We start from the raw sequence: 288,358 nt of genomic DNA, 5'->3' as shown, positions 1-288,358 counted from the left end.
GAATGCAATGAGTTTGAATATGTTAATGTAACTACTGTACCAGCATCAGTTGCATAACTTTACTGTCATTTACAAATCCTCTTCAGAATGTATCCAGATCATCCTGGTCATTCCTTTTATGAAAACTATTTAATGAATTGTAACATTTATCACATACTGCTTTTGTCTTTGATTTTGGATGCGTTCAGTGATTCTAACATAATACATAATATGAACACACCCTACATGATCATGTACACTTAGAACTAGTCAGTTTATGTTTAGGGTTTTATGGTTGTAAATTGTTACCCTGAACTACAAGATCAAATTGCATGAATATATTTTTGGCAAGAGCTAAAAATACATTGTATGGGTTAGGGCTACAATATTAGAAAAATCTGACATTGCGATATTAGTTTTTCTGCGATAAATATTGCGATGTACTGTATCTGTCTATAAAATTCCAGCAAATGATTTAAAAAGCACTATTTGGAAAGAATTTTTGTTCATACTTTATTTTAAGGTTCAATGCGCACTGACTTTTGCTTCAATAAACTCCCAATTTGCTCCTTATTAATAGTTATTAAGGTATTGAGTAGGATTGATGATGTAGAATAAGATCATAAAGAATATGCAGTTTAAAAGTACTAATAAGCAGCCAATATCTGAATAACATGTATGCAAGCAACTAATTAATAGTGATAAAGGTCCAAAGTTTTAGCAAAATATTCATTTTGATTGATCGGGATGATTTTGTAGGGCAGTAAATCATGTATTAAATGTAATAAACACACTAAAAGCATAGATAAATGCAACAAAGCATAGATACAAGTGAAATAAGCAGTGCATGCTTCATGGTTTTGTATATGTAAATGTAAAAACTTCACTACAGAGTCAACTCAACATTGCATATCTATGCAATGTGACTATTGCAGATGCACACATTGCGATATCGATACTGAAACAATATATCATGCAGCCCCAGTATGGGTCTAAATGATTGATTTTTCAAAAAAAATCATCAGAATATTAAGTAAAGATCATGCTCCATTAAGATATTTAGTAAACTTTTAACTGTGAATATATCAAAACTCATTTTTTGAAAATGTAATGTGCATTTCCATTCATTTAGACAACTTTAAAGGCATTTTTGTTGTAACTCTGCTAAATACTGTCCCATCCCAATGAAAACATCAATGAAAAACATTAAAATAAGACACTTATGATTTTGGTTTTGTTGTCTAGGGTCACATTTTAGGATTTGGTGTTCATTGCACGTATGACTTATTATTATTGTACAGTGTATTACACATGGGATTTATGACTAATGAATTGAATGTAATGTATGTACTTGTGGGGTGTGTGTGGAAAGAAAGCATTCACACATAGGCCTACAGCTGGGGCCGTGCTGTCCCTGAATGGTGCCACACTGTCAAGCGCCTTTGTTTAAAGCGGATTGCGGCACCATCTAGTGGTCATTTTCCACACGTACAAACCTCATTCAAACTTTAGTTTGTAAACAATGGTTCAGTAAATTAAAATAGACCATGTATAAATTTAAGCAGATTATAAACAACAGGTTTTAAATGTTACCATTTGTACAGTACATAAATGCAGTGTAATTATGTCTAAAGTTCTGTATTTCCACATTAAAAACTGAACGCCCATGTTTATACAAATCGTTGATTCGTAAATATAATTATATTTCTCTTTTTAGTGTACACTATTTATTTAAACAATGTAAACGTATATGAAACATACGCTCCAAGAACTTTATAAGCGACGGTTAAGGCGAATTTGGCTCAAATAATACAATTATATCCAAATACCTAGCGACAAGTCCTCTGTAAAGATAGTCGTAACGCTAAAGTGCAAAACAAACTCATGCAAAACCAACATATGTATATATGTTCTGTAAATAAAGTAATTGATGGGGTCATTCCTTCTTACCAGTTGTGCTGCCAGACGGTCGCGCTCCCGCTACCCTTTCCGCTCGAGCTCGCGCCACGTCGGCAGCGGGGTCGCGTGCGGCGGTGGCCGGTGACGTCAGCTGAACTTTTGGCACTCAGGAGACAAGAAGATAAATACTGAACAAAATACAGTCGCATTTCGCGTATGTACTACAGTAAAGTGGTACACACAACGGCATATGCGGCTAAAACCCCTCTTTGGGACAGACAGACAGACAGTGAGGTATTTCTAGGGTTGAAGTCGGCTTTTAAGGTGGCGTTAAAGTTTAGAGTTGGTTTTCAACGTGGGAAAGCTGATAACGTGAGGGATGAGATAACTTTCACCCATTTTAAAAGCAAGTTTTTACATCACTGTGAAAATGCTACATAAAATCCGTGGTAAATCGGTGGGTACTGAGTAAACCATTGGTCAGCCTTAAACTTTCGTTATGTCTGTTACCCGTTCACTGTTCAACGTCGGCTCGTTGGTCTAGGGGTATGATTCTCGCTTAGGGTGCGAGAGGTCCCGGGTTCAAATCCCGGACGAGCCCTTCTTTTCTACATAAACAGTAGTAAGGTTGTTTCAATATTAAGAATACACTGTAAAACCCAAAAAGTTAAGGTAACTCAAACTATTTAAGAAACTGATTGTAAGTTCAAACAGTAATCCTAATGAGTACTTTGAACTTAATTCATTTGTGTAAATGAAGCAATTTGAGCACAGTAAACCCAATAAATGAAGAGAACTCAAACTAACTGAGTACTGTAAAACCCAATGAGTTAAGCTAGCTCAAACCGTTTGAGGAAACCGATTGCAATAAACCATTTGAGTAAAAAAAACTAATCTATATGATACTGTGAACTTACTCCATTTAAGTTAAAATAATGAGGTATTTAATTAACTCATTATCTTCAACACTGAGTTCAAAACTCTTTTCAAATGAGTAGAATTAACTTTCAGTAACTTTTGAGTTAACAACACTCATTTCATTTGATAATACATTAAGTTGATTACACTCATTTCATTTGATAAGTTGACTGTTGGGTTTTACAGTGTAGAAAAATAATAGAAATTATGTTTTAAGTTCAAACTTAGAAGAGACATGAGATACTATAAACTCACAATTCAGAGGGGGAAAAAAGTCAGAAATTTGAGTCATTGATTGCTATTTCAGACTATTTCTTCTAATTGCAGGTTCATAAGGTTTCTCGCAACTTTTGCAATTTAGACCTATTTTCCCAGGATTGTTTAAACTTGTCCTTATCACAATAGATCCTTTTCACACGTTTACGGGCATCATAATCTTAAATCCTTGGAAATTTTTAACAATTTGATTTAAAAACATATTTAGGCCACATTTATGTATGTATTATATCATCTTTGCATCAACTTAAAAAAAAAAACCTAATTTTCGCTTGTACGAGGCATTTGACATGCAGAATCTACGGGATATTTGACTTTGTTCTTTCTACTAGCTTCCATTATCAGTCTCACACTATTTTTAAATGTCTTATTAAATCTAAAAGTCTGGATAACAACATTGTGGAGTTTTTATTTTATTTTTTCAACAAATGAGATTGCTGTACTCTCCCATTAATGCGCTCCAAGTTTACCCAACTATGATGACCTCCGCTACTGAGAAACCCAGAAATGTGAAAAGGGTCCAGAGTTTAAATCTCACAATTTGTTTCTCCAAATTTTTTTTCTTATTTTCTTTTTTTTAATTTAATATTTAAAATTAAATTTTTTCCCTCGGAACTCAATTACAGAAAAGTTGGTATTCTAAATTTATATCTAACAGTTCTGCCTTTTTTTCTCAAAATTGTAATAACCATTTCAGAATTCTGGTTTTCAAACTGCTACTTTATTATTATTACAGTTTATATATATATAATATAGCAATGGCTAGGATTCAGTTCTGCAAATTCAGATTTTTTTACTCGGAAAAGTGATTATCAGAATTTGTATTAATTTTTACAGTTTTAACTTTTCTCTGACTCCTTACCTTTACAATTTACACTTTATTCAGAATTGCAACTTTATTTCTCACAATTGTACATATTGTCCCGCAATTATGAGTTTATATTTTGTCATTCTGCAATTGCCAAAACATGCAATTCTGAGAAAACATGTCTGGTTGCTATTGATGCTGAATTAACCATTAAAACACAATGACAACCACATTATACAAAATATTCACCATAAAAGTTTAATTGAATGATACATATTTAAATCTATATAATACAAAAAATGTCAGAACAATTAAAAATTCACAGTTTATAATGACACACGCATACTATTCCCTTTGAACTGTGAAAATACATGTACATTTATAGAAAAGACAGAGGATTCCACATCTTTATCAAAATGTTTAATTTTTTAGGGATTAAGTTATCAGAATCAAACTCCTCTATAAATTGCCCATTCAGTCATATTATTCCACTAAAATATATATTAATATTTCCATTATTCTATCTGATTAGTTTATTTCTTTTAATAGTAGTAGCTTGGCCTGTGTTTTATAAATTTGACCAGAAACAAAAAGCTTCATCCCTTTTCTTGCATTACTTTTTCTGTCTCATCTCAAATGTTTCTTTAAGGACTTATTCCTGTCTTATTTAAACTCACCCTGTTCATTTCCTCCTCCAAAATATTCTTCAAAATTGTCCTTCAGATGAAGAAGAGCAAAACAGAAAACTGGGTCTATTGCAACAATTATAAGAAAGAGAAAAAATATGGAGATATAGCCCAAAAGCTACTCATGGCCCCATTTTCAAATCTATTTTTAAAGTGCAACTGTTTCCAGTTACACATTGCCCTTAACAACATTTGTTCACATAAAAATGATTTGCAAGACAGAAAAACAAGAGTACACTCGTCCCTGTATCCACGATCGTTAAACATATTTCTCTCACAAAACATAGTATAAGCAGTAGATACGACGCTACCCATAACCTAGATGAACTCACTGCAATAAATAATGCCCCTTATTGAATGGTTCACATTTCTGCACCTAAAAAACCCCTCAATGAAATAACGATTACCCTTTTGAGCCTCGGACACTGATAAAACAACATAACATTTAGGATTATATGAATATTCATGATTACAGAAGTTATTCAAATATGAATAATGATGAGATTAAAACAAAATGAAACTTTCTATAAGTCCTTGCAACTAACATGTACTGTATATGTTTTAATATCCGCCTATTAACATTTAAGACACCATTTTGACCTCTCACAAAAACTTTTTTTACAATGTATTTGGGGGATAATATCATTACCATAATTGTATCACTAAATCGTAAATCGTGCATGTGCATAGTTGCAAGAACTTACACAGTACATAGTACTTACGGTAGTAAACTACGGTGTTAATTAATGTTTACAATTAATTAAACATACCACTGTTTAACCATTTCTGTAATAGGTCAGGTGCTCGAAAGCTACTTTTGGAACAAAAAACTTAGTTTTTATGTTTAGTTTTTTCAGTCACAACTTAACTCTCAAGAGTCAAAGTATAACGACTGACTGACCCAATCAAACAATCTCCAATATATATATATATATATATATATATATATATATATATATATATATATATATATATATATATATATATATATATAAATATACACACATATATATATATATATATATATATATATATGAGGATGCGCAAGACAATCAGCTTTGGTCTTTACACTGAAACATGAAACACACATGCTGAATACATATACAGGATCTGCGTATACACATTCAATTTTCTTAATAATATAAAGGAAAAAAAATTCACATTGTGCAGGTTTGACCCGAGCTGCTTTCTAAAACAATATTACATCTGTGAAACTGTTGTGTATGTGTGTATTTGTGACTGACATACTGCTTGTGTATTTTTGCTTGTTTTTTTTGTAGTAAATGGGCCCTCTGACCTGCAGTGGGCAACACAGAACGGCAGGAAGACGTTTGTGGAGAGAAAAGGTGCGTATTGTTTTGAATATGGATGGCATTCAATTTAGTTTGACATATTTGGTTTACATACAGGGGTCATATCCATAGCACTATCCGCATTTGTCCATATCCACAGTAATGTCCACTTGGATAGTTACATCCAACATATGATCCATCATTTCCACTCTTTCTTCCTAAATGAATAGTGTCCTGAACAGGAAGGGGGAAGGATACACAAAAACATCCACTGAAGGTGAAAGTCCTGCTGAGCAACAGCTGCGATTTCCGCTCCATTCATGTGTTGCAGTTTTGAGTTCAGACCAGAAGGTGGCGCTTCTTGTGCAGGGCAAGGTGATCGGAGCGAGAGAAGGTACGATCACAGTCTGGGCAGTGGAATGGCTTTACACCTGTGTGTTTCCGATAGTGGCGAGTCAGCTCATCTGAGCGGGCGAACTTCCACGTACAGCCTTCCCACATGCACTTATAGGGCTTCTCTCCTATTAGGAAATACATCAATGTATTTTCAATATTAATATTTCAACAATAATATTTCAACATTTTAAACAGAATTTTATTTGACAGAAATTTTATTTTAAGCAAACGGTACAAAATTTCGAAATAAAACTGTCAAGGACACAATGCTTCCATTGTGGTCCTCGATAAATTTTAAGATCCATAAAGTGGGAAAGTTAAATCGTTATAAGCCATGAACCAAACCAATTAGCTTTGAGGGAAAATAACAACATTAAAATTTTGCATTTGAAGTAAAGAACTCTATGAAAATCAAACAAAAAGACAAAAGTTAAAGACTGTAGACTCAATGATGAAGCAACAATGGAGGAATATAAAACTATTGTGTGGTTTTTGTATCTATACAAACAATATATTTCAGGTTTATAGCAAAATATACATTATATTTTCACACTGAAGTATTTTGAGTGCGTGAAAAACGGAATTATAGACTTAACAAAATAAGATTAAATTGATTAAACACCTTCCATTGCACTGTTATTTTTTTGTTATATGTATTTCTTAAAAAAAGATTTAAGATTTACTCTTTAAGATGTTTCAATTACAGATGAGCAAAACATTTTTCTTAACAAAACAAGTCAAATATGTGACCTTAGACCACAAAGCTAGTTAGTTTGAAAGTCTCAGTTTGTGTAAAATGATATGTGTGGATTATCTGAAAGTTGAATAAATAGGCTTTCCATTGATGTGTGGTTTGTTAGGACAGGATAATATTTGGCTGAAATACAATACACCTATTTAAGGGCTCAAAAAATATATATTAATGGAACATGACCTTTACTTAATATTCTGATGAGATTTGATCATAAAAGAAAATAATAAACATAATCAATAATCTGGCTATTGCTAAAAAAAACCTAACATACGACTTTTGTGGTCTAGGGGCACTTATTTATAATAAATTGTGAGTTGTTACATATTCAAAATCCAAGATATTCATTAATGAAATCATAATAAAGATTGTCAAAATTTCAATATTAATATTTCAACATTTTAAACTGAATTGTATTTGACAGATTTAAACAAACTGTACAAAATAAATATCCCATACTTTGAAATAACCCTGGAATAGTTTCCATTATGGTCCTCGATAATGTTTAAGATAGATGAAATGGAAATAAAATCATAGAAAAGTAGTTCATCAGTGTTTTGTAAAAGCATTATAAGCCATGTACCAAACCAACCAGCTTCGAGGAGGTGTAACAACATTAATAACTTTTTGATTTGAAGTAAAAATTATAAGCTTTCTGTTGATGTATAGTTTTTTAGGATAGAATAATATTTGGCTGAGATACAGTACAACAATTTAAAAATCTAGAAACTGAGGGCTCAAAAAATATAAACTCATGGAAAATTATCTTTACTTAATATTCTATTGAGATTTGGCATAAAAGAAAAAAATAAATAAATCAATAATACCCGTGCAACATACTGTAAGCCTGTAAATGAGTTGTTACATATTCAAAATCCAAAGTATTCATTAATGAAATCATAATAAAGATTATGTCAACATAATAATATTTCAATATTTTATAAACTGAAACCACTATATATAGTCTGGCTTTTTTGTTGTTTTTGTACAAAATCATATTTTACAATATTTTAACTTTAAATAATGTGATGTAATTACTTATGTGTCTCTGTCTGTGCACAATTATCTGTGCATGTTTTTACCTGTATGTGTGCGTCTATGGGCTTTCAGATGGGAGCTTTTGGTATAGACTTTATTGCAGCCATTAAAGTCACATCGATGAATTCTGCGTTTCTTCATCAGATCTGGAGATTCTACCTTTGGGGATTGTGTGTTTCCCCTGCTAAAGAGACAAAAAGAAAATATATATATATTTATTATTAGTTTCCGCCACTCCTTTTTTAAAAGTGCACCTCTTACTTTAACCACCAGGGGTCAGAAATTTAACACACAATTGATCACAATTGACAAATGAAACCCAGACAGTCCTTTGTATTAAGTTATTTGTGTAGTGTGTGTATTTAGAAGTTAGCGTCCCAAACCAGACAATAAACAACCACCACACACACAAAAAAAATCCCCTTCATTAACTCAACAGAAACACCTCTTACTGTATATCGCTGCCTAGATACACCCTGTAATTAAACATACCCTGCTTCTCTTTTCTCTTATCTCACCATACACCTTACACTCCCTGTCCATTTAAGCTACAGACATTCATATTTGTCTATAGAATGCCACTTATTATCCCCCTTTCTGACATATGCTCCTAAAAGTAGCTGTTTTTTGGCCACCACACCCAATATAAAATTATCGCGTTACCTTCCTCCTCCCTTCCTCTCACCATCAAGTGCACTCTCCACCCTTCCCTTATAAACTTTTTCATCATTTATTTTCCCTTCTGTCACACATTATGTCCGAAACCGATGACACCACACCCAATAGACACCACACATACACATGCACTGTGAAAAAGTGCGCTAAAGAACAGCTGCACACATAATAGGAATACTAAAAACAAAACTCCACACACAGCATTCAAAAACTACATGCTCGTGCTCAGATATGTTCCCACCCCATGAGGGTTTGAAGAGTACATGGAGACACACTGTCTGTGAAGTGCATGCTAGGGGATTTTTATCAGACCCACAGTGAGATACATCAGATAAACAATATGCGCTACACCAAACATGCATGCATGCGTACATACTCTCACAATCGAAAAGGAACTGTAGACCAAACCCATTTCAAACGAGATTCCAATTGCAAAGGTCAAGCAGATTTTACTTGTATGAAACAACTATGAAATGACAGGCAGGCAGTTAGATGGATTGACGGATGCATGGACAGCTAGACTTACTTACAGACAGACAGATGAATGGATAGAATGAAAGACAAAAAGACAAGATTGATGGATAGATGGATGGATGGATGGATGGATGGATGGATGGATGGATGGATGGATGGATGGATGGATGGATGGATGGATGGATGGACGGAATGAAAGAAGGATGAATAGATGAGTGGAAGGATAGACAGATTTATGAATACATAAATAGATAGACAGAAAGACAGACAGAGAGACAGACAGACAGACAGACAGACAGCTAGATATGTGTAAGAATGGATAAAATGAAAGAAACGGTGAATGACACAGGCAGGCAGGCAGGCAGGCAGGCAGGCAGGCAGGCAGGCAGGCAGGCAGGCAGGCAGGCAGGCAGGCAGGCAGGCAGGCAGACAGACAGACAGACAGACAGACAGACAGACAGACAGACAGACAGACAGATAGATAGATAGATAGATAGATAGATAGATAGATAGATAGATAGATAGATAGATAGATAGATAGATAGATAGATAGATAGATAGATAGATAGATAGAAGATTCTGTTAACTATAAAATGACAGACAGACAGTTAAACGGATTGGATGGACAAATAAAAGTATGGATAGACAAACTGACAGACAGAAAGATAAATGGATGGATAGATAGAATGAGAGACAAAAAGACTGAATGGATGGATGGATGGATGGATGGATGGATGGATGGATGGATGGATGGATGGATGGATGGATGGATGGATGGATGAAGGCTGAATAGATGTGTGGAAGGATAGACAGATTAACAGATGGATGGATGGATGGATGGATGGATGGATGGATGGATGGATGGATGGATGGATGGATGGATGGATAGATAGATAGATAGATAGATAGATAGATAGATAGATAGATAGATAGATAGATAGATAGATAGATAGATAAGCAGGCAGACAGACAGACAGACAGACAGACAGACAGACAGACAGACAGACAGACAGAAAGACAGACAGACAGACAGACAGACAGACAGACAGCTAGATATGTGTAAGAATGGATAAAATGAAAGACACGGTGAATAGATGGATGGGTAGTTGGATAGATAGAATGAATGAAGGATGAATAGATGTGTATAAGGATAGCAGCATTTGTGTAATAACAGTCTTTCATAATGCATCACACAGTTTGTTTTTACAAGCAGATGTACAGTATTGCGTGTTAAAAACATGCTATAAAACAAGCTGCAACCTGCCTCACAGTCAGACACATACACACACTCTCATTTAACCTGCTTTTTTTGTATGATAACAAATGCAATTGTGCAGAATGTATGATAACATGTCTATGTGTGCATGTGTGTGTGAGAGATCACTCACTCATTATAAGTCGGTAAGGCAGTGATGACCGATTTCTCATGGCTGTGGGTGTCCTGAATATGTTCAGGGTGCGGCTCAGATTTGATTGGTTTGAGGAGCTCATGGTTGTCTGGAGAATTCTCTGACTTTATTACAGAAACTGAAGACAAGAGACAAATGTATCAAACATGCAGAAATGTAAGGCTATATCACTGTATTATTACATCTGTCAGCCATCAAAACTCATGAGTGAGAGCGTTTGTCAGTGTGTGTTGTTTGCTTAAGGATCAGATGTGAACGTGTCTGTGTGTGATCCAGAATGTGATCTGGCTTACAGTGTTTGTGGTTAGCCGGGTCCTCAGGTGTGACGGCTGAGATCATGATGGATGGAGACAGGTGCAGGGGGGGGAGGATACAGCACAGATAACGGCGGCAACATAGGAATTACTGAGATCATGCCAGGACTCGATACGAAGGGTGTCAGAACCTGCGTCACCTGTATACAAAAGAGAAAAAACTGATAAGAAATGTTGCTGCTGTAGAAGTCTACATTTTAGGTAAGCCACAAAAAAGTCAATAGGTTTTTTTTTATAAAACCAACAGCAAAGATGCATAAAACTAATGAATACTTCATAATTTTAGCAACACTTTAGTTTAAAAGGAACACTCCACATTTTTTGGAAATTTGTCATTCTCATCTCATTTTAGAACTCTCCCAGAGTTGAGATTTACCACTTTTGAATCCCTACAAATTAATTCAAATTTAGTTATTAAAAATAATACGCTTGATCTCTGAGATATACTCTGCACTATAGGGCTCTATTTTAACGATGTAAGCACAGAGTCTAAAGTGTATGGCGGAAAAGAATTAAGGACGTGTCCGAATCCATAAAAATACGGTTTGCACCGTGGTGCATGGTCTAACGGGGTTGTGCTTAAACCAATCAGAGTTTCATCTCCCCTTCTTTTTAAGGGTCTGTTGCTTCACGCATTTGCAATTTACATGGCAGACTTTGTAAGTGGAAAAACTGAATGCTTCACTAGCGAGAAAACAGTTAAACAGACCATCTGCAGCACAAGGATAAAGACTGAGCCTCCTCCATTCGGTCTCTTTACTTTCTCTTTGCTTTACTTTTACTCTTTACTTTACTCCTTTACTTTCATGGGTAAGGAAACGGTGGAAACTCGCTCCACTGAAGACCATCAGCCTTTATATTTAATTTAGTTTGTTAAACGCAAAGATTTGTTTCAAAACTATTTCTAAATTCCGTTCTAATTTCCAGCAATCAAATAAATGAACAATGATAACGAAGTGTGGTCAAAAAACTGAGCTATGCACCATATGGTCCAAAACCCAACAGGTAGACAAATCTAAACTTGCTTTAATTAAAACAAATATAAATATGCATATAATAAAAAAAACTGCTAAAAATAATAACATTTTACAAAAGCAAATTGTCATGAATAAACTGAAAAAAGTCCCCCGAGATGAAGAAGGCATGGAGTTAGTGGTTTTTATATTTATGTAGAAAATATCTTTAATTATTAATCCTTTAATTTTTTTCATATGTAAAGATACGCTCTGTGCTGGACTTTAGACCTGCTTTCAGCTGGTCAATTGCTAGTTGCTTAAAATAGCAACGCGCCAACAATGAGCCTTAACACACCTCCTTTTTAAACTGGAACACCCATGAGTCAACAAAGCGGCGCAAATGGATTTACTATAGATAGGTCTGAAAATATCAACAAATCGCGCCAAACACATCATGCGCCTTATTGCGCCAGGTGTATGATAGGGCCCTTAGACTGTTATGACTCTTTACTGGGATCACTTAAACGTGTGGCAAAGAGATCTGGAATATAATTTTAATAAGAATCAATGGAAGACTATATGTCAGAATACTCTCATTGCCCTTTCCAATAACAAAATAATTGAACAACATTATAAATTTATGCAGAGGATGTTTCTGACCTCACTTCGTTTAAGCAAAATGTATACTTTTTTGGAAAGCAGTACAGGACTTCACAGCCAAAGCTTTGCAAACTCCATTTGACAACACACCAACACTATACTTCTTTGGTACAGAATTTAACAAGTCACTTAATCCTAATTCTACAAAGTGACTCTGCATCATTTCCTCTCAAGCAAAAAAAAAGCAAACTGAAACCAACAAAGGCCTCCAACATTTGAACTCTCCATACAACTCTTGAATCAACTACTCTCTTGGTGGAACAATATACGTACTACTTTCAAACTTTTAAAAAATATGGTTGCCTCTAATGAACCTCTGACTCTCTGACCACCTCAGTTGTATTTTCATAATAAGTGTGACTTTACTCAATCTCAGCAGAACTTTATTCATTTATTATGATTTTTGTATTCTGTTTGCATTTATTTTTTACTTATCTATTTATTCATTTATTTATTTATTCTTTTATTTATTCTTTTATTTATTTTTATTATTTTTGCTGCTATACTTGTCTACTGGTATCCTTGTCTTTGTCTCTTGTGTATTTGTTTGTATGTTCATTAAAACCAATAAACAAAGAATTAAAAAAAAAACTATTATGCTTAAAAATGTTCTCTTCGTTAAACAGCTCTTGGATTTTTTTTTTAAATATTAACAATAAGTGTCTATGGATCTCTGTACAAATGCTGGGTTTCACACATTTCCTTCCTGTTGTCCTAAAATAAATCATTTAAGTTAACACTTAAGTTAAATTTAAGTGGATTGAACATAAAACAAGTTGTCCCAAAAAAACATTCAGAGTTGTGCTGTTTCAACTCATTTTAAAGTTTGAACAAGTAGCAAAAGTAATTTTTTGACTGAAGATGGTGTTATTATTATCATTATAATGAAATAATGTATATTTTGTTGTTGTTCTTACAGCAGGAATGGGAAGGGTGAGCGATGGGCTCAGCTGTCTGTTCTGAGAACAGCGAGCGGCAGGACTGTGAGCCTCATAGGGCGATGGAGGACTGGCTCTGGGTGATGATGAAGCCAGAGACGATGAAGGCGATGAACCAGAAGATCTGTTGCCGATGGATAAATCAACAGGTTCGTTCTGGGCTTGATGGAGGTCCTGTGACTGACGGTGTGAGTAGGGCAGCTGATAGCGGGGGTGGTAGTGAGAAGGGTACAGGTGGGCTCCACTGACCACTGCAGGTGGCAAAACCACCTGGTAAGGCTGGTATAATGACTGCAAGAGAGAACAACATTAACCACGCGGTAAACTCGCTAGCTTATTTACACATTCACATGCACATAATTACACAAGCCCTTATATAAAGCAGCTGCACTGAGAAGCAGTTGAGTCTGGGGACTATAAATCCACAAAAAAAAAAAAAAGAGTAACTTTGAATGACTGAATGAGAGCCAAATTCAACTTCCCACCCCATATAAACTCCTAACCTAATAAGAAAGGAATGCATGTCCATCTGCAGTTAGAGGAAGAGAGGAATTGGGAAAGAGAGCTAGTAGGAGATGAGTTTTAGAGATCTGTTTTGTAATATCCTAATAATATACTCCAAAATACCCTTATTGGTCTCCATAAATTGTCTTGTGTTATTTGGCAGAAATGGAGGACTGTAGATGGAAACTGCAGTTGAGCAAACACAGCGCTGACCCAAGAAGAGCAGGGTGCTCAGATGGCCGTGCGCCAGGCAGCCCATTGTGTGCTAGCTGGTAAGGTAGGTTTGTTATTGGAAACGGAAAGTGAAGCATTGTTTTCTTTAAAATCACGTAAACCGGATGCAAAAAGAAAAAAAGAAAGAAAAACACACACAAGAAGCAGGAAGGTGGAGAAAAATCAGATTAGCCTAAAGCAAATTCTTTTGAGTAATACACTTGGAGTAGAAACAATCACTGAGAGATTGCTAAATTTCACTGATAATTACAGATAATGGTTAATGTTATCAATAATTGCCGGTTTCATATAAAATTACGTCTTTTATTTTTAATTGTTATTAAACAGTGGTAACCTGAACAGATTGTTGCACTAAATGAATATTTAATGAATATTGTATTACTGAATATTACTTACATATATTAAAGGCTACAATTAACAACAATTAACAATATATATATATATATATATATATATATATATATATATATATATATATATATATATATATATATATATATATATATATATAATCCAATAATAATAATCCATAATCCTATGAACTTCAAAACCTATTTTGTGTGTGTGAGTATGTGTGGAATAATTTCTTTACAGTCAACTGATATAGAATCTTTACCTCAAAAACAGTACTCACCATGTCTGGTTTTGGGTCACACGTGAGCATGGCTGCTTCCAGTGGAATTCTGTAAAATAAAAGTAGTTCAATCAGTGATAAAAAAAAATATTAAAAATACAGCCCCGCATCAGATGTGAGCCATCAGGAAGTCATTCTTCATTCCAGGCACACAGAAGAAGGGAAGCATGAGAGAGGTGCTGAAACACTAATCACTTAAAGTACAGGGGAAGTCAGAGCGCTTGGGGCTACGAGCTGTTTTTGTGTGTGCTTCAACATAAGACTGCAACATTATTACACTGCTTTTTTTCCACCTGACCCACTTACTCTATACCCAGTGTGGTCTTGCAGAACAGAGAGGCCACATGTTACTATTTCATCTTCAGATAATCATCCGTTTCAGAATTGTACCACATTTTAGATAGTTTCTTCTTTAAACTCTGGAGTTTTGATGTCCTGGTTGTTGTTGTTTTTTTAATATACTTTATTTATATGACTTTTTTATAAATTTGCACAACAACAAAAAACAAGCAGCCAACAACAACAACAACAAAAAACAAATATACAAACAAACATCCCCAATACTAATTTCCCTTTTGTGGCTTTAACAGAAGAACATAGCTAACAGTCCCTGGTTGTTTTTTTAAATTTAATTTCACACTTGTGTTATGTGAAATTACAACTGACATTCTTTTATATATAAATGTCGAGTCACTCTTGTTCTAGACCCTGATTTTCAGTGTTAAAATGTGAAAATTCATTAGAAATATTTTATTTATTAACTTTAAATATACAGTACTGTTTAAAAATTCATTTATCCATTTTCCTTTGGCTGAGTCCCTAAATTATCAGTGGCCATCACAACGAAATGAACTACCAACTACTCTGGCATATGTTATTTAACGCAGCGGATGCCCTTCCAGTCACAACCTAGTGTTTTTACAGTGGGTTTTTTTACACAGTTAAAATTATTAGCAATATTATATTTATTAACATTATAGTTTCACATTTATAATACAGTGTCACGTGGTGCAGTGGGTAGCAAGAAGGTCGCTGGTTCGAGCCCCGGCTGGGTCAGTTGGCATTTCTGAGTTTGCATGTTCTCCACGTGTTGTGTGGGTTTCCTCCGGGTGCTCTGGTTTCCCCCACAGTCCAAAGACATGCGGTATAGGTGAATTGGGTAAGCTAAATTAGTCAGAGTGTATGAGTGTGAATGCAGGAGTGTATGGGTGTTTCACAGTGTTGGGTTGTGGCTGGAAGGGTATCCGCTGCATAAAACATATGCTTGGCGGTTCATTCAGCTGTGGCGACCCCTGATTAATAAAGGGACTAAGCCGAAAAGAAAATGAATGAATGAATGAATGAATGCTTAATAATGCATTCAGCTGTAAATCTCTAGATTTATTTAATCAGAACTCTGTAAACTGAAAACATTACTTAAAAGTAACTTTATATATATATATATATATATATATATATATATATATATATATATATATATATATATTGTGTGATTCAATTTTTGTCTGCAGTCTTACAAAATTATTTAGACATTTAACTGTTTATTTACATAATTAAAGTCTTTCTGACATTATAGATGTATTGAAGGTAATTTATTAGAATTAATTAATTAAATATGAAGTTCTCATTTTAAAAATTACTTATGGACTCCAAACCTTTGAATGATGGTGTAAATAAATAAGAAATAATTAAACTTTTTAAGTTAATTTAAGTTTTTTTTTAACTATTTTAACCTGATCAAATGATTAATTATAGTTTTTCTTAGAGAAAACATCTTATATATATATATATATATATATATATATGTATATATATATATATATATATATATATATATATATATATATATATATATATATATATATATATATATATATATATATATATATATATATATATATATATATATATATATAACATCTTATATATATAAATAAAACAATTATACATATTAGTCATATCAATCCAAATTTATCCAAAGTTTAATCCAAGGTTTTTGTATTTAAAAAAATGTAGAAAAGTGCATCTATGAAATTTGCCTTCAAAAATATTCCAGTTTGTTTCAGTTTATTCAGTTAATATATTAAAATGCCATTTACATTTGCTATTTGACACAATTATTTCAGATGTTACTGTCAAACAGTATGTAACTATTAAAATGAAGAAAAAATATTAATAATTACTGTGAAGCCTTTAGCGTTCGAAGAGGGTTAAAAGTGTATTAGAGAGAGTTATTTTTATAAGAAAACCACTGGGCCAAAAGTCTCTACAAAGAAAGTGCACAAAGAAAGAGCTTAAAATCTCTGCAGCAGCACAATCTCACCAGATCTTCAATATAAGCACATACTTTTGCAAGCACAAAACAGACAAATACAGTGTGCTGTATTTGTAGGTGTTGTTTGTGAGTGACACTGCCGGTGCTAGGTGCTAATCAACTGTAGTCCATTTAAAGTAAAGTGACCCAGGACATGCTTTCATTGGTATTCAGTGGAGTGCATGAACAGGAACGGGATGTGGGACACTTCATCAGTGAGCCATGAGACTGATTTAATGATATGTGAGGGTTTTTACAGTCCAAAGTCTAGGAGAAAGAGATAGAAGTGTGCACGTAAAGTCTCTTTTTTACAATCATTAACCTAGGGCGGTGCTGTTAACACACACACAGACACACAACAGTCTATAAAGTCCTGATACACTCCCATAGAACATTCAGACACAGATATATAAACAGGACTATATTGCAAGAGACAATGCCACACACACACACACACACACACACACACACACACACACACACACACACACACACACACACACACACACACACACACACACACACACACAGAGAGAGAGGCTTGTGAAACACTCCCATTGGCCCCAGGGTCAGGTGTGGGTTAACAAAACAACATACTAGAGCATACACTCAAATGCAGACATACTCATCCAAACCTGAAACCAACAGTATAGAGTTCCGTACAGCTACCAAAACATAAAACAAGTCACAACATATGAGTTAAACGCCATTCAAGACTTCGGTTTTGAAATGCTTTACAGACAGGATGGTTTTGTAACTAGATTCTGAAATAGTTCAGCTGTTAATTAAAGCTTTGGCATGATTTATTCACTGTCACATTAAGCCTGTTTGGGGGTTTTATTTCATTAAACACAAAATGAGAGGATTGGGAGAATGTACAGGCTGTTCATTTTTATTCTGTAATTCATTTTATTGAGTCAGAAATATGATTTTAAAAAACATTATAGTCCCTTTTCATAGAAAAAAACGGCACATATGTAACCTTACAGAGGACAAGTGGTTTAAAATTAGAAAATTTATCTTATTTATTTTGTATAGAAAAAAAAAGAAAGTTTTGATATGATTTAGTAACATTTTCTAAGAGAAAATTGTATCTAAACTGCATTTATTTGGTCAAATATACACTGTAAAACCCAATAAGTTAGTAACTCAAACCATTTGAGGAAACAGATTGCAACAAACCATTTAAGTTCAAAAACTAATCCTAATGAGTACTGGGAACTTAATCTATATGAGTAAATTAAGCAATTTGAGCACAGTAAAACCCAATAACTTAGAAGAACTCAAACCAACTGTGTACTGTAAAACCCAATAAGTTAAGACAACTCAAACCATTTGAGGAAACCGATTGCTACAAACCATTTGAGTTTAAAAAACAACAACTAATCTATATGAGTACTGTGAACATTTCAGTGGAAGTAATGAGGTTTTTAATTAACTCATTGCCTTCACCACTGAGTTCAAAACCCTTTTCAAATGAGTAGAATTAACTTTCAGTAAATTTTGAGTTAACCACACTCATTTCATTTGATAAAGTTGACTGTTGGGTTTTACAGTGTACAATAAATAAGTAAAACTGTGATATTGTATCAGAAGTATTACTTTACTCCAGCCTGCAGTGTTACATATGAATATGCAGGGTTCCAAAATTCATTCATTCATGTTGCTCCAACACAAATCAATTAAGTATCAAATTTATGCGATTTGAACATAACACAATTGAGTTTTTCCTATAAAATCTCAAGAATTGTGTTGATTTAACTGATTTTAAAAAAGTAGTTTGAACAAGCACTAAAATCTCTTTTTTGAGTGTAGTTGCTCATTTGAAACATTTATTATTATTATTAAAAAAACTGTTTTGTAATAGTTTTATAAAACATTAGCAATATTGTGGATTAATTGATTAAACAACAAAAATTTTGGCAAAAATAAATATTATTTGAATATCTTTTTTAAAACTCTTAGTGTATACTAGTGTATACTTATCAAAGCACAGCTTTTCTTTTCAGCTTGTCTGCAGGCGTATCAAAGTCTGCTAAGCTCCTACTTAGGAAATCTTATTCAAACAAACAGTCCCTTTCCAAATAACAGATAGACATTTTTTCCATCATAGCTGCTGCACTCAAACAGACCCCTCTAAAGAAACATACTGTAAATACCATTTTGAGTTATTCAGCATGGACTGTTTTTCTCCAAGCAGTTGAGAAGCTCTTTAAGAATATATGATAAAGTGAGGAAGAGCGAAGTGTTCACAACTGTCCTCCGGGCTTGGCAGAGTTCAAGTGAACCTGTTACATTAATCATGAAGCCTTTCACTGCCAACAACAACAACAACACACACACACACACACACACACACAGAGAGAGAGAGAGAGAGAGAGAGAGAGAGAGAGAGAGAGAGAGAGAGAGAGAGAGAGAGAGAGAGAGAGAGAGAGAGAGGGAGAGAGATAAACTCACACAACCCTCAATTAAACTTAACAGTCTCATAAAATAAGGTGGCTGGTACATTCTCTACTAGATGCGGTTATCGGAGTGCCAACTAGCGCAAGAATTCATAGCACATCAATTACCAATAAATATCATTCTCCACAACCAATTAAATAAAAAGTTTATATACTTAATTTTACTATAATTAAGGCCTTTGTGAGTTAATAACTCAATCTGTTATGCCCTCCTCATGTCATATCAGATTATGACTTTGTTGAACTTCCAGGGAATGAATTACATGTTTTATATATGCATACAGTGGTTTGTGACATAAAAAATCTTGCCAACCCCAAATTTTGCACAACAATCGCAAGTTGTAAATGGACAGATGAAACAGATGAATTTCTAGTAAACTAAAACTGCTTCAGTTCAGTTGTCACAGTTGAAGTTCACTTTAGTACAGTTCAGTGTAATGTAAATGTGTAATAATTATGTAAGAGTAATGTCCACAGTAATATAAGTATCTGTAGGGTTTGGTGACATCACTAAAGTGCCTGCAGTTTTGAATATTAATGAACAGTTTCAAAGATCAAATATGGCATTGTTGTTCATTCATTCATTTTCCTTCGGCTTAGTCCCTTTATTCATCAGGGGTTACCACAGTGGAACCGCCAACTTATCCAGCATATGTTTTACACAGCGGATTCCCTTCCAGCTGCGACCCAGTACTGGGAAACATCCATACACACTCACTCACACACATACAACGGCCATTTAGTTAATTCAATTCACCTTAGTCGTCAACCACTTCAGTTTTACTTCTGTTACTGACTTATGTAGATCAATAACAAATTTGCATAAGGCAAGCCTATGGTTTTTACAGGCTCCCTCAAATAACATCTACTTTGACGTAATGCTACTAACACATGATGTTGAGAAGAAACACTTAACGTTGACACAAAAATTTATACAATTTCATGCACAAAGACTATTGCTATTTTTGTTGATTCAATTGTAAAATGAAGCTGTGACAAATGTAAATGTTTCTGATTGACTATTGTGTTTATAAGATCAACACAATCATGTGGGATTATTTAATATTCTCTGAAGTATGGACTTAGAATCCAACACAAATTGATGGAGGTTTTGGTGGATCAACTAGTTTTTGCGATGTGTTCTTGTGGCTGAATTATAATGTTAAATTCAACACCATTGACCATTACCATCCTAGAGTGTGCACAATCCTTTAGGTTTGAGGATGTCTCTACAGCTTAAATTCAGATAATGAGCAGTTTGCTTTCGACCATCTGACCAATCAACGCAGAGTAGAGGTCAAGACGAACAAAAAGATCCCGCCTGACATTATCACATTTCTTAAATATTTGCAAACTACAGTATATCGATCATCAGATTAAGACATAATTTCATCAGTGAATCTCACTTTGGTAGGCAAGAAGCACTATATAAAATTGGTGCGCCGTAAATGCTACTTTGTTTATAGTTTGTATGTGTGCAGCACTAGTTGTAGTTTCCATTTGCATAGTAGCAATACAGATACTGCCACCTTCAGGTATGGAGAGATACATTCTCTCATGCAAACGCCGAACATCCGCTTGTTAAGTCGTGATGTATCGGTGAAGTATAGAATACTGTTTCCAGGTCCAAGCCGCTACTTATTTGAATTGAGAAAATTATGGTGTACAAAACAGTTTCTGGATATGCTGCATCACAAATACCAACATTTTAACAATTTATATAAAAATGACCGCTTTCTGGCCATCGGATATTAGGCATGGACATATATATTGCGATTGGGATTTTTGAAAGTATTACATCGCTTTGAAAACGTTTATTATTACCATTTGATGAGTCTCCTCATACAGCTTGATAGAGCTATTGGACTCAGAAGCCGCTTCACGTGACTTCACACTTAACAAGCGAATACGTTCTCGTTTCAGACATCTATAATCTGGTTGATGTGTTTCAACGCAGCTTTTTGGTTTAGACAAGACCATAAGTAACTACACTATTCACCTTATTCTCCGCATACGAGCAGGCGCATCCATTTGAATCATTTTGACTCGATACTACCGGTCTCATTCACTTCTATTCATTTTCAGACATTTAAAACAGCTTGTTATGCTGCTTGATGTTGCAAATATTTTCTTATTATAATATTCTACTTTGTCTGTATAATCATGCAGACACTTAATTGTAGAGCAAGTAGTTTGACTGTTTTTTGTCGTTTATTATTCCTAGTAATTTCTCCCAAAGGCAACTGAATCGGAAGTTCTAAAACAATCGCAAACATGACCACACTTCCGCATTGAAAATAAGGTCAATAGGTTTTTTTATCGCCACTTGTTCTTTGAAGACGTGGTGTCTCTCAAATCTTTGAGCTGTGTTTTTAATTACCTTTCATAGGAGACCTCCATAATCAGCAAACTTTTATCTTTTTTCTTGAATGCCGTGATTTGTGTTTTAATGTGGTGTGAATGAGTAGTTAAGACTGTTCAAAGAACATTTCTGTTCTGATGTGTGATATACACACTTATATGTGTGATACTTATAAATTACACTTCACTCAACATTGCAAGTAGACAAATCCATTAAGGCACACACACATACACATGGAGAAAACCACAGAACGGCAGTGTTACGCTCTAATGCAGTTTCCTAGCAGAAAGCAGTGGTCCAGCTTGCTGACATGGAGAAAACGGCAAGACCAAAATTACAAAGTGCAGAATCTAATAGCAAACCCCAAACCAAACTAAACAGAACCGGTTCAAAGCACACAACCCGTCAAAAGGCTCTCGGATAACACTCAGGTTTTCTGCCAGGTGTCTGAGAAATGCACAAGATCTGAGATTGAAAGAGATGATTGTAATGTGGAAAACGCTATCTTTTAATCGCACTAAAACTGAAGACTAAATTTAGCAAGGCCACAAGGACACTGTTAGTGTTCCCATAGTGAGAAATACATAGAGAGGAGCTCTGCAACAAGGGGGCCATAGTTTCCTTTTTGGACTTTCCTCAAACTAAAGAGAAAGAGACATTGGGAAAGAGAGAGAGAAAGAGAGAAAGGCATAGCAGTTTAACAATGGAATGCGGCTCTGAAAATGATCCTCTTTTGTAGTGGATTGTTTGTGTGTGTATTGCGATAACATCAGAGTATTGATCCAAGGAAAGAGGGCTGTAAGTGGGTGGAGGGTCTAGGTTTGTGTATGAGTGTGTGTGTGTGTGTGTGTGTGTGCGTGTGTGTGTGTGTGTGTGTGTGTGTGTGTATTCACTCCCCCCTCGGCAGCCTCCCCTCGAATGCTGAAAACAGGAAAAGAGGCTCCATGTGCCAGATGGAATGTCTGACGCAAACCTCAGCCTTGAAACAAAGCTCAGAATACAACAGCCTTACTGACCCTGAGACTTAGACTATCAGTTTTATTGTATTCGATTTTCACACCCAACATGCAACGTCAGCTATGCATATACTGTATAAACAGTACACATAATCATACAGTCCAAAATGCAGAGGCAGGACGTCCAGTTGAATGAAGCCAAACATCTGAAATGGGATTTAAGTCAATAACATTTATATTAGATTGTCTTTATTATTTTAAGAATGTGTGTTCAACAACAAATAATGCATGCCATCTTAATTTAAATTCATTCACCCAACACCCAAGTGACCACACATATATTTAAAGAGGAGTAGTTCAAAATATAAATCAAACTGTCATGATATTTCTAGAAGTCTGAATGTACATTAACTGAATCTCTGGCAAAGATGCAATGCTATACTGCTTGTTACTAATTAAACATATTAACATATTCTCACCGTCTCCTAACACAGAAATGTGACAACAATGTTATGTAAAAAACCCAGCTGAGCCAAAGGCAACATCAGCATGATCCATGTTGTGATTACTAAGTGGATTTAATGTCCCTGAAAATTACATTTGCATATGCTCTGGCGCAGATCATTAACGAACCGAGAGACTGTAAACCATATGAGACTGTAAATGATGTCAATTACTTGTGCTGATACAAGATTAAAGTTAAAGTCCAGCCAAGAGCAAAGAATTAGTACACAACAGTGCCGGTACCAGTATAAGATCTGATATACAGTATATATATAGAGAAAGAAAGTGTCAAAAAGCAATATTAATAGAGCTTACAATAATCAAAACAATCATATGCATGTTACTGAAATGACCCTCAGTGTTTTTAAAAGTACAATAAAAATGGAATTTACAATAACAGTAAATCACCCTTTAATTGACTTTTACTGACTTCCAAGTAATTTGTAGTAAAAACGTCTAGGACCGTAAAGAAAACTGAAAATAGACCTGGATCTTCATTGTGTCAAAATCATCATAATTTATATATAATTTATATATATGTAAATATTGAATTTGAAATTGAAATTTTGCCGTACAGGTCAAGTAAAGGTACTCCAAGAAAATGTATCAATATTAAACACATATTTTAATGTTCATAAACATAAATCGTTTATTGAATATCATGACTATTTTGTACTTTGTACTTGACATTTCAGAGCCATTCGATAATGATTTGTTTATTTTATTATAACATTTTTTGTTGAATTTTTTTTTGTATGTAGGCTATATACTGTATAAACAAAAGTCTAAATATGTAGCTGTTAAAATGTAGGTATAACGTACATTTTACCTACTGTATACAAACATACTTTGTGCTTAAGTTATGTATTAATATAATTAATAAAAATGTAGGAAAGTTTGTTTTTCATTGTTTGAAGACGATTGTACGTAATGTAAATGTATATGGTAAAACTTACATGGCAGTAAATATTCCTCAAGTCAAAAGCGCGCCGTTATGAAGGACCGCGGACGAAAGCAACAGGCTGAATCACGAGAGCGCGATACAAATCCAAATGACACACTTGCATTTAGACAGACGCCGAAAAACTTCCCCGAGAGTTACGAAACAACTTTTTTGTCCAAGTGTTTAAAGTGGCCTGAGTGAATTCAGCGTCTATCACATGATGAGGGCCGGGCGGGACAGCGGGCGTGCGCTCGCGGGAGGTGAGGGTGGGGCGCATTCATAGGCGCGCTCTTGGCTCCAGATACGCGCAACCGGAGACAGGAGGCAGAAGAGAAGTGAACGGACGGTGTGTGTGTGTGTGTGTGTGTGTGTGTGTGTGTGCCTCTCCCTCTCCGCCCTTTCCTTCCTTCTCTGTTTGTGTCTCTATCTCTCCCTCTTTCCCTTCCTGACAAGACACGCCTCACAGACTTTCAAAGATCTGACGAGCGCGGATAAAGGTCGCCTGGTTCTGCAACAATGGAAGAAGAGAAATGGCTTGCATAATTTACAAATTATACATGTATTGTATTGTTAACATTTTGATCAGTTGTTTAAAGGTGAAAAACTATGCTGGGGGCGTGTTATAGAGAATTTGTTTTCCAATTCTCCATATAAACATACATAGTAGAATTATCGAGTCGCATTACGCGTGCATACTTTTGTTAGTATGTTATTTTATAATAGCCTGTTGCGTTTTGTTTTACCGAATATAAATATAATTTTGTCATTGGCCAAATGTCTGTAAGAAAGTATACAATTAATTATACAGTGTTGGAGTAGGCCTACCGCATTACAAATAACACGAGTTATGTAATATTACCTTTCAAAGTAACGAATAAAGTAACGCAGTACTGAAAAAAATATATATATTTTTAAATATTATAAATATGTGTTCCTTTTTAGTTTAATTAATTAGATTTTAATAAATAAATAGCTTAATGAAAGATTTTGCTGATTATTTTAAACGCATTGGATGAAAGGAAAATGGGATTGTCTCAATGGACAGAGATTTTAGGCAACTAAGACAAAAAGCACAAAAGTAGCAAACACTGCTTTAAACATTCATTATTCTGTAAATACGTCTTATAGCTCTGGGGTCAATAAGTTCTCAAAAGACCACATCATCCTAAATTATAATTTTTAGATTATTTTTTAAAAGGTAAATGAAGGTGTATGTTAAACAGTACGTTAATAATTGCAGACGCTGCAAGTTCTGAAAGCGATCAAGCCTCAGCATAAGCTCAAGATAAGGAAAAAGGAACACAAATGTAATGCATTTTTTTACGATAAAATGTAACTAAGTAACACAACTATTTTTTTTAAAAGAGGAACTCAATATTTCAATGCATTACTTTCAAAAGTTACTTTCCCCAGTACTGATTATACGAAGCATACAATATATAGGCTATCAAATTATATCACTCCGCATATTGTATACTTTGTATAACTGTATATATTCTTACAGACATTTAGTCATTAACAAACATATATATAGTTCTGAAATGCACAGAAAAAGGAAAGAAAAATAGACTCAGGCCCATGACCTATATACACATCATTCATACTTGTGATTTTTAATCTTATTTTGTTTTATTGAATTGCATTTATTTAAATGTATAAAAAAAAGAAAATTGAATATATATATATGCAAAGTATATGCAAAATATATTAACACAATAAAATTACACACTAAACCTGTCAGTCACGCAAAGGTGTGTACTGTATGGATAGCCTGGTTGCTGAAGTTATTGTACACTGGAGTTGCGCCAAGTCATCAGCAACAATAACATATTGCACACCCAATGACGCCAGTGCGCATAAACCCAACCTGTGTCTATTTACACAGAATAATCAAGCAAACTTTTCAGATGTACCAGACCTTCTCCAGAATTGCACTCGTCCACATCACCTCTGTTTCGTGCACACACACAAAACTGTGAATTTACTTTCCTTTGGCAGTTAGGGGTGTGGAAGTGGAACTGGCCGAACTCCAGAAACACAAGTTTGTTTGTTTACGTGTGTGTGTGTTAATTATTGCACAAATGCTGCTTGCTTTCAGCTAATACTATGTTGCACATGCACTTTTAAAGGGACAGTTCACATACTAATGATTTGTGTGAGTTACTCATCATTTACTCACCTTCTGCTTGTTCTAAACTCTTCTAAAAATAAGATATTTCGAAGAATGTTGTAAAACGGATAGCCATTGACATCCACATGAAAAGAAAAAATACAATGGAAGTCAACATTCTTCAAAATATCTTCTTTTTTGTTCAACAGAAGAACGAAACTCATAAGAGATTAGAAGAAGCCGAGGGTGAGGAGATCATGATTACATTTTTTTGGATGAGCTATCACTTTAGATTGAATGATCATGACAGATTTACACTTTCAAAGCGTGCGTGTGTGTGGGTGTGTGTGTGACAACTTGCTTCTCTGTGATTAATTAGCGAAATAATAGCAGATGGTGTCATGGTTTTATAAATGCACAACAGAAAACGCCTTGGAAAAAAATATTTTCAGGTATGTCGAGTTTATTGGTTTTGGTAAATTATTAATAATATCTAGAATCCAGAAGTGTGTTATCATCATCTTTATAGCATCTAAAGTAAAATGTTTATATTTTAAAAGGAGTAAATTAACTCTACAACTTCCGTGAGCCCAAAATAGACTGCGAAAATATTTTTAGGACGAAAAAGCATGATGTCATTATAGACTCATTTCTTCCAGCCAATGAGAATGTGTAATGTCACAGACGATGAAACGTTGCATTTACCTAATCATTCAAGGCTTTGTGAACAATAAAACTGGCTTTCAACATGTTCCGACACGCAGTTCAAATAATATTCAATGATGAGTTGTTTTTTTTACGAACAAATTTTACAAATAACAAACATCTGTCACTTCACTCTTGACTTTTTAATGATATATTTAATATAATGATATATATTAATAATTGTTTGTATTTTTCAGATATTCAAATCCTCCTCACATAACTATACACTGTTAGCCCGGATTTAGGTTCTACTTAAATATTTAAGCATAATACACTAAAACAAAAAAGTTTGATGATATCACTTTATAATTTTAAGTATATTCTACTAATTTGTTGGCATAGTCCAATGCGCAAATAATTTGAAGTACAATAAACTTAAATTGAAAAGTTATTGAACAGACCACACCTCTTTTTCCCAGTTGTGACAACTGTCCTATTAACAGAGTAACGAGCAGTTGCTTAAGGTATCAGTGTGTATGTAAAATTGATTTCAGCCACGCACTGAGTCGACGGTTTCTGCCTTTGGTTGTGGTTGTGTGGATTCAGGCACTGCTGGCAAAGAACTGGAAGGTGAGTTTAACTCCGAGAGTTGTAAAAACCTCATTTAAAATTTCGCCATTTCGACGGACATTTTTAGACACTGGCTATCTTATCTGTATAATGTTTATTTAGCTGTGAGGGGAGGGGTATTACGGAACCCTGGAAAGGACGTAGTGGAGGAGAAAAAAATTGGTTGGGTGAAATAAAAAATGGGTGAAAGGAAAAAATGGTTGGGAGGAAAATATATATTTCTAAGTTTTTGCGTTCTCTCGCAAAGTTTTGCGTTCCCTCGCAAAACTGTGTCTCCACAAACACTTCCTGTTCACTTCACTCATGTACACCCTCCCGTTTTTGCCGAAATTCTCCCGTATTTTACCATTCTATCCCACTTTCTTTACATTACTGTGCGTCGATCGTCGCCTTTCATATGCTACCTCTGAACCAGTGAATGCATGTATAAGCGCTGACTGACAGACGCGCTCCATACAATAAACTGATCCTAGATCAGCGTCTGTACGCGCCATTTACAGAGGAGCATGTGTATGTTTAAACTGACGGTTAACGGTTAGCGTTAACGCTAGATAGTTGCTGATTGCGTGCAGTAAAACACGATTTTAACCTGTTTCACTGCCTTTAGGCTTTCACCCGGCCGGCTGCAAGCGGCGTTTTTTTCCAAGAAGATCGCGGGAACACGTGCAGCTGTTTTACGCGGTTTACCAAGGCCTATTATCTGGTAAGTTCCTTTAAGACAACGTAAGCGAATATGTGTATCTTAAGATGTGTATGTGACTAAAAATGCCCTATATTAAAGCTAATTCGCCGTAAACTACCAAAATAATAAATGTGATGTCAGTGTTCAGACTTTTCCAGTCTGTTAGGTTTCGTAAGGTAAATGTTGTTAATGTTTGCTCATTTGCAGGGAAAATAAAGAGAAATTGTTAGAGTTAAGTCTAAAGACAGATTAAATAATGATTTGGAAGTGCAAGTATTGTCCTTTTAGCTGTGAAAAAAGAGCACAATTGTTTAAACATTACAGGCTAAAACACGGAGGTTATACCAGAACCGAGCCTTTTCCTTGTTTACATCAGAAATGTCTGTGCACATTTAAATCATTAAATGCACTAAAAGTTCACCTATCCCGCATTCACCCAAAAACTCCAAATCAGCAACCAAGTATACTAAGTTTTGTTGTCTGTCCTGTGGATTGTCCCACGTTCTCCTCTCACACACGTATTCTCCTCTCACACGTATTCTCCTCTCACACACACACATTCTCCTCTCACACACGTATTCTCCTCTCACACACACACACATTCTCCTCTCACACACGTATTCTCCTCTCACACACACACATTCTCCTCTCACACACGTATTCTCCTCTCACACACACACACATTCTCCTCTCACACACGTATTCTCCTCTCACACACACACATTCTCCTCTCACACACGTATTCTCCTCTCACACACACACATTCTCCTCTCACACACGTATTCTCCTCTCACACCCACGTTCTCCTCTCACACACGTATTCTTCTCTCACACACAGGTATTCTCCTCTCACACCCACGTTCTCCTCTCACACACGTATTCTCCTCTCACACACACGTATTCTCCTCTCACACACACACATTCTCCTCTCACACACGTATTCTCCTCTCACACCCACGTTCTCCTCTCACACACGTATTCTTCTCTCACACACAGGTATTCTCCTCTCACACCCACGTTCTCCTCTCACACACGTATTCTCCTCTCACACACACGTATTCTCCTCTCACACCCACGTTCTCCTCTCACACACGTATTCTCCTCTCACACACACACGTGTTCTCCTCTCACACACACACGTGTTCTCCTCTCACACACACGTTCTCCTCTCACACACACGTTCTCCTCTCACACACACGTATTCTCCTCTCACACACACGTTTTTCTCTCACACACACTTATTCTCCTCTCACACCCACGTTCTTCTCTCTCACACGTATTCTCCTCTCACACACACGTGTTCTCCTCTCACACACGTGTTCTCCTCTCACACACACATTCTCCTCTCACACACACGTATTCTCCTCTCACACACACGTTCTTCTCTCACACACACGTATTCTCCTCTCACACACACGTATTCTCCTCTCACACCCACGTTCTCCTCTCACACACACGTATTCTCCTCTCACACACGTGTTCTCCTCTCACACACGTGTTCTCCTCTCACACACGTGTTCTCCTCTCACACACGTGTTCTCCTCTCACACACACGTATTCTCGTATTCTCCTCTCACACACACACATGTGTTCTCCTCACACACACACACACACACACACACACACACACACACACACACGTGTTCTCCTCTCACACACACGTGTTCTCCTCTCACACACACGTGTTCTCCTCTCACACACACACACACACACACACGTGTTCTCCTCTCTCACACACACACACACACGTGTTCTCCTCTCACACACACACGTTCTCCTCTCACACACACACGTTCTCCTCTCACACACGTGTTCTCCTCTCACACACACACACACGTATTCTCCTCTCACACCCACGTTCTCCTCTCACACACACGTATTCTCCTCTCACACACGTGTTCTCCTCTCACACACGTGTTCTCCTCTCACACACGTGTTCTCCTCTCACACACACGTATTCTCGTATTCTCCTCTCACACACACACATGTGTTCTCCTCTCACACACACACACACACACACGTGTTCTCCTCTCACACACACGTGTTCTCCTCTCACACACACGTGTTCTCCTCTCACACACACACACACACACACACACACGTGTTCTCCTCTCTCACACACACACGTGTTCTCCTCTCACACACACGTGTTCTCCTCTCACACACACGTGTTCTCCTCTCACACACACGTGTTCTCCTCTCACACACACGTGTTCTCCTCTCACACACACACGTTCTCCTCTCACACACACGTTCTCCTCTCACACACACGTGTTCTCCTCTCACACACACGTGTTCTCCTCTCACACACACACGTTCTCCTCTCACACACGTGTTCTCCTCTCTCACACACACACACACGTGTTCTTCTCTCTCACACACACGTTCTCCTCTCACACACACACACGTGTTCTCCTCTCACACACACACGTGTTCTCCTCTCACACACACACACGTGTTCTTCTCTCACACACACACGTGTTCTTCTCTCTCACACACACGTTCTTCTCTCACACACACGTTCTTCTCTCACACACACGTATTCTCTTCTCTCACACACACGTATTCTCTTCTCTCACACACACGTATTCTCTTCTCTCACACACACGTATTCTCTTCTCTCACACACACGTATTCTCTTCTCTCACACACACGTATTCTCTTCTCTCACACACACGTATTCTCTTCTCTCACACACACGTGTTCTCCTCTTGAAAACCTAAAATTGTCTGTAGGTTTAACCATGAAATTACCTGAAAAAACTTTGCTGAAAAATTTGGGTTCAGTAAATATTTTGCTGTAATTGTACAGTGAAAAGGAAGCTGAACAAGCCAGGCATCATATCTTGTATGAACAGAGTGTCTTTTACTATATGTCAGTGTACAGTGTTTCTTCTTAGGGTATTTTTATTGTGAACATTTCGAAAATGTGCTAACTAACACATGATTGTACATTTGTTTCTCTGCAAGGACACAGCTGACAATGACATGTACAAGCAAACTCCAGTGGGATTGCTTTTCATCGATGAAGAGAAACTTAAGCTGAACCCGTCCAAAGTGGGAATCATCTTGGAAGGGAACGTGGTGATGGATGATTTGGCCAACCTTCCTCAGGCCTTCTGTGTCCTTTTTGGACTGTTATATGCCCTGCACCTGGACTATCCCAGATACGTGAAAAACACTTTTTGCTTTGTTCAGCAGGTGATGTTTAACCTGGGTAAAAGTGAGCTGGCACCCAAAATTCAGACTCTGAAAAACCAACTTGCAGTGTAAAGAGGTGTTGTTACACTATTTCTCCAGATATGAGAAATAATGTTTGTTCTTTTAGAAAAGCAACTTGTTTGCACTGTTATGCCCTTTTTGTATTTTATGTTATTGGATTGGCACTGATATATCTAGTTTCATTCAGATTAACAAACTGTGAAAAAGTCAGTTTGCAGTGTAAAGTGCTGTTCTAACTCATTCCACTACTGCTCCAGATACCAGGTGCCTAATTTTTTTTTCTTTTAGGAAAATGTTGTTTGCGCTGTTATGCACTTTTTCTATTTTATATTATTGGATTGCCACTGATATGTCTGGTTTCATTCAGATTAACAAACCATAAACTGAGGAAAATCAGTTTGCAGTGTTAAGTGGTGTTCTGAATCGTTGCACCTGATACCAGGTGCCTAGTTTTATGTGCTTTTAGAAAAACACAATAAAGCATTTTACCCCTAACCAGGGTGTTTTCAACAAATGTTTCATCTGATTTCTTGATCTGAATAAGTATTTATAATGCACCAGATTAAAAACTGAAATAATAATTTAATGATAATAACTGAACTGAATAAGTAAGATACAACTAGGTATTTGGTACATTATACTTAAGATATTAAGTGTATTAATTGTGCAAAGAAGTTAACTTGGCAAAACATGTCGAGTTAAATCAATTTTGAATTGAGTGTAATGTACTTAACATTTTCAGTTAAACGTACTTAGGTTTTCATTACACATTACTTATTTTTTTAAGGCAACCGGTTTCCTCAAATTTTTTAAGTAAATTCAACTTATCCGGGTTTACAGTGTACACATACAACATACCTGAAGACACACACGTGCATCAACCCCACACACGTGTCACTCACATACATGAAAGCAAACATACATTATTTTTACAGTTAAATATACACACAGAGGAATGTTCTCTTGGAAGCGTACAAAAGCCTCAAGGCAGACATGAACTTAAAGAAGGTTAACGGAAGAAAATGAGAAGGCCAGAAAAAAAGAGTGTAAACAGCAAAAAACAAATAGAAACTAGCATACTTATTATTAGGGGTGTTATGGTGTTGCAGTGGATAGCACGAAAGCCTCACTCGGCTGGGTCAGTTGGCATTTCTGTTTAGAGTTTGCATGTTCTCCCCGTGTTCACGTGGGTTTCCTCCGAGTGCTCAGGTTTCCCGCACAGTCCAAAGACATGTGCTATAGGGGAATTGGGTAAGCCAAATTGTCTGTAGTGTATGTGTGTGAATGAGATGTGAATGGGTGTTTCCCAGTGATGGATTGTATCGTGATGAATGCGTCAAACATATGCTGGATAAGTTGGCGGTTCATTCTGCTGTGGTAACCCCTGATTAATAAAGGGACTAAGCCAAAAAGAATAGCCGATAATGAATACTTATTATTACGATTACTGTTTTTTACTTAGAAGCTATGCTTTTTCTTGTAATTATTAAGTCTGTATGGCATGTTTCACAATACAAATATATATATACCTATATATATATATATATATATATATATATATATATATATATATATATATATATATATATATATATATATATATTCTTTAATGACACAAACATGGATCATTTGTTTACATTAAATAGTTTCAAAAACACTTAACGCGTAATAACCACAATGTCAAGTTATTTATACACAGCCACAGTGTATAAATCATTTCCATGAATTGTATTAAAATTTATGACAAGTTATTGAAGGATATATAGCATTACATTGCGTCACAGGGAGTCAAACAAAGACTCTGTCTTTCAAAATAATGGGCATAAAGAGGCACTAATGACTGGTAAAAGGATGTGTTTTTCATTTATAAATGGTTTACACATGCTGTATGAATATGCAGGTCACCCCAGTTAAAACAAAAAGTCTCTTTACATTATATTTAGTTAATATACAGCTGATTTGCATAATATTACACACTCTTGTATTGAAAAAAGTTCCATAAAATATTGATTACTTCTTCTGAATTGAAAAAAATGTTGGTTGTCAGAAATGTATATAAATGTAGCTAAAAACATTCAACCATTTTTCATTTAATGCAAAAAAGCAGCTCTTAATGACAACATTTTGAGTTCAAATTTGGAAGTAATTTACAGAATAAATGATAAATTGTTTGACTCAAACAAAACCTAACCAAAAAGGTATTTTTATGCATGATTTAAAAAACTAAATTTATTGTAGACGTAAATATAGTAGACATTACATTAACAGAAATACTGTGTATAGTGTTGAAGTCAGAATAATTAGCCCCTCTTTGAATTTTCTTTTCTTAAATATATTTCCCAAATGATGTTTAACAGAGCAAGGAAATTTTCACAGTATGTCTGATAATATTTTTTTCTTCTGAAGAAAATCTTATTTGTATTATTTTATTTAAAATTTTTTTTAAAACATTTAAAGGTCAAAATTATTAGCTATATATTTTTTTGATCATCTACCGAACAAACCATCGTTATACAATAATTTGCCTAATTACCCTAACCTGCCTAGTTAACCTAATTAAGCCTTGAAAAGTCCCTTTAAGCTGTAAAGAAGTGGCTTGAAAAATATCTAGCAAAATATTATTTACTGTCATCATGGCAAAGATAAAATAAATCAGTTATTAGAAATGAGTTATTAAAACTATTATGTTTAGAAATGTGTTGAAAAAATCTTCTCTCCGTTAAACAGAAATTGAGGAGAAAAAAATAAACAGTGGGTGCTAATAATTCTGACATCAACTAATATATATATATATATATATATATATATATATATATATATATATATATATATATATATATATATATATTTTTTTTTTTTTTTTTTTTTATATACAGTTAGCTAGGTAGTTTAGATATATTGTATATTATACCGCAGTGGGTAGCACGTTAGCCTCACAGCAAGAAGGCCGCTGGTTCGAGCCACTGGGTCAGTTGGCATTTCTGTGTGGAGTTTGCATGTTCTCCCCATATTCGCATGGGTTTCCTCTTGGTGCTCTGGTTTCCCCCACAAGTCCAAAGACATGTGGTGTGGGTGAATTGGGTAGGCTAAATTGTCCGTAGTGTATGTGTGTGTATGAATGTTTTCCAGTGATGGGTTGCAGCTGGAAGGGCATCCACGGATATATATATATATATATATATATATATATATATATATATATATATATATATATATATATATATATATATATATATATATACATACATACACACAATTATGAAAATTAAAAAAAATAAAATCTCATTTAAAAACTATGAAGTTTCTCAAATTATTTTCGAGAGGAGCATGTGATATAAGTGATCGCGGCTGGTCTGTCATCTGTAATTAGCAATAATCCAATCAGATTGATCCAAGCCTACAATAAATAGACTGATTTTGCCCTACTGCCTTATCTTCATTTTTTGGAAGAATCCCACCTTCCACCCAATCTCCTCCTTTTCCTCTTTTTAGCAGGGGGAGCTCTCGAGACCTACCTGATCTCAAACCCCCATATATATATATATATATATAATTTACAGAATAAATATAATTTTATATATATATATATATATATATATATATATATATATATATATATATATATATATAATTATCTCCGAGCTCAGGGTTCTCTCCCGGGACAGCATTACAAACCTACTAATTACATTATCAAAGCAATATCGAAGTGTGAACTCTTGAAAAATATTTTAAAGATGTATATTTTTGTGCAGTATGTTGTGTTTTTTGTAATTTAAAGTTACATTTCAACATTGATTATTAATAGATTTATAGCACTTTTAAGTCTCACAACGTGTAAATTAAGTGACAAAAATTATTGTCAATAATTTGTCATTTCATTTGATTAGTAACACTGTAAACAAATTTAAAAACCTTTCAAATGTCAACCAATGTGTCCCCTAAACAGTGTGTGCAGTTGGAAACATCTCAGACATCACAGAGATATGACACAGTTAAAAGATAAATAATGTAATTTGCATGTAGCGTATGAGGCCTCCGCCCTTCTACAGTGACTAGACAGAGATTCCACAGTAACACAAGCTTTATTAAAATGATGAATTGCACACATTATTGTCACCTAATAGGGCTGGGTGGCAAAGCGCTGCCCTCAGGAGAGAACAACCACACTGTCTAGAGTTTGTTTACAATCCCTAACATGTAACTTTAGCTGGCTTCAGTATCTCATTAGATCTCCAGGGGTGGGAATTCATGGGGATCATTAACAATATCAGTCATACCAATAGAATTAAATACAAAATGCTTATAATTTTATAAAGTAAACATAAACATCAGTTTTGAGAATTTGCCCTTTTTGGTGTGTTTTTACACGCCAAAGTGTCTAAACAACACTTTTGATTATTTTTTTGTCACACTTTATCAATTTAAGGCCATTTTCTCATTTCTAACTTATTAAATTGTTTCTAAATAATTTTTTCTCCTGCACTGAGCCATAAATCTCCACTTCAGCTGGACTTACACACCAAACGGTACAGTTTTGTTTGTATCTGTATTATGAAGGTTTTCACAGAGGAATAGAGCAACATGTTCATATAAAATTTCCCTGATTGTATACATTATATTCTATAAAAGTTGAGAAATGTTATTTATTTTTTATCTGTTCGCATACTCACAAAAACAATTTTTTTTTTGAACATTTTGTTTATTGGGTTTTTCCAAGTTAAACACAAAGTACAACAAAGAATAATCAGAATAATCTAAATAGATCTTTCATCCCCACAGATACTGCCCTATACATGCCTCAAACCTCCAACCTGTAGTGCCACAAATAAACCATGAATAAAATCAAACAAGAAAAGTAATTAGGAAATGAAGCTGCCCCAACAATTGACAAACAAATCTTGCCACTTTTTCAAACGAAACACAAACTTTTCCAAGGGCATATAAGACACTCCTTTAATCCACATGGAAGTAGAAGGTGGTTTAGAAACCTTCCATTTCAAAGTTATACATTTTATGGCTGCTAGTTGGGTTAGTCTGACAAATCTCAGATTAATGTTTTGTTGATCAAGTAGTGTCTCCTAAAAGGGTAAGTCTAGACTCTCTAGGCACATTAGTACCTACAACCATGACTATAACCTCAAGAGCTTTTTCCAATAATATTTGAAGTCAGGGCAAAATGAGCTGAAACAACACAATTATTGTGGTTTCTTTGGCCAATTTATTTGTTTAATGTTCAGTCCACTTAAATTTGTAAACCATGAAGTTAACTTAAGCGTTTTGTGTTGGGACAACATGAAGGAATTGTGTTGGTCCAAGTACTTGGTTATGGGGATTTGATGTTCCCAACATGCTTTGCGTGGGATTGAATTAAGAGAGGGAAATGTTGAAAGACTTGTTTAATCTTCACTTTAGTTTGAATATTTAGAAGATTTTCATGTAATGCTTTGAGTTTTAAGATTACCACCTTGGGTGTTGGCAGCTTAATAAGCAAAAGTGTAGTTAGTTTGTTGCTCAGTGAGCAATAACTGTCCTTAAATTAGTTCTGAGATCAGTCTCAATCAACTGTATATGTAACTCATAAAATATGCTTAAAAGCACCTCTTTTAGTTCATTTAGGATTACTTAAAAGACAAACATGATATTATCAGTTTAAGTTAAATTAAAATACAAGTGTATTTAAACCTTTATTTGAGAAAATCATGTTGGACCAACTCAATTGCATTTAATTGTGTAAACAGTTTTTTTAGTTGGTGCTAAACAAATTTATTGGATGGAAGTCCTGCCCTCAATTAAATTGAGCTCATCCTATAGTTATTATTTTGATTGTAATAGCTTTTAAAGGAGTGTAATCTAACTGGAGTATAGTAAACTCTTTGTATCACATTAAATTGGATGAGATTATGATGACTATCGCTAGAAAATCTGAACTTTCTCGCATATTAAACACACAATTCTTTAAGGTTGCGACAAATATTTAAACAAAATAGTTTTTGTCTTTTCCATCATGATAGGACATAATATTTGACTTTGTTTTTTTTTGCAAGATATTAGTAATCAGCTTAAAGTGTAATTGAAATGCTTTACTAGGTTAGTTAGGCAAGTCATTGGACAACAGTGATTTGCTCTGTTGCCAATCGAAGATACATTTTAAGGGGGCTAATAATATTGACCTTAAAAATACTTAAAAAAATGAAAAGCTGTCTTTAATTCCAGTAATAAAAACTTCTCCATAATACAAAAATATAGGAAATACCGAGAAACTAAAATGAACTGAAATTCAACTCTGAAAACTGGACTGACAGAGTGCTTTAACACAATCTACATTGTGAAAGTGTTATAGAAGTAAAGATGAATTCAACTGAATTGAGTTGTTAAACATCACTTGGAAAATATTTGAAAAATAATAAAAATTTTACAGGAGAAAGTAATAATTTTGCCTGTACTGACTGCTTGATTGGTTTCGCAAGCATCAATTGTTCCCTCTCGTTCTTCAAGTTTTCTGTTTGCTCTACTGAACTCGACCTTCTGAACTTCTGTTCTCTTATAGGACAGATGAAACTTGTCTCCGTCACATGCAGGTATGTACACACGCGAGGTTAAACAGGCACTTCTGACAGGCAGAGCGCTGGGAATGACAGTTGATATTTATTCGTTTCAAAGAGTCCACACAGACATCTCCTATTTCATGTATATTGCTGCACGTGGCCAAAACCTGACCAAACCCTTCCCTCAAGCTTGGTTTACCCTTTAAACAGTTATTGAAGACATTTATGATAGAGTCTGGCTCGCACCCAAAACCATTTCTGAAGAACAAGAGCCTCCTGGGAAGAGGAGCGTGGAGGTGTTCATCCACCTTAAGTCTATTACTGCAGTAAACATCAGCTCCCATAAGATCGCAACACTGAAATGGATTCGTCATTCACTGTACAGAGATGACAAAGCCTGAGTCACTCCATTAAAGTATGGTTTGTGTCTATCAGGGTTGTTATATAAACCTAAAAGCTTTTTGTTACTCATAATTAAATTAACCTTAATTGAAATGAAGTAAGGTATCTTTTGGAAGCTGTTTGGACAGAATAGTGTGCCCACAGTCATATTGGAGAGACATAACACAACAAATCTCTTATTTAAAATTTCCTGATGTTAAAATAGGATCCAAATCCCTCCCATTTTGAGATGCACGGCAACATAGGAGTGCGGTTTCTCTGCCCACTGAATTGATTGACAGTCGCATATTATCATACCAACAAGACAGGACGTGTGCAACCGTGATTAAAAGATCTGTTCAGCTCTCTGTGATCATCAGTCGTCATCAAATGATATCAAGAATGAGTTTTACAAGTTTAAAACATTTTTAAAACAGCGCATGTTTGTAATAAAGTAAAGACGGTAAAATCGCTGTAATTTGTCACCACAGCCACATATCAGTACAAAGAAAAAAAATAATTGTTTTGTTTCAACTTATTTGAAGTAGTTGGAACAAGCAGCAGGATCATTTTGAGTGAAGTATGTGAATTTTTTCTAAAGTAGAACATTAAAGGAGTTTTAGCTGGATCTGGAAATGTAAGACAGCGACTCGCAATGCTTAGAGAGTAAAATAAACACATATGGCAACACAAAATCACAACCCAGGCTCATTCTGAAAACGTAGTCCCGAGGACGTTTCTGGAGACCGTGAAATACGCCCTGGGAGTTACGTATTTTTGCAGTTTTTGTTTTTTTTTTACCACGTTTTCGGATTTTACCACATTCTCACCCTGTTGTGAACCTCTTCGCTTTATTTTTTGGATTCTGTTTTAGTCTTACCTGATTTCTGGAACCACTCTTCCCCGGACTCGAACCCGCTCGTCGTCAGCTCCTCTCTGCGTCTCGAGTCCGCCGACGCACAGGACGACCTCACCGGACAAACTGGTTGCGGTGGGAAAGCCCTCCACAAGAAGGCAAGCGGTCAGCCAGCGAGCGATAAAAGGAACGGCGTCATACCGCCCTGCAGCGTTCGCTTAAAAAATGAAATGCAGCCATACGTACCTCCGGCTACATAATTCCAGAAACGTCCTCGGGACTACCTTTTCGGAATGAGCCTGGGTTGCAAAATCAAGTCCTTTGGCTTCTGGTTGTACAGAATATCAAGTCTTACACTCAAAAAATGAGTTTTGCTTCTTGTTCAAACTAATAATAAAAATAAGCTGAATCAGCACAATGGACCCTTTTCACAAGACTGTTATGACACGTTTAACGGTCATCAGCATCTTAAATTCTTGAAAGTTTTTAATATTTAGATAAAAAAAAACATGTACACATTTATATGTATTTATGTACAGTTGAGGTCAGAATTATTAGCCCCCCTGAATTATTAGCCCCCCTGTTTGTTTATTTTTTTCCCCCAATTTCTGTTTAACGGAGAGAAGATTTTTTTTTTCAACACATTTCTAAACAAAATAGTTTTAATAACTCATCTATAATAACTGATTTATTTTATCTTTGCCATGATGACAGTAAATATTATTTTACCTGATATTTTTCAAGACATTTCTATACAGCTTAAAGTGACATTTAAAGGCTTAACTAGGTTAATTAGATTAACTAGGCAGGTTAGGGTAATTAGGCAAGTTATTGTATAACGATGGTTTGTTCTGTTGACTATCGGGGAAAAAATTGCTTAAAGGGGCTAATAATTTTGTCCTTAAAATGGTTTTAAAAAAATTAAAAACTGCTTTTATTCTAGCTGAAATAAAACAAATAAGATTTTCTCCAGAAAATTATCAGATACACTGAAAAATTCCTTGCTGTGTTAAACTTTTCAGCTGTATGTATTATATCAGCTTTGCTTCAAATTACAAAAAACAAAATGCTGCTTGTGCGAGGCATTTCTAATGCAGTGTCTATGGGACAGGGCAGTAAATGTGATGTTATTCTCTCCTCTGGCTGCCGTCATCAGTTTCACACAATTTTTTCCTTTTTCTGAAAGTCTTGGTAACATCATTGCGGAGTTTTTCTTTTATTATTTGAGCAAATAGGATTGTAAAAAAAATAGTTGTTGTACTCTCCCATTCATTGCGCTCTGTTTTCCCAACTATGACGACTTCCGCTACTGAAAAACCCAGAAATGTGAAAAGTCTGGAAAAAATCAACCAATATTGATTGACAGCTGCGTATTAACATGTCTCCTCAGTGACACATATAATCATATCAACAAGAGAGGACGAGCGCAAAGCAACCGGGAATAAAAGGTGTGTTCAGTTTGCTAGGATCATCAATCATCATCAAATGTGATCAAGAGTGAGTTTTACAAGTTTAAAATGTTTTAAAACAGAGCATATGTGTAATGAACTACAGCAGTTTACCTCAGCTTTACTTCATCAGCACAGCCGAGTGTCAGAAATATTATAAAAGAAGATGCTTCAATCCCTTTTTGTGGACGTTAAATCAGGTTTATTTTGTACATTAACATAACAGATATCCACACAGCAGTGGATATTAACCTGTATCCTGTCACGTATGCATGCAAAAAGAGTGCAAAGCCAAACGCTTGCGCTGTCTGTGTGTGTGTGTGTGTGTGATGTGTGTGTATGTGTGTCCTCGCTGTGTCTGTGTGTGTGAACTTTGTAACGACATTGTGTGTGACTCATCGTTGCAGCTCCACAACAAATGCATCAAATACTGATTGGTAAAGTTCTTACTGTAGTATTTCTCACAAATGTTACGTGAGATCTGCCTCCTGAGGCAGCCGAGGGCGGCAATTGAGGCATGCTGACAGGCATGTGGGAACGGTGGGCGGGGAGGACTAGCCTTAAAGGCGCAGTACAAAGAACAGCAACAAGATTTTACCAGCTATAAAACAGAAACTTCAGACAGCTATAATAAATAATCTGATGGGTGTTTTGAGCTGAAACTTTACAGACACATTCTGGGGACACAAAAGACTTATCTTAAATCTGGAAAAAGGGGTCACCTAGGTGCCCTTTAAGACTTTTTAAAGACCCTTTTCAGACCATTATGAATAAAATTTTGGACATATACTGTACAGGGATAAACAATTAGGATTGTTTCGAATGGTCCGGTTGGGGCAAAGGAATTTTTTTTGCTTAATTTTTTTAGTAGTCTTGGATATATATATATATATATATATATATATATATATATATATATATATATATATATATATATATATATATATATATATATATATATATATATATATATATATTATAGGTGAATAAATTAACACAAATGGATGTCTTTCTTACACAAAGTAGCACAAATGGATTTGCTATTTAACCGCTTAAGGCCCAATGTGTTTATTTACATGCATATTTTTATTTCTTTTTGCTATTTGGGCTTATTAGAACCTAATTAGAATAAAACCCTAAGTATCATCTTTTGATACAAAGTACTTTTAGAGAAAAAATATGTCCATATATGTAGACTCATGGTCCGAATTTACATAAAACATATTTTCCTGAATTTTTTATGCATATTTAACATAGAAACTTTTTTTGAACTTGCTTTGACTATCAGAGAGTAAAAACACATTTTTCCCCATTTTAGACAGTTAAAAATAGTGTTTGGGACATTTTATATGCTGCAAAACAGTTGCAGGATGACACAGTATGTCTGTAACAAAATATAAAACATTCAAAGTATTTTAAATAGCCACTTAAGAGCTAAAATATGCTTTCCATGTATGTGGACTCTCAAGCCCTAGGAGGTTAAACAACATGGCGCAAAACATGAAAATTAGGGTTGCGCTGGTCTGAAAATAGCAACAAATCGCGCCAAACATGTCTTGCGGCTTATTGCGCAGGGTGTATGCTAGGGCCTTATGACTCTTTATTACCGACGTAATGGACACAATGATTTTTTACATAACTGAAAATATGAATAATCCAGAAAACTGATCTTTCATGCAAATATTTAACTGATCGAGTAAACACACAAAAAGATGAAAATTAGACAGAATTACTGTATTTCATAATCATTCAGGCGGAGACGGTCAAAATAAGTATAGTGGGAGTCTTTTAGTCTTATTCCTGAATACCACAAACCATGTTTCTTGAGTGTTTGACGTTTCACATGGGATTTTAACGTGAAGCTCATGTGTTTTTCTGACTTGACTGTCTGTTCAGATGTCTCAACAACTTGAGATGATTTCACGTAATTCATTAACACTCAAAGATGTTCTTGGGTGGTTCAAAGTTTATCTATAAATATTTATTTTCCACAATGACACACACACTAAAAAAAACTTGCTGTATTCATTTTTTAAGTTGAATCAAATAAACTTTTCTAGTCATCTCAACTTATATTAGTCAAACTGACAAAATATGAAGTTAAACTTTGCATTTCTTACCTGATTAGCATATTCAAATAATGTTAAAGTAACAATGATAAAAATGTTTGCATCTTTTTACAGCGTTTAATATGACATCTGACAACTTTTTTTTAAAATAAGTTTGGGCTTTTTTTTTTGGAATATTATTAAGATTGGGTGTGTGTGTGTGTGTGTGTGTGTGTGTGTTATACTTTAAAAGAGAGTAACAAAGTAAATTCCAAACCAGGATTCAGCTCAGCAAGGTATGATGTTATTGTGTTATATATGTGGATATAACATACCGTACTTGTCTATGTTTACTGTGTACTGACTCTCTATAAAAAGTTTTTCATACTCTCATGTTTTTTTATATTATTAATGGAGCAAATACAAATTAAAACAAAAACAACATTTATGTTTTTAAACTATTTGGTTTATTAAGACAGGACGTTGCACAAGCAGCTTTATAGCCTGAAGGACTGTTCATAATGTCAATAAATGCCATTCATGTGTCATTCTGTGCAATGATGTGTATATATGCATATACACTATAATTATTGTACTACTTGACTCATCTTCCCCCGAACAATATCCAAACATGGCATTCTTTTCTATTTATTTCTATATATTCTATTTATTAAGAATTATATTATTTTGGGTTATATGTATAAAAGCAAACAGACAAAATAATTGTTTACAGAAACATGAGGTGAAATTGTTATAATCACACTGGTGATATTGAAATTAAAGATGAGGAAAAAAAGGTGGGACTTCCAGTGAAAGTTACAGATGGTTCTGTGTGGTTGACACATTATCTTTATAAGTAAGTCATTATGGTTTCACCATTTATTCACTTCTACCTCATCAAACACATGTACCCAGTAAGTGTTTTCAATGGAACACAGCTAAAGGTTGTTTGTAGACTTGTATAGATTGATTGTAGATTTTCATCAATCATAACATGACTTCAGGCATATTAAACAATGTCGGTTAATTCATCTAATTTTTAAAAAAGCGTTCTACTGGTTGAGGCATAATATAAAAATAGATATTTTACAATAAATAAAATGGCTAGAACCTTTCTTTATATATAAGAGTTACATTTTTTATACCCACCAACTTACCAAAAACAATAAATTAGGCAATGAACAAATTAAAAAAATAGTTATAAAATAATTAACATAAACATGACTATATTAAATTATAACTAAGAGACACACACACACACACACACACACACACACGCACACACACACACACACACACACACAAAGTCATTTCAGTTTAGCATCGTCATGGTGCAATAAAGCACAATGTTTTATTTGAACACTGCCTTGTATGTGTACTAAAGGTAATAATGTACTTTATATAACATTCTGTTTCTTTCACATATCAAACGTTTTGCTTGATGGGATCTCAATATTTTGTCAGGAGGCAGAGGTATTCATTTTTAGTTTAGTCTGTTTGTTAGCTCCTAAAGAGCTGGCAATTTAGGAATATATTCATATTTCAGCTAAAAACAGAGAGAATTAACACAAGAGTGTGCAAATTAACAGCAAATTTGTTTTTGTTTCTTTAGATTAGCCAGCTCAGTGAATGTCAAGCTTACAAGAACATTCATTGTTGAAATAAAATCCTGTTTTTGAGCTTGGGGCTTTGAGAAATTGAAGATTTTTTGTAAATTACACACTATTTAGCTGTAATATGAAGTGTATTCTACTATAGAACACTTAAGCCTGATTTATACTTTCGCCTGGCGCCGCATCGCAGGACTCCGCTGACTGTGCGCACACCTAATGAAACGGATGCGGCGTTTATACTTGATGCGTTCGCTGCTGAGATATTCTTTAAAATGACAGGAGGCGGTCGAAAGAAACCCACCATAAAATCAGATGGATAACCATAGAAGTAGGAAGTTACGGAACTACGTCATATCCTTAATATCGCTCAAGATTTTTAAACTGATAATTTTTATTATTTTTATGAATTATTTTAATGATTATAAAGATTTTTATAACCATTTAAGATTTTTTTTTTTTTATAAAACTTTGATGCATCACTTGCTTTTGTTTATATCTCAGACAGTTCTACTTATTAGAGTTTATTAAAATATTACTGTCAACAGAACATGGGTTGCTCTACAAATATATTTTTTATTATAGAAAAAATTTACTTTTATCAAAAATAAAGTCCAAAAACAAACAGGGCATCAGTATGTTGTAAGCCAAAAGGTTCAAATATTCTTTTTCAGTTATCAAATAAATAATTTGTTGCTTAATTGTGGTTATGTAACTATTCAATTATTTTATATTCAAAATGAATGGTGAAAACCCATACTTCTGTAAATAAATCATCTGTTTTGGCTTTAACAAACTTATCCCTCAGGTTTTTCCAAACTTTTACAAAAAACTCCTCTTTTCCCACTGCTGTTGCAATTTCTAGCCGAGAATTATTGTCCATCTGGTTATCCCTATGATCACACATGGACAGATCATAAAAATGTCAGTACAGTCGTACTTGTTTCAGACAAAATCTCTTCAAAATCATTCATTAATTCAACTGAAATAAAACACGGTACTATGCGAACTGTTCACTCAAGTCTCAGAAAATTTCGTGCGCTCCGCCAGCCGAAATAATAATCACATTTGTCGCACGCACTCAAGCTAATTAGCGGATGTGTCGAGTATAAATCAGGCTTTATGCGGTATGTTACTGTATTTTAAAGTTGCATTGTGACAATTACTGTATATTTAACATTAAAGATATACATACAATCCTGTAAATACATATACGGCAAGATAAATGGTGCTGTAAATGTAAATACAGTATTTTTGCTGTAAATGATTTAATGTTTGTTACTGGCAAACTGCTGCCAATAAGTTACTTTAGATTCTACAGGAAATTGTTAATAGTGACTACGTTTACATAGACATTAGTAATTGAATTATTTGCCGTAATCTGATTAAGACAATAATATGATTAATGTGTTTACATGAGTTACTTTTTAAATGTTCCTTTCATGATCCTGTTTTACATGTTATAGCACATAATTCGATTAACATCATTGCGTCAGCATGCTATCCACATTTCCTCTGGAGTTTCATGTAATTTCGGGTGTTTCATTTTTAATTTGTCGACTTTAACTGCAGTTTGGCACTTTCACTTTCATTTGGGAACATTTATTGCATGCCCCTCATGACAAATGAGACATTGGATGAGAGTATGAACTGCTGGTTTTAATGGAATATGATACCCGCAAGCCCTATGGGAAAAAACCTCCGCATTTCACGATGCAGGTGTCTGCGGTCCTTCACTCACTCGGTAGGTGCAGAGAATAGTGTCAAACAGCCGTGTGTGTATCGACTAGGCCTATCCTGTCTCAAAATGCGGCGAAAATCCTACACGGCGGTAATAGTTTGATTAAGGTGTTTACATGTCTGTACTGAACTCCACGTCTTAATCTGATTTCTGTTTAGTTCGATTACGACTTTAGTTAGATTAAGGTAATCAAAAATCGCTGTTTACATGGTAGTCTCTTAATCAGAGTACTGTCTTAATCGTATTAAAATCAGATTATTGTTTTCCATGTAAACATATTCAGTGTATAAAAATCAAACATGGAAAAATCCCATATTATTATCGCATTAAATCCTTAAAAGCGTTTAAAAAAATACTACAATGCAATTATTTCTGATGCATTCTTCTCGATTGTGTTGAGGATTTTGAAACCCTCGGTTTGAACACGCTTCAGTCACTGATGGGCAAAGTATCATGTGGAAAGTCATTGGAAACCAATCTCTAAGAACAGATATTGCACAAACACATACATTAACAACTGTATCTTCATTGTATGCACTGCATGCGTTCATCTAAAAAGAAGTCATCGATGTCTCCGGGCTATAGCACAAACATTTAATTAAGTCATACATACTGTACACACAGCAAAGAATAACAAGAAACAGTCATGTATCATCGGGTTGCCATAGTCAGTCATGAAAACACAGCAAAAACAATAGAGGAGAGTGTGAGGAAAGAAGTGGTGTGACTTAAAGGGATAGTTCACCCAAAAATGAAAATTATGTCATCATTTTCTCATCCTCCATTTGTTCAAAACTAGGTTGAGCTTCTTTCTTCTGTTGAACACTAAGGAAGATTGGTGGAAAAAAAAAATAGCCAATAACTGTGTTTCTTGTTGCTACTATGATTGGATCAATGGCTGTTTTTTGTCCAGCATTGTTTAGAATCTTCTTTGTCAGAAGAAAGAAATTGTCAAAAGTTTAAAAGTTAGAACCACTTGAGTATGAGTAAACGGTAAGGGAATTTTCCCTTTAAAGATGGCTATAACAATTATGCTACAGCTCTTATTATAATTGAAAACAATTAATTAAATTAATCCTGCACTGTAAAAAATGCTGGGTTCCACACAATTTCTTCATGTTGTCACAACAAAAATCTTACATTTTACAAATTTAAATGGGTTCAACACAAAATAATTAAGTTGTTCCTCCCAAAAACAACGTAAGAATTGTGTTGTTTCAACTCATTTTTAATATGTAGTTTGACGTTAAATCATTGGAATGAATGACATCAACTGTAAAGAAAGCAATGTGGCACAAAACATAAAGGTATGTCCTGGTTACACCCTAAGAGAATTCTTGGAGTAAAATAGTAAACTTTCACCATATATAAAGTAAAGCTTAAAATTAGATACTAACATCACCACCCAAGCCCAAGAAATAATGAGATTTTCATAGTTCAAAATTTGCTGAAATTTTTGTTGTGACTATACTGGTAGAACAGCATTTAAAAAGACAAAACAAAAGCACTTGAACAATTATTTACAGTTACTTTAGGTTCATTTGTGTAAATAACCACACTGAAACGTTCTGGGAACATTATTTTAAGGTTGCAAAATTAATGTTCCAATAACATTATTTTGGGATATAAGGTCGCCAGTTCGATACCAGCTCGGAGCGGGTTGGGTGGCATAGGACCGGCGGGGTTACATTAGCAGATGTGAACATGTGAAGTGTTCGGATGGGTTTCTCCCAAAGTCCAAAGACATGCGGCATACTGTAGGTGAACCCCTGATTAATAAAGGGACTAAGCCAAAAAGAGAATGAATGAATGAATAAATGAATGAATGTATGAATGAAATTGGCCATAGTGTATGTGTGTAAAAAAGTGAATAAGTGTGTATGGATGTTTCCTAGTACTGAGTTGCAGCTGGAAGGGCATTCGCTGTGGTGACCCCTGATGAATAAAGGGACTAAGCCAAAGAAAAATGAATGAATGAATGAATGAATGAATGTAAAGTGTAAATGAACATGATGCAAGGATTTCTGACGCTTGGTTTGACTGAAATAAGATCTCTTTGGTCTGTTCATACACTAAAAAAAGTTGACTCAACTTTATATTGTAGGCAACTTGCTGAAGAACTATTTTGAGTTGACTCAACTTTTCAAGTACTGCATTTGACTTAATTTAAGTTGAATCAATTAAAGAAATCTTTGCAGCACGTTGCATTACAAAACAATTTCATTTAGAAATGGACTGACTCCCTTTTTGTCATCTTGAGTTCACGCCACACGGGTGAAGCGTCAAGCGTGTGTGATTTACATGTTAAGTCAATGCAAAGACATGCAATTCAGTGAATGAAGCGGCGCTAGTTGAGCATTTTGTGCATTTGACACGCAAATCGCTCGAATTGGAACATCTGAACTTCAGCGGACATTCACGCCGCATTAACCAATCATGAGCTTGCTCCTGTAGGGGAGTTATTATGACAGTCCCTTCTGTTGGAGTCCCGAGGGGAAATCCTCTTGCCGACAACAGTTCATCAAACTGGGCTCGGCTCAGTCTGAAGCACCGCTGAAAGCCTTCATCATCCAGGTGTAGTTTCTAGAGGAGTTGATGAACTCACAGAACTAGGTGCACCTCACAAAGCATATAGTGGACTCAGACATGGCGCTGAATGAACTTACAATGTTTTTCAGCCTTCCTAAAGCATATAAAACACAGCTACTATCTCAATAAAGTCCATGTTTGCCATTTAGCAACGAAGCTAGTCACCGAGAAGACAAAAGCCTTGCCCATGATGCGAATCCACATCTACTGTGAAGTGAATTTGATGCGCGAATGAAGCAAGTAAACCAAAATTATTCATGCATCTATTTACGTGCGAATAGTGCCATTCATTCACACGCGCTGCATCTGGTGTGAACACAGCATCAGTGGGCCTACTGTAGGTGTGCTTGTTTCAGAGTTTGTTTCAGTCATACCAAATCTGCCCAATTTCAACATACCTTTAACCTGTAATTCCTGTAGAACAAAAACATGGGCACTTTGGCTTAGTTACAGTCTGTAAAATTAGGTGCCATGTCCAAATATGTGCCATGGACATGCATACAAAGCATGAAGGTATGAAAGAAGTCACATGGTGTGCATATTAGTGTGTAAAAAAAGTGTTTTGCCAGTTATCAAGTTACTAGAAACTCAAGAATGTGCACACTCTGCATTTATCAAAGTCAAGCAAACTCTTGATTTACTGATGGTTCTGTTATTTGACTCATGGCCGAGTGAGTTTCACTCAAGGCATTAAGGTTACTATGGGCACAGTGTGTACTAAACATTATAAGCGAATCAGTTAATAGAAGGAGGGCTTAGATTAAGTGTTAATAGAACCATCTAGAAATGCAAACAATGACTATGTTTACATGGACATCAGTAATTTAATTATTTGCCTTAATCTGAGTAAGACAATAATATGATTAAGGTGTTTACATGAGTTGCTTTTTAAATAATCCTTTCATGATCCTGTTTTACAGTGCATCCGGAAAGTATTCATAGCGCTTCACTTTTTCCACATTTTTTATGTTACAGCCTTATTCCATAATGGATTAAATTAATTTATTTCCTCAAAATTCTACACACAATACCCCATAATGACAATGTGAAAAAAGATTTTTTTAATTGTTGCAAATTTATTAAAAATAAAAAACCCTGAAAAATCACATCTACATAAGTATTCACAGCCTTTGCTCAATACTTTGTTGATGCACCTTTGGCAGCAGTTACAGCCTAAAGTCTTTTTGAATATGATACCACAAGCTTGGCACACCTGTCTTTGGGAATTTTTACCTATTCCTCTTTGCACCTCTCAAGCTCTATCAGGTTGGATGGGAAGCGAAGATGTACAGCCATTTTCAGATCTCTCCAGAGATGTTCAATAGGATTTAGGTCTGGGCTCTGGCTGGGCCACTCAAGGACATTTACTGAGTTGTTGTGAAGCCACTCCACTGATATTTTGGCGATGTGCTTTGGGTCATTGTCCTGTTGGAAGATGAACCGTCGCCCCAGTCTGAGGTCAAGAGCACACTGAAGCAGGTTTTCATTTAGGATGTCTCTGTACATTGCTGCATTCATCTTTCCCTCTATCCTGACTAGTCTCTCAGTTCCTGCTGCTTAAAAACATCCCCACAGCATGATTCTGCCACCACTATGCTTCACTGTAAGGATGGTTTTAGCCTGGGGATAAGCGGTGCCTGGTTTTCTCCAAACGTAATGCCTGGCATTCACTCCAAAGAGTTCAGTTTTAGTCTCATCAGACTAGAGAATTTTGTCTCTTATGGTCTGAGAGTCCTTCAGATTTTAGCAATTTCCAGGCGGGGAGTGGCTTATGTTTGGCCACTCTACTATACAGGCCTGATTGGTGGATTGCTGCACAGATCATTGTCCTTCTGTAAGGTTCTCCTCTCTCCACAGAAGAACGCTGGAGTTCAGACAGAGTGACCATCGGGTTATTGATCGCCTCCCTGACTAAGGGCCTTCTCCCCCGATCACTCAGATAAGATTGCCGGCCAGCTGTAGGAAGAGTCCTAGTGGTTCCAAACATTTTCCATTTACGGATGATCGAGGTTACTATGCTAATTGGAACTTTCAGAGCAACAGAAATTCTGTAACCGTCCCCAGCCAATCCTGTCTCTAAAGACAATTCCTTTGTCTTCATGCTCCGTTTGTATTTTGACATGCACTGTCAATACAAAAAAATTTAGTGATTAATCTGTATTGTCACTTTAAGACCCTTGTTTCTGAGTTTGTTTTGGTAAGTTCTTCAGTGAATGATGCTGAAAATACAGATATTATTTCAAAATCAATTGTGTTTTAAGTTTAGTATAGTGTATATATGCAATCTTTGAGTGTTTACGTCTTTCAGGTCTTCACAGGTCTCCTTCAGCTATGACTCCACCCATGAGCTGAATTTGCATATTACAGGGGTAAATGAATGTTGTCATTCAGAAAGCTTGCATAAATACATGGCATCCGTCCAAAAGTCAAGTTATTTGTTCAGTGCTCATTTATCTTATCTGTGTTATGTGCTTCAAGGCTTATTTCGCACTTCAGCTGGTGATTGCGAGAGCTGCAAAATGACATCTCATTAATAAAAGAAGATAACTTTATTTTTGAATAACAAGCCAGATACTTCGGCTAACAAAATGACAGCGAGGATGTGCTGTAAGGATATGTTTTAGTAGGATTTTCACGGTTGTGACTCGAAATATTACATTCCATCTTAAACAAAAGCTAGAGATCGTGCCAATTTCCTTTAAAGCTAAAGGTGATATCAGCTTCAGTTTGATTTCCACAGAGTTTCAAAGACGGTTATGGTTTCAGATTGTGTTGTGCTGAGTCACATCATAGTCACTTGATTTGGCTGGTTTAACAGAGACAACAACATTAAGGCTGCGCCAAATTTCAATTGAACAAAAGCAACACTTTGAACACCGTAAATCAAAAAGGAAAACCATAAATTTAAAGCGGACATACTGGAATGCGCAAAACAAACACTTCCTCAAAGACGATAAGGGGATGTTTGCCATTAAAAAATTACAGTTTTAATTGGTACTTTTCAGGTATCATAATGTAAGCTGTCATTTTGAGTAATGTAATGGCAAGCAATTATGAAACACATAATTATTATTATTGTGAAAAAATATACAATGTGAAATCTAATATTAAAATATGAATACTACTCATTATTATTATTATTAGCATTGATCCAGCCAATATCTTATAATTATTTATATATTTATTAACAGTTATGATTATTGTGTTTTTTTTTACACTTTTGAATTGCTTCATGGAATCTTCATCTCTTTTGATGTTCAAAAATGTTTAAAGTGACTATTTGTAACATATAATAGTTTGAAACAATATATTGTCCAGTCATGTACATATTAAAAGTGGTAAACCAGCATTTTTCCCTTTATTGTACTGATTTGTTCTAAATATATTATTAATTATACAATATACTTCAATCTAATGCAAATATCAAAAATAGCAACTTTGGTCTGAAGAACTGTAGATATTAACTGTTAATATATAATAAACAGTTAATTAACCAGTATTTATTACAGATGTAAATGGTGTACATTTTTTTCGTAGCATTGTACATCGTTATTTGAAACAAAAATGATATCAAAATATGTGGTATAAGTAATTATATCTAAAATCAGTCTCAATTATGATGATCTGCTATTATTATATTACAGTCTCTCTCTCTCTCTCTCTCTCTCTCTCTCTCTCTCTCTCTCTCTCTCTCTCTCTCTCTCTCTCTCTCTCTCTCTCTCTCTCTCTATATATATATATATATATGAATTGATATCTGGTGACTGTGGAGGCCATTGAGTACAGTGAACTTATTGTCATGTTCAAGAAACCAGTATGAAATGATTCGCGCTTTGTGATGTGGAGTATTATCCTGCTGGAAGTAGCCATCAGAAGATTGGCACACTGTGGTAATAAAGGGATGGACATGGTCAGCAACAATACTCAGGTAGACTGTGGCGCTGACATGATGCTCAATTGGTACTAATGGACCCAAAATGTGCCAAGAAAATATCCCCCACACCATTACACCACCACCATCACCAGCCTGAAAAGTTGATACAAGGCAGGATGGATCTATGCGTTCATGTTGTTGATGCCAAATTCTGACCCTACCTGTCCGAATGTTGCGGCATAAAATCAAGACTCATCAGACCAGGCAACATTTTTACAATCTTCTATTGTCTAATTTTGGTGAGCCTGTGTGAATTGTAGCCTCAGTTTTCTGTTCTTAGCTGGCAGGAGCGGCACACTGTGTGGTCTTCTGCTGTTGTTCAGAGATGCTCGTCTGCATACCTCAGTTGTAACGAATGGTTATTTAAGTTACTGTTGCCTTTCTATCAGCTGCAACCAGTCTGGCCATTCTGACATTTGCACCAACAGAACTGCCGTATTTCGAAGTCACTTAATTCACCTTTCTTCCCCATTCTGATGCTCGGTTTGAACTGCAGCAGATCGTCTTGACCATGTCTACATGCCTGAATACATTGAGTTGCTGCCATGTGATTGGCTGAATAGAAATTTGCATTAAAGAGTAGTTGGACAGGTGTACCTAAGAAACACATTATGGATTACATTCATTTATTTCCTCAAACTACTACACAAAATATGACAATCCCTATAATGACAACGTGAAAAAAGATTTTTTTGAAATTGTTGCAAATTTATTAAAAATAAAAAAGCTGAAAAATGACATGTTTAATAGGATTTAGGTCTGGGCTCTGGCTGGGCCACTCAAGGACATTCACTGAGTTGTTGTGAAGACACTCTATTGATATTTTGGGGATGTGCTTTGGGTCAGTGTCCTGTTGGAAGATGAACCGTCGCCCCAGTCTGAGGTCAAAAGCACTCTGAAGCAGGTTTTCATTCAGGATGTCTCTGTACATTGCTGCGTTCATCTTTCTCTCTATCCTGACTAGTCTTCCAGTTCCTGCTGCTGAAAAACATCCCCACAGCATGATGCTGCCACCACCATGCTTCACTGTAAGGATGGTTTTAGCCTGGTGATGAGCGGTGCCTGTTTTTCTCCAAACGTAACGCCTGGCATTCACTCCAAAGAGTTCCATTTTAGTCTCATCAGACCAGAGAATTTTGTTTCTTATGTCTGAGAGTCCTTCAGATACCTTTAGGCAAATTCCAGGTAGGGAGTGGCTTCTGTCAGGCCACTCTACCATGCAGTTTAATTAGTGGATTGCTGCACAGATGGTTGTCCTTCTCTAAGGTTCTCCTCTCTCCACAAAAGAATGCTGGAGCTCAGACAGAGTGACTATCAGGTTATTGATCACCTCCCTGACTAAGGCCCTTCTCCCTGATCACTTAGATGGCTGGCCAGCTCTAGGAAAAGTCCTGGTGGTTCCAAACATCTTCCACTTACGATGATGGAGGCCACTGTGCTCATTGGAACTTTCAGAGCAGCAGAAATGTTTCTGTAACCTTCCCCAGCCTTGTGCCTCGAAACAATGCTGTCTTGGAGGTCTACAGACAATTCTTTTGTCTTCATGCTTGGTTTGTGCTTTGACATGCACTGTCAACCCTGGGACCTTATACAGACAGATGTATGCCTTTTCAAATCATGTCCAATCAACTGAATTTACCACATGTGAACTCCAATTAAGCTGCTGAAACATCTCAAGAATGATCAGTAGAAAGAGAATGTACCTGAGCTTAGTTTAGAGCTTTTTTATTTTTAATAAATCTGCAACAATTTAAAAAAATCTTTTTTCACACTGTCATTAATGAGGTGTTGTGTGTAGAATTTTGAGGAAATAAATAAATGTAATACATTTTGGAATAAGGCTGTAACATAAAATATTTGGAAAAAGTGAAGTGCTTTGAAAACTTTCCGCATGCACTGTATAATGTATGATATTCCCATCCTAGGTTCTAAATATGTAACAAGTTATAAAGTTGTATTTAATATTTTTAAATATATATATATATAAATACTATTAGTACAACTTATTTTAAATATATACTCATAAACTATTAAAATACAATCAACAAATAATCACTTTTGTTGTAAGCTTTACAAAAATTGACCGAGACCAAAATGCGAAACAACTTGTCCTGAATAGAAAGGAATCAAATTAAACTAGATTAACAGTCTCTTCTCGGTCACCACACCCTGGATTTTTGCATAAACCGGGTGTGGTGCTCGATAATGCAAGGAATATGGTGCGATTCATTTAGATCAACAAACTGAAGCGATGTGCACTAACTAGTTCTGAACACATTCCATACAACTCCCACAATCAGACATTTGCCTGAGCTCGCTCTATAGCATTTACTTACACTTTCACTATACTCTCTACACAAAAGGATGACTTACAGAGCCTTTCAGGGATGAACGGCCTATATGTTGAAAAGATTTATGAGGCGTTTCGAGTATTATGGATATTTAGTGGTGAAGAATTTGCATTTGAATGACATCAGGTCTTTTGTGTGTCAGTGTTGCAATAGAAAGAGCAGATGAATGTGAACACTTGAGTTTGGAAGCAGGGGATATTGCATTGCATCAAGCACAGGAGAATAGAAAAGGAGAAGGAAATCAGGAGGGGTGGGTCAACGAATTCGGATGTGACCTCAATGTCCTGAACGGCCGTTCAGTGTTTTCTGACTACAGGAGCTTGTCAGGATACGCTGAAATAAGAGCAGGGAGGTTTGGGTGTGTCTTTAACTCTGTGTGTGTGTTGGGATGCTGTCCTGGGCTGCGTTTCCTCTGTGCTTATGGAGTTTAGGCAGGGCAGATTGTTTCCTGACTGACCCATCTGAGAGTATGTGTTTCTATCTGCCCTCTGTGCTGCTTAAATAAGTGTTTCTGGCACTTTTAAACTTTTTTTTCATGCATTTACTTTAGGTAGGAAACAAATTAAATATGAATACATAATTAATAAAGCATGCAATTTTTTTTTCTGTTAGCATATCTGTTACTTTCTTAAACAAGCCACAAAAGACCTTCTTACTTTCTGCGTAACAACCCCTTGACAACCATCCACAATCCTTACAAATCACTGAGTGGAACAGTACGGTACAGTTCGATACACTTTCATGGCCATTTTCATTGTCAAAAGATACCTAAAAGTGAACCGTATCGTACCACTTTTTGGGCACCCTTTGCAAAGGGTACCTAGCATGACAAAAAGGTACCAAAAGGCGGAGACACGCAGCATATAATACATATAATAACAAGCCATGGTTGACCCGAGCTCAGCTACAAAGCTGAGAAGAACAAAATGTGCTGTGTCCTGTTTTTGTTTTATAAGGTCGTCTAAAAGTGAGAGCGATTTCACTTTCTCAAGAAAGCTTGTGCGTGTCTATATTTGAAATAACAAATTTCTTGAGCTGATGATAATAACGTGCGTGTAATTATTGGAGTGCTTCTGACATCCGATCTGAAACAGACAAACACAAGAGTGAAGCCCGACAAAACAAAGGAGCGAATGATTCATTCACAAACAGAAAACATGAACAAACTGCCATGTTTAACTATTATCATCACCTTTTGGACTGTTATGAACTCAGGATGAAGGAATTACTTTTTAACAGAGGCTACATCTGCTGGAGAAGATTAAAGATACAGAGGTTTGCACTGACTGTGGGCTATATGTTGCGTGTTTTTGAACCCAAATAAGGATTAATGTATGCTGTGTGTAGTTTTTCTGTAATTGGTAACATATCAGGGACTGTAAGGGCCTGTAGTGTTCATATATGCTGCATTTATTTATTTAATATAATCGCAGATGTTACATAGGCTATTTTGCACTACCATTGATCTGCAGTTATAATCAAATCATGTTCATAGAAAGGTTAGTAATGAACATTTACACAACAGTATTTACACAAGCATCTGTTTTGTGAGAAGTGCTTCTCATATGACATGTGAATGACCCGTTCAGCTTTACTGTAGACATTTTCTCGAGAGAAAATGCTGTCGACTGAAACTTTCTGTCGTACACCACTCCCACCAAAGGCAGTGGAAATGCAAGCCTGAAAAGGTGACCCATACTGAACCGTACCAGTCAGTGGAAACGGGCCATTAGAACCAGTGTTGGGGTAACACATTACAAGTAACACGAGTTAAGTAATAATATTACTTTTCTAAGTAATGAGTAAATGAATGCATTACTTTGAATAATATAAGTAATAATATTTGATTTACATTTTTAAAAATGTAATGCGAGTTACTTTTTAGTTAATTCACTTTTAAAAAATAAATTGCTGAATTAAAATGAACGTAGTCACGTTGAATTCCACACGCAATGAGAGAATGCAGGATTTTCCTTTTTAATAGGACAAAAAGTACAAAAGTAGCAAACACATTGCTTTAAACTTTCATTAATCTGTATATACGGCATGTAGATTTGTAGAATCAGGAAGTTCTCAGATGATAACATTATCCTACATTGTTTTTTTAAGGTAAATGAAAGTTATACAGTATGCTGTTCATTGCAGAGCTCCTCTATTAAAGGGCACCTATTTTACCCCTTTTTCAAAGTTTAGGATAAGTCTTTTGTGTCTGCAGAATGTGTCTGTAAAGTTTCAGCTCAAAACACCCATCAGATTATTTATAATACCTTCCAGAATATTAGAATTCTCTGGACTGAACACATTGCAGCTGTTTTTGTTGCCTGTGCCTTTAATGCTGGTTCTCCCCACCCACCATTCCCACATGCCTGTCAGAGTTTGCCTCAATCTCCGCCTCGGCTGCGTCAGATAAACAGCACAGTGACAGATCTCACGTAATGTTTGTGAGAAATACTACAGTAAGAACTTTGCCAATGATTATTTGATGTGTTTGTTGTGGAGATAATTCAAGCCTTTCTGCAATGATGAGTCACACACAATGTCGTTACAAAGTTTACGCACTCACAGACACACACAGCACATGTTTAACTTTGAACTGTTTTAAATGCAACAGGATAGACGTTAATATCCGCTGCTTTATGGACATCTCGTATGTTAATGTACAAAAATAAACCTGATTTAACATCCACAAATGTAGATTGAAGCGTCTTTCATATTTATACTGACACGCAGCTGTGGTGATAAAGTAAAGACGGTAAAAATCGCTGTAATTCATTACAAACATGAACTGTTTTAAAAACGTTTTAAACTTGTAAAACTCATTCTTGATCACATTTGATGACGATTGATGATCAATGAGAGCTGAACAAAAAATCCTGGTTACTTTGCGCAAGTCCTGTCTTGTTGATATGATTATACGCATTACTACGGAGACATATTAATACGCGGCTGTCAATCAATTCGGTGGGTGGGAAAACCGCACTCCTATGTCATGTTGCAGTGGGCCTCAGAATTTGGATTCTATTTTAACGTCAGGAAAAAAAAAATAGACTTATTGTGTTTATATCACCCCAATATGACTGTGGACACACTATACCTACACACAGTTCTGTCCAAACAGCTCCCAAAAGCTGAAAGATTTTCATCATAGGTGACTTTTAAACAAAATAGAATAAATAAAACCCTGCAAGTTCTGAAAGAGATCAAGTCTCAGCCAGGTCAGAAAAAGTACAGCAAAAGTAACTCAAAAGTAACATAACACATTACTTACTATAAAAAGTAACGCAACTAGCTACTTTTTTGGGCAGTAACTCAATATCGTAACGCATTACTTTCAAAAGTAACTTTCCCCAACACTGCTCAGAACACCTTATCACCACCTAGAACCTATTTTAAAGTACTAGTACAGCAATGTCCTCAAAATGATACTATCTTACTATACTAGATATCTTTAATTCACAAGTGTTGTGGAGGAAAAAGGCCAAATAATAATTATACTGGAAAAAGGGGACAGGCAGATGTATTTAGAGTTACATTTTGAAACTTTACGGATATGAAAATACAGCCAGGTATTAATATCAACTTCTGCATAAACAGACAAGTTTAATGAATGTGTATTGCTGATCTTTCACTCCAGAAAAAATAACAGTAATACTTTAGCTGAGGAATATGACATGATGCATATAAACGTGATCTCTACTTAGAAGTCTACATGTTTGTTGCCTCATAACAAACTAGGGCTGGGCAATAAAATCGGTATCAATATTTATTGACCAAACACCATCGTCAATATCGATAAAAAAAAAAGATTCTGTATAAAGTTTGGTATGAAGCGCTATGGTTTTCCAGTGGAGACACTCAGCTTGCATGTTGTGCAAGTGGCATTTTCCAGCCCCGCCTAGTTAAAATCATCGGAACTTTTCAGAATACGGCGAGCGCACCAGGATTCAAGTAAGTAAAACTAATCTGCTTCACACTTTGTATATTTGTATGATATTTTTTGCATTATCACCCAGCCCTATTACAAACTGTAAAAAAATTCTCAATATAAATGTTAAACTAACAAATTATCTAAAAGACCGTATGCCTCTTCAGGGTGGCATTCAATAAATTTGTAATCTGTATATCCTGCATTTTACACTCTGATGAGCTATAAACCGATGGCTGTTTCTGTCCTAAATAATCTGCCTTTATTGGCCTCCTGTTTTCAAAATAAGAGTCCCTAATGCATAGTAAGCTTAGTATAAACTCAGATAAACCTAAAAATAAGGGAGAAAATGATCACTGTTGTAATCTCACTAGGAAACTTTGTGACCAACCAAACGCAGCCTGCGGCACGAATATTAATTAGAGGTGTGAACCTATACTGGTCTCACGGTTCAGTTTGGTTACGATTATCATGCCATCGATTCGGTTCAATTCGATATTTCGGTGCATCGACGATGCTTTCCATACACAGTGTAGTATTTTGGGGGGTGGCTATAACAAGCTGTCTGTATAAACACACACATACACACACATGGACACAGCACAGCACTGTCTCTCATTCACACACATACACAAACATAGACAGCACCAAAAAAACACACACACTTACACACGCACGCACGCACACGTGCACTCACACACACACACGCGCTTGTTCGCTCGGGAGCGATATTGTGAGACCGCCCACTCTTGTTAAAATTACACAAGAGTTACCGACCACTCCCGCGCTTTTATTCGGAAATTTATTTCGCGCTGCATGAAATCTGGTCGGGTCCCGCGACAATGCACAGGTACAGCCGCGGGAATGCATACAGCCGAGAGGAAAAGAGAGGAGAGGAAAAGTCACGCCAGCAGGTGTAATGGGCCACAGAGAGAGAGAAATGGAGTTCACTTTCATTCCCTCAATCGCAGAGAAATAGGGGCTTCTGCTGTAAGTGCCAATGAAAGACTTTCCAGAAAACACACACACAGTGAAATTTTTAAGTGTAGATTTGTAAATACCCGCACTCACCTCCCTCGCGACAGATCGCATATGAGATAAATGACGTCAGTACATAATAACCGGTTATGATTATTACTGAACCGATCCCGAATTGTTCACGTCTGCATCGCGGTGCACCGAAGAAACAATTAATTTTGACAGCCCTAATATTATTGTTCCTGTGTGAAACATAAAAGTCGAATGACTCGGATGCTCGTATATGTCTGGCTGATGTAGAATGTGACCTGAAGTATGTTGAGAGCATGCTAATTAATTGTCCTGTTTACAACGTAACAGTCTTTGTTTTGTTCTGATTGGCCTTATTTACACTCACATGATTTACATGAGAACAAGGAAATAATAGTGTTTGAGGATCACAGTATGCCATTCCATATAATGAACTCTTAACATTCAGCAATTGCCTAGGTATATCCAGATTTGGTAACACTTTAAGTCACAATTCATGCCATTAACTACTGGACTTATTGCCTGACTATTATCAAGTTATTAACTGTTACTCTATGACCAGTAGCTATAAAGTATGATCTTATTCTACATCCCTAATCCTAACCAAAACCTAAACCAAACTTCTACCTAACTAACTATTAATAAGCAGCTAATTTGTAAACTAATAGTGTTAGTTAATGACTTGTTAATAACTTTAATTGAGACTTAAAATAAAGTGTTCCTCAGATTTTTACTACACGACACTTTTAAAAGATTAATTTATTGTTGCACCAACCTATCAATTTCTTTCCTTGGAATACTATATTACAGAATAGCAAATAACAATATGTGATATAACAAATAACATCTGATATAAAGCCACGAAATGAGTATGCACCTTTAAAGCTTAAAAAAAGCTTAGATTTCACTTTGGACATGATGTAAAAACCCTGACGAAATGTTCTGTACAAAGAGAAACTGTTCTACTACGGCATTGCTGAAGTGTAATGGGTGTGACAAAACAACAAGTTGACATAACTACAAATCACTTGTATTACAACAAGCAGAAAATAGTTGTGAATAGTGCAAGTAAAAGAAAGGCGGTGGAGAAAGCAGAACAACAGGTCAATGGCTTTGCCAGCAAGACTGATGCCTCTTTTGTGGAAAGATGTTTTGATAAAAAAAAGGAGCATTTCAGCTACTGAACAAAACATCGAAGCAAAAATTAGGTGAAATTATAGACGGGTGAGAAACTTCGAGTGGGAGGAAGTGTGTGTGTGTGTGTTCTGAATTTATTCTAGATTTAAAAACTAAGCCTAATTGGTACTCACCTGGAAAACCCTGGCCACTTGGCAAGCAAACTTCATGTCAGAGGAACAGGTTCTAGAGACAGATCTAATTCTTAGTTAACAAGAAAGAAATATAAAGTTATATCACAACACACAAGAGAGCAGTTTAATCATAAATCAAGTTACGAAATAAAAGACCTGTGAAGTAATGAGTGCGTCTGCTGTCTTCAGGCTTTGATATAGAGGATTTGAATGTTGTGTGCTTTTACACGTCAAACAGTTTCCACTGATTCCAGGGCTTAAGGTAAAACACGCTGTATTTGCTTTTGGTTTAAGAAATGTTTGAGGAGCCCTGATGAATGTTGCGCGGCAGTTTTAGGAAATCAATAACACCTACAGATGACGCCATGCAGTTCACGTCCAACACAAACACTTCACAAAACACTTGCTTCAGTACCTTTTAAATATTAGGTAACACTTTACAATAAGGTTCAGTAGTTAATGCATTTACTAACATGAACTAATCATGAACAACACTTGTACAGCATTTATTAATCATAATTGAACATTTACCAATGCATTATTAACATCCAAGTCCGTGCTTGTTAACATTAGTTAATGCACCGTGAGTTAACATGAACTAACAATGAACAACTGTATTTTCATTAACAAAAGTTAACTAACATGAACAAAACTGTAGTAAATGTATTGTTCATTGTTTGTTCATGTTAGTAAATGCATTAATTAACATTAACTAATAAACCTTATTGTAAAGTGTGACCAATTATTATTAGGTTATTAGCTATTAAACTATTGTCATTTAGATGAAGACCCAATTAGGAACCAATATATTTGATAAATGTATCAATATTCTTATGTCTAGGGAAATCGCAACTTGCACAGATTTATATCAAAATTACTCTGTTATATTTTGTACTTTGTTTTATATACACTATCTGTTAAAAGTCTTGTCCCCTATCCAAGTATTAGCAACAATCATTTGGTATCAGAAGTGGCTTATATGAAAGGTAAAGGCCTCTAGATTATGATTATTTTACCAAAATAAAATATGATCATGCCTTGATTTTTAATTATTTAATTAGGACAGTAAGCTCCGACTGCTAAGACAAAAGTCTTGTCACTTAACAGAAATTATGTACAGTATACAACATAAAGTCCTGGTGCAGTGGAAAAAGAACAAATATTGTGTATGACTCCCATGAGCTTGGAGAACTGCATCCATACATCTCTGCAATGACTCATAACTTATTAATAAAGTCATCTGGACTGGCAAAGAAAGCATTCATGCAGGACTCCCAGAGTTCATCAAGATACTTTGGATTCATATTCAATGCCTCCTCCATCTTACCCGAGACATGCTCAATAATGTTCAGTTTGGTGCCTTGGCTGGCAAATCCTTGAGCACCTTGACCTTCTTTGCTTTCAGAAACTTTGATGTGGACGCTGAAGTGTGAGAAGGAGCGCTATCCTGCTGAAGAATTTGCCCTCTCCTGTGGTTTGTAAGGTAAGGGGCAGAAGAAATGTCTTGATACCTCAGGCTGTTGCCATCCACGCAGCAGATCTCTTGCACGCCCCCATTCTGAATGTAACCCCAAACCAGGATTTTTCCTACACCAAACTTGACTGATTTCTCAGAGTATCTTGGATCCATGCAGGTTCCAATAGGTCTTCTGCTGTATTTGTGATGATTGGGATGCAATTCAACAGATGATTCATCTGAAAAATCTCCCTTCTTTATTTGTTGCTCTTACAACTGGGATTAACAACAAGACATTTGTCGAGTAGTTTATATTTATATTGGCTGTTGGGGGGGTGATTCAAAAGACCCATCTCTCACTGACAAAGGTCCAGAAAGGTCCAAAATCAAAGGTAATTTTTGCCATCATAAATAGTGAAAATAACCCATCGATAAAGGCTTTAAGACCATGCAGAATCCTCAGTTTTGGCCAATGCTATCAATTATTTTTCATCAGTCCAAAACATACAATCAGACATAAATGAGGTCATCTTCCATCATAGACTTACTGTTGTTAATAAAGAGAACGTTTTACAAGTAACTTTTATTCTAAATCTCTGACCTTATTCTTGAAACAAAAAATGACCAATAATAAGGTGAGAAGTATCAAAAGCGGCCTAAATTAAAATTAATTTGAATACTTATTTTTATACTATTCGTATCCATTAATTTTAAAATGTACATTTTATTTACAAGAGGCTAGAAAAATCATCAGGCTCTACATTATTATTAATGTTATTGACAGTTTTTAATTTAAAACTTCAACAGATTGCTTTATTTTTCTAATGATATGATGGAATAAATTAGTATTTAAAAAATATGTTTTTCTTTTCGTATTTCTTTATTCTAAATCTAAAAAGTGTGGTTTTGATGACCATCTGACAAGCCAATCCAGCTAAAAATAGTGCTTAACGTGTCACTTAAAGGCAGTATTTAATCTCATAATTAAACAGAAAATGTGGCAAATAACTGCAAAAAGGGCTGGCTACAGGCATGTGGCTGCTTTGTGATGCTTAAGCATTGTTTTTAATATCCCTGACACAATTTTGTAGTATATAAAAAAAAGAAAAAAGTCTGCACAACATTTGTTTTGATTCTTAAAAACCTGTTTTTTTCTTTGTATAATATACATACAATTTCATACTACAAACAAACTTACCTTGGTTTCATTCCACCATTGGAAAAAAATCTTCACTTTAAAGAGTAGAAGTATGTGCAGCATTTCAGACACATTCAGTTCTGAGACCTGAAGAAATGCACATCTTGATAATCATTTGAAGTCAAAACAAAAGGCAACACTGTTAAAAATGAAACAAGCAACCGATTCAATAGAACGTCGTACTAAAAAGAGAATTACATGGAATGAAACTGCTCTTTAGAATGCCAAAAACACACACAGCCTATATAAAACCAATGCTATATATCGAGTAAATCAACACAATTCACATCAAACAATTTAAAATGTATGTTTAATGTATAGAATAAGAACAATACTCTCAAGAGAAAACAATAAAAATAGAGCGCTTTTTACCAGTGTCCCTGTCAAAACCGCGAGACAGTGGAATCCTCCAGAAAAGCACAAGGGGTCAAAGGGTAAGGACATATTGTCACGCAATTGATGCAAGACGATCTGTTTTCTTTCCTCAATCACAAACGCACACACCCTCTTATTACGACGTATTTCCATCCGTCAAAATATTTCACGCTCAAAAGACAGAGTTGACAACTCTAGAATGTATTTAAAACAGACTAAGTGCTCTGACAAACACACTAACACACAATTATAAGCACCAACACGTGCGCTTCTTCGCAAAGGAACTTAAGTCATAAAATAAAATCTTGATTTTGGTTCGTTTCCACAGCAGAGCATCCGAATAGCTAAAAACGCCATCACCGGAAACCTCAAAACTCAAAAAACACGCATAACATTGCTAACACAGTGCTAATATGTAAAGCTGTGCATTTGTATGTAAAAGCAAAAGGGACTGAATGTTTTTTAATATTATTTAAGGAAACGCGTCAGTGATATTTGAGTAAATCAGCAGCATTCAGGTCTGAGCTTCCAACGAAAACATTTATGAAACAGATATTTCTGTTTATGGAAATGGAGCTCCTCTTTGGATTCCACAGAAGATTGCGCATGTTTACAGTGTACTGAAGGGGCCTTTTTGGTTTATATTGCACTGGAATACAATGGTTGATTTCCACAAACATACATACACACACACACACACACACACACAGACAGACAGACAGAAAAACACACATCCACACAAAACAGGGTGCAAACATTCATCTGCAGCCTTTCGGACAGCTGTTCAGTGCCTACCGGGGAAGTCAAAAAACACCTCATTTCCACGTTAAAGCCACCAAAATAACAGCAGGGAGTGTTAAAAGGAGTGTCTATTAAAACAGCGAACCTCTGTTCAAAAAGCAAACGTCAGTCAAGCTATAAGAACTAAGAAAAGGAGACTGTTCATTTGAGCTGTTTAATGTTTTGATCTTTAAGGTTGTTTTGATCAGTTCTTGTGAGAGACTGTAAAAATACAAAAACCCGACCCAGTGCACCTCACCTTAAATGGCTTTTTTAGAGGATGTCGGAGCCGAGGGATGTTTGACGGCAGATCTAGGAGTGTTTCATGAAGTCTAGAGTCTGTATCCTCACTGGTACACTTTTTATTGGTTGTTGTTTGTGAGGATTTGGTGGTCTGGGCAGGGGTTGCTTATGCCCAGACTGCTGAGAAGGTCTCTGAGTTTGCATACGGTCTGCTGGAGATCTGTTCGTTCCTGTTGGAGAGTCTTTACTTGTGATTGCAGCTCAGCCTCTCGGTTCACAAGGCCGTCCACACGAGTCTCTAAACATCTGATTTTGGCATGGGCAACCTGATGAAGGACAATTTTAAAAATGTAAACAATGATGTATAAAATATTCGGGTGGAATATCTTACAAAACTTTACACAGTTTCCGATTCTGAATTGAAACTATTTTAAACAAAAATCACAAAAGAAATAAATAGATTTGCAGCGAAACATTTTAGAAACTGGCAAAATAACTATTCGAACTTCTGTTAATGCTGAATTTACAAAATACAAGCACATAAAACTTTAAACGAAACACAACACAACTACACTAGCTGTGCGTTCACACTGAAAGCGGTGAGAGTGTCAAAGTAGACGGAAGTCATTCATTTACGATGGGAGCCAGCTGCGTGGTGCGTCTTTGCTGGTTTTGGGCGTCAAGGAGAGTTGAAATCAAGTCAACTTTATGAGCTATGACGTGGTCCGGCGGCAAGCAATCGTAATGTAGTCCACCACTTCAGAGTATTCAAGAGAACACAGTCATTATATTTCCATCCAAAAAGGTGAATTAATTTTATGTGCAAAACTGGAGTACTGCATAAAAGACGTGCGAATAAAGCAGCGTTTCCATCCAACGAGTCAAAGAGAACAAAATTGTCACTACCTAATTATCTGGTGCCAAATATCAACAGTAAAAAGGGAATTTGCTGCAGCAGAAGAAGCCTTTAAAAAAGTGGGAATCTCATGCTAACTATTCAATTCAATTCACCTTTATTTGTATAGCGCTTATACAATGTAGATTGTGTCAAAGCAGCTTCACATAAAAGGTCATAGTAAATAGGAACAGTGTAGTTCAGTTTATAGTGTTTAAGTTCAGTTCAGTTCAGTTTAGCTCAGTTAAGTAATCACTACTGAGAGTCCAAATATTGAAGAGCAGATCCAACGATGCGCAGCTCTATAGATCCCAAACCATGCAAGCCAGTGGCGACAGCGGAGAGGGAAAAAAAACTTCACTAAATGGCGAAAGTGAAGAAAAAAAACCTTGAGAGAAACCAGGCTCAGTTGGGCACGACCATTTTAATTTCTCCACTCGCCAAACGTCTTGTGCAGAGCTGCAAACTCAGTGGCAGAGGCTGGGAGCTGGCCTCAGCGAAGACTCGTCTGTCTCTGGAGCGTCACAGTAATCAGTCTCATGTTCTCCACTCCTCCATGACCACCACAGTAGCTGCTCCGGATACAGAAACTATAACGATATAGTTCTGGATACGGAACTATAACGATAATATAAAACAGTATTGTTGCTTCAGAATATTTCAGACATGGCAAATATTGGATAAACGGAGCAAAGGCACACCACACGCAACAACTTGATCTTCTGAAAAAAATTTGATTTGATAAAAAGTGTGCAACATTTTCATGCTAAAAAGCATGTTTTTATGTGGGAATGGAACTGATTTGCTGAAATGCTTCAATGGCTCCTTTAAATACGAGATCAGAACTTGACGCTCTCCTCGCCTTCAGTGTTAACGAACAGTAAAAGGCCTGTAGCTCAATAGTATGAGGAGGAAAAAACAAATAACAAAACAACATTTATGTACACTGAGTGAAGGAAATGATAAATAATCTACTTTATCGCATTTTTGGTAAGAAACTATTAAAAGCAAAACAACAGAAGCATTACAAAACAAAACCATTTTGCTATCCAATAATTTGATAACTGCATGAATGACTAATAAACACAAATATTGTTTATCTATAAATAATTTTGGGGTTAAATACCTATTAATATAACAAACAAAAATGGTAACACTTTATTTGATTCAGGCCTCGTTCATTTGCAGAAATTTATCTGATATGAATCAGATATGTGCCCTTATGTCTGCAGAGTAGGCAGGAAGATCAGATTTTCACTTTTCACCCGAGTCGCACATCATTAAAAATGGTAGCGAATGACGTAAACTCAAGACACTTTCATTTCGGAACTGAGATCTGCATAAGTCCCAAACCTTAAACCTCACATACAAGAGGTTTAAGCTTTTATATTATCATGAAGCACAAGTTAATCCATTTAAGTCTGTTAACGACAGAAAGTGAGCGCGAGTGCAACATCCATCGTGTAAACTAATATAAAACGAATTTATACTTCATGAGCATAAATCACGCCATGTACATGACATTAAAAATATCTACTGGATTAAAGTAGCCTCGATTAAATGAAGATGGCCAAATGACAATGTTTCTGTCAGAAACTACAGCAAAACTATTTGAAAAAACAACCCTGCGAACAGACTAAATACAGGACTGGAAAAAGAGCGCTCTTTTATTAAGACAGCTGTCAATCAGCGCTTGCTCTTTTTTTTTTTTTTAATCATTGCATCTTTTGCCATTCAAAAAAAAAATCAAATACTATCACAAAATCAGACCTGACCATCAAGATCTGCTGTGTAAATGCAGCCTAAAGCTCTTTCCATACTGAAGTCCGTAATTTTCGTATGCGTTTTTTTTGTATTCATATTCAAAAAATTTGTCACATACTCAAACCTTTCACACTTAGTCTGATGCGAATTAATTAATCCATTACAAAAATGGCAAAGCATTTCAGAGTCAATTCAAGCAGTGATACTTTGTTCTCATCTCATCTCCAGAGTAAAAAAGGAAAGAGGAATAGTCTAAATATTTTGTTCATCCACTACTGCATTGAGAGGAAGGACAGATCCAAGACCTGCGCTATGATTATCCATAATCCAATGCGAAGTTTATTTCTGGAAATCAGTGGAATTTTGATACATTGCTTGTGATGCTTCACACATTTACTTTACGTACATAAACAAATCCTGAACAGGGACTGGCAGTGCCTATAGACATTATAATAGATGGTGGCCGCATTGACGTATCGAAGCAACGGACTGAAAGCATTTCTATAATTATTGTTATGTCCATGGGCTGTACGTCAAAATTATGGACACACATACTTTTGTCAAAAAGTGTCATAAAAATCTGTAGCTCAAATGACGGCATCCTGTTTTAGCTTTTTGCTTGTATGATGGCTCAAAACAACTCTTAAAGCGATTTTTCAGATGTGAAAAGCAAAAAAATAAATAAAAATTTTTAAATCAAACCCGATTTTTTTATGACAAACAAAAGTTTCGGATGCAGTGTGGCAATACGATTTCGGATCGAAATTTGAATCGAATTTCGGATTCAGTGTGCGGATTCATTGATGCAATGAGAATACATCTTTCATTAGCAAATACAAAATATACAGTGCAAATATAAAAACAGATTCTACTGGTGTTAGTACAAGGCACCTGTAGCTCCTCTAGGAGGTCTAAGTTTTGCTGTCGGAGACTTCCATTGGTCTTCTCCAGCTGGGCCGCTCGCTGGGACTGGCTGAGTGTGGAGGGCCCATCCAAAAGCTCGTCCTGAAGAACATGATATTCCACTTCATAGGCCTGCAGCTGCTTACTGATATCCATCTCTGACACCTACACAGAGACAAGTGCAAATATACAGGATGAGAACCAAGTCAAAGTCAAGTTCAAGCAAGTTTCCTTCTGTGTGTGTGTGTGTGTGTGTGTGTGTGTGTGCGCGCAATTATATAGTCTATATTATGAGATTTAAAAAAAAAAAAAATTTTTATTCTTTCCCAGTGCATAATCAAATGATCCAAAAACAACAAAACAAAAATCATATACCCTTAGGTGCCATTTACACTAAAATGCATACATTTTGTTACAGTTATGCCTAGGGATGCCTCAGTACTTTATTGGTGTTGAATTATAAAAGACCGAAGTATCCATAAGCTCTGACGTTAATGGTTCTGCTATCGGTACTGGAGAATTATTGCTGAATAAACATTATTTACAGTAGCATAATTTAATTGACCAACCTTTTCTTATTTACGATATTTGATATTCGTCTGCACAGTTGGCAATCTCACATGAGAAATGCTCGTGTTTTCACCCAATAGTACAATGGCGAGCGCATCAAGTATAAAAGCCTTCACAGTTCTCAGCTGTGTGAGCGCACTCAGCGGAGGCTCGTGCTAAGAGCACACACAGCTCGTAAGCTTGAGAACTAAAGAGGCGGAGAGAACCAAACAGGTTGTATTTCCTGAGTGGACACCAATAATGTCCGTTGCAACAAACACATCAAGTTCTTTTCTTGTATAAGCGGAAACGCAAGCAATCTAGCTAAGCATCTTTCAATAGTGCATTAACTGCAGAAAGACAATTGAAAAGTTTTCGACTGCCTAGCTAAAGGTACATCATCCATATTGTTATACTAGCAGTCACTCACATAAGGTCTCTCTAAATTAGTATAATATTACTACTTTCATTTGGTTACATTGAAGCAGTATTTTTTCTGCAGTAGCCTAAATAAATCTTAAACATTAAAAATGCTTTTACATTACTGCATTTACAAACAAAGCCTATGAACAGCCTAACAATACACTATGCTTATTAAGAAACTATAAAAAATGCTTATTTTTTACATTGTTAACTGCCAAAGTACCTTTAACTCATTTAAGTGAATGTGTTAATGAAAAATCTTAAACACTATCTGGTTATTTAACTGCATTTTGCAACTCAAAGAGGGTATTTTCAACTGCAGGGAATACAATAAATGAAGAAAGATCCCGACTTCTGCCAGGCAAACATGTTGAGTCATTTTCCTTCAAACCATTGTACATTCTTTTACAGGAAAATGTTTACCTTTTTATTTTACAATTATTAGTTTTGTTTTATTTTCACATTAAAAACATAATAATAAAATAAAGTGTTGTTAATTCTGTTCAATTAGTTTTTTCGTAAAAAAACAAAAACACAAAAAAAAGTGCTAATAGGAGAACCATTAAAGTACCAAACCAAAAAGTGGTATCGATAAAAGTAGTAATACCGTTAAAACTTTAAAAATACCCATCCCTAGTTATGCCTGGTGTCCTCACAACTCTGGCATCTTTGACCTGCAAAAATGGAGCATTTTGAAAACGCTGAAGACTCCATTTTCATTTAGACATGCTGATATTCTCTTATGGTATAGATGGACAGATTCAATACAATTCAATTCATCTTTATTTCTATAGCGCTTGTACAATGTAGATTGTGTCAAAGTAGCTTAACATAGAAGTTCTAGGACAGAACAAAGGACACAAACTTTTATAAAAGGAGGTGTACAGTAGCTATCCACAATTACTCTCTGACTGATTGTTTCCTGATTTGCCAAGCAAGACCCTCTTCTATGACCATTTCACAAGCGGTAGACTGCAAGTATGGATGCAAGCAAAATATGTGCTTGTCCAGTGAGTGTGTGTTTCAGGCTGTATAATGCAGACTGAGACCAAATTTCTGAATCACAAGGAAAACGCAAGTCTGGATGAGGAGCGTTTTCATTCTAAAGAGCAATTTTGAAACGAAAATGGCATCTTAGTTTGTATATGAGCTCTTAAACGGTTCCTATTTTACCCCTTTTAAAAGATGTAAATCAAGTCTTTTGTGTCTCCAGAATGTGTCTGTAATGGTTTAGCTCAAAACACCCGCCAGATTATTTATTATACAATACAGAATATGCCCATTTTGAGCTCATAGCAGTGTAGCTGTTTTTGTAGCCTGTACCTTTAAATGCAAATGATCTGGTTCTCCCCGCTCAACATTTCCACATGCATATCTGCTTGTCATGCGTTATTGTCAGATAAACAGCAGTCAGTGATAGAGACGGAAGAAGAAATCCAGCTCATTACACAAAAATACTAAGTGTCAATATGTGTCACACACAAATGCAGTTACAAAACTTGAAGTACACACACGCGCGCACACGTTTAATGACACTATGCGGCTGTGGTGATTCCATCGGTTAAGAATTACATAGTGATTTTAACTGCTTTACTTTATTGCAATACACAACGGTTAATAAAAACAGGCTGTGTGACTGGTGAGGAATGATTACCTTAAATGTACATTGGCATGTAAGTGCTAATGTTGGCATGCGTGCAACAGGTTGCCTGGCTCTGTTTCAATTGAAATAACTTTCCTCACTTTTGCAACAACATCTCTATTTATGTGTGATAATGCTGCAAGGCGGGGCAACCTGTCATTCATGACACTACATTAATGGCAAACCACAATCATTCAACCATACAATAAATTCCTGCACTGTTTTTCTTGTTCGACAATCAGCTTGACAGCTATTCCTCAAACTGGGAAAGTTGAGACCGTCACATCTTTTGTACCAAAAAACGAAACTATTGATATATAACGAAATATCCTATTGATCATTAAAGTAGTAATTCACATAGCAGTGGAACATACATGTGAACACTTTTCTCTGAGCTTGCTTTTAAAAAATATTTTAAACAGTATTTAATATTTTTAAAAGATACGATAAGAAATCTATATGGTATAAAAGAAAGCATTAAAAAGAATAAATATAATAATAATAACTGTATGTAGTAATAATAGCAAAAATAACGACTGTAGCCAGGGTTCCCACTCTTTTTTTCAATGACTAAAATAGGCCTATACTGTATATATCTCTTATAATGAAAACAAGGTAATGTTGTGTTTTAGATATTATTAAACTTCTTTGAGCTTGAATAAAATATATAATCATGAATTTAATCCCCATTATGAAACCAACAATGGATATTTTACCTCAGATTTGAAAAGCAATAGCACAGAGCCTAAAATCCAGGCTGTTTCTCAATTCCAGCATTCTCGTGGAGAGCGTTCTTGCCAGGTTACCTCGGAAGAACGAACTCGATAGACCGTGAGAACACAGAACGCATCCTCTGAGAACTGAGATGTTGCGTTCTTCCTGATGGTCACGTGACCTTCACGCATTTGTAACGGAAATTTATTTAAACATTACAGCATTAATGCAACGATTTATCATTTTTCCCCCCTTTCAATATATATAATATGCACAAAAACCTTACAAATATACTTTGCACAATACAAATAAAACAGATTTTAATATGAATTTCAGCAAATAAACACCCTTAATGTGTTCATGTCTCTATTAAGATTTTCATGTTAACCGTCTCATTTAGAGAAACTCCTAAGATAAGTTATATCTCTGAACTTTAATAATAAACAGCTATAAAATGCTGCGGTAACACTTTATTTTGATGGTCTATTTGAGTATTAGTAGACTTTCTGCTTAATATCTGATGATACGGCTCTCTCAACAGACATTTAACTGACTATACAAAATTTTTTTAAGTACATGCCGACCTACACTAATCCTAACCCTAACTCCAACCTAACAGTCTACTTATAATCTATTGAGAATTAGTTGCCATGTAACTTAAATGGTCAACAAACGGACCATCAAAATAAAGTGTTACCAATGGTGTGCTTCCCACCTCCTTTATTCAGCCGTAATTAGGCCTGTCACATTAATCAATATATCGACTTTTCATGCAATAAATGCACATGACCTCTATAATTTTTGGTCACTCAATATTTATTGTCCATAATGTTAACATAAAAATTAATGTCTTAAAAATTTGAGCAGATTACGCAGCTTCTGTCATTTCATCTAATCTCCGTTAGAGGTGTGAGGGACACCCTTTTTAACTAACAGGTCAAGAAAAGGTGAATTTACACATTTTTCCAGAAAACAAAGTAAACTCTGTCTCAAATCTGCAGTCCTCTTTCAGAAAAGCTAGAATTCACTAATAACATTAAAGTCAAAAGGACATTTACATCTGTTTTTTTGTGCATTGATTGTGTTTATGCCAATGTAAATCGTGTTGTAGGATCATTAAAGAAACAGGCATAAACTGGTCTTAAAATGACAATATCACTTATCACAATAATTTCTATGACAATATATCGCACAACAAAAATGACATCGTGACAGGCCTAGCCGCAAAGACTTCTGGGACTTCTCAAGCAAGTTTGGCACACGCGTCTGCATCGATGCATCTTCGATATAATGAACACACCCGGGAACTTTCACACATCTCTGTTCTTGCGGTCTTGAGTATTGGAACTGAAGTTTCGTGGTTGATGACGTTACACGAGAACACAAGGACGCAAAACGTATATTGAAAAACAGCCCCAGTCTTTGAAGTGATGGTTAAGCCAAAGCTCTTAAAATTTCCTGCCATGTTTTCCTTAGTTAACAGGTACAGCTTGGTAACTGAATTTGAATTAAGTTACTGCCGGTTGACCAGAGGAATATAATATAATATAATATAATATAATATAATATAATATAATATAATATAATATAATATAATATAATATAATATAATATAATATATCAGCACTGGTGAGAGGCGTGCGTTGTGCCTTAGTGTCCCACCAGAGCTGATATACAGCCATATCGCACTGCTACGAGTGTGATATTGCATTTATACAACAGTTCGATGGCACAATCATGTATATAAAAAACAAAATCAAACAGAGTCTAAAAAGCCTTTTGTATTAGGAACTACTTTCTTCCACCATTCATTCCCATCTGCAGCTGACGTCAGAACAGCAGAAGTCGTTACTAATTCACCAATGTCACTTTAGAGCTAGTATTTGAATGATTCTCTAGCGTAATGTCTAAAGTGATGACAAAACAGGTGATTTTGCTCACATTTTAAGATTATAAGGCTGAACTTGACATGAAATGCCCTCCGTCTACAGAGATATCTTCTTACAGTGTTCCAATCTACAGTATTTCTCTGTTGCAATCGGGATATTACAATACTTAACCCCGAAAAAAGCAGCGCAATAACTATCAGACTGCTGTTGTGTTTGCGATAAGGAAAAATAAGGAGGGGGTGTTCGGGGGTGAGGTTTCTGAATAACACTGATGAGAACTGGGATAGGAAAGTAACTGTATTAAAATAGGCACTGTCATTATAAATAAACTGCATAGTTGCAATCTACATAAAAGAGAGAGATCGACTTAGAATATCACTTACCAGTTTAATAATGATTTGATCAGCTGTAGTTAGAAAACACGCTGTTTTAATATTCTAGCATAAGCTTATTATGCGGTCCTGGCGCTATCTTGTGGATAGACAATGTCAACCGTCTTTGGCTAATGGACGCCGACGCGCTGTTCCTCAGAAATTATAAATATTTCAAAATAAGCACTATCCTTATAAATAAACTGCATAGTTGTAATCTAAACAACTACATTCTCGACTAAAAAAGGCTCAAAAGTACATTATGTTGTCCAACAGCTGCAAAATTTATCTATTCTAAGCATAATCTTATTATGCGGTTCTGGCGCTATCTTGTAAATAGTCAACATCCACCGTCTTTGGCTAATGGACGCTGATGCGCTGTCCCTAAGAAATTATAAATATTTCGAAATAAGCACTATCCTTATAAATAAACTGCATTGTTGTAATCTAAACAACTACATTCGTGACTAAAAAAGCCTCAAAAGTACATTGTGTTGTTCAACAGCTGCAATATTTGTCAAATTGTAAAGTGTCCTCTTGTTGCTGTATGTGGGCGGAGTAATAGAAAGGTGAAGGGTAAAGAGGCTGGACCAGTGCTGTTATTGCAGAATATCCTACGGTTATCAGCCAATCTAATTCAAGAACCAGACAGAACTGTTGTATAAAATATGAAATAATATAATATAATATAATATAATATAATATAATATAATATAATATAATATAATATAATATAATATAATATAATATAATTCATTCTCTCCTCTGAAATGCCTGTCACTTTATGAAGTTATAAAAATGTTCCTGCTTTAAAACTATACTACTCAAAAATAAAATATCTGTAGGTTTGCTTAATCCTCATGCAATGCTGTTTTTACACCTAACGTATGTTCTTGCTGCTAAATCTTTCAATTGTTATATCAAATATCAATATCTTGGTAAATTTAGTTAAGATACACATACACCTGCATAGACACACACACAAACTGAACAACACCCATGCTTTACTAACTCCAAACTATTATTTGTGCCAAATTCACGATCAAACTAGCACTTATGCAAAACCACATATGAAGATGAACACGGGACACACCCGAGCGCGAGCATGTGTTGATTGTGTAGGGAAAGACAAACGTATATTGGTGTCACCGCAAAAGCACAAACAAAACCCACACCCAAAAGCGGCACTGCCTTAACACTTAGAGCAAGTGAAAGTGTGTTTGAGTCGTGTGTCTATTCGGAATGCAGGTATGGCACACTAGCATTGAATCATGCACATTACCTGATTGATAGTTTTCTCCATTTGCACGAGGCCGAGGTTGGGTAAGGTCGTTTTGATGAACTCGACGATCGCCTCCAGATTGTCATGTTGGAGAATCAGAGGTTTGTGGCTCCCGAGAAGACTTAAGGCCACTTTGAAGATGACCTCTGACCCCTGAAGAAACAGCATGTCTGCAAGACATAAAATCAATAAGTATTGTGTTCAGTTTGCTAGAAGAAATCCAGTTAAAGATGTAATCTCAGTGAATGTATGACTGCAATGTACATTTACTAGCATTTCCTATACAAATACAGTCCCTGACAAGTCTTGTCGAAATAGAGAAATACCTGCTATTAACCTGACTTTTAATTACTCAATTGGTGTTAGAAATAGCTCATATGAAAAACTAAAACCCTCCCGAGTGATGTTTAATGCACTAAAATAAATAAGTTTCTTTGGAAAACAAAAAAAAATAATTTTATCAAGACAGAAAGGTTGAATTCTGGCAAGACAAATGTTTTGTCGCCTATACAAAATGAACAAATTTAACGCAAATACAAAAATATGTCAGCAAATTAGGTAGTGGTGCTGTGAGATCCAAATTGAATATCTTGTGTGAGCTTGAAGTACTGCATCCATGTAGTTTGGCAAGGATTCATACAATTTATTGATGAAGTCATCAGGAATAGCAAAGAAAGCAGTCCTGCATGCCTCCCAGAGTTCATCAATATTTGTTGGTTTCCTCTTTCATCCTACTCCACATATGCTCAATGATGTTCATATCTGGTGACTGGGCTGGTCAATCCTGGAGCATCTTGATCTTCGCCTTGAGGAACTTTGATGTGGAGATGGAAGTGTGTGATGGAGCACCATCCTGCTACAGAATTTGGCCTATTTTATGGTTGGGAATATAAGAGGTATGTAAGATTTCTTGGTATTTTAGACTATTGATGTTGCTTTCCACCCTGCAGATCTCTCACATGCCCCCATACTGGATGTAACCCCAGACCATGATTTTTCTGTCACCGAACTTCACTGTTTTCTGAGTGAATCTCAAATCCATGTGGGCTCCAGTAGGTCTTCTGCAATATTTGCGGTGACTGTGGTCTAATTCAACAGAATATTCATCTGAAAAAAATCCACCCTTTGCCACTTATCTAGCATCCATCCCTCTAGCAGGCTGTGGGCCTTGGCAAATGCCACACGGTTTTTCAATTGTCTTTTGTTAAGTGCCGGCTTCTGGGCAATGATTCGGCCATGGAGGCCATTTCGAGACAGAATCCAACAAACTGCTCTGGTTGACACAGGGACTTCAGGTGACCAGGTCTCGTAAAGCTCTACTGCAATGGAAAATGGGCTGGCCTTGGATTTTCAAGCCAACAAACAGTCCTCTCCAGCAGTTGTCTTGCGGGGTCTGCCTGACCTGGGCTTGTCAAAAAGGTCTCCAGTCTCTTTAAATCTTTTTTTTTATCCTCTGTACATGACACTGAGACACATTGAAGGTGTTTGCCACATCAGCAGTGGATCTGGTCTTCAGCCTCTTGATAATCAACACTTTAATCTCAGGGTGTGTCTTAGGCATGTTTGCTTAAACATCATAGAATGATGCGGAGCTTTTAAACTGATGAAGAGCAAGCTCATTGGCTGCCGAGGTAACAGCAACCAATCTCCTGCACCATGTAGTTACAGGTAATGACGCAGGAGCAGATTAGGTGACCTATCAGCCTGTACACGCATAGAGTTTCATGCCAGAAATTTCCCATACAATCCACATATCCATAAACACATATAGATATGCATATACAACCCAACATTAAATTCCATACAATTTTTGGATGGATTACTATAAACTAAAAACCAATCATATAAAATTACTCATGAGATAAAGAATTATTTGTGTTTAGAAAATAACCTTGGGTACTAAAAATGCAAGAATATGAAAAATAATAATAACAAATGATATAATAAATGGTACTTTTTGAGCTCAATGTTATGCTTTATGCAAGAAATAACTGATAATAAGCTGCTGAATCACTGTACATTATTTTTCTATAATTGTCTAATTATTCTGCAACAACACCTGAAGATATGACATTTTTCAGATGTCATTTCTGTTCCCAAAACATTTATTTGGTTCTGTCCATGAAGTGCTTGTGCATAGGAAAAAAGATATTACACATGTAATTTCGCACATGTAATTTCTCACTGCTGAGAAATGTCAAGATAGTTTTTCAATTGCGAAAAGTGTAAAACAGTTTGTTTTGCGTACATGTCTTTACAATATGTTTGTGCATGTACAGTAGGTGAGAGTTCAAAGTGGCTATTACCGCCGTGGCTTATACCGCCGCCGTTTGAAATAAATGCTGCTCTGTTTTTAGTGTAAGACCGCAGTTTGTGAAAAAGCCGCCAGGGGGCGCAAAGGGACGGGATGCGAACGGAAAGAAATAGCCTTTACAGCAGCTCTCTCTCTCTCTCTCTCTCTCTCTCTCTCTCTCTCTCTCTCTCTCTCTCTCTCTCTCTCTCTCTCTCTCTCTCTCTCTCTCTCTCTCTATATATATATATATATATATATATATATATATATATATATATATATATATATATATATATATATATATAATTATGTATTTATTTAATTATATATAGTTATAAATATATTCTTAATAAACTTCCCAGCCACAAATATTAAAAAAACACAACTTGTATTAAAACTGGGCGAGGATTAGAAAGAATACGATGATTGTTATATAATTTAAAATGTTATTCCTCTTGTCCAATTTCTTTATGCACATTTTTTCACTCGCTACTCTGCCAGGAACTTCGCCGCTAGAGAGCACCTTCAAAAATCTCAATCTCATGGCTCATTCTTCACGAATATAGAATTAAAATAATGCCGCGTTTGGTTCATTGTGCATCCCGCCGGTGCAACCAACAAGAATTGTGCATTTTAGTTTAACTTTTTGAACGTTAAAAGCAGTTCGGTGTTAGTTTTTATTTAAATATATCAAGCCGAAACTAAACAGCGCATTCTCTCCGCCTCCTCGTTCATAACCAGCGGGACCGGGACAACTGCTGAAGCAGGCAATAGAGAAACTCCGTCATTCATCATAATCTTTCTTAGCTGATGTTTCGGAGTCGAAAGAATATATTAAAGAAAAATGTTCTTTTAACAGTCCCTATATATTTTATCTTTTTCTTTCTTTTTTTCCTGTCATTTCTCTTCAGCAAATTATATTTTTTAAAGCTGCTTGATTCTTTTAAAACCGAAAGCAGAGCCCGTCAATTGGTGTTTTTCCATAAGATACGTTTATCCTACGATAATTTATCCTCTGATCCTTTTGCATAAAGGTTTTAATAAAAAAAAAAAAACAGGTCACTTAATTACTTTCGATGTGCTAAAATATTTGTTAAACGAATGTTATTTTAAAAAAAAAGCATATGCACATATTACAATTGTAAAATAGTCTAAAATGCATGGTCTAATCAGAAATAAAGGAAATTAGTTATATTTAATGCATAAATAGGCTAGCCTTTTTATAAATTGAGTTTAATTGATTTGAAACTTTTAATTGCATTTTAACGTCCTGTATAAATAATAAAAATTGCATCAGATTGACGAAAAAACGAATATTAATACCTGCAAACAGGGCCACGGTTACTTTTTTTTCACTGACTGGCATGACTGGCAAACGCGTCAGAAAAAAAAACTGCTGAATCTCTGCGAATATTTGGTTAACTTATAAAACAAATGTCTGGTTTAGTGATGTTAGTAATGCATAGAAAAATGCAAAGCAGAATTCTCCTGAGCTCATTAAACCACTGATGACAGCGACGGAATCACTGGCCCACCACGTTCTTACGAACATATTTTATTTATTAAAGGTATTATTTCATTGACCTGAACATAACCAGTTATAATATAATTACTAACCCATCCTCTAAAGCAGGCAACACTCTATTCAGCTATGTTTTGTGTTTTTACTTAGAAATATTTTCTTTTTGGCGAATGCTTGGAACGTAATATAGATATTTTAAATAACAGGTAGTAGGGGTGGGCGGTACACCGGTGTCATAGTCATCACCGGTGTGACATTGCGCCACGACATGGATTTTCTAATACCGTCAGTACCGTAATAAATCAATTATGCGCCTTGAACGGCTGCATATACATCAATAATAGCTAATTCTAAATAATAAGGCATTCAATTTTCTTCAAACGTTCAGTTGTGGTCTGAATACATGTCCTTATACTACAGGGCTCGAAATTGCAACCATTTTGGTCGCATGAGCGCCCGAAATTTAATCTATGCGCCCTCATAATATATTTGGGAGCATTTGTGTGTCTGAATATAATGAACAGGGAGCTTTTGTTACTGCAGGAAATACAAACGGCTGAAGAGTGAAAAGTGCACAGGTTTGCAAACCTCCCCTAAAGTTATAATAATAATAATGGCGCAGGTGACAGCGATCATAACATGAGGTAAATGTTGATCCACCAGCTGAGATCAATCGAGTGTTTTCGGAGAAGGTGCCCGAATCTTGATGCGTTGCATTCACCGCGTGTTCAGCGCAAATGTCCGCTAAATATAAAATCTAACACTGTACACATCATCGCCAAAGAAACTCACCTTTACTAAGTTTACACTGAAACTACGGCTCATAACAAAGAGCGGAATTGCGCTGGTGGTCATCATGAGAATCCTGCTCTGTCTGCTCATAAATTGGTGCGGCTGACTCGCCTGCTTTATTCCACCAACACAGAGAAATGAAGATCAGCTCATAACGAGACTGAGCATTTACAATGACCCAAACCAAAACTTTTAAAGAGTGATAGAAGTGAAACTTTCTTTTGTCCGTTCTTCCTTGAGATGTTTTTTATTTTGCTATTGAAAGTAATTCCATGATATTATGCCGTCACCGTTCAAAAGATAGAAACATTCATTTTCATAAGGCCCCATATTTAATGCGGTTTCGTTTTTAAACGCATAGGTTTTGTTACGCCATCCGTCCTGGAGTTTTGGATTTTGTGTATTTGTCTATTTTGTGAAAAACACTTAATAGTGGAGACCCCTTCCCCCTTCTCATAACCAAAAGCTTGTCTGTCAGGAGTTAATGGGCATCAGTGAGGCCGAAATCATGTCTATTTAAGTGTCTTTAATATGGTGTATAGATTATTATGCGTTATTGAAACATCAAGGGGGACGCAGCAAAGTCACTTATAAATTAAAATTGTATTATTTTAAGCAATTTTATTATTTTTTGCAACAGCCTTACATTTAAAATGGAAACTTAACGGCGATTATAATCAAAAAGAACTCAGCCTATAAGGCTAGATGTTTTCTTTCCCTTATTTATTAATTTATTTGTTCATGTGTTTGGCGCATGTAACTCGTGTGCCATCGGAAAACTAGTGTAATGACGGCAAGCCATCTTTCCCAGACTCGGGGCAAAGTCCTGCCTCTCCTTTCACTCCGTCCCGAAGCCCCAGCTGGCCCTCCTGGCATCCTCTGCGTAAAACATATGCTGGATAAGTTGACGGTTCATTCTGCTGTGGCAATTACAGACTAATAAAGGGACTAAGCCAAAAAGAAAATGAATGACGAATGAATGAATGAATAAATAAATAATAAGAATAAAATAAAAATAAGGTAATAATCTTTACACACAGATGCCGCGTAAGTGGCCTTTTTTAATTTAGAGATGGTACATTTGAATTGCCTCTGCCATTTCTTCCCCCACCTCAAACCTGAAAGTTGAAGAGAGAACTATATTCTTTGAATAAAACTATTGAGCTATAAAAGGAAAAAACGCAGAAGAAATTTGCCATTATATTAATTTTAGCACAGCTGCCAGTCATTTTCACATTCGTTTTTCAGTTAGGGATTAATATTAAAGTAGCCTAGTAAAAATGTCTATACTATAATATTATAATTTGTTATATCAATTATTATTATTATTATTATTATTATTATTAAAGCTATACAATTGACAAAACGCAGAGCCCTTAAAAAATTTGCTTTCATTTTGACATAGCTAAAGCACACGTTTAAAGTTATGTAAAAAAAAACATCCCATTCTACAGCAGCAGTCAAGTTAGGACACTTAAAAATGCCTTTTGCGTTTGAAGATGATCGACCTGCGAAGTTATGTTTACAGTGTTATAAAAGAAAAAGGTAGGCTATGTAGTGCGTGTGGATTTACCGTAGACAGGCTTTCTGTTTGGCTAATGCCTAAAAATGTAAGTAAGTAACACATTAATTTTAGCAACTATTTTTAAATGGCATTTAAATTTTAAATTCATTTTTTATTTAATTTAACATTTAAATATAATTTAATTTAAAACATTAATTTTTTCCTCGCTGATTTTGGTTGGGTAATAAAGCATGATGACTCAGATATGATCTAGTTTACCTTGCATGTGTGGGCATATTTTGACGTCTTTACCTAAAACTTTAAACATTTATAATATTTAAAATAAAACGGAAAGAAATAAGGAGACTAACATAATTTAAAACACTTATTTGGTGCTTAAACCACCTTCAGAAAGTTTTGCCAGCTGTGGTAGAGCGCAACGGAGGCTCCACTGGAATGTAGCAGATGTGTTAAAACTTGGTATTATTTATTAATATGTTATTAATGTGTTTTTGTGTTCCTCGTCTTGTACGTCGCCGTGTTATTGTGCGTCAACGTCACGTTTATCTGTCCTTAAGCGCGCATATAGTCGAACATTTCTGCTCGACATCGGTAGAAACAAACTTCACAAGTTAAACTCCGCGGACACTGATGAGCTGCAAGATTTCGGCTTGCTCCGGATGCGTACCCATCCTCCGACCCCCACCTCACCACCTCGCCCACAATGGAGGCGCTTCAAGCGGCGCGAGAGGAAGCAGAAGAGGGGTAAGCGCGGGGGTATCCGAACAAGGCTAGCGGCTAACCCCCACAAACCCGCAATCCCCTCCATCATTCTAGCGAACGTACGCTCGCTAGACAACAAACTGGACTACATCCGTCTACTTCGTTCATCACATAGGACTGTAAAGGACTGTTGTGCTTTTGTGTTTACGGAAACTGCACATTAGTGAGCAGCAGACAGCCCACCCCGATGCTTTTCTCATCCTGGCAGGGGACTTTAACCATGCAGACCTAAAGAGTGTGTTTCCAAAAATACAACAACACATAGACTTTCCAACATGGGGCAATAACACACTGGACTTTTACACCACACAGAGAGGAGCTTACAAAGCCTCCCCCCTCCCCCACCTTGGTGGACCACTTAACTGTCATGCTAATGCCTGCTTACAGACCGATAGTTAAAGTCACCAAACCGGTTTGCAAGGAGATACAAGTGTGGCCAGAAGGTTCTTCAGAGGCTTTACAAGACTGCTTCAATACCACAGACTGGGATATGTTCAAACAGGCTGCCACTCAAAAGAGCAAGAGCACCAGCCCCAATCATGTACACCTTCTACAGAGGCACTATTGAGAGCATCCTGACCAGCTGCATCACTGTGTGGTATGGAACCTTGGATTTTCTGCAGGAAAACACTTCAATGCATAGTGAGAACAGCTGAGAAGATCGTTGGTGTCTCTCTCCCCTCCTTCAGGACATTTACAACACACGTCTTACCCGTAGAGCCCTCTGCATAACAGCAGATGCCACCCACCCAATGCACAACTTCTTCAGTCTGCTGCAATCACACACACACACACACACACACACACACACACACACACACGCACACACACGCACACACACGCACACACACACACATATTAATTTATATTTATATTTGGTTGACAATAAATAAATAAAAGAAAGAATTAATGAATGAATTCTACAGTCTGCTTGTGCCTCTATGTTTATAGAGTTACTGGAGACATCCAGTAAGACACAGTCAAATATTCAGTCCAAATGCACTGGAGAGACCTGAAACATGTTAATTTTTCCTTATTGGCTATATGACATTTAGATGTTGCATATTATTCTGTGGTCTTAAGAAAAGTGTTAAGTATTTCAGCACATAAGAGCAAATATAGCTTATAGCCCATTTCGTTGCGCTCCGCAGCTTTTCACTAATAAAGCTCTTCATGTAAATTTCATTTTTCAATTTTAGCACGTCATATAAAAATATCGCCCTTGCACCCTCATTTATGATATCCTGCCGCCGGGCCTGCTATAGCGAAACTTTATTGTTTGAGAAGAAACAAAAACGGAAACTGTGCATGAAAACCTGGCTGGGAAGACGGCGATAACATGAATTTTCTGTTCTTCAACGAGTAAAAAAAATCGCAGACACGACACAATGACGGCGTTAATTATACAACGCAGTGTTTACGATCATATTAACAACTAACATTAATATCAATAACTCCTCTGGCTTTAGACTTTACCTTTTAGAGCTTGTTCTTGTCGGCGCAATATAAGTTTATTGCATGTATAGCTACGAATCAGATTATGAAGAATGATTAAGAGCATGCTTATCCTTTATTCATCCTTTCCGTAAGGTGTTTTATTTATTTATTTATTTATATTTTTTTTAAATAATGATGACAATATTCACTATCTAAGCATTCCTCGGTATACTACCAACAAATTACGCCCCTGTACCCAAGTAGCCTACCTAAGTTAATTTACATTTCATGTAAAAAATAAGAAATCAAAAAAGACCAAAGTATTATGCTAAATATCCGTACAAACGAACATGTTTGTTGTTTAACTTTCGTTGATAAAACAACACAATACAGCCTATAATAATGAAGGCTAGTTAAATAGAAATAACTTTAACTGCTTGAAACAGTAAACGTTACATTTTAGAAACTTCACAAATACTAATCAATAATAATATAAATAGTAACGTAGAACAAAAATATTAGCCTAGGCTTGTAACAACATAAGTCAGATGTTGAAAAACCTGGCTGGGAAGACGGCGATAACATGAATTTTCTGTTCTTCAACGAGAAAATAAAATCGCAGACACGACACAATGACGGCGTTAATTATACAACGCAGTGTTTACGATCATATTAACAACTAACATTAATATCAATAACTCCTCTGGCTTTAGACTTTACCTTTTAGAGCTTGTTCTTGTCGGCGCAATATAAGTTTATTGCATGTATAGCTACGAATCAGATTATGAAGAATGATTAAGAGCATGCTTTTCCTTTATTTCATCCTTTCCGTAAGGTGTTTTATTTATTTATTTATTTATTTATTTATTTATTTATTTATAATTTTTTAAATAATGATGACAATATTCACTGTCTAAGCATTCCTCGGTATACTACCAACAAATTACGCCCCTGTACCCAAGTAGCCTACCTAAGTTAATTTACATTTCATGTAAAAAATAAGAAATCAAAAAAGACCAAAGTATTATGCTAAATATCCGTACAAACGAACATGTTTGTTGTTTAACTTTCGTTGATAAAACAACACAATACAGCCTATAATAATGAAGGCTAGTTAAATAGAAATAACTTTAACTGCTTGAAACAGTAAACGTTACATTTTAGAAACTTCACAAATACTAATCAATAATAATATAAATAGTAACGAAGAACAAAAATATTAGCCTAGGCTTGTAACAACATAAGTCAGATGTTGAAAAAAAAAAACTGCGTCTCTCCGCCTTTTGTTTTCTATTCATATTTTAAATTCTTTGCCAGAAAAACTAACATGTTGACTTTGTTCGGTTTAAACGGAGACTTATTTGAGATTACAATGTTTCCAGCAGCACTGAGACGTGTGCCTGTAGCGCATGCAGATACTGTGGCAAAGAGGGTATCTTGCTCCGCCGCCTGCATTTCTCGGAAACCAGCTCTACATCGCGGAGCGGCGCGTTCTCAACTACCAAATATGCTGCTCCATTTCTCATCAACGTCTACTATTTATCAGTTTCTCTTTTGTATTTGGCCATTTTTGAAAAGGCCTCTCTGCCATACCTGGCTGGACTAGCTGGGCATTTGCGTTCAGTAGATGACACCGGAGCTGGCTCCGCATTCCATGGGCTGGGTGACATGACCGCAGCTCTGGAGGTTCGACGTGTTTGTCCATTTAACACTTATTTTTCTAAACAAGCCCAACAAATAGCTTCATCCTAATTATTGATTCGCCTTTCTCGTTCGCCACGAATCCAAAATGTTTCCAGATTGGCGCTGAGCGAGCATTAGCAGAGCGTAAAACACTGGCTGCAGTCAGTAAACAATTTAACAGATGCCCCGTCTGCAGCCAAACTTTAAAAATGTATAAAGCATATTTTAATCGTTTAACTGATACCATTCATCGGTTACAAACGTGCCCTTTCGGTTATTGCTTAATCGGTTATTTTGAGCATCCCCAACTAAACCGCATGTGCAAGCTCTATTTTTTTTTTCTCTCACGGCCGCACGCCGGAGATCCGGCATGGTGCCAGAATACTTTAAGCCCTGGTAAGATCATGTTTATTACTAAGAAAACTAAATCAAAATTATATTTTAATTGAACACATCTGATCACATAAGGTACGCACAGAAAAGTCTGTTTAGTGTTGTGGAAAGGCAAAGCTGAATATCTGTGGTTAAACTGCCACCCAGCGGTCAAAAGCTGCTGGCGCACCAAGTACCGCTGTCGCCGCGGTATGAATGGCGCCATAAGAAACACATTGAAGTAGTAACATCTGTACATTTACATTTACATTTAGTCATTTAGCAGACGCTTTTATCCAAAGCGACTTACAAATGAGGACAAGGAAGCAATTCACACAACTATAAGAGCAGCAGTGAACAAGTGCTATAGACAAGTTTCAGGTGTCAATGTAGTCACCTTAGAATTCTAAGATTCTTTCTGAAATTTTTGTCAAAACTTAGTTATTGACATATTCTTATTAAATGACAACTTATTTACATTTTTTAAGTTGTTTACTTTAAGACTTTTTATTTAAAAAAACAAATGTTACACAAACTATTTGCTATATGGAATGCAAAAACTTTGTAGCTAAATATCTCAAAATCATTCAGAACGCAGATAGAACCTTCTAATTCCAAGGTGACGATTTGTATGGAAAAGATGTGTGAGAAACATTAGCCATGTTTCCATCCAAAAATGTAAACTAACTTCATGAACAAAACTGGAATATCACATAAAAGATGTGCCAATAAAAAAATCCCTTCCTGATTAACTGGCGCCAAATATCAACAGGAGAAGGAGAAGCTGCGTATAATATAATAACACTAATATTGAAACGGTTAAGGCATTATAGAATGACCAAAACAACATTTCAGATGTTTTACAGTGTGTTAAGCCTGTTTGTCCATTCACACACATATTTATCATCACATGATCTCTTATAACAAAATCACATGACCTTTTTAATGCGCATACTGGAATTTGTTCAGTAAAAGTGTTTCCATCGTAGTTTATGCGGATCTTCTCTTATCGAATAAAAGTTTATCCTACCCAGTTATGCGCATACGTTTTTATGCACATTTTCAAAATCGATGCGCATCATGGCGTTTCCATCAACAGATTTTTTTAGCTGCATATCCAAAATGTGCGAAAAAATAGGTGGATGGAAAGGTAGCTATTGTGTATGCCTTTCCATTGATAAAACATAATTTAGGGGGAAAACATGTAAACAGATTATAATTTGTATCCTTTTGTTAATTATACATTTTTAAATTACATAGCATAAGAGTACAATCAAGACCTGAACTATTTTAGCAATGGGATTGGTGGAAAATTATCATCAACTAATCAGAATCAAGCAACAATCTACAGTAGATTTATTGAGAGCTGAATGCATGTGTGGGTAAAGATTAAAGAATTTCACTAGAAATGTGTATGTTTAAGATGCCTCAAGATGGTACATGATGGTTCAACAGATTGCCCTTGGAATGAAGGTCACCCTTATAATCACACCACACACACTGTCATGGAAATATGATTAAGCAAAACAAAGTTAGCGCCAGTCGCTACGCATCAGTGATTATGATTATCATGCATAATTAACTCCTGCGTGCCCGTGGAAGATAGAGAGATCCTATGGAGGATAAAGAAAGGCAGAGAATGTGTCACTCTGGTATGATTAATGGTGAAGGACGGATTGTCAATTGAAACCCAATCAGAATCATTTAATGATCAATAAAATAGAGTATATAGATATTTAAAAAGCTTAATAGTAACATTGAAAACAATGTTAGCACATTTAAAGAAGTTTACTATAGAAAAACTGCGTTTTACTGTTCCCCATATCCCCAAATATCTGGACTGTTACAACTGTGAATGTTAATTATTACAATTATTTTGATTAAAATAGTTTTAGATGCACAAAAAATCTAAAAAATATATATTTTTTCCAACATTTTTACTTGAAAGTATTATTTAGCATTGTTTATATATTATTTATTGATTTAATGACTTATTTTCAATGAATTAGTTTGATTTAGCATTTATTTTATATTTTTATTTTTATTTACATTAAATTCTGTTGCTTTTCTTTCTTCTATTTTATTAGTATTACAATTTATTTTTGAATATTTGAATGTTTGTATTCAAAATGAACATATTTAATTACTTCCCTTTTATTTCAGTTATATATATATATATAAATTCATTAAAATAAGACATTAAATCAATAATTAGTGTATAAACAATGCTAAATAACACTTCCTAGTAAAAATTGTGCATCTAAAACATATTCATTTCATAATAATCATTAATTTAATTTCAGCTTTATTTTAATTAAAAAATTAAACAAAATTTTAATAAACAATACACAAATTGCGAAAATAATACAATAACTCTTGATTAACTGCGATAAGAGCACAACTCTCTTTAATAAGCCACGTGATTATAGTATAATCCATGTATGTAGCACAAACAATGAGGGTTTTGACAAAGAATGTGCAATCGCCACTTAAAAGAGACAAAGAAATTCAGAAACCCAGGTGCACAAATTTCTCCCTCAACCTGTAAAACCGCCCCTCCAGATGAAAATTGGTGCCAACATGCAGCATTTAGTTGCTATCTCTCTAGACAGGGTGTGTCTGTGTACGTGCAGAAATGCCTGCACCTGACTGTACTGTATATGAATCGACACAGAGAACCAACTTTTGTCTATGTGATTCATGTATCTTTCTAGACAACAGAAAAATGCCAAATATGAGCCTTCAGAAACACTTCTGTGGAAATCAAGTGAGTAGGAATGCATAACTATCTACCACAAAGGAATCTGATTGGCCTGCCTATATCTGCTAACATGCTTTCATTCTTACTTTATACTTTTTTCATGTTTTGCTGGTGTGGCTTAGTGGTTAAACATCTGAGTTTCTAACAAAACCTTTAAGCCATTCACAAGCTGCTATTATGTCACTCTTGAGGGAGGAACTAGTCCATAGGGAGACTTAGTAAAGGAAAAAAGTGTCTAATTAAAGAAAAATGCATTGTTGTTATGAGTAAATCCAGGACCTGTTTTTGCCCAAGTACTGGCAAAGGGTGTGTGTTAATAAAAGTGTATTCACCGAATACTCTTGCCACAAATCCGAGTGGGAAGTGCGAGGCAAAGGCGGTAAGGAACCATGGAGCAGCGTAGAGACTGGGGCCGATCTCATAAAGCTCCAGATGAGAGTAGAGCTCCCTGTGATAGTCGTGCAACAGACGAGACAGCTGATACATCTGAATCTGAACAAAAAGAGAGGAGAAAAACACTTGGTGAAGAGAATGCTTTTTTTTGCATAAAGAGCTGCAGTATATTTAAGAGAAGTATTGCTAATGTTTTAAGTAAAGGGGACTTATTATGTAAAATTAGTTTTTACTTGGTGTTTGGACTCTGATGCGTGTCTAATGTGTGTAAATGAACAGCCTAATACTGTAAAAAGTGCCCCAATCCCTTTTTAATTATGGCCATAACTCATAAGTATTGCCTGAAACATGCCATTTCAGATTGCCCCCTAATGTGACATCACAAGCTCTGATACATCTGAATTTGAAGAAAAAGAGAGGAGAAAAACACTTGCTGAAGAGAATGCTTTTTTTTTTTTTTTTTCATAAAGAGCTGCAGTATATTTAAAAGAAGTATTGCTAATGTTTTAAGTAAAGGGGACTTATTATGTAAAATTTGTTTTTACTTAGAGTTTGGACACTGATGTGTGTCTAATGTGTGTAAATGAACAGCCTAATACTGTAAAAAGTGCCCCAATCCGTTTTTAATTATGGCCATAAATCATAAGTATTGCCTGAAACATGCCGTTCCAGATTGCCCCCTAATGTGACATCACAAGCCCTGATACATTTGAATTTGAAAAAAATGAGAAACTGTTACTGATAATACTGCTGCAAAGAATGCAAAAAAGAAATAGAAAATAATGAAGAAGAAAAAAAATTGCATAAAGAGCTGCAGTATGTTTAAAAAAAATAATCATCTTTCTTGGTGATTGGGGACTGATGTGTGTCTAATGTGTGTAAATCACCAGTTTAATACAATAAAAACCTCTACATTCCCTACGAACGCCTTATGACCCATACATGAGCTTATTTATCCTATTTTGACTGCTATGCCATTATAAATAGTGAAAATAACCCATTGAAACAGGCTTTAAGACCAAGCTGAATGCTCTGTTGGTTGTCGCTTCGGTGTGACTTTAGCTAATCAGCCAATGCTAACAAGTATTTTCAATTTTTAATCTGACGTAAGAGAAGTCTTCTTTCGCTACTGTATTGTTGTTAAATAGAGAAAACATTGTACAGGTAACTTTTATTGTAAACCTTGGACCTTACTCCTGAAACAAACAAAAAAATGCCCAATAAAAAAGCGTGAAGCACCAAAAGCGGCCCATATTAAAATTAATTTGAATACTATTTTGGCTAGTGTTATACATCAATTTTCAAATGTACTTTATTTTTTATATATATATATATATAAAAGCGGCTGGAAAACTGTTTTTAGAAAACTGTGAAGCTCTACATTATTATATGTTTTTTTTTTTTTAAAGGCCAAATGACTGAGGAAAGTTGAATGTGCTGGCCAGTTTTTTATTTGCCTAATAAATGACATTAGACAGCAGTTTTTAATCTAAAACTTTAACAGATTCACATTTTCTAATGATATATGATATAACAAATTTTGTATTTTATAAAGTCTTTATTCTAAGTATTTTTAGCACATCAAAAAGTGTGGTTTTGATGACTACCCGACAAGCTATTGCAGATAAAAATAGTGCTTAAAACGTCACTAAAATGCAGTATTTAAATCTCATAATCAAATAGAAAATGAGGCGTGTAACTGCAAAAAGGTCCACTTTTGGAGAAAAAAACAAAACACCCCTTTCACCAGGCTGGCTACTGCAGTATACAGTTGAAGTCAGAATTATTAGCCCCCCTGTTTATTTTTTCCCCCAATTTCTGTTTAACGGAGAGATGATTTTATTTTATTTTTAAACACATTTCTAAACATAATAATTTTAATAACTCATTTCTAATAACGGATTTATTTTATCTTTGCCATGATGACAGTAAATAATATTTATAATATTTGACTGGACAGTGTTTCCTCTAGGATTTTTTCCAGCTGTGGTGGCAGGCCTTTTTTACACAGATCTACCAACTACCTGTGGCGTTATTTCAATGACAAATGTCGCGAGCGCAGTATTACAAGTCGAGATTGCATTTATAATAGCCTACGAGCATGCAAATCTCTTTACTTGCGCGCCGATTTCCTCTGCTCGTGCACAAAACTTCTTGCACGCCCCCTCAAATATACGCTGCTCAAGCACAGATCTTCTTATGCGCAGCGCGCTCTCAAATAAACGCTGCTGAAGTGCGATTTAGTGCGTTTATGTAATAAGTATGTCTCCAGCATTTATTAGATTTGCTAGGAATATACATGAACATCTCCAATAGACCTACAGAGGGGTATTAATGCGTCCTGAAGTAAAGTGAAACGGCTGTACGTCGTGTTTGCTGGCCTCACGCATCACGCAGCTGCCAGTCAGTCAGTCAGCATGTAACCTTAAAGGGTTAAACAAATGACGCACAGCACTACTACGGTCGGTAACAGAAAAGTTCGTGCTGTTATAATTCACTTACTCTTTAATACGTTTTGGTGCGATTATTACCCGCTATAAAAAAAACACGACTGAATGTTTTGAATGAGAAGCTGTAATGTAGCCATGGCGGGATGAATTTTGGCGTGGCGCCCCGCCATGGAAGAATGAATGTAGCAGAAACTATGCTGGACATTTTTAAGATACAGCTTAAAGTGACATTTAAAGGCTTAACTAGGTTAATTAGGGGAGGGTAAATAGGCAAGTTATTGTATAATGATGGTTTGTTCTGTAGACTATCGGAAAAATATATAACTTAAAGAGGCTAATAATAATTTTGACCTTAAAATGGTTTTTAAAAATTAGGAACTGCTTTAAAACAATAAAACAAATAAGACTATGAAAAATATAATCAGACATACTGTGAAAATTTCCTAGCTCTGTTAAACATCATTTGGGAAGTATTTAAAAAAGAAATAAATAATTTAAAGGGGGACTAATAATTCTGACATCCATTTTAATAAATTGTGTCACTTTTTTCTGTCATGGCAACACTGAATTGTAATCAGTCTGTGCCACACGATTCTTCAGAAATCATTCTAATATGCTTATTCTGTGCTTCAATAAACATTTCTTCTAATCAATATTGAAAACAAATATGCTCCTTTTCACTTGGAAAAACCATAATGAACAGTTAGAATAGGATTTATTTCAAAGAAAATAAATTGTACTAACACCAAAATTTTGAATGTGAACCTAAAAAACGTATTATTTAAAAAGGATTCATTGCTCTTAAACCATTAGCAAAGCCAAAAGTATCATTCTTTCATCATTTATTCAAAAATATGTCCTTCTGAACCATTTAACTAAACTAAAATAATTATTCTGAATAACATACAATCATAAATCAAACAAAATAATAGTATTTAGATGATTATATGATGTAAACAAGGCATTCCCCGTAAAATAAAACTCTGATTAAACATATTCTGAGGAGTAAAACTTTCATTAGATATACCTCATTTTTGTGACCATGTGAAAGCTACTGTACCTGCAGTATGATCATGTCAGGCCTGTACTGTTTCCTGAGCCCCATGTCATACATGAGGAATTTGAGCATGTGAAATGCGTCCTCCTCGCTCATGTGGAGCAGCAAAACACCAGCCACAAAACTCAGGCCCTGGCAGTATCCCACCTCCGGGTCCAGCAGAGAATATGCCTTCAGTAGGTTATAGAGGGACAGCTGGCCTGCACCAAGCTGAGCGCTGAAATACGGGTGAGTGGGAAATGTACGTCCTGGAAAAAGAAGAGCAATAATCATTCAAATATTCAGGTTTATTTACAGTGCAGTTTGAGTGAAACAATACTGCTGCTGATGTTGTTGATGTTGGCAGACTAACCCGATTAAACTCTTTCATTTGCATTTCATTCCTTACAGTGTTCAGATTTGTTACTGTGGTGGGTATACGGTAATAAATAATAATAATAAATAATATATAAATGAATAAAAATGCAAACAAATAAAATTGACTGAGATACAGATATGTGCTCAAACAAAGACACTTTGGGATATTATGCAAAAACAAAGTGTATTAAAGCTGCAAGCAGCGATGAATGGGACCTCGCACCCAGGCTCACTGTCGACCCTTTTTTTTATTTTTTACAGAGGAAGTTAAAAATATCTGACTTCCTGTTGAGTTTTACATTTCGCTCCAAGAGACTTTTTTGTAGGTATTGGCAGGGTTGATGTGTGTGGCAATTTTCGTATGTGTGCGTGAAGCGTAGCTCGGGGGCCATTTTATCAAATGTTTATAGCTGGCGCTGTCGAGCCATATTGCCACACCCACTTGTAAAACTCATATCAATCGATAATTTTCACCACTTCTGTTAAGCGTGCAAAGTTTCATGAGTTTTCAAGAATGTTTAAAAATGTAAAATTTCACATTTGATTTATTTTTTCAACTGTTTCTTCTTAGATTTTTATGGAATAGATGAAATTGGTGCTTGATATTACATTGCACATTGTTAAACGAATGTTTCTTCCATTATTTTATTGTTGTGTATTATATTGAGTAATGTTGAGATCTTTTTTCCTTAACTTGTGAAAAAACGTTCGATTTATAATCCATTTTTGTAATAACACCTGCGTTTTAAAGGTTGTTGTCAGTATGGTATAAAAGTACTGTAAATGTACAGTACACAATCTGTATGCAATATATGTTTTTGGGTGCTAATGTAATATTTTTCAATGAAAACCAAATAGTTTTTTAACATCTTCTCAATAATAAGTAGAAACGTGAAGCTATTTAATTCAATTCAGTTCAATTTCTATAGTGCTTTTACAATGTAGATTGTGTCAAAGCAGATTAACATAGAAGTTCTAGTAAATTGAAAGTCAAGTTTCCAGTCCAGTCCAGTGTCAGTCCAGTTTTCAAAAATGTATTTACTCCTCTTTCATATTCAACATCCATTAAAACGGCAAATTAATTTCTGACAAAACATCACATCAAAATATACATTACACTGATTTAAATAAGTAATCATTTCTTCATGCTGCAGTAGTATGCCAATAGAGTCATATATCAACAAATATCATATATTAATGAAGATGAACATATATCATAATGAACATATATCATTTATCAAATAAATTCACTCATAGAAGTGGATAAAACATGGGGAAAAGGCTCAATATACATTACAGTATTTTTCCAATTTTTATTAACATAGTCTTGAAACAAAATGTAACTTTTTAATACACAGCTAATAAAACCACAGTCCAAAATAACTTTATATTATATTATATTATATTATATTATATTATATTATATTATATTATATTATATTATATTATATTATATTATATTATAAATAATATTATATTATAAATTAGAATACTATACTTTTAATACTATATTTTTTATTATTATAGTTTAAATTTTCCAAAACTTCCTGCTGACACTTGTTAAAACCGACTGATTTTGTCATAACATTATTTTGAGCTGGTGTGTAGTTACTTTTTCTTTTTTCACAAGATGACAGAAATGTTGTCCAAATCACAATACATTCTCATTTTTAGTTTCTAGAATTGTAGATCTTTACTGTAGTAAGGTTAGACTATTTTAGGAGACAATACTGAAACTGGCCCACACAGTAAATAGACCTTTAAAAAAATCAAATAGGAGAGCATTTTTGATAATATGTGATTTAACATTTCACATATCAACTTAAAACTTATCAATTAAAATGCATTACAATTATACCTAATATCTGTGCCACACTGTATATAATACAGGAGCATGCATACACAAGGCGTGATTCAAACGTACTCGCAAGTTAAAGCAAATCTGAGAGCAGTTCCTGTGAAAACTGTGTAGGCGAAAGGGGCTTTTCACACACAACATGTTATTGTGGGGGCAGCAGAGTGAAAACCCCACCGAAAGAAGCAAGGTTTGGTCGACTTTGTCTGAAACTTAAACTATTTTTTGACAAACCACACACCTTCAAATTACATTTCTGTAAGCTAATAATGGCTCTCTAACGATGATAGAATATCATTAGGTATACTTTATAAATGAAAAAGAAATAGTTCTTTCCAGTCAATGTTACTGACTGAATATATTGTGATATACAGTGCTCAGCATATATAAGTACACCCCTCACAAATCTATCTTTTAAATTAATATTTTTTTAATAGGAAGCTATACAATGTTATTTTTGTGCATATACAGTTAAAGTCAGAATTATTAGCCCCCCTTCAAATTTCTTTTTTTAAATATTTTCCAAATTATGTTTAACAGAGCAAGGAAATTTTTACAGGATGTCTGATAATATTTTTTCTTCTGGAGAAAGTCTTGTTTGTTTTATTTCAGCTAGAATAAAAGCAGCTTTTAATTTTTTAAACACCATTTTAAGGTCAAAATTATTAGCCCCTTAAAGCTAAATTTTTTTCCGATAGTCTATAGAACAAACCATCATTATACAATAACTTGACTAATTACCCTAACCTGCCTAGTTAATCTAATTAACCTAGTTAAGCATTTAAATGTCACTTTAAGCTGTGTAGAAAAATATCTAGTCAAATATTATTTGTTATTAAAACTACTATGTTTAGAAATGTGTTGAAAAAAATCATCTCTCCGTTAAACAGAAATTGTGGGGAAAAAAATAAACAGGGGGGCTAATAATTCTGACTTCAACTGTACATTAGATTAGTCAGTACTGAAGCCAAATCTGGAGCTTATCTAACAAAATAACTTACAATAATGATCCGAAACTAGTACAGCCAAATTTACATGTTATAGAAAAATATTAAATACAAATTTATAAACATTTTGTTGAAACTTTGTAGGTTGTCATTTATTTTTGCAATATTTTGCTTGAATTTAATTGTATTACCTTTCAATTTCTAAATATGTTTGGTGACTAAAATATTATTTTAATAAATATATCTGTTTTGTTTAAATGCACCAAAATACATTGCATATTCACTGAGAAATGAATACAAATATTCATTTTCAAAATAGGGTGTACTCAATTATGCTGAGCACTGTTTATCATTATCAGGATGAGATTCATACCCCCGGGGTATGAATAATTTCAGGCTTGACTGCAAGTCAACTGTACTAAATTCTACTGTTTTTAAAAATTATTCAAAACTTCTTGCTGTTTGAAGGATTGTGGCAAAGAGTATAAACTTAAAATAACAATTAATTAGCATTTTAGAAATTGATCGTCCTATAATGTGTTCCAAATATACCTGACAAGATTTTTCTGTATATAAACTATTACACTAAATGACATTCTAGTGAGTGTCTTCTGTACACATGAGTACAGAGTGTAATAATGATTCTAGTTTTGCTCAGAGAAACCGTAAAATTAAGCACAGATTCTAATGTATGATAAATATTTTGACCTATATACTGTACATGACGAAAGCAAGCACCTCTCAATATAGGAATTTGTAGTATTTCGTGGAATTGCACAGAACCTTCATGTTCCTCTCAGAGAGGGCGCCTTCCTAGAAACAATATACATTCCTATAGGATTAGGTGTCTTCCTGTCTTGTAAAGCTATCCATCTCTTTTTCTCCCTGCTGTCACTACGCTGAGAGTCAGCAACACCTCCTTTTCTTTGTCTGCGCCTCCCCATTAATCTCTCCATCTTCACATCTGTCCATCTCCGTTACTGTCTCAACCATTCATTCAGCCCCAGGTTCTGCACTCTGTTCTCTATAATAACCCAGGTAATGATCATTTTGCAAAGAATGGAGACTTTTGTGTATACTCGGATGACAATTTTTTGAAAAAATTCCAGAGCAAGCAGGAACCTGCGCGGACTTCTCTGTATTTTGAGTACGCAGAAAAGGTACAATTGCTGTTTTTCAGCAAGCTAGAACATAACAGTCAGCAGACACACCGAATAACTGTCTGCTTGAGATATTCTATTGAACTGGACGTGCTGCTTAAGACTTTTCTGAGAGGAAAAAAACATCTTGGGCAATAGCAAGTGAACACGCATTAAGTTGACAAGAGTGAGTCTAATAAATAGATAACAATGACGTAAATAATTGATCATCTTCAAAGACTTTAAACACAGATGATATAAAATACCACATGACAACTGTTTCAAAACCTTTTTAAGAGCCATCTAACAGGACAATAATTCATTACAATATGCATTTCTATACACTAAAGTTCAAAAGTCTGTGATCAAGAAAAAATGCAATTGTTTAAAAATATATACAGTTGAAGTCAGAATTATTAGCCCCCCTTTTTCTTTTTTAAATATTTCCCAAATGATGTTAAACAGGAAAGAGCAAAGAAATTTTCACAGTACGTCTGATAATATTTTTTCTTCTGGAGAAAGTTTTATATGTTTTATTTCGACTAGAAAAAAAAGCAGTTTTTAATTTTTTTAAAAACATTTTAAGGTCAATATTATTAGCCCCTTTAATCTATATTTTTTCCCGATAGTCTACAGAACAAACCATCATTATACAATAACTTGACTAATTACCCTAACCTACCTAGTTAACCTAATTAACCTAGTTAAGCCTTTAAATGTCACTTTAAGCTGTATAGAAGTGTCTTGAAAAATATCTAGTAAAATATTATTTACTGTCATCATGGTAAAGATAAAATAAATCAGCTATGGGTTATTAAAACTATTATGTTTAGAAATGTGTTGAAAATATCTTCTCTCCGTTAAACAGAAATTGGGGAAAAAATAAACAGGGGGGCTAATATTTCAGGTGGGCTAATAATTTTGACTTCCACTGTATGTTATTATTATTATAAAATATTATATTATTGACTAATATTGTCAATTGTTTTTCTATGTTAATGTATTTTACACTTAATTTTAAGCATCATCCAGCATCAGGGCCACAAGATCCTTTAAAATCATTCTAATATCCTTTGATTAGGTGAATCTTAACAATCATTGTTAAACATTTGCATTTTTTGCTGTTGTTGAAATCACTATACATGTTTCATGATTCTTTGATGAACAGAAATTTCAAACAATTAATTTGAAAAGAGAAATTCACTGTAACAAATGTCTGTACTCTCACTGTTGATATATGTTATGCACTCTTGATGACTTGATGGCATATATTTGTATTAATTATACACATTTAATACTAGTATTTCACTAAATAATGAATATTATGTTATGATACATTTAAGTTTATAAATAACAAATGTTAAATCTTCTAAAGTTGAAAGTAGTTTCTTGTTGGTTAAAGCAGAATTCTAAATGTTCCATTATATACAAATACATTTTTAAAGGTCTTTCAATCTAAGCTAAACTATGATGAGACAAAACAGGTATGCTTGAGCATTTTGTCTTGATTATGGTCTCATATTTTTTACATTTTGACCTGCTTTTGGTTTTATTAAGTGTCTTTTGGTCTGTGTTGTATTTATATTTCAGTCAAACCACACCGGAGTCTGTTTGGAATTGAACTAATGAGCTGTTCACATTTCCCACCTAAAACCACATGAACAAAAAGGCAAGGTATGCCACTTCCTCGACCAATTTTAACAAGCTCACAAGCTTGTGCTCCAATAGCATCTGTTGACAAACCCTTGCAGCAGCTCTGATACAAGTTTTACGTATCAAGAAAATGAAAAAGCGCCACATTGTTAAGGTGTTCAGCGTTTGTTCATCATTAGTTTTAGTTTTATTTCGTTTTGACTTTTTGTTTTCAAATTAAGTTTGTTTTAATTAGTTTTTATAGGTATATTTACTAGTTTTTATTAGTTTCTATATTTTGAAATAGCTTAGTTTTTATTAGTTTCAGTTTTAGTTTCTTGTTTGTTGTTTATTTTTTATAATTTAAGGTATTTGTTAGGTGCAAGATTCAAAATCCCCAGAATAAATATTGTATAATAAAAACTCAACCAAAGATGGGGTACTTTTTTTTTGACACAAGAACACTACCATCTACCACTTCCATCCTCAAATTCAAATACAACAGCCCACAAGATAGCAGCTTTAAGTAAAATATGTGTGCAAGGCTGCTTCTGAGGTTAAATAAACAGTAGTGATGGCAAGTTTGGATCTTTAACGCAAACCGAATGTTTCATGACAATCTTCCCAAGTTTGGACTCAACATATCAAAAATATGTAGTCAGCAATCATAATTTCAGTCAGTTAAAACATCACCATGATCTGAAAAGTTTCTTACAATTATGTTTTGCAACCCAACTGAAGCATGATTCAATTAAAATTCCATTACGGCTTTCTGTTGTGAAATAGACTTGCGTTTCGCCAGATCCTCTCATTCAAGCTCTCTGGTTACCCGTGCTGCAGCTGTTTGGTTCAGTCACAGCAGGCTGTCATGCACCATTTGTGTTTGGTTCACTGAATCACGCATGGGCGCTTCTCCAATCCGTTATCTGTGTTTACTGTACTTATAACTGAATAACTCAGTATATATTGGTTTATTTCAAGCCAGAGGGGGGTATCAGGCATGTTTAAAAGTAAGTTGTTTGTGAATACGTGCTTAACGTTACTGGAGACATGAATCGTTTCAAATAAATCAGTTTGATTTGTTGAATTAAGGTGCATCCCAAATCGCATACTTATGCACTATTCTACACCATTTTGTAGTATAAATAGTGTACGTAGTGCGTTCACACTGAAAACTCTGAAAATAATAAGTGCATTTTAAATACCCGGATGATGAACTTATTCAACCGGTAAAATGAAGTGTGGAAAGATGGACACCACGCACTCAACGACTGCAGCTTTGCTCACATAGCGGAACGTGCGGAGCTTTCAGAGCGCTCATGTTACTTTATTTATTTTGGATTGAGAAAGCACAATTCTCCTACGAGAATGATTATAGCGCCTCCTGATGGTGAATGCAGTTATACTCACAGCAGGTGTTATTTGGTACTTTGGTCAGTTATTTCACTAATTTGGCACCTGTCAAATGTCATCTGGGAAACAGTTTGAATATTCGCTTGGTACAAAAACTATGTAGTGTTCCATTTGGGACGACACTACATACATGTAGTATGCTGTTGAGTGTGTAAGTGCATAAGTGCCTAAGGTGTAGTGTGTCATTTGGGACGTGGCTTGAGTTCAACTGGTTCACATTAGAAGATCCAGTTAAAAAGAACAATTCGTTCGCGATCGCGATCCCCAATACAGAAATAAAACCCATTATTGAGCACAAATATGTTAAATTAATACTTTTAAGTATTTTCTCGGACCATATGTAATGTTGTCACCGTACTGCTGTCATGTCAAGCCGTTGTTTTTGTCACAGCGGCAACAGCGAGGATGACTGGAGAAGGACTTGATCTGGCCAATGGCAGCAGGATTACAGACTCTGAGGTGCTGTACCGTCAAACACCTGGCAGCGCGAAGTAGATAGATTTACATATAAAAGGTTTACAGTCTGTATTAAATACACTTACAAAGACGAGGGACGTTTTTGCTATAATTTTAGTTAGTTTCAGTTAGTTTTGCATGTACACAATACAGTTTCAGTTAGATCTAGTTTTAAAATAAATATTTAAATATTTAAAATATTTTTCAATTCTAGTTTTCGTTTTTTCGTTCGTTTTTGTTAACTATAATAACCTTGGTTAGGAAGAAATTTAAGCATCACACGAAAGACATGTGAACGGCTGCTAAGAGCAAGTTTGGAAGCAGATCACAGTTTTGGATTATTTAAATTAACGATAATAAAATCATAATAAAGAGAATAATAAATAATAAAGAGTTTGATTAAATTGAACCAAAGTGTAAACACACCCTTAAGCCAATGATACACATGGCAACATACATATTGAGGCAATAATGAAGTGATTGGCTACTTTTCTACTGAGAATGGGCAATATGATTGAATCTGTATCTCATTAGTTGCCTTGAATCTCACCTGGCTGCCCATTGACGGCTTTGCCCGACAACATTTCTTAAAAATCTGCCCAGTGAACATCAGCATTAGAATATTGATTAACATAATAGTAGTAAGATTTAGGTCTTGTTAAATGATAACTGATTACATTAATTGTATTTCAGTCATGCAAATCTCTTGTGCATTTCATATGAGCAGCCGGTAATTGTCCATCCAGCATGAGCAGACTTTAAACATTTACTTATGAGGTTTGGTTTTAGTTAGATGGTGCCTATGTAAACTGTCTAGCTAGGTTTTTGGCACAGACTCCATTGTGTTCATAATACTAACCCAAGTCAATGAGGATGGCATGCTGCTGGGATGTGAGCTGCTTCAGAAGCTCCTTGTAAGGAGTGTCATTGTTTGGCGGTTTGGCGCTGGGCACCTCCTGCCTCAGCAAATACTGCTCTGAAAGAAACTTCCAGATCTCTCCTCGATGCTGACGAGGAACGCCTAAAGAAAGAAAGAGAGAGAAGGAGGACAAACAAAAAGAAGAGGAGAAAGAGAGCGTTTCATTGAGGGATCTTCATTGAAGCTTGGAATTGTTTACATGCCTTGAGCAGAAGACCACGGTTCACGAGGGTGTGTGATCAGTGTTGTGTGATTTCCTCTGACATGTAGATGGATGTCCATAAAATCACTTGAAGAGGACAAAGTCAACACTGGCAACGACTGACGTAAAGCGGTAACACGCATCACTGCGAACCCCTCCCCATTCACGTCCGAAAAAAGTCACGCACAAACACCACAAATCCAAAAACCAACTATAGGCTTAAAACATGTTTACTGGTGTAATTTCTGTGGCACCAATCAAAACAGCAAACACTCACGAAACACAAATCAGTATGATAATCAGCGTGCAAATAAATTACACTATTCATCGCAACAGCATGATGAACTCTGTGTACGTGAGTGTTATTGCAAATGCCACAGATGTACTGAACTTGAACGGAGTGTGTGTAGATGTGCAAGTCCCTGCAATCTCACAATTCACAATAATGTTCTGCAGAACTAACACTATGAAAAACCGACCATCAAATAGACAGCTTGTCCATTTCAAATATCAAAAACTCCCACAAACTTGCTTTACTCACTATCAAATATAAATAACAAAACAGTTAACTAATCACACAGTTAACTTCTGTATGAAAAATGATACATACACTAAAATAACAACATCTCACTCAGTGTACCTTTTAGGTTCAGTTAATCCAGGTGTTAGAACATTCACGGAACAGAATGTTAGCAGATCAATGTCAACACTCTTATGCATCTAAGTGCGTGTGTGTGTTTGTTAGTTACCTTGTCCCACAGCACCGTGGATCTCATCTATGTCAAATCTGACCTTCGCTCTGCCAGCAGTGCCGAGCATCCTCTCCCAGACCAGAGTGACATCTTTCAGGCATGGAGTGATCTCTTCATAATCCAGCTTCAGGCGTTTGCACTGCAGATCGCTCTCTGACGCTGCACACATTTGCAATGACAAATAAAGTAAAGAACAATACTCAGTATGGATGAGCTAAATAAAAAAAATTCTAAATAAATAAATATATATATATCAACATTACGCTACAGTGCTTTAAATTACTTACTATATGCATACTTTTTTAACTTCTTTAGAAATACAGTTGGAAGTGAAAATTATTAGCCCTTCAGTATTTTTTTTTTTAACAGAGCAAGGAATTTTTCACAGTATTTCATGTTATATTTTTTCTTTTTCTGGAGGAAGTCTTATTTGTTTTATTTCGGCAGTTTAATTACTTATAGCAGTTTAATAAAAAAAATAAATAAATCAATATTATTAGCTCCCTTAAGCAATATTTCTTCTGAGTGCCTACAAAATAAACCATTGTTATTTTATTTATTTATTTTATTTATTTTTACACTCACTGGCCACTTTATTAGGTACACCTTATAACAAAAGTCATAACCCCCAGTAACACGCTAGGATTTTATCAGGAGTATTTCAAAGAGCGCCATATAAAAGGTTAATAACATTGCATTTTTTTCTCTCTTGTAAATGTCCAAAACATACATTCAACTATTATAAACTGCACATTTAACTCAGAGATACTAAAATAACACTGGTTTAAATAAAAAATGCACAGAGATGCTTAAAAAAAACTGAAATTATGTTGTTACTCCTTATTTATACTGAAATTATTGTGTTACTAGTACTGGGACTACCCTGCCCTCTATTTGGGATATTGCACCAAAGGGATGCTTTTCCTGAGCCAGGAATATTATAAAAGATGCTACTCACCCCCACCAGGGACTGTTCCTCTAACTAGCTTCTAGGAAGAGGTTCCACCGCATTAAATGCAGAACCGACAGCTTTCTGCCACTGGCCATCACTTAAAGAGTCACAATGTATTTAATTTTTTTTTTTTGGCATGTTGCACTGTGTTTTGCACTGTAGATCCGCCTGACGATCAGTCAGCTGCTATGTATATGACTTTTATTTTCTGTTATATTATACTTTGTATTGTTTTAGAGTTATTTCTATTGTAACTGTGGAGCCAATGCTACAAAATTTGGTTCTGTGCATACATACATGTGAATGACAATAAAGTACTTGACTTGACTTATACAGTGATTTGCCTTATTAGCCTAAGTTGACTTAATTAACCCAGTTAAGCCTTTAAATGTCACTTTAAGCTGAATACTAGTATCTTGAAAAATATCTAGTAAAATATTATTTACTGTCATCATGGCAAAGATAAAAAAAATCAGTTATTAGAAATGAGTTATTAAAACTATCATGTTTAGAAATGCGTTGAAAAAAAAATCTTGTTTTCATTTAACAGAAATTGGGGAAAAATATACAGAAAAATAATAATAATAATTCAGAAGGGCTAATAATTTCGACTTCAACTGTATTTATTTATTCTGATGTGTTAACCTTGGAAATAAATCATGTAGCAGGTCTTCAGACTTCCATTAAAGAGCAGTTTTCAACCCGTAGCATCAAGTTCTACAAATGTTGCCACCAGCACTTGATCTGGAAGTACCACACTTAAAATTAATTTAATATTAAGTAATTAAGTAATATTAACCCATAATTGGGTAAATAATCATATATAATAACTTATTTACCATTGTTTAAAATATAATATTTTTCCCGTCATAAAACCCCCAGTAACATTCTAGGATTTTATCAGGAGTATTTCAAAGAGCGCCATATAAAATGTTAATAAGATTGCATTTTTTTCTCTCTTATAAATGTCCAAAATATACATTCAACTACTATAAACTGCACATTTAACTCAGAGATACTAAAATACCACTGGTTTAAATAAAAAACTGCACAGAGATGCTTAAAAAAAACTGAAATTATGTTATTACTCCTTATTTATACTGAAATTATTGTGTTATTACTCGTTTAACACATATCTATATTAATAAGATATTAAGCCAGTGTAAACAGTCCATATTTCTGCCACAATGCCATGATTAAAAACAGTGTTACTTGTAAATCCATGGTAAATACTGGTGATTGACAGATGAAAAGCTTTTTAATTGGCTCTTTACGCCACAGTGCTTCTCCTGTGCACTAAACTCAAATACCATTTTAATGCATTGATGCTGAAAAGAGAACTAATAAAGGCACTTACTAACTAATAACTTTTGCAGCAGTGTAACTACAGAAACGCAAATTTGTCCATATACCCTGGGCTGCTCCAAGAACTACACTAAATTGGAAAAGACACATACTTTAAAACATGTTATCGTGGTATTAGTTTATGTATTAGTTAATGTTAATGTATTTACTAACATCAACAATGCATTTATTACAGTGTTCATGTTTGTTAGTGTTAGTTAATGGAGATGAATAAACACTGTTTCATTGTTAGTTGATGTTAACTCACTAATGTTAATGAGCATGTATTTGGCTTTTAATCATGCATTAGTAAATGTTGAACTTTGACTAATAAACACTTTGCAAGTACTCATTATTAGTTCATGTTAGTAACACATTACTCAATAAATACTTATTGTAAAGTGTGTCCATTAGAGTAGACTTATGTCTAATAAAAACTCTTTATTGACATTTGCTGTTATGTCCTTCAAAATATTTTGTCATAAACTGCAGTATACTGTATACACACCTGTCCAAATGCTCGTTAATGTACATTTCCAATCAGCCAATCGCATGGCAACTCAATGCATTTAGGCATGCAGACATGGTCAAGACAATTTGCTGCAGTTCAAGTGGAGCATCAGAATGGGGAAGAAAGGTGATTTAAGTGACTTTGAATGTGGCATGGTTGTTGGTGCCAGACGGGCTGGTCTGAGTATTTCAGAAACTGCTGATATACTGGGATTTTCACGCACAACCATCTCTAAGGTTTTCAGAGAAAGCTCAGAAAAAGAGAAAATATCCAGTGAGCAGCAGTTCTGTGGGTGCAAATGCCTTGTTGATGCCAGAGGTCAGAAGAGAATGGTCAGGCTGGTTCCAGCTGATAGAAAGGCAACAGTATCTCAAATATCCACTCGTTACAACTGAGGTATGCAGAAGAGCATCTCTAAATACACAGCATGCCGAACCTTGAGGCGGATGGGATACAGCAGCAGAAGACCTAACCGTGTGCCACTCCTGTCAGGTAAGAACAGGAAACTGAAGCTACAATTCGAACAGACTCACCAAAATTGGACAATAAAAGATTGGAAAAACATTGCCTGGTCTGATGAGTCTCGATTTCTGCTGCGACAGAAACGGTAGGGTCAGAATTTGGCATCAACAACATGAAAGCATGGATCCATCTAACTTGTATCAACGGTTCAGGCTGGTGGTGGTGGTGTAATGGTGTGGGAGATATTTTCTTGGCACACTTTGGGTCATTTAGTACCAATTGATCATCGTGTCAACACCACAGCCTACCTGAGTATTGTTGCTGACCATGTCTATCCCTTTATGACCACAGTTTACCCATCTTCTGATGGCTACTTCCAGCAGGATAACGTGCCACGTCATAAAGCTTGAATCATCTCAGACTGGTTTCTTGAACATGACAATGAGTTCACTGTTCTCAAATGGCCTCCACAGTCACCAGATTTCAATCCAATAGAGCACCTTTGGGATGTGGTGGATTGGGAGATTCGCATCATGGATGTGCAGCTGACAAATCTGCAGCAACTGGGTGATGCTATCATGTCAATATGAAGCAAAATCTCTGAGGAATATTCCAGTACCTTGTTGAATCTATGCCACGAAGGATTAATGCAGTTCTGAACGCAAAATGGGGTTCAACCCTGTACTAGTAATAAAGTGTACCTAATAAAGTGGCCAGTAAGTGTATAAATAAAAGTCAGTTATTTTAATTGAAGTCTTTTTTTTCTCTCTTTTTAATAGAATAACCAAATAGAGCCCAGAATGCAGCAACCAAATTTCTGAAGACTGTTACTGAGGCAAGGGATTTTTAGAGATAAAATTGTGTTGAATTCTGTAAGAGTAAAGTTCAATCACATTTTTTTGCACCAGTGAGAATTCTCTTCAATACACACATACAAACACAGGAAGAGATAGAACAGCAAGAAGGGAAATTTCAGAAACAAGAGAATAATACCTTCCCCACCCAACCTTCCCCATGGGACAAAAAGAAGCCATAAAAAAAATCAAAAGCAAGAAAGAATCAGAAATAGAAGTCTCCAAAGTGTCAAACATCAAATCTTGTGACTGAGAGGGAAAGTAGTAACATAAACGCAGGCTGGATGTAGGGCAGACAGTCTTCCCAATACACTTCTGCTGACCCACTTCTGCATGCCCACACCCTATTCAATAGGTCTGGCTGCTTTCTTTTCAAGCCTCTGTTCTTTCTTTTCAGGTCATGAGAAGCATGACTGGGCATGGCAGGGTAGGGCGTAACACTGCCAATCATGAGCACGCCCAAATCAGAAGGCATCTGTGCCAGCAAACCTCTCCGCTTGTCATGATCGGCTCATAACCTGCAGCAGGGACTTCCAGGTAAGGCACCGCATGAGTGAGCTAGGTTGTGTTGAACTGTGTGTGTGTGTTTGTGTGTGCGCTACTGTTTATGGGAGGTGCATTTGAGTATGCTGGCTGAATGTATGCCAGGCAAATCACTCGTCTGACAGCAGCACATGACCTAAAAACAGCTCTGAATTCCCAGGAACCACAGAAGGAGGGGGGGGGGAGTCTTGATGCTAAATGCCATTCATTGAATAAATCTTAAGGGCAAAAACAAGCTAAGCTTTATTACCACGTAATACCTAGTAATCTAGCTGTTGCAATTCTATAAAAAACTCATTTGGAATCTTAAAGAGGCAGAATAATGATGATATTAACAATAAAGCAACAATAATAATGATTAAATAAAAAACAAACTAACATAACAGCCTATTTCACTGCAGATGAACAACATAAACTAAGAATAAATGGGAATGTGAGTGAAAGTCAAATATAGGGATGTTGCACTGTAGCAATTTCTCTTGTGGCAAATCTGGATAGTTTAAGAGTGTGATATGTGGTATTTCACTGCATGTTAAGTTTGCACACTGCACTTACAGCTCTGGAGTTGATTATTAGGCATCATATATTTTAAATGACAGTGTCTGGAGTAAACAAATATGGAATCTATGTTTACATATCTATAGCATTTTGCTGGTCCAAGCTCATACAATCTACCAAAAAAAAAGAAAATGGAATTTATTTAGTGTATAAAAGAACACCGCTCCAGTCCTGGCTAAAATACATGTGCAAGCATTTAGATACAAATATATGTCATGTTTTAAATATTAGCATAATGCAGCGTATAGTCATACGCAAAATAACTGAAGCCTAGTGTCTTTTTACAATGTCATGGAGCAGGTATTTGGATTGGTTGTTTTATAAAATACTTGTTATTTATATAAACTTACCAGTGGGAAACGTTCTGTTGGATTTGCTTGACCATTAGCACTGTTACATTACAAGCCCACACTAGAAATCATGCAGTAAAATAATGACGTTATTAACTGTCTGCAGGGGCATAATTTCCACTGGGGACAGGGGGGACTCATTTGTGTCACATTTTCTGTTAGACAGGATATGTCAACACCTGTTGATAATCTAACTTCAGGAAATTGTGCTGCACAGAAACTTTTTTTATTGTTATATTTATTGTATTTTTTGGTGTTTGGTGTATGTGTTTAACCACTCATAAGATGGTTATTTTAGCTTGAAGACAAAAAAAATTAAATAATGATTATCATTTTCATAATTTGCCAACATATTAATTTAGAAAAATATTTTATAAAGTGATTCAACACAGTTCATCAAGTTTTTTTTTTGTTAGTTTGGAATGAAAATGCTTAATCAGCCAATTTTCCCTAGAATTCTGTATCACTATAGTCCCTAAATTAATATAAATGCAGGAAATGGGGTTTAAATCAAAACATTTTCCTCTATTTTGTGTGTCCCACACTTCTCGAACCAAATTTACACTCTTGACTGTGTTTACAAAATGTTTAGAAAGCCTTTGAAACTTTTGATTAAGGCAAGATCGGTTACATTTCAGTCATATGCTTGAGGTTTTTGGCCAATCACAATGAATCATGTCTGGCCAATCAAAGCACTCTAGGCTTTTCAAAAGCAGGAGTTTTGTAGAAACTCAATAGTTCAGACAGTCTAGAAATGACACAACAAAATTTATAGTTTGCAGTGTTTCCTCTAGGATTTTTTCCATCTGTGGTGGCAGGCCTTTTACACAGATCTTTCAATTACCTATGAGGTTATTTTTATGACATATGTCATGAATGCTGTGAGTTAAATATTACAAGTCGAGATTGCATTTATGTAATAAAAGCATGTCAATCTCTTTGCTTGCGTGCTGATTTCCTCTGTTCGTGCACAAAACTTCTTGCACGCCCTCAAATATATGCTGCTCAACCGCAGATTTTTTTGTGCCCTCTCAAATAAACGGTGCTGAAGTGCGATTTAGTTCGTTTATGTAACTAGTATGTCTCCAACATTTATTAGATTTGCTAGGAATATTTATGAATGTCTTCAGTAGACCTACAGAATGGCATTGATGCGTCCTAAAATAAAGTGAAACCGCCATAAGCTTCAGCAAGATAAAGTAATTGTATGCAAAACCATAGACCTTTATCTATAAATAAAGTATAAGTAGGAAACTGTGTTCATCATAACTAAAAGCTACGTCATGTTTGCTGGCTTCACGCATCGTGCAGACCTGTCAGTTAGGCAGTCAGTCAACATGTAACCTTTAAGGGTTAAACAAAAAATGCACAACACTACTATGATTACAGAAGATTTTGCTCTGTTATAATTCTGTTATAACTCTGTTAAAATTAGAATTTTGGTGTGGTGTCCTGCCATTGAAAATGAATGAATGTAGCTGAAACCATGGTTTGCGGAAAAAAAATAATCTTGTGTAAATCTTAATTGAATATTAAAACTTGCATATTTGTGTTGTACCTTGTAGTTTCTGATTCTCTTTCTCCATCCGCAGCAGGAGTATCTGTTGAAGAATGGCTTTCCTCCATAACTCCCTAAGCTCCGCCCCGCTCCTCTTTCTCCTCTCCTCTGGCACCGCCCCAAGAGTTTTGTCTCCGCCTCCAACTCCACCTCCTAGCGCCATTCTGCTGCCAACCTCTAACGTGGATTCTACAAATAGTGGAAAATGTGAAAAACATTTTATCTCAGAATAGAACAAACTCAATATTACCTACATCAGCTACAAATTGTGCCAACATAAAGTTCCCAAAAATAGCTAGAAACATAATCTAAATAACAGCTACATAAACTAACAGTATCGTTGTGTAATTTTACAGTAAAATATCCTTCAAAAGTTTTTGAAGCATTTTTTTTTTTTATTTTGCAATAAAAAAGGATACTTGTTGCATGGTTATATTTCAATTATACCATGTGTATACCAAAATATACCAAAACAGTTTATGTCGCATTGGGTGTGTAGCAAAGTGCCATAGGAAGAGATCAAGGACAGTGCTAATGAGAATCACCTGTTCGCACACTGGTCTCGAGTCTCATGGACAAGCGGCAGTATAAAAGGAAAAGTGATGACAGAGAAGGACGAGAGAGGACCAGGCCTTGCTTACCGATTAAGCAGCAGCTGTCTGTGAGAAACTGTCACTGCCCATTTGCTTTATGTTTATTTTTGTTATTAAAATAATTCAAAGTTTGTCGATTTTCCACCACTCTCTTACAGATGGCCAGAAAGCCATCAACGTCATAACAATTTAGTTTCCTCTTATTTTTATTATCAGTAACATCCATTTTAACTGTTACTTTTCTTTTACATTTAGTTATTTTATGTTCATCTAAAGAAACTAAATAAATAGTACATATGACCATATGTTTTACATAAAATAACTGAATATTTTACACTGTAATAATGTATTATATATTTTTATATAGTGCATTTATTGTGTAATGCCATAAACAATAAACATAATGCCATAAACATACATAATGTATATGGAGTAAAAATCCAGGATTTTGCACACATTTATTTCATAATTGCAGCGTAAAGTGATGGCTTTTCCTAAAACATTTTTTGTTAAATGTTGTCTTTAGTTGTAAATATAGATAAATATCTTGGAAAATGTTCCTTTTTTTGATCTCAAGAACCATTTGATGTCGCAAAACTCTGAGGGAATTAATCAATGCTCCATGTAAAATGTTCATATGAGCAGCTGGGCATTCTTATGTTGTGGCAATATAGAAAAGTTTAAATGCTTAGGATAAACAGGACAGAAGCAAAAATGAGTGTGGAAAGCCATCTGGTAACTTTAAGTTGGCACCAATATCAGTCGCAGTGGAAATACTTTAATGACTGTGAACTCAACAACTCACCATGACAGGCAAAGCAAATAATGGCTTGATTAAGTGGAAATTACTGATAATTTGCACAGTATGATGTGGCTGATGTGAAATTACGGGAAAAAACTAAACGGGAGGGTGGTGGGAGATGGGTCTGAAATACGGGAGACTCCCACTAAAAAATGCGTGTTGGCATGACTTACACTAACCCCAACCTTAAAGACTACTTATAATCTAATGAGAATTAGTTGGCATGTAGATGCAATGTAACTTAAATTCAACAACCAGGCCATCAACAAAGTGTGACCTTCTATTTTATTATGATATTAGCCTAATAATTAATATTAAGCAGAAAAGATGGTTCACACTTGATAATTAATTAAATAGTAATAGTAATTAACTAATTATTTAAACAGGAGACATTTATGTATTACTTAAAACATTATTGAGTGTGGACCATCTTAGCTGCTTGTCAGTTAAAGAACTTGCATCCTAGCACCAAACTCTGAAAGAGCGCAGCGATTTATATTGAACCAAATAATAAATAATCATACATATTGAATTTGTGAGCAATAAATATATGCAACTGCTTAATTTTACCACATTATATTTTTCATTCATTCATTCATTTTCTTTTCTGCTTAGTCCCTTTATTAATCTGCAGTCGCCACAGCTGAGGATGCCCTTTCAGCCGCAACCAATCTCTGGGAAACACATTATATTATATTATATTATATTATATTATATTATATTATATTATATTATATTATATTATATTATATTATATTATATTATATTATATTATATTATATTATTAGGTACATTCTCAATGGTAATGTAAAAAATGCTTTCTCAGATAAGCTAAAAGGGCTTAATTTAGAGACTTTTGAATGAACTGCTTGTTTTGAAAAAAAAATTATTTAAATGTGCACTCACTGGAACAGTTAAGCAAGAAAACTTTTGTTAAGGTAACACTGAGGGAACACTTGTTAAGTAAAATAAAGAAACACTTTGATGAATCAGACAAACAATATGAGAAAAGACATCAAGATTAACATCAAATAATACCACTTCATTTTTACTACTGTTTACAATCATTTGAAGATAAACATGAGCATGCCAAGTATATTTGACTATTCATGCATGCATGCCAGTTTCACTTGGAGTATTTACCAATCCTAAACCAGTTACTGTCATCTCTCCACATCTAACAACAATAAAACCAGTTATCAATATAATAATTACTATCACTTTTATAAAACATTTTGTGTATAGTTAGCACACCTTTTAATAATGATAATAATTTTATTCATATGTGTTTGACTACTAATTACCATGCGGAAACAGTAAACTAGAAGCTGAAATAGTATTGCTAAGAGTCTGAAATAAGCTTCTAATTTCCTTTCGCTTTAATAAAAAACTGTTTAATTTTGGGATAACATAAAACGTTCTCCACAAGATTTAGACTGATGTTTGCAAAACGTAGCACTTAACAAAAGAGCAAACCACAAAAGACTAACACATATACACGTGTCCACGCACGCACAGAAAGAGGCGTTAAAAATAAAACAGACACCACCCAAACTATAGGGTGGATCCAAGACCTCAAAATACACTTTTTGTTGACAAAGTGAGAAAATGTGCATAACGAAAATAAATTGCACTGCTCTATATGGCATAAAAACAGAGTGAGATCAGCTGATATAGTGCTGCATATTACAGGATTAAGACAAATCCGATCAAAGAGTGTTCATATGAAATGGCATTCGCTCACTCACTCACTGTATTCTGTCTTTTATGATATTCCTGAAAAATGTTAAACTTTTTTTGTCTAAACCTACTGCAATTGAACACTCTTTTACAGATCAAAACAGAAAAAAATATTATAAATTGTGTGCTTCTTATTTGCATAAACATTAATGTTTACAGTATGAATCTGCTCTATGTTCTGCGGTGAGTCTAAACGGTTTTTAAAACTCATAATAAAAGTGTTTAGATGATCTCCAAAATGGGAGCTTTTTGTCTCACTTACTTCATTCCTGTGGTCACAAAACACTTAATTATTGTGACATATTGCAATTCCAAATATTCATGGTTGTATATATTATGAATACACATTTACCGCAACAGCAGATTCTTTTTAGGCAAAAACATTCATGTGGAACTTCTTTGATGCTGCATGTATGTTTTTAATACTATATTACTTTTGAGGTATATGATGTATTATATTAAAATAAACTCACAAATAGAAATGTATTTATATTAATTTGTATAATTTTTTACTTAAGGTGCAGTAGGTGATTGTTTTCAGAAAAAAAAATTGTTGTGCTGGCTGAAAGTCTCTTCACATACCAAGAGTAATGATTAAAGTAATGATCTAAATGTGTTTATATGTATTTTTATATTCGGCGTAAGGCATAAGACTAAAAAATGTTCGTACAGATTCAAAATCTGTGCACCCTGTTCAAGCAGATCCGCCATTGGCGCATGCACGCGGTGCACACAAGAGAGTGGCAGTGGTAAAAACAAGTCCTGAACCAATATTGGAGTTCATTTTGCACGCTGGAGGAAGGACGACACCATGGCTGAAGTATTTCTTTTAGTCAGGTAATGTTATGTTTTAAAACTATTTAAGTCTTGCAAAGCTGATGTAGATGTTGTTGTTTTACGAATGGGTTAAATGCACAGAAGTGTTGTTCAGTCCCTGAAATCTACTGGCGAAAGCTTGATGCGATTATTTTCCGTTTCAAAAGGGAGCTTTTACAGCATTAAAGATGTCGATTGTTCTTTAGTTTAACAACAAAACACCAGTCAATAGCACTGTTCCTACTAGCCTGCTTTACTGAGGTGAAGTTGGTTTTATATTCACATTGGTTCATTTTCAAACAATGACAACCTGTGACACACTCCCTATATTATATACCATGCTACTTTGAATATTCAGTCTGAAATAGCATGCAAGTATGGCTTAGAAAAAAAGTGTAATTCCTCCACCCTGCCAGCCAAGCACTAAACATACAGTAGTCGCTTTAGGACAAAGCGCGAGAAGGTGACCAGTGATCCTTGCATGCATGAAATTTTGCACATTATGACAAGTTTCACTTACTACAAAACTGAAAACTTGCTAGATATAATACAGTTTTCTGGCAAATGACATGATCTAGTGAGTAGTCTACTGTCATCTTCATGGTGCGTATTCGTGATATCAGGAGGCGTGGCTTTGGGCGGCAGGGGAGAGACTGTGTTTTCAAAGCTATTATGCTAACAGATAGCATTTCGGCAGATCACCTACTGCACCATTAATACTAAAATCACTAAAAAAGGAATAAATATTAAAGAAAAATAATAATAACTTTCTAATAAAACTCCCCTGTCTGGGAATTGGGGTTAACAGGCCTGTCTTTCATAGAAATTTTGTGTTTTTGTTATTTATAAATCTGCATTTTACCCTTAAACTTACTGTTCAAGTCGGTTGTTAGAAAAGCACTTGCATCATATGTTTTAGTTCAGTTTTTAGGAAAATTATATTAATTAAATTTCTATTTATTTATTCATTCATTCATTCATTCATTCAATCATTCATTTCGGCTTAGTCACTTATTTGTCGCCAAAGCGGAATTAACAGTCAACTTATCCAACATATGTTTTATGCAGTGGATGCCCTTCCAGCCGCAACCCAACAGTGGGAAACACCCATACACTTGCATTCACACACATACACTATGGCCAATTTTGTTTATTTAATTCACCTATCCCGCATGTCTTTGGGGGAAACCGGAGCACCCGGAGGAAACCCACGCCAACATGGGGAGAACATGCAAACTCCACACAAAAATGCCAACTGACTCAGCCAGGGCTCGAACCAGCGACCTTCTTGCTGTGAGGCAAATAGAAATATTTGATTTAATTAAAAAATAAATATATATTTATTAGCCCACTGTTGATTTTTTTCCCCAATTTCAGTTTAACGGAGAGAAGATTTTTTCAAAACATTTCTAATCATAATAGTTTTAATAACTCATTTCTAATAAGTGATTTATTTTATCTTTGCCATGATGACAGTAAATAATATTTGACTAGATATTTTTCAAGACACTTCTTTTCAGCTCAAAGTGACATTTAAAGGCTTAACTAGGTTAATTAGGTTAACTAGGCAGGATAGGGTAATTAGGCAAGTTAATGTATAACTGGTTTGTTCTGTAGGCTATCGAAAAAAAATATAGCTTAAAGGTATTGCTAATAATATTGAAATTTATTAAATTTATTTATTTATTTTTTTCTATATATATATTTTATATATATATATATATATATATATATATATATATATATATATATATATATATATATAGAAAATCTATATAAATAAAAAAATTAATAAATAAATTATATATATATATATATATATATATATATATATATATATATATATATATATATATATATATGTTATAATAAAATATATATTATTTACGTGTAATTGCAAATAAATAGTAAATAAATATAAAATTATGTAAAATAATATAGTGTTTGCAATATTACAGTGTTTTTACAATAAATGTGTGAGAATTAAAGTGCCTCCATAAACACACACACACACTCTTGGTCAGTTAATGTCTCTACATCACATAATTCAAGGCTTTCAACAGAAGGGCCATAAAACATTTCTCAAAACAGAAATTTCATAAGTCAAGAATCACACACAAACACACACACACCTGACCCAGTTCCAGTGGGGTGGAGCAACACATGTGTCTGTGTGTGTATGTGTGAAGATTGGAGATTTGTACAGCGGACACTGACGCACTTGGACACTCGGGCGCCGCTTACTCCCTTCACAAACACACACACGCGTACGCACACATATGCACACATACACGCACACACTGGCCACTCCCTCTGTAAACAAGTGGCGTTTCTGCCCAGACCAACGCCTTGGCAATGTGCAAACACAAATATGGAAGTGGGTCAATAAGGCCGATGCTTTCCTGAAGATGTCTGTCAACATGACCTCCTGCAAAACACCGCACCCAGCACATATATTACCTCATTAACACAAACATTACTTCATTCAGCACAGACACACACTTGTCGAGACACACCCAAAATATACTGGAGAAACACACAGATAGAGCATCGGCTCTCTTGGCACGCACTCTTCTTTAAGGAAGTGGCTCGAATTACTGCACATAGATCAAACACAGACTTTTCTGTAAATGACAATATAGCATTTATAAAATGAACGCTCCCTTCTCCAGAATCTGATACCGAATACTTTTTATTTTAGCACACAAATGCTGTAAACACATCTGTGGAAGCTGGTTTCCGCTTCAAAGTAAAAATATATATATACGTTTTTTTAATATTAGATTATATTGCAGTTTTTTCTGGCTTAAATTCATATCTTAAAGCCTGACTTTAAATATATTTCTAAGTCTTCTGAAGTTATATGACAGATAAATCTTAAGAAAACACCAATACGTAGGTTATACAATACCTTAAAGCAGCTGCAATGGGTTTCAAGTTATGTAACTGATTATATAAAATTGCTATTATGGCCAATACGTGCAATAAACTATAACCATAATTAATCTTCAAATAAAAAATACACTAATTAAATTTTGGTTGAATTGTTATCATTCAGTTTAATGTTATTGGTTTTATTTTTTCCATTCATTTTATATTATTATATAAACACTTTTTAATAATAAACAGCATTTTCAACCAACAAATGTGAACATTTATTTATTTTCTTTTCAGCTTAGTCTTTTTATTAATCTGGGGTTGCCACAGCGGAATGAACTGCCAACTTATCTAGCATATGCTTTACGCAGTGGATGCCCTTCTAACTGCAACCCATCTCTGGGAAACATCCATACACATTAATTCACACTCATACACTACGGACAAATTAGCCTACCCAATTCACCTATACCGCATGTCTTTGGACTGTGGGTAAAACCAGAGCACCCGGAGGAAACCCACGCAAACGTAGGGAGAACATGCAAACCCCACACAGAAACGCCATCTGACCCAGCCGAGGCTCGTACCAGCGACCTTCTTGCTGTGATGCGACAGCACTACCTACTGCGCCACTGTTTCGCCCAAATGTAAACAATATTGGCAAAAACATTTCCTATTAGTTTTCTGTCATGGTTTTGCAGTCTGTATTGTATTTTTACAGGGTTTGATTTGAGAATACTGTGTCAGAGGCAGAGTTGGGTGTAACGTCTTCCACAGTAACACGTTCATTGTATTCTAATTGCATTTTTGAGGAATGCAGTGATGTAACGATTTACATTTTAAATTTGTGTAATTGGATTACAGTTATTAAAGTCAAATACTAAATTGCGTTACTTGTGTTACAAATGAACTCCACACAGAAATGCCCACTGGCCCAGCCGGGACCCGAACCAGCAGCCTTCTTGCTGTGAAGCGACAGTGCTAACCACTGAGCCACCGTACAGCCTCCATGGCAAAATCATAATAGTTAATTTGTCAAAAAAACAAATTACACTTGTGGAATTTACATGAGAGCAAGGAAACACTGGTGTCTGAGGCTCACAGTGTGGCCATTTCCATATATTGATCCTGTATTATTTGACTATGCCTAGGTATACCCAGATTTTCTTGATAGGGCACCTTTAAGAAACCTCTGAAGACGCATGCATTTTATCAATACTTAATCATTAAATTGTCCAACAATAGCACTTATTTATTTGCACCAGACACGTTCTTATAATCACCATATTGTGTCTGGGAAAACAGTGTGCAATTCTGAGTGTTCATCAAGCTGGTAAGTGTGCTTGACAAACCACCTGTAGGAGATGCACTCTTTCTTCAATAAATGCACCTGACAGTTTCCTACGAACACTCCGCTACAAAGATTCACTGATAATGTACATAAAAATAAAAAATAAAAAACAACTTTACATCTATTCATTGCTGCTTTCTGGTGATTTAAAATGCTTTTTATTCTCATTTGTAAGTAACTAAATAACTTACAATCTGCTAAGTGAATAATGTAAATGGTAATATGCATATGTGTGTGTGTTATCACTTAGAATGAAAATGATTAAATCTCAGACTGGTACGACAGTTCACCTTCCAGCAGGACAATACCAAAGCACACCCCCAAAATATCAATGGAGTGGCTTCACAACAACTCGGTGAATGTCCTTGAGTGGCCCAGCCAGAGCCCAGAACAAAATCCTATTGAACATCTCTGGAGAGATCTGAAAATGGCTGTACACCGTCCAACCTGATAGAGCTTGTGATAAAGGTTGTGAATACTTATGTACATGTGATTTTTCAGGTTTTTTTATTTTTAATATTTTTATATTTAAATCTTTTTTCACACTGTCATTATGAGGTATTGTGTGTAGAATTTTGAGGAAATAAACAAATTTAATCCATTTTGGAATATGGCTGTAACATAAAAAATGTGGAGAAGTGAAGCGCTATGAATACTTTCCAGATGCACTGTATATGTGACAGTAAATATAGTCTACACCAGGGGTCTCAAACTGCCAGTGCGCAGGCCATTTGCGGTCCCCCTCCTCCTCCATCCAATCCACAACTGATGTCAAAAATATAGCAAGATTCGGGCCCCCAAAACCTATATTTTTGACTCCTTACCTACTGGACATTTAAAAGTTCTGTACTATATGTTCGGGTTACTTTCAGTTTCTCTCAGTGTGCGGTCGAGAGTAACGCACATGCAGATTTTTTTCTGGGGCTGATTTAAACGTTGAAATATATGTCCATAAGTGCTCTATTTTTACTAAAGCTCTATTTTTGAAAATATTCAAGGATCATTTGATTATAACCAGTTTTAAACCACCTGTATTGCGTTGTACAAACACATCTCCATGGCTTTGTTTAGCATAATTATTATTATCATTATGCCTATTATTAAATTGTAGTGTTTTCATAGCAATTTAAACTACCTCTTCAATATGTACGATAAGAAATAAAAAGAAGGAGCTTTGACTGCATATACTCTGGGGAAGAATGTCTGAGTGCATTAATTACATCAGATTTCTACTCTTCTGTTGTGTTTGAATGTTAAAGCGGCCCTCCTATGAATTGTTAGTCACTGATATGGCCCCCCGCCAATTCGAGATTGAAACCCCTGGTCTACACTAAGATTAGATTTAATTAGTTGCACAACACTACATTTGATTTATTAAACTAAATATGCCAAATTATGTAAAATATAGCTAATTCTATTTTTTATGACTGGATTGTGTTCATCAGCACTGTGGAAATCACAGAGCTCTATTAATGACTTGGAACAACATGAATCCGAGTAAATGATGACAGAATGTTCTTTTTTTGGATTAACTATCCCCATTAAGTTTTACATTGATGACCTTTTAAACAGATGGGCCGGTTTGTGCCTTTAAATAATTACACTTGGCTTTAAAAAATATTAAACCTCTATTAAACATCATCATAACTTCCAGGCATTTCATGTTTTAGGCCTAAGAACTTGTGGAAAACAGTGAGGATAATTATCTCTCACACACACCTGAGGGGTGTTTTGACATCAGGATCAGCCTTTACTGTGAGGTACTGCCAAGTCTAACGAGCTACCAACTTCAAAACAACAGACCTGATTTGCTGTTTTGGCAGTTCAAGAAAGACAGACATAAAACAGGTCAAGAAATAAAGGAGAACGAGCACAGTCAGAGTCACGTCTGGGAGCGGGGGGGAAACGAAGACAGTGATAATCCATGTAATTCTGTTTCTCTGCCAAAAGAAACATCAAGAAGCGTGTAGCCTGTCAGTTATCTGATGTGTCTTTAAGTGTAAGAGCACCACCTGGAGGACACCAGCTGTAATGATGGATGTACTGTAGATTCACTGTGTACAGTCAGTTGTAGTTGATAGGTGATGTTTTGTATTGATGTCAAGCTATAGATAGGGCTGAACAATATATTGTTTGAGCATCGATAACGCAATGTGTGTATCTGCAATAGTCACATCGCAGGATTAAATGATTTACATGGCATCTGGAAAGTATTCATAGCGCTTCACTTCTCCACATTTTTTTATGTTACTGTCTTATTCCAAAATGGATTAAATTCATTTACTTCCTCAAAATTCTACACTAATACCCCATAATGACAATGTGAAAAAGATTTTTTGAAATTGTTGCAAATTTATTAAAACATTTCCTTTGGCAGCAATTACAGCCTCAAGTCTTTTTGAATACGATGCCATAAGCTTGGCACACCTCTCTTTGGGAATTTTTGCCCACTCCTCTTTGGAGTACCTCTCAAGCTCTATCAGGTTGGATGGGAAGCGATGGTGTACAGCCATTTTCAGATCTCTCCAGAGATGTTCAATAGGATTAAGGTCTGGGCTCTGGCTCACTCAAGGTCATTCAGAGTTGTTGTAAAGCCACTCCATTGATATTTTGGCGGTGTGCTTTGGTTCATTGTCCTGCTGGAAGATGAACCGTCACCCCAGTTTGAGGTCAAGAGCACTCTGAAGCAGGCCACCACCATGCTTCACTAAAGGGATGGTATTAGCCTGGTGATGAGCGGTGCCTGGTTTTCTCCAAACAAAAAGCCTGGCAGTCACTACAAAGAGTTCAATGTTCTGTAAGGTTCTCCTCTCTCCACAGAAGAACGCTGGAGCTCAGACAGAGTGACCATCGGGTTATTGATCACCTCCCTGACTAAGGCCCTTCTCCCCGATCATTCAGCTTAGATGGCCGGCCAGCTCTAGGAAGAGTCCTGGTGGTTCCAAACATCTTCCACTAACAGATGATGGAGGCCACTGTGCTCATTGGAATTTTCAGAGCAGCAGAAATTTTTCTGTAACCTTCCCCAGCCTTGTGCTTCGAGACAATCCTGTCTCGGAGGTCTACAGATAATTCCTTTGTCTTCATGCTTGGTTTGTGCTTTGGCATCCACTGTCAACCCTGAGACCTTATATGTATGCCTTTTCAAATCATGTCAAATCAACTGAATTTACCACAGGTGAACTCCATTTAAGCTGCTGAAACATCTCAAGAATGATCACTGGAAACAGAATGTACCTGAGCTCAATTTAGAGCTTCACAGCAAAGGCTACATGTGATTTTTCAGGTTATTTATTTTTTGAGGAATTTTGAGGAAATAAATTAATTTAATCCATTTTGAAATAAGGCTGTTAAAAAATGTGGAAAAGTGAAGTGCTATGAATACTTTCCAGATGCACTGTATTAAAGGATAAAACAAAGATATTATTAAATATTATTATTTTTGTACTTATTTATACAATGATGACCACGTTATTTTACTTTTGATTGTTAAAGTTCTGTAATTGAATCCTGTTAGACTCCCCAGATAAACATGAAGCACTATTTATTTATTTATTTTTGCTTGTAATTTATTGTAACTTATGCAGATGCACTGCATTGAAAAAGACTTGATCATCCTAGCCAATCTAAATGAAATCTTTCCAAATAGAAATTCAGATAATTTGATGAAATTATATTCATATTACAATATATAATCGCAACAAAACCAAATATCACAATGTCAGGTTTTTCCAATAGCGTTCAACTCTACTTTACGATGTATAAAGTTATGGTTTTACCTTTGGCATCTGTGCCCTTCTGTGGTGTGGCGACTCTTAAGAAGATCTGTTGTCTCCATGAGTGTCTCCTGTTGCGCAATGGACTGTCATCACCAACAACACACACTGCTCCAGGACTGGAAAGGGCCGCAACATCACTACACACACATGGCAGTTGTATTTGAAATCATTTAGGACAATTACATTTGACATTTGCTTTTTATTGGCACGACAGCCCCCAGCTCAGTCTTTAAAAACACTGCAAGGTAACACTACTGTTGAAATGTTTTCTGATTGAATGTATATAATAAGTTTTTTATAATATGCTTTATTCAGAAACACAGCCTACAGACATTTTTCTTTTTTTAAAAAGTATATCTTACCTAACAAAATAAACTAACAGTCTTTGGTTTTGTTAAGCATCAAAAAGAACTAGAAATTGAGCTAAATTGAACATAATTTTAGTACACTAAAATTGACTAAAATGTAGTTTAGTATTTATATTTAGCATTAAACCAGAAAATGAAAGTGATTTAAAAAAACATTATAAAAACTATACTATAAAAAAACAAGAAATTAAAAAAAAAAATTGAATTTGAACATTTTAGTGCATTAAAATTTAATAAAACCAGAAAATGAAACTATTATTTACTTATTTACTATTCACAGACTATTAGTTCATAAAAACTATAGCGTAAATGTACTAAATTAAAGTAATTTAATAGTAAAATAATGGTGCAATAACACTGTAAACACAATAATACAAGTGCAGTTTTTAAACAACAACAACTACTACAGTGGGTCACACACTGAATGCACCGCAACACAGCGAACACATGACAATTGGAAGTATCGCACACCAGACACACACATTCGCATGTTATTTAAAATGAAACTATTCAGATGGCACTCTGTGGTGTGGCAGAAATACAAACAGTGTCCTAAGTCATAGCTAGGCACCGTGGACAGCTAGTTTGTGGTGCTGGTGTGCATACACTGATAGAAATATATGTTTACAATTCTAAAATGCATCCAGTGTGCGACCCCCTTACTACTACTACTACTACTAATAATAATAATACTTTTTTTTGTTTATGCATTACCATTCTTATGTATCAACTTACCTAAAATTCATAGTTTTTAACAGCTATTAACTACGGTTAGCTGTTGTGTACGTGTTTTCTGGACAGTTATTTGTGAGTTCATGTTTGTGAGTATGAAAAACTCAAATAAATAAAGCTTAAAAACTAACCTTGTTTTAAAAACATGGCCGTGCATTTTATTCCCAATTATGTAGAATAATATCTCTACTAACAAAACAAGCTAATAAGAACCCTGTCTTTTGGGAGAAAAAATATACATCAACAAAAATTAATTGCAGAAGTTGGTTTCCCATGCACATCCAAATTACTGCAAGTGATTTTCTTCTTAATTCCCTCTAATGCGCTTCCTGTGGCTGGTGCAGAAAACGAGCAGAGATGGAAAACAAAAAAATGAAGAATGAATGGTGAAGAAGAAACAGAGTACCTCTTCCTCTGAGAGTCACAGGTATCATCACTCTCCACTACAGGGGCCAGAAATTTGAGGAAATTTGGAACAGAGGAGGACGAGTGTAATCTCGCTCTAAAGCCACTCAGCCCTGATGGACTGAGAGAAAGAGCATGAGAGAAAGAGAGGACAGAGTGTAAAAGAGTGAAAGAGAGTGACAAATGAACAGCCACATTAGACTGAAGGAAACACATAAGCGGAAAACACTTTTGCTGTTGTAGGAGCAGCTTTGAGCACATTGGGGTGAATTCACCACACGACTATGCATTTCGGAAGCATACACAACCAAAATGGTTGCAATTTTGAGCACAGTGACTCATGTTACCAAACCAAAGTGTTCTGAAAGCACTAAAACCGGAATACTGTAGAATGGTGTTTTTAAATAAAAATAATACTCTTATCACTTAAGAATATTATCCACTATGAATTGATTAAAAGTGGGTGTTACATTCCAGAAAAGTACATTTAAAAATTTAAAATTTAGTGAACAAAGGAATGCAAAATATAAGTGCTTTTTAAAGGCTGATATTTTATTATTTAGCTATAATAATATCAACATATTAAGCATAGATACTAATATTAATACTGACGTCAGAGGCTCAACTAATCAAGACCAAGTCTAATTATTTAATAACACTAATATTATTTTGCTCAAATTATGTCTAAATAACAAAATTTTTATTATTAATCACAATATGTATTATTACATACTGTACATTATAATGATGAGAACTCAAGTGAATTCAGCAAAGGATTTTATTTTTTTGTGTTTTTTTTTTTAAGTAACTGTATAACATTTTCAAATTGCCCATTTATCAACCTTAATGTGAAAACACGCTCTTTTATTCACTTTATTAGGTACACCTTACTAGTACCGGGTTGGACCCCCTTTTGCTTTCAGAACTACCTTAATCCTTCATGGCATAGATTCAACAAGGTACTGGAAATATTCCTCAGACATTTTGCTCCATATTGACATGATAGCATCACGCAGTTGCTGCAGATTTGTCGGTTGCACATCCATGATGCGAATCTCCCGTTCCACCACATCCCAAAAGTGCTCTATTAGATTGAGTTCTGGTGACTGTGAAGGCCATTTGAGCACAGTGAACTCATTGTCATGTTCAAGAAACCAGTCTAAAATTATTCATGCTTTATGACATCTGCGATATCGTGCTGGAAGTAGCCATTAGAAGATGGGTACACTGTGGTCATAACGGGATGGACATGGTGAGCAACAATACTCAGGTAGGCTGTGGTGTTGACACAAGGCTCAATTGGTACTAATGGGCCCAAAGTGTGCCAAGAAAATATCCCCCACACCATTACAACACCACCACCAGCCTGAACCGTTAATACAAGGCAGGATGGATCCATGCTTTCATGTTGTTGACGCCAAATTCTGACCCTACCATCTGAAAGTTGCATCAGAAATCGAGACTCAGACCAGCCAACGTTTTTCCAATCTTCTATTGTCTAATTTTGGTGAGCCTGTGTGAATTGCATCCTCAGTTTCCTGTTCTTATCTGACAGGAGTGGCACACGGTGTGGTCTTCTGCTGCTGTAGCCCATCTGCCTCAAGGTTGGACGTATTGTGCGTTCAGAGATGCTCTTCTGCATACCTCAGATGTAACGTGTGGTTATTTGAGTTACTGTTGCCTTTCTATCAGCTGGAACCAGTCTGGCCATTCTCCTTTGACCTCCGGTATCAACAAGGCATTTGCGCCCACAGAACTGCCGCTCACTGGATATTTTCTCTTTTTCTGACATTGTCTGTAATCCCTAGAGATGGTTGTGTGTGAAAATCCCAGTAGAGCAGCAGTTTCTGAAATACTCAGACCAGTTCATGTGACACCAATAACCATGCCACGTTCAAAGTCACTTAAATCACCTTTCTTCTCCATTCTGATGCTCGGTTTGAACTGCAGCAGATCGTCTTGACCATGTCTACATGACTAAATGCACTGAGTTGCTGCCATGTGATTGGCTGATTAGAAATGTGTGTTATGGAGTAGTTGGACAGGTGTACCTAATAAAGTGGCCAGTGAGTGTAAGCATCAGCTTATAACATTCAAAAATAAAATTACAAAGATAATCATAAACCTATTAAATCACTGAAACTGGACTAAAAAAAACATAAGAGTTCATTTTATTTTATTTTATGAGCAAATGCGACTCTTCAGAAACAAATTGTTTGTTTGTTTTTTGGTAAGATCCAATTAATGGTAAGAAAATTGATTTCATTTGACGGGGTGGTTTAACTACAAAAGGCTATATCTCCTGCATCCCCAAAAAGCCAGCAATTAGAACCAGTCCCTGCATGCATTTAATTTAGTCAAATCCCCTAATGTGCTTTCTTCAGCTTTTACATGGAAAGTTCAGAGACTTCAGAGGAAAGAAAGACAGATAGCAAAACTATTTGATGTGGAAAATGTTTCCTAAGCTGTGTGTGAATGACAGCAGAGCAGAGAAAGGACACACATACACACACACACCTCACCTGCGCTTGAGAGGCCGTGTGGAATGATCAAGAGCGAAAGAACGAGGCCTCAGCGGCCGCTGACACACAGGAGAGGAAGAAGCCGGAGAGGAGGAAGGACTGAGCAAAATACAGAAAGGATGGAAAAGATAAATGAAGCCACAAAGGGATACAAAAAGCAGAGATGCACAGAATGAATAAAGCAGCAAACACAGTAGAGCTGCCCTCTAATAAACTTTTCGTTGGTATGTTGCAAAAAATAAAAAATAAAAAATAACACACACACACAGACACACCACACACACGCAAGTCCATACATTTTGATGTAACCTTGTAATGTTATACTTTGTATTACGCAAATGTTCAAGTGGTCCCCTTGATGCTATTTTTTAGCCCATCCATTAACACAACTTTGTCTGCAGCTTATTTTATTTTGTCCATTTATGTTAATTAGATTTACTATCTTAAACATTTATCATAATGATTAATATGTCTCTAATATAAACAATGTTACAAATTAGATTTCTTTTATCTTTGACATGATGACAGTACATCATATTTTACTAGACATTTTTCATGACACTAGTATTCAGCTTAAAGTGACAATTAAAGGGTTAATTAGGTTAATTAAGCAAGTTAGAGTGATTTGGCAAACCATTGTATAACAAGGGTTTATTTTGTAGACACTTGAAAAAAAACAATTGCTTAAGGGAGCAAATACTTTCCGCTTGTTAAGTCATGACGTATAGAATACTGTTTCCGGGTCCAAGCTGCTACTCATTTGAATTAAGAAAATATTTCTTTTTGTTACACATTACAAAATTACACCACACATTAAAGTGAATTTTTAAAAGTTACATCACACATTAAAGTGAATTTTATATAAAATCATGGTGTTCCCAACAGTCTCTAGACTTGCTGCATCACATACACCAATATTCTAGCAATTTATAAAAAAATCAATCACTTTCTGGCCACTTTCTGGCTCGGATGTATATATTGCGATCGTGATTTTTTTAAGTTATAAACCCTTTTCAAATGAAGTCACAAGGTGTTCGGTTTCAGTCCACACAGTGTATGCTTACTTCCGCCTACACAGAAATCCCATAGAGACCTCACCCAATCAGCTGTATATTGACTACATAAATGGTTAGACTGTGTCTACGGCTGTTTTTTGTTGTTTGCATTCAAGGTGAGACATCTGACATCTAAAGAAAACTTATAGATTATCCAGATATCCACTTGAGCCAAGAAAATGGGACTTTAAACGGAGTCTATTGCTTTGTGTTGCTGTCTTTACTGCAGATAAAGTTGGTATGTACTTGTCAGTGTTTGTCAAATAAAGATTTCAGATGTTTACACGGATGCTGAACATTTTTCATGTCAGATTTAATTTTAGAATTTTTTTTGTGTCCTGAAGAATAACTATTAAATAAAACTGTGGGTGTTTTACTGTGGTTGTTTACAGTGGATAGCTGATTCACAAACACATTCATATTACTCACATTCTACTGCTCAGTTCTCTGACACTTTTTATTCAAGTATTTTATTCATGAATATAAAACATTTAAGTCTATTTAATATTCAAATTAAATGAAATAAAATAACAGTGTTGTACAGTATGTGACTCTTAGTAAACAAACAAAATCATTATAAAAATTTACAATTGCAAAAATAACACCAAGATAACAACATTTTAATTTAGTATTATTAGTAATGATAAAACTGATTGCATTTATAGACGTACTTAGCAGGTAATTTTAAAAGATTTAATAAAGAATTGTACTCGTGCTGGAACATTTACATTCAACAGATAATAAAAATTTATATTCAGAGCAGCTTTAAGGTAAAAAAAAATTTAGGAATTAAAGTAAATTAATAAGTGAAAAGGTTGCAAACATATACTTTCCTTAATAAACAATAACTTATTCCTATTCTTCATAACTTAAAAAATCATTTTCAAACTTGGGTGAGTTTTCTATGGGGATTACTGTGTAGGCGGAAGTAACCATACACTGTGTGGACTGAAACCGAACACCTCGTGACGTCATTTGAAAAGGGTTTATACTTAAGAAAATCACGATCGCAATATATACATCCGAGCCTAATATCCGATGGCCAGAAGCCGCTTTGTGTGGCGTCACACTTAACAAGCGGATTGACCTTAAAATGGTTTTAAGAAATTAAAAACTGCTTTTATTTTAGCCGAAATAAAACAAGACTTTCTCCAGCGGAAAAAAATATTACAAAAAAAAATCAGTACTTAATTTGTAAATTAATAATTCCCCGAACAAAACCAGGAAATAAAAGTTACCGTGACCGACGTCCACCACACAATTTTTGTTTTCCCAGAACAGGAATAGCGCAAAAAAAGAGCATCACATTTCTGACCAGTTTTTGATTATTTTGTGTCATATATAACGTTTTACATCAGTCATGAATAATAAAAACATGTAGCTACAAACATAAACAATGAACAATCACTATTCAGTTCACTATTATTGTGAAGTGACAAAAAATTATTAAATGACTCACTCAGTCTAATCTTCAAGAGCCCACAGTAGCTCTTCTGTCATGTTTACTGGCTAACTTGAGATTGCTTTGCTTCATCTCCCGCTACCCTGATTCATTCGTGACGTTTCATCTTTACTGTGCCATTATTTATTTTCGCTGCTCACTGCGCACAAAAAATCACCAACCAATGACAGTGATTGTAAACATAGGAAAGCCAACTGGCTGAAAATATTGTTGAGGGTCAATAGTTAAACATGACTTTTGCTTTAACTTGCGCATGGTGACTACAGTCATGTGCCTGCACACACAATCCACACAGCATTTGCTTGCGCTTATTTACGCGATTAGGTATTCACCATGCACAAGTTAATGCCGGATCCATTAAAATAAATACCGGAACGTAAAACACGAATATCTGACATTTTCCAGAACAGGATCCGGCAAGATCCGGCTCAAATTAAGCACTGCAGGAAATACTGTGACAAATTCCTTGCTCTGTTAAACATCATCTTGGAAATATTTGAAATAGAAAAAAATTTGAAATAATTTTGACCTCAACTGTAAATAATTAGAAAATTAAAAATGTAAAAAAAGAATTGAGACAATTCATTCAAATTTGCAAAATTGGTAATTCGTATTTGGTCCACAGATACACAAATATGGAAAAAATGACCAAAAGAATCAACTAACGCACAGGCACACACACAGAAACACATGCACAAACAAACACACACAAATACACACACGGGGTCTCACTTGCTCTGGTGTGGGGAGTCTGTGCTGACGGAGTAGTGTCGGACCAGTTTGGGTTTGTTGGCAGCAGTGGGCTGTAGAGGAGGGAGGCTCGGCTCAGAGGACGACAGCATGGGAGAGTGACTGATAGTGCTTGCGCGTCTCCTGAAACCCTGAGGCGGACTCTCAGGACCCTCCTGACCCCTGTCAGAGCCTTCAAGATGCTTCAGATCCCCTGTGGAATTGTGGGAGCGCAGCGGACTGGAGGGAAGCAGAGAGCAGAGTGGCTCCTGCAATGATGTTTCCTTAAAAACGGAACAGAAGTTTGACAGAACGTAATAAATCATGCTGGAAACAAACAAAGTTGTAAAGAAGCATTTTTTAAGACAGCAAGTTCATGTGAGTGGATAGAACTGTGATTGAAACATCTTAAATAGAGTATCTGCAGGTTCCCAAGTGTTACATTTAAGACTTGAAGACCTTTTTAATACCACACAGAAGGAAATTTCAGACCAATTGTATAACATATTTTCATAGTAAAGAATTTGCAAAAAAGCACACAACTAATTAATTACCATCCTTTACACTCTTTATTATAATAATAGAACTAAATATCATTTATTATAATAATTGGGAATCACAAGTCACGTCCCTGGTCAGCTGATCGACACATCTCTAGTTCTTTATTTGCTAACCTATGGGTTGACACAGATTATAGAGTGAAATACCCACAAAATGTGCTTGCGCAAATGAAATCCCCATGAGCATTTATTTTATTGGGTTTGTTCTGGGTGAAAAATAGACAGAGAAACAAGAAACAAAATCTTCTTATGGGGTCGGTGTGACTGCAAGTTTAGGACATCTTTGAAAATCAGACTTAAGACATTTTAAGACTAATTAAAGCCTCTTTATACTGCTGAATTTAAGACTTTTTAAAGTCCCCCCAAAATACCTAAACTAACCATATGATTTTGTAAGCTCACATTGCCAGTTTTCTGGTGACCAATTCATCTGTGTCATTAAGAAAATTGTTTGCCATAATGCACTTCCTGTTTGTTTTCAGTTAAATGATCACATTACGTGATTTTGAGGAATTGGGCCTGGTTAACAAACTTAATCACGCTGCTCCAATTGTCAGTTTTGACAACAAACAGAAATGGTGAGCAGGAGGAGTCTGTTAAGTTGTAAAAACTCTTCTAAAACCCCTTTCCCCATCTTTCTGAATGAACTTTACTACATCTATTCAGTCTGCAGTAGAAAAAACAACCACGCCCACTTTTTGCTCATTTAAAATTCTGTTTCTCAAGGAACTGCTTCACAATATGAAAAAATAACGATCGCAGCTTCTGGTTCATTGGGACTTTAAGGATCTGCGGAGACCCTGATAAATAACAGATAGCTCTAAAAATTCCAGTATATAACACAAAGTTGCAAAGCAGTAATAAGCCTACATCAGTGAACAATAATGTGGTTAATAAGTGAAAAAATATCAATTAATTTTTATTTCTTCTAAAAGTAAAGATATAAAATGACAGACTTCACAACTGTTTACATGTTTAAAGAGGCCATTACTTTTATAGAAATAAAACTGATCAAACAATCCATAATTTAGTTGTATTTAATGGTGAATCGCTGCAATATTTGTGGGGAAGTGTGTAAACCTTTCGATTTTTTTAAATGACAGTAAAAAATAAAGGACTGAATTTGAAGATCCTGTTGTGTTTTCCGTGTCCTCTCTCTTTCATCCACTCCACATTTGACCATACTTTGCTGATTTGATCATACTTTAGCGAAAAAAACTATTTTTAATTAAACTACTTCAATATAAATGGTTAATGAGAATGTATATAACCCTGTTAAACTTCATTATATGTCTGCTAATATTCCAGGTGTGTGCTCTAAATGCTTAGATGATAAAGGTACACTACAGTATATCACTGCCCCTGGTATTGTCCTAAAACACAAATTTTTTGGTAAGGGATAATTGAAGGTATGGCAGAAATGTTTAAGATCAAAACCACTTTGAATGCCAAGCTCTGTATTCTTGGACTGTATCCTATGGAACTTACAATAGGAAAGACAAACAATTTGGATTTTGGTTTTCTTCAACTTAGAAGGGCTATTGCATTATGCTGGTAACGTATGGATGCTCCATCCATACAAATGTGGAAAAAAGAGATACTGAACTGTATTGGACTCAAAGGCAAGCAGAAAAACTTTGGCTATCTTTAAGAACCATATATGAAAATTATGTAAATTTTGTTTGCAAACATGTATGTTTTTATTGTATTATTGTTTTCGTTAATTTTATCATTATCTATTTTTCAATGTTTCAATTAATTTTTTTTTTCAATTATTTATTCATATTTTTAATTACTCATTTTATTTCATTTTTCAGTTGTCATTTGAATGTGTATATGCGTTTATGTACATATATATATATATATTATATATATATGTATATATATATGTATATATGTATATATATATATGTATATATGTATATATATATATATATGTATATGATATATATATATATATATATATATATATATATATACATCCACATCCATTATTATTAACTCAAATGAGTGTTTTTTGCTATTTAAAGAGTGCAAATTTGATGCAATTCTGCTCATTTAACGTCAGCATAATTTAGCTCAGTCTTAAATTAATGACAGAAAACATACAGATAACGAGAGTAATCTGCAAACCTGATGTGTGCTGCTCAGTGTGGTGGAACTGGAGGAGTTGCTCTCTCCTTCACTGTTTTCCCTCTGAGATTTAGACTTATTGCCACCCTGTTATATGAACATAAACAATATTAAAGTCCATTTGCACAGTTAAACATACTGAAGTCACAAAATCTGCATACCAAAAGGCCTGCATACTTTGAATGTTAGGTGCAGATGAGGACATAATGTACAAAATGTGCACGTACCTTCCAGATCCCCTCCAGTGATTCAGTGAGGGATCGTTTTGCTCTAGTCTTGAACTCCTCCAGACGCACACGACTAGAACTCGCACTGCTTTCAGCGTTCACAACAACATCCTGAGAAGTGTAACATATGCAGGTGTACACTTTTATATATGAACAGGCACTGACATCAAATATTCAAAACAACCAGGCTGTACATTTAGCAAGGTTCAAACTTCACATTGCTTAATATACTATGTCTGAACGATATGGCCAAATAAGAACAAAACAAAACAAAAAATTATAATACACGACATTGGTAAGCTGGTAATTGTAATGAAAAGTTTAAAAACAGTAATTCTTTCCATTTGTTTTGCTCTAGAGTAAATAGTTAATTTAAACCAACTCTTCTATTGTCAAAACATAGATAAACATAGTACAGTTTTAATACTGATAAACATTTATAAAACTTATAAATATCTGTAAACAGAGAAATTTAGTTCTCAATCCCTAAAGGTTCTAACTGGTGATTTCAAATCAAGATTTTTGTTCCTTAACTTTGAGGACGTGATGCAAGTGTATATTTATACCAAGTAAAACAATAATATCTTGTAAAAGTAAAATATTTTATTAAAATTAACCACTGTCACTGATAAACATGCCTTTATTTATCCAAAATAATAGATAAAACCATGCAAACAATACCTCATTACCATTTTGAAATGTGAGTATTTACACTAGTACAAAAACACTAGGCTATATATATCAAATTTAAATACAAATGTACAAATTCTATGGCTTAATATCAACAATTACTGTTATTATTTACTATGTTTAATATATGAATAGATTAATTAAACAATACAACTTCTATTTATATCTACCAATCCTGCCACAACTGCAGTTACTGGTGCAACAGTAAATCAATTATAAATCCATAAAATAACCCTCTAACTCAGGGGTGGGCAAACTCGGTCCTGGAGGGCCGGTGTCCTGTACAGTTTAGCTCCAACAATAATCAAACACACCTGAACAAGCTAATCAGTGTCTTCAAGATCACTAGAAATCCATAAGCAGGTGTGTTTGACTAGAATTGGAGCTAAACTGTGCAGGACACCGGCCCTCCAGGACTGAGTTTGCCCACCCCTGCTCTAACTCATAGGTCTCTGGATTCTGGGAGGGTCGGACCTCTGCACAGTTTTGTTCCAACCCTAATCAAACACAGCTGATCCAACTAATCAAGGTGTTCAAGACTTCTATGGACTATTAAGCAGGTGTGAGTTGGAGCTGGTTAGCTAAACTATGCAGAGCTGCGGCCCTCCAGGAATTGGGTTTGAGACCTATGCTATAACTGTATGTCCATGGCAGTGTTTCTACTGTTTGTCAGTGCTGTTGAGAACATGAGCGTTGTTTCATCTGGTTTCAACAAATTTGCAAAGTGTTGTTAGCTAAATTCAAGCTCTTGTCTTGGCCATGTCTCTAATTTGAGAACTATTTACATGTGGAAAAAAAATCTATAAAATTCCACTGCGGTCTAGTGCAATTTGCACACACAGGTAAACAGTTTGCATTGCAAAAATGAGAAACTGCTTTGAAGCATAAACATTATAACGAGCATTTAACAACTCACTGGGCTACATACTGTAAATGCCCAGCTACTGTTTTTCAACCAACGGTAAACTTCTAGGGAAAGCTTAATGTGACTAATTTCAATTTCATATGGTTCCTTTTACAGCATCGACAATGTAATGTAATTAAAATACATTCAGTTAAATAGTTGTTCAAGCGTAAAATGCGATGAAAGACAGTGTAAGCACTAGCACCAACAATAGCAGCAGGCTAGCACAGAAACTACCGGGGTAAAATACTTGAAAAATTCAGATGAAAAAACCTCTAAATGCCGTCTGAAATTTTCCTCCTGTGTGTATGTTCAGTAACATCCCTTTCATGGCAAAGAATAAGTGCTTTTCCTGGTCTTTGAAGTGAAATATCTCAACATAAACAAAGGAGGCTGAGAAAAAGTTTCTATTTTCGATGGAAATTTCAGCTGGCACTTAGAGGTTTTTGCATCTGAACTCTTTACTTCACTATTTTAAAGACATGGTAGGAGAAAATGGAATTTAATGCAGTGCTTCCTGTAAGGCAGGTGTCACCAATCTGGGTCCTGGAGGGCCGGTGTCCCAGCAGGGTTTAGCTCCAACTTACCTCAACACACCTGCCTGGGTGTTTTAAGTAGATCTAGTAAGACCTTGATTAGCTTATTCAGGTGTGTTTGATTAGAGTTGGAGCTAAAATCTGCAGGACGCCCTCCAGGAACAAGTTTGGTGACCCCTGCTGTAAGGTCTGAGACCCACTTTATATCGTATATCTATCTATCACTGATTTTTAAAGAAAACTGATCTTAAACATGGCAGTTTTGTAATGGAAAGACAGTTTATCGGAAGCACTTGAGCTGACTAACTGAAAATTAAAAGTCTGTGTGCATATTCCCCACTGATCAAGGAAAAAGTTATATTTGGAATGTTTATAATTTTATAGCCCAGCTTATGACAAAAGGGACATAATGAAAGTGTCCATCAGTCCATAAAATGGAGGTTTACCTTTTTTGTTTGCCCGTTGTGTGTGTGTGTCTTTTGTCTGTCCTCGTACATCCGTCTTAGACATGAGACAATCAACTCATTTTCCTCCTGATCCGATTTAGGCCTGGCTTTCTGTTCAAACACAAAACATGAAGGTTTCATTTCTCCAAATACCCACAAGGTGGCGTCAATGACCTTACAAAACATACAGTGTGTGATAAATATGACCAGCAGAGAGCAGAAATATAATGATACACACTTCACAAAAAAACCTATATGCTAAATTGCACATTTTAACGTGACAAAAATTATTACATATCTAAAAATGATGTGAAAACTGGGTCATATTCATATCATTTTGCACTGTATTTGTGTTCAAACTTCCTGTTTGTTCTACCCTAAAAGAACAATACGACACCTAAATCTGTCAAAAAAAAAAGCTTGGAAGTTCATGCTCTGAAGATATCGCTTGCTGTACTAGGTTGATAAATGTTCATGCTGAGTTTAGTTTCAGGATGCAAGACTAGTGGACAAACTGGTTTAATTTATACAAGTCACACCCTTTAAACAGTGAAACACACATTCCTCAAATGCCACACTTGAAGGATTTGACACACACTGTTAATCCAAAGAATAGGGAAGCTAAAGCGTATTTGTGCGGTGTGTTGTAGCGGTTTGAGGACTGAAATAACTGAACTCACCATGGTGCTCTCAAACACAGCTGCCTGCTCCTGATTATCCAGACCAGCCAAATGCTTCTGCAGTTCCAGCTTAGCTTTGGATGGATGAAGACCTGCACATAAGCAAACACAGTCATGCCATCATCTACAAAGAGTCAAAGACAAGTGTGTACTGCTGTAGCCTGAATTAATTCTGAATTAAAAATATATTCTAATTTATGATCTAAATAAAAATATTTTGTTATTCTGATATGATTACAGTCAGTTTTGGGGAAGTTACTTCAAAAAAGTTAGTCATTACTAACTTTTACAAGTATTTACTATCAGCCACTAGTAATTGCCTACTTAAAATTGTATTTAAATTACTTTTTCTAACTATCTTCTCAGAAAAAGGTAATTTAATAACACAATAAGTCATTTAATTACCTGAATCCATACTATTGGTGTAACGCATCACAAATCTCACGGTTCGGATCACATTATGAACCATTTTTCGGATCAGCCAAAAAGGGCAGGACACAGACAAATATATATACATACATATATACATATATATATCAAAATGAATCAAAATGAACTGAGCCCAAACTGCTTTCTGCATTTTAACTACAAATGCTTTGACGGTCAAGTTGATGAACAACAAAATGTTAAAGATAACTGGCTTGAATATTGTTTTAAACAGTGTGTCACATTTCACTAATATTTACATTCATATATCTGTCATATTTCACTGTGTTATAGTCTTTTAAATCAACAGCATGATAGCACAAAAGGAATACTTCACACACACACACACACACACACACACACACACACACTTCCCTTTAGTCCACAGAGCACACCCACTCACAAGACCACCATCTCAAAGTTCATGTTTTTGAGGGCATTAAGTCACAGCAAGAAAAAGAAATGCTAGACGATGATGTCATCTAAAGCTCCACAACCACCACTCAGCTAAAACAGAATAATTAGTCATATGGTGAGATAAACTGTAAGAAACAGCCTATATATATATATATATATATATATATATATATATATATATATATATATATATATATATATACATATATATACATATATATATATATATATATATATATATATATACATATATACATATATATATATATATATATATATATATATATACATATATATATATATATATATATATACATATATATACATATATATATATATATATATACATATATATACATATATATATATATATACATACATATATATATATATATATATATATATATATATATATATACATACATATATATATATATATATACATACATATATATATATATATATATATATATATATATATATATATATATATATATATATATATATATATATATATATATATATAAAATATATATATAAAATATATATAAAATTTTCTTTTTTTATGGTAAAAGAAATGGCCAATGAAAAGTTCAGTTATAATTCTATATAACTCTGAATTTAATTGCCCATTCTTTTCACCAACAAGACTGAAAATTCAGCTTTGCATCAATTATGATAGAATTTCTACTTTACAAAGCATCTTACAAAAAAAAATTAACATTTTGAATGATTTTGAGTACATGTTTTTTCTTATAAAAAAATAGAAAATGACTAACTTTATGAAAGATATTTCGCCCTTTCATTCAAAAAAGCACAAACTAACCTATTGGTATACACAGAGAATCAACAACTATAGACCATTTTGAGGGATGTACTGTAAACAATAACAATGGTCCATACTGTTACAATTTTTCTATCGCTTCCAAGAATCCTGAAAGGTCCCCATTATGATAAATAGTGTTACGACAGCTGTTTTAACGTTAGGATATGACTCAATTGCCTCATTACAATACACTAAAATTTTAACAAAAGCATGAAATATTTATGGGCTAGTGACATCCCCACATTGAAATGGTCTATATCCCAAAATGAATTGTTTTGTGTGCTCTCTAAAACTTTATCAGGATGTCCACCAAGTGCATAACATACATCAAAAGTCCTGGCTGTTGCATAGGTAAAACATTAAAGAGTAGAGTGAAATGACAAACAGCAGACGTCTCACCCTCTATTCTGTCACAGAGTTTGTGCAGCTGCTGCAGGGGACAGCCGTCACACTGCTGACTTTGGGTCCTGCTGTTCTGCTGGAGAGCGGCCACCGAGAACGCCTGCTTCAAAGTCAGCATGATCTCATCCACCTGAACATGAAAAAAGTGACATTCACACACAGCAGCTCTCAGCTGACACTTTGGAAAGAAAGAGTTAATAACAGCACTCTGTTCAATATTCTATTTAATTACTACCGTAAATCCCATCATGTAGTGAAACTTTGTTTGAAACAAGCCACATGCATTTGTTTCACTTTCTGAAGGATCGTAACTTACTGTCAAAATATTTTTGTACGCGATTAGCAGCTGTATTTTGTGAATTGTGGTTTATATTTTGTACAACACAGAATGTGCATTGTCCTTATAGTGCAAATGGAAACACTGTATTTCCATCCCGACTTGACGAAAAAGGAAAGATAGAACAGAACGCATTCTTCTGTCCTTTTTAAAGGATCTGTTCTGAATGTTCTTTGAATGGAAACAATGTCATCCTTGGTTCTCACCAGAGCCTCGTTTGCACACTGGAAAACATAGCAAACAAACTGGCAGCCTCCGCATTCTACCGACTCCCTGCATATGAAGCCGAAGTGGTCCACGTGACGAATTCCCTAAAGAGAGAAAGAGAAAGTCAGAGGAATAAAAGAGTCAAGAGGCCACTTCTAATTCCCCTAGGCATAATTGCACTACTTAACTGGGATCAGTATTTATTTTTATGTTTTAGAAATAGCTGTCTAATGTATGGAAGATTATTTCTGGCGCTACGTAAAAAAAATAATTGTGACCTTTTATAAACACAAAGTTGCTTTTTTCTTGCAATTGTAACTTTACAGTTTCGTGCAATTTCGAGTTTACATTCAGCAAGTCTGACTTTTATTCAGAATGATGTGCTAAAATACGTATAGTGTGTTATAATTAATTTATATAATTAATATAATTAAAGTATGATTAAAGATGTACAACAGGGTTCGGTACTAGGGCCTCTTCTTTATACTATATATATATTAAAATTTTAAAAACATCTCCCTATTATTTATCATAGACATATATCTCACTATACATCTCACAGATATAAATCTCACAACTCTGGCATTATAACTCTAAAGTAACAAATGGGAGTAAATAAAAAGTAATGATACAAATTTGTATTATTAACAGACATTTGTGTTATAAACAGACTAATTACAAAAACTAACCACTAAAACAATGTATAGTAATTGTCTTTTTTTTTAAGTTTTTATTGCAAGAGATACAATTCACAGCATCAGTAGACAATTGTCTCTTTTACAGCTTCTTCAGTTCAAATTCCCAATTCTTCATCATCCTTAGCAAAACTATATACAAAACAAAAAAAAAAATTCATGAAGGAGGGGGTGTTGTAACAATATTAACAATAAAAATAAATCTTAGAATCCTATAGAAAAAAGACAGTAGGTTGAGTGGGAGTAATGTACTCAATCCATTTAAACCACAAGTCAACAAATGTATATTTTTGGTTATGCACACTAGATGTAATATTCTCCATAATGAATACATTTTTCAAAACATCAATCAAATCTTGCATTTGTGGTGGATTACGTTTATACCAGCATCTAGTAATGGCTTTTTGTATAGATGACTCTATCCATATATTTGCTTTTTCCTTCAATTGGAATCAAAAATGAATTGGAGTATTTAAAACATTTTCTAAAATGCTATGTATCCCTTTCCAAAAACTTCTAATATTAGGAAATCCTCAAAATATGTGAAAATAGTTAGCGTCTTGTGATCCGCAATGCCTCCAACAATTTGAGTTCTCATGGAATGACATTTTCTGATTTGGAATAAGGAAAAAAAACAGCAAATTTCTACAGCAAAATTCTCTCCAATATGTAGAACGGAAAGTAACCCATTGTAATTTACATATATTTAGCCAATCCTCATTTGAGATGGTGATCACTTTCTTTCTCCCATCTTTCTTTAATATACAGAAATGAACCCCCTTGTATATCCATCAGTGATTTCTATAATTTAGTTATAGATTTTGACATTGATTAAGCCATATTCATTGGCTTTTTAAAATAATATAAACTATTCCTAGCATTTATTTGAAACCGAAAACTGTAAACATTATATATGACACTTTTGATCACTTTAATGCACCCTTGTTTAATATCTTCATATCTTAAATTTGCATATACAGTTGAAGTCAGAATTATTAGCCCCCCTAATTATTATTCCCCGTTTTCTTTCCCTAATTTCTGTTTAACGGATTTATTTTTTTAACACATTTCTAAACATAATAGTTTTAATAACTCATTTCTATTAACTGATTTATTTTATCTTTGCCATAATATGAGTACATAATATTTGACTAGATATTTTTCAAGACAAGTCTATACAGCTTAAAGTGACATTTAAAGGCTAAACTAGGTTAATTAGGTTAACTAGGCAAGTTAGGGTAATTAGGCAACTTACTGTATAACAGTGGTTTGTTCTGTAGACAGTAGAGAAAAAATAATAAATAAATAAATAAATAAATAAATAAATAAATAAATAAATATATATATATATATATATATATATATATATATATAATATATATATATATATATATATATATATATATATATATATATATATATACATACATATAGATATAGATATATATACATATACATATATATATACATATATATATATATATATATATATATATATATATATATATATATATATATATATATATATATATATATATATATATATATATATATATATATATATATATATATATATAGACCTTAAAATAGTTCATAAAAAAATTTAAAACAGCTTTTATTGTACCTGAAATAAAACAAATAAGACTTTCCAGAGAAGAAAAATATTATCAGACATACTGTGAACTGTGAACATTTCCTTGCTCTGTTAAACATCATTTGGGAAATATTTAAAAAGAAAATGATTCAAAGGGGGGCTAATAGTTCTGACTTCAACTGTATATTTGTTTTTTATCTTTTTTTTTTTTTATTTATAAAATGTATATATATATATATATATATATATATATATACATATATATATATATATATATATATATATATATACATATATACATACATATATATATATATATATATATATATATATATATATGTATATATATATATATATATATATGTATGTATATATATATATATATATATATATATGTATTAGGCATGTGCCGGTATCACATTTTCATGCTGCGATTAATTGATTGAGCTTTTATCACGGTATACGGTATTATCACGATATTGTAATTTTACTAGAGAAACAGGTAAAAAAACACAAAAAACTTCAGTTTCGTCAACTTAGTAACTTTAATAACTTTTTAATTAACTAAAAGTACTTCAAACATTTAAATACAAATAAATATAAATAAAACAATACACAATATAAAAGTAAACTTGAGCAATTATATCAAAGTGAATGTGCAAAGGGAAACCGTCTTCGATCAGCAATCGTGGAATGAACTGCCAACTATTCCAGCATGTTTTATGCAGCAGATGCCTTTCCAGCCACAACCCAATATTGGAAATCACCCATACACACTCATTCACACACACTCATACACTACAGTCAATTTAGCTTATTCAATACACTATTCACTCAGCCTATATTCAATAATAAACATAACAAAAACTGCCTGCTAATGCATGGGTAAATCTTTAAAGGGAACAGTGTTACATTTTAACCTCTCACCTCATCCTGCTTGCTGTTTCACTATCTAAACAATGAAAACATAATATAAGTCAAATTTGTTTCATTTTGATATTTGATTTACCCTGTCTCTTTTGCAGAATATCAGTTTTAATAACCAATAATGGCCATTATAACAGTATAACGTACATTAAATTTAAACGATAAAGGTTAGCAATCAGTCAATGTGCAGAATCAGCGTATGTGGTTACATAAATTAATATATTAGCTTATCTTTGCACTCAGCCAAAACAGTTAACTGAGAACAAGTGATTCAAAAGACATAAGAATTGTTAGATAGAGACAACAAGATGAATTCAATATCACGTTTAACAACAATAGTGAGATGAGATCATCCAGCAGATGAACTGTCTGACATGGACTAAACTCTCACCTGGGGTTTATGCTTACCCGCTGAACTAGTGGCTGCAGCTCTGGGCAGAGAGTGTGTGGTCACGTGATTTGCGTTTTTAGCCGTGTACTAGAATGAACAGAGAACTTTTCAGAATCGCTAAATGAAACGCCGGTGTATTTCCCGCGATTTCTCTGCGCCTCCCTTGCGTTTCTTCTCTCTGACTCTCGATTATTTTGACAAATACACACAGACGACGCACGCTCACACGGAGTCCAAAATAGGAGTTTGTGATTGGGCCAGCCCAATGTCAATACCGAAAAGAGCCAATGGGCTGCACAGTGTCACATGGACCGGCCCGGTCTGTCTGTCCGGGAAAAAAAGCATCTACTTTCAGAGAGTCACAGATCACAGCAGCATCAATCAATAAGGCAAAAAAAAACGATAGGCTGCTAAGCCTTTTATGGGCCGATCAAATCATAAGACGATGATCAGCCCGGCCCAAAAAGTACGTCGGCCCACCGGGAAAGTGCCCGGTCTGTCAGATGGCAAGTCCGCCCCATCGTGTGAGGATTATAGTGCGGTGGCAGCGGCGGCGCGCTCTGCATGCGCACAAGGCTTCTACATGTGGGGATTGTTTACATCAGAGTGCGCATCAGTTCTGCGCAGCATATACGCAGTGTTTCTTCAAGCGGTTGATGGAAAATAAGCTAAGGCGCGTTCTAAGAATATAAATTCGGATCTATTATTTTTCACGGTATTTTGAAGTGCCCGCGATAACAATATCGTGCATATTCATTACCGTGATTTATCGCATTACCGAATACCGGCACAAGCCTAATATGTATATATATATATGTATATATATATGTATATATATATGTATATATATATATATATATATATGTATATATATATATATATATATATATATATGTATATATATATATGTATATATATATATATATATATGTATATATATATATGTATATATATATAAATGTATATGTATATATATATATATATATATATATGTATATATATATATATATATATATGTATATATATATATATATATATATATATATATATATATATATATATATATATATATATATATATATATATATATATATATATATATATATGTATGTATGTATGTATATATATATCTATATATATATATATATATATATATATATATATATATATATATATATATATATATATATATATATATATATATATATATATATATATATATATATATATGTATATATGTATATATATACATTTTATAAATTAAAAAAAAAAAAGATAAAAAACAAATATACAGTTGAAGTCAGAACTATATATATATATATATATATATGATACAAAAAAAATATGGTAACACTTTATTTTGATGGTCCATGTGTATTAGTAGACTGTCTACTTAATATCTGTTGATACAGACATTCAAGAACATGTCAACTTACACTAATCCTAACCTCATAGCCCAACCTAACAGTCTACTTATAATCTAATGAGAATTAGTTGGCATGTAGATGTAATGTAACTTAAATTCAACAAACGGACCATCAAAATAATGATTTATATAATGATTTATATAAAATATAAATGTCCTCAAACTTTTTAATGGTAGTACTAGTGTATACGACCAAAATCACAGTAGCTGATTTGGTAACATTGTACACTATCCACTAATCTGCTGCAGTGCCTGATTTGGCGTATATGCTTAGATCATAAGAAGCCATATTTGATTAAGAATATTTACAAAACATGTCTGAACAAGTGCAAAGACAAAGGGCTGATTTCTTTTCAGTGTTCATTCAGTTATGCTTATTATGTCACGAATTCATCCAACGTGATGTCTTGCTCAATCTTGCCTGACAGATATGATTTCTATTTTTTGTTAAAGTCATAATGAACACATGAGATATAATTAACCCGCCACAAAAACAGCTTGCCAAAACATGACAGACCTGAGAACAGAAGGAAATCTCTCTGAAGCTCTTCTCTATGGCCACTTTCTTAGTGTCAGGACTCACGAGAAAGATCTGAGATCGCCCGATCTGCAACAGACAGACACATATTTATAAATTAGTGCATGTTTGTGGGTAATGATGCAGAATGTAGTTCTTCTAAATATACTGTATGCATGTGTGTTTAAAGCTGTTAATGATAGCTCCTCCTGGGATGCTCACCAAATGATGTCAGAGCTGAGGCTCTTTTACTGAGTAAACATCATGTATGAAATTCAAATCAGTGTGTATGTGTGTTGGGATTTACCAGATGACCAAGCACATATTTGTTCTGTGAGACTAAACCACAGAGCAACCACTATATTATTTGAGCAGACTCCAGTGTTTCTCTCTAGTACTACAGATGATATCATAACTTCATCGCTTTTAAAGCCCTGAACATTCATTCACACAGGATATTCATTGAAGAGATGACAATAAACCGTTGCCCTGATGCTTATTTTCTTTTTTTCCCCAGAACAGCTGACCACACGTTATTTGATAGAGACATAAAAGTTGCAGCAACAAGCTTCTTTTTAGCTTCACAAGAAAGGCAAGATTTAATTTGAAAATAAAAGCCTAAAATTACTTTACATTTTTTCACCAACTGCTGAATATGAGGGCCAAAGGAAAGAGTGTCATCAATTAAGATTCCAAGATACCTATACTGGGACACAAATTCGATCTCTGAACCTTGAGAAGTAGAAAAGAGACTTTGATGCGTTTGCAGTGCTTCCACACATAGACTTACTTGGGTGGGCCACCCAGTTACTGTATACTAACGGCAGCCCAAGTATATTTAGTTTTTTTTACTATTATTAATCCCCCTTTTACACTTTTTTGTATAGGCCCAATATAACCAAACATCCGGGATCCGTTAAGTAGTGAAAAATCTTCGTTTACTCATTTTGTTCAGTGTGCACAGGCACTGCCAACATTCCCGCAGGTAATCTCACATGCTCTACAGACCCACAGAGACGGGCCTTCTGGGGACTTTAAAAAATTTGCCCGTCCAGGGTTTCTAAAGCTCCTAAAATGTCCAGGATTCAGCTTTTGCTTTCTAAAGCTGTCGTTATGTGTTTTTGCATTACCTTTTTATTTAAGCCTACTTTCGCTTGGCTTTGCAGCTGACTGCATGCACAGTCGCAGGAGCAAGAGAAACAAAATCATTTATTCTTTAATTTAAACGACTCTAAAAAAACTTTACTATATACTCAGGGGGGGACAACATGACTGGTCTGAATTGGCTGCAAAATATATGTACACACCCTTGTAATGGTTAATCAACACATTTGCCTTATTTAAATAATGTACACATCTTAATCTTGTAATTATTATAATTCCTTGAGATATTGTCTGCTTTTATTCCTTTTTCTGTCATTTATTTCTCATTTGATGTATATTTTATTAATTTGATGATGTCAATATTTTACATATTTAATACATCTCTAAAATATTTTGGCATTCAAGTTTGCTTTGAACTTGAAAGAAAGAGAGAAGCAGATTTGACCTGTCAGTGGGTGCACATGGCTCCTGAATAGGCATGGGCCGGTATAAGTTTCAGATGGTATGATAACCTTGGATAATAATACCACGGTTTCACAGTATTGTGATTACTGCTCTAAAATAAGTTCTTTTTAAATGTCTGAGTAAAAAAAAAAACATTTTACCCTGTTGAGCACAATATATTTTATTTTAGTAAACATTTATAATATTTATGAAAAATAAACATGTCAGGCTAAATAATTAAAATAAGTCATTGACTTCTGCTCTCTTCATTTGTTTCAAAAACACAAATTTATTTACATAAAAAACATTTGAAAAAAACTTAAATATACCTTAGGAATGGTATAACAGAAAATTCTAGCCTTTTAAAACCGTGACTTTTTCAAACCACGATAAACCTTGATACCGGTTATCGTCAAATGCCTACTGCTAAAAAAGCATAAAAGTAAGAGAAATATAGATTTCTTTTGTATTTTAACAGTCTTTTTTCTTTAACCCATTGAAAAGAAATAGTGTATAACAGTGTTATAATAAATACAATTATTGTTAATTATTGCCATTATGAAAGTTTGACATTTTGGTCAATGTTATTTATATAGAAATATATAGTAAAAAGAAGAGGCCCTAGTACCGAAGCCTGTGGTACATCTTTAACTACATTCAATGGACTAGAAACAAAGCTATCACTTGCACATCTATCATCACATATTTTTAAAAAAAAATTAAAACAGAATACTGTGATCATTTCTGATCATATGGACATTTCATAAATAAATAAATAAATAAATAAATAAATAAGATAAAGACATTTTGTATGACTTCCTTCTTAATTAAAGACATAACAAACAGAAGTGGAATAAAGTGACTAAAATGCAGTTCAATAAAACTGGTTACATTAAAGGCAGTTCAGTATTTTCCTTTTTAAATTGTTAACTCATTATTGCTATGTAAATTCATGCAGAGAAGCTGACAGTTTACTGTCAGCCAGAGAAACAGGAAGTGCTACACAGATTTGGCTAATATTGTGTGTGGAGAAATAACACAGCACAATCCCCATTTTAACAGTACATGATTTAGAATTAGTTGGCTCAATGTGCTGGTTTGAGTCCTGGCTTAGCCATTTGGCATTTCTGTGTGAAGTTTGCATGTTCTCGCCGTGTTCGTGTGGGTTTCCTCCGGGTGCTCTGGCTTCCCCCACAGTCCAAAGACATGCAGTACAGGTTAATCGAATAAACTAAATTGGCTGTAGAGTATGAGTGTGTGTGAATGTGAGAGTGGTGTTTCCCAGTACTGGGTTGTAGCTGAAGGGGCATCCGCTGTGTAAAACATGCCAGAATAGTCGGTGGTTCACTCCACTGTGGTGACCCCTGATAAATAAGGGACTAAGCCGAAGGTAAATGAATGAATGAATGAATGATTCAGATTTAAACTATAATAACATACAAAGTATGCTTTAATTGTAAAAGGAGTTATATATTATTAAAACGATTGTCGGTTGTTTCAAGATTGTTTCGTGATGCAACAATATCCATTCAGTTTAAGTGTGATTTATGCATCCATACTGAGAATATATGCCATTGTGGGAGTACAGATTTGCATGAATCGAAGCAGTGCCTATTTTAGCTAAGACTTGTTTAATGTGAATCTTCATGTGCCTCAGGCTAAAACACTGACATACCATCTCACCCTCCACTTAGCGAAAAGGAAAGCAAAGTTCAAAAAGAGAGAGAAACAGAGAGAAATAGAGAGAGAGAGAGAGAGAGAGAGAGAGAGAGGAGAGAGAGAGAGAGAGAGAGAGAGAGAGAGAGAGGAGAGGAGAGAGAGATGAGAGAGAGAGAGAGAGAGAGAGAGAGAGAGAGAGAGAGAGAGAGATCACATAGGATCTCATAACATGTGATTGGTGTTTTACTGTTTAATGCAAAAATGAACATAAAGGAGGCGTGTACATTTACACATGCACAAATGCCCCGATCATTCAAGCTTTAAATGTAACCGCTAACCTTTTATTAAGCAATAACCTAAAAATCACAGACCAAGTTGCTTTGGTTATACTATTTATAGGAATGTTATATATTATTTTAAATGAAAATCGTAGAAATTATTACACAGAACATTTTCATAAGCTTTGAAATAATTATCAGGGCTTTTAAAAAAATACACTATCCATTATTAAGATACTTACTAATGACAAAAACACTATTTGATATGTGACTGACAATAAGAACAAACACAAACATGTTTTTTTTTTTTTGGTTTCCATGCAGTTTTTGTGTTTGGTAAAAAGGCATGTCTGATTGAGGTTTCACAAAATGTGGAAAATTCCAGTTGTAATCATTAAAAGTGCAAATTTAATCTTTGAGCGTTTCAATGCTTAGTTGCTTTTGAGGACAAACATTTGCACATTTTACAAATTTGCAAAATTCAGTCAGCCAGAGCACACACTCAACACATTCAACCCTTTTGTATTGTTCAAATTGACTAGCCTTTTGTTATGTTAATGGCTGTTTTTGCCTCATTGACTTCCATAATCATAACATTTTTGGATTGCAAAGCAATGACACCACATAATCATGCATTCTTGATTGTTGATGTTTTTCTCTGAAGAGGAAGAGGTCAAATTTGTATATTTTAATTGTTGATCATTGGTTGGCACCTTGACCCCTTTAGATAAGACTGTGCAAAAACGTGAATGATGTTTACATGGAGTTCTATATTATAGCAAATTACAGTGTGTGTGCATAAATACTAGGAATGTGACGAGATCTTGGGCTGCGAGATCTTGCAAGACTTAATCAAGACAAGACTTCTCATCAAAGTGAAAAGTTGCTTGTGAGTTCTGATGTTATGATGGAGCGTGAGGGTCAGTTTAGCAGTGAAGATTAAAGGCAGGACTGGATTAGAGCTGCACATCAAGTGCTTTGCACACACCTGACAGACTGGCCTTGGAGATGAGCATCACTCGTCTGGTGTGGGTGAGTGTGACGTAACCGATTTTTTGTTCACCGGAGTTCAAAGGTTGTACAGGGAAGAAGCCAGTCAGTAGAGATTTATAGCTAAATATTTAGCAGTGTTTGCATGTCCATTATGGGACAATGTATTTAAATAAATGTAAAATAACTTTCATTACATGTTGACTTAAAAAAGCGCTTGAATTATTTTACATTTTGTGATTTTTCTTCAGTTGAATAAAAATTTATTTTTCAATTTATGTATTTCATCGATGTAGATTTCTTAAAAATAGAGTAAAAATCTTGTCTTATTCTCTTGGACCCAATCTCGTGTCTCAACTCATCACACCCCTAATAAATACGCTTACTTTTATTACTATGTTCTCTCAATTGTTGCTACACCCTCAAACACTCACACTCACTTTACTCCATATAAAAGCCAGAAACTAAGCTTTTTTTGCACTACAACTAATGATCAATGGTAGAAAATTAGACACTTTACCTCTTCCCAATATGGAAACTACCAACAATCAAGAAAGCATAATTAAATGATGTCATGGCTTTGTAATCAAACAAATGTGTCGGTTCCACCAATCCCAGGACGAGCCGCAAGGATTTAAAGCCCCGACAGACCAGTGTGTGATGTGCGTTCTGCCTCGGCGTACCATTTGTGCTCCACGCAATTTGATTGTGCTATGCTCGGCTGTTAGTGATTTATTATCTCAGTTTAATGTGGTAATTCGAGTTTGCTTGTTGAACTTCGTTGGCTTTAAGTAACATAATGTGATGGTTGTTGTGTGTTTCTAATGTAAGCTTAAACCGTTTTATCCGGTTTGTTTAAGTTTAGATTGATGTTTTGTTAGATTAGTTTGAGTGTTTTGCCAGTTGTGTATTTTGAGTTTTGTAGCTTTAATTAGTTTAGTCGGGTGTCGTATACACTGAAGATTCGGTGTTTATTTGTATTTATTTTTGACGCCAAGTTTAGACTTTAGTTTTAAGGATTGTTTTGTTTTGTAAATTTCTTTGATTTGGCTTACACTCGTTGTTTTTGTTTAAAGATAATTATAAATGTGTATTTCTTTCTTTTTCCTCTCCAATTACTGTTACATAATTTTCAACTATGGAGTAAAAAGCTTAAATAGAGAATTGATTCCTGCCTCATCCTTGATCAGTCGCACACATTACACCTGTCTCACTTAAATGTTACAGCATCCCACTAAAACATCTTAAAAACGTAACAATATATATATATATTTATATATACAATATCATAAGAAAAAAGAATCATTCATATAAGGTATGATTTAATCACCTCTGGTTCTGGTGTTTATATGTGAGGGCTGTGTGTGAGGGCACACTGTGTGAGGGCTGTGTGTGTGTGTATCACTAACTGTAACAGCATGGTTCTGTTCTCCTGTAGGCTGGTAGGTTGAACACCAGTGGCTCCGTCTGCTGCCCGTCGCTGGAGCTCCGGTGAGAGGCCGTTCTCATCCAATGCCTGCAAGAAACGGAAAACTCTGATCTCTTTAAAAAACAGAGGTCGCTTTCCTCCTCCATCACACTCATTTGTTCCATTAACCACCTAGAAAAATCAAACAAAAGTATCTGTTAATATAAATAATCATGCAATAAAAATTATCTTGTTAAAATGTAATTTAAACAAAATCTTTACAAACACTTGCATTTTATGTTGCTTCACTGCACAACACATCCTTAAATTGAACAGAATCCAGAATAGAAGGAAGTAAAAAATCTATTTGAGTTTATAATAACAACACTTATTATGGGCATCAATAATAAACAAACTTATTCAAAGTGAAAATGAAACTACCAGCATGTTAGAAATGGGCTACACAAACACTGTCACCCTCATCTGGCACCAATACATGTTTGTTTGCTTGACTTTAATTTTCAAGTCACTCGATTATAAATGACAGCATGTTTCGTGTGGCAAAGAAATTAAACAAAACAAAAAAAAAAAACACACACACACACAAAACTACACAACACAAGAGAAAACAAAACAAAACACAACAAAAAAACAAAGCAAAAAACAAAATATAAAACACAAAATAAAACAAAAAACACAAAACAAAACACAAAACAACAAAAAAGGCTTAGTCCCTTTATTAATCTGGGGTCGCCACAGCGGAATGAACCGCCAACTTATCCAGAATTAGTTTTTTTACGCAGCGGATGGCCTTCCAGCTGCAACTTCTCTCTGGGAAACATCCATACACACTCATTCATACTCATACACTATGGACAAATTAGCCAACCCAATTCACCTATAGCGCATGTCTTTGGACTGTGGGGGAAACCGGAGCACCCGGAGGAAACCCACGCGAATGCGGGGAGAACATGCAAACTCTACTCAGAAACACCAACTGATCCAGCCGAGGCTCGAACAAGCGAACTTCTTGCTGTGAGGCCACAGCACTACCCACCGCGTCGCCACAACAAAAAAACAAAACACAACACAACAAATCAAATCAAATCAAATCAAATCAAATCAAATCAAATCAAAACAAAACAAAAAAATTGTGCTGGGTAAAGATTAATTGCGATTAATAAGATCCAATATAAATGTTTGTTTTGACATAATAAGCAAGTATATTGTTCATATATTTATTATGTATATGTAATACACACACATACATAGAAACAAAACTGTACACGAAAAATGTTAGATAGACATATATATTTAAATTTATTAGGGGTGTGAACCTACACTGGTCTTACGGTTCGGTTACGACTATTATGTCATCGATACGATTCAATTTGATATCTCGGTGCATCACGCTGCATTGACGATGCTCTCCATGCACAATTATATATTTCTCTTAACAACAAGAATTCTTCAATTAAAAATTTTTATATATTTATATTTACACAGTATATTATTTTTAATAAAAGAACTGTACCAAACTTTATATTAGTTTATTTACAGCAAATAAATTAGTATAAATATTATGCTGCTTGCTTGTTGAGCGTTGTCGAGTGTGCTCTTAAATCCCTATGATTAGTATTTGTGTTCACACGCTAAACAGAAAGGGCTGGGATTGGCTTTAAAACTGTCAACGCTGTTCACCGATGAGTGACGCGGACACTAAAGAATGAGCGGTAACGGTCTATATGCACGTCATAAATCGCACATTGCGCAGCTATCATAGCTGATATAATATAATATAATATAATATAATATAATATAATATAATATAATATAATATAATATAATATAATATAATATAATATAATATAATATAATATAATATAATATAATATAATAAATGTTGTTAAATGTAAGGTGTTAACATGCAAAATGTAAGATGTTCACAATCTAGTACTGTGTTCATACAATAAATTAATACATTAATACTGTAACCTGATTGAGCGAGAATGCCCGCCTGATGCCCGCTGCAAGTGAGCCTGTAACACTGACACGTCCAAACTTCTCAATACACTCATCTATTAGTGCAGGAGGTGCTTTCTTATGGGCCACCACCACTCGCCCACAGAACAACACCTCAAACTTTTTAGCGAAGGCTGTGGCTGCATCAGCTGCTGTTGCCGTTGAGCTGGAGGCATCTGGTTGGCCGTTGCTAGGCAGTGATGGAGTGTCTTCTTGCCGGGCAGAGCTTTTGCCAGCCTGTCTGAGAGTGCTGATGATCTCTGGAACCTGGAGAACAGACGCAAAAGAGAGAGAGAAAGAATAAGGTTATGCAAGTGATATAAACTACACCAATTTGCATTTTCATCCATCATTTTTGCATGTTAAAAACTAAATTTGACCTTTGAAAAGTTATACTTCTCTAAATAAAAAAAGCGTTGTCAGGGTTCTTACACCTTTTCCAACTTTCAAGGTCCATTTTTATGCTTTCCCAGCACCTAACAACCATGGTAAATTACATGTATATATGCTGAACGTAAGTTTTCACATTTAAATCCATTGTGCTATTTTAAAAACACATTATGATATTTCAACTTAAATTGTTGAATACTTAGGAGCATAGATTTACTAGGATAGTTCACCCCCCAAAAAACTCCAGTTATTGGATGACGTCTCTCTTTAAGTTTGGTCTCTTTCTACCAAAAGTTGATTTCTCAAAACATTTTCTTTCAGTAACAAATGTAACAAATTAAATCCTTATGAGTCCGAGAATATTCTTGCTGCAAATTAATGAATTTATATATATATATATATATATATATATATATATATATATATATATATCTATATATATATATATATATATAAAAATAAATATTAATATAATATATAATAATATATATATATATATATATACACACATATATACATACATACATATATACATTTGATTCACCCTTTCCCACCAATGTCAATTGCAAACTTAAATCCTTGCTAAAATGTCAACTAAATGTACTGTCTGACACTCAATCTAGAAGCAGGCAACAACAAAGTACAATTTCAGAGTTGTTTGCTAATAAAAGTTAATATCTTTCAAGTTCCTTTTTTTAACTAACACTCACTGGATTTTAGCAGTAAGAAGCTAAAATACAGATTATTGAATTATTGACTTGACTACAAAATGAAATTGCAAATCAAATCGAAATTGCAATATCTGTCAAATAAATATTTTCCCCAAATCGCACAGCCATAATGGGCCATATGTAGCCTATTCCTCTTTCTTTTTCTACTTTAAAGAAGAGAGAGAAGGACAAAGCAGGACTGCTTGAATTGACTCCAAAATGTTTGGCGTTTTTTTTTTTGGAATAGATTAATTAATACACATAGGACTCCTGAATTTTTCAGGTATGAATACGAAAAAAAAGCAAATATAAAAATTTTGTCCTTCATGGTTCAAAAAAACGTTAATATGATTGAAGCTCAAGTGATGTATATTTGACACTTTTTATTTGTGTTTTTTTCTGTATATGGTGGTTTCACGAAAAAAGCCTATTAAATTTACTAGATACATGGTTTCCGTTACATTTACTTCCATTTTCACAGTATGTCTGATAATATTTTTTTCTTCTGGAAATTTTTTTAGAAGTTTTTAATTTTTTAATAAACATTTTAAGGTCAAAATTATTAGCCCCTTTAAGCTAAGCTGTTTTTATTTTTCTCGATAGTCTACAAAACAAACCATCGTTATACAATATCTTGCCTAATTCCCCTAACCTGCCTAGTTAACCTAATTAACCTAGTTAAGCCTTTAAATGTCACTTTAAGCTGTATAGAAGTGTCTGGAAAAATATCTAGTAAAATATTATTTACTGTCATCATGGCAAAGATAAAATTTGTTATTAGAAATGAGTTATTAAAACTATTATGGTTAGAAATGTGTTTAAAAAAATCTGATCTACATTAAACAGAAATTGGGGAAAAAAATAAACAGGCGGCTAATAATTCAGGGGGGCTAATAATTCTGACTTTAACTGTATAAACATTAAGAAACCTATAAATAGGTATACTGCAATAATATGTTTGATAAATGCATAAAAGCTTTAAAGCTGCAAGTTCAGTAGCTCTGATTGTAGTAGTGATGAAAATATAATTTCATAATCTTCAGAGTTACATGAACATTTGCAAAATCTGAGTGCAAATGTTACTCCTGAAGTGGAGGGTTCAGATCTTAAAACATTAATAGTTGCAATGCTGTGACAGAAACTACTGCAGACTTGCCCGAAACCACATCTTGCAAAACACTACCACATTTAGTTGAGATAGAGCTGAAAGACACGACAAAAGGACAATAAACTCACACTGTCATTTCCTCACAATAATCTTAGTAGTAGGGAAATACAAACAAACACTGAAATGCAAGAGCCAAGAAGACTTTATTGGTGCACTTTTATGTACATTGTGAATCTTTTACTCTTATTTGCAGAAAAAAATGAGGATTGGGGTATATTTCGTGATAAGCAAGCGGCTCTATGGTAATCCAAATGTTGGATGCAGGAGAAATGCCTGAGAGGCTTTGTTTTTAGGGCCTACATTTGAGTTGCTCCTTATCAGCACTGGCAAAACATGTAGTGCCTCAAACTCTGCAGTGCATGAGGTTGCAGCTTAATCAGAGTGCCTGAAATGCTGACCACTGCTAAAGCCACATATCGAGTTTAATGATCTTTACTTTTGACATGTTAAACCTTACATGAAAAACTAATTTGTTTTCGAAAACTAAAACATCTCTAAATATCCAAAATATAAAAGCAAAGCAAGTGTTGTGCTCCTATTAAACTCACATTATAAAATTAGGATATAAACATACTGACCGTAAGGTATTAAGCAGCAACATTTGCTCAAATATCAAAATGATGAATAATTAATTTTGTTTTAAACAGTGCTCAGTGCACAAATTTACTTTATTAGCATATTATTAGCTTTTGCGGAAATCCACAACATTGATTCATTGTAATATTCTACTGCTGCTGTTGTTAGCTGCTTTTAAATATTTAGTGTCTCACTCTACTCACACCATTTAATTTAAGCTAATCTAAATAGCGCTAATATTATTATTATTAGTGTATTCATGAGCGTAAAATGAACTGATCTAGCACGAATGTCCTGGAGTTAGCAAACAGTTTAAACAAAAGCACTTAAACCAGTGTTTCTCGACCACAATCCTGGAGGACCACCAACACTGCATGTTTTGGATGTCTCCTTTGTCTGTCACACCCATTACAGGTCTTTCAGTCTGTGCTAATGAGCTGATGATCTGAATCAGTTGTGTTTCATTAAGGAGACATGGAAAATGTGCAGAGATGGTGGTCCTCCAGGAACGTTATAGAGAAACACTGACTTTGTCAGCTTTGTATCTTGTTGTCAAGCTCCTCAGTCATGTGAGTAGCCTGAATGACAATTAATTTTATTATCGATAACTAACGATTTTATGAAATAGTTGTTGCAGCAATATTATAAAGGCTCTATAGTTTATACCCCCTTCAGAAGACTATGGCTTATAAGATTATGGTGTTGTTTTTATAAGACCTTCACAGAGAGGCTTTTAATCACTTTCTAGAACTTTTTCCTTCACTGTTCCACACTGGTGAAACAATCGTCCCAATCCCACATGAACTTACTGACTCAATAACATCATTCAAACCACTACTGAAAAGGCATCTCTTCTACCAGCACCCGAATATATCCTAAAAATACTGTCAAACATACAAAATCAGCACTTCAACAATACAGTAGCCACAAATTAATATATAAAATGCATGGTTTTCATTCGTCCGTGGTGGGGCGCCACACCAAAATTCATCCCGCCACGGCTACATCATAGCTTCTCATTCAAAATATTCGGGTGTTTTTTTGTTTTTTTTTAAATAGCGGGTTATAATCACACCAAAAACGTATTAAAAGGTAAGTAAATTATAACAGCGCAAACTTCTGTAACAGTAGTGCTGTGCATTCTTTGTTTAACCCTTTAAGGTGACGTGCTGACAGACTGACAGACAAGTGCGTGATGCGCAAGGCCAGCAAACACAGCGTAGCTTTCAGTTATGATGAACACAGTTTCCATAATTATATTTTATTTATAGATAAAGGTCTGTGGTTCTGCATACAATGACTTTATCTTGCTGGAGTTTATAGCCGTTTCACTTTACTTCAGGATGCATTAATGCCGCTCTGTAGGTCTGTTTGAGACATTCATAAATATTCCTTGCAAATCTAATAAATGGAGACATACTCGTTACATAAGCGCACTAAATCACACTTCAGCAGCGTTTATTTGAGGGCGTGCAAGAAAATCTGCATTTGAGTAGCGTGTATTTGAGGGCGTGCAAGACGTTTTGTGCACGAGTATAGGAAATCGGCGCTCAAGCACAGAGATTGACATGCTCGTAGGCTATTACATGAATGCGATCTCAACTTAATACTGCGCTCATGACATTTGTCAATGAAATAACGCCACAGTTGGTAGATCTTTGTAAAATGCCCAACAGAGTCTGATGGCACAGCTGGAAAAAATCCTAGAGGAAACACTGAAATGATACATTTTACTTTGCAAGTCAGCCAAAACAGTATAATTGAGAACAAATAATTGTTTTATAAAACCAAAGATTGTCTAGACGAGATGAACTATACAGCATATTTAACAGCTACAGAGAGTTAAGTTTCAACTGATAATTTGAGTTTAAAATAACTATATTCCTCACAAAAAAAAAAATTGTGTAAAATTTGAACATTTTTGCTGGTTTTGCCAACTACCATAGTGTTCAAAATGCATTATAAATTGGCCATATTAGAGGTACAGAACAATGGTAGAAACTGAGCCAAATGAAACTCTCATATTTTGCTGATTATTACTGCTGATAATGACAGATTATTATCTGGTTTTGGGCAGTAATAATTGATCGAACCAGGAAAAAAAAAAATTTTATAATCGCTATACGATATCACAAATCAAGCAGAATAGAGAAAACCAGGGCTGAGAAACTGCATACTTCCATACTATATAGTACGCTAAAAAGTACGCTAGTATGTCCGAATTCATAGAATTGGAAATCAGTATGCGAGAAATACCCGGATGACTTACTACTTCCGGCCAGATTCTGAAGTGTGCATCCCATGCACGCTGCGTTATCCCATGATGCCCTGCGAGAGAATTTATGAATAGGAGTGAAGCTACGCAACTGACACAGGTAGGTCACGTGACCATGACAAAATGGCAGCTGTAGTATTTCCGAATTCCATTCATACTTCTCCCATTCATACTGTATAGAATGTACTTTTCTAACGGCTGAGTAGTACATTTAAATTCAAATTCAGTACCTACTGAGTAGTAGGCGGTTTTGGACGCAGCCCAGGATTTCCAAGGAAAAAATCTTGACATTTGTTTGCTAATTTTCATTCAAGTAAGTAAAACATTTAACTTAATCAATACTGCTCATACATATCTTATAAAACTACTAGTTAGCGCCTTCTCTCTGTGATTTAGCAGCTTTCACACATTTCTTTTCGTTGGTTTATAAAAAGGCCTAGCATCGTATGCAGAACATCCAATTCAAATAAGCTGTTGTTAACATCTGAGTATCACCAATATGGCCGCGCATATGAGTAACTCACCAAATCATGGCGTAACCCCAAACGCTGTATTGACTTTCCATGGTTGGCTCGAGATGCATTCTGGAATATACCTGACCATTACAGGTTCACATGTTCTCTTGATGCAAGAATATATCCATGATTTTTACTTGGCTAAATGTGAACTTTGAACTGAAACACCACTTAGGCAACAGCTGATGAAATTTCACGAGAACACAAGAAAGCAAGTACAAACAAGTACACATATTAAGACAAGCTCATGCCTCGGTGGGTCAGCACAGTTTTGGAAGCATACAAACCAATAGCATATTATTAGGAAGGTCATAATAGTTTGTCTCAAAGGTGTATTTAACTACAGAATTGTTAAAATGCTTAGACTAATGGGTAAAAGACCACTGTGGTCAAGAAGTCTAAAAAGTACAGTGATAAACAAGATTATCTTACGGCTTGGTCCCAATGGTTTAAGATGTTTTTTTATGGTTCACTGGATGGAAAATCACATAATTTGATCTATCAATCCGGTCCATGAGACAAATTGTGCACAACTGTGCTCAACAACAACAGAGTTACAATTGTCAATTTGTCAAATTATAAAGAAAAGGCTTTTCCACATTAACAAAGAATTCCCTATATATCTCATTTCTTTGATACTGAAAACCATGAAACTACTGCAGCATTTACCACCAATGAGGAACATTTGCCAAAGCGCGCATTTTCACTTCAGACTAAATATGTATTGGTTGACAATACACAGTAAAGTGAATTCATCAGAATCAGAATCAGAATCAGAAAGAGCTTTATTGCCAGGTATGTTCACACATACGAGGAATTTGTTTTCGTGACAGAGCTTCTACAGTGCAACAGGACTACAGAGACAGGACAAAAAACAGATAATAAATATATTTAAAAAATAAAAGTAAGTAGTGAGTGCAAATATACAGATTGACAAGTGTATGTACATGTTTATTACTATATACAACGTTATATGTGCAGCTGGTTTGTGCAAATTGGCATGTAAAGTGTGTTGTTAAATAAGTGTATATGTGTATAAAAGTGTATACAAGTAGTGATGTTGGCTCCACAATTATTATCATCAAGTGTTCATGAGATGGATTGCCTGAGGGAAGAAACTGTTTCTGTGTCGGGCTGTTCTGGTGCGCAGTGCTCTGTAGCGTCGACCAGAAGGTAAAAGTTCAAAGAGGCAGTGAGCTGGTTGTGAGGGGTCCAGAGTGATTTTGGCAGCCCTTCTGCTCGCTCTGGATAAGTACAGTTCACAAGTTCACAATACAACTATTCATAGTTCTAAAGGTAAATTATTATGTTTGAGACATATGCTTGTCATTCGTCATTGAGAACATAATTAGACTATTTTTTCACTGGTAAAATAAAGCATTTGTCATTATCAGATTCCCTCTTGCATAAATTTAACATTATGTAGGCTAGAGTAGTTATACTGACTCAGTAAACATTTATTTTCATGCACAACAATTTGTGTTCGTTATGAAAGAAAAAAACATATCAAATGCTCGTCGCAATCATAAGTCTAAAATTCGATATGATCATTTAAATGAAGTACACGCGTTCAGTTTCACTTTCACTGCCGAGTGCAGCTCTTATCATGGCTGCCATCACTTTGAGAGAAAAAAAACATGCAAATCATAATTCCCACGCGGCTTCCAAACGACCACACTGTGCAACAAGCTGAACGTTATTTACAACTTTATTACGCGTTTTCACAGGTACACATTCACAGGTTTTCACAGACCTCATTGGCGGGCACGAGCACATCCTCTCGGTAGTATACAAACAGTGCGTCAGCTCATGTGTGATTTCGCGGCTGAGAATACATCATTACATTAAGACAGAAATTACATTTTTGGGTTAATTATACCTTACAAATACAGTATGTGACACTTTTAACATCATTTAAATGTGTCCATGTTTCTGAGAAATGTATATAAAACAATGTGAAGACTTGTACGACCTTTACGCTTCTTTCCTGACCTTGAAATTATAATTGGCTGAATCGTAGAAAAGCTGAATTAAGATTGTGTGTAGGGTCGAATCGAGACTGTGATCTTTTTTCGATTAATCATGCAGCCCTACTTCAATTATTTTCCAAATATTCCTAATAACAAAAGAAAAAACAATCTATTGCGTGTAAAGATTGACAATTCTGCCAGTGTCATTAAACTGGGAATTGGTTTTTCTTGTGTAAGTTTATTTTATTGCAAGTGTGCTATAGGGTTGCATGATATTAAGAAAATCTGACATCTGCAATATATATTGCAATATGAATACAATATCACCAGACGGCTTGAATAGCTCCATTTGGAAGGAAATCACTAATTAGGATTGATTGTGGTGATTTTCTAAGGGTTTAAATCATGTATAAAAATAATAAACTAATTGCGAGCATAAAATAATTCCAATAGAGCAAAAATAAAAATTAATAAATAAAAATAAAAAACTCAAAAAACAGTGCTTAATGGTTTTCAAACGGAGAGTCAAACAGTATTCGGGCACAGAAATTGAATAATGAAATGTAAAACAATACTGTCTTTGTTGTATTAATTATTCAGTAAAATTATTCCTCATTACAAATGTACTTTTTTGTGCCTGAATGCTTTAAACTCTCTTGAAATGCCTTTGAAACACATGTAAATAGCCTTGTTCACACATACAGACCTTCCCGGAAAATTACCGGCAATTTTCTGGAAATACCGGTAAATTCGTTCAGGCTATTTTCTGGAAAGAGAAGTTGTAACATTACGGTAATTTGCCGGAATGCTGCGCTGTGTGAACGCAAAAAGAAGATTGCCGGAAAGAGCGCGAAAAGACGTCTACTTTAGGCAATCAGAACACTCAGACGCATTCAAGTTCGCGCGGTTTGTGAGAATAAAAGCCTGTGAATGTTTACACACACATATTATGAACATCTCGACATGCGAAAGTTTTTCTTTATGCTTTTATCAAAGTTGTTCACAACACTGATCCATCCACAGAGTTTGTAATGTGGTCAAATGTTTACAAATCCAAGCCCAAGAGGTCATTTCTGCTAATGATGTCGGAATTTACTGGTATTTTGGAATGGATGTGTGAATGGTCTTTTCCGGAAAAATTCCGTAACGTCTTCGCCTGTGTGAACAGCGCTTTTTTGAATTTACCGGTAAAGTCAATCCTGAAATTTTCAGGATATTTACCGGTATCACTGTGTGAAAGGGGCTATTGACACACTTTTGTGACGATGAACTAAATCCCAACTCAACATATAGCATATAACTCAGCATATCCTGCGATGTGACTATTGTGGACACACATTGCGATATCGATGCTGAAAGGATATATTGTGCGGCCCTAGTTTGCGACTTATTCATGCCATCATCTCCATTTACTCATGTTATTGAAGCCAAATGTATTTTTTAAATGCTCCTTTAGTTCTATTTCACTATCAGACAACAGTGAAAGTGGCCTGAAAATGGTGTGTGAAAATGTGTGTGTTTGGAGACAGCTGCGGCGTTTAGCTATAGCTATTTTTTCTACTAATCAAATCTTTAATTCACTGGCATGCGGAGCTAAGTCGACGTCTACTTCAGCAGTGACCATAGAAAGAAAAAAAAAAGTCAAACAGGCTAACCCAGGAGAAACAGCGTTGGGAAAATGCTTTAGGCTTCATAAGCACAGGCATGTGATGTGACCAGCAGGACTATGCAGTTCCACCACAATGTTGGTTCCTGTTTTGTCACATAAGATTGGATGAGGATTTTGCCCCTAGTTTGGATGGTCCATCGAGGGCCATAAACATACTAAAATAGTACACTGAAATCCTTCTGGAAGGCTGATTTTATGTGCACTAGGCTCAAATAGGTCCCAGTTATAGATATTGTAACCAATTTTGTTGAATTTCTCACATAAATAATCTAATACAATTTTGCAAGTTCAAGTTAGCAAGAATTAAGCTGGTGGACATCACTTGCAGTATGTTTAAAAAACACAATCGATGCTGCATTACACAAATTACCAAGCACGTTTACATATTTTCCAAAAACCCTTATAAGAAAAACTATTTGTTTTATATAAACAATCCATTGTATTAAAAGATTGAGCATTCTGTCATTCTCAATGAATTGGAAATTCATTTTTCTGTAGAGACAAGGCATTTACTGTATGTCAAGTCAAGTGCGCTTATGCAAGTTTAAGTCAAATTTAGTTTAAAAATGCTACTTTAGTTCTATTCACTGTCAAAAGTGGCCTGTAAATGACTAAAGAGTGTGTCTTTTTGCATCAGGTATCTGCATCATTTAGTTCCACCACAATTCTGGTTCTAGTTTTGTCATTTAATACTTCCCCTAGTTTGCATGGTCCATTGAGGGCCATAACCATAACTAAAAAAATACACCATTTAGTGTTCTCTGGAAGGCTAATTTAGTGATTTTTTGTGCACTAGGCTTTGTAATGCAACTGTAATGTCACAATTATGATTAAATCAAATTATGCAAATTCTTTGCTTAGCAAAAATCGGGTCATTGGGCATATACATGTATACATAAATGATATACAATTTATATACATCTTTATAAAACAGTCAACTCTGCAGTACACAAATCTCCAAGCAAGTTGGCTATGCAACACTAGTAAGAATCAGAAAACTGTTTAATAAATCACCTGATCATTGTTTTTTTCCTGGTTTACTGGATGAAAATAACACATAATTTGATCTATTAATTCTGTCTATGAGAAAAATTGTTCAAATATGCACAACAACAACAGAGTTACAACTGTCAATTTATTATGAAGAAACGTTTATTCCACATTAACAAAGAATTCTACCCTATAAATCTAATTTCCAACTACCATGAAACCATGACAATAATTATTGTGAGAAGCTCTATACAAATAAACTTGAATTGAAGTAAAACTACAACAGCATTTACTGCCAATGACGAAGATTTGTCAAAGTGGGCACTTTCCCTTCAGATATTTTAACTGATTTTGTTGAACTTATCACATCAAAAAATACATCAAATTAATTTAAATTCTTTGCTTAGCAAAAATCAGGTCATTGGACATACACATGTATACATAAATGATATACAATTTTATATAAATCTTTTTAAAACAGTCAACTCTGCAGTACACAAATCACCAAGCAAGTTTGCTACGCAACACTAGTAAGAACCAGAGAACGGTTCAATGAATCACCTTCAACTTTAAGTTTAATATTTTAACAGCATCGATAGAAATAAAACAAACTAGAGGACAAACAAGTGAACTAACTGAAGCATTAGTAAAACCTGAAGACAATTTAAAAATCTTGTTGACCATCATGACACAGGCACATTCATATTTGTTGTGGCACACAAATGTGTTCTTTGAACTTTGTGTGATTACAATTGAACCACTGAAGTCACATAGAATGGTTTGACAATGTTTTTGCTTCCTAAACGTCTCGACACCATTGTCGTCTATGGAGGTTGAGAGAGAGCTCTCAGATTTCATCCAAAAAAATCTTAATTTGTGCTGAGAGGACTAACGAAAGCCTCTGGGGATTGGAACTACATGAGGATGAGTAATTAATAACAAAATTTTCATCTTTGGGAGAATTAATCCTTAAATGTGCTAAATAACAGCTAGCAAACCCATGTGAACTAAAGGGACAGTGAAGTTCTGGGAAGCTCTGGGAAAATCTGTTGTGCATTGTTTGTTCGATGTAATTTAGTTTGACGCATGAAAAGTTGCTTAAAGTGTGCAAATATGTTTTGTGGCCACAGTGTATATACTACATTAGGGCAGAGAGCACAGTTCTGTTAACTAGTTCTGTTCATTTACATTTGGGATTATTTAAAATTGCTACCTCCTCAGGCATCTGATTTAGATGTGAGCCGAGAAACTCCTCAAAAGTCTGCTATGTGAGGAATCTACAAAAGCTTTGGCTAATCAAAGCTATCGCACAACTAAATGTGACATAAAAGTGCTTTTCATTAGAGCACCAAGCGCTAGTGGTACCTACTACTGTGTGTACAGATATACACACTTTTTTTATGTGGCTGGGTCTGATTCAGCATGTGTTAGTGTGTGAGTCACAGTGTGTGTGTGCTTGTTTATGGTAATACAGTTGGGCCTGATCATCAGAATTCCAGGATGTGTGGCCTGCATATAACGATTGATACTGACTCATCATATTCATCTTAGACAATGGTGTTGAAAGTCTCTGAATCCAGAAATACAACCAACCATTTGAGTTGCTCTTATTTTGTGAGCAAAACCAAAATCTCAGATCATTTTTACAGTATTCTACTTCACGTTCCTAATTTTAGTGTAACATTTAACAGGATATTCTACAATCTGTCATAAGGATAATAATTTCATAACAAACTGTGGGTGTTTCTGAAGAGAATGGAGGCCGAAAAGGCTGCACAATATATATCGTTTTAGCATCGATATCGCAATGTGATCATTTGCGATAACATTCGCAGGATCAGCAATATTGATTTTGTATTAGAACTCATCATTTGCATATGTTTTGGAGGCCTGTGACTGTACGATCATTTTAAAGAAGAAATTATACCATTTGTAACTTTATTCATACATTCATTTTCTTTTTGGCTTGGTCCCTTTATTAATCAGGGGTCGCCACAGCAGAATGAACCGCCAACTTATCCAGCACGTTTTACGCAGCGGATGCCCTTCCAGCTGCAACCCATCACTGGGAAACACCCATACACTCTCATTCACACTCATACACTACGGACATTTTAGCCAACCCGATTCACCTGTACCATGTCTTTGGGCTTGTGGGGGAAACCGGAGAACCCGGAGGAAACCCACACGAACACAAGGAGAACATGCAAACTCCACACAGAAATGCCAACTGAGGCGACAGCACTACCTACTGCGCCACCATGTTAGATTCTAAAAACTACAAAACACTGTTTATTTCATTTATATATTTTTCTTTATTGTATTTATAGGTTGTTTATTAGATTATATGCAGATGTACTCTCCTTCAGAATCATCCCAAACAGTATAAAATGATCAATTCTTTTCAAATAGATATAATCAAGTCATCTGGTGGCAAAAGTTCTCTTTTGAGTCAAGTTCTCTTTTGGCAAAAACAAATAGACTACTGTGTGTGTGTGTGCGTGTGTGTGTGTGTGTTTGTTTGTTTGTGTGCGTGTGTGTGCGTGTGCGTGTGTGTGTACTGTCAAACTCAAATAAGGCTCAGATGTTCTGCTTGATCAAATATAAGTAGTTGCGTGTACTTTTGTACGTGTCCACTAGAGGTGTGAACCTACACTGGTCTCACGGTTCGGTTACGATTATCATGACATCGATTTGGTTCAATTCGATATCTCGGTCCATCATGGTGCATTGACGATGCTTTCCAGACACAATTTAATATTTTCACAGCAATTCTTGTAATAAAATGTATAAATAGATTTATACTTATATACTATTTCTAATCCAATTTTGTCCTTTAATACAAACAGTGAGATATATAAACTGTACCTTTAAACAACACGAGCATTTATAGCAAATGAACAAATATAAATATCATAAATATATGATGGTCACGCGCTCAACAGAAAGGGCTGCGACTGGCTCTTATGCGCTGGCACTCTTCACAGATGACTGACAGTGATAAACGACAGCGGCGATCACAGCTGATCCATGATAGACGCAGTGGAGAAAACTCTGCAAACACGAGCTCGTGTCTGTATCCAGAAGTATCGCTGTAACAGCCGAGAGGAGAGGAAAATTCATGCCAGCAAGTCAAATGGGACACGGTGAGAGAGAGAGAGAAATGGAGTTTACTTTCATTCTGTCAATCGCAGTGAAACAGGCACTTCTGCTGTAATTGTCAGTGAAAAGCTGTCCAGCAAACACACACGCAGTGAAATTGTGCAGAGTTTCTGCATTTTTAAGTAGTTGGAGCGTTGTAAATACTCGCTCTCACCTCCCTCGCCATAGTAAGCTACAGCGACATAGCGCATATGAGATAAATGTCAGTACACAATAACCGGTTGATCGATTACTGAACCGATACCGTATTGTCCGCGTCTGCATCGCGGTGCACCGAAGAAACAATTAATTTTGACACCCCTAGTGTCCACAGATTTTTTTTGTCATGCATATATTTCTTTGTAATGCTCCCGTAAAATAGGCCCTTCACATATTGCGTCTTTATCATGCACAAATCTGTTATTTCCATTGAAGACACATGGCTTGCTCGCATATTGAGAGTGACGCACTTGCGTATTCCAGGTGCACCAAGTTAACTTTTCAGAATGCCACACCGCGAGTCATGTAACACAAACTGACTTATCAGCTTCATACTTTGTATGGGATATACACATTTCGGTAGACTTATTACCTCAGACAAACACAGAGAACTCAAACAACCATTGCTTTTTCATTTTCTCCATAAATAAAACTTGTATCGGAACTGCAGCAATGTTCTGTTAGTTTGTCATCCTTTGAGAAAACAACTGATGGTCGCCTACTGTAGCAATGACAAACGGCAAACGATAAAAGTGCGAGCACAAAGAATGTTGAAAATGCAGAAGAATGACATGTTCGCTCTTTTAGACCTGATATGGGACTGACAGGTGTTACAAACTACTTGGTTCTGCGATACATCAGCCTTCCTGTTCCCAAAGTAATCCCACACCATAGATCTCCTGTGCTGAACTCATCATACCGGTTTATGCAGCCTACTCAGTCTTCTGTTCTCGCGCTCTGTTTAGGTGCGATGCATTATGATTGGTTCAAACAGCATGCGGGGGGAGAAGTACCAGTCGGGACTAGAGAGCACAAAAAAATGTGCTTTAAGCGGATTTAGAAATCGTACATTTTCTAATCGTGATTTCGTTACGATTTCAAATAATCGCACAGCCCTTTCGCAGAATATCAAAATATTGCAAGGTTTTCCTAATATTGTGCAGCCCCAAGGCTGAACCAAAGTCCCTTTAATGCAAATCATTTCGCGTGGCGGCCATCTTTAAAACTCCTATCAGGCAGTATGCTCAGACACTCTGTTTGAATGGGGAAACATCAAATTCTCCAAAACTGCTTGCCAAGCATACAATTACATTACATATTTGGAATCACCAATAAAATTAAACAACAGCTGTCTCATAAGTTTAGTTTCAAAGTGTTCGAATCAAACAAAACTGGCATTTCAGGTTGTTCCAGCTAACGCGCACTCAAAAGGAACAAGATTACAAAACCAGCCTCCTTTATAGGTGTTTTACAAATTTTCATCCTCTGAATAATGCCTTGTCCGATCATAATTTACAAAACCAAAAAAAAAACATTTGTTTTCAAGTCTAGTTGGTTCATTTAAAAGTAGATATTTCAAGCTTTATGTGGATATATTTCTCACGTCTGTGAAGCAAGTATTAGCTGAGATTCCAGAGCGTTTATTGACCACAGAAACTGTCGTGGAAACACACATCTAGTCCAAGCCCCTTCCCCAGAGAAACGTTAGTCTATAGCGATTGATACTTGGCTCTTGTACTAGAAGGTGATGCTTCATTCGCCATACTGACCGTTACACTATTCTCCCTTCAAAACTATATGAGTGACATGTCTTGTACATTCTATAGTCTTTTAAGCATTATCTACTAATGGAATAACCTTAATTGCATTACTGTTGACCTAAATCAAATTCCTTGAAAAAAACAAACTACAACAACATTATTTGGCATTATAAGCCAAACATTTTGAAAGTGAAAGTAGTGAATAGTCTTTTAGCTTAGCTTCTTTAGTCACTGCAATAGCAATATTCAAGGTCATGAGTTCAATTACCGTGAATTCGATTTATGAGAGAATTGTTTTGTAATTTCACAGGTGTTTGCAAATATGAAGATTAATTGTAAGCCTGGCAAACAGATTGAGAGTATATTATATAGTTCCCCATTTAAAGAGATAGCTAGCTCAAAGTGACACTAATGAGCGCTGCTTTTTCAAAATTTGCAATGGATGAAAAAACACGACCGCTTATCATTGATCATAAAATGTCCACTCAGCGCCTCGCTATGCTGCAGGCACACAAAAAACATGGTGCTTCCATTGATAACACAGAAAACAAACTCTCAGGTCGAGAAAAAATACTTTGGTGGACACGCAGCTTAAAGCTTTTAAAAGATAATATAATATAATAACATTTAATAAATATAATATAACTATATAAAAACTATAATAAAAATGAATTGATGAATATATTTGTTTCTAAGATATGCATAAAAAGATCACTAACAACTAATACAGTTAAAAATATACTGTGAATGTGTGATATAATGCACATCTTGCTTTTTTTCAAGCTATCATGAGATATTGAATGAACACTGAATGGCTTTCCTGAGGTAATTGTAGCTGTATTGTCTACAAGCTGTTTTACTGTACTTCCATGTAAAGCAATGACTGATCAATTACATAAGGAATGATACATTTAAGTAAGTCATACTTTCAACAGACTTTCTGATGCTCAAACAAGCATTATTTATTGATATGACTAGTAATAAAAAAAGGAAGAGATGACCGGTTCATGTGCACATAAGCTAGGGCTGTGCCGATAAACAATATTATATTGAATCGATTAATTTACGTCAATAACAATGATAAGCTCTGGACTTTTTTACTCTATATTGATCTATATAGATCGAACAGCAAAATGTTCTCAAATTTTTGTGGCTTCAGTCATTGTTGAGGTACTCTTTCAAATCTGGAAGCATTAACAACTTGAATCGACATATAAAACGTCATTATTCAATATCTAAAATAATAATCGATCATTGTAAAATCAACAAGCAATAAGAAATCTGAGACAACAATCAAATGTTTAGTGAAATTCATAACTCAACAGAAATTAGCACTGACTAAAATCGAAAAATCAATATTGTCAACTCAGACCTATGTACACACCTGACACTTTTAGCATTTTAAATATGCATTAAGTGCGCACATCACAGTTCAGTGTCTTTGGAACTGACAAAACTGAAAACAACGTTTAGGCATAATTCTACTATCAGTGCCCAAAATGTCAGTGCAACCCTAAATTGTACTTCATGCTGACTTGGAAACTCTGCAAATGTGGTCTAAAAAACCAAAGTAGCATGCTTTAAAATCACTGAGTTAATATGAACTTGGTTTTCCAAGCTTTTACCAATTTTTCATACGCTGCCAAAAAAACATTTCCTAAAGCTGATCCCTCATCTAATTTTAACATCTGCTTGTACCTTGCTTTAAGAGTTATTTCACCCAAAAATGTGTTTACTCTATTTAGTGTTGTAAGATAAATTTGACAGATTTGATTGGATACCAGAGTCGAGTAATTTCATTGGTCATTGTTTATAAGAGGTTGACAACAGGAAAACAATTTAAAGGGAAGAAAAGATAGCCAACAATCTTAAATACTCACAGATAAGCCTATAAACAGTTGAATTCAGAATTTTATTAATCTTTTTTAAATATTTCCTAAATGATGTTTAACAAAGCAAGGAAATTTTCACAGTATGTCTGATAATATTTTTTCTTCTGGAGAAAGTCTTATTTGTTTTATTTCAGCTTGAATAAATGCAGTTTTTAATTTTTAAAAACCATTTTAAGGTCAAAATTTTTAGCCCCTTTACGCTAGATTTTTTTCCATAGTCTACAGAACAGACCATTGTTATACAATAACTTGCCTAATTACCCTAACCTGCCAGTTAACCTAATTAACCTAGTTAAGCCTTTAAATGTCACTTTAAGCTGTATAGAAGTGTCTTGAAAAATATCTAGTAAAATATCATTTACTGTCATCATGGCAAAGATAAATTAAATCAGTAAATGGATATGAGTTATTAAAACTATTATGTATAGAAATGTGTTGAAAAAAATCTTCTCTCTGTTAAACAGAAATTTAGGAAAAAATAAACAGGGGGGCTAATAATTCTGAATTTAACTGTCCGCAATAGTTGTAAGATAATGGTGATAATTACAGAAAAGTAGTTAATAATGTTCCCCAATGGAAAACCACATTGCAGGTCTTAAATTGTCTAATGAAAATGAACAGTCAAAAAAGGCCAGACCTCTAACCCGCACCAAACAAGTCACTTCTTCTCATTAATAATCTCAATCCAAGGTTGCAAGCTTTTGTGCCAAAGATGATGAGCTTGTATGTTCACGTATCAACATGACCTGTCTTGCATAACAGCCTGTTGCAAACCAGAATATCAAAGGACAACTATCTCCAAGCTAAAACTATGCATTAGTAAACTATATCGTCTTTTTTTATAAACGAAAGGCCAAAATAAGACCTCTATTTCATACATTTCACATGCTTTAAAGGTCAAAATCGTACTCTCACCCTAGATACAGAAGAAGACACCAACAGAAATCATGTTGTCAAGTAACTGACCATGCAGCAAGGAAATAACTGTACACACATTTACTTTACATTAGAAATCCTGTTCTTATAAATGACAACAGAAAGGACTCAACACACACTTATAAACACTCCCTCAAACAACTTACCTGATTCAGCCATCTACGCAGAGAAGGCATGTCCGAACCTGATTGTGTTCTCCCTCATCCCTCCATCAGAGCTATATTCTCCACTTTCCAACGTTTTCACCTTTACTCTGCTGTACTTCAGATGGTAAGTGTAAGTCCCTCAAAGCTTTCTCTGTTCTCTGCTGTCCCTCCCTCCCTCTCTCTCTCTCCCTCTGCTAGCTGTTCCTCTGTTTCTTAGGACCCAGGGCTGACTCCTCCTCTCTTGCTGATTCAGAACAATGTTGTTCAGTCAGAGCACTGCACCGTGACATCTTTTAAGGAAGATCACCTTCCCAAACACAGCAGTTACAATCTCTCGTACTCTCTTCCTGCTCCCTTCTCTTCTCCCTCTGGGATGCCCTTATCTCTGATAACAGTATTTGATTGTTTGCTTATAGTTTAAAGACGCAAGCTTGGCAAACACTGGGAACACTAGAATGTGCTTACGTGGGAAATAATGCCTAGGCTGCATAAACAAAATTAAAATAAATATTTAGAAAATGCCATCATATAAAATGGACGATTAATACAGCTGGGCTATTAATCAAAAAAGAATATTTGCCTCATTTTTTTGTTGTATAATCATAAAATTTTTTTTTTTTTAAGTTTTTAATTTAGTCTTCATACAGGCAGTAAGACAAATATAACCTTGAACGTATTTACAATGATACATTCTAACAAAATCATAATAAAAATTATATAAATGAATCTATAAACATATACATATATATATATATATAAACATATACATATATATATCCATCCAGGTCCGCACAATATTGGGAAAAAATGACATTGCAATATTTAGTTTTTCTGTGGGGCAACACAGTGGCCCAGTAGGTAGTGCTGGTTCGAGCCTCGGCAGGGTCAGTTGGCGTTTCTGTGTGGAGCTTGCATGTTCTCCCTGCGTTCGTATGGGTTTCCTCTGGGTGCTCCGGTTTCCCCCACAGTCCAACGACATGTGGTATAGGTGAATTGGGTATGCTAATTTGTCCGTAGTGAATGGGTGTGTATGGGTGTTTCCTGGAGATGGGTTGCAGCTGGAAGGGCATCCGCTGCGTAAAACGTGCTGGATAAGTTGGCGGTTCATTCTGCTGTGGCGACCCCAGATTAATAAAGGGACTAAGTCGAAAAGAAAATCACTGAATGAATGAGTTTTTCTGTGATACATATTGCAATTTTAATCTAATTTCACAAGATGACTTGAATAACTCTATTTGGAAAGAATTCATCATTTTAAGGGAGTGCATCTGCATAATATTTACAAAATGTAAGAAAATTATATAAAAGCACAGATGAAAACAGAACAAAAAAAGTGAAGTAAACAGAGCTTCTCGGTTTTCGGTGGAGTCTAACAGCATTGAGGTTTAGAAACACAATAATCAAATGTTAATTAACACCATATAGTCTTCATTGGGTAAATAATTTAATAATCTTTTTTTAAATCACAGACTATTTTCAAAGTTTGGAAATTCTTGTGCACAAAGGATTTAAATTTGATTGAAATCTTATAGTCACAGGCCTTAAAAATACTTTAAAATCTTTCACACTTTTACAACCTTTTAGATTAGGTCAAGTTTTATTAAACCCAACATGGCATTGTATATCCTGCGATGTGGCTAATGCAGATTTGCACATTGTGATATTGATGCTGAAACGATATATTGTACAGCCCAAATCAAATGTTCACATTTTTACCTTTTTGTCTTTATTAATTATATTAATCTCTTTGTTGTTTTGTTCTACTCAGTGCCCTTGGACTGTAATCTCTTACCAATTTATTATATTTAAATATTGAAAATGTTTCTTGTGACTTTTTGTCATAATTTTTTTTACAATGTTGATAATACTGGACAATAATAAATATGCATCTTTTGAGAGACAAAAAAAAAAGTCCTGTATCTTGTGTTAATTTCTATATTTTACAAAAAAAATGTTCTCAACTTTGCTTCTACCATTATCCTGCAGAGCTTAACCGTATTTAAACACACTGAAGCAGCTGGTCGAGCAGGTTTCCAGGATCATATAAAATACACAAGCAGATGTGCTGAAGCAGTTTAGAAATAAACTTTGAGATCTCTGAAACAGTGTTATTTCTATTTCATTCATACTATACGCTAGATGGCACCCTAGCACAACCTCCACATTAAAGTTACTGAGAAAAAGCCGTCAACTATGGTTAGCTATCGCTACAAAACAGCAAACAAGGTTAAACTGATAAATGGCTCAAATATGAAGACGATAAACAAATGCATGAGGCAATATCTGAATTATCTGTGTTTTTCAAGCCATGGGTATTTTCTGAACATAAATGATAACTATAATGCAAAGCTATTTGACCTAGCATTCATCACTGTATTGAATACTATAAAATAACATGATTTATTCTTTATTCTGTGATATTAAATAACCATGTCTGGTCATAAAATTAAGTTTTTCCAAACACTCGACTGTTGTTATGAAGTGAATTTAGAGTAAGAGCAAATCAGATAATTAGTTTTTGTAAACTCAAACTTGCAAAACTATTACACATGTATTACTGTAATAATAATTAATTGCACTGACTAATATAGGATTTATAATTATTACATAATGTAATTTTTTTTTATCGTGGGGAAATTTTTTTACTGGTATACCCTCATTAATTGTGGGAGTTATCTTATGTGGGAGCATTTTTCCTGCAGTCACTGATCCACTTAGCTAAAGCAGACTCCATCCTTACGATAGTCTTGTTGCAGACAGTTACAACCTTTTTGCATCTTTGCTGAATCGTATTATTGCTGTCGTCTTTATTTTATTCCCCTCCTTTTTTATGTCACGAACTGAATATTTATTTATTCCATAACGGCGCCCTACAGATGAGTAACTGCTACCTTTAGCATGTCCATAAGTTCAACTTTTTGTGCGATGGTTAGCATCTTCCTTTGGTGTCTTTTGGATGTTACTCCCAGAGCCTTTGACAGTGCAGTTTCGTCAGCATTGTGAGGTTTGTTGGGGAGAAAACTTGCCAAAATGCATTACAGCACTTCAGAGTCACACTGTAGTAAGGGTGCCATTAACTGGTTGATGGGACTAAATTTTGGCTGGTGCTTCTAATTTTTTAAAGTTAGGAGCACCAGTGCAATCAAGCAAAAAGGTTAATTTCGAGCCCTGTATATTAAACATAAAATTGATATCAAGCCTCAAAACAAATGCTTCCATATTCACGACGATGAAGCAATTGGTTGCTAAAGTAATATTTATTATGTAATCAATGATCGGTTTCCTGTTTTAATAGTTTGACAATATCCTTAATAACATTAGATTATTTCTAATTAAGAACTTTATAATAATCGGCTCTATCCACAGCTAGAGTTTTAAAGCCAACTAAAATTTTCCAGTGAAAGCTTAATGTGACTATTTTTAATTTTACAAGGTTGTTTTTACAGCATCGATGTTGTAATGTAATTACAATACAGAATCAGAAAGAGCTTTATTGCCAGGTATGTTCACACATACGAGGAGTTTGTTTTCGTGACAGAGCTTCTACACTGCAACAGGATTACAGAGACAGGACAAAAAACAGATAATAAATATATTTAAAAAAATAGAAGTAAGTAGTGAATGCAAATAAACAAATTGAAAAGTGTATGTACAGGTATATTACTATATACACCGATATATGTGCAGTTGTTATGTGCAAATTGGCATGTAAAGCGTGTTGTTAAATAAGTGTATATGTGTATAAAGTGTAAGGCAAGTAGTGATGTAGTACATTCAGTTAAATAGCATTCATTTAGTTGTACAAGCATAAAACTAGATGAAAAACCACTAGCACCATCAGTAGCAACAGGCTAGTGCAGAAATTCCATTGAAATTACTGGGGTAAAATAAACTGTCATATTTTAAAGACATGGCGGGGGGAAATGGAATTTAATCCAGTGCTTCTTGTCCGATCTGAGACCTACTTCATATCGTATATCCAACAGTCAGTGAAGACCGCTGACTTTTAAAGAAATCAGATCTTAAACGCAACAATTTTGTAATGGAAAGACTTAGGCTGCCTGACTGTAAATTAAAAGTCCTTGTGCATATAGCCCATTGCCTGTAATTTGATTTGATGTCTTTGAGAATAATTTAATTTATGCATTTATTGTCTGACAACAGACACCTTTGGATTTAAATGTTAATGCTACAAGATATACATTCTTCTCTGTCATGTACAACAAGCCACAGTTTTATGTGCCCAGAACACTTAAGACAGACAAACACATGGTCTGTTCTTACTCAGTAAAACACAAACACACTCACACACTCTTTCAGAGGAAGTCAGGAGGGCTGGAACAGTCAGTAATCCAAAAATAAAGAGAAGTCAGTGCCCTTTCAGCTTGGCATGAACATACAAGAGCAGAAAAAAAAACCCTGAACAAACATCTCCTGTCCCTCAGTGCAAGAGTGAAAGTGGCAAACAGCTTTGGTGAAGCTCAGGCTACTAGTGCATTTTCTTTTTTCTTTGTTATATATAATTATTTTTTAAGGTTTTTCATCTTAAATCTAGAGGACGATAGATATTGGAGATGGGAAAGCATGAAGAACAAAGAGGGTGAAAAATCAACAAAAGACCTTGAGCTGGGAATCGAACTTGGATCACCACAAGCATCTCAGTGCCACAAAAAAATGCAACCATATTCTACTTTTAAAACACACATTATTATGTCATTACAATTTTTTTTACATTAGAATATCATTTCAGCCGAGTTTTGTTTATTTTTGTGATGCACATCTAAAAACAAAAAAAAACAAAGTGCATCTTGTATGCTTTCTTTAGTTTAAAATACCACAATATTTAGTTTTTACTGTGTAGACTAAGGATGCATTAGGAGAGTGCAATAAGACGATTTCTGATAGTGAACAATTATAATGTCTCTACGATCTGCTTTTGAAGAAATATCATTTAGTATTGCGCTACAACAGAGACCGTTTCAGTTGAAATTATGGTAATATGGCCATTTAATATGGTAATTATGAAATTATGGTGCCTCCATCTCAATACTGTACAATGAAATGCCTGATTTTACACCACAATAATCCTTTAGTATGGCGTGGGGCCTCCTTCTGCACTAGAGGAAACACTGTAACGAATACTAGTATTGCTCGTGTTTAATTAAATAAAAGCATTTACAATTGTGTACAATAATTAAGTTTTTAGAGTTATATTTTTGTACGATACCTTCATAGCTACTTTTAGCTTCTGACATGCGTTTTTGTTCCTGTGGTGTGGATGCAAATCTTTCCTGAAACAGAGTGATCATTATGGACGGGGACTGTTTCTCTTTTTTTATCTTAAAACACTGAGTTAAAACTAAAATGTAGAATGCACTAGTGTAAACTAGCCTCAGGTACTCAAACCACCAACATCTGGCCTCTTTCAACAACTTCCAATCAAAATGAACTGAGCCCAAACTGCTTTCTGCATTTTTAACTACAAATGCTTTGACGGTCAAGTTGATGAACAACTTGGGTGAATCACAAACAACGTAAATGTCTTTACTGTTAGCATAATCATTAAAAAAGAGCTTGCCTCAGCACTTTGATATCCAACAACAAACTTGCTAACTACTAAACAAGACAGGAGAAACAGATAGACAGAGCTCAAGGGAGTCTGGGATGTGCCACAGTTTCAACCCAGGAAAAACAGCTTTGACTTTATCCAGACACACACACACCTATATACAGAACGATGGAAAAAATTCTGGACGGGAGGCACAAACAATCCAGACAAATGTTAAAGGTAACTGGCTTGAATATTATTTTAAACAGTGTGTCACATTTCACTAATATTTACATTCATATATCTGTCATATTTCACTGTGTTATAGTCTTTTAAAACAACAGCATGATAGCACAAAAGGAATACTCCACACACACACACACACTTCCCTTTAGTCCACAGAGCACACCCACTCACAAGACCACCATCTCAAAGTTCATGTTTTTGAGGGCATTAAGTCACAGCAAGAAAAAGGAAATGCTAGACGATGATGTCATCTAAAGCTCCACAACTACCACTCAGCTAAAACAGCATAATTAGTCATATGGTGAGATAAAGTGTAAGGAACAGCCTATATATATATATATATATATATATATATATATATATATATATATATATATATATATATATATATATATATATACATACATATATATACATATATATACATATATATAGCTTATATGGGAACTTGGTATAACATTTTAAGTAGAGACAACAACATACTGAAGAGTAAATGCAAATTTTGGACTTAAATAATTTTCTAAAAAATCTTTACGCAACACATTTTAAATAACATTATTATAATTACTGTATTATTATTATAATCTTACAGCTAAATTATCTTTGAAAATATTTGCTTAAATTACATGTTTTAAATAGGCTTATTTTAATCATATTACATTTTAATGACAACATATTTTTAGCTTAAAATTATTATCATTATTCAAAATGATTATTATTAGATATCAGACATTAGATATGACTGATTACATATTAAAAGTAATATTACTGTATTCAGGCAGCACAGTGACTCAGTGGTTAGCACTGTCGGCTCATAGCAAGAAGGTCGCTGGTGTGGCTGGGCCAGTTGGAGTTTCTGTGTGGAGTTTGCATGTTTTCCTAGTTTCCCCAGTCCAAAAAACATGTGGTATAGTTGAATTGAATAAACTAAATTGGCTGTAGTGTATGAGTGTGTGTATGAGAATGTGAGAGTGTATGGGTGTTTCCCAGTACTGGTTTGCTGCTGGAAGGATATCTATCTGTTATGTAAAACATATGCTGGAATAGTTAGCTGTTCATTCCGCTGTGGTGGAAAATTAATGAATGAATTACTGTACTCAACTATAAAATAATTGCATAAAATGTAAAATAATAGCCATTTTAAATTATATTTATAGATCTAATCACAACTGACTTGTCTCAATTATTAAATAAAAAATTTATTAAATCTAATACAAGTGTTTTTTTAGCATTCCACTGAATGACATGGTTTTGCAAAAACATACACTTTTGTGCTTGTGTAAAGTCTAAAACTGATTATTTTATGTAATTAAAAAATAAAAGTATCATTAAAGTTTATTCAAGTTTCATTAAATATTCTCATTTATGACTAAATTATTTAAAATAATGTAAATAATTAGAATATAGTTTAAAAACATGAACAAACAAGGTCACTACATGACTACGTTTCCTGACTCTCTCCTAAAACACCCTAAAGTAGCTCAATAATATTTGGATCTGGAGACTGTGCAGATGATAGGAGATGTTCAACTTCACGTTAGTGTTAATCAAACCACTCTGTCACCAGTCTTGCTGTGTGTGTTGGTGCATAATCTTCCTGATACACGGCACCGCCTTCAGGAGACACTTTTTGAACCATTGCGTCCACATGGTACTTCAGAATGGCTTGGTAGTCTATGGCAGTGACGTGCCTATCTAGCACATCTATTGGGCCTAGGGAATCTAATGATATAGCTCAAACTATCACTGATCCACCCCTTTGCTTCACTCTGGGTTTCAACGGTCTGAGTGATGTACTTCTTTGGGCTTCTTCTCACCTTAAAAGACAGTGAAGATGGACTCACCTTCAAGACCAATCACATACATATTCAAGAGCAAAATCATACACTGGTGTGTTTGTGTAAAGTCTAAAACTGTGATTAATTTATATAATTAACAAATAAAACAGGGCTGTGCGGTGGCGCAGTGGATAGTATGTTCGCCTCACAGCAAGAAGGACGCTGGTTTGAGCCTCGGCTGGGTCAGTTACTGTTTCTGTGTGTAGTTTGCATGTTCTCCCCGTGCGTGGGTTTCCTCTGGGTGCTCCGGTTTCCCCCACAAGTCCAAAGACATGCGTTACAGGTGAATTGTTCATTTAAAAACATGAACAAACTACTAGTTCTAGCACTATGAAAGTTTAACATTTTCATTCATACATGAAACAATTCTTAACTCTGATCAAGCCATCAATAATATTACATTTAAATATTGCTGCACAAAAATGAAAAATAATAAATTATTGACAACAACTGCTGTGTCTGATCAAACGTGTCCAGACCAAAAAATACAAGCATTTACACAGAACTGAAAAAATTTACTTTTGACTCAGAAACAACGCACATACACAACAAGAGTTTCCATGTTCAGTGTTACGAAGTAAAAACTCAAAGTATGAATAAGGCACAGGCACATGCTGCGGAACTGTTTAAAAACAGGAGGTCACATGAGGTGGAACTGAGTGCAGGACATGTGATCGTGACACACACCTTAAAATGAGCTGGCTCCATTTACTAAACAATATACTAAAGTTACTTTAGAAAACATTGATGGAACAACTACTACACCACAACAACTTCATAAAAGCTGAATCAGACAGCGGTGCACAAGTAATACAGAACGCAATATGACAGACTGTCAGAAAATGACAATGTATTCATTGTCATTTGTGTAAAAACAGCTTTTATAGTATGTAAATGATTTACATTTCCAATCTTGTTCATGATGTTCCTTCGTCACACAAAACATCTGACACTCCATCAGTCTTACTGCACAATGAATGCCTCCAGTGTCATTAGTCTATGAACAGACTTGAGTGAGCACACTTACTACACTAAACAAACAAAACCACCCTATTACTCTCAATAACAAATACTTTATATATCTTTCGGTCATCTTTCAGCATACATACCTCCATATAAAGAATTTCTTTAAACCATTTCAACAGCTTTCAATGCGTTGTCCATTCACTTTCTAACGTACATAGAATTAACTGACAGCTAACGTTACTGTTACAGTAGGCTGAACTATCAAATAACCGCCATCTACCCATTTAATGCAACTCATTTAGACTCAGTTTTAAACTATTTTAGTCGTTCAAAAATAACTGTTTTGAACAGTAAAGGTTTCGTTGGACCGTAAATGTAATATTTGAACTATTAATTTATAATAAACTGACAGGCGTCGTTTCAAAACATACTGAGCTGCCTACCTAGACAGCATTAGCGGCTTATGGATATTTGAATCAGTGCCCAGAAATGCTGTCTAGACAAGCAGTTCGACATGTTTTGAAACACAGCCCACTAATACAACTCTACCAAGAAAAAAGTTCATTATCCGAGATATACTTCAAGGCGTTACATCTACTACGTGTTATTCGCTTTTCGCCAGAGGGGAAAATACATTTAATGACATATCAAGGGAATTCATAATTTTCCAGAGGGTTAATGTTCACTAAACTCTCTCATTAGTGGCTAACCGACTAGCTAGCCAGCCATGCTAGCAGACATGGACTTTCCAACCAAACAAACTCCGAATAAACTTTATAAAAGGTACTCACTGCCTCCTGCTCGCTTTTCACATCCCTCCGCAGTTTATGGAAGATGTGAAAGCGCGCTTTCATCGCTTCAGCCATCCAGAGCTCATGAGGAAAGTGAAACTAGTGGGAGTTTGGAGTGTGTGTTGCCGTTTGAACGGCGTTTAGTGGGATGTGACGGTAACATTCACATGATGAGAGCAAATTACTCTGGAGAATCTGATCATATCACATCCACGGGGATACAAACGCCGTTTCCGGTCAGTCATGTGTTCGGGGGAAATTGTTAAAACTGTAAGCTTTAAAAGTATTTTTGTTCAGAATCCAATGAGGAGAAATAGTAAACATCTATTATTTTACAATAAAAATAATAATAATACATAAGTTGGTTTATAGAGGACTGGGTTTATTTCAGATCATATTTAAATAATGATATTTATAGGTGCCTGAATGAAATAGTTATTCAGTCTCCATGAGTAAGTCTTCAAGTTCAGGATGTGAGCACCACCTGGTGGCAGACAGGATTTATAGTCAATGTACAAACTGTCAGACTTTAGAAACATGCACCAACTATTTTCATTATTTAAAAAAGTATAGATATGTATAAATATATTTGTATTTAATAAAAAAAATTATTATACTTTATGAATCATAACACTGTATACTGTCAGTGTAGAAACAACATATTGTTCTTTGCTTACTCTTTTTTTAATTAAAAATTATAACACCTTAGACACTATTTTCATTATAAAAAAGTATAGATATGTATAAATATATTTGTATTTAATAAAAAAAATCATTATACTTTATAAATCATAACACTGTATACTGTCAGTTTAGAAACAACATATTGTTCTTTGCTTACTCTTTTTTTTTATATAAATTATAACACCTTAGACAATGATAGAGTATAAACTGTGATGTTTTAGGTATTGTTCATAGCCTTTATTACAGATGTGGTGTTCAGAAAGTGCAGATTAAGCAATGCTGAGATCAAAGACCATGTATACATTACATGATTAAAAATCAAGACTTATCTAAAAGTGCTTAACACAGTAGAACTAACAGTCATATGATTAGTTTAGATCATTCCAAACTAATCACCAGCTCAATCTAACCAACTGCAGTAAAGAAGACATGCTTTGATTTTTACTCAACTACACAGTATAAATGTGCATGTATTCTGTTCAGGGGTCTCATCTGTTTGTTTGTTTTTTCACTAATGAGCTTCAGGCTGTGCATAAACCTTTATTCCTATAAAATTATAGAAACTATAACCATGATTTTTAGCTTAGCTGCCGCCATGATGTGCTTCATGTATTACCTCATTTTAGTTTAATTGTGGTCAGAGAATAGGAGAGACCTCAACAAGAGAATAAACACCTCAATTTAACTAAAATATGAAAATAAATCATGGAAATCAGTTCGTAATTAATGACATGGAATAATTTGTTTCTCCCCCAAATAATTTTGCATTAAGAATATAGTTTGTTTAAATGAAATAAGGAATCACAATGATCTTATTACCCAGCATACATAATTTAACAAGGGGTGACGCAGTGGCGCAGTAGGTAGTGCTGTCGCCTCACAGCAAGAAGGTCACTGGTTCGAGCTTCAGCTGGGTCCGTTGGCGTTTCTGTGTGGAGTTTGCATGTTCTCCCTGCATTCGCATGGGTTTCATCTGGGTGCTCCGCTTTCCCCCCAGTCCAAAGACATGTGGTACAGGTTAATTGGGTAGGCTAAATTGTCCTTAGTGTATGAATGTGAGCCAGTGTGTATGGATGTTTCCCAGAGATGGGTTGCAGCTGGAAGGGCATCCGCTGTGTAAAACATGTGCTGGATAAGTTGGCGGTTCATTCCATAGGCCACGAAGGATTAAGGCATTTCTGAAGGCAAAAGGGGGTCCAAGCCTGTAATGTGTACCTAATAAAGTGGCCGGTGAGTGTATTTTCACAGTTGTCACTCTGATGTTACAGAGGGATTATGAACTACATACAAAGGCATTTGGTATAGTAATCTGCTGAGCCAAAGCACAGCTGTAAGGTCTCACATGAAAGGCCATACGTGGAATTATGTTCGCTTAAATTGGCTGGTGAAAAGCTAACATGACAGCTGATAAAAAGAAGTATTGATTGTTGAGGACTGTATTGAAGAGGTCACTCGGGGCTGCTGTTTTTCAGTTTAAAAAAAGAACATGCAGCGTGTGAAGTAGAGGGATCACCGCTATGATCTGAATCTCAGTTATTCAGCCCTGCACGCGCAGTCTGATTTTAGCAAGCGGAAGCCCAGGACCAACAGGTGTCCCGAAAAAAGCGGCTTAAACACCTGTCTATCTCGCTTTCTATCTCTCTGTGTGTTTACCACGCCAATAAGCAGTCACGTGGAGTCCGTAGCCACATTGTGGTTGGCTCTCTGATGCAGGAAATGGTTACTATGACAACTTGGGTCTACATCCTGTCTAAATGCAGGTTTATGAAGGAAGCATCACGATCTGTATCTCTGACACTGCATCACAATCAATATTCGTGCACGATCAGCCCACAACGGTTTACCACTAATAAAGACATCATTTTGTCCTAGGGTGAGCAAATGTCCAGTTTGTACTGCCACAGTCCCCTTTTCAACTCTATTTTAAGTGTCCTGACTTATTATAAAGAAAACTTTATTGCTGAATGCTAATATTAGGCTCCTGTCATGCAAAAATGACCTAATTAATGGTAGACAATTTTATACATTTAGATGTTTATATTTAGTCATTTAGCAGACGCTTTTGTCCAAAGCATCTTACAATTGAGAAGGCATTCAGCAATCCAACAAGAAGAGGCAATACACACAAGTGCTAATTATAAAAAGGAACTGTTAGTGCTCAGAGAATCAATGGCCTGTTTCCACTGAGTGGTACGGTACGGTTCGGTATGCTTTTATGGCCATTTCCACTGTCAAAAGGTACCTAAAAGTGAGCTGTACTGTACCACTTTTTGGGTACCTTTTGCAAAGGGTACCTAGCATGACAAAAGGGTACCAAAAGGCGGAGCTAGATGTGCAGCTGAACGCTATTGGTTTACAGAGAGGAGTCACCAGCGTGTACACAAGCAGGATAATGAAAACAAAGGAACTGCTATTTGTAAATACACAGCCAAGACATTATATCGTAATAATAATAAAATAAAAGGCCATAGTGGACCTGAGCTTAAACAAACCTTGTTGTCGTCTTGATGAACAGCCACATCTACCCTGTGCACCGTAGTTGTTTACAAGGCCATCTAAAGCGGTTTTACTTTCTCAAGAGAGCTCACCGGTCTATATTTGAAATAACAAATTTCTTTAGCTCATATTAATAACGTGTGCTTTCAGAAACGGACAAACGTCAGAGTGAAGCGCGAAACAATAAATGTGAAGCCCGAAAAACACTAGGGAGCAAATGATTTTTTCAGCAACCTAAAAGATGAACAAACTGCCATGTTTAACTATTATCATCATGTTTTACATCAACTATTATTCCATCATTTTGGAATATTATTAACACAGGATGACGGAATTACTTTCTAACAAGAGGTTACATGTGCTGGAGAAGATTAAAGATACAGATGAGAGGTTTGCTCTGACTGTTGGCTATATATTGTGTGTTGTTTGTGAACCCAAATAAGGCCTAAATGTATGCTGAGTGTATTTGTATGTAATTGGTAACATATCGGAGACTGTAAGGGGCTTTTTTACACAAGTATTTATGTGTAATAAGCATCTGTTTTGTGAGAATTGCTTTTTATATGATATGTGAACGACCCGTACAGCTTTACTGTAGACATTTACTCAAGCAAGAATGAAGTTGACTGAAACTTTCTGTCGTACACCACGCTCAAAGCATCTGCTAAATGGAAACACAAGCCTGATAAAGGTGACCCGTACCGACCCGTACCATATCATACTGTACCACTCAATGGGCCACACGTGCTAGAGTAAAGAGGAGTGTTCTTTTGTTTTTGTTTTGTTTTGTTTTTAAGATCTAGAATGATTGTAAGAACGTGTCCAGTGCAAATGTGAAAAAGTAGTGCAAATGTCAGTTAGTTTCAGAGAGACGAAAGAGTGTGTTTTCTACAGGAGTATATGGGACAATCTACCAGAAACGTACATTATCTGTCCCTGAAATAAAAAACATAAATACAGTGACTAAAAAGGATTACATCCCAAAAATTTCTTAAACGGACTGATGCTTGATTTGTTCTGTAAAGGAATATGTCATTCATTTGGTTCTCAGATTTTTGTTGTTTAATAAAATCACTTTAGAAATGTGCAAACCCTGTCATTGTCCTTGTCCTCAGCCCAATTGAGGCTACAGCTTTAATAGTTTTGTTATGCTAAAAACTGTTATTTAGAAAAGGAAATACATCAGAAATAGCAAGTTTGCGTTGTTATCATTCACATCAATTGATTAAAAAAATGAAATTATAAAAAAATTCTACAAATAAATAATACAAATACATAATACAAATAAATGTACAGTTGTCCACGTTTCGGTCAGTCCTGTCACATTTGCATTAAATTTAACATAAAATGCGTGCAATACACCTTTAAGGCTATGACTCGGAAGTGACATCATTTTATGGAGGAGAAAATGACAGTGACCAAGGATGCGTTCTATCATTGAATAGTATGATTTTTATTTTTTGTATGATGACAACAAGCTTGAAGGTCAAGCGCGTTCACATTTTTTATTTACGTTTATGGCATAATGTGCCATATATTGATTACATATTATATAATATTATATATTACAGGAGTATCTATACATTTTGTAGAATATTTTGAAAAACAAAGTTACCAACCAATCACGTCTCTATATTGAGCTAGTGAAGACGGGACGCATGTGGTGTCATTGATAAAGAAAGCGCTCAGAGGAGATTTAGTTAGACTCAAAAGCAAATAGAAAGCTAAAAAAATAAATGAACATATGTTAAAATAAACCAGCACAACTACAGTAATGTGTCACGTAATTGCTGAATCAGTGTTTCATACACTGATAACTAGGGTCAGACAGAATCTGCGAAGATTTTTGCTATTTCTGCACAGAATTTTGTAAGAAAGTATCATAACTAAAAACTTAATATAGATTCATTTATTTCTTTTTGGCTCAGTCTCTTTATTAATCTGGGGTTGCCACAGCGGAATGAGTTGCCAACTTATCCAGCGTATTTTTTACGCAGCGGATGCCCTTCCAGCTGCAACCCAACACTGGGAAACACCCATACCCAAACCTCTCTCACACACATACACTACAGCCAATTTAGCTTACCCAATTCACCTATAGCGCATGTCTTTGGACTGTAGAGGAAACCGGAGCACTCGGAGAAAAGCCATGCCAACACGGGGAGAACGAGCAAACTCCACACAGAAATGCCAGCTGGCCTAGCCGAGGCTTGAACCAGCGAACTTCTTGCTGTAAGGCGATCATGCTACCCACTGTGCCACCGTGATGCTCCAAATTTAATATTTGAAATACAAAATAATACCTTTTTATTTAATGTTTACAATGTAAATCCAATTAGATCCACTTGTTTGGTAAATAAAGCAAGTCTCATATAATAGATCTACTAAAAGACAGAAAATATTACTTTAAAATTCGTATTGTAAATAAATCAAACGAACATTTTCATATTAGTCAATAAAATTACTGAAATTCATTTAAAATCTGAATAAGCATAAATGTACACACATTTACAGTAAATTAATAGACTCAATGATGGGCTAAAAATCTGTCGATTTCTGCATGAATTCCGTGTGGGCCTACTGATAACGTACATGAACATTGTAAAACGGGATTAGTTGACTTTACTCAAAAAATAAACCTAAACCTAAGTAAACCTATTACCTAAAATTAAGTAAATAATCTGTGTACAATTCATAAAATAAATCAACTTCGCAGTTCCAAGTCACAACGGGTTTATATTTGTTTTTTTAGGCAAGGGGTTTACTCACTTTTTAAAATAGTAATTAATTCCTCCTTAGAATGTAACATGTTAAATTTCCCCAAGCCATTGAGCTTCCAAAACTTCAGTCATCAAGTAAAAAATAATATTTAGCTGAATACATGCACTATATTAAACAAAATAATACTTTCTTTCTTTCTGTGTTTCTTATTTTAACTCACTGGAATAAAAACATAACTATTTTAGAGTGTCCATCATGCATTCAACTATTTTAGATCTGTATTGGGCTTTTGCTTTATTATTATAGTCAACTGAATGAATCTGTGCTGCTGGTGGTGTTGATCATTATCAATGTGTCACATTTAAAACAAGTCATGTGAAGCTACTGTAATTGTAATGGAGTATAATATGTGTCAAAATCTGTCTTGCTCTCGTAAACCCACATACTTGCACCTTTTTTATGACCTTTATGGCTACGTGTGCAAACTTTTATGTCAAAACATAAAAAGAACAAAAGGATTTTATATTCAAAAATCCCTTCTTCACTTTTTTATGCACCCAGTGAAATTCGCACCTTTTCCTTCATGATCACACTCTGGGTTAATGTTAAACTTTAATCTAAATCCTAAGTGTTACATTTTGGAGACCGATCAAATTGAGGAAATGTGACCCATTACATACTACAACTGCAAAGAGTTCTCGAAATAAACTTCTCTTCACTTCCTGTCATGTGTTAAGATGCAAGGACGAGGATTTCAGGTTCGTATCATTGAGTGTCCCTCTCATAAGAGACAGCGGTTAGAAATAGAATAAATATGGGATGATTCCTCACTCTTGTCATTAGCATTGTTTCCATACAAAAATGCTAATTAAATTTATGCGCAAAACTGGAATATCGCATAAAAGAAATGCAAATAAAACAGCATTTCCATCCAACTGGTGAAAGAGAACAAAATCCTCAATTCCTGATTAACTGGCGCCAAGTATCAACAGTAAAAATGGAATTTGCTGCAGTAGGAGAAGCTACGTAAATCTTTTCCTTATTTAATAAATTACTTGCGCCACAGAAGAGTAATGCCAATGAATGTGTGGTGGCGTTTGAAGGCATGAGACATAGAGCACAGATGCTCTTGACAGTTCTGGAGGTGAATAATAATTTAACAACACATATTGAAACGGTTAAGGCATTTTAGAATGACCAAAACAACATTTCAGACTTTTAAAAATGTGGTCAGCCTGCTGGTTTGTCCATTCACAGACATTTTTATCATCACATGTAAAATTAGATAAAAAGTCGTTTACACGCACGCACGCATCAGGATTAGCAAGCTAGCGCAGAAGCTCCATTGAATATACTGGGGTAAAATAAATGTTCATATTTTAAAGAAATGGCGGGTAAAAATGTAATTTAATGCAGTGCTTCTTGTACATTCTGAGACCCACTTTAAATCAGATATCACTCAGCCAGTGGAGATCACAGATTTTTAAAGAAAACATACCTTAAAAGTGCCGATTTTGTAGCTGCATACTGTTCACCGGAAGCATTTGACTCAGGTTACTGACGAATTTAAAGTCCTTCCGCATACACCCTATTAAATTATTATAACATTGTAATTACAAATGACAAAGTAATTACAATGTTATTACATAGTAATTACAATGTTAATACAATGTTTTTGCAACGTAATGACATAGTAATTACAATGTAATGACATAGTAATTACGTTGTTATAAAATTATAATTTACACTGTTATAACATTAACTATTTTGTTAAAATTATTCAATTGCAATGTTATTGCTATTATTATAGCAATTATAATATAATGACATAGTAACTACAATGTTGTTACACAGTAATTATAACATAATGACATAGTATTTACAATGTAATGACACAATAATTCCAATGTAATGACATAGTAATTACACTGTTAAAACATTATAATTACTATGCTACAACAACGTAAATACAATGTTATTACATTGCAATTATAACGTAATGACAGTAAATACAATGTAAATACAATGATATAGCAATGCAATTACAACATTATAACATTGTAACTACAATGTTATTACACAGTAATTATAATATAATGACATAATTATTGCAATGTCATTACATAATAATTACATTAAATAACATTGTAATTACACTGTTATAACATTTTAATTAAAATGTTATAATGTTGTAATTACACTATTATAACATTATTGCCATGTTATAAAACTGTAATTACACTGTTAAAACATTGTAATTATACTGTTATAACATTGTAATTACATTGTTATAAGATAGAAATTATGTTATAACAGTGCAGTTACTATGTTACAACATTGTAATTACACTGTTATAACATAATTACTATGTTATAACAATGTAATTACAATGCTATTAATTACTACATAATAACATTATAATTATATGGTTACAACATAGTAACTACATCGTTAAAACGTTGTGATCACATTACTATAACATTGTAATTAAACCGTTATAACGTTGTAATTACTATGTAATAACATTGTAGTTACTATGTTATAACATTACAATTACGTTAATAAATGTTACATAGTTATTCCAATGCAATCAAATAGTAACTACATTGTTGTAACATTGTAATTACATCTATGATAGTATTGTTAATGTCTTTTTGTAAATTTCATGTACAGTACAGTATGTTTATACTGTGTATTGAAGTGTACAATTGCAAACAAATAGAAATTACTAAAACTCGAAATTTTAGTAGTTTTCAGATATCGTGATATTACAATGAGTATTAAAGATTTCAATTGCAAAACTTTTTAAATATAAGATAAAATATTAATTAAATATAAAATATAAGTTTTAAGAGATGGTGGCAATTTTCACAATCAAGATATATATATATATATATAGAAAAAGAAATCTTAAACACTCATTGTATACACACACACATACACACACACACACACACACACACACACACACACACACACACATACATTATAATTACTATGTAACAACATGGTACTCACATCTTTATAACATTGTAACCACTATGCCATAACATTATAATTACTATGTAATAATATTGTAACAACATTGTTATTACTATGCCATTACATTATAATTACTATGTAATAACATTGGAATGACATTGGAATTACTGTCACTGCATTATAATTACTATGTAATGACATTGTAATAAAATTTATATTACTATGTCATTACAATTACTATGTATTAACATTGTAATAACATTGTAACACCTATGTAATTATAATGTAAAGACATAGTATTGTTATAACAATGTAATCGCAATGTTGTAACAATGCAATAACATAGTAGTTACATTGTTATAATGGTATTTATAATGTAACGACATGGTAATGTTATAACAATGTAATCTAATTACATCCAAAATAAGCATTTGTAATTACATACTGCCTATATTAACGTATAAATAAACAAATACTGTTTTATGTTGTGTTTTATGTTTTATAATGTTTTATAAAGTTTTATACTGTTTTATAATGTTTTATATTATGCATTGAAGTGTACAATTGCAAACAAATAGAAATGACTAAAACTCGAAATTTTAGTAGTTTTCAGATATCATTATATTACAATGAGTATTAAAGATTTCAATTGCAAAACTTTTTAAATATAAGAGTTTTAAGAGATGGTGGCAATTTTCACAATCAAGTTATATATATATATATATATATATATATATATATATATATATATATATATATATATATATATATATATATATATATCTTAAACACTCATTGTACACACACACACACACACACACACACACACACACACACACATATATATATGTGATATATATGTATGACATAGTAATTGCAAAGTTATAACAATGTAATTACTGTCATTTCATTACAATTGCATTACTATAACATTGTATTTACATTGTTATAGCATTGCAATCACTATGTCATTACATCATAGTTACTATGCAATAACACTGTTATAGCATATTATTTACAATGTTATAACACTGTAAATACTATGTAATAACATTGTTATAGCATAGTATATACATTTGCATAACATTGTAATTACAATGCTATACAAAGTTATTACATAGTAATTATATTGTAATGACAGTGATTACATTGTTATATCAATATAATTACTATGAAATTACATTGTAACTACTATGTAATAATATTGTAATTACTATTATATTATAATTACTATGTACCAACATTGTAATTACTATGTCATTATATTATAATTATTGTGTATTAACATTGTTTTAACATTTTCATTACATTATGTTAACATTGTCAATACATTGTAATTACTATGTAATAACATTGAAATTATATTGTTATAACAAATTAATTATATTATAGCAGTGTAATTAGAAAGATATAACAATGTAATCGCTGTCAATCCATTTTAATTACTTTGTAATTATATAATAATTACTATGTATAAACTTTGTAATTACTTTGATATTACTTAGTAATTAATGGTATAACAGTGTAACTACAATTTTAAAACAACCTAACTACTATGTAATAACAATACACTATAATTACTATGTAATTACATTATAACTACATTGCTATTTCATTGTTATAACGTTGTACTTACATTGTGATGACATTGTACTCACTATTATATTTACTATGTAATATCATTGTTATAGCGTTTTATTTACAATGTTACTGTCATGACATTATAATTACTATGCTATTGCATTGTAATCACTGTTATAACATTGTAATTACTATGTCATTACATTGTAACTACTATGTAATAATATTGTTATTACTATGTCAATATATTTTAATTACCACGTATTAACAATGTAATTACATTGTTACAACATTGTAATTACATTGCTATAAATTATAATTACTGTCCTTAAATTATAATTACTATGTAAAAACATTGTAATTACATTGTAATTACAAATTTATAACAATGTAATAGGGTATAAATGGAAGTATGCGGAAGGACTTTAAACTTGTCAGTAACCTGAGTCAATCGATTCCGGTGAATAGTAAAACAATGTAATTACAATGTTATTACGTTATAATTATAATGTAATGACATAGTAATTATAATGTATTGACATATTAGTTTTAACATTGTAATTACTATGCCATTACTTTATAATTACATCATTATAACGATCAAATTATATTGTCATAGCATTGTACTTACATTGTTTTAACATTGCAATTGCTATGTCATTACATTTTAATTACTATGTAATGACATTGTTACAACATTGTAATCACTATGTTATGACATTAAAATTACTATGTAACAACATGGTAATCACATCTTTATAACATTGTAATCACTATGCCATAACATTATAATTACTATGTAATAATATTGTAACAACATTCTAATTACTATGCCATTACATTATAATTAATATGTAATAACATTGTAATGACATTGTAATTGCTGTCACTACATTATAATTACTATGTAATAACATTGTAATGAAATTTTTATTACTATATCATTACAATTACTATGTATTAACATTGTAATTACATCGTAATACCATTGTAATTATAATGTAAAGACGTAGTATTGCTATAACAATGTAAATGCAATGTTATAACAATGCAATAACATAGTAATTACATTGTTATAATGGTATTTATAATGTAACAACATGGTAATGTTATAACAATGTAATTGTAATGCTATAACAATCTTATAACAATGTAATTACAATGTTATTATATAGTGATTAGAATGTAATGATATTGTAATTACATCCAAAATAAGCGTTTGTAATTACATACTGCCTATATTAACGAATAATAAACAAATACTGTATAAGAAATTTACAAAGAAACATTTAAGTTTATAAATATTATCTTGCATGCAATTACAATGCAATAACACTTTGATTACAATGTAATGACACAGTAATTAAACACAAGATAAACATCTGTAATTACATATTACACCTCAGATGTAACTTACCTGTTCTAACAATGTAATTACAATGTAATTACATCCAAATAAAAAGTTTGTAATTACATATGTGCTGTTAATGTTTACATATAAATACACAAATACTGTACTTGAAATATACAAAGAAACGTGCATAAATATTCTCTTGAAAATGAAATTACAACATAATGACATAGTAATATTTATAATTACAACTATAAATAAACAAATACAGTACATGCAATATACAAAGAAATATTTACATTTATAAATATTATATTGGATATAATTACAATGTAATGACATAGTAATTACAACCAAGATAAAAGATTATAATTACATATTACATGTGTACTGTGAATATGTATATAAATATAACACAACTACTGTACATGAAATATACTAAAACACATTTACAACACTATCATCGAAGTAATTACAATGTTATAAAAACGTAATTATATAGTTATTACAGTTATTACAAAGTATTTATAAATAGTATAAATACACACATATTGTACATGAAATATACAAAGAAACATTTACATTTATAAATATTGTCTTGGATGTAATGACATAGTAATTAAGTTTATAATTACATGTGTACTGTGTGTATTTACGTATACAAATATAAATAACCAAATACTGTACATGCAATATACAAAGAAACATTTACGTTTATAAATTTTTCTTGGGTGTAACTACAATGTAATTACAATGTAATGACACAGTAATTGCACGCAAGATAAGTTTGTAATTACATATTACATCTCAGATGTAAATGCAATGTTATAATAATGTAATTACAATGTCATTACATCAAAAATAAAAGTTTGTAATTACATATCGTCACCTTGGAATGATAAGGTTCTATCTGAATTTAATGATTTTGAGATATTGAGCTTCAAAGTTTTGCATTCTAAATAGCAAACATTATATGCATAACAGTTCAATTTCATACATGAACATGACAGTGACCCTAAAAGTACTCTAAATATAAATTATGAAAATTCTCCTATATATGCTAATTGGGGAATAAAAAACAGCAAATGCAGATAGAAGCTTCTAAATTCATTTTCCGCTCCGAATTATAAGGTTCTATCTGGCAGATCATTAATTGAAGCATTACTTTTCATGAAATACAATCAGTCTGCTTATTAATTTTGTTTAAAAAAAATTAAAATTGATGCTGTAATAATATGTTGATGCCTGAGAAAGTAAATTTTTTTTGCTTTCTACAACATTTAGTTAATAATTTAGGATGAATATTTTTACTTGTTCAAATTAAGCATACAAGGTTGCGCTAAATATTTTGTCCAGTGCAGCTGTTAATGTTATGTAATTAATATGAATTATATACTTTATATAAATTATTGAATTATTTTGAATAAACTTAAATGCCCCATGAATTAATTTAATTAAAGACTTTGACTCAGACAATGAACAAATGAGTTTGAAAATTTGAGTTGAAAAATATTTCACTGACTATATATTCAGAAATAAAAAATTCAACAAGTTTCTTTTTCAACAATGTCAAATTTAACGTTTCATCTCAATGTCAAAAATGCTTCTAAATCATCACATTTACACATATCTTTTCAGTTTCAGGTTTCTGCTCAATTTTATGTGGTGCAGCATTTAATTACAATGTTACTATGTCATGACATTATAACTACTATGTAGTTACTGTTATAACAATGTAATTACTATGTCATTACATTGTAACTACTATGTAATAATGTTGTAATTACTATGTCAATATATTTTAAATACTATGTAATACCATTGTAAATACTGTCTTAATATTGTAATATCTATGTAATAACATTGTAATTACATTGTTACAACATTGTAATGACATAGTTATAAAATTTTAATTACTGTCATTACAGTATAATTACTATGTAATAAAATTGTTATTACAATGTTATAACAATGTAATAGGTTATATGCGGAAGTATGCGGAAGGACTTTAAACTTGACAGTAACCTGAGTCAATTGCTTCCAGTCAACAGCATGCAGCTACTAAATCGGCACGTTTAAGGTATGTTTTCTTTAAAAATCAGTGATCTCCACTGGCTGAGTGATATCTGATATAAAGTGGGTCTCAGAATGTACAAGAAGCACTGCATTAAATTACATTTTTACCCGCCATTTCTTTAAACTATGAACATTTACTTTACCCCAGTATATTCAATGGAGCTTCTGCACTAGCTTGCTAATCCTGATGGGCGTGTGCGTGTAAACGACTTTTTATCAAATTTTACGCTTAAACAACTAAATGAATGAAAAAGTCTATTTAACTGGTTACATTATAATTATATTACAACATCAATGCTGTGAAAGGAACCGTTCACAATGGAAAAAAAGCCACATTAAACATTCACCGGAAGTTTATCAGTATGGTAAGAGATATAGCTCTGCATAAACCCTACTTTATTATAACATTCCAATTACATTGTCATAGTGTTGTAATTATATTGTTTTAACGTTGCAATTGCTATGTCATAACATTTTAATTACTATGTAATTACATTGATATATCATTGTAATCATGTTGTTATAATATTGTAATTATGTTGTTATAACATTGTAATCACTATGTCATGACATTATAATTACTATGTAACAACATGGTAATCCCATTGTTATAACATTGTAATCACTATGCCATTGCAATATAATTACTATGTAATAATATTGTAACAACATTGTAATTATTATGCCATTACATTATAATTACTGTGTAATAACATCGTAATGACATTGTAATTACTGTCACTACATTATAATTACTATGTAATAACATTGTAATAAAATTGTAATTACTATGTCATTACAATTACTATGTTAAAAACATTATAATTACATTGTAATACCATAGTAATTATAATGTAAAGACATAGTATTGTTATATTGTATTTACAATTATTTATTTTGTAATTACAAACATTTATTTTGCATTTAATTACTATGTCATTACATTACAATTACTATGTAAAAACATTGTTATAATGGTATTTATAATGTAATGTCATGGTAATGTTATAACAATGTAATTGCAATGTTATAACAATCTTATAACAATGTTGTTACAATGTTATTACATCTAAAATACAAGTTTGTAATTACATATCGTCAACTTGGAATGATAAGGCTCTAACTGCATTTTAAATGATTTTGAGAAATTGAGCTTCAAAGATTTGCATTCCACATAGCAAACATTATATGCATAACAGTTCACTTGTACACATGAACATGACAGAGACCATAAAAGTACTCTAAATATAAATTATCAAAATTCTCCTAAATTTGCAAATTGGGGTATAAAAAACAGCAAATGCAGATAGAAGCTTCTAAAGTCATTTTCCGCTCTGAATTATATGGTTCCAGTGTTTCCTCTAGAATTTTTTCCAGCTGTGGCGGCAGGCCTGTTTTACATAGACCTACCTGTGGCGTTATTTCAATGACAAATTTCGTGAGCGCAGTATTAGAAGTTGAGATCTCATTTATGTAATAGCCTACGAGCATGCAGATCTCTTTGCTTGCATGCTGATTTTTTCTGCTCGTGAACAAAACTTCTTGCACGTCCCCTCAAATATAAGCCACTTTAAGAGTGCGCAGATTTTCTTGTGCGCTCTCAAATAAACGCTGCTGAGGTGCAATTTAGTGCGTTTATGTAACGAGTATGTCTCCAGCATTTATTAGATTTGCTAGGGATATTTATGAATGCCTCCTGTATTAATGCATCCTGAAGTAAAGGGAAACGGTTATACGTCGTGTTTGCTGGCCTCACGCATCACACACTTGTCAGTCAGGCAGTCAGTCAGTCAGCACATAACCTTAAAGGGTTAAACAAATGACACACAGCACTACTACGGTTACAGAAAGGTTTGCGCTATTATAATTCATTTACCCTTTATTATGTTTTGGTGCGATTATCACCCTCTATTAAAAAATAGAATGTTTTGAATGAGAAGCCCCGCCATGGAAGAATAAATGTAGCGGAAACCATGAGTTCTCTCTGGCAGATCATTAATTGAAGGATTACTTTTCATGAAATACAATCAGTCTGCTTATTAATTTTGTTTAAAAAAAATAAAAATTGATGCTGTAATAATATGTTGATGCTTGAGAAAGTTACACTTTTTCTTTCTACAACATTTAATTAATGTTTTAGGATGAATATTTTTACTTGTTCAAATAAGGCATACAAGGTTGTGCTAAATATTTTGTCCAGTGCAGCTGTTAATGTTATGAAATTAATATGAATTATATACTTTATATATTATTGAATTATATTTATTGAAATTATATGTCTCGTGGATTCATTTAAAGGCTTTGACTCAGACAATGAACAAATGAGTTTGAAAATTTGAGTTGAAAAATGTTTCACTGACTATATATTCACAAATAAAAAATTCACATTTCATATATTAGACTTTTTTAAAACCTGTTTCTTTTTCAACAATGTCAAGTTTAACGTTTCATCTCAATGTCAAAAATGCTTCTAAATCATCACATTTACACATATCTTTTCAGTTTCAGGTTTCTGCTCAATTTTATGTGGTGCAGCATTTAGTCGACTCTAATTTTGTGTTTCTTTCTGGTCATTCCCACTGTCAACAGAGCCATCTGGCGAAATGACAAAGAAAGCTGATCCTAACTGGTCCTCGTGCATACATTGGAAATGTTGATTGGCTCACAGAAAGAACCTTATAAAGCGAAGCTAGAGTTTGACTTTGTAGATAAAACCTTCTTGTTTTTTAAATAAAAGTCTTAAAATGTAAACAACTTATTATTATGCTTAAACATTGTTATAACATTGTAGTCACTATGTCAATACATTATAATTACTATGTGATAACATTGTTATAGCATAGTAAATACAATGTCATGTTATTGTAATTACTATGTCATTGTATTTAAATTACTATGTAATAATATTGTCGTTATTGTTATGTTATAAATACTGTGTAACAACATTTTAATTATTATGTCATAATATTATAATTACTATGTATTAACTTTGTTATAACATTGTCATCACATTGTTATAACATTGTCATTACGTTATAATCACTATGTAATAACATCGTGGTTATATTGTTTTAACAAATTAACTACAATGTTATAACAGTGTAACTACAATAATATAACAATGTAATTACTGTCATTCCATTTTAAATACTTTATAATTATATTATGAGTAATTACAATTACTATGTATAAACATTATAATTACATTGTTATTACACAGTAATTAAGGTTATAACAGTGTAACTACAATTTTATAACAACGTAATTATTATGTAAAAACAGTACATTTTAATGACTATATATTTACATTATAATTACATTACATTTCATTGTAATTACATTGTTATAACATTGCAAACACTATGACATTATATTTTCAATGTAATGTTGTTATACCATTTAATTATAATGTTACTATGTCATGACATTATAACTACTCTGTAATTACTGTTATAACAATGTAATTACTATGTCATTACATTGTAACTACTATGTAATAATATTGTAATTACTGTCAATATATTTTAATTACTATGTAATACCATTGTGAATAGTCTTTATATTATATTAACTGAGTAATAACATTGTAATTGCATTGTTACAACATTGTAATTGCATTGTTACAACATTGTAATTACATTGTTATAAAATTGTAATTACTGTAATTACAGTATAATTACTATGTAATAAATTTGTAATTACAATGTTATAACAATGTAAAAGGTTTTATGCGGAAGTATGCAGAAGGACTTTAAACTTGTCAGTAACCTGAGTCAATCGCTTCCAGTGAACAGTTTGCAGCTACTAAATCGGCACATTTAAGGTATGTTTTCTTTAAAAATCAGTGATCTCCACTGGCTGAGTGACATCTAATATAACGTGGGTCTCATAATGTACAAGAAGCACTGAATTAAATTACATTTTTACCCGCCATTTCTTTAAAATATGACATTTATTTTACCCCAGTATATTCAATGGAGCTTCTGCGCTAGCCTGCTAATCCTGATGGGCACGTGCGTGTAAACGACTTTTTATCTAATTTTACAAGTGATGATAAAAATGTCTATGAATGGACAAACCAGCAGGCTGACCACATTGCAAAAAGTCTGAAATGTTGTTTTGGTCTATCTGAAAATGCCTTAACCGTTTCAATATGTGTTGTTATATTATTATTCACCTCCAGAACTGTCAAGAGCATCTGTGCTCTATGTCTCATGCCTTCAAATGCCACCACACGTTCATTGGCATTACTCTTCTGTGGCGCAAGTCATTTATTAAATAAGGAAAAGAATCACGCAGCTTCTCCTACTGCAGCAAGTTCCATTTTTACTGTTGATATTTGGAGCTTCTGCGCTAGCCTGCTAATCCTGACTGGCATGTGTGTGTCAACAGCTTTTTATCTAATTTTATGCTTGAGCAACTAAATGAATGAAAAAGTCTATTTAACTGGTTACATTATAATTATATTATAACATCAATGCTGTGAAAGGAACCGTTTACAATGGAAAAAAGCCACATTAACCGTTCACTGGAAGTTTATCAGTATGGGAAGAGATTTAGCTCTGCATAAACCCTAATACAATGTTATTACATAATATTTATAATGTAATGACATATTAATTTTAATGTAATGAAATAGTATTTACAATGGTAAAACAATGTAATTACAATGTTATAATGTATTGACATAGTAATTATAATGTATTGACATATTACTTAAAACATTGTAATTACTATGTCTTTACTTTATAATTACATTGTTATAAAGTTCCAATTACATTGTCATAGCGTTGTAATTATATGGTTTTAACACTGCAATTGCTATGTCATTACATTTTAATTATTATGTGATTACATTGTTATAACATTGTAATCACTATACCATTACATTATAATTACTATGTAAGATTATTGTAACAACTTTGTAATTACTGTCACTACATTATAATTACTATGTAATAACATTGTAATAAAATTTTAATTACTACGTCACTACAATTGCTAAGTAATAACATTGTAATTACATTGAAATACCATAGTAATTATAATGTAAAGACATAGTATTATTATAACAATGTAATTACAATTATATATTTTGTAACTACAAAAGTTTATATTGCATGTAATTACTAAGTCATTGCATTATAAATACTATGTAATAACATTGTAAATACATTGTTGTAATGGTATTTATAATGTAATGACATGGTAATGTCATAACAATGTAATTGCAATGTTATAACAATCTTATAACAATGTAATTACAATGTAACTACAATGTTATTACATAGTAATTATAATGTATTGACATAGTAATTACATGCAAAATAAACGTTTGTAATTACATACTGCCTATATTAACGTATAAATAAACATACTGTATAAGAAATATACAAAGAAACATTTAAGTTTATAAATATTATCTTGGATGTAATTACAATGCAATAGCACTGTGAGAACAATGTAACGACACAGTAATTAAACACAAGATAAACATCTGTAACTACATATTACATCTCAGATGTAATTACGCTGTTATAACAATGTAACTACAATGTAATTACATTCAAAATAAAAGTTTGTAATTACATATGTACTGTTTATATTTACATATAAATACACAAATACTGTACTTGAAATATACAAAAAAAGTGCATAAATATTCTCTTGGATGTGATTACTATGTAATAGCAATGAAATTTCAATGTAATGACACAGTAATTACAATGTAATGACAGTAATTGCACACAAGATAAAAGTTTGTAATTACATATGTATTGATTATATTTATAATTACAACTTAAATAACCAAATACTGTACATGCAATAAACAACGAAATATTTACATTCATAAATATTATCTTGGCTGTGATTACAATGTAATGACATAGTAATTACTTTGTAACAACATAGTATTTACATCCAAGAAAAACGTTAACAATTACATATTACATTTGTACTGTGTATATGTATATAAATATAACACACAAATACTGTACATGAAATATACAAAAATACATCAACACTATCTTCGAAGTAATTACAAATGTTATAACAAGGTAATTACATAGTTGTTACACAGTTATTACAAAGTAATTATAATGTAACAACAATGTATTCACATCCAAAATAAAAGATTGTAATTACATATGTACTGTGTTTATTTACGTATAAATACACAAATACAAGTACATGCAATATACAAAGAAACATTTACATTTATAAATATTTTCTTGGGTGTAACTACAATGTAATTACAATGCAATGACACAGTAATTGCACGCAAGATAGAAGTTTGTAAATACATATTACATCTCAGATGTAAATGCAATGTTATAATAATGTAATTACAATGTCATTACGTCTAAAATAAAAGTTTGTAATTACATATCGTCACCTTGGAATGATAAGGTTCTTTCTGCATTTTAAATGATTTTGAGATATTGAGCTTCAAAGATTTGCATTCCACATAGCAAACATTATATGCATAACAGTTCACTTGTACACATGAACATGACAGAGACCATAAAAGTACTCTAAATATAAATTAACAATATTCTCCTAAATTTGCAAATTGGGGTATAAAAAACAGCAAATGCAGATAGAAGCTTCTAATTTCAAAAAAGTCATTTTCCGATCTGAATTATATGGTTCCAGTGTTTCCTCTAGAATTTTTTCCAGCTGTGGCGGCATTTTTTTTTTACATAGACCTGCGCATATTTTCTTGTGCGCTCCCAAATACACGCTGATGAGGTGCAATTTAGTGCGTTTATGTAACAAGTATGTCTCCAGCATTTATTAGATTTGCTAGGAATATTTATGGATGCCTCCTGTATTAATGTGTCCAGAAGTAAAGTGAAACGGTTATACGTCGTGTTTGCTGGCCTCACTCATCACACACCTGTCAGTCAGCCAGTCAGTCAGTCAGCACGTAACCTTAAAGGGTTAAACAAATGATGCACAGCACTACTACGGTTACAGAAAGGTTTGCGCCATTATAATTAATTTACCTTTTATTACGTTTTGGTGCGATTATCACCCGCTATTAAAAAAATAGAATGTTTTGAATGAGAAGCCCCGCCATAGAAGAATAAATGTAGTGGAAACCATGAGTTCTCTCTGGCAGATCATTAATTGAAGCATTACTTTTCAAGAAATACAATCAGTCTGCTTATTTTGTTGAAAAAAAAGTGCAGCATTTAGTCGAATGCTAATTTTGTGTTTCTTTCTGGTCTTTCCCACTGTCGACAGAGCCATCTGGCGAAATGACAAAGAAAGCTGGTCCTAACTGGTCCTTGTGCGTACATTGGAAATGCTGATTGGCTCACAGAAAGAACCTTATAAAGCCAAGCTAGAGTTTGACTTTGTAGATAAAACCTTTTTGTTTTTTAAATAAAAAGTCTTAAAATGTAAACAACTTATTATTATGCATAAACATTGTTATAACATTGCAGTCACTATGTCAATACATTATAATTATTATGTGATAACATTGTTATAGCATAGTAATTACAATGTCATTTTATTGTAATTACTAAGTAATAACATTGTTATAGCACAGTAATTACAATGTCATAACATTGTAATTACAATGCAATAACAATGTTATTACATAGTAATTGTAATGTGTTGACATAGTGATTACAATGTTATAACAATGTAACTACTATGTCATTACATTGAAACTACTATGTAATAATATTGTAGTTACTGTTATAATATAAATACTATGTAACAACATTGTAATTACTATGTCATATTATAATTACTATGTATTAACATTGTTATAACATTGTCATCACATTGTAATTATTATGTAATAAAATTGTAATTATCTTGTTTTAACAAATTAATTACAATGTTATAACAGTGTAACTACGATGATATAACAATGTAATTACTGTCATTCTATTTTAATTACTTTATAATTATATTACGTTTACTATGTATAAACATTGTTATTACATAGTAATTAATGTTAAAACAGTGTAACTACAATGTTATAACAACATAATTACTATGTAATAACAATACATTATAATTACTATGTATTTACATTATAATTACATTACATGTGTTGTAGTTACATTGCTATAACATTGCAATTACATTGTTATAGATGACGTTGTAATTACTATGTCAACAAATTTTAATTACTACGTAATGCCATTGTAAATAATGTCTTTACATTATAATTAGATTGTAATAACAATGTTATCACTATGTCATGACATTATAATTACCATGTAACAACATGGTAATCACATTGTTATAACATTGTAATCACTATGCCAATACATTATAATCACTATGTAATAACATTGTAACAACATTGTAATTACTATGTCATTACATTATAATTATTATGTAATAACATTGTAATAAAAATGTAATTACAATGTCATTACATTGCAATTACTATGTAATAACATTGTAATTACATTGTTATACCATAGTAAATATACGTAAAGACATAGTATTGTTGTAACAATGTGCATAACAATATTACATTATAACATTGTAATTACACTGTTATAATGGTATTTATAGTGTGACGACATAGTAATGTTATAACAACATAATTGCAATGTTATTACATAGTTATTATAATGTAATGACATAGTAATTACATCCAATATAAAAGTTTGTAATTACATACATGTATTAATACATATTAACATATAAATACATAATTCATACATATTAACATAAAAATAAACAAATGCTGTATAGGAAATATACAAAGAAACATTTAAGTTTATAAATATTATCTTGGATGTAATTACAATGCAATAGCCCTGTGATTACAATGTAACGACACAGCAATTGAACACGAGATGTAATTACAATGTTATAACAATGTAAGTACAATGTAATTACATCCAAAATAAAAGTTTTAAATTACGTGTGTACTGTTTATATTTACATATAAATACACAAATACTGTACTTGAAATATACAAAGAAACGTGCATAAATATTCTCTTGAATGTGATTACAATGTAATGGCAATGAAATTACAACGTAATGACATAGTAATTACAATGTAATGACAGTAATTGCACACAAGATAAAAGTTTGTAATTACATGCGTATTGTGTATAGTTATGTTTACAACTATAAATAACCAAATACTGTACATGCAATATACAAAGAAATATTTACATTTATAAATATTATCTTGGATGTGATTACAATGTGATGACATAGTAATTACAATGTTACGACATAGTAATTACATCCAAGGTAAAAGTTTATAATTACATACTACATGTGTACTGTGTATATGTATATAAATATGACACAAATACTGTACATGAAAAATACAAAATTACATTAACACTATCTTCGAAGTAATTACAATTTTATAACAACATAATCTCATAGTTATTACACAGTTATTACAAAGTATTTATAATTTAACAACAATGTATTTACATCCAAATAAAAGATTGTAATTACATATGTACTGTGTTTATTTACATATAAATACACAAATATTGTACATGCAATATACAAAGAAACATTTACATTTATAAATATTTTTCTTGGGTGTAACTACAATGTAATTACAATGTAATGACACAGTAATTGCACGCAAGATAAAAGTTTGAAATTACTTATTACATCTCAGATGTAAATGCAATGTTATATCAATATAATTACAATGTCACTACATCTAAAATAAAAGTTTGTAGTTACATATTGTCACCTTGGAATGATAAGGTTCTGTCTGCATTTTAAATGATTTTGAGATATTGAGCTTCAAAGATTTGCATTCCACATAGCAAACATTATATGCATAACAGTTCACTTGTACACATGAACATGACAGAGACCCTAAAGGCCCGTTTCCACTGAGTGGTACGGTATGGTTCGGTTTGGTTTGGTACGCTTTTATGGCCGTTTCCACTGTCAAAAAGCGTACCGTACCGTACCACTTTTTTGGCACCCTTTCGAAAGGGTACCAAACACGAGAAAGGGTACCAAAAGGCGGAGCCACACGCGCAGCTGAACGCTATTGGTTTACAGAGATACGTCATTCGCTTACGCAACAAGCCAGAATGAAAACAAAAAAACCGCCATGTTTGAATTACACCGCGAGAGATTTTAGCGGAATTATAGATACAAATAATAATGAGCCATGGTTGATCTGGGCTCAAACAAACCTTGTCGTCATCTTTCGCTTTCTTCCTTGTGCTCGCCGCGCGTCTATATCTGAAATAACAAACTTCTTGAGCTGATGATAATAACCTGCACTTGATTATTGACGTGCTTTTGAAACCCTTTTGTGCTTTTGATTCTGTCAGACACTGACAAACGCGAGAGTGAAGCGTGAAGAAACAAAGGAGAAGCCGGAAAAAAGGAGCACATTATTTTTTTAGCAAACGCGAACAAAATGCCATGTATTACTAACTTATTATCTTCACATTTTGGACTAATATGAACCGGGAATGACGGAATTACTGTCTAACAGAGGCTACATATGCTGCTGAAGATTACAGACACAGATAAGAGGTTTTCACTGACTGTATTTGAACCTAAATACAGACGAAATGTCTGCTGTGTGTAGTTCTTCTGTAGTTGGTAACATATCGGAGACTGTAAGGGGCTGTATGTGTTTAAATATGTTCATTTATTTATTTAATATAATTACAGACGTTACAGTAGGCTGTTTCGCACATCTTTGATCTGAAGTTATAATCAACTCATGTTCATTGAAAAGTTAGTAATAAACATTTCTACACAAGTATTTATGTGTATGAAGCATCTGTTTTGTGAGAAGTGCTTCTCATATGATATGTGAACGACCCATACAGCTTTATTGTAGACATTTCCTAGAGCTAGAATGACGTCGACTGAAACTTTCTGTCATACACCACGCCCACCAAAAGGGTACCCATGTTAGTGGAAACGCAAGCCTGATAAAGGTGACCCGTACCAAACCGAACCGTACCGTAGCGTACCAGTCAGTGGAAACGAGCCATAAAAGTACTCTAAATATAAATTATCAATATTCTCCTAAATTTGCAAATTGGGGTATAAAAAACAGCAAATGCAGATAGAAGCTTCTAAAGTCATTTTCCGCTCTGAATTATATGGTTCCAGTGTTTCCTCTAGAATATTTTCCAGCTGTGGCGGCAGACCTGTTTTACATAGACCTACCAACTACCTGTGGCGTTATTTCAATGACAAATTTTGTGAGCGCAGTATTAGAAGTTGAGATCTCATTTATGTAATAGCCTACGAGCATGCAGATCTCTTTGCTTGCGTGCAGATTTTTTCTGCTCGTGAACAAAACTTCTTGCACGTCCCCTCAAATATAAGCCACTTTAAGAGTGTGCAGATTTTCTTGTGCGCTCTCAAATAAACGCTGATGAGGTGCGATTTAGTGCGTTTATGTAACGAGTATGTCTCCAGCATTTATTAGATTTGCTAGGAATATTTATGAATGCCTCCTGTATTAATGCGTCCTGAAGTAAAAGGAAACGGTTATACGTCGTGTTTGCTGGCCTCACGCATCACACACTTGTCAGTCAGCCAGTCAGTCAGTCAGCACATAACCTTAAAGGGTTAAACAAATGACACACAGCACTACTATGGTTACAGAAAGGTTTGCGCTATTATAATTCATTGACTTTTTATTACGTTGTGGTGTGATTATCACCCGCTATTAATAAAATAGAATGTTTTGAATGAGAAGCCCCGCCATGGAAGAATAAATGTAGCGGAAACCATGAGTTCTCTCTGGCAGATCATTAATTGAAGCATTACTTTTCATGAAATACAATCAGTCTGCTTATTAATTTTGTTTAAAAAAATAAAAATTGATGCTGTAATAATATGTTGATGCTTGAGAAAGTTACACTTTTTCTTTCTACAACATTTAATTAATGTTTTAGGATGAATATTTTTACTTGTTCAAATAAGGCATACAAGGTTGTGCTAAATATTTTGTCCAGTGCAGCTGTTAATGTTATGTAATTAATATGAATTATATACTTTATATATATTATTGAATTATATTTATTGAAATTATATGCCTCGTGGATTCATTTAAAGGCTTTGACTCAGACAATGAACAAATGAGTTTGAAAATTTGAGTTGAAAAATGTTTCACTGACTATATATTCACAAATAAAAATTTCACATTTCATATATTAGACTTTTTTAAAACCTGTTTCTTTTTCAACAATGTCAAGTTTAACGTTTCATCTCAATGTCAAAAATGCTTCTAAATCATCACATTTACACATATCTTTTCAGTTTCAGGTTTCTGCTCAATTTTATGTGGTGCAGCATTTAGTCGACTCTAATTTTGTGTTTCTTTCTGGTCTTTCCCACTGTCGACAGAGCCATCTGGCGAAATGACAAAGAAAGCTGATCCTAACTGGTCCTCGTGCATACATTGCAAATGTTGATTGGCTCACAGAAAGAACCTTATAAAGCGAAGCTAGAGTTTGACTTTGTAGATAAAACCTTCTTGTTTTTTAAATAAAAGTCTTAAAATGTAAACAACTTATTATTATGCATAAACATTGTTATAACATTGTAGTCACTATGTCAATACATTATAATTACTATGTGATAACATTGTTATAGCATAGTAAATACAATGTCATGTTATTGTAATTACTATGTCATTGTATTTAAATTACTATGTAATAATATTGTCGTTATTGTTATGTTATAAATACTGTGTAACAACATTTTAATTATTATGTCATAATATTATAATTACTATGTATTAACATTGTTATAACATTGTCATCACATTGTTATAACATTGTCATTACCTTATAATCACTATGTAATAACATCGTGGTTATATTGTTTTAACAATTTAACTACAATGTTATAACAGTGTAACTACAATAATATAACAATGTAATTACTGTCATTCCATTTTAAATACTTTATAATTATATTATGAGTAATTACAATTACTATGTATAAACATTATAATTACATTGTTATTACACAGTAATTAAGGTTATAACAGTGTAACTACAATTTTATAACAACGTAATTATTATGTAATAACAGTACATTTTAATTACTATATATTTACATTATAATTACATTACATTTCATTGTAATTACATTGTTATAACATTGCAAACACTATGACATTATATTTACAATGTAATGTTGTTATACCATTTAATTTTAATGTTACTATGTCATGACATTATAACTACTCTGTAATTACTGTTATAACAATGTAATTACTATGTCATTACATTGTAACTACTATGTAATAATATTGTAATTACTGTCAATATATTTTAATTACTATGTAATACCATTGTGAATAGTCTTTATATTATATTAACTGAGTAATAACATTGTAATTGCATTGTTACAACATTGTAATTGCATTGTTACAACATTGTAATTACATTGTTATAAAATTGTAATTACTGTAATTACAGTATAATTACTATGTAATAAATTTGTAATTACAATGTTATAACAATGTAAAAGGTTTTATGCGGAAGTATGCAGAAGGACTTTAAACTTGTCAGTAACCTGAGTCAATCGCTTCCAGTGAACAGTTTGCAGCTACTAAATCGGCACATTTAAGGTATGTTTTCTTTAAAAATCAGTGATCTCCACTGGCTGAGTGACATCTAATATAACGTGGGTCTCATAATGTACAAGAAGCACTGAATTAAATTACATTTTTACCCGCCATTTCTTTAAAATATGACATTTATTTTACCCCAGTATATTCAATGGAGCTTCTGCGCTAGCCTGCTAATCCTGATGGGCACGTGCGTGTAAACGACTTTTTATCTAACTTTACAAGTGATGATAAAAATGTCTATGAATGGACAAACCAGCAGGCTGACCACATTGCAAAAAGTCTGAAATGTTGTTTTGGTCTATCTGAAAATGCCCTAACCGTTTCAATATGTGTTGTTATATTATTATTCACCTCCAGAACTGTCAAGAGCATCTGTGCTCTATGTCTCATGCCTTCAAACGCCACCACACGTTCATTGGCATTACTCTTCTGTGGCGCAAGTCATTTATTAAATAAGGAAAAGAATCACGCAGCTTCTCCTACTGCAGCAAGTTCCATTTTTACTGTTGATATTTGGAGCTTCTGCGCTAGCCTGCTAATCCTGACTGGCATGTGTGTGTCAACAGCTTTTTATCTAATTTTATGCTTTAGCAACTAAATGAATGAAAAAGTCTATTTAACTGGTTACATTATAATTATATTATAACATCAATGCTGTGAAAGGAACCGTTTACAATGGAAAAAAGCCACATTAACCGTTCACTGGAAGTTTATCAGTATGGGAAGAGATTTAGCTCTGCATAAACCCTAATACAATGTTATTACATAATATTTATAATGTAATGACATATTAATTTTAATGTAATGAAATAGTATTTACAATGGTAAAACAATGTAATTACAATGTTATAATGTATTGACATAGTAATTATAATGTATTGACATATTACTTAAAACATTGTAATTACTATGTCTTTACTTTATAATTACATTGTTATAAAGTTCCAATTACATTGTCATAGCGTTGTAATTACATGGTTTTAACACTGCAATTGCTATGTCATTACATTTTAATTATTATGTGATTACATTGTTATAACATTGTAATCACTATGTCATGACATTATAATTACCATGTAACAACATGGCAATATTTTTATAACATTGCAATCACTATACCATTACATTATAATTACTGTGTAAGATTATTGTAACAACTTTGTAATTACTGTCACTACATTATAATTACTATGTAATAACATTGTAATAAAATTTTAATTACTACGTCACTACAATTGCTAAGTAATAACATTGTAATTACATTGAAATACCATAGTAATTATAATGTAAAGACATAGTATTATTATAACAATGTAAATACAATTATATATTTTGTAACTACAAAAGTTTATATTGCATGTAATTACTATGTAATTGCATTATAAATACTATGTAATAACATTGTAAATACATTGTTGTAATGGTATTTATAATGTAATGACATGGTAATGTCATAACAATGTAATTGCAATGTTATAACAATCTTATAACAATGTAATTACAATGTAACTACAATGTTATTACATAGTAATTATAATGTATTGACATAGTAATTACATGCAAAATAAACGTTTGTAATTACATACTGCCTATATTAACGTATAAATAAACATACTGTATAAGAAATATACAAAGAAACATTTAAGTTTATAAATATTATCTTGGATGTAATTACAATGCAATAGCACTGTGAGTACAATGTAACGACACAGTAATTAAACACAAGATAAACATCTGTAACTACATATTACATCTCAGATGTAATTACGCTGTTATAACAATGTAACTACAATGTAATTACATTCAAAATAAAAGTTTGTAATTACATATGTACTGTTTATATTTACATATAAATACACAAATACTGTACTTGAAATATACAAAGAAACGTGCATAAATATTCTCTTGGATGTCATTACTATGTAATAGCAATGAAATTTCAATGTAATGACACAGTAATTACAATGTAATGACAGTAATTGCACACAAGATAAAAGTTTGTAATTACATATGTATTGATTATATTTATAATTACAACTTAAATAACCAAATACTGTACATGCAATATACAACGAAATATTTACATTCATAAATATTATCTTGGCTGTGATTACAATGTAATGACATAGTAATTACTTTGTAACAACATAGTATTTACATCCAAGAAAAACGTTAACAATTACATATTACATTTGTACTGTGTATATGTATATAAATATAACACACAAATACTGTACATGAAATATACAAAAATACATCAACACTATCTTCGAAGTAATTACAAATGTTATAACAAGGTAATTACATAGTTGTTACACAGTTATTACAAAGTAATTATAATGTAACAACAATGTATTCACATCCAAAATAAAAGATTGTAATTACATATGTACTGTGTTTATTTACGTATAAATACACAAATACAAGTACATGCAATATACAAAGAAACATTTACATTTATAAATATTTTCTTGGGTGTAACTACAATGTAATTACAATGCAATGACACAGTAATTGCACGCAAGATAGAAGTTTGTAAATACATATTACATCTCAGATGTAAATGCAATGTTATAATAATGTAATTACAATGTCATTACGTCTAAAATAAAAGTTTGTAATTACATATCATCACCTTGGAATGATAAGGTTCTGTCTGCATTTTAAATGATTTTGAGATATTGAGCTTCAAAGATTTGCATTCCACATAGCAAACATTATATGCATAACAGTTCACTTGTACACATGAACATGACAGAGACCCTGGAAGTACTCTAAATATAAATTATCAAAATTCTCCTAAATTTGCAAATTGGGGTATAAAAAACAGCAAATGCAGATAGAAGCTTCTAATTTCAAAAAAGTCATTTTCCGATCTGAATTATATGGTTCCAGTGTTTCCTCTAGGATTTTTTCCAGCTGTGGCGGCAGGCCTTTTTTACATAGACCTGCGCAGATTTTCTTGTGCGCTCTCAAATACACGCTGATGAGGTGCAATTTAGTGCGTTTATGTAACAAGTATGTCTCCAGCATTTATTAGATTTGCTAGGAATATTTATGGATGCCTCCTGTATTAATGTGTCCAGAAGTAAAGTGAAACGGTTATACGTCGTGTTTGCTGGCCTCACGCATCACACACCTGTCAGTCAGCCAGTCAGTCAGTCAGCACGTAACCTTAAAGGGTTAAACAAATGATGCACAGCACTACTACGGTTACAGAAAGGTTTGCGCCATTATAATTAATTTACCTTTTATTACGTTTTGGTGCGATTATCACCCGCTATTAAAAAAATAGAATGTTTTGAATGAGAAGCCCCGCCATAGAAGAATAAATGTAGTGGAAACCATGAGTTCTCTCTGGCAGATCATTAATTGAAGTATTACTTTTCAAGAAATACAATCAGTCTGCTTATTTTGTTGAAAAAAAAGTGCAGCATTTAGTCGAATGCTAATTTTGTGTTTCTTTCTGGTCTTTCCCACTGTCAACGGAGCCATCTGGCGAAATGACAAAGAAAGCTGGTCCTAACTGGTCCTTGTGCGTACATTGGAAATGCTGATTGGCTCACAGAAAGAACCTTATAAAGCCAAGCTAGAGTTTGACTTTGTAGATAAAACCTTTTTGTTTTTTAAATAAAAAGTCTTAAAATGTAAACAACTTATTATTATGCATAAACATTGTTATAACATTGCAGTCACTATGTCAATACATTATAATTATTATGTGATAACATTGTTATAGCATAGTAATTACAATGTCATTTTATTGTAATTACTAAGTAATAACATTGTTATAGCACAGTAATTACAATGTCATAACATTGTAATTACAATGCAATAACAATGTTATTACATAGTAATTGTAATGTGTTGACATAGTGATTACAATGTTATAACAATGTAACTACTATGTCATTACATTGAAACTACTATGTAATAATATTGTAGTTACTGTTATATTATAAATACTATGTAACAACATTGTAATTACTATGTCATATTATAATTACTATGTATTAACATTGTTATAACATTGTCATCACATTGTAATTATTATGTAATAAAATTGTAATTATCTTGTTTTAACAAATTAATTACAATGTTATAACAGTGTAACTACGATGATATAACATGTAATTACTGTCATTCTATTTTAATTACTTTATAATTATATTACGTTTACTATGTATAAACATTGTTATTACATAGTAATTAATGTTAAAACAGTGTAACTACAATGTTATAACAACATAATTACTATGTAATAACAATACATTATAATTACTATGTATTTACATTATAATTACATTACATGTGTTGTAGTTACATTGCTATAACATTGCAATTACATTGTTATAGATGACGTTGTAATTACTATGTCAACAAATTTTAATTACTACGTAATGCCATTGTAAATAATGTCTTTACATTATAATTAGATTGTAATAACAATGTTATCACTATGTCATGACATTATAATTACCATGTAACAACATGGTAATCACATTGTTATAACATTGTAATCACTATGCCAATACATTATAATCACTATGTAATAACATTGTAACAACATTGTAATTACTATGTCCTTACATTATAATTATTATGTAATAACATTGTAATAAAAATGTAATTACAATGTCATTACATTGCAATTACTATGTAATAACATTGTAATTACATTGTTATACCATAGTAAATATATGTAAAGACATAGTATTGTTGTAACAATGTGCATAACAATATTACATTATAACATTGTAATTGTTATTACAATGTTATAACAGTGTAATAACATTGTAATTACACTGTTATAATGGTATTTATAGTGTGACGACATAGTAATGTTATAACAACGTAATTGCAATGTTATTACATAGTAATTATAATGTAATGACATAGTAATTTCATCCAAAATAAAAGTTTGTAATTACATACATGTATTAATACATATTAACATATAAATACATAATTCATACATATTAACATAAAAATAAACAAATGCTGTATAGGAAATATACAAAGAAACATTTAAGTTTATAAATATTATCTTGGATGTAATTACAACGCAATAGCCCTGTGATTACAATGTAACGACACAGCAATTGAACACGAGATGTAATTACAATGTTATAACAATGTAAGTACAATGTAATTACATCCAAAATAAAAGTTTTTAATTACGTATGTACTGTTTATATTTACATATAAATACACAAATACTGTACTTGAAATATACAAAGAAACGTGCATAAATATTCTCTTGAATGTGATTACAATGTAATGGCAATGAAATTACAACGTAATGACATAGTAATTACAATGTAATGACAGTAATTGCACACAAGATAAAAGTTTGTAATTACATGCGTATTGTGTATAGTTATGTTTACAACTATAAATAACCAAATACTGTACATGCAATATACAAAGAAATATTTACATTTATAAATATTATCTTGGATGTGATTACAATGTGATGACATAGTAATTACAATGTTACGACATAGTAATTACATCCAAGGTAAAAGTTTATAATTACATACTACATGTGTACTGTGTATATGTATATAAATATGACACAAATACTGTACATGAAAAATACAAAATTACATTAACACTATCTTCGAAGTAATTACAATTTTATAACAACATAATCTCATAGTTATTACACAGTTATTACAAAGTATTTATAATTTAACAACAATGTATTTACATCCAAAATAAAAGATTGTAATTACATATGTACTGTGTTTATTTACATATAAATACACAAATATTGTACATGCAATATACAAAGAAACATTTACATTTATAAATATTTTTCTTGGGTGTAACTACAATGTATATACAATGTAATGACACAGTAATTGCACGCAAGATAAAAGTTTGAAATTACTTATTACATCTCAGATGTAAATGCAATGTTATATCAATATAATTACAATGTCATTACATCTAAAATAAAAGTTTGTAGTTACATATTGTCACCTTGGAATGATAAGGTTCTGTCTGCATTTTAAATGATTTTGAGATATTGAGCTTCAAAGATTTGCATTCCACATAGCAAACATTATATGCATAACAGTTCACTTGTACACATGAACATGACAGAGACCCTAAAGGCCCGTTTCCACTGAGTGGTACGGTATGGTTCGGTTTGGTTTGGTACGCTTTTATGGCCGTTTCCACTGTCAAAAAGCGTACCGTACCGTACCACTTTTTGGCACCCTTTCGAAGGGTACCAAACACGAGAAAGGGTACCAAAAGGCGGAGCCACACGCGCAGCTGAACGCTATTGGTTTACAGAGATACGTCATTCGCTTACGCAACAAGCCAGAATGAAAACAAAAAAACCGCCATGTTTGAATTACACCGCGAGAGATTTTAGCGGAATTATAGATACAAATAATAATGAGCCATGGTTGATCTGGGCTCAAACAAACCTTGTCGTCATCTTTCGCTTTCTTCCTTGTGCTCGCCGCGCGTCTATATCTGAAATAACAAACTTCTTGAGCTGATGATAATAACCTGCACTTGATTATTGACGTGCTTTTGAAACCCTTTTGTGCTTTTGATTCTGTCAGACACTGACAAACGCGAGAGTGAAGCGCGAAGAAACAAAGGAGAAGCCGGAAAAAAGGAGCACATTATTTTTTTAGCAAACGCGAACAAAATGCCATGTATTACTAACTTATTATCTTCACATTTTGGACTAATATGAACCGGGAATGACGGAATTACTGTCTAACAGAGGCTACATATGCTGCTGAAGATTACAGACACAGATAAGAGGTTTTCACTGACTGTATTTGAACCTAAATACAGACGAAATGTATGCTGTGTGTAGTTCTTCTGTAGTTGGTAACATATCGGAGACTGTAAGGGGCTGTATGTGTTTAAATATGTTCATTTATTTATTTAATATAATTACAGACGTTACAGTAGGCTGTTTCGCACATCTTTGATCTGAAGTTATAATCAACTCATGTTCATTGAAAAGTTAGTAATAAACATTTCTACACAAGTATTTATGTGTATGAAGCATCTGTTTTGTGAGAAGTGCTTCTCATATGATATGTGAACGACCCATACAGCTTTATTGTAGACATTTCCTAGAGCTAGAATGACGTCGACTGAAACTTTCTGTCATACACCACGCCCACCAAAAGGGTACCCATGTTAGTGGAAACGCAAGCCTGATAAAGGTGACCCGTACCAAACCGAACCGTACCGTAGCGTACCAGTCAGTGGAAACGAGCCATAAAAGTACTCTAAATATAAATTATCAATATTCTCCTAAATTTGCAAATTGGGGTATAAAAAACAGCAAATGCAGATAGAAGCTTCTAAAGTCATTTTCCGCTCTGAATTATATGGTTCCAGTGTTTCCTCTAGAATATTTTCCAGCTGTGGCGGCAGACCTGTTTTACATAGACCTACCAACTACCTGTGGCGTTATTTCAATGACAAATTTTGTGAGCGCAGTATTAGAAGTTGAGATCTCATTATGTAATAGCCTACGAGCATGCGGATCTCTTTGCTTGCATGCACATTTTTTCTGCTCGTGAACAAAACTTCTTGCACGTCCCCTCAAATATAAGCCACTTTAAGAGTGTGCAGATTTTCTTGTGCGCTCTCAAATAAACGCTGATGAGGTGCGATTTAGTGCGTTTATGTAACGAGTATGTCTCCAGCATTTATTAGATTTGCTAGGAATATTTATGAATGCCTCCTGTATTAATGCATCCTGAAGTAAAGGGAAACGGTTATACGTCGTGTTTGCTGGCCTCACGCATCACACACCTGTCAGTCAGCCAGTCAGTCAGTCAGCACATAACCTTAAAGGGTTAAACAAATGACACACAGCACTACTATGGTTACAGAAAGGTTTGCGCTATTATAATTCATTTACCCTTTATTATGTTTTGGTGCGATTATCACCCGCTATTAATAAAATAGAATGTTTTGAATGAGAAGCCCCGCCATGGAAGAATAAATGTAGCGGAAACCATGAGTTCTCTCTGGCAGATCATTAATTGAAGCATTACTTTTCAAGAAATACAATCAGTCTGCTTATTAATTTTGTTTAAAAAAATCAAAATTGATGCTGTAATAATATGTTGATGCTTGAGAAAGTTACACTTTTTCTTTCTACAACATTTAATTAATGTTTTAGGATGAATATTTTTACTTGTTCAAATAAGGCATACAAGGTTGTGCTAAATATTTTGTCCAGTGCAGCTGTTAATGTTATGAAATTAATATGAATTATATACTTTATATATTATTGAATTATATTTATTGAAATTATATGTCTCGTGGATTCATTTAAAGGCTTTGACTCAGACAATGAACAAATGAGTTTGAAAATTTGAGTTGAAAAATGTTTCACTGACTATATATTCACAAATAAAAAATTCACATTTCATATATTAGACTTTTTTAAAACCTGTTTCTTTTTCAACAATGTCAAGTTTAACGTTTCATCTCAATGTCAAAAATGCTTCTAAATCATCACATTTACACATATCTTTTCAGTTTCAGGTTTCTGCTTAATTTTATGTGGTGCAGCATTTAGTCGACTCTAATTTTGTGTTTCTTTCTGGTCTTTCCCACTGTCGACAGAGCCATCTGGCGAAATGACAAAGAAAGCTGATCCTAACTGGTCCTCATGCATACATTGGAAATGCTGATTGGCTCACAGAAAGAACCTTATAAAGCCAAGCTAGAGTTTGACTTTGTAGATAAAACCTTCTTGTTTTTTAAATAAAAGTCTTAAAATGTAAACAACTTATTATTATGCATAAACATTGTTATAACATTGTAGTTACTATGTCAATACATTATAATTACTATGTGATAACATTGTTATAGCAAAGTAATTACAATGTCATTTTATTGTAATTACTATGTAATAACATTGTTATAGCATAGTAATTACAATGTCATAACATTGTATTTACAATGCTATAACAATGTTATTACATGTTAATTATAATGAATTGACAAAGTGATTACAATGTTATAACGATGTAACTACTATGTCATTCCAGTGTAATTACTATGTAATAATAATGAGTAATAATAATAATAATAAGTAATAATGTAGTTACTGTTAGATTTTAAATACTATGTAACAACATTGTTATTACTATGTCATAATATCATAATTACTATGTATTAAAATTGTTATAACATTGTCATCACATTGTTATAACATTGCCATCACATATAATTGCTATGTAATAACATTGTAATTATCTTGTTTTAACAAATTAATTACAATGTTAAAACAGTGTAACTACAATGATATAACAATGTAATTACTGTCATTCCATTTTAATTACTTTATAATTATATTACAATTACTATGCATAAACATTGTAATTACATTGTTATTACATAGTAATTAATGTTAAAACAGTGTGACTACAATGTTATAACAACGTAATTACTATGTATTAACAATACATTATAATTACTATGTAACTACATTATAATTACATTACATTTTATTGTAACTACATTGTTATAACATTGCAATTACATTGTTATAGTGTTGTATTTACATTGTCATAACATTGCAAACACTATGACATTATATTTACAATGTAATAACATTGTTATACCATTTTAATTACAATGTCACTATGTCATGACATTATAATTACTATGTAATTACATTGTAATTACTGTTATACCAATGTAATTACTATGTCATCACATTGTAATTACTAAGTAATAATATTGTAATTACTATGTCAATGTATTTTAATTACTACGTAATACCATTGTAAATACTGTCTTTATATTATAATTAGATTGTAATAACATTGTTATCACTATGTCATGACATTATAATTACTATGTAACAACATGGTAATCACATTGTTATAACATTGCAATCACGATGCCATTACATTATAATTACTATGTAATAACATTGTAACAACATTGTGATTACTATGTCATTACATTATAATTATCATGTAATAACATTGTAATAAAATCGTAATTACTGTCATTACATTACAATTACTGTGTAATAACATTGTAATTACATTGTTAAACCATAGTAATTATGATGTAAAGACATAGTATTGTTACACAATGTGCATAACAATATTACAGTATAGCATTGTAAATGTTATTACTATGTTATAACAGTGTAATAACATTGTAATTACATTGTTATAATGGCATTTATAATGTGACGACATTATTATAACATTACTATGTAATTACAATGTTTTAACAATCTTATAACAATGTAATTACAATGTTATTACATAGTAATTATAATGTAATGACATAGTAATTACATCCAAAATAAGTTTGTAATTACATACATGCATTAATACATATTAACATATAAATACATAATACATACATATTAACGTATAAATAAACAAATGATGTATAGGAAATATACAAAGAAACATTTAAGTTTATAATATTATCTTGGATGTAATTACAATGCAATAGCCCTGTGTTACTCATACATGTAAAGCCTTGCTTTTATTGAATAGAAAAGCTTTCACTCTAACATCTCAGTCTGCCTGATCTTTAGGTAGAAAAATGTCATTATAATATTTAATCTCAGAACAAAGTCTACACATGTCCTGCCAATTTAAGAGAGATCATTTAGAATATTGATGCATCATTGTTGTAAACTTTTAAAACGTTGTAAAATGTTTATGAATGAATAATGCAAAGTTGTGTCTCAGACTTTCATTTTGAGGACAATAACATGCCCACAATCATGGCACGGCACAAAATGAAACGTGATTGGTTGGTTAACCTGTCAGTCATATAACATTAGCGGGCGGTCCTTGACCATTCAAAGCAGCCAAAGTCGTCAGTCTGAGGTCTGGCTAGACGAGACTACATTCAAATATACAAAAACATTGAGCAAAAAAAGTGTTGTTTGAAATTAATTTTCCTTTTGAGAATTTTTACTTTTCACGAACCCTATTGTTGAACGCATTAATTTGTCACTTAGGAATGCATAAAACACCTTAGCAACCATATACCAACAGCATGTTTTGCATTGGCAGCTGTACAAATCTGATTGTTCTCTGATTGTCAGTGTGGTTTTGAATTTTGAATTGCACAAAACTCATTTACACCAAAACTTGCACAGATGCACACACCCATAAAGAGCGAGGGCTGACATTTAAACTACTAAGCTTTACCTCATCAAAAGAGATCAACTTCAAAGGCATATGTGAGCAAGACATCTCCATAAAACCTCTAACAGATCTACAGGCCACAAACAATAATATCAAACCTCCAAACACTCGTTTCTTGTCCTAGTTCACATACAGTAGATTGAGTCCATTCCATCCAAATAAGCTTGCTTAAACGTAAACATTGTTTAAGTCCACAATTTTCCACATGCGATTACTGCATTTCAAATTATGGGCTAATTTTTGGATTTGGGGAATTTTTTATCAAATTAACTGTAACAAACCAGTTTAAATAATAAAGTACTACTACAAATAATCCATGCACATGGTGAAAACTGATTTAGTAGCTTGTTTACTTTGCGCTCCCTTTTTATTTATCATGAAATTAAAGTTACCTTGTTTTAAAGGGACAGTTAGGGTTCGGGTTAGGCCCAAAAATGAGAATTCTGTCATCATTTACTCATCGTTTACTTGTTCCAAACCAAAGTTTCTTTCTTCTGTTGAACACAAATGAAGATATACTGAAAAATGTTGAAAAAACAAACACTGGGTACGCTTACATGGACATCAAAAACCAATAATACCACGTAAACAGCAATTTTTGATTGATTTAATCCGACTAAGGTCATAATCAAACTAAACAGAAATCGGATTAAGACATGTGGAGAATGCCGATTTTGGTCGCATTATTGAAGTGTAGTACAGACACGTAAACACCTTAAACAAACGATTATTGCCATGTGGGAATTTTCGCCAAGTTTTGCGACAGGTTAATTCATACACACACATGGTTGTTTGACACTATTCTCTGCACCTACCAAGTCAGTAAAGGACCACAGACACATACACGGCAAAATGCGGAGGTTTTTTTTCTCCCATACAGCGTGCGGTATCAAATTCCATTAAAGCAACACTCTTCCAGCAGTCCTTATTTCGTACTCGCATCCAATACCTCCGTTTGTCACGCGGGCATGAATGAAATGTTCCTGAATGAAAGTGAAACTACCGAACTGCAGTTAAAGCTGAACAATTACAAATAAAACACCCGAAATGACATGAAACTCTAGAGGAAACATGGATAGCGTGGTGACGTAATGGAGGTAATCAAACTATGTGCTATAACATGTAAAATAGGATCATGAAAGGAACATTCAAAACGTTCTTGTGTACTCATGAACTCGTGTAGCCTAAACACCATAATCAAATTATTGTCTTATTCAGATTAGGGCACATAATTCGATTAGCGATATGTAAACGTAGTCAGTGACTTGCATAATATTTTTTGTTTCTACTATTGATGTCATTAGCTATGTTTCCATCCAAAAATGCAAATTACATTGTGTGCAAACCTGGAATATCGCATAAAAGACATGCAAATAGCAATGTTTCCATCCAATGTCAAAGAGGACAAAATCGTCACTTCCTGATTAACTGGCGTCAAATATCAACAGTAAAAATGGAATTTGCTGCGGTAGGAGAAGCTGCATGAATCTTTTCCTTATTTAATAAATGACTTGCGCCTCATGAGGCCAATGCCGACACGCAATGAACGTGGTGGTGTTTGACGGCGTAAGACGCAGAGCACAGACACTCTTGATTCTGGAGGTAATTAATAATATAATAACAGTAATACTGAAACGGTTACGGCGTTTTAGAATGAGCAAACAACATTTCAGATTTTATGCAATTCTTTCCTTATAGCAGTGTTTCCCAACCCTGTTCCTTAAGGCACACCAACAGTACACATTTTCAACCTCTCCCTAATCAAACACACCTGAATCAACTCATCAGAAGATTAGAAGAGACTCCAAAACCTGAAGTTAATGGGTCAGATAAGGGAGACATTCAAAACTGTTGGTGTACTGTTGATACATGTACTGTTGGTGTGCCTTCAGGAACAGGGTTGGGAAACACTGCCTTATAGAATAAAAAGTTTATCCTACTACGCATATGTTTTTATGCGCATTTTCAAAAGTTATGCGCATCATGGCATTTCCATCAACTGATTTTTTATGCGCATATCCAAAATGTGTGTAAAAATAGGTGGATGGAAACATAGCTAGTGGCTGCTTTCTTCCAACATTCTTCAGAATATCTTGTTCTGTGTGCAACAGAAGAACTGTGTTTTACTGTATTTTTTCTTCAGTTTGTGTTCTCATTTTATATTTTCTTATAATACAGTTATATTAACCACAGCTATAATATTGCTGTAGAAAGACTAGTTTCAGGTTTTGGTGGTTATTTCTGGACTGTTGACAGTAATTTGTTAATTCAAATTGATTTCCTTTTAATATTCGATAGATGAACAGTGAAGAGAATAGCTGCACCTTATAGTACCCTGTTTTTAAAAACACTTCACTGCTTGTTTATAGTTAAATGAACATTACTCTCATAATTCACGCAAAGCATCACGGGATGTAGGAAAAAGGTGGATAAGATCAAAACATCCCTTACCTTCAGCTGGTCCTGGCAGCGGAATACATAGCAGGCTGCTTTCTTTTCCTCTCTGAGCAGACAGCCAAAATAGCTGGGCTCTTGGCTGTTGTGAATGAGTTTGGTGACACGATGAGGCCTGTGATCAAACAGAACCATATGTTGCAGCGGGTTCCATGGCTTCCCCGGGCCTGCCGTGTCCAGAACGCAGCACACCGAACTGGCTGAAATCTGAAGAACCACTGACTGATCTCGAACCTTGGACCATAAGAGAGAAAAACACTTTGACCAAAAAGTGCAATGGTGGTATTGAGATATTCCATTATGTTTAAATCTCATCTGTCAAAGATGAGAACATCCCAAAAGTATTTACCAAAAAATCTTTTTTTGTAAAAAAGTATAATGTCAAAATATTGTTGAAACAATATTCCATCTTCATTTAGTGTAGCAGACAACTTTATGTGTCTTTATTTACCTGCTTTTAAAAATGCACTCACCGGCCACTTTATTAGGTACACCTGTCCAACTGCTCGTTAACGCAAATTTCTAATCAGCCAATGTAGACAGACCACTCGTTACAACTGAGGTATGCAAAAGAGCATCTCTGAACACACAATACAGCGAATCTTGAGGCAGATGGGCTACAGCAGCAGAAGACTACAACGGCTGCCACTCCTGTCAGCTAAGAACAGGAAACTGAGGCTACAATTCGCACAGACTCACCAAAATTGGACAATAGAAGACAATGTTGCCTGGTCTGATGAGTCTCGATTTCTGCTGCTACTTTGGGCCCATTAGTACCAATTGCGCATCATGTCAACGCCACAGCCTACCTGAGTATTGTTGCTGACCATGTCCATCCCTTCATGACCACAGTGTACCCATTTTCTGATGGCTACTTCCAGCAGGATAATGCGCCATGTCATAAAGTGCAAATCATCTCAGACTGGTTTCTTGAACATGACAATGAGTTCACTATGCTCAAATGGCCTCCACAGTCACAAGATTTCAATCCAATAGAGCACCTTTGGGATATGCTGGAACAGGAGATTAGCATCATGGATGTGCAGCCGACAAATCTGCAGCAACTGCTTGATGCTGTCATGTCAATATAGACCAAAATCTCAGAGGAATAATTCCAGCACCTTGTTGAATCTATGCCACAAAGGGTTAAGGCAGTTCTGAAGGCAAAAGAAGGTCCAACCTGGTACAAGTAAGGTGTACCTAATAAAGTGGCCAGTGAGTGTATATGTAATGCTAAATTTCTATATTTCAAATTATTGCAAGCTTTTTGCTGTACAAAGTTTTAGTGTTTTAAGTTTGAATGAGAAAAAACGAATTAAGTAATTTTTTAAAATAAAAAATGTAAATATTATCTAAATATTTAAATAAAAAATTTTACTTCAAGTTTATTTTAAGTTTAGTATAACATTCTTTAAATATCTGACAAATGTAATTAAATAAAATAAACATTAAAAATTAAACCTCATTTTAAACGTTTATGTTATATGCTACATAATTCCTTTTTTAGTATATATGATATCACTTTATTAAAGCTTTGGTTACCAGAAAGATTAGTATCAGTATTGCTAATATTATTGTAATAATATTTCATTCACAATATTGCTATTTTTAATGCATTTTTAATGGTGAACATGAGAAACTTATTTAAAAAATGTTTCAACATCCTACACTGTTAATGGTAAATTACACATTATTTAACTATAATATGAACTGCATTTTACTCTAGGACAGTTATGCAGTATTTTACTGTATATTTTACTCTAAAGATATACAATACTGTAAATACCTATCCAGCAAATTCATTTACAGTACTGGTGAACTGCTGCCAGGTAAGTTACTACAGAATCCACAGGAAATTATTAACAGTGTACCCACCACAGTTTTCAACCACTTTTCTTAATAGTATATTTAGAACACATTTAAAATGATGCTTTATTGGAATATTTCATATCTTTTTTTTACATTTAACCTAACATATTTCAATTACACTGACCTCTGGAGAGTAACTGCCATTAAACTCAAGGTTTCTGTTCTTCTCCCCAACCCGGGGCCTCCGTATCTCAGCCACCACCCAGGGGAGCATGGCCATGGTGGTCTGTGGATGGATGGCCAAAGATCCAACCAGAGTCAGTCTGTACTGAATCACCTCTTCCCCATCCTCTTTCTTCCTCATCTCCTCTGATCCAGGAAGTGTTTGTGTAAGGTCACAGAGAGGATGAGCTGTGATTGGGTCATCTCTGGGTTTCACCTCGAAACAAATACCCTCCATGCTCCGAACATAAAAATGAGGAACTAAGTAGAAAGACCAAAGAAAGATGCGCTAATGAAGTAGCTGTATCTGTAATCATATCTTAAAAGTGAAACACATTGTGGCTTCATTGCTTAACTGAACACTTTCGAGTGGCACCTTCAACTTTGCCATTTGCAGGGATTTTAATAGCTTTTCTGAAAGCCCTTGCAAATGTGACAGAGGTTCATGGGCAGAGAATAGTTACCCTCCAATGACTCTTGTTATAAATTACATATGAACGTTCATTTAAATAATTAATTCAATAATGCTGAACATTTTTAAAGGGATTGTTCATGCAAAAATTAACATTTTGTCATTGTTTATTCATCCTTCACTTGTTCCATGAAACCTGTTTGAGTTTCTTTCTTTTATTGAATGCAAAAGAAGATATTTTTTAATATTTTTTGGAAACAGCCATTGACTTGCATAGTATTTTAAGGTATTACTATGGATGTCGATGGTTAAAGGGCACCTATTTTACCCCTTTTACAAGATGTAAGATAAGACTTGTCTCCGGAATGTGTTCAGAAGTTTCAGCTCAAAACACCCATCAGATAATTTATTATATAATATAAAATCTGCCCATTTTGGTGTCTGACTACAGTGTAGCTGTTTTGTAGCCTGTGGCTTTAAATTCAAATGAGCTGCTTCTCATGCTTTACGTCAGATAAACAGCCGTCAGTGATAGAGACAGACTCGGATGAAGCTAAAATACAACTCATTAGTCAAAAATAGCAAGTAAGTTTATATGATGTATTTGTGGTGGAGTTTATTCAAGCCTTTCTGAAACGACGAGCCTCACACAAATGCTGTTCGCAGTACACACACACACACCTGCAATTACTGACACCATGCGGCCATGGTGATTATAGCGGTTAAGAATTACATAGCGATTTTACTCTTAAAATTGTACTCTCGTTTTATTTTTAAACTTATAAAATTAATTACTGAGATGCAGATGATCACAGAGAGTTGGAACAAATATTTTAATCCCAGTTTCTTTGCAAAAATGTTCTGTGGACATGTGTATACATGTTATTATGGAGACATTGCACCTGTCAATCAATTCCGTGGGCAGGGAAAACTGCACTCCTATGTCACATTGCGGTGGGTCTCAAAATCAATGGAATTTGGGTCCTTTTTAACATCAGTAAATTTAAAAAAAGAGACTTATTGTGTTTATATCACTCCAGTATGACTGTGGACACACTATACCTACACACAGTTCTGTCCACACAGCTTACAAAAGTTGATTTTCATCATAAGTGCCCTTTAAGTTCAATTTTCATTTTCTGGTAGACTATCCCCTTAAGCTAATGAAAGTATTTCATATTTACTTTTTTGGATTTTAACATTTGAATTAGGAAACAAATCTCAAATTTTAATATCTAAAAATATTAAATATTATTATATTTGTATTATTACTACTTTACCCTTAATTATTTTATATTTTGATTGGGGGGGGGGGGTGCTGTATTTTTTATTTAATATTTTTTATTTTAAACAAAGCCTGAGATCCACCCAACCAAAAAATAAAAACAGTAATACTGCAATAATAGGTGGGGGTTTATTGCATTTCCATGATTGTTATATACTGCGTGAGGTGTACTAATATGCAATCTGAAAAACTAATGAAAATACTGTAATATATATATATATATATATATATATATATATATATATATATATATATATATATATATATATATATATATATATATATATATATATTAGTTACTATTTTATAATAATTATTATTCTAGCTGACATTTAAAAAAATATATGAAAAAATTGTACAAAATAAATAAATAAATAAATAAACTTGGTTTTGACATGTAGATTTTTCTTTATTTTCTTTTTTGCTTCATATTAATTTCCGAAGCAATTTTTTAGTTTTAGTTTTAGTTAAAATCAGTGCTGGCTTACACCTAAAAATGTTTCATGTGATAACATTTAAATCAACTTTGTAAAAATTACCTTACATTATCTGACTGCATTATTTCTTAAAAATAAATAAACAAACATTTCTTTCTCTTTTTGTGACAACATACTGATCCTAATAAAAAGATATTTCAGTGCAAACTTTTTGTTGAAAGAGAAGCCTTATCAGATAATATAATGGGCTAAAGATGGAATTGTATATCTGAACAAAAGTCTTTGAGGCACTGGAAGATAATTGTCCTCCAGTGCAGTTCAGATCCTGATCTCTCATATAATGCAAACCACTGAAGCCAACCGGGATTATAAATAGCCCCGCACGTCGAATGAGACACAACTGCTATTTACAGAGAGGTCAACAGAAAGTTTCTCTGATGACAACAAGAAGACCTTAGCGACATGTAAAACACACACACGTACACACACAAATACAGAATAGGTCTGAATACAGTAACCAACTTATATTGACCTCTAAAAGCAAACACATGAAAATTGCTAAATGACAAGATGTTTAAAACGCGTGGCAAGGTCATATGTTGTAGCTGGAGCTTACTTTCCTATATGTTACCACTAAGCATTACTTACCATTTATCATACTCATCAGACCAAAGATTTAACTTTCACTTACCTTACACACACTGCACCGCCTAGTCGAGGAAGTGCTTGAATAACGATCCCGTTACTTTTTGACAATACTGACTGTAATATCCCATTGGAAACTGATTTGCAGAAAGACGTTTGTCCAAAGTAGTCGATAAATCGCTTTATCAGTCCTCTTTTGCGTTCAGAAAACACGACAGCGGACACGGAGCTGTGAAAGCAGCGCGTGCCCGCGGAACTGATGAGGAAGTCTCTTCTCTTCTGACGTTTGAATGAACTGAACTGATGATGGCGTGCACATCACGGGGAGACAAGAAACTGATCAGGAATAAAAGAAGGTGGATAAAAAAAAAAAGTCCGCCTTTGCTTTGAAATCTACCTAGATTTAGAACGCTTTGTTTTTAGCGTTTATTTTTTGGTACGTTTTAAAAAGAGAAGTGAGCTGAAAACATTTCATTCACTTCTGTCATTACCCTATTACTCATATTCTGTCTTGTGTAATTTCTACACATGCACTCAAAAGGATGTCTGAAGGACGTTAACTTGACTCGACTGTTCCCTTTAAGAAATATATGAGTAAAACACTTAAGCCAGGCCCGTAGCCAGCCTGGTGAAAGCGGTGGTTCTTTTGACTTAAAAGAAGTTGAAGTTAAAGTCAGAATTATTAGCCTCCCTGAATTATTAGCCCCCGTTTATTTTTTTCCCCAATTTCTGTTTAACGAAGAGAAGATTTTTTTCAACACATTTCTAAACATAATAGTTTTAATAGCTCATTTCTAATAACTGATTTATTTTATCTTTGCCATGATGACAGTAAATAATATTTTACTAGATATTTTAAAGACACTTCTATACAGCTTAAAGTGACACTTAAAGGCTTAATTAGGTTAACTAGGCAGGTTAGGGTAATTAGGCAAGTTATTGTATAACGATGGTTTGTTCTGTAGACCAGTGTTTCCCAACCCTGTTCCTGGAGGCACACCAACAGTACATATTTTGGATGTCTCCCTTTTCTGACCCATTAACTTCAGGTGTTGGAGTCTCTTCTGATGTTATGATAAGTTGATTCAGGTGTGTTTGATAAGGGAGAGGTTGAAAATGTGTACTGTTGGTGTGCCTTAAGGAACAGGGATGGGAAACACTGCTGTAGACTACTGAAAAAATGTATAACTTAAAGGGGCTAATAATTTTGACCTTAAAATGGGTTTTAAAAAATTCCAAATTGCTTTTATTCTAGCTGAAATAAAACAAATAAAACTTTCTCCAGAAGAAAAAATATTATCAGACGTACTGTGAAAATTTCCTTGCTCTGTTAAACATAATTTGGGAAATATTTAAAAACTGAAAATAAAAAAAAAATCAAAGTGGGGCTAAAAATTCTGCCTTCAACTGTACATCAATTACATCATATATCATTAGAAGAAAAAATATAGAAATCTGTTAAAAAATGTAAATTATAAACTAGCTGAAGCAACAGCCAACACAGGATTACGCTTTGTGTTAGAGCCTTCTTCGATGAAATATTTTCACAATTTATTATGGCATAGCAGTCAAACTAGGACAAATGAGCTCAAGTATGGAACAAATTCTGGACCTTTGTCAGTGAGGCGTGGGCCATTCGAACCACCTCAACCCCCCTGGATACCGGCCTGTAAGCAAATACTAGCATGTTGTGTCAATAGTAACATTTTTGCTATACAGTACATGTCCTGTTGCAATACACTTGAGTTTCCTATTAGTATTAGCCAGCCCTACACAAAATGTGCCTTCATCCAGCGTTTCTACTGTCAGATTCGATATTTTTTGTACTTTAAAACAGGATTAACTCATTATAACTCTTTTTTTAAGTTGACTTTACTTTCGCATGTTAATTACACACTTATATACTCAAAAAATAATTTTTGCTGCTTGTTCAAACTACTTATTTAAAATGAGTTGAAACAAAACAGTTCTGGAGATTTGTTTGAGAATCTTAATTGTTTTATATTCAATCCACTCAAATGTGTTACGTTAACTTAAATTGTGCTGAGACACCATGAATGAATTATGTGTAACTGCGTTTTTTACAGTGTACATTTACTCAACTACTTTAAAGTATAGAGTGTACTTACTTTTCTTGGTAACGTATTTAACTACTGTAAATCACTAATCACATCAACTAATCCCTTTTTTATACTTTCCACTGTTGAAATTAAGAGTTCAGATGCAAAATCCTCAAAGTGCCATCTAAATTTTTCTTCTAAACTAAGCACTTTTTTCAGGATCGTATGTGTAGGTTTAGTTATTTCACTTTTTAGGCAAGAATAGGTTAATTTCATTGCTTTTAAAGTGCACAGGAATACAAAAGCTAATCTTAAACCAACATTCAATTGCATCTGAATTCTTCAAATATGTAAAAGATCCACAAAACCCTCTACTGGCCTTGAACAGGTAAGACACCAAATCCCTTTTTTGCACAGACTTTGTGGTGACCACCAGCAGTTTATTCATTTAAAACAGGGGGTTAAACAACATTGTGATTAAAATGTTAAATTAAAAAGCACCCAAAACATATTAAATCTGTTTACATGAAAAAGATGGTGGTCTGACTGGTCAGCTTTACATCAAATGACATAAATTCATGACTCTAGTGCTCTATGCACAGCTAGAGTTTTAAAGTCAACGATAAACTTCAGGTGAAAGCTTAATGTGACTTTTTTCAATTTCACAAGGTTGTTTTTACAGCATCGATGTTGTAATGTCATAACAATACATTCAGTTAAAAAGACTTAAGCATTAATTTAGTTGTTCAAGCGTAAAACGAGATGAAAGATCGTGTAACCACTAGCACCGTCAGTAGCAACAGGCTAGCGCAGAAATTCAATTGAAAATACTGGGGTAAAATAAACAGTCATATTTTAACGACATGGCAGGGGGAAATGGAATTTAATGCCATGCTTCTCGTCCTATCCGAGACCCACTTCATATCAAATATCTAACAGGCAGTGAAGATCGCTGATTTTTAAAGAAATCAAATCTTAAATGTGACAATTTTGTAATAGAAAGAGTTCAGCGGAAGCCCTTGGACTGCCTGGCTGAAAATTAACAGTCTGTGTGCATACAGCCCATTGTGCTGGTGATAAAGCATTCATCTCAATGCAATAGCCATTTCATGTTTAAAAACAAGTTACTTTACTGCCAGAAATCTATAAGTCAAGCACACGTATGCTTTAAACAAAATAACTCATGTGGTGGGATGGGGAGGAGAGAATAAAACATTACAAACATGTTCCCAGACTCAAAATGTTGACAAACATTTACAAACACCTCACATTTCATAAATTACAGGTCACTAAATACAGATGGTGGAATGAAGAAGCAATGGAATCATATAAACTTGGCAAACTTAAAATCGGTATCAGTCTTTTTTCCCCAAGTAAAGGTCTCTCTCGTTTCTTTTTAAACGATTTTTGGTTTAATTCTAGACTTGAACATTGCTAATATATAGCTGGCGTTCTGATTTGTGAGGTTATTTGGTCTAAATCGATCAGTAACTAGATATTGTCTTCTGCTCCAGCACTATGGAAACATTTCTGTCAATCGCTTCAAATATCTGCTGAGATAAATAACCTTTAAATTAATTCAAACACTGTTAATTAGTACATTCATAGTTCACTACTACACGTCAAAAAAGGCAAATAAAAATAATCGTTAGTATATATCATAACATCGTAGATTAGAAAACTGAGAAGTGGTGAAATGAACCAGTAAATGAAAAAGGCATCGGTTATGTTCATGTGGCACCAGATTTGATCAACATTTCCTGCATTAAAAGCAGATAAAAGTGCATTGGAAACCTGCATAGATTAAGACCCACGTGATAAGACTGGTTATGTGTGGTTGGTTAAGACTAAGAGCAGTTCAGAATATCCTGGTAGTGGCATGTTGTAGTGTCTCTCACTCTGGTCGGGGAGTCAGGCCGTTCTTCTCAGGTTGGTAGAAGTGCTCCACAATGGCATCGACCAGGTTATCCAACTCACTTTTCAACTGGTTGAGATCACTAGAGACAAGGACAGAAAACATGATTACACTAATCAAACTCTACTTGTGAGCTATTTACATTATTTAGCAAATTCCAAGAGTGGGATTATCTCTCTAAAGTAAAAATGTATATATTATAACAAGTGTTCTTATGATTGTAAGTGTATATTGAGTATAATGTTTTTAGTATGCCAAAGTTCTGTAAACACAGAAGACCTTAAAATATGTCAAATAACATTGAAAGTTTCTATAGGGTTACTATTGACCATTGTTTATCACACAATGAAGGCTACTGTTGCATATTAAGGCATGTGATCAGCTATCGATTATTTTTGTCCTTTATGAGGAAACAATAATAGTAATAATAATAGATCTTTATTCGTTTTTACAATTAATAACAATATTAAACTAAGTTAATGTGGTCAGATGTAATTTATTATTATTACTGATTAACAGTTTTATTGATTCTTAAGCAAGATGCAGAATAGAATACAGTATCTCTGTACAGAATCAAACTTTTACCGTGTTAACAAACCCAAACAAAGTAGTTCCCATCTAAGACATTGTGGTCACAACTTGGCTATAATTAAATACATTTAGAACTTATACAAAAGTCAGAAAGTGAGAAGAAAAAAAAAACTAAATGAAAATAAATGAGGTCAATAAATAAAATCAGTTCTTATAAACCCATCAAATTGTGTTATTATTATTATTATTATTATTATTATTATTATTATTATTATTATTAATAATAATAATAATAATAATAATAATAATAATAATAAAGATAATAATAATAATAATAATAATAATAATAATAATAATGATGATGATATAATAATGATGATAATAATAATAACAATAATAATAATAATAATAATATTAATAATAATCATCATCATAAAATAATAATAATAATAGTAAATATTACTGCTAATACTACTATTAATAATACTAATAAAAATAAAAATAGTATTGCTTAAAATAAATTAGAATAATAATAATTAAAAAACTATTAATTCCTTTTATAATAATACACAATGTGATATTACTAAATTTATTATATAATAAAACAATTTTATATTATTATCATTGTATTACAAAATTAGTGGAAATTATACTGATGTTACCAAAAACAGTAATATCCTGTAACATTAAAAAGTAACTATCATAAATATTAAGATTGATACCATTTCATTATATATGATAAGATATAATGACATATGTACTGTAACTACAGTCATACATTTGTAATATTACCATTGTATAGTCATATTGAATACTAATAATCATAGTATTATATAGAAAAAATCTGGTTAGATCTAATAACATATTATCAATACAATTTCTACATTACTTTATGATAAGAACTTATATATATACTGTATATAATGGGTACAACTTATAATACAGCTAATATGAAATAGATTTTTTATTAAAATGTTTACATTTATTAATTTCCTTAAATATATTTCATGTATAAAAAATAAGAAATACACTGTTTCTGCAATAATAACACTGAAGTGTGACAAAAAATAAAGTTTTCTGCGATTAGAAAAACTAACAAAACTGATTGAGATAAAGCCACTAAAAAAAGTTACAAATTTGCTTTGAGATTACATTAAATTATCTGCTCAAGTCAATTTTTTTAACTTGCACTGAAGATGCAATGGAGGCCAATTTATTATGAGAAAAGTGGCTGATTTATACAAATTTATACAACGTTTATTATAACATTTTTAAAAGGAGAAGTGCCTCAAATCCCACTCATAAACCCAACCATGATTGGGATATGAGCAAATTGCACTAAAATGCACAAATGTAATTGTACAAACTCATTCGAGTCCAACAAATAAGCCACTAAATCAAACAGTTACGAATGTTTTGACAAGAGATTGCATTGAATTATCTTCTCAAGTCGATTTTTTTTTTTTTACTAGTGCAGAAGATGCAATAGAGGTCAATTTATTATCAGAAAAGTGGCTAATTTGTACGAATTTATACAATTTCAATCACACAAAAACGTACAATTTTTAAAAGGAGAAGTGCCTCAAATCCCACTCATAAACACTGGAATATGAGCAAATTGTACTAAAATATTAAAATGTAATCGTACAAATTAATTCGAATTCAATAAAGTAGCTACTAAATCAAAAAGTTAGTTTTACGAATTTGCCGTGAGATTGCATTAAAGGGTCACGAAACACCAAAACACATTTTTTGAGCTGTTGACAGTCATATAGGTGTCCCACGCTGCTAAAAACACTATTAGGACACATATATTTCACAAAAAAGTGAAAATTGGTTGTTTTTGTGTTATTATTTCGAGCAAATACGTTCTTCCGGTTTGAAACGAATTTTTGAAGTTGCTTCATTAATATGCATGATAGCTTCGAAGACTGTTTGTACCTGTACAGTGTTCAGACGGCAGAGAGATGCCATGTTGTGTTGCCAAAACAAGTGGGAGAAGAAGAATTGTTTGGAGCTACGGGTCATCAGTGTTGCTTTTATAATTTGCTGCATCGAAGGTTTTGTTTTCATTTTCCCGCTATGAGAGCGCAGCTGGACTCACGTGTGGATTACAAAGCATGAGGCGCGCGACAGAAATACGTGTCTAAGGAACATTTTTTACCTGAGAGCTTTTCTTCTCATTTGGAAATTGTAAAATTCGGATTTGCCGCTCGTCTCCTTTTAATAAAGACGCGGCTTCAGTTTGTGTTGACTGACCTGTCTCTGCAGATTTGGTAAGTAAGCGATCAGTGTCTTTGTTTGTTTATTCAGAAGCAAAGTTAGTTCGTATCGTCAGCAGTACTCTTTCAGTGTTTAAAGACGGTCCTTAGTCAAATGATTTCTAAGTTACTAAAGTTTACAGTACGTTAATATCACTAAAATATTATGGACTGAAAGATTCTCTGTAAATGCTGCTCTCCGAGTGTAAACAGGTAAACACAGCAATCAAACTATTACTGTTGTGTAGGATTTTCATCGCATTTTGTGACAGGTAAGTCTATACACAGCTTTCTGACGCTACCTACAGAGTGCATCTAAGTTTCCTAGAAATGTGGAGGCTTTTTTTCTCTCATTCGCCATACGGTATCAAACATTGCATTAAAATTACACGCTTCCAGCAATTCCTCGAATCAAATATCTCGTTTGTCACAAGGGGCATGAATGAAATTCCTGAATGAAAGTGCCAAACTGCAGTTAAAGTCCACCCTTTTAATAATTAGTCAAATAATTTGATTACTGATATCCATGTAAACAGTCACTGTCTTTCTGCCCTGCGTCTGTGTGTTTGTTTCGTCTCTGTGAAAATCAGCGCGTCCAAATCAAAACTCCCATTTTTGTGCAAATTTTTATGCACCTTCCCTCTTTCCCTCCTCCCTAAACAGAGCTGGACACACCCACTTTCCTGACTTTTTCCAAACTAGAGTTGTGAAAACACCCTGCTGAAACGTGGCCCTTTAAATTATGTACTTTTTTTAATTTGCACGGAAGATGCAATTGAGGTGAATTTCACATAATGCATTATAGGTCATTCATGCCGCCTGGTGGAAATGAGCCCCTGTTCATGCATTTGCATTGACTTGCATTATATGCACTAACGCAAATACTTAAATTCACATTTGGTGTAAACCCAGCTTAACGGTGTGAACTGATGAAGCTATTGAAACCTGTTTCCTGGAGCTGCACAGAGTTCAGTGTAGTATTTGACTTTAGGCTCCGTCCCACTGGTCCTCATTGTAGCCACACCACCATTAGCAAAACTGAAGGTAATCATCTGACTGCTCTTACTGGTGGGCAGAACCTGAGAGGAGCAATGACAGAAACACACATTTAAGACACAAATGAGCTCAACTACCACCAAAATTCTCCAATCTTTATGAGCTACACACAGCCTTGTTGTTGGGCTGATTGCTGTCGTATCCAGTCGTAAGGTCCCTCACTGCACTGATGGCAAAACTCCCACACTCTTTAGGGTACGAGTTGTCCACTCCGTAGTTTCGGAGGCGCTCAAACAACTTCTTAATGGTGTCTTGGTTGTGACAGATGAAGTAGGAATTCTTGGTAATGTGGTAACCATACCTGAAAGCAGCCACGTATGATTAACATTGAGATGGAGAACACGATTTGTAATTATGAAAGATGTCAGTGCTACATTTTTAGTGACGTACTCTTCATAAATGGATCTCAGTTGATGGGACAGAGTTATGTTTTTAGACGCCAGGTATGAGATGAATTCACCAGCGATGGCAGCTGCACTCACACCATCTTTGTCCAAAACTGCAGGAGAACACATGTAACCTACAAAAACAAATAAAAAAAACACATTAAAGCTTATATATAATAATGTTTGCGCCACTGCAGTATTAATAGAACAATCTCATATTGTGCACAGTGTGTTTGGTGTAGCATAAAATGCATTACTATTACAGGGTATATGCAGGAATCCTAAAGGAAATTTCAATACCTTTTTAAGACTTTTTAAAGACCTTCTCAGAATATTTTAAGGCCTTGTCGCCACTTCAAGTTCTAATTGGATATCAAACCTTTAACTTAATAAACAGTTGCTAATAAACAGTTGTAGTTAAGTTAATGAATGGAGCACAACCGTGTAACAGAACTCAGATAAGCTCGGAAGAAACAAACCTTGAAAGAATACATTACGTGCTTGTTTTCAGTAACAGGTTTCAGTCACTGTTTAAACTCGTCTTTCTCCAACCAGGAGTATGCAAACTTGCATTATCTCATTTTGCTCTATGCCAGGGCTATTCAATTAGTTTGTAATGGGGGCCAGTTTATGGAAAGCATCCCAAATGAGGGGCCGGAGAGACATGACTTGCAATATGAGTGATGACACAACAGCATATAAGAGCCCATATGTTGTATTTTTGCTCCTTAAGAAACTCACGTTATATTTTTCTACATTAAAATGTTAATATATTGTATTTTGAAACTACATAACATCACTGCATTGTACACTAGGCTTTTTTACAAAGATTCAAATGTTGTATTTCAAAGCACAACAAAAGCAGTGCATTGCTTACTCTATGGCGTGAGATGTTTTCTTCTCAGTGCGTCTGAAAGGCGCGATCGCATTGCTCCACTAGCGCACACATATTGGCACATATTCTAATATTGTAAATAACGAACGGAAAAGACGCAATATGTGCTACAGTTAATCCAGTGTGCGTGCGTATTAGCCTTGGTTCTATAAGCTCAGAACTTTAAACTAGCACAGGTGGTATAACTTTGTTTAGCTGTAGCAGTTCCGTTCCCTGCAACAGAAACGGGACGTTGAGAAGCCTTAAAGCTTAAGTTTCCAAAGGTTTTGGCTGCTCACGCCACTCGCTTAATGTCAGGTGACTCACGCTCTGCGCACCTGCAGCTTGTGTTGTATTGAACAGACGCAGGTCACTCCATAGCGGCCGTTTTTCGACTGAACTAAGTTTATTTTTGATGTCTTGGTCACACTATTTGGAGGGCCGGAACAAATTCCCTTGCGGGCCACCAATTGAATAGCCCTGCTCTATGGTTTCGCTACACGTAGAGAGCGTCACATCACTTTCCACGTTTGCCGCAAATTACTTGACATCACCTGGACAGAGGAGCTTGGCCGGACGCACCCAGCCAAAACCAATCGAGGAAAATAAATGTATTTATGCTTTTTTGGAGTCAAACATTTTGGACAACGCTTGAACAAAATTTAAGACCTCATAAAAACAGGATTAAGACTTTCTAATAGACTTTCTAATGTTCACATAATTGATTTAATACTTTTTAAGACCCTGCGGACACCCTGTGTTATGATATTGTGATGCACACAACTTTACTGAATCACAATGATATGTATAAGTCCTAGCTAGGACAGAGGGTTATGTGTTATTTAATTAGCAAAACATTTCACCCCAGGTAACTCACTGCACACACTACAGGACTACAGTGTTATAATCTGGGTAAAGGTGTTTTTCTCATTAGCAAAATTATGATTTTTCAATAAGTCTCTTGTACTTGATTCTGATTTCAAAGCTCTTGTTTAGATTTTTTTCTTGATTTCATTTAATTAATGTGATAGTTACTATAAAATACTATTGACTCAAAAGAATAATAAATAATAATGCTATAATTAAAAAAAAAAAATCGGTTTCTAAAGTCAATTACAAAGAAGAATAACTGTCATTTCAAGTACATTAAAATTGAAGCATCAATATTTTGAGAATCAATTTTTTTTGGAAACATTTATTTTTGGATATCCCAATCTAGTGACATTTTGATGCTACAGTCTGACACAATTTTCCAATTATAATAACACTTATATTATTATTGATATTACCTTAAGTTTTCTATCTAAAAATGTTAACACTTCAATATGTTCTCTCTGTCGCCGTGCTCGCCGTCGCGGCAGTTAATGCGCCTACAACTTTTGACCGCTGGGTGGCGCTTTAACCATAGACTTCATCAGCTAAAACATCAACACGCAATTTTCAGCTTTGCCTTTTCACAATACTAGATAGGATAGGGTACTGTGTGTATACCTTATGCAAAGATACTGTATGTGATGTGTTCAATAAAATATAATTTTGTTTGGTTGTTTTGGTTTCACTCTGCTTTTACACTATACTATATGTTTTAGAAAGATATCTACAATACATGGTGAGAAGCATAACCCTTGGCTGCAAATATAAGAAGTTCTTTAGCCTTTATAGTTCCCTATTAAATTGTGTTGGGGTAAAAAGAACGTTAAATTTCTAAATCCTTTAGTTTTATTTAGAATATGAAAAAAATCTTAAAATATGCAAACAAATAAATTAATTAAACACAGACTGTAAAGGCATTCGTTAAAACAACACAGGACGAGACACATTTAGTAAAAGATAATCAAATGGCTCTCATTTTGAACGAATAAATGTTTTCATAATGGAAAAAAGCTTTATTACTCACTCAGCATGCGCGGTGTAACCGTTTTCAAGGTCTGTCTTTGTTAACAAGGCTGCTTGGTTTAACGTGCTTTAATGTGTCTAGGTGTGACAGCCTACGATCAATGGGATACCAGTCTAGATTGTTACCACCAGAATTTCACACAAATGCACATCTAGTGATTTGCAGTGTGTGGATGTGAGCCATGTGTACCAATAGCTTCTTCAAAGGCAAACAGAACAGTCTTTCCCTGGTCCATTAGCTCTCTGGCTCGGTTTCCCATCCATTTAAAGCCTGTAAGAGTCTCCTGCGCAAGAGATATGCAAAAAGTCAGTTAAAAATACCAACGAATTCCCATTATTTTTCAAAAACCTATACTATTTGATGACTAGATTGCATTTTTATTATTATTATTCGGTCACACTTTACAATAAGGTTCATTAGTTAATGTTAATTAATGCATTTACTAACATGAACAAACAATGAACAATATATTTACTACAGTATTTGTTCATGTTAGTTAACTTTAGTTAATGAAAATACAGTTGTTCATTATTAGTTCATGTTAACTCACGGTGCATTAAATAATGTTATCAAGCATGGACTTGAATGTTAATAATGCATTAGTAAATGTTCAGTTATGATTAATAAATGCTGTACAAGTGTTGTTCAAGATTAGTTCATGCTAGTAAATGCATTAACTAATGAACCTTATAGTAAAGTGTTACCTATTATTCTGTAAAAATTCATACTGTAGTTTTTGAGTCACACTATTGGTGCAGCAGACCTGTCAAGTTTCTAGCCATAAGCAATGAATATTTTTCATCCTTGCGTTCATTGATGAAATTAACACTGTTTTAAAAAACAGTGTTAAAAAATCCCAAGAGCCCTGAGAATGTCCAGAATGCTTCAACTCTAAATACATAAAAGCCTGTTTATCATTCAATGCTTTAAATGCCCCTTTTTGAGTGGAGGCAAAAACAACCCATTTTTGTGTCTGCTGCTTAGGAACTAGGATAATGTGAAGTGTAAAACTACAATCTACAAAAGAAAACTACAATCAAGGCATTTGAAAAAGTTCAGTGTTAAACGTTTAATAGAAACCATTTAAATGTCATGCTAAAAACATAAAAATGGCATCATATATTTTTATTAGTCTAAATTTAATATTCTCCTGAACAAAGAGTTGCCTTGTGTTTGGGATGAATAGCCCTGAGTTAGAGAAACCACACAACTGAAGAATCATTTATTGTATTACTTTTTACATGCCAAACAATGAAACCTACCTCAAAGTGAAAGCCTTCTTTCACTGCGATGGCTCTGAGTATTTTTGAGGAGACTGTGCTTGATAGCATGTAGACATCCTTAATGGAGCCTTTTCCCTCAACGTTCTGCTGCTTCCAGCACTGGAAAATCCACCAGCCGAGCAAAGCACCCAATTCATTCCCTGAGAAAACTCTCCACTTCCCACTACAGAGAATTATAGCCCTTTACAATTTGAGACACTGAAATGAAAAGCAACACTAAATGCTAAACAACACTGACCTCTCCTGTTTCTCTGCAATAGCTAGTCTGTCAGCGTCAGGGTCATTCGCCAGAATAACAGTTGCTCCTTCTTTATCAGCAAGCGCGAAGGACAGCGTCTACACAAACACATACAGATCCATTTGCCATTACATACACTGTAAAAAGTGAAAACTCAAACAAATGACTTCGGTTTGATACAACTACATGAATGAATTAGTTTCCACTTAATTTATTATAGTTTTCTATAATAAATAATAGAAAATCTAAGTAATTTATTTAAGTTGATCCAACGAGGCGTTTTGTCAGTGTAATAAGAGCCAAGATGTCTATTTTTCCATTTGAATAATGCAGACTGTGTGTTTGTGTCAGTGTACTGTACCAGCACTCCCTCTCCCTCCTCAGGGTTTGGGTATTTGACGGTGGGGAACTCCGGATCAGGATCTTTCTGCTCTTCCACGGCGTAAGGAGGCTGAAGGTCAAAGGCTTTAAAAGCAGCCTGGACAAAAATATGTCCCACTCCATGAACTGATGTATGTACAATCTTCACTGCTGTACTTTTATTCAGCTCCCTGTAAGGACAGAAGTTGTTTTATCATTATTACCATTTCAAAACGTTTTGAAAATTATATGGTTCTCCACTAGTGGGCGATGTGTGTAACATCAAAACATCCGTACAAATCATGCAGGTTCACTCAGATCTCACCCACTTTCTGAAGTTGTTATGAACTTTCTAAAGGTCAGCAAACACACTGGAATCTTAGCAAATACTTGCCTCACACACAAGAGAAATAGATCCGCGTAAAGCTTGAAATCTCCACTTTTAAATGAACTAGCTACACTTGAAACCAATTGTTCTCAATTTTTGTAATCTGTATGAAACAAACGTGAGGGACAGTCTGTTGCATCAAACGCATATCACATAACAGCAACTACTCAAGCTCCCTAAACTTGTCAACAAAGAGGCCGGGTCATTTTGGGGGGGAGATCTGCCATCAAGACCAAGTTGGGATTTACATTAGAAGACCAGCGCAATCAAACGATCCATTATACAGAACATGATAATGTGTTAATTATACATAATTATGCAACAGAAGAAGCCATTAAGGAGTTTGTTGTCATGAGCTTGTTCCCTTCATTAGCTTGGGCAACCTGAAAAAATGCAGATATTGTGTAATTTAGACATTTAGAAATGAAACTTAAGAGACAGTTGTTGTATAATTGTGTTGGTGATTCCAAATTTGAAATTTAATCATAAGCTTGGCAAATAGTTTTGGAGGGTTTGATGTTTTCCCATTCAAACAGAATGCCAGAGAGGCATTTTAAAGATGGCCACCGAGTGAAAGACTTGCCTTAAAGTGTGTAGTGTATGTCTTCATTTAACAGACTGTCAGAATTTCAGATTTATCTTTCAAATTTTGTCAATTACATCAGAACATTTCAACAGAATTTTGTTTGATTCTCCTGTGTGATGTGGTCTGACAGATCACAGTAGGCACCTCAGTTCAAACATGCATAAACATGCATAAAAGCAAAGAGTCTCTATGAAATACATCCACAAATAGTAACAAGAGGACCATTTTAAGTTCATTAATACTAAGTAGAAACTGTAATGTGTCTTGTGAATAGATCACTGGAAACACACTGTAATCCAAGTATAAACAGAGTTTGCAAATCGGTTCTGATTTGACTTTACATACAATGAGTCTACCTGTGAAAGCAGTGCTGCTGGATAGTTTGGCAGTATTCTCTGTGTATGTCCTGGTATGGGTCATTAAGCAGTGAACTTCGAAGACCCTCGTCTGTGTCCCAGGATTCAGGCCAGGGCACAAGGTTTTGCTCTATAGCTGCAGCGATGCCCTTATCATGAGGAGGAATGATCTGAGCTCCATTTGCCCAGTACACCTTAAACACATAAACACACCAAAATGTTGAATTTCTCCAACCAAATATGTTAGAAATATCCAACATCTTATTTAGTTGCAGGGATGAATACTACCTTGTAACCGTTATCTTGTTTGGGATTATGGGAGGCTGTTACCATGATACCAGCACACAGTCCAAGATGTGACACAGCAAAAGGCTAAAAGAAAAAGAGAGGATTTGATCATTTTATTGCATTACTGTTCAAAGGTTTTGGGGTCTGTATGTTTGGGGTTTTATTTGTCTTTGGTCCAAATTACAGTAAAACAGTATTATATATTGAAATTGTACTGCAATTTAAGCTGTTACTTTATTGGGCCGGTAGCATGATAATTTAACATACAGTTGAAGTCAAAATTATTATGTATAATTTTCTTTTGCAAATGATGTGTAACAGAGTAAAGAATTTTACTTTCTTCTGGAAAGTCTTATTTGTTTTATTTCGACTTGAATAAAAGCAGTTTTTAATTTTTAAAAAACCATTTTAATGTTAATATTATTAGCCCCCTTAAGCAATGTTTTTTCGTCTACAGAACAAACCATCGTAATACAATGATTTACCTGATTACTCTAACCCATCTGTAACAAAGGCAAAGGTCAACAAGAACAAACGGTTTCATGAGGGTACTCTAAAAGTGTAGTCATGGTTACAGGCAGAGGTCGGTACAGGCAGCAAACAGGATAAATAAGGAACGAAATGAGGGTCAGGAAACACGACAAGACTGGACAAGGAAACGCTTTGTAAAGTTACAGGTAAACAAGACTCAGTACTGTGTGTGTGAATGTGAGGTGTATTTATAGTCCTGGTAATCAGTCTATGATAAGCTTCCAGCTGTGTGCGGGCAATCAGTGAGAGAACTGGAACTGGTGTGTGTGTGAGGATCTGGTTCATGATGGGATTTGTAGTTCTCCTGCGATCTGCAACTTCTAGATCGCAGCTGATCATGACACCGCCTAGTTAACAAAATTAACCTAGTTAAGCCTTTAAATGTCATATTAAGCTGAATACTAGTGTTTGAAAATATGTAGTAAAATATTATTTACTGTCATCAAATGTTTAATCAAGATAAAATAAATCAGTTACAAGAAATTATAAAACTATTATGTTTAGCAATGTGTTGGAAAAAACACTTCTCTCCGTTAAACAAAAATTAGGGGAAAAATATACAGGGGGCCTAATAATTTAGGAGGGCTAAAAATTCTGACTTCAACTGTATGTTTCACATTATTTCATGGATAAGAAAGCTTTACTACAACTTCAGAAAGTGATCAGCCATGTTTTACTGTTGCATTAAATAAATCAGACATTTCAATATTGTAATCAAACTAAAATAAATATATAAAATCACCACCTGGTGATTTTAAGTGATTTTAAGTCTTAACTTGGCCACAATCTTCTCTGTGTTTCAGCAAATGGAATGATTTTTTTGTAACAAACCTTATTTTGACACATATATGCTGGAATGTGCATTGAAATTTTTCAAAAAGTCAACAGTACACTCAATTTGCATCCCTTTCGTTAGGTTAGTGGTTGTTTTTGCCCTATTGACTTTCATTATAACCAAATTTTTTTATCACAAAGCCATGACACCATATAATTATATATTCTTGATTGTTGTGATTTTTGCAGTTTATCATCAATTGTAGTGCAAAAAAGCTTAGTTTCTAGCTTTTATATGGAGTTATATAGAGTATAGTGTTTGTCTGTGTGTATGTGAGAGTGTAAGAGAGATCTTTGACATATTAAGGTGAGAAAATCAAAATAAGCAGCTCAACATAGTAAGTGTATTCACTTACTCCATAGAACTCCATATAGAAGCCAGAAACCTTTTTTGTACAGGTCTATCTAAAGGGTTAAAGGTACCAATTGATGATCAACAGAAAAAACTACACATTTTACCTCTTCCCAACAAGGAAAACCAGCAACAATCAAGAATGCATGATTATTTGGTGTCATGCCTTTGCAATCAAAAAATGTCATTAAAATGGAACTCAGGGCGACATGGTGGCGCAGTGGGTAGCACAATCGCCTCACAGCAAGAACGTTTCTGATTCGGGCCTCGACTGGGTCAGTTGGTATTTCTGTGTTCATGTGGATTTTCTCCCTGTGTTAATGTGGGTTTTCTCTGGGTGCACCGGTTTCCTCCACAGCCCAAAGACATGCGCTATAGGTGAATTGAATAAACTAAATTGACCGTATTGTATGTGTGTGAATGCAAGAGTGTATTGGTGTTTCCCAGTGCTGGATCAGTTGGCAGTTCATTCCGCTGTGGTGACCCCTGTTTAATAAAAGGGACTAAGCCAAAAAGAAAATGAATGAATAAATAAATAAATAATGGAAGTCAATGGGTCAAAAACAGCCACCAACATAACGAAAGGGTAGTCAATTTGAACAATACAAAAGAGTTAAATAATAATATATGTAAATCAATTCATTGTAATATGTACAGTACATTGAGATATGCATATTGGAGATTGATAATTCCGATATATTGTGCAGCCTTACTATTTTAATACATTTAAAAATGTTATTTATTCCTATAATGACATACAATTTCATTCAACCTTTTAATCTTTAGGGTGACATGATGTATCAGAATGCATTCAAGTGTCAATTTACTGCTCAATAAACATTTTATTAACATTAAAAAACAGAAAAGAATGTATTTGAAATAGAATAAATCACAATTTTCAGCATTTTTTACATAACTGTAACCAAATGTTTTTGGCCCAGAGGACACACAGTAAGAGAAAGCTGTTTGAGGGCTCAAAGGGAAAGGTTGAAAGAGTGATAAGAAAATGAGTGAGAGCGTATTCCTGGACTCATGGGAACCAAAAAAAAAAAAGTTGATGATTGGTGAAGAGTCTTCATGAACCCCTGTAGTCTCTTATGCAACAATCTCACAATGTGTTCACATGCAATTTTTCATTGCTTTTTGTTTTTTGGTCTTTGTTGTTCTTGTAGTCTTCGTAAGTTGCAATGAATAATAAAAAAAAGTGCACACTGCTACAACTTCAAGTGTTTGAATGTATTCCATAAAGGAATCTTGGAATACCTTGCAAATTACTATTGTAATCAATCAGAACCATGGATTATGTCTAAAAATATGGTGATGACCATACCCTAACATAGCACTATGAAATACTAGTGTTACTATTTTTGTTTTTTACACTGAAAAAAAAACATGCTTTTAATGGAGGTGACAAAAGAAAAATGAACACCCATGTCCTGAATGTAATTTACTTATTAAATTTTATGCACTATTCTCTTCAGTATAGAATAATCCGGATCAGTCTAACTTAATGAATGGATTCTAAATAGAGCTATCCAGTCTATCTGGTGAAATTGTATTCATACTGCAATGTATATCTCAGAAAATCTAGTTATTGCAACGTCAGATTTTTCCAATATCATGCAAGCCTACTATAATGTATACTTCTCCACAGGTTAATGACTCTAACATATAGAAATGAGTAACACATAGTAGTGCAAGGAGTGCAAGAGGTTCATAAATACCACATATGGAGTGGGTGTGATGTCACTGAAGAGGTGAACTGGGACGCCTCGGCTCATCAGAACACAAGCAGCAAGACAGGCGAATCTTTTACTGCTGCCGCCGCTGGGAGGGTGAGCGCGAGCATCAAACCCAATCACTACACCCCTTTGCTTCAGATCCACAAAACACTCCTCCAGGTATGCACAGAAACCCTACCAGAAGCAAAAGAGAACAAAGAATATAAATGTTTTGATATAAAACTCATTGTGATAATGTGAAAACTGTCATTTATGAAGCATGCCATTAATGTAAAGTACACCGATTATTCTTTGCTAAACATTTGCTAGTATTGAAAGTGTTTATTTCTTTAACATTAAAATTAATATTTAATATAAAATTAAACTTTAATAGATTAAATAAGAAGGGAGGGATTTAACCAATAAGCAAGATAAGTGGCTGCTTAGGGTCCCACGGAATCTGGGGGCCCCAAATAAAAAACCTAGAAGTATAAATATACCTATAAATTTTTATATAAAATTGTTTTCTGTCATTTTGTATGGTGAGGGTCAAACAAATCTTAAAAATTTAACGTAATTATTACAACTACTTAAATTTGCCCCCCACCCCCAATGATGGAGCAGTCCAGCAGCCAATTCAGGTAAAGATTTAGTTTTAAATGCGAAATAGACTGTTTATTATTTTTTAGTTGTGAATTAATTTGAAGGAAACAAGTTATTTTAAATGTAGAGGTTTCATTAAGATAAAACAAAGAAAAGCAGAGCGAAAAAACTGCAATACAAGTAAATAAAAATAAATAAAAGTACAAAGGTGCATTTTAGGCTGGAATTGCTTACGGCCCTCAAATCAATAAATCAACCTCTGTGGATAAGTTTCTGTATTACTGTTGTGGTATACATGTAACCAAACTCACTGTTCAATCAGGGGCAAATTTAGTGATTTGGAGGTCCTAAATAATTCCGGCCATGGGGCCCGAAAGTTCGAAAACGTACCTTTTGTTCTTTAATTTATTTTGCTGTTTTTATTCTTATATCACTATCTCCTTTTCTACATTTTGTCTTAATACAAAATAATAATAACAACAACATGTAAAGCATCTTGTAAAACTTTTTAAATTGTTTTCTTAAAATGGATTCACAGCTAAAAATGATATAGAAACTGTTTCATTTTTAAAACTAAATCTTTACCTGGTTTGACTGGTGGACTGCTCCATTATTGAGGGTGGAGGACACATATGAGCATTTGCGATGTAATAAACATTAAATGTATTTTTTAGACCCACATCATACAAAATATGATAGAAAAATATTTTTTTCAATAATTTTTAGGTATAATTTATACTTCTAGGTATATATTTGGGGGCCCTCAGATTTCCTGGAGCCATAAGCGGCCGCTTACTTTGCTTATTGGTTAAATCCACCCCTGTGTTATTGGTTAAATCCACCCCAATATAGAGGTTTATGTTCACACTAATGCAAGAAATTTGACACAATAAACAATCAAGATGTACAAATATTTGCGTGCAGATTTGATGTTACGATAACAACTTTTTGCTGTGCGATATATTGCACCAAAATTAATTGTGTTAAATTATTTTACTGTCATATTAAGACAATTTTATGGCCACATTATATTATGACAATATGATAATGCAAGAGAACACTTCTTCAAAGAGAACAGAATATTGTTTTTCTTAAGAATATTTAGCTATTTGAATTGGAATACGGAAAAAGGATCCAAAACAAACAAAGCATAAATAAATAATAAAACAAATCAACAATTTATATGTAAATCTAGGCATAGTCAGGATTTGGAATTCTAAAAGTATCAGCTGTAATACATCACAGCACAAAAAATGATCACACTTATTTCCATATATTGCAAGATAAGTCATTATATATTAAGTCATATATAGTCTATCAAAACAGGCCTACTTATGAATAAGATCTCCAATTACTTTTATTAATATACTCTGAAGAAAACTGGCCTTCCAATAAGAAAGACACCTTCTTGAATTTTTCATGTTCTCCTGAAGATCTTGAATAACTTGCTCTGCTGTGTTTTAGTTGGATCGAAACTCTTCAGGAAATAGATATTTAGGAGCCAAAGTTGAGAATCCCGGGTAGAGCTGCACAATATATCGTTACAGCATGGATATCGCAATGTGTGCATCCGCAATAGTCAAATTGCAAGATATGCAATGTTGAGTCTGGATTGTAGTTGACCAGGAGCCACAGAATACATGTGGTTTGTAGAGTCACAGCAAAATTTAACCATAACAGAGTGAAAGTTCATCATTTGTATGTGTTTTTAAGGTCTGTAACTGAGCATTTCAAGAGAGTTGGAATTTGGTGACAAAGATTAATTGTAAAAAAATATTATTTCTTAGTATTTTTGTTTTGTTTCTAGTGCAAATATCATTTCAAAGTGAAAAACACAATCATTTTACCTACCCCTTTTGTTTTGCTTGTGTAATGATTGTAAACGGTGTAGTATTTAGGATAATGGTGCAAGACAGGTGAAATACAGTAATTTCCGGTCATACGCTGTCTTTATGAAGGGAGCGAGAGTTGTAAGGAGGAAAGGAGGCATGCAAGCCAAGCAGACAACGCCGAGCAGGCAATGCAGACAAATTCAGGAAGGTTGGGCAGCGTCAATGTTCTTTTAGGATGTGCAGTCAGGGACACCTGAAGGTGCTAATGATGAGCAACAGTTAACATAGCTGTGTTCAGGAATTGGCTTATGTCACTGTTATGAGTCACTATATAAGGAATGCGGAGTATTAATGTATTGCATATTTGCACATTATCTAAGAGTGGGGTATGACATAAAATGCCTTGAAAGCATAGCAAATTTGCACCTGATATGAAAGCCTTGTGATTATTGTGCTCACCTGCTACCAAAGTGATTTTCTATATGTTAATTGTTTGACATCCTTTTTTGTGTATTTAATAAAGCGATATCACTTGTTTTAAAGAAAAAATTTTTTAATTTTGACTTATTTCTTCTGAATATGAAAACAAAACAATATTTTTACTTCAGATTTTTTTGATATTTCACTTAGGAATGAGACAAAGTAAGACTAGCATTTTAATTATTTCATTTCTGTACATGAATACTGTTAAGACTCCACCGAAAACAGTCAAATAGAGCTATTCAGAAACTCTTGTGAAACTGTATTCGTATCGCAATATTTAATCGCAGAAAAACTAAATATTGCAATATCAGATTTTTCCAATATCATGCAGCCCTAATCCCTGGCCTATAGAAATGCACTCTGTATATTATACAAGTCTCTCCTTCTGTTAGAAAATGGCCTTAAGTTTAAATATATACTGTTCTATTCTGTAATAATTAATTCACACACATGTGAGTAGGGTTGCTGTGGTTCATTTACTATTATTTGACAGGTTAAATCCAGTCATATTCAGCAGGAAAACATACAGCTGCAAATTTCTAGGAAGAAACACAGTTTCAGCTAAAATCTTTAATGTTATACCGAAGAGAAAAAAAGTTGCCAACCTCTTGGATCCCCTGAGTGTGGAAATTAATACCACTTTTTAATATTTGGACTGAACTACTCCTTTAAGTTGCGCTAAAAATATATTTTCTTTTGCTTTCATTTAAAATTCCACTTCTGACATTACTGAGGTCCAGACAAAAAAAATGAAACTACACATTTCTTCCCAAAAAGAGTAACATCCATTCGCAAAATAAAAATCCTTACTTTAAAGTAATTGTTCACAAAAAAAGACAAAAATACTATTAATTTAAGATGTAAGTGAGGTTTTTCCCTATATTAGAACATTAAAGTCCCCAAGAAATCTAAACTAACCATATGATTTCGTTGCTAGTTTTGTGGTGAACGTTTCATCGGTGCATGTCATTAAGAAAGAAAAAAAATAGTTCGCCCTTGTCATCTTTAATTGGAATATGTAAATGCACTTCTTGTTTGTTTTTAGCTAAATTATCAGATGATGTGATGTGATTTTGAGGTAATGAGCATGGCTAATGCTGCTCCAACTGTCAGTTTCGACAACAAACAGAAATGGTGAGCAGGAGTCTGTTAAGTTGTGATAACTTTTCCCTCTTCCCTCTTTACTGATCTATCTGAATGAAATGCCTACTTCACTACATCCATTCAGCCTGCGGAAGAAAAAAAACAAGCCACGCCCACTGTTTGCTCATTTAAAATTCCGTTTCTCTAGCAACTGCGTCACATTACAAAAAGAATAACGATCGCAGCTTCCGGTTCACGGGGACTATAAAGAAGTGCTGATTGTCTTTGACTTGCATTTTATGAATCACCAAGAACCACACTTTCAGCTAAAAATCTTCTTTAGTGTTCTACAAAAGGAAAAAACAAGTCACATACATGTCGAATGGCCTGAGGGTGTGTAAATGAACAGCATACTTTCATTTTAGAGTGAACTGTCCCTTTAATGGGGGCAAATATGTTCTATTTGTACCAACCCTCAGTGCAGTTTTGACTATCTCTAAAAATGTGATAAGATGTCACAGGAGGCTTGTTTTCAGTACATCACCTGCGTGGTTTGTATGATAGTGAGGTCGTTCATGCAGGACACTCCTGGTCCCATGGCGGCTCTCAGTCCCGCGGTGCCAAACTCCATACGGGCCCCGAAACACTTCTGCAGCTCCGACAATGCTCCGTCCTTAACCATAGACCGCACAGCAGCAGCCGTCTTTGGATTCTGCAAACACACACACAAAGCTTTTCAATTCAAGTAATGCGACACATGAAATTATACACAAAAAGACATGAAAATTGTACGTATTGTTGACATGTTATTGGCAATAACAGTGTAAATTGGGTAAGAAATTAGCCTTTATGTGTTTACAGGTCCGTGGCCAGAGGGGATTCAGGTGGTTCGAAAGCATCAACCTGAAAATGTCCCATTTTTGACAGTATTTCATCATAAATTGTGAAAATATCTGATAGAAGAAGGCTTTAGGATGAATTTAATGTTTAATTATTCAAATTTATAAATTCTGTTTGAGAAAGTGAGCTGGCCAGTGTGTTTTTTACCTACAGGCTACCGTTTTTTTATTTGTTTTTAGATGTTTTTTAATAAGTTTTAACATAATTTTAATTGTTTTTGTTAATGATGCATGATAGTACACTTGTATTTTAAAAATAAGTATTTTTTTATATTTCTTTGTTAAAGATGTTTAATTTAAAATTCTAATCCCATAACATTATTTATAAATCTGTAATAATTTACAGTTAAGACGCACATTTCAAAATAAACACTTTGTGGTAAAATATTATGGTAAACACTTTGACAAAATATAAGGAAATATTTTTGTTGCATCAAAATATGGTTATGATCACCATTAGACAAGCTAATGCAGTAAATATTAGTGCTTAAAATGTCACAAAATGCAGTATTTGAACCTCATAATTGAATAGAAATTTGGAAGAATAACTGCAAAAAGATCCACTTTTTAAGAAATAAGAACCACCATTTTTAAAAGTCTGGCAGTCCTGCTTTAGGCACATTGATTTTAATTAGTATGTGCTTGTTTGTGTGTGTGTGTGTGTGTGTGTGTGTGTGTGTGTGTGTGTGTGTGTGTGTGTGTGTGTGTGTGTACTTGTTTATGTGGTTTACAAAGACATTTAATTGTATAATGACAAGGGGTATGACCTAGTTGTACTATATTAAGGTGGTTTATGAGGACATGCCCTGCTGTGTCCTTGAAAAATCTAAATGCTTAAAAATCATACTTAACGGGATGTTTTGTCCTTCAAAAATTTAAACAGGTTTTCTGTGATGGTTGGGTTTGGGGGTATTGGTGGGCTAGGGATATATAATGAGCATTATTTACAGTATAAAACACATAATGCTAATGGGGAACCAGTGTGCTCTGCTCACAGTGCTTGTGCCCTATATACAATACAAGTCTGTGTGTGTGTGTGTGTGTTTTGTATTCTTTCATGCAGTGCATGCCCTTCCGGCCGCAACCCAACACTGGGAAACACCCATACACTCTTGTATTCACACACATACACTACGGCCAATTTATCTTATTTAATTAACCTATAGCGCATGACTTTGAAACCGGAGCACCTGGAGTAAACCCAAGCCAACACGGGGAGAACATGCAAACTCCACACAGAAATGACAACTGACCCAGCAACCTTCCAAGTGACCTACTTGCTATCCACTGTGCCACCGTGATGCCCTAATTTCCATTTTTTACAGTATAAAATACATTATGCTTATGGAGATCCAGTGTGTGTGTGTGTGTGTGTGTGTGTACGCATGTCTTGTTTTTCTTATATTGTGGGGATCAAATATACAAGTAGCAATACAAAAGTATAATTTTAACAATCATTTTGACCTTCTGGGGACATTTTTGGTCCCCATAAGGAAAACAGCTCATGAATCACGAAGAATAAAGTATTTTGAAAATGTAAAATTTTAGCTTGTTTTCTGTGAGGGTTGGTTTTAGTGGTAGAGGGGTAGAATATACAATTTGTACAGTATGAATACCATTATGTTTATGGGAAGAGCCCAATAAGATAGCTGTGCGTGTGTGTGTGTGTGTGTGTGTGTGTGTGTGTGTGTGTGTGTGTGTGTGTGTGTGTCTACATGTCTCCTGTTTAGCATGTGAGGGACAATACGCCTTCACTCTCCTGATAAGTGAGAACATGTGAGGAGGATTCAAATCGAAGGACTCTGAGTCTAATCCATTCCTGACTGCAGAGACTTTTATTTTGACTCGAGTAGCACACAAACCAATGTGATAATTTTGGCGACAACACTGCCACTATATACAAAAATAAATCACAATGTGATACCTAATGTATATGCAGTCATCTGATTGTCTAGTTTTACCTAATCAGCAACTTTCCGCTTCTGGATAACCTCATTAATTAGGTTTCTTGTGACCCAGTTAAGCACATGACTTTAATTACTGTAATTAAACTACACTAATATGCATTGTAAGTACATTTCTAGAACCATCCATTGACACATTAGATGCCAGTTATTCTCAATGAACACATTATTCAAAGAAATTTTATTCTACAAGTGAGATAATGGACATCAGTGTATTAAATGATATGCTGACCTTTTTCAGTCTAGGTAAGTCTAGAAAGAGTTTGTTTATCTGTTCTTTGTTATTGAAACATAGTGCTCGTTCTTTTCATGCAGGTCATGTGACCGTAGCAAATGCATAAGCCACGTTTACCCAATGGTAGTAATAAAACATTCTGGTTGGAAAATTACAAATTAGACCTTTATTAATCTCAAAAACTGATCTCGAAATAAAATGAAGGCTTGTTCTTAGATCTCCAGAGGGGAAAAAAAAATAAAGTCTCATTTAGGCGGAGTTAAATTTTGAAAAAACAGCTAGGTTTGCAATCACAAGTCAATCATTTTATTACGGTCAAATCTAAATATATGTTCATTGAAAAACCAAATCAGTAAAATAGATTGATTTCAAGATATGAAAATTCAGGTTTGCTTACTTTGAAATATATGTTTCCTAATAAAATAAAAAATAAACAGTTGTAAACATATTTCAGAATAACTTCTTTCAAACACTATATAAAATTAATAAATATTTATTTTAAAAATAAATAACATATATGACAGACAGACAGACAGACAGACAGACAGACAGACAGATAGACAGATAGATAGATAGATAGATAGATAGATAGATAGATAGATAGATAGATAGACAGATAGATAGATTTAGCGATTTACTTGGTCTCTTATTGTCTAATTTCTGTCTATATTATAGAATTTAGGAAAATAATCCTGGACAAAGTTGAGCAAGATCTGAAAAATAAATGTTTTCATATAGATACTAACTCATATGGTATATTGGCATATCATTAAGCAAACTGACAGTTCAGATTGCATAATGTTCAGTAGCGTAGAGTAAGAACACTTCCTGTAAACTTAAAGCACCAAGAATATGATGTTTAATACTAACGTTAACGTTATTAAGTGTTTCCGTTGATCACCACAATATAAAGACAGTATGTATGCTTCAGTGGTTCCATAACTGGGCTGTCAGCTAATTAGTCACGTATAAAGAACATTTAAACACAGTTTTCAGTAACACGCTCTTGAGCTTAGATTTCAGCACTTTTGTTAAATACTTCGCATATTTAAAGCTTGACGGCAGCGTGAGTTTGGTTTTACCTTGTCATACTGAAGCCACTGCGTGACAGCTTGATCCAGACGACTGTCCCCTGTGCTCCCCTGGCCATTCTCCATGTTGATTTACTTCAAATGTAAACTGTAATTCAAACGAAAAACGAATACGAGATAAGCTTATGAAGTGTGACTCTGGGCGCTCTGTTTTTATTTATCTTAAGCTTAGCCTTTGACTTTTGCTGTTAAGACTGTTAATAATGATACATCCGTATCGCACTGTGAATGAAAGGGATTGGGCGGGGCTTTGCTCAAGGGGTGGAGCACGTGATTGGCTCATGCCATTGCGAAGCAGCTCATTGGTAGAGCAGTCGTGGTTGTCAACTTGTTCCCAGAGTTGCCAAGTCCGCCTATAATACGCGTTTTTGGGATTCTTTTTGACGCGCGTGAGTGCGTTGGACCTGTGATTATTATTTTTTTTAAAGAGATAGTTATTTAAAAGTATTGGGCAATTTTTTAATTGTTGTGAATTTCTCGTTTATTGCAAGATACCTCATAACTGCTGAAGAATTTGCAATAGTATTTGATGCAATTCCTAGTGTACTTGTTCAGCTCTTATCTGGTAATATGTCTTCAAAAATATATTGGATAAGACGAAATGGCCAAGCATTCAGCCCAAAATATACCATCTCATTGAAGCTCCAAGTGTTTTAACAAGAGAGAAGTTAAAGGCCTACAAGTCTTTGGATGCCAACAATTTTGTTCTGTGTGGTCATGTGCAAGAAATAATGTTCCAGGATTACCAGATTCGTAACTTTTGCTGGTAAAAACCAAGGTTCTGCCAAGCCAAAGACAAAGAAAGAAGACGGAACTGAACAAGGCCTGGGTAATCTTCAACAAGCAAAACAACTGCATTCTGACAGCGAACTGTACCTGTTCGGCAGGGTATGTGAACTGAGATGTTTACATTTCATTCTTAGCATTCAGTGTCCGCAGTTTAATTAACCATGTTTAACTGTTTTTGCTGAAATCATTGCTGCAATCAAAAATGAGTAATGTGTATGATTCAGCATAGCGTGAACTTACCTGACATGAAATAAGAACTGCAGAGTCAAGCATTTTTAATTAGCTCCTCACTCCATTCAGCTCCCTTTTAGCCAAAGACGTCTGGGGTTGGCATTAAAAGCAGTGTGGTGTATGGTAAAAGTTAAGTTTTCTATTTTTGGACTTTATAATTTGCAGTCACTAGCAGCCCCTTGTGACTCAGTATACTCACTTTGACAAAGACGACACCAAACAACTCGGACAGACCAAAGAGAGAGCGTGTTCTGTGCCTGCGTGAGAGTTGTCTTTCCACACCTGTGCAGAGTAGAATCTGTTTTCTGGTTCACAATGGGAAGCTGGAACTACTGAAGTGTGCATGCTAAGCATGAAGCAGTGTTCAGTACCATTATCACAGTAACTGTCACTCACCACAGAGGGATTTGTTCATGCAAATGTAACCCTGCCCGTCCTATACCACCCAACTCACTCTGGGTTGAGATTGAACTGGCAACTCTCTGCATGGGAGTCAGTTACTCTAACAAGGAGGCTAAAGACCATGGCCTCTATAGCGTCTGTTGCTACAGCACCTTTACAGAGAAATGAGGTTTACCTGCACAGCACTTTAATAGCTGGCCTCTGTTACACAAATATGTCTAATAATCCATATAGTTTGAAAATATTTGAGAATAAATGTAGTGAAATTACAGCCTGCCTCTTTTCCTTCTTGACCTGGTTTAATTGTATACGTCAAACTCTTGGTCTGATTTTTTTGCTGAATAACCAGTCAGAGCGCGCTCTTCAGTCAATGCAGCATGCTGAATCAGGCCAACGAGCTCCAACGTTAACCCAATGAGAAGCGACACAGAACACACCAAACCAACTAGCCACTACACACTTTTCAGAACAGCATATAGTCGATATATTTATCTTTCTACTGTTTGCCAAAGTTGTAAACATGACTGCTTACTTCTCAGGTGGGTTGATGGCTTTGTTTAGACAAACCATTAAATTACATAACACACACTTCAATGAATTTGAATCTTTTGAAGTGTTTTCAGCTTGTGTGCCCTACGCATACAATGTTTGGCCAACAGTTAAGTGACATCTGAAGCTGAGACTACCATTTCCTTGGCTGTGCAGCTGGACAAGAGCTGAAGTTTCTTTACTGTATGGCAAGGGTGCCCAATCCTGTTCCTGGAGATCTACCATCCTGCGAAGTTCAGCTCCAGCCTTGATCAAACACACTTGTCTTTAATTACCAAGTGCTCCTTCAGATCTTTCTTTGTTGGTTTAGTCGTTTTTTTTGATCAGGGCTGGAGCTGAACTTTGCAAGAAGGTAGATCTCCAGGAACAAAATTGGGCACCCCTGGAGTATGGTCTTTGCCTACTGAATCATATTAAGCTCCAATTGTGTGTTTTAGATAAAGATTTGCAGCAAATGTCTATTTTCTGTATTTGAAAATATAGTCATTTAAAAAAAAAATTATAGTCATTGTGTCAACCCCTATATTGCTGAACCGTTACATTAAAAGGCACTAATAAAAAAAAATAATAAAAATCATGGCTTGCTTAAAGTGATATCACCTCTGGTGGGAAACCACATTGAGGCCTGTCATTTATACAAAAGTTTTGGATACATTAAGTCAACTCTGTTACTGATATATTTCTGTGAAATTCTCACTTTTGAAAACTTTATTTTGCATGGACAGTTTGAGGTTAGCATTTTGAGCTAAAACAAAAACAGTGGAAAAATGTCACCAGTTATTAGTTTAAAAACAGAGTTAGGCAAAACAAACATTGATCACATTTAAGAATTTTGCATGATGGAAAAACACTTCATACCCCTGCAAAAGCAGCTCACACTGCGCTAGTAATCATATGGATTTCTATTCATACACATACGAATGCAGCAGACAGGAAACAAGCACATGCGACAAGTTTCACGGTTTGCTGCAGTGCAAAGTTCAAGCTTGGTGAACTGACCCACGAAGTCACATCACATGATTGCAAGAGACCATGACCTTCGTTTCAGCTTTCCCAGCGCCTAGACTGCAGCTCTCCACTAGTTTGGCCATTGGAGAAATGGTCATTGCCAACGGAGCCTGGTTTTCTTAAGGTTCATTTTCACCAATTTGTACATGGAGCTACACAATGGATTTGCTCTTTAGTGCTTGTACTTTAAGCATTGACATTTATAAAAAAAAAATAAAATAAAAAAAACCCCACACTGAACTTAAACTCTGAGAACTGGACTGAAACGGTTTCAAATTTACTAGAACTCAAGCTGCTTTGAGAAGCTACATTGTAAAAGCACTATAGAAACCGATGAATTGAGCAAACTTAACACGGACCAATTATTTTTATTTATTTATTTTAAGCCCACCACTTCACAACATCGGATGGATTTTCATGTTCAAACTCTAGTGTCCACAGCTTAAATCTGGAATGGAGTAACACTTGAGGTTTAATGGTATTCTGATTTTCATTTAAAAAAAAAAAAAAAAAAAAAAAAAAAAAAAAAAAAAAAAAAAAAAAAAAAAAAAAAAAAAAAAGTTAAATATAATCTTTAACAGAGTCCAATAGTGGCTCAAGGGGAATCACTGCTTGGTCTCAATATTCCCCTATACTCAAGCCTTTGCGCAATTAAGGGAGCATTTATCAGAATGAGAAAGTCAAATAGTGTACCTCAAGACAGACTCCGCTTTTCACCAGTTTTAAATGGATCCACGCAGGAATTCATTTCAAAGGTTTATTTCACCAAAGCTCAAAATGAGAACAGATCAAATAGACAAGTTAAACAGCCATGATTTTACATCATTCATGATTAGGAGTTGGTGATCTTTCAGAATGGTCTAAATCATCTGAAAACAGGGCCAATATCCAACTTCAGCCTGTATGGCCATAGTGACTGGTGGTTAAGAAGAGCCATCTTTTTAAAAGGTTATACAAATCTGCCATCCACATCTAGTCCTTGGTGAAGATCCAACATGGCTAGTTTATGTCTCACATTTCTTCTCCTGCTCAATGGCTAGACAGATAATAGTGGGGATTTAATTAGCAAACGAGCAAAAAGTAGGATTAGCTCATGAAGCTCACACTTACTCTCTTTGGTGGGAAGAGTGTTTTTCTCTTGTGTCACAGTCTTCTTCAGCTTGTTCTTGTCAAAATGGGAAACCTCACTGACATCAGGTTTGTCAGACATTGTTCTGCTTTAGCTTCTCTAGGAGGATATGAATGAAATAAATTAAAATAACACATCAAAAATACCAACACATTACCAGACTCAATCCAAAACTCACTTTAAGCCTGAAGAGCAACAGATGAAATATAAGAGACACTGACACAAGCTTTGACTTTACACTTATATATGCTAAGCAATGCTGCCAAATAGCTGAGGTGCAATCTAATTAACATTACAGGTGCGCCTTGTTGAGCATTTGTTCCTTTACATTCATTGGTTAATTGTTTAATTGACTGACAGGGTTCGTCTATGTTAGAAAGTTTAAATAATTCCCGAAAAAGAGGTGCAAATGTCTAGAATTTAGACTTCAGTCATTTTATTTTACTTCAGCAACTTCACTGGCTTCCTGTTAAATCACGCACTGATTTTAAGACTCTGATTTTAACACACAAAGCAGTACATGGGCTAGCACCTGACTACATTTGTGACCTGGTAACTCTGGCCACTCACACCCGCAGTCTTCGTTCTTCATCTGCAATCTTGCTGTATCAGCCACGCTGTAAACTGAGACTATGGGTGGTCGTGCTTTTTCGTACAGTGCGCCTAAGTTATGGAATGGCCTACCCACCAGCATCAGGAATGCTGTTTCTCTGGAGAGTTTTAAGAAACTTCTTAAGGCTCACCTTTTTACCGTTGCTTTTTACTTAGATTGATTATTTTTGTTAATTTTATCATCCAATTGTATTGAATCGTTCATATTTTATTGTGGTCTATTTATTTTTTTTTTATACTGTTTTTATTGTTCTGCTTTGTTTGCCTTGTATCTCTGATAGCGCTTTGGGACTGAGAAAAGAGCATTATAAATAAAATGTATTATTATTTTTTTTATTTATTTATGTTAGAAGGTAAAAAAAATATGTTAGACCTCTTTATTAATCTACAACGACGCCATGTTGTCTCTTCACTGTATGTTGTCATGTGATCTCCATCAGTCTGTAATTCTTTTATAAAATGTTTTTAAAATGAAAAGACCACCACACCTACACACAGAGGAAACCTCGGATGGGTAACCACCCGTGGCGATGTCAGCAGATCTCAGATCAGCACATCATTGTTATTCTTAAGCCAATCAGAGCGCGGGATGCGCGCGAGCTTGTAGTGTGCTTCATGTGCGCGACGGAAGCGCGTGAACCCGCACGGATGACATGAGGTGAGGTTTCTGTATTTATACGATTCACATCAATTTGTCATCAGGTTATCTATGGCTATTGATGATATTTCGTCATTCCTCTAGGTAAAGATAATTCATAGCGGGTAAACTATAGTAATTTGATCAAAGTGCTTATTTGAATGAGATGTGGTGATTGAGAATGATGCAGACCCGTTGTCTTCAAATGAAGATGCTTCATCTTTACAGCTTCAAATCATCATAATCAATAGATTTTTCTTCCTGGCTGTATGATATTATGTTATGCCATGATTTTTGATTGTGCATCGCTAAAATGTTTTGCGGATGATATGATTCGTCTTTGTCATAAACATCACGGTCACGCCTTTACCATTATTACCATGGTAACCATATCCTCCGACATGAAACTGTCCAACATGGCAAAAAATATATTGTAAGCTGTTTGAATGAAACATTATTTTATTAATTAATAATTAATGATTGAATAACAGAAATAACTGGATAGCAAAGAGCAAATTTAGTTTCAACCTCTATGGAGATGCTTATGGTTTTCTCATTAACAATGTGAAATGTATTGTTATATTGTATTTATATTTTAATTTTACTAGAAATATTATGGATTCATATTAGTTTAAAGTCTTATATCTGACATCTTAAATCTTTAATGTCTGACCTACTCTGGTGGTTGTCAGCCAGAGGGCTGGATGGAGCCCATTAGAGAGGACCTCTGCAAAAGCTTTCAGAAAAATTACTTCGAAAAACACATTACTGTTGTGCATCTTGAGACAATCACACTGACGTATTTTAAGATATATTACTGGAAGTTAGTTTTAGACAGCAAAAACATGCAATTTAGTGTATTAGTCTTAAGCCCTAATTTATTCCATATCAACTTAAAGTACATATGTATGTGTATGTTTGTATGTAGGTATTTGTATGTTTGTATGTATGTATATATATATATATATATATATATATATATATATATATATATATATATATATATATATATATATATATATATATATATATAATACTGTTCTAACTGTTTGGGTTATGTTGGTAAATAAATATGGTAATTATTCATTCATTTTCTTTTCAGCTTAGTCCCTTTTCTTTATTAGGGGTCGCCACAGCAGAACGAATCTTCAGCTTAACCAGCATGTGTTTTACGCAGCGGTCGCCCTTCCAGCCACAACCCATCACTGGGAAGCACCCACACACTCTTGCACACACTCACATACACTATGGCCAATTTAGCTTATTCAATTCAACTGTACCGCATGTGTTTGGACTGTGGGGGAAACCGGAGCACCTGGAGGAAACCCACGCAAACACAAGGAGAACATGCAAATCCCAGCCGTGGCTCGAACCAATGACCTTCTTGCTGTTAGGCAATTGTGCTACCCACTGTGCCACCTTGGTAATTAATGGCAATAATTGTTAAAAATGTTTCTTTTATATACACATAAAGCTGCATTTGTTTGATCAAAAATGCAACGAAAGAGTAATATTAATGAAATTTAAAAACAGTCTATATTAATGCGTTTTGAATTGTAATTTATTCCTGTGATCCAAAGCTGAATTGTCTGCAGTCATTACTTCAGTGTCTCACACAGTCCTTCAGAAATCTTTCTAATACACTGATTCTAGTTATTATAACAGATGAAAACTACAGACCTTTTATATTTTTGCGCAAACATTCATATTTTAGAATTTCTTGATGAAGGTCAAACGACAGCATTTATTTGAAATATATGTTGTACTGTTACTGTTTTTATTAATGTAATACATTCTTGCAAAATAAAAGTATTACTTTATTCATTTCTTTAACTTTGAAATGGTACTAGTGTATATTAAGTTTTAAAGTTGACAATATCAATCAATGAATAAAGGGTGAAAGAAAATGAATGAGGCTGTAGTGTATGAGTGTGTATGGATGTTTCCCAGTACTGGGTTGTGGCTCGAAGGGTATCCGCTGTGTAAAACGTATGTCAGAATAGTTGGTGGTTCATTCCTCTGTGGCAACCTCTAAAATAGCGACTAAGCTGAAGGAAAATGAATGAATGAATACTCAATATTAGGGCTGCATGATATTGGAAAATCTGACATTGCGATATTCAGTTTTTTTTCTCCGATATATACTGCTATATGAATGTAATTAGATGACTTGAATAGCTCTATTTGGAAAGATTTCATTATTTAGCTTGACTGGGGTTTTTCTATGCAGTGGATCTGCATAAATTCTAATAAATAACAAGAAAAATAAACAGTAAGTAAACAGTGCTTTGTGGTTATCTGGGGAGTGTAACAATATTCAAGTACAGAAATTGAACAATCAAATGTAAAAAAACATGCTCATCATTGTATAAATGATAAAACAAATACATTAATAATCTTTTAATCTTTAATAAATAATCGAATCCTGCGATGTGACTATTGCAGATACACACACTGCAATATCGATGCTCAAACGATATATTGTTTAGCCCAACTAAATATTATATTGTAGTTCATATCTCACTACATCCAGTTTACTGTTTAAATTGTTAGATGTATGTGCTATTTGAAGGGATTGTTCACTCCAAATTTTCAAAATTGGTCACCATTTACTCACCCTCAGGTGGTGCTAAATCTTTATGACCTTTTTTTTTGTAACCAAAAAGAAGATATTCTGAAGAATGTTTGAAACCGTTTATCATTGACATCCATAGTATGGGAAAATAAAGATGTAAGCCAATGGCAGTGGTTTTTTTTTTCATTGTTTAAAATATCTTCAACAGAAAAATAGCAATTCGAAGAGGTTTACAAGTTAAGGATGAGGAAATGATGACAGAATTTTCAAAAACTATTAGTTGACTGTACTTTTAAAATGTGAGTAAACCAGTTGTTTTTAAAGTGATTAGTTGACTTTACTTAAAAAGTGAGTAAACCTGTTGCATTAAAATGATCAAGTAAATAAGTTATGTGGATAATTCTAAACAATTCAGTTACATCAACTTGGTTGGCACCAATAGCCTAGTGGTAAAAAGCGCCAACATATAGCACTGAGGTTCTCACAATGACCCAAGTTTGATTCCTGGCTTGAGGTCTTTTGCCGATCCTTCCTCCCTCTCTCCGCTCCCCATGTATTCCTGTCTCAACTCCACTGTTCTATATAATAAAGGTGAAAAGCGCCTAAAAATATATATTTTTAAAAAGTTACATTGTTACGACTAAAGTTTATTCATTTATTTTTGTTGTGCATTGCATGTGTCTTTTTTCTTTGTCCCACCACCATGTGTAGTTTTCTGTTATCACATAGGCTACCATTTTAATGTGGTCCAGGCTCTGATTGGCTGCTAGTTGCCAAGAGCTATAAAAGGGAACTTCTGGCAAAGTTTGAGGAGCTCATTTGTGGTGTGTCGGTTGCTGGGAGTGGAGAGCTCCTGGATTTCCATACCCCTCTGGCCGACAACCAAATGTTATTATTGTCCAAATCCCCATGTATGCTCACCACTTTTTGAGAGTTTAAGCTTAGGGGTGACCTGCCTATTTATTTGATTACTTTTGACTTTGTTTATGTTTACAGGGGAAGGTTATCTTCCTGTATTTTTCTTTAAAGATTCATTAGTTTTAAAATTGAAAGATTTTTAGTTTATTTACTTTGCAGATTCTTTTGTTTGTTTGTTTTTGGCCAGTGGCCACCCTCAAGAGATACTCATTTAACTTGCTACTTTCTATAATAAATCTACTCAATTACTCTCAACTGAGTGTCCGCGTTTGGTTTGTCGACCGAAGGGAATCTTTTTTTGTTTTTGTTTCCCTTGGGAAATCCAACATCCACAACCTTATTTCGTTTATTATGCCCATGTTGTTTTCCCCTACACTTGGGGCATAATATTCTTCAATTTAACAGTTCCAAGATACTTTGAGTTTACTCACTTTTTTAAATAGTCAACTTGTCACTTTTTTACTGCCTGTTCTACCAAATGGTTTACACACACAACATCGTTGGTTTACAAAAAATCGAACAACCATAATCCTGTTGCACTATACTACACTTGATTTTGGTTTTATTGTAAAAAAAAAAGAGAAAGAAATCATGTTAAATGAGAATCTAAAATATTTTATGGCATACTTTAAAAATAAAGATGATTTACTATTCAAAAATGTTTTATTTTGATTAAGATTTTAAATGAATTAGTCTTACACTTCACATTTTCAGATTTTTTATAGTATATGTATTAATTCTGGTTCTTTTACCATAAACCGACATGTCAATCATTTGGTAGAGGTTGATATTTTAGAAATTATGGGATGTGTTGAAAAAAAATGCATTGAGTGTGTTAACTAGCGACATTAGTAGTTAAGAAATGCAATCCAATTTATTTTTTTTGGTGGGGCAGTTAAAGGGTCAAGGTAATCATTTTAAGTAGTGTCATTCACGATTTTAAGTAATGGATAAATTTGTATAAGTATAGCAGTTATTAATAATCACAAATTGTTTTCTTTCTTTTACTCCACAGAAGCACATTATACGTAACGCACCATATGAAGTCACATCTGATCCCCAATTTTGACCATTGATTTGCAATCACCTGTAATCATGGCCTCCGGCGACCAAGAAGAGTCCCTTCAGACTCAAAACCACTACTTGTGTGGTTCTCTAGCAGCGTTCGCCAACATCATCATCACATTTCCCATTCACAAAGCCCTGTTCCGCCAGCAGCTGTTTGGCGTGCATGCATGGGATGCCGTGCGAGGGCTCCAGAGGGACGGTTTGCGGACCCTATATCGTGGCATCCTTCCACCATTGCTCCAAAAAAGCAGCACAATCGCAATTATGTTCGGACTCTACGAGGATTTCTCCAGAATTCTGAGGGTTCATGCTCCTGAAGCCCCCGTCCAGTTTAGAGACGCCATTGCAGCAATATTAGCAGGAACAGCGGAAGCAGTTTTGACGCCTTTTGAGAGGGTGCAAACTCTACTGCAGGACCCTCGTCATCATGGGAACTTTCAGAACACCGCACACATTTTTCGTGTTTTGCTACAGCAACATGGCTTTTTAGAGCTGTACCGTGGCCTCGTCCCGATCCTGATCAGAAATGGCCCCAGCAATGCTTTGTTCTTTGGTCTGCGTGGACCGATTAAGGAATTGCTCCCTGAAGTTGAGTCAAAGGCCGGGCATTTAATTAATGATTTTGTGTGTGGAGGGATTTTAGGAGCAGGTCTCGGAGTGGTGTTTTACCCTCTGAATGTGGCCAAGTCTCATGCGCAGGTACAGATCGGAGGACCGTTTCAGTCCTGCAGGGTGATTTTAGCTAGTGTTTTGAGAGAGAGGGATGGGAAGGTGAGCCGTCTGTTTCGAGGTGTGCATTTGAACTTCCAGAGGTCGATATTTTCTTGGGGCATCATAAATGCTGCGTATGAACTCTTGTTGAAAATGATGTGATCGAGATGAGACTTAAGGTTAAGGTGAAGGAGAGTTAAGGTTGGAAGAGCATTCCTGATTTGGAGAAATTAGTCTTCCTTTTACTCTATTTCTGCTGCTAATAAAACAGAAGAACAGGGATTATTTAAAGTGCCGTATTCAAGGTTAATGGAAAATCTTTAATTTTAGCTATATCATTTTAAATTCATGGACATTTTTACATTTGGAGCAAACTTTCTAAAATAATTTTGAAAGAAGTACCTTATACTCTCAGAAATTACGTATCAAGGGCATCCACTGGGGTGATACCTTTTCAAAAGGTGCACATTTGTACCTAAAAGGTCAATTTCAGTACTTTAAGGGTACATATTAGTACCTAAAGAGAACAAAAGTGTGCCTCTTGAAATTTTTAAGAATTAATATGCAACTTTTGAGGTACCAATGTGGATATGTTTGGCACAAAATGTGTACTGTTTGAAAAGGTACCACCTCAGTGACATCTCTTGTTCCTCTTAGAGGCTATGTTTAAATTTATTTGACTACAAATAAAGTAAAGCCATTCATATTTTTTGAATTCTTACGATTTAAAATAAACTTTTTCTATTTAAATATATTTAAAAATGTAATTTATTCCTGTGAATTCAAGGCTAAGTTTGTTGATGTTGAAAATTTTGTGTTAAAACTTGAATTTTTTTTTTCTTTGATTTTAAAGAATAACATTTATTAAAAAATAAACAAAATGCGAAATGTTTTATTAAATACTTTCACTGTAAACGTTGACTATTTCAATGTATCATTATTTTAAATTTTTGGTTTAAAATTTGATCAGTTTCTGTATTCATTGACACATCAAAACAACTACTAATTCATGACATCTGTTTCACAAGTGCTCATAAAATAGTGGATATTTAGTGAAATTTCACACTTGACAAGTTTGGTTAGATTAAAATTAAAGAATAAGCAATTGCCTTGTATGATATACCATTAAATTCATTAGAACTTAGTTTAAATTTTATATCAACTGTTTGTTTTAATACTAAAGATAATTCACTTAATATTAATGAAAAAATGTGGCGATGATGCTCTGCAAAAATCTCTTGTGTTGTATAGGAAAAAGTCAAACAGGTTTGCAAACGGTTTACATTTTTAGTAGAACCTTTCCTTTAATATCTTATTGGATGAAACCCAAGTCTTATCATTTATATAGAGATTGTATGGGGTCAAAATTAGAAGCATCGAGTGTTGAGAGAGAGAGAGGCATTTTTAACCTCAGCTCACTTAGGGTTTTCTCTGATGGCTTCCCAGCATGCTTTTTTCTTCTAAGCTCTCTGTACTGTGTCTCTTAACCACACAGTATTCCAAATACTAAGTGTTTCATTACTATTGTGGGAATGATCAGGATCACAGTTTACACTGCCACCATCTTTTAACCACCAACTTTCTATATAGTATTTGCTGAGTTAACTTTAGTGACGCCAAATGCTGTAGACTTCTGAAGACTTTAGTTCCAGTGCAAGCATTGATTAGTCATCTGGAAATCGACAAACACGAGAGACAATTTAGTGTTTGTGGTCACTGTAGCTTTCGTGTGGTCACAGAATCGTCCCATTTGAGCCAGAATTGTTCATGCTTTTAGCGCCTGCTGAAGTCTCACAGACCAATTCAATGACATGAGCCAGAATTCGTCATGCTTTTAGCGGCTGCTGAAACTATAAAGATTATTTCATTGACATAAGCAATGATTTGGTCATTTTGGTTGGTTTCTCGTGCACTCTGCTCTTTGAATCACTACCAAATATATTAGGATTTTATAAAGGTGGAACCACAGACCTCAGTTTACAATGGCAACGTGCCACGAGGCACTTTGAATGATGTCAGTTGTCTCTAAGTGCAGTTTTATAGAATTAGAGTATAATATCTGTTCAGATCCCATTCAGTTTGAAAGTTTGCGGTCTGTAATATTTTGTCACGTTTTTTCTCAAGCAGTCATTACTGCAGTCTTCAATGTGTCTCAGTCTTTCAGAAGTCAATCTAATGTGTGGAATTGGTGCGTTTCATATTATTATCAATGCTGATTCCCACGGGTCATGGAATTTCTGCAATATCATGGAATTTTAAAAGGTCGTGGAATATTAGGGATTTTTGTTTGTCGTTTGTATATTTCTAACATTTCTTGTGGTGTTTTGCAGTGAACATATACACAAATTTATACATTTTAGTTCTTCAAATTCTTTTTTTGACCTTAATGACTATTAGTCTCAAAACAACACTCAAAAAAATCACTTGCTTCTTGTTTTTACTTTCTTAACTTGTTTAAAATGAATTGAAACAACACAATTGTTCATTTTTGGAGGGACAATTAATTGTTTTATGTTCATTCCACTTTTATTTGTAAAAAACGATTGTGTGGAACCCAGCATATTTTACAGTGTATAAATCCTACTACATCATATTTGATACAAAGATTACTCTAAATCAGAGATGCCCAAACTAGGACCCGCGAGTAACCTTTGATTTAGCCCACCATCTCATCTGAGAAAGGAGTACGAATGATGGGCAGGGTTGGGGCGAATGATTTTGACAGAGATTGTCTTTTCTAGTTTAAGATAATCTTTTTTCTTTGTTTTATTGCTGAGCTACAAAAAACCCAACTGAAATGAAATCTTTCATTTATATGTTAATTGTAAATACGTAAAGAAATACTTTGTAAAAATGTAAATACTGTCACTCGACAGATAGAGGACAATGCAGAAGTCATCTGCGAGCAAATCAAGGAAAAATCAGGTGCGGCTTGACTAGCTTAACTCCATTCTGCTATAAATGCGATCATTTTTACTGCAATAGGTTCATCATAAAAATGTTTTTAAAAAATTTACACTGCATTAGTTAATACAAAGAATGTGTACTAGTTAGTTTTAAATATTATTAAATAAATTAGGTAGCTATATTTACCTTCGGCTCTCTAGCCTCAATCTAGTTTGGTTTTGAGCCCTTCATGGGAAAAAGTTTGAGCACCCCTGCTCTAAATAATCAAAATAAACAAAACAGTTCAAATCTCTTCAACAAGAACATCAACAAGAACATTAGACACATTTTTAGACAAATTACACATTTTAGCAGAAACACACTTATGTAGTCTTCACTGTAAAAAATGCAGGGGTCCACACAATCCATTCATATAGTTTCAGCACAAATCAATTCATTAACTTTCGAAATTTAACACATTTAAGGCGATTAAACATGAAAAAATTAACTTGTTCCAACAGAATCTCAATAATGAAGTGGTTTCAGCTCATTTTAAATAAGTTTTTGAACAAGCAACAACAATTTTTAAAGTGTTTTTAAATAGGCTTTGGCTGAATGTGTGTCGCGATGCACATGATACATAAAGTTAAACACCTAAGGAGAAGTGCCCATGTCTATGACAACTTGAGGTATCGCACACCAGATGAGCACAACATGTGAATATAAAATATAAAACCAATATAAAACAATGCTAGTCAGAAATTTGAACACGCAAAAATCTTATCTAGTCCAAATATCAAAAAATACTTAAATCAAGAAGCAGTTTCTTGACAAGAAAAACATACATTCTTGTTTTATGTCATAAATAATGTAAAATTTCCCTAAAACAAGCAAAATAATCTAGTTTTTCCTTTTGAAATATTTACCTTACCCCACTGGCAGATATTTTAGCTTGTTTTAGAGAAAAACTCTCTTAATTTTGACACATTATTTCTTCAAACAAGACTATATGTTTTGCTTGTCCTTATTTTAAATATTTGGATTTGAGATAAGACAAGAAAAAAATCTGTAGGATATCGCAAAATTATTCTCTAAATTGTGCACAATTTCCTTGATTTTGTGTTAAATTCAGCGATCGCAACATATTGAGGGACTGCTCAACATTACATTTACCTGTTTATCTATTATTAATAATGTAAAATCTGCTTTTAAGTCAGTGAAAGTCAGAGAATTTAACATTTTGGCTTAGAGTGGATACCCTGGATATTATTATTATCAATGTTGAAATGGTTTGAAAATGTAAAAAGAACAATATATATTTAACATGGCAATCTAAACACTTGATTGTAACTTTTGATCAAGTAAGGAAAGACCGGGGGGAGGGGGGGGGGTACTGAACCCAATCTTTTGAACAGTAATGCATGAATGCAGATGCTGGACAATTAAACAAAAGCATCAAGAAAGAAACATTTAGCTTCAGCTTGTTTTATGCCATTCTTTAAATGTATGAACTTTAACATGAGCACATGCTTGGACTGTAATTACTGATGTAAAAAGGAAAAAATTAAATAACATTTAAAAAAAACAACCTTTAAGCTCAAAACACTGTATAAATCAATTGCATGTGCACTGAATTTAATCTTTCTAAGCATAAACACTGACCACTTTTATAGCACTTATATATGACATCAAATAAATACTCTAGCAACTATCCTTTAAATTCACATTAATCTATACATATTCATGCTGAAATGTTGTTTATGTCGTCAACATTATCTTCCTATGCATTTTGTTTTGTCCATGTGATTTCATTTGATGGCTCATATTGTCCTCTACAGCTGTTGTAAAAAAAATGTAGCAAACATTTGGTGGATGATGTTAAGTGTTGTGTAATTGTGCCATTTTTGTGTTATGTCTACATTCAGGCTAAGCAAAGACTGTATGTGTTTCCGTGTATTTTTTAAATTATAAAAATACTGTGATTTTTATGTTAAATATTATAAGCTATAAATAAAACCAAACTGATTGAATATTACATGAAGGCCTTTTTATTAAAATCATTCAGTGTCACTCTGAAATTAACATGTTTTAATACTTTTAACAAGAAATAGGTCAAGTAAGTTGTAACTGCTCATTGATCTGCTGTATGTTACATTATTCTTTCTTCAGAAATAGTTTGGATCACCATTTCAAATTTATTTCTGCTTTGTTTTTTTTAAAGCAATGACCATATGGGTTTATGTGGTGTAATTCAGTGGTTCTCAACCACGTTCGTGGAGGACCACCCGCTCTGCACATTTTCCAGGTCTCCTCAACCAAGCACACCTGAGTCAGGTTAATGGTGAATTCGTACGAGTTCAGTCATACGAAAATGTACGATTTTAAAAAGGAGGCATGGCACCCAACCCCACCCCTAAACCCAAACGTCATTGGGTGATGAGCAAATGGTACTAAATAGTACGAATTAGATCAAACGAATTGATAGGAATTAGCCACTAAATCAAAAAGTTATGAATAGCTGTGAGATTGTGTTGCATTATCAGCTCATTAGCTGTAATGACTGTGACAAACAAAGGAGACATCCAAAACATGTCCTGTTGGTTGTCCTCTGGGAACCTACATACTAAATAAAATGCGAGGACGGCCTATACAGAAATTCAAATGTTTTCCTTTAAAATTGAACTTCCATATTATATAAAGAGACATCCTTCATGTTACATTATATTTTATTTACTTTGATTACTATAGCTATAATCACGTTTTTTGTTTGTTTTTGTACCTATAATTTAAGTAGGCACTTTTTACAGTGTTAAATGTGTTGATTATATATGTGACTCTTACCTGACTTTCCTAAGTTTTTATTTTTATTTTATTATTAATATTGTGTTTTAACAAAAAACGAATTACCGGTTTGTAAACATTCAAGATGCGTGCGCAGCGAGGTTGCAGAAAAAAACGGGAGCGCTAGCATTTACAGCGAGGGAATGACATCCGATGCGGTACAGATTTTGTTGTTGTATTAGAGATATAAGTTATATTGATTTCATACATATTATTTACATAATGCTTTCAGTGTGTTATAACAGCTTGTCACCCAGTGATAAGCACAGTTATTTGGCAAAATTAACGTTAGAGTGAGCGGTGTTCGTCTGACAGGTCCATTTGCGATAACACTCTCCCAATGGATATATAGATACCAGATTCAAAACTTTGTAGAGCTAAAAACCGAGTTTCTGCCTAGCCAAAGACAAGAAAAGAAGATGGAACTGTACAAGGCCTGGGTAATCATCAAGCAAAACAACTGCATTCTGACCGCGAACTGTACCTGTTCGGCAGGTATGGGAACTTAAATTTTTATATTTCATTCTTATCATTCAGTGTCCGCAGTTTAATTAACCATATTTAACAGTTTTTGCTGAAATCATTGCTACAATCAAAAATGAGTAATGTGTATGATTCATAGCATGAACTTACCTGATATAAAATGAAAACTGCAGAGTCGAGCATTTTTAATTAGGTCCTCACTCCATTCAGCTCTTATGATGACTGTTAGCCAAAGACATCTGCAGTTGGCATTAAAAGCAGCGTGGTGTACGGTAAAATTTAAGTTTTACTATTTTTAAACTTCGAATTTTGCATCCTACCGCACAACACAACATGTTTGCTATTGCAACCAGTCTTTTTTGGCAACCGGTATTAAACAATTTAAGTCTCAAAGAAAATCCTGCTAATTAGGTAAGGATGAAGAAAATTTACATTTGTGAATATAATATTTACCTAATAAAAAATGTCTATACATTTTATGTTGTGTTGGTCATGAGAAAAGTAACAAATTATATTGCGCATTGAAAATCAATGTTAAACTTACATTTTGATGTAAAAAAGATGGATAAATCAGATTAAAACACTTTAACGTGGGCATTTGACAAAAAGATGACAAATACTTGAGTTACAGAAGACACAATTGGAATTAGGATTACCAAATTTAGATAAAATCTCGTTTGTGGGGTAGATATTGTGTAACACTTTTAAATGTAATTCTTTAACTTTGTTTGGAACTCTAAATTTGTAAGATAAGAGTTTTTTTTCCAATTAATTTGATCTATTAGAGAATTCCAAAGACATTTTCCCCTCCGTGTGATTCATTTCTTTGACTGAAACACATTTCTTATCATTTTATTCATACATTATAGGTTGTAAATGCATTTGTCTTCAAAAACTTTGGTTCTTTTTTAACAATCACTTCAAATGACAAGTGGCATTTCATTAAATGAGCAAAGCCATGACCTTAATCATAGTATGAAATTCTTTATGAATAACAGGGAAATTATATTTACCCATAAAATCCCCATATGAATAGAAGAATCACAAAGATAATTAATTTCTTTTTCATGCAAATTCTTATAAAAAAAATCGATTTATTATTTACAAAGCTTTCGTTGTTCCGTAGCTTCACTTTGTGCGGTGAGAAATTGTGAACGAAACATAACAGAACAGAACAGAACAGAACCTGTTCAAGAAATTAAAAGTGTTTTAAAGAGAGTTTGAATGAAAAAAAAACTACAAGTTAACAAAAAATTTGAGACCTCCAATCTTTTTTATAAATTATCAAGTCTGGCGAATTAACACAGTTTCTAATCCAATTTACTTTAAAAGTGTAATTTATGTAAAAAAAAAAACGATCATGTCAAAACCACCATCAGCTTTCTTACCACTGAGAACGTGTTTCTTCAGGTGCTGGTGTTTGTTTTCCAAAAGAAATTAAACAATGAACTATATTTTTTTTTTACATGTATTGCCTGACTTTCCTAAGTAGTATTTGTAGGCAGCGTGTTGATGATGTTGTTAACTCCCTTTATTAGATATAGCCTAGTTTGCACTAAACAACAATCTCCAACAGGGGGCGACGATAGCCTGTCTAAAACCGCATACACACACAAGTTACATTGTACTGGAAGGTAGTTTCTTACCATAGATGTAATGTTTCTTAATTCTTACAGCTGAAAATGTGATTTTTTTTACCCTGGTATTAATATCCAGCCACTATAAATGACTAGTTTGTATTCTTGGACGTGTTTGGACATTAACTTCTGAATACGTCATTATTCAAAGACCTGAGGAGATTTCTCTGCATGAAAGACTCGAGAATGGCAGATTAATCTGCTGCTGCATCTCCAATAAGGTAGGTAATTACATATGAAAGAAATGTGGATGATATGTCGAGATGATTGACAGGAGAACCTAAGCAACCTTTCGTTAATGAGGAAGTACACTCAAAAGTAAGCCTATGTACTTTTAACCCTTTAACTGCCTGCTCTACCAAATGGTTGATCATATTTTGACTGTTTTAAATAATAAAGTCATTTAATGAATGGCTGTTTTAAATAATGGTTACCACTGCACAGCATTGTTGGTTTACAAAAAAAATCAAACAAACATAATCCTGTTGCACTACTACACTTGATTTTGGTTTTATTGTGAAAAAAAAAGTAAAATAGAGAATCTGAAATATTTTAAGGCATATTTCAAAATATAAAAATGATATCGGCACCAATAGCCTTTTGGTTAAGTGTGCCGACATATAGCACCATGGTGCTCATGGCGACCCGAGTTCGATTCCTGGCTTGAGGTCCTTTATCGACCCTTCCCCCCTCTCTGCTCCCAACTATTTCTTGTCAATTCTCTGCACTATTTTATCCATTAAAGGTTAAAAAACCCTAAAATAAATAATTAAATAAAATAAAGATGATTTAGTATTCAAAAATGTTTTATTTTGATTATTTTTTTTATAAATTGGTCTTACACTTTTCAGATTTTTTTAGTTTTTTAATTCTGGTACTTTTACCATAAACAACATACCATTTGGTAGAGGTTTATATTTTATAAATTGTGGGATGCTTTGAAAAAAAAAAGCATTGAGTGTGTTAACTAGCAACATTAGAAGTTACAATCCAATTTTTTTTTTTTTTGGTGGGGCATTTTGAAGGGTTAAGTATGTGAATTGCGGCACAGCAGGAGTGTCCGTTTAAAATATGGCACCGTTTTTGTTATATAATGCCACAAAAATGATATAAATGAGACGTTGCGCTGTTAAGAAAAGGTTTGTTTATTTGTTTGTTTTATTCTGTAAACTACTAATGTATTTTTTCCAAATTTAAAATAAAAATGTTGTCATTTGGAGCCTTTTCCCCTGTAAAATAACAAAAAAGTGGAATCGTACCAGACATGTATTTGGTCATTTTTAGACAACAAAGTCAAGAAATCAGTATTTGGTGGAATAACCCTTATTTTAAATCACAAAAAATGAACACGTGTTATTTGAACCCAGGGGTCCAGCATATGTTTTACGTAGCGGATGCCCATCTAGCTGCAACCCAGCACTGGGAAACACCCATTCACACTCATTCACACACATACAGCACACTACGGCCAATTTGGTGTATTCAATTGGCCTATACCACGTGTCTTTGGACTGTGGGGGAAACCAGAACACCCGGAGGAAACCCACGGCCACACCGGGAAACATGCAAACTCCACACAGAAATGCCAACTGACTCAGCCGGGACTCGAACCAGCTACTGAGCTACAACTACTGAGCCACCGTGTCACCCTATAACCAATTGTCATTTTCTTTAAAAATGTTCCATATACTGCAATATAATTGTTAGAATTGGTGAATAGATGTTATCAGACCATTATTAAAGTAAACAAATATTAACGCTTTACTCAAACCCACACCAGCACATCCAGAGAAACAAACGTTTTCAATTGGTCTCAATGTTTTTCACAGATGTATATAAAATCTAGCTTCTGCTTCTCACATCAATAGAATATTTCTCTATGTATATCTATAGCGAGGCCCTGTTCAGTCTACTGACAAAATTAGATACCAGTTATTTTTAAAGCACTTTGTCATCAGTATCTAAACTGTCACACACTTCCTTTTATATCCATTTGCCTATTGTTATTTTACCATCCTCACACATAAACCTACACACCCCTTTATCGCAGCATCTCATACATATCAATGAGATTTTCATATCAAACAAAAACATCCACATGTTCACGTTGCACAATTGTAGGGTTGAAAATCTCCAAACGCCTTTTGTGTTTGATGATCTCACAACACATTGTTTGAAGTGCACGCTTTCCTCTGGTCCGCAGAGCTTCTGTCTCTGGAAAAGATGAATGCTCTGGTTCATCGCTCTTTGATAGCATTAGCTATTAGCCCAGGCTTTGATTGGTACAATGACATTAGCCTCCTACATCCACATTGTCACCGATACGAGTGGGTGAATGTGAAACCTCCAGCACAGAAGCACACACTGAGTCTTATGAAGTGCTCCAGGGTGCTTATTAACACATTTTTGAATGCAAGACAGTAAAAGTCGGTTAAGATAATAATTAAGCACTACACTATTGCTATTAATAGCGCATATAAGAACAATGAAGCATAGTATGTTCACAATGAAGGATCAAATGAATAATGCATAGTCCCTTTATGCATATTACGAATACATATGCATAATTTGGCACACACTCCCACAATACAAATGGTAAACGAGTTATTCTACAATTATATTTTATGTCCATTACTGATAATTAGATTTATTCTGTTTTCTTTAGACAGAAAAACAATGTTATTAATCCAGGATGAATTTCACACAAATATATTGTGGACACTGTTTCAGTTTGTCTGAAATATATTGTGGTTTCAGTTTGTCTTAAATAGCCTTGAAGTTTTTGCAGCATCAAAAATGAATAAATGAATACATTTAGTCCTGTTTTATCTTTTTTTCTATAATTATTTTTTCGGGGCTTTCACCTTTAATGGATAGGAAAGTGTAAAGTATTGACAGGAAAGCATGGGGAACAGAGAGAGGGGAAGGATCGGCACAGGACCACGAGGCGGGAATCGAACTCGGGTCACCGTGAGCACCGGAGTGCATGTGTTGACGCACTAACCATCACACCACTGGCACCGTCTGCATTATTTATCTTTCTAACTCTAAATGCTTAAAAAGGGTTTGCAGATTGTTTAAATTTTCAAAAAATGAATTATTTGACTCATATCTGTTACTGATAAAAACAAATCTTTATAACTGAAAGAAAATAATTCCAGTTCAAAACTCAAAATGTGAACTCTAAAGCTGTCGTTTCAACCTAATTTTGGGGAAAACGTAAATGAACCAAATTGTTGGTTTATATATATATATATATATATATATATATATATATATATATATATATATATATATATATATATATATATATATATATATATATATATATATATATATATATATATATATATATATATAAAATGACATAACAGTTGGTTTTATTTAAAATTGGGTTGACATAATCCAGTATAAAAATATTAATACAGACAATTTATTGAAATTAGTGCAGCACATTGTGCTTTATTTTCACAAATTTCAACGTCTGTTGTGCATCTAAATAAATTCACATGTTATTTCACCAGAAATTATTTCTAAAATTAATATAATCAAGAGGGGTTTGGGTGGTTTGGAAGACCCATCCCTCACTGACAAAGGTTCAGAATTTATCCCATTCATGAGCTCATTTGTCCTATTTTGACTGCTATGCTAACATAAATAATAAAAACAACCCATCGAAAAGGCTTTAAGACCAAGCGGAATCCTGGATTGACTTAATCAGTTTTGGCCAGTGCAAACAATTATTATAGTCCAACATCCAGCTGTGCAAAAAAAAACTCTGACATAAGCAAAGTCTTATTTTTGCTGTTGTTTTTTAAACAGACAAAACATTTGACAAGTAACTTTAATTCTAAATCTTGGACCTTATTCTTGAAAGAAAACATGACCAATAAAAAAAGAATACTGTTTTGGCTATTGTTGTTATCCATGAAGAGAGGCTAGAAAAATTGTTAAGTTCTAAATTATTATTATTATTATTATTAGCAATGTCGCCTCACAGCAAGAAGGTCACTAGTTCGAACCTTGGTTGGGTCAGTTGGCATTTCTGTGTGGAGTTGTATGTTCTCCCTGTGTTCGTGTGGGTTTCCTCTGGGGGCTCCAGTTTCCTCCACAAGTCCAAAGACATGCGCTATAGGTGAATTGAATAAGCTAAAGTGTCCGTAGTGTATGTGTGTGAATAAGGGTGTATGGATGTTTCCTGGTGATGGGTTGTGGCTGGAAGGGCATCTGCTGCGTAAAACATACGCAAGATAAGTTGGTGGTTCATTCCGCTGTGGTGACTCCTTATTAATAAAGGGACTAAGCCAAAAAGAAAATTAATGAATAAATTATTATTATTATTATTCAAATGGACAGATTCTGACTAAGGAAAGTTGAATGTATTGGCCAGTTTGTTATTTGCCTAATAAATTACAATAGGCTACAGTTTTTAATTTAAAACATTTTTCTAATGATTTATGATGTAATAAATTTGTATTTTAAAAATAAATATTTTATTTTTCTTTTATTTATTCAACATATTTAGGAAATATTTTTGGTACATCAAAAAGTGTGGTTATGATGACCTCTCAACAAGCTAATCCAGCTAAAATAGTGTTTAAAATGTCATCTAACTGCAGTATTTAACCCTCTACTGCACGCATTATAATAGATCTATAAAAAATGTTTGACTGTTTTTCTTTTATTAGCTAAAAAAATAAAAAAAATGTAAAAAAAAAATACATTTGATCTAAGGTCTAAGGTACATTTGATCTAACTAAGGTCTTCTCTTTCCAGCAAAAAAATTAGAACATTGGTCTTAAAGAAACAGTGGCAGGGAAATGAACATAAATATCATGTTGCCATATGGCAACACCATGGTAGAGAGTTAAATCTCATAATTAAATAGAAAATGAGGCGAATATCTGAAAAAATGTCCACATTTTTGTGAAAAAAGGCTGGCTACGGGTCTGAATCATGTCTGATATGGCACCTTTTTGCTATTTAAGCAAACAAAAAGGTCTAAACGACAACATTTATATTTTAAATTCTGAAGAAAATATCAGTTAAACACATTTAAATTGTAAATTCAGAGACTTTTCAGGTGATCTTGTATATATAACAAGGGTGTAGATTCGCTCTTGACATTTGTGTGGACATCATCGCATGAATTGAACAGAACTAATTCTGTTTTGCGCTTTTAAAAACATGAATAAAGTACTTAATAATATAAAATAAATACTTAATAATACCAATAACAATCCTGTCTGATGCTGCAAAAGTCAATTTACATGATTTTACTGCAGTCAGCTTTTAGGAGGTATGAATGTAGAGAAATTTAGAAAGGTGTGTGACACAATTCACTGTTTTATCCCGATTATTGTTTTTCATAATCATGGAGGCCATAATCAAAACTGAATTTGAATTAATTGCACAGCCTTGGATAATAGTATAACGGTGAACAAGTAGCAAACTTGACTTGGTGCATGTGTAAGTTAAGAGTTGACAGAGCATTATTTTATTTTGAAGTCGTTTAAATTATTGATAGGGACATTTCAGTAATTGGTGGGGACATGTCCCCTCCGTCCATGAGGGTTCTGGAAATCATCCCATTCATTTTCCTTTCAGCTTAGTTTCTTTATTCATCAGGAGTCGCTACAGTAGAATGAACCGCCAACTATTCCAGCATATGTTTTACACAGCGGATGCCCTTCCATCTATAAACCATGTCTTTGGACTGTGGGGGAAACCGGAGCACCCAAAGGAAACCCACACGAACATGCGGAGAACATGCAAACTCCACACAGAAATGCCAACTGGCCACAGTTGGGACTCAAACCAGCGACCTTCTTGCTGTTAGGCGACAGTGTTAACCACTGAGCCACCATATTAGATCTTAATAGAACATAATATCCCGGAGCCTAAAAAGCATATTGTTTATGTGCATGTTCTTTAAATGTACCCTCAATTCCAGAATAAGCCATATGAAGTCAGTGACTGTACCCTCTGCATACAGTAATATCCTCTTCTTGTTCATATGAGATGAGGCTTCAGAGGGTCTGGTGGGCATTGAACATCATCTCTGAAGCCCACAGGAACGAAGGCGTCTCTCTTTCTTCATCAATCAGTTCTTCTACTGTCTCTGCAGCCCCTTTTTGTATCTCCGCCCCTTTTCTCTCTTTCTTTCTTTCTCGCTTTCTCTCCCGATTGATGGATTTGCGGTGTACTTAAAACACATGCAAATGAGACAGCTGGCATCACACAGACCATGTGACCTGTCAAGGTGGGGGTGGTTCAAAGACACGCTGCAGCGGGAAACCCTCCACACACACACACACTGAAATAATCCTTACACCTCTCCTAAACGCTTTCATTTTCTTCCTCTGTCTTAATCTGAAAGAAGAAAAAAGGGAGCAGCAGAGATAAGCGAAGTAAGTCTGGGATCGTCACCCGATTTGCGTTCTTCCTCTGTGCAAATGTTTGCTCATGCATGAAGCTAATTACATATGTGTGTGGATGAGTGTGTGTGCGCGCGCGCGCGCGCGCGCGTGTGTGTGTGTGTGTGTGTGTGTGTGTGTGTGTGTGTGTGTGACTGTGAGAGTTTGACAGGATCAACAGCAGGTATCCAGCAGTAGGTCTGCTACGGAGAGGCTGCCAGCTCTCTCTCTCTCTCACCACACACACACATTCCAGCAGACTGCCCTGGCCTCATGAAGACAACCTTTTGCCAGCCTCTCTCTCTCTCTCTGGCTCCAGATGATGAGTGTTTCTGTAAATCATACTTAGTGTCAATGCGTGTGGAAGCTTATGGAGACAAGCAGCCAATAGATTCTGCAAAAATATACAGCGGCCACTTTATTAGGTACACCTGTCCGACTGCTCGCAAATTTCGAATCGGACAATCACATGGTGGCAGCAACTCAATGCATTTAGGCGAGTAGACATGGTCAGTACAATCTGCTGCAGCTCAAACTAAGCATCAGAAGGGGGAAGAAAGGTGATTTAAGTGACTTTGAATCGGGCTGGTCTGAGTATTTCAGAAACTGCTGATCTACTGGGATTTTCACGCACAACCATCTCTTTTTTACAGAGAATGGCCTGAAAAAGAGAAAATATCCAGTGAGCGGCAGTTCTGTGGATGCAAATGCCCTGTTAATGCCAGAGGTCAGGGGAGAATGGCCAGACTTGTTCAAGCTGATAGAAAGGCAGCAGTAACTTAAAGAACTACTCGTTACAACTGAGGTATGCAGAAGAGTCCAACCTTGAAGTAGATGTCAACCTGTCAGCTAAGAACAGAAAACTGAGGCTACAATTTGCACAGACTCACCAAAATTGGACAATATAAGATTGGAGGAATGTTGCCTGGTCTGATGAGTCTCGATTTCTGCTGTGACATTCAGATGGTAGGGCCAGAATTTGGCACCATTAACGGTTTAGGCTGGTGGTGGTGGTGTAATGGTGTGGGGGATATATTCTTGGCACACTTTGGGCCCATTAGAAGCAATTGAGCATCGTGTCAACGCCATAGCCTACCTAAGTATTGTTGCTGACCATGTCCATCCCTTTGTTACCACAGTGTACACATCTTCTGATGGCTACTTCCAGCAGGATAATGCACCACGTCATAAAGCGCGAATCATCTCTGACTGGTTTCTTGAACATGACACTGAGTTCACTGTACTCAAATGGCACAGTCACCAGATCTCAATCTAATAAAGCACCTTTGGGATGTGGTGGAACCGGAGATTCGCATCATGGACGTGCAGCCGACAAATCTGCAGCAACTTCGTGATGCTATCATGTCAATATGGACCAAAATCTCTGAGGAATATTTCCAGTACCTTGTTGAATCTATGCCATGGAGGATTAGGGCAGTTCTAAAGGCAAAAGGGGGTCCAATGCGGTACTAGTAAAGTGACGGGCGAGTGTATATACCCATAGCCACAGCTCATGATTCATTGGGATTTTTCCTTATTTATTTATTTTCATTTTTAATTTGTAGTTTAAAGTGACATTTTATATAATTTGTTAATGTTTATCTAAAAATTAAGGCCTAAAATGAATAAATACTTTATTATAATTGGAGGATCTATCTATCTATCTATCTGTCTGTCTGTCTGTCTGTCTGTCTGTCTGTCTGTCTGTCTGTCTGTCTGTCTGTCTGTCTGTCTGTCTGTCTGTCTGTCTGTCTGTCTGTCTGTGTGTTTGTTTAATATAAAAATACATTAACAGACAAGATCAACATGCAATCAGAAACAATGTAATTTAAAGCAGTCACATTTTGAGGTATACATCTTCAATGCAGTTCAATTCAAAGTAATTGGATTTAAAATCAGGATACAAACATCTTCATTAAAAAAACACAATACTATATAAAAATACATATTTTTATGAATTTCAATTAAGAGACAAAGTTATTCTGATTCAGTGAGTTACCAATACTCTATAGCTGGCAGTTTTCTGAGTGACACTTCGAAAGAACGAATGAGAAATATAAAAAAACAGATAAAATCATAGAATAAAATATGTATTCTTCCTGAACTATGGTTATAACAAAAAATAATAATAACGCCATCTCTTATGTGCCATGAGGATTTTGGGACGCAAGCTTCTGCTCCTAATTAAAAAGACACACTGATTAATTAATTGTCATTTTTGCTTTGTAGATAAATTTGCTTCGTTGTGAAAAAAACAGATTTTTTTTAGTCTCTTTAAAGGATTTGGAGCCTCTCATCCTCAAAATCCTAGAAAAAAAGAACAAACAATAATACAGCACAAAAATGTACATTGTGTTGCAAGTTAAACCATTGAATGAATGAATTGTATACATATTTTTTAAACCAAAATACGATGCTTAAACACAACAACACCTTCCTACACTAATTTAGTTTGATATTTACACATGATATTTTCCCATTGGGTCAGGCAATGATAAAAGAGTGATGATACAGCTTCATTCTAGACTTATGTACAACACCAATTTCGAAAGCGTTGGGGCGTTTAGTAAAATTCAAGGATCTGTGGGTTAATTAAGTTTAAGTTTTATTCAGCTAACAAAAGTACACTTTCCAGGGTTTTCACTGACAAACCAAAGTGTATTTTGTTTAAATAAACATATTTCGATCACACTCCAGAGGCAAAATAAAAATCTAAAGGTTACAGAAAATGATAATTAAAAGGTTTTGAAAGCTTATAAGCAGGTGCACTTGAACATGTAATACTCGAGGGCTTCATCTAAAATCAGATCATAGAATTAAATAATTATCAAATAAATAAATAACAAAATCACATATTTCAATGTAAAGAATTTTACTAATTATCATATTTAATTATGTGAAAAGCACTGAAGGAATCTGGAGTAATTTCTTAATGTGCAATGAGTCATTTTTAGAAAATACTAATGATTTTGAACCAAAATTAAATGAATCTTTGTGGGAATTCTAAAGTTGCTCTGGGAATACAACAATTACATTATATATGTCAAAATTAAAAATATAGATATTTTTAAAATCCATATAATTTTAAGTAAAGGTTATGTTCCATGAAGATATTTTGCTCATTTTCCCCTGTAAATATATCAAAACTTAATTTTTGATTCGTAAAAACTGAAATAGTATATATTTTTTAATCTGTTTTTTTTTTAACCCTCAGATTTTATCTTGGCCAAATATTGTCCTATTCTAACAAACCACGCAAACCCTATTTATTTAGCAATTTATTAGTAATTATTGATTAAAACGTTTACTATCATCCAGACACATATAGGGGAGCGCGGGGCACAAAGTAACGCGGGGTTAAATGTAACACAGAGTTTTAAGGTTAACCATGGCATGCTTCAGAGGTTTTCACCACAGTGATGGCAGATGTCTTCCTGCCAATTATTTAAAAAAGTTCGGCAAAATTCAGATGAGAAACACAGGAGAAACCATTTTTACAGTAGATTTTTTTATTATAGTCAATATTTTTTTATTAAAAAAAAATCTGTGAAAGTGTGAACGTGAAATCTTATATTGTTGTGATTCCCGTCTTCTATGCTAAGAGATGAAACCATTTTGAAAAATGTAAAAAACACACAGTGACTGCCAGCCGGTTTTGAAGAAAACACGACACAGCAGGGTTAGTTGTAACAGGGTGTTACAATTAAGCCACACACTGTTGAACACCAATTAAACTAACACAATATTTTAAAATTTTGAGTGTAATGTTGAGAACTTTTAAAATAAAATGATTTTTAATAAAAAATAGACAAAAAATATTTTATTGCTGATACTACAAATAAATGCATTGTATAATAATGAATAATAATCCATATAAATCCAAATGTGTTTATCCAATAAATAAATAAACATACTGTGCTATGTAGAATAAAAAATACATTGAGCTAGGAATCGAGAAAATATAGCTAATATTAAAAACAAACTAAATTTAAATTAACTGTGTAATCTGCCTTTTTAGGCATGTGTTACAACTAACCCTCTGTCTGTTACAACTTGCCCCGCAGGTGGGGTAAATATTAACATTTTTACTTCTAGCACTTTTGGCAATACTGCACAGAAACCATAAGTCCGGCGATCATACTTTCAGTGCTCATTTGTAGGAAAGGCTTGTGTTTTGTTGGTAAAAAACAAATAGTTTGTCTAACCCCAATACTTTGTTTTTTATCTGACCAAAACCAAAAAGTGTTACATTGCGCCCCGCTCTCCCCTATACACAATAATACATTTTACTATCTATATTATTAACTACAAATTGCTATATAAATAATGAATAATATAATTTAAAAAGAGTGAATTGCTGTGAAATTAAATATAGCCACATGGGCTCAGCTGTACCTCAGAGTCACTAGTTATGGTTCCCTCAAAAGATACAAATTTAACTAGAAATTCGCTAAATTGAAAGATTGCATTAAAAAGACAATAGGCAATGAACGCAGTCTTTGGGAGCACAGCTGCTTAACACAGTTCTAGAAAGGTGCTTTGTCATTTTAGAATGGCCAAAACAGCATTTCAGATGTACATTTATATGTCTGTGCGCTGATTTATTCATAAATGCCTTCCCATTGTGCCCCAATTCTGATTGTTTGAAAATGTGTGATCCATCATGAAAAGGATGACCACAGATAGTTGAGCAGCTGAAGACCGCTATCCTGTCAGTTTGGGCAAACATCATACTTGTAAACCTTTAACAGTTAATATCTTGTAATCCTGAACAACTAAACATTGTGATTAAAAGGAAAGGTGATGTGATGCTGTTAATCACGCCTCTGTCTCAAGTTTTTTGGAGTGTGCAAAAGCCATCGAAATTAAAATCAGTTTACATTTACAGAATTTATCTTTTCGGTGAAAACATTAGAAATTTTTTCTTTGTACTTTGTTCATAGATTCTTGAGAGTACTATAATTTTTTGTAAGCAATGTACAGTTGAGGACAACATCAATAGTCCTCCTCTGAAATTTCTGTTCTTAAATATATCTTAAAGTTATGTTTAACCAAGCAAGGACATTTTTGTATTGGACATTTCATTAATATATATTTTTTTCTTCTGAAGTATTATTTTCCTTTGTAAAAAATATCAAATTAACAGTTTCCGTGTTTTGTGATTCACAAGTGTTCTCCGTTTATTTAGAGTTGTGAATTGCATTATGGGATGTTAATCTCTGTTAAAGCTCTGTCGACTTATGATGTTGAAAATTCAACTCTACAGTTCAACAAAGTGACTTTTATTGACATTTTAGTAGCTTGAAATAATATAATGTATAAGAAATAATATATAAAGGTGTAAAATAACAGATAATGTATAAATAATGTTTCAATTGGCTACAGAACAAACCATGACTTGCCTAATTAACCTATCTTGTCTAATTTAGCTTTTCAACTCCATTTACTTGTAATCCTTGTACATTGCAAAACATTATGTACTGTCATCATGCCAAAGACAAAGGAAACACATTATTAAACCGATGTTTAGAAATGTGTTCTTAAAATTCTTCTTTTCATTAAACAGCACTTGGGAAATATTTCTGAAATAATTTACATTTACTTATAATTTTGTATTCAACTGGCATAACTGTAGACATATAATAATATCAGCTCATGTAGCAGATGAGAATGTCAGCATGGATGGATGTTCGGTAGGTTACAGCTATTTTTGTGAGTTTCTGATGAATGGCTGTATGAGGGTGGAGTTGTGTGTAGTTCTGTGGTTAGGAGAGATCAGCTGGGGAATACTTTCCAGTGGTTTGTTGTGGGTCTCAGTGTGAAGAAGATTTGGTAGGTGTGCTGTTGTTGTTTTTGCTGTTGTAGATGGAAATGCTGTGTGTTTCTCAAGACTGAAAGATCTCTTTCAAGATGAAGCTGTGTAGGTCCGAATCACTGCAGGTCCTCGATTACCTGCTTAAAGAAATATATAATATAATATAATAAAATATAATATAATATAATATAATATAATATAATATAATATAATATAATATAATATAATATAATATAATATAATATAATATAATATAATAAAATATAATATAATATAATATAATATAATATAATATAATATAATATAATATAATATAATATAATATAATCTAATCTGCAGGGTCTTAAAAAGTCTTCAAATGTCTTAAATCTCAAAAGCTAAATGTTGATTCTTAAATCCACTGAAATATTATGTTGCAAGTCCTAAATCTTTTTTAAAGAGTCTTAATTTTCCTTTGTTCGTGTATAGCTACTCAATCTGGCTGTTAACTAATGACGAAATGTGATTGACTGTGGGATAAAAGGGTGGAGTGAGAGGATTGTCACACACTGAGGAAGACATTGTGCCAAAACGTCTGTGTTTTGTATCCCAAGAATGTCAAATAAAAGCTATACAAAGTCATTACTTAATGAGTGCGAATCATGACCTTCTGAATAATATTATTGACAAGATTAACGCACCAAAAAAGTTTAAAAAACCTTCAAACTTCATTTCTGAAAGTCATTTGCTTTCAACATTTGTTCCAACATTGTGTAATTACAACCAAATAATGGCTAAAAATAATAATAATACTAAAAATAGTAAATAATAATAATTATAATAACAAGAATAAGCACATTCATTCTCACCTCTTGGCCCAAAATCTCTCATGAAGCAGTTAGTGCAGAATGGCTTCTCATCGTGCTGCATAAAGAAGTAAAATGTAAAACTTTTGTATACTGTGCTTAATATTATTTAAGAAAACATTTATAAGACTGTATAACAACGTGTATTTGTGTGTACCTCTGCATGCTGACCGGGTGTTAACTGTCTTTTACACTTGTGGCACTTCAAACACAGCGGGTGATAATCGCGCCCCAGTGACCTCTTCTTCTCACCTGCGTCAATCAAAGGTCAAAGGTTAAGAAATGAGCCAGGTGTGTTTACTGAAGCTGGAGTTTGTTTGGTTGTCAGGGGAGGAGTAATGGTCTGAGTAATAAATGTTTGGCGGCTGTGTGTTTTGTGGATTAGTTAGAACACCAAGGCATTGGTGCATTTTGGCACTATTTATACACCATATTTGTTTATTTTTTATTTGTATATTTTCAGTTTTGTCTTTGGTTTAAGATTAGTAATTGTATGTGCTTTTTGTCTTTTTTGTACTCAATTTTGTTTTGTTTTTTCTTATTTTTAATTTCTATTGAATTATATCTAGCTATTATTAAATTTTTATTTAAATTTGAGGTTTTTAGTAATTATTTAAGTAACTCAACTTAAACATTTATTTGTATATTTTCAGTTTTGACTTTAGTTTAAGATTAATAATTGTATGTGTTTTTGTCTTTTTGTACTATATTCAATTTTGTTCTTTTAATTTCTATTGAATTATATCTAGCTATTATTCAATATTTATTTTAATTTGAGGTTTTTAGTAATTATTTAAGTAACTCAACATAAACTTTTATTTGTATATTTTCAGTTTTATCTTTGGTTTAAGATTAATAATTGGATGTGTTTTTGTCTTTTGTGCACTAAATTCAATTTCGTTCTTTTAATTTCTATTGAATTATATCTAGCTATCATTCTATTTTTATTTCAGGTTTAGGTTTAGTAAATATTTCTGTGATCAAACTGGTTATAGGCTAAGTTGTAAACTTCATTTTTTGAGGAAGCATTCATCAAAACGTATTGAATTTCTTCAAATATTTCAGTCTAGAAATATTGGTTTAAGTTAGCAAAAACATCACTGATTGGAACGGATTACTTTTATACCAATGTATATGTCTGTCTTCTTACAGTTTTACTTTACAATTATAAGTAAACATGACATCAGAATCAATCCCATTTACTGTCTGAATTTGTTTGTCTAATCTTATTGACTTTAATTGAATGTTTGTATGTGTTTAATGTTTTTTTCTGCTGAAATTAGAACAAAATACTGTTAAAAAATCTGTCTATTTTAATATTGAGAGTCAAAATTATTTTAACTATCAATAATTTTGTATTTTATTTTATAACTGTGTAGAAATTTGTCTTTTTCCCCCCTAAAGAACAATAAATATTAGTTTCAACCTCACAGTCCCACGTTAATGATGAGGCAATTCTATAAAGCATCTAAATCTGATTCCTCCATCCTGGATTTCATTCGTTTTTGATTCATTTTCAGTCCTTGTTTACACCTTTCAAGATGTGTTTAATATTAGTAGATAGTAAGTTTACTATAGTAGACACCGCTGACCTTCTCTATGGTAGAAATTGGTCAAAAGTAGACAAAAGACTTAAGTTAAACATTAAATGGTAATGTATTTCCTCTGGTCCTCTTGGATTCCAAATGGACCAAAATGCAAAGATGCAAGATATAAACTATAGACTCAGACCTATGTAGATGTTATTCTTTTATTTGTGCTTGGCACAAGTCCACCTACTGAATCCCTGACCTCCACCGCATTGGCCAAGAAGCCTCCAGGCAGACCCAGGATCAGGCTAAAACCGAATCTCCCATCAACATGTTGGGTCAAGCTCTTTTTGTCCTGGCAGAATCAACAACAGCCTGCACTCCAGCTTTTTTCTTTCTTGGCACTAAAACAAGACTAGGGATGCAACGATTAACCGATTTCACTATTAACCGCATTTTAATTCCTCATGGTTAATTAATCGTAAAGGCTTCTCAACATTGCATTTCTGCTCCGAACAAAACTGCTGCAACTAAACAAACTAATGCAAACTGTGCGCTATTTAAAAATTCAGAACTTTTGCACAATACACATGCACACTGGATTAAAGACTGATTTTAACACCTGAGGCTATTAACTAAAGGCCATTCACATATCCCGTCTTTTGTGCTAGCAAGTTCGTTAATTCCAATGGAGGTGCGTGGCTTGTATGCGCATATCGGCAGTGGTGAGCAGCACGAAGCGCACGCACTTTCCAGGCGCACCTAGTTGAAAGAATGCTGCAAGTGCACCGCAAGTCACGTGACAAGAATAAATCAGTCAGCTTCATACTTTGGAGTAGAAATGTGTATATTCCATACAATGTGATTTATTAAACCGATATAAGTAAATCAAAGTGTATGTTATTTGGGAAATTTAAAATATTGTCATAATATAGAGTTAAATAAGGATATTTAAGTTATAGAAAGAGTATATGCAATTAAGTTTCTTGGTGTTTTATTGGATTATGAAATTTGTTGGAAACCGCAAATAAATGTGATATCAAAATTAGTAAAAACAGTAGCAATAGTGTACAAAGCAAGATTTATCCTATGTATGTATTATATAACACACTTATATTGCTATATATGAGTTATTGTGTTAAAATTTGGGGGAAAACATATAAATCTAACTTACGATGCTTATGTACAATGCAGAAAAAAGTATAGACTGATAGAAAATGTGGGATAGGTGGAGCATACAAATCCTTTATTTTTTAAATTGAAGATACTTCAGTTGAATGATTTGGTTAAATTTAAAACAGCACAATTTACGTTTAAAGCTAGGAATAAATGACTTCCGAAATGCAAACAAAATTTTTTGAAAGAAAGACAAGGGGTATTTAATCTGAGAGAACAATATCTTAGGAGGTTGAGAACAATGTAATGTGGTGTGAAATTATGGAACAGTCTAGAACAGATTCTCAAACAATGTCAGGATATTAATTAATTTTAAAAAGTTGTATAAATATATATTAGTAAGGTATGATGAAGTTTCAATGAATGGCTGTTTGCAATAATATGTATTTTTTGGGTTTATGTTATAAAATGTAAATGTACAAATGGAATCAAACATATGTCAAAGATGCCAAAAGGGTAATTTATGTCTCATGTAAAGGTCATATGTCTCATGTAAAAAGAAGAGATAAGTAAAAAGAAGTAAGTTGAAGTAATAGACGAATGATATGTGTGGTAATGGGGTGGGAAAATAATAAGCTTGTGCTTCATCCCGCTCCATTTCGACCATGTTGAAATGTATTTTTTGTTAAACAATTTTTCTGTATAATTTTTCTGTTCGAAATAGATAAATCAAATCAAAACTAGTAGTGTTTTGAAATCAATTAATTCATAATAATTGTGATAACCGTGAAACCATGATTATTCCGCAGACTATAATCGTACAACCAAAAATCTATAATCGTTGCATCCTGGAATACAGATTTTTTTCTAGCCAAATTCTTCCTTTTCTTCCATCCATAAGTTTCTGCACTGCTATCTGCCAATTTGAACAGTCTAGCAGGTCTTGTTCTGGCCCACTCCACTTCCTGCCACAGGCAGACACTTCCTGTGTTTTTGTGACTCGTTTCGTGAGATGCTGATTGTGGTTAGGAAACTGCAGGCCAACTATTTTTACACAAATGCACACAGTTATAGGCTTAAAATGTTTCATTTCACTGTTTTCATAGTTTGTTTCACCAAGCAGAAGCTAAAGCTACTTTAGCTTAGCACTTAGCATGCAACGTTATTGCCGTTATTTGGATCTGCTGTTAATATATAAACATTTACACAAAGAAAACAAGTAAATTGGCACAATATAATCCTTAAACGTCCTAGATACATCAACAGCAAATCAACACAGTCAGTTTTTAAGTCAAAACCGAAGTTTTTTGCAGGCAAACACAAAATGTGCAGCATCAACACTTTACGATGATATTGATAAGTTCATCAAAAATAAGAGTCTCATCTTAAACAGTAGTTCTTAAAGAAGGATCTTCTGATCCCAGAACGCCACTCACCGAAATAAACAGGCTTCCCACATATAGGACAGAAGCTCACCATGGTTGTAGATGAGCTCTAATAGTTCTTGATGCGTGAAATGTTGAGATGCAGGAAATGTGTGAGCGTCTCAACTGTTGACAGCCTCTCTGTACTCTGTACAAGAAAAGGATGTGGCAAGAGGTGCAGACAGGAAGCAAGAAATGATTTGAAATGAAAATATGCTCAATTCGAGCAATCAGATGTTTGGTCAGACTTATGTGTGTGCGTGAGTGCTGTGATATAAAGAGTCTGTCATATTAGGTCTGCTCTCAAGTCAGTCCTGCTGTTGGACGGAGACTTCACACTTCTGTCATTGCGGTTTGAAATCAAAGATGATGTCGAGGGCCGTGTGAGGTCATCAGACTAGTCGGAGTCTGTTATGAAATGAAAGCTTGTGGGTTTGTTTGCTGGATGCGAGTCAAGGGAACAACAGAGAGGCAGATTGAGAGGGACACAGATGTCAGCCGCTCGGATTTCATGGGTTGTCATGGTCTCCGCTTCTCAACCCCTCGATCTGTCCGCTCGCCCTTTTTCATCCTCTTTCTCTCCATCCCTGAGATTAAAAAGCTCCAGTGTGGGAGAACAGGAGTTTAGGAGAAACCCAAAACTGCTGCTGCACATGCACACACACACACACACACATTGAGCGATGACATCACTGAAAGGCGCTTGATTGGGCGAGCACTGAAAGCCGTGAGAAGGAGAGTAAGGAGAGCGTGTTTTTGTGTATGTGTGTGTTGAGATTTAAAGGATGAATAAGAGTCTGGCTCCAGTTGCAAAGCACTATTGCCCTCGGTTTAGCTTGATTTATACACATACACACAACTCCCCCACAATCTGTGTGTGTGTGTGTGCTGCAAGGCAAAACACACAGGCTTTCATTTGAATAGGAAGAGCTTTGTTATGGTCTGAACAGTTCAATGGTATTGCTGCTGTTTTAACTCTATAGAATATAAATGGTAAATGCTCATCTGCCTGTGATTGATTTGTACATTTTATTAATAGGATGAATATTAAATAAGTAATAATAAAAGATTTAATATTGGAGGACCTCATGGGATAAGACATGTCTCTGTGTTGGAAGTGTTCAGTTGAAAATATTCATTCATTCATTAAATTTCTTTTCGGCTTAGTCCCTTTATTAATCTGGGGTCACCACAGCGGAATGAACCACCAACTTATCTAGCATGTGTTTTACGCAGCGGATGCCCTTCCAGCTGCAACCCATCACTGAGAAACACCCATACACTCTCATTCACATACACACACTACGGGCAATTTAGCTTACCCAATTCACCAACAGCACATGTCTTTGGACTTATGGGGGAAACCGGAGCACCCGGAGGAAACCCACGCCAAAACGGGGAGAACATGCAAACTCCACACAAAAATGCCAACTGACCCAGCAAAGGCTCGAAGCAGTGACCTTGTTGCTGTGAGGCGATTGTGCTACCCACTGCGTCACCATGACACCCCAGTTGAAAATATTTTCCCCTAAAATTTATTCACGGCATAAAGATTTCCAACATTTGTTCATTAAAATACAATCTGTTTTGGTTTTTATTGTATCTCTGTTATAATTTTGGCATCAGATGTTGTTGCTGGTTCGAGTCCCGCCGGGGTCAGTTGGCATTTCTGTGTGGAGTTTGCATATTCCAAAAGTATCTGGATGCAGCCTTTATAATGCAAGCTGAGATTGCATCCCTCAGCGATGCAATGTCAGACACAATGCGCTTAATTGAGTCAGTGACGTCACTGTGATGGGTAGGATTAGCTCAGATTGCACTGCACCAGGTCTGCATCCAGACCCCTCTCGCATATTCTCCCTGTTCACGTGGGTTTCCTCCAGGTGCTTCGGTTTCCCCCACAGTCCAAACACATGCAATATAAGTGAATTAGGTAAG

General features: G+C 34.2%; 5 protein-coding genes, 1 non-coding gene and 1 pseudogene across 8 annotated transcripts; 2 read left to right on the top strand and 5 right to left on the bottom strand.

Annotated features, from left to right (window-relative positions):
* The first annotated feature begins 2,407 nt into the window (after positions 1–2,407).
* Positions 2,408–2,479, top strand: trnap-agg (transfer RNA proline (anticodon AGG)). The gene has a single exon. It is a non-coding gene; the product is annotated as a tRNA-Pro (tRNA).
* A 3,125-nt stretch (positions 2,480–5,604) lies between these two features.
* LOC130231323 (Krueppel-like factor 3) lies at positions 5,605–24,695 on the bottom strand (annotated as a pseudogene).
* Positions 24,696–64,363: 39,668 nt separating this feature from the next.
* tbc1d1 (TBC1 (tre-2/USP6, BUB2, cdc16) domain family, member 1) lies at positions 64,364–224,951 on the bottom strand. 2 transcript variants are annotated; one of them, XM_056460767.1, is made up of 25 exons: positions 224,739–224,951; positions 221,876–222,174; positions 219,880–220,116; positions 151,202–151,495; positions 149,214–149,398; positions 145,260–145,266; positions 143,324–143,413; positions 137,773–137,877; positions 137,227–137,359; positions 135,159–135,250; positions 134,479–134,589; positions 131,903–132,013; positions 131,676–131,762; positions 128,986–129,266; positions 125,737–125,835; positions 123,216–123,335; positions 121,710–121,846; positions 109,752–109,940; positions 102,617–102,778; positions 101,606–101,767; positions 92,951–93,195; positions 89,380–89,539; positions 75,901–76,070; positions 69,019–69,195; positions 64,364–65,794 (listed from the first exon to the last, which is right to left on the bottom strand). In XM_056460767.1, the coding sequence occupies exons 2-25, from the start codon at positions 222,149–222,151 to the stop codon at positions 65,588–65,590; spliced, it is 3,837 nt and encodes a 1,278-aa protein (XP_056316742.1). In that variant the 5' UTR covers positions 222,152–222,174; positions 224,739–224,951; the 3' UTR covers positions 64,364–65,587. The 2 variants fall into 2 exon arrangements, with proteins under 2 accessions (XP_056316742.1, XP_056316741.1); XM_056460766.1 differs by lacking the exons at positions 123,216–123,335; positions 125,737–125,835; positions 143,324–143,413; ... (4 more) ...; positions 221,876–222,174; positions 224,739–224,951 and having other exon boundaries at positions 137,773–137,855.
* Positions 224,952–227,137: 2,186 nt separating this feature from the next.
* Positions 227,138–251,036, bottom strand: pgm2 (phosphoglucomutase 2). Its single transcript, XM_056460765.1, has 13 exons — positions 250,791–251,036; positions 247,155–247,322; positions 242,613–242,804; positions 239,172–239,255; positions 238,884–239,077; positions 237,555–237,744; positions 237,194–237,291; positions 236,935–237,118; positions 235,862–235,955; positions 232,906–233,035; positions 232,627–232,816; positions 232,405–232,538; positions 227,138–228,749 (listed from the first exon to the last, which is right to left on the bottom strand). Exons 1-13 carry the CDS (start codon positions 250,863–250,865, stop codon positions 228,647–228,649), a joined length of 1,836 nt encoding a protein of 611 aa, XP_056316740.1. The 5' UTR covers positions 250,866–251,036; the 3' UTR covers positions 227,138–228,646.
* Positions 251,037–254,521: 3,485 nt separating this feature from the next.
* On the bottom strand, positions 254,522–255,120 carry LOC130214629 (thymosin beta-b). The gene is made up of 3 exons (XM_056446447.1): positions 255,086–255,120; positions 254,889–255,006; positions 254,522–254,814 (listed from the first exon to the last, which is right to left on the bottom strand). The coding sequence occupies exons 2-3, from the start codon at positions 254,986–254,988 to the stop codon at positions 254,783–254,785; spliced, it is 132 nt and encodes a 43-aa protein (XP_056302422.1). The 5' UTR covers positions 254,989–255,006; positions 255,086–255,120; the 3' UTR covers positions 254,522–254,782.
* A 5,551-nt stretch (positions 255,121–260,671) lies between these two features.
* On the top strand, positions 260,672–262,119 carry slc25a51a (solute carrier family 25 member 51a). Its single transcript, XM_056446328.1, has one exon. The coding sequence runs from the start codon at positions 260,745–260,747 to the stop codon at positions 261,588–261,590; it is 846 nt and encodes a 281-aa protein (XP_056302303.1). The 5' UTR covers positions 260,672–260,744; the 3' UTR covers positions 261,591–262,119.
* A 19,151-nt stretch (positions 262,120–281,270) lies between these two features.
* zgc:195282 (uncharacterized protein LOC100192223 homolog) lies at positions 281,271–286,620 on the bottom strand. Of its 2 annotated transcripts, none has more exons than XM_056460754.1 (4): positions 286,433–286,620; positions 282,509–282,603; positions 282,355–282,409; positions 281,271–281,646 (listed from the first exon to the last, which is right to left on the bottom strand). In XM_056460754.1, exons 1-4 carry the CDS (start codon positions 286,473–286,475, stop codon positions 281,597–281,599), a joined length of 243 nt encoding a protein of 80 aa, XP_056316729.1. In that variant the 5' UTR covers positions 286,476–286,620; the 3' UTR covers positions 281,271–281,596. The 2 variants fall into 2 exon arrangements, with proteins under 2 accessions (XP_056316729.1, XP_056316736.1); XM_056460761.1 differs by having other exon boundaries at positions 281,271–281,643; positions 286,433–286,580.
* Between the last annotated feature and the right edge of the window lie 1,738 nt (positions 286,621–288,358).

The sequence above is a fragment of the Danio aesculapii genome, chromosome 1 (assembly GCF_903798145.1).
Source record: "Danio aesculapii chromosome 1, fDanAes4.1, whole genome shotgun sequence".
In the NCBI taxonomy this organism is placed as follows: Eukaryota; Metazoa; Chordata; class Actinopteri; order Cypriniformes; family Danionidae; genus Danio; species Danio aesculapii.
This window is presented reverse-complemented; position numbering and strand designations above follow the sequence as displayed.

Excerpts from the sequence above, each read along its gene's own strand:
- tbc1d1 (XM_056460767.1), bottom strand. The coding sequence starts at position 222,151 with ATGGAGGGTATTTGTTTCGAGGTGAAACCCAGAGATGACCCAATCACA. Across the intron at positions 220,117-221,875 it reads ATGGCAGTTACTCTCCAGAG|GTTCGAGATCAGTCAGTGGT; the intron begins GTCAGTGTAATT and ends TTATGGTCCAAG. Across the intron at positions 109,941-121,709 it reads GAAGGGCACAGATGCCAAAG|AATCCACGTTAGAGGTTGGC; the intron begins GTAAAACCATAA and ends CACTATTTGTAG.
- pgm2 (XM_056460765.1), bottom strand. The coding sequence starts at position 250,865 with ATGGAGAATGGCCAGGGGAGCACAGGGGACAGTCGTCTGGATCAAGCT. Across the intron at positions 239,078-239,171 it reads AACAAGATAACGGTTACAAG|GTGTACTGGGCAAATGGAGC; the intron begins GTAGTATTCATC and ends TATGTGTTTAAG. Across the intron at positions 232,817-232,905 it reads CTGAGATCCATTTATGAAGA|GTATGGTTACCACATTACCA; the intron begins GTACGTCACTAA and ends GGCTGCTTTCAG.
- LOC130214629 (XM_056446447.1), bottom strand. The coding sequence starts at position 254,988 with ATGTCTGACAAACCTGATGTCAGTGAGGTTTCCCATTTTGACAAGAAC. Across the intron at positions 254,815-254,888 it reads CACTCTTCCCACCAAAGAGA|CCATTGAGCAGGAGAAGAAA; the intron begins GTAAGTGTGAGC and ends TTATCTGTCTAG.
- slc25a51a (XM_056446328.1), top strand. The coding sequence starts at position 260,745 with ATGGCCTCCGGCGACCAAGAAGAGTCCCTTCAGACTCAAAACCACTAC.
- zgc:195282 (XM_056460754.1), bottom strand. The coding sequence starts at position 286,475 with ATGGTGAGCTTCTGTCCTATATGTGGGAAGCCTGTTTATTTCG. Across the intron at positions 282,604-286,432 it reads TGGGAAGCCTGTTTATTTCG|GTGAGAAGAAGAGGTCACTG; the intron begins GTGAGTGGCGTT and ends TGATTGACGCAG. Across the intron at positions 282,410-282,508 it reads CACCCGGTCAGCATGCAGAG|CACGATGAGAAGCCATTCTG; the intron begins GTACACACAAAT and ends TTCTTTATGCAG.